Source organism: Antechinus flavipes, chromosome 4, assembly GCF_016432865.1.
Source record: "Antechinus flavipes isolate AdamAnt ecotype Samford, QLD, Australia chromosome 4, AdamAnt_v2, whole genome shotgun sequence".
Classification (NCBI taxonomy): Eukaryota; Metazoa; Chordata; class Mammalia; order Dasyuromorphia; family Dasyuridae; genus Antechinus; species Antechinus flavipes.
In genome coordinates, this window is record NC_067401.1 from 238,824,231 (window position 1) to 239,112,588 (window position 288,358).

The 288,358-nt window shown below is 34.2% G+C and overlaps 1 protein-coding gene and 2 long non-coding RNA genes across 4 annotated transcripts; 2 read left to right on the forward strand and 1 right to left on the reverse strand.

Moving 5' to 3' along the window:
• Positions 1–2,720: 2,720 nt before the first annotated feature.
• Positions 2,721–29,896, forward strand: OGFRL1 (opioid growth factor receptor like 1). 2 transcript variants are annotated; one of them, XM_051997224.1, is made up of 7 exons: positions 2,721–4,553; positions 10,569–10,655; positions 11,714–11,792; positions 15,066–15,144; positions 15,258–15,324; positions 15,474–15,619; positions 29,123–29,896. In XM_051997224.1, exons 1-7 carry the CDS (start codon positions 4,296–4,298, stop codon positions 29,886–29,888), a joined length of 1,482 nt encoding a protein of 493 aa, XP_051853184.1. In that variant the 5' UTR covers positions 2,721–4,295; the 3' UTR covers positions 29,889–29,896. The 2 variants fall into 2 exon arrangements, with proteins under 2 accessions (XP_051853184.1, XP_051853183.1); XM_051997223.1 differs by having other exon boundaries at positions 2,722–4,553; positions 11,711–11,792.
• A 12,576-nt stretch (positions 29,897–42,472) lies between these two features.
• LOC127561903 (uncharacterized) lies at positions 42,473–226,618 on the reverse strand. The gene is made up of 4 exons (XR_007953569.1): positions 225,748–226,618; positions 174,942–175,033; positions 157,261–157,561; positions 42,473–47,129 (listed from the first exon to the last, which is right to left on the reverse strand). It is a non-coding gene; the product is annotated as an uncharacterized LOC127561903 (long non-coding RNA).
• Positions 226,619–265,657: 39,039 nt separating this feature from the next.
• LOC127559406 (uncharacterized) lies at positions 265,658–269,807 on the forward strand. Its single transcript, XR_007953122.1, has 2 exons — positions 265,658–267,231; positions 268,976–269,807. It is a non-coding gene; the product is annotated as an uncharacterized LOC127559406 (long non-coding RNA).
• The last annotated feature ends 18,551 nt before the right edge of the window (positions 269,808–288,358 follow it).

Below are 288,358 nucleotides of genomic sequence, written 5' to 3' on the forward strand. Positions count from 1 at the left end.
AATAGTGTACTTTCTATCTTTGAACTGAGTATTTTTACAAATTTTTTTTAACCCATTCATATCTATAAGAGTACCCCTAAAATTACAGTCTATTTTCTATAAATTACCTTACTGGGCAGGTACACTGATCATAGAGTAAGCCTGTTGGCCAAAAAGAGTCAATCAGAAGGTCAGAAGAAGAATAGTCTTGCTGACTCCCAGAATCCTTTGCTAGTGTTCTCTGACTGACTTTGTTGAGCTGTATACTCCTCCCCCTCCCCCCCACTCCAAACTGGCTAAAACCAGTCTTTCAGTTGCGGTGTTTTTCTTCTTTAAAATAATAATCGTTCTTTCTGGGAGTGAGTTTCTTGGGGAGGTTTTTCTGGAGGCAGCCTTAGTTTCATTGAGAGTAATAATCATCCAAAATGCAGCCAGCTGGTAAAAATGCAAATGTTTATTTTCTCCTTCCAAAATAGTCCGGTTAGTTGAGGCCTATCTCTCTGCTTGGTTCCAAGAGCTCTTGCAGATTGTCCTTTGCTTCTGCCTCTGCTTTCTTCAGCCTCCAGCCAGCCAAGTGGAAAATGGAATGAAATCTCTCTTGCCTCTGAGAGAGAGCTTCTGGCTCTCAATCTCCCAGAGTGCTCTGTGTCTGTCCCAGCATGCTCCTCTCCAATCTAGTTCAGCTGAACTCTTCTGATTGGGCTTACTGAAGCTCTATTTATGCTCCTTCTTCGAAAGAGGGATTGTGGGATGTGAGAGAGTGGGATTATGGGTTTCTTCCCAGAGTGCTCTCTGGCCCTAAGAGCTTCAAGGGAGGTGTGAATTCAGATATCTCATATTAAACCCTGAAATCTCCCAAATGTGTGAACTTCAATGAGTCAGTTCCACTTAGTACCTTGTTTCTTCTGGCCCATAACATCTCCTTGTAGAATCAGATCAAAAATACTGAACCATGCTAAATTAGATACTTATTGTCTCTATCAACTCTAATGAGTTAGCAGTTTGTAAAGATTCCAACATTCAGTAATCTGTTTCTGCAAAGCATCCTGTTATATGTCCATCTGTCTTTGGGAAAGTTTGTCCATTCTTTTCTCGAATCCCTCTTTTAGCTTCTCTTTTGTGGTTTTCCAAGCATGAATCTTTGGGCTGTGGGCTTTTGTACTAGGTACTAGAGGTCTCAGCACTAGTATCTGATTTTCTTCCTAATAAAACTTTTCTGCTTTCAACCCAGCCTGGACTCTTGCATTTTTAAGGAGTGGGCTTCACTCCTGGACATCCTATATATCAATTTAATTCTGTTGAGGTCTACCTTTGGGGTACCTAAATGAAATTAGGGTTAAGGTCTAGTGGCAGGTTTGGAGTACAGATTCGGCGCAAGGGGGTCTAGTAGCGGCACGAGTTCCCAATAAAAGCATTTATTGGCCCGGAGAGCTAGATTGATAAAAGAGGTTTATTATTGAATAAGCAAAGTTAAAGTATAGGCGAAGGTAGAGATAAGGAGGGCACTGGACAGAGGGTCCAGTGGACAGAGGGTCTTCACATGGTAGCCATGTTTGGAATCTCTGCAAAGAGGGGTTCCCAGCGTGGCCTTTTTGTAATAGGAGACTTAAGCTCGAGGGGCTTTCGGGTATAGCCCCAAAGTTGGTTCATATCTGGGTGGGGCTGGGAACAGGTCAGATCTTCTATTGGAATTCAAAGGGACCAGGATTTGTGAGTTAAATGGCAATTTACATTATTAACTAGGAGAGGGTGGGAATCTAGAAAGGAATCTTTCCCGCATCAATTCTACATACACAAGTTTTCAATTTAGTTTAACAACCATTATTAATGTATTTTACATTCACTATGTTCATGGAATCATGCTAGATGGTGAGAATAGTAAAATGAAAAATATGAAACTTTCTGCTTTCAAAGAATTTATCATCCAGCCACCACCTAAGATTCTTCTGTGTTGGGAAATATCATTTCCCAAAGCATCCCATTCCCCTTTTGGATATCTTCAATTGAAAAGCATTTTTGGTATGGGGGAACAAGAAGTGAAAAGACAGGGAAATGTAGTGAAATAGGCCAGTGTAGCTTGATAATAGAGTTGGGGGAGGGGGACAAGGTATAAGAAGACTGTAGAGGTAGGAAGGGGTTAGGTTATGAAGATACTTAAATACCAAACAGAGCTTTTTATATTTGATCTGGGCAATCTACTGGAATTTGTTGTGTAGGAATTATAGCATGGTTAGACTGTACTTTAAGAAAATGATTTTTGCTGCAGAGTGAAGGATGAGTTAGAGAGGGAACAGACAAGCCAGGGAGATCAACCTGGGATCTATCTTGCCTGGATTCAGGTCAACCACACCACTTTCTGATCATTTTGACATCAAACTACCCTTTCCACATCTTCCAACTCTACTTGGGAGAACTGATCATCAAATCAACACTCATTCCTAGAAAGAACATGCTAATCAATGATCCTATGACTACAATTGCTAGTCTTTCAAACTTCTCTGTCCAAAACAGTCCTTGGTGATCTCCATCCCACAATTATGTTGTCTTCTCTTATTAGAATGTAAGTTTCTCGAGGACAATGACTTTTTTTCTAGTATTTATATCCCCAATGTTCAACACAGTGTCTGGTATGTGATCAATGCTTAGTAAATGCTTTTTCTTTTATTCAATTAATCATTTTTTAATGACACACTTTTTACTCATTTTTCTTTGACATTTATTTTCTTAGCCATTACAGTTTGCTCAGCCTATAATTGTATTTGTTCTTTTTCTCTTTTCTTCCTTCATTTTTCCCCTTCTTTGTTTCTCCCTTTTCTTCTATTTTCTTGTGTTAGCAGCATACACCTATACTTTGTAAATAACCAAACACATATTTGAGAGTATATGCTCAAAAAATATCTTGCTGAGGGGGTACAGGCTCAGAAAAGACTGGAGATTGCTGGTTTACAATGCAATATAGCTATTGAAATGTGAACTCCTTGAGGGCAGGAACCCTTTTTTGTTATTTCTCTGTCTTTGTATCTTAACAAAGTGCTTGGATTGTAGTATTTAATTAGTGTTTGTTGAACAATAGCGGTAAAGACTAGATGGAATTCTTTGGGACCAAGTACATTTTAATAGAGCTCTTACACATTCATATGCTTATATACACTTCCCTTATGAATACACACCAACATTCAAACTCCTCAGATAGAGATCGGTATATTACAGAATGTGGAAAGTTTTGAGTTTTATCTGGATTTGAGACACAGGAGGGAGGAAGGCATTTTGGGGGGAAAGAAATTCTGTAACTATTCTAACATGAATCAGTTGTAATTGGCTTTTGCAGTTGTATGACAGTGGGACCTCATTAGTTTTTGTCTTCCTCCTGCTGCAGCTAATTTATCTTCCTCCCTAGGCAGGCAGCTGAAGGAGGAGGGAAAGTGTAGACAATAAATGTTTGATGATAGGGCAACTCCTCAGAGTTCTCCCGAGAGAACTCTGACCATGTCAGTGTGTCAGCTCATGGGAAGGAAAATAAGCCTCATTCTTGACGATAGAGCCAGCATGGGACACAAGCGGGTAAGGATTGCTGGAACTATCCCACAGGACCAGGAAAGATGAGTTTCGCCTTCATAAAAGGGCCTATTCCCACCCCAGAAGCTAGGTTGTCATAAGGGCAAAATGGGGCCTAGCAACTCAGGCTGAAACATGGGGGGGGGGGGTTAAAAATGCCAGCTCCAGGGTTCTAAGAGGTGACGCCTCCTGGACTCTGGAGGAAGCCTTCGTTGATCCTTCCTCTGTCGCCTTGGTCAGCCTCTTGCCCATGGAGAGGAGAAAGTATCAGATGGGCGGGTTTAAACGTTTGCGGTGGAAATCCCGAGGCCGCCTGCTCCTCCCTGTGAGTGTGTGTGTCTGCTTGTCTCTGCACTGAAGCAGCAGCAGCGGCGGTGGTGGCTGAGGCAGCAGCAGTGGCAGCAGCAGCAGCAGCGGCCGGATTGGACTAGAACATCAGTGCGGTGATAGTGGAAGCTGCCCTGTGCTCTCTTGGAGGCCCCTACGCCCCGTCCCAGGCCGCCCCCAGACTCCCAGTGCTGCCATGCTTGAGTCCTAGCCCCTACCTCGGGTCTCCCTTCCCCCCAGCTTCCCTTTGGCTCTTTGCTTTCGTGGGGGGCAGCGGCGAGGGCCGTGTGTGTGAGCTGGGGTGGCCGCCGCTGCCTCCCACCTCGCAGCCCCCTGCCCTCTCCCTGGGCCCTCCTCCTCCTCCTTCACCACCTCTTCCATCTCCACCTCCACCTTCTCCCTCAGCAACCTCCGTGTCCGTCGCCGTTTCTTCAATGGGCAATTTGCTAAGCGGGACCAGCTTCAAGGAGCCCACCACTGTGGAGGATTGCGACTCCACCTGGCAGACGGACTCCGAACCCGAGCCGGACGAGGAGGAGGACGGCCGAGAGAGCAGCGGCCCCGGCAGCCGCGAGGGCCCGGGGCACGATCCCGAACAACCCTCGGGGCCACCTACTAGGGCCAGCCAGTGGTCAGAAGACTCTTCCGCTGTACCTGATCGAGACGCGGACGCCGGCGGTAGCAAGGAGCAGGTACGCCCCAGAGCCTTCCCAGTGATCTGGGGAAGGGGGTAGGGCCGTTCGGGACTCCTTCAGTCCAGTCCTTCTCTAACCTCTCCTCAGAAGTGCCATCTCCCCTGCTCCCCCCGCGTCCTTTTGGGGAATTTGAGAGCATTTCTGTCCCCGAGTGGACCATTTGGCTTTGCTGCCCCAGCCAGATGAAGGAGGAAGGGAGGATTCATTAGGATGGTAAAGGGAGAAGCTATCTCATATTGGGGAAGAGACTACCCCAATCTGGATGCATTTTATTTTATTATTTTATGGGCTGAGTGGGGTGGGGTGAGGGTTTCTTTTTTCAGCCCCATTCTTTCCTCCTTGACTTCCGTAAAGACAGAGTCGAGTCCAGGCATTCTTTTCTCCCCTGGCACACTCCTTTCTGAGTCACCAGGAAGTTGAGGGGAGCCCTGCAATTGCGGGCGGGTTGAGAAGTAGGCGTGCAGTTGTGGCTATGGTTGTGACCGGAGGCCCAGGCCCATTGCACATCTGTGCCCATGAATTGTGTTGTTTAAGAAGTTCTTCCAAAGAGAACCTAATTTGGTTGGGTGCTTTCCTTGCACCTGGAGGAAGAGAGAAAGCAGAATAGAAAAGGACTAGTCAGCTAAAAATAGAAGGCTATGAAACCTCTTCACACTTGTGGAAATTCTCTTAAACTTATAGATGCTGGCCTTTATATGTAACTTTAAGGCTTAACTAAAAGGCTTCCCTTACCACAGGTATGGTGGAGTACTTAGTAGTGCTAATTTCTCCATTTCACAAAGGTTTAGAGAGAATGCTCAAGGTCACAAGGGCTAGAAGATGGCAGAGCTGAAATTTCTGACCCTCAAATTGAGTGCTCTTTCCACTGTGCAGACCATTCTAAAGTCTTCTTATTTTCTCCTCCTGTCAAATTCTAATATTTCCCCACTTAAAGTCAAAATATTAGAATAGTTCCTCATTTACTCAGTGCATCTTATTTAAGAAATTCAAAACAGTTTTTCGGGAATTGCATTAAGCCTGTTAAAACAGACAGTATACACGACTACTTTTATATTTAAAATGAAAATTCCATATGTAATTTTGCCAGTGGATTTTTTTTTCCAAATAAAGAAAATCTTGAACAATCTCTGATAAATTACTCAAGGATTTCTAGTAAAAGAGAAAAAGAAATGGCATATACTACTCATTTGAAAAATCACCCCAAAAGCTGTTTCATTAAGAAGGGACATACGTATAAAGGATTGTATATTTCTATTGATCATTTTACTGATTGAGAAATTTGGGCCCAAGTAACTTGCCTAAGATGACATAGTTAATAAGTGCTTCAGTAGAACTCACTCTTCTCATTCCAAAACTGCTGCTCTTTCCAGTATACTGTAATGCCTCTAAATTAAATAATAAACCTGTTGTTTCTATCCATTTGAATTCAATGAAAGTGTGTGTGTGTGTGTGTGTGTGTGTGTGTGTGTGTGTGTGTGTGTGTGTGTGAGTGAAAGAGAGAGAGAGAAAGAAACAAGGGTTGATCACTCTTCTTCCTTAGACCTTCTTTACCAGTACCATTTACATTGCAAAGAGTTTCCAGCTTGCTAAATAACTCTCTAGTTTATGAATCTTTTTGGCACTACCACAAGGACTTAATTTTCTCTGACCCTTCTGATGGTTATAGTGTTTTGTAGTCAAATGGGACAACTGGTTAAATTTAGGCTTACTTGGCTCAAGGATCTTCTGTTATCCTGACCCAAGGATAGGAACAGATCCCATGCTTCCCTGAGTCTTTCAGCTTCTAGTTTCGAGAACTAAGAATAAACAACAATGTGCTGTTCTATGTGCTTGGTTCTGCTTTCTTGATATTATGGAGGGTAGAGAGTATTTGGGCATTGTAACTACCTCTCCACACTCTCAGTCTCTCTACTTCCTAAATAATCTATGCACCTCTCATCCTGCAGTTTTCCCACTTTTATTTATCTTCCATTGAAAGCATAGTTTTCTATTGAAGTTTGGATGTTTTAGTTAATACAGGATAACCAGATTGAATCAGAAACAAAAAAAAAATAGTGCCTTATTATAATCAGTACCATCTATATTATTTCCCAAATAAACCATAGATAAACAGCCATAGAAGGTAAATTTTTATCAGTCCATGACATATAAAGAGGCAGTGTGGTGTGGTGGATAACAAACCAGTCTTGTAATGAGGAAGATCTGGGAATGACTCTTGTCTCTTACATGAATTAGCCCTGTGATTTAGGGCAAGAATTTCTTAGTCAAATTCTCCAAAACCTATAAATTACAGATGAAGGGCCCATCTTTATTGGTGGAAAGATATTACAAGTTGAGAGTTCTCCATAATACTAAAATCACAGGTCCAGGTTGACAAATAAGTGGCAAATTATATATCACTAGCAAATCTTTTACTAACAAAAATTCCTATTCTTTAAGCCTATAAACTTTAAAACTTTCATTCCTTCTTCTACTCATGGGTCTTGTTTCTTAATCTGCTTTGCAAATAGTTTAAATCAAAACTTTGGGATTTCTTCCATTTCATGCTATACATTTAATTTCTGCTTCCCCCCCCCCCCCTGTATTGTTTAAAGTTTTTTTTTTTTTTTTTTTTTTTGGTGGAGTGATAGGATTTAATATGAATCTTTGAGGTTTTCTTTGGGTTTTTTGAGTCAGAAAAATTGGGTTTTTATTCCTGACTCTGGGCTTTATTAGTCAAGAGGCTTAGTAAATCACTTTAGTTCTTTAAACCTAAGTATCCTTTTTTATAGATGAAATGAGGATACTTACAGAAGCTTCTTCATAGAGATAGTGTGAGTACCACATACATGAGTTATTATTTGGTATCCATGGTTATATAGGAGAGAGGATCATAATAGCATACATTCATAGGAGAGAGATACCTCAGAGACCATCTAATCCAATTTAAACAAGATATTTATAAAGCACTTAATACAGTGCCTAGCACATAGTAGGCATAGCAAAATGCTAATTCTTTCCTCCTTCCCTAGACCACCACCCTCATTTTACAAATAAGGAAACTGAGGTTTCTAATTCTGAAGCAACTTTTTGTAGAGGTGATGTAATGGGCTGAGGCTTGAGTTGATGCACTGAGGTCCCAAGCACATGAGGCTAAATAGTAATTGGACCATACTCTATTAATACGTAAGCTTGGAGAAAGAATGGCCCCCACCCACTCTTTGTGCAAGTCCTGATGTGTTGTATAGGAAATGACGATTTTGGTGGGTGGAGGCAGGGGAGTGGAAAAGGAAGGGGAGGAGAGACTTTTGGGATTGCCATTGCCACGGTTTTTCTGTTTGTTTTCTCTTCTTTTTGCTGAGGCAATTGGGGTTAAGTGACTTGCCTATGGTCACACAACCAGGAATTGTTAAGTGTCTGAGGCTGGACTTGAACTCAGGTCCTCCTGACTTCAGGGCTGGTGCTCTACCCACTGAGCCATCTCCTTCCCCTTATGACTCTCCCCACAGTTCTCTCCTCCCCTTCCTTTTCCACTCCCCTGCCTCCACCCACCAAAATCGTCATTTCCTATACAACACATCAGGACTTGCACAAAGAGTGGGTGGGGGCCATTCTTTCTCCAAGCTTACGTATTAATAGAGTATGGTCCAATTACTATTTAGCCTCATGTGCTTGGGACCTCAGTGCATCAACTCAAGCCTCAGCCCATTACAAGGTAATGATTGTCAAAAGTTTGAACCCATTTCTTTTGATTTGAGAAGCAGTGCTCTTTCTGTTGCACCAAGAACAGGATTATATGATGTAACAAAGCAAGATATGTTTTGTACTGTTTTATTATAGGGTGACTTCTTCCTATAAGATTATTTTATGTGGACTTATAATTGCATTGGTATATGGAATTCTTGGTGCGCAAATATACTATATGTAAATGATAGAAATTAGCAACTCTCTGATACTTAAAAGTCTAAGATACTTGCTTAAGCTCAGAGAACTTTAGTAATTTGTCTGCCTTTGCATGCCCTTAGTCTGAGGCTGGACTTAAATTCAGGTCTTACTGATGTTAAATCTACTATATTAGACTGTTCCTTGATTTATATATAGGTATTTAGTTTTTGTTGACTTCTATCTACATTTTGGACATTTAAAACCCAAAGTAATGTTTCTCTTTGGCATATGCACATGCCTATTATTTATGGAAGATATTGCATTTGAGTATGTTGGGCATTTCTGAGATAAAGATTTTTCCACTTTCACTGAGGCCAAGCTGTAAACATTATTTTGTTAATTATAATGTCAATTTTTGACTTATTGGTGCCCAGGCCAAACAAATTTGGGGATTTGCTAGGTACAATTGTCTTTATATGTATGATAGGAGCCAGAATTTAAGCTTCCTTGTGTTTCTGATAGAGTACCTAATGTTAAAAACCAAAGGATCTAGTATCAAATTGTATGTACTTGTCTTGAATTGTGAGAATCATAAGATTTTCTTTCTCTGCTGCTATTATAAATGAAAGCTGGAAAAAATTGGTCATAAAAGTCTTAACCAAATGCTAATGCTGCAGGTGGGATGCCCATCTCTGTGTCTTGAACACCAACTCTTCCTCTCCTAATACTAAACATGATAATATGTAAATATAATAATATCTTACACTTTGTATAAGCATCTTTAGATATCAAAGCATTTGCAGGCACATTTCCACAAAATGAATATCATCAAATCAAAAGGCATATATTCAATATCTATTATGTACCAAGTACTGAGGATAAAAGAAGATGGGTGGGGGTAAGGGGAAGAAGAGAAGGGGCAAGAAATTATCTGTTCTTAAGGAGTTTACAGATGTGCAAATGTATAAGCAACTATGTAAAATATGATAATATCTATATATTTCTATACATATGTATAAAGAATAAATCAGAGATAGAAAAGAAATTAGTATTAAGGGGAATCAGGAAAGGCTTCTTGCAAGAGGTGAGCATTTTACCTGGAGCATGAAGGAAGTCAGGGAAACAAGGAGATGGAGATGAAAAGTTAGGGAATTTCAGCACTGGGGAAATAAAGTGCCCAGAAATGATGTAGAGTAAATCTACTGTGAGAAAAATCAAGTAAGTCAAAGCCAGTGGATCATAAAATATGTGCAAGAGAGCAAAGATGTAAGAAGATTGGGACAAAGTATTCCCCTGTCAATTTTAAAAAGACATTTAGCTTAAGAATTTAGATTTGGGACAGATTAACTTGTTTTGCATAGATTTATGAAATTAGTAATGTTAGAAATTCAGGTATCTAAGAGTAAGATTAAGAAGTATTATATATGTTATTTCAGTTTGTAGATTAATTTCAGTGGAAAAGCTTTTGATTGCTTAGCACATGTAAGCATATTAACCTTGCTGATTTATGATATAATATAATTGATTAAGAATTGTTCATACCTTCATATTTTCCTTGATGTGGTGCTATAAAATATGCAGCTTATAAGATTGTTTAGGTTTGTTAAAAGCCTCTTTTTCTTTCATAAATATATCTTTATTAAGAATAGTTAAGTATTACAGATTTAATAAATATTTTCTTTATAGAACCAATTTATTTTCTTAAGAGACTTTATATGAAATACCAAAAATAATTTTTTTCAGATAACCAGTTATGTAACCTACAGGAAAAAATGTAGTGATTTATTTATTTATTGCATTTATGTTGTATATTGATTTGTCACATTTGGCCTCATGGGTTCTGGCCTCTCTTGGGTAATTATGAAATTTTATTATGTAACAGGAAATTTGTGTGAAATTCATAGTGACCCTAAATTAGAAAAACATTGACTAGTGAAGAATTCTTAGATTCTGTTAAGAATCAAAATGAGCTTGAGAATATACCTGTGTGTGTGTGTGTGTGTGTGTGTGTGTGTGTGTGTGTGTGTGTGTGTAGGGTTATTTTTTCAAGTTAATTAGGGAAATTATTCAATGAAATAAATGTGATGATATTTAATGACATAAGCCAATATTCTCTTTCAGTAAATAGGTCTTCTTTTTAAATTTCAGAATGATGATTCCACTGAGTCGGCTGCCAAACCAAAGAGAAGCTTTTATGCTGCAAGAGATTTGTACAAATACAGACATCAATATCCAGTAAGAGTGTTACATAGAATTCTAGAGTATGGAGTTGCAAAAGACTTAGAAGTTATTTAGGCCAACTCAATTTGAGGATCAATTTTTTCCTTTGATAAGTGTTTGTTTTTTTTTTTTTTTCCAACTTCTTCATGGATACTTCCAGTGATGGAGAATGCTATTGTTGAGGGCAATCTTTTTTGGGAATGCCCAGTTGTTAGGAATTACTTCTGTACATCAAACCAGAATTTGCTTTCCTCTATTATAAATTAATCCTATTAATCCTAGTTGGTCCTCTTGGGATAAATAAGTTAAAGTGATAGTCCTTCTAATAGCTGGTTAAAGATTATTTTCCCAAAGTCTTCTGTTCTGTTGAATAAACATTCCTAGGTTCCTTTAATCTACATATGATATGATTTTATTTACTTTCATCACCCACGGATTATTCTTCTCTAAATTGGATCCAGTTGTAATCAAATATGATTATAATATATGATATGCTGTATTAAATATAATACTTTACACATACAATGATTTTATTGGGATAGAGCATTGTGTCCTTGACAGTGGTTGTATATTTCAAAAACTATTTCAATATAATTTATTTCCTTTGTAATTCTATGTATTTTTGCTTTATTCATTTAAAAAATATTTTTAGACCTTAGTAGAAGTCTAAAAACATAATTTTTAGGCTTCATCAGATTTTTAGAGGGATCCAGAATATACAAAAAGGTTAAGAATAACTAGGGTAGAGTTTGCCATTGCTAATAATTTCCTTATATAGATATGAAATTTCTATCACTAAAACCTAAAAATGCATTTGCTTTTTTGGCTGCCTCAATAATATACTTTGAGCTTAGAGTCCCTACGTAGCCATAGATCTTGTTACATAAATTACTGTTTGGCCACATCTAGTTCACTCAGTACTTTCACAATTCATTCTACATTTTATGTTATTTATTACATCTTAAGTTATTAACATAGCTTACTACAATATTTCTCCTTTTTCTTATGTTGCAATTAATTAAGGAGGTGCCTATTTATTTACTGTGTTATTATTGTTTGAAATCTTTCAGCAGAACTTTAAAGATCTCCGATATCAAAATGACTTAAGTAACCTCCGTTTTTATAAGAATAAAATTCCTTTTAAACCAGATGGTAAGTAATCAAATATTTTTGATATGATACAAATTTTAAGTAACAACAAAGATAATGATCCATTAGTTTATCTGCATCGTATACAGCATTCTTTAAAAAAAGATATTTATTTGATATTTTTGTTTATTTTATTTTCATTATGTGGCAAAAGTTATCCCAAATGCCTGTGCTGAGAGAGTTGTTCCATTTGCAAATGTTATTAAGGTGTGTTGTTTATCTTAGTTATTCTTGTAGCTGAGAGTTATAGAGTAATAATGATTAAAAGTGAGTCCTAAATTGAACCCATCCATTTCTACCATATAATAATTACAGAAACATTTACTTAGTGCCTACCATATGCAAGGCAATACATACAATTCTGACTTTTTCTTGAGTATATTTTTGAGTGGAATTGCTCTCACCATTTCTGAGGAAGCTTGCTTAAATGGTAATAGTTTCCAGAAAGCATCATGCCATAATCCTCTAGGGTATTTTTTTTTTTTTTTTTGAAACTGGGAAGGACAGAAGAAGGATATAGGATATTTATCTTGTCTTACTATCCTAAAACTAATAATCTCATACTATATATAGCTGTGATATATTAAAAAGTATATTGAATTGAATGTTAGAAGACCTAGGCTAACTCTTTGAGTGAGTAGCTGTGTCATTTTGAGCCACATAATTCTACATATTGGAACCTCAATTTCTTCATTTATAAAATGGGGCATGATGCCAACTTTATTGGTAATGTAATGGAAATCTAATGGTAATGGAAAAAATGTTGAATTTAGTTGAAGCCAGATACAACCTGGTTAGAATCGCCTTCAGATCCTTTCACCTCTATTTTCTTATCTATAAAACAGAGAAAACAATTCTTATTGAATCTACTTTACAGGGCAATTGTAAGTATAAAATGAAAAAAATGTAAAATTATTTTATTAACCCTAAAACATGTTATGATAATGTCTTCTTGTCTTTTTCATTGGGGTTCAAATATAAAAGATGTTTGGCAAGTAAATATCCTGATATTATTATTACATATTTAATAGCCTATGATCTACTGCACTGCTGGATAAAAAATAAAAACAACAAAGATGAGAAAAATAAGAATAAGAGTAATACAAATGATTATTCCTCTTTCTCCTTCTCTTCTTTCTCTATCACAAATCTAAATCAATTTCCAAGAATGTAACTAGTTCCTGCATCATGGTTTGAATTATTCTTCAAAGTCCCATAAAGAAGGGAGAACTTGTTTTTCTTGCTGTGATAGCGGGGACTCTATAGTATGTGGACAGAAATAGGATGATTGGGATGGGGGTAGATAGAGGTGAGTCCTAAGCCCTCTAGATGACATGTATTCTTCAAATCTTACTTTAAGGCTGTAAAGTGATGGTTCCCAACCTTTTTTTGGTTTATGGGCAGTCTTTGGCAATCTGGTAAAAAACATGGACTTCTCAGAATTGAGATTACACAGATCCTAAATGTTTGAAGCTGACTAATTCAATGAAGATGAGTCTTCCTGATTCCAAACCCTGTGCTCTATCCACTTTGTCACTTAGGTGCCTCTTATTTTCAGTTGGAGATTATATATTTTTTAGTTAAAGATTATATACTTTTCCCCCACTTAGGTTTATTGACTCACTGAAATCTATTTAGACCCCTTGGTGGTTCATAGATGTCAAGTTAAGAATTTTTGCTCTAGAGCAGTAGTGTCAAACTTAAATAGAAACATATATTAATTTAGAAAGCTACAAATTAACATTCTCTGTGTTATATTGTTATTTATTTTGTTAAAACACCTCCAACTGCATTATAATCTGGTTTAGTTCAAGAAATGGAGTTTGACACATCTGTTCTAGAGCATCTTCCCTAAGTGTATTAGTTAGACACATTGGTATAGTGGACACATTTACTTGTTCTTATCTTAACTGTACATTCTTAGACATTCTTTTGGGATTGTAGAATTGGTTCAGGGTAAATTTTTTTTTAACATTATTATCTGCTTCTTTCAGAAAAAAGGGAAGGCTGAAAAACATAAAAAAGAGTCAAACCATAAATATTTAATTTAGGTTAGGTAAAGATTCCATAAGTCTTAATGATCCTTATAGAAATTGTTCTATGAAAATCCTTGAAAATAGAGTTATAGCACTTTCCTTTGGATTTAGTAACTTGTTCTTTGTCTCGTCCATTCGTTTTTGATTAGGCTGATTATAATCAGAGAATCTTTACGTGAGTTGTTAAACATTTGTAATCCTTATAGTAAAGACCTAAGTTAGGCTCATGGCAGTATTAGTGCACTCATATGTTTTCAGCCAAAATTTTATATAAATCATTTCCCTGGATTTCAGATATAAAATAATTCACATGGCAATGCTTGTTACCTTTTTGTTTAAAACAAACATTGTATCTGTAAACGTTACCTTTTGAATGATGGTATTCCGAAGGAAAAATGCTCCAAAGATAGGTATAAAGGCTTTCCCCTTATTTTTAGCATGTCTTTAACTATAGACATTCAGAATTGCTTCTACTAGTAACAACAGCCAAAGAGGAGAGAAACCTAGGTGGTGGGAGGGAACATGCTCAAAAATATTTGGAGAAAGGAAAAAGAAGACATCAGTGGGGGTGGGAGAGAATAAATATGAGTCATATGAAAAAGATTTTTAAATGAATGAGGTTTTTTAATATCAGAAAATATGTTTTCAGTTGAATAGCATCTTATATTTACAGAATCATATTGATCACTTGGAGAATTACTTTTAGTATCTTTTCATATGTTTTATATTTATTTATCTATTTACATGTGGCTTCTTCCTGGTAAAATGTCAGCTTCTTAAGGGAAGAAATTAGTTTTATCTTTGTATTACCAGTGTTAACACAATATGTGGTACACATAATAGGCACTTAATAATTTTGTTGAACTAAATTGAATTACATATTAAAATCTGTTTGGGGGAATCCAACATTTACAAAATTATTTTATTTCATCATTCAATGAAATGTAGCATTTTACCAACATATTTTGTATCTTTAATTAAATCTATATATGTGTGTGTGTATATATATATATCTATATCTATCTATATATATATATATATACATGTATATGTATATATAATTACAGTTATGTACATATAACTATGTAACTATATAGAAAGATATAACTATATCTATCTGTATAGTGATACTATGTTTAAGTGTGAAACCTGTTCAGTTATTTTTTGACATAAATCTTACAGTTTATTCTTCAAACATTTCCAAGTGAATCTGACTAGTTTTCTGAATATTTATGTTCAGGTGTTTACATTGAAGAAGTCCTAAATAAATGGAAAGGAGATTATGAAAAACTGGAGCATAACCACACTTATATTCAATGGTTGGTTATTTATTAGCTATTTTAAAGCATAACTTTAATTATTTGTGTTCACCAAATTATGTAAAGTAAAACTTCAATTTCTATTTCTTTGTTTTTTTTTTTTTTTGAAACAGGCTTTTTCCATTGAGAGAACAAGGTTTGAACTTTTATGCTAAAGAGCTAACCACATATGAAATTGAGGTAATATTTATGAGTGTTTTATTTTTTGGTGTTCATTCTTTCTCTCTCTCTCTTTAAAAAATATACACACATAAATACATGGTTAACATATGATAGTTGTACAATATGTGTACTCTAGAGTAATTTTAGCTAAATTTGTTCTTTAATAGGAATTCAAAAAAACAAAAGAAGCAACTAGAAGGTTCTTCTTGGCTTATAAAATGATGTTAGAATTTTTTGGAATGAAGCTCACTGATAAAACTGGAAATGTGGCTCGGGCTACTAATTGGCAGGAACGGTTTCAGCATCTGAATGAGTAAGTAAAGCAGTCCTTTATAAATTTGGGCTCCATCCTTTCCAAGCATTGTAATGATTTGCTCCTTGAAAATCTGCATTAGTAACAGCCAGATTTTTTCATTTAAAATATTTTAATAGTCTATTATTTGTTTACATATTCCACCAAATACAGGGAAAATTTTCCCTTGGATCTGAAAAAAAAGAGTTTTTCCTGTTAATTTGAAAACTCTTTTTAAAACATATTAAAATCAATATATTTGGGATAGGTTGATAATTTTTTTGGCTGAGATTTTTAGTATTTGTCATTAATTCTTACAACCAAAAGCCATTTTATTAATATTTTCTTGGTCTGCTTGCAAACTGATTTTTCTTGTTAATTGGAGGATGACATCTTTGTTGGACTGCAAAACAGCTTTAAAGCATTTTTAGAACACTATAATTAGCTGAACTAGACAAGTAGAGATAAAGGGAAAAAAACACCCATTAACACTAACTTAAACATTTTTTCTTTACCAAAACACTTTTAGAGCTTTATGCATCATTAAATTAAGTTTTTATTAAGCTCTTTATTTTATGTGCTTTGTCTTGATTTTATTAAATATGGGTATATGCAAGAGATTTTATTAGCTCCTTTATGTAGCATTATTGAATATAACTTTATTTTTGAAAGTTTCTTATAGTTTAAAAAAAACTCTGGAGATTTAGATCTAATACTTTATGATCTTGAGTAGATCAGCAACCATTTATTAAATGCCTGATGTGTGCCTGGCATTGTGTAATGTGCTGGGTATACAAGGACAAAAAACAAAACAATCCTGTCTACTAGGAGCTTACCTTCTAATAAAAAAACAAGTATATTTGAGTGAATAAATGAAAAAGCACTTGCTAAGTGCTTACAGCTTGCTAAGCATATACAAATATGCAGCATAAAGAATTGTTAATGTGGTTATCTGACTTGTTTAGCATTTTAAAAATATAGTATGTATATTTCTGCCTGTCATGAAATTAGTTGCTTGTGGATCAAATTGTCTTCCTTATGAAATTTTAATTAATTTTTGTAGAAAACTCAGAGTTATATGGAACTAATTTATTATTCTTTAGCAGTGTCAGGCTATGGACTCAGCACTGTGAAAAATAAAATTGCTTCTTTGAAGTAGATCTGGAAGAATTTTCCTTTCTTAATACTCTTTCCCTGTTTCCAAAATCCAAAATATTATTTGGGAATTATTTTTCCTTAAACTTCCCAACTCCTTCCCCTCCCCAGACAAAAAACACCTCAAAGCAAAACCAAAAACAAACCCATCCCATTTCTCAATCAACCACAATGGTTATCAACCCAGGATCCTCAGAGCTTTAGAAGCCTCTGTCAATTTCACTGCTGGAGAAAGAATTTTTCTCTTAGGGGATACTTTATACAAAGTAAGATACTTTGAAGAAGAAATGGGTGACTCTCTATTGGCTATAGTCCAGGGAAGAGAAATTATTATAATAACATTTTTTTTCCTTTTACCCCTACTGCTTTGCTGTCCCTCCCATCTTTCATCTTTTATGTTTTTCTTTCATCTTCTCTGGACTTTTAGGCAGATCTTGACTAGAATGAAGTATATATAGTAAGTATTAGGAAGCAAAGCCCTTTCTTGTTTGAGTCAGAAGAGGCATGATGATCTAGTCTTTTTCAAATCCAAAACTTGAAAGGAAAGCAAATCTATACCTATCCATCTACATGTATATGTGTATATATAGACATGTGTATATATAGACATATCTATATATCTGTATTTAGATATAAGTACTAATCTATTTAAATTATTTTAATTTAATTAAATTCAATTGAATTATTAAATTAAATGATAAAAAATCAATTTTAGAGTAAATGCATAAAAAAGAAAGGAAAAAAGAATGGGAGAAGAAAGTATATTAAATAATATAAATTTTTATGGGACCATGGATAGGATAGCTATTTCATTATCCTCGCTTTATATTGTATATACATAATATACTGTCTCATCAATTGATAAACATTACATTCTTAGAATGTGCCAGGTGCTTATATTCTTTTTAGGGGAACAATATGTACTTATGGGAATATATATGAAATTGTTACAAGATAATTTTTTGGGAGGGGCATGACTTGAACCCAGGTCTGAGGGTGTTTGTTATTGACTATAACTAATACAGTAGGAAATCAGAGAAGGGAGAGTTCAGTCTTCATTGGAGTAGTTGGAGAAGGCTTATTGGAGGAGATGAGACTTGCACTGAGGGAAAGAACATAAACAAAGGTGAGAATGAATAGTATGTGAATGAGAAATAGTGAGGAAATTGACCAGGCTGTAGTGAAGGGTTTGTATTGGGGAGTAAAGAGAATAAGTTGAATATGTGGGATGGAACCAAGATGTAAATAAGATTGGACAAGTATCAGTGTGCTAAAGGTGGGTGGGTGGGAGAGAGAGACAGAGGGAAAGAGGGAGGGGAATGTGAGTGTGAAAGAAGGGCATCTCTGCATGTGTGACATAAGAAGTGGAGGGGACAGAATAACTGCTAATTTGCATTACTTCAGAGAATTTCCCAAAGTAATGAACCACAGTTCTGGTCCCAAATCATAGCATACTTAAAAAACGAATTTCTAAAATCTATTAATTTTTTTTTTTTTTAATTTCATAGTCAAAGATACCAAAGATTTGGCAAAAACATGTCACTAAGCATTGCTAGGAACTATTACGAAATCAAATCTATTTGTTAGCTATTAGTGGATAAATTATAAGAAAGGAATAATCATAACTTTTTTATTTAAATAAAAAATTATTTAAATAAATTTTTGAGAGCATATTTGAAAAGCCTTTCCTCTGAGAATACCTTCTATTGACTCTCCATATTTCTCCTCATCTTCCTTCTTGTTCTTTTACTTCTTGTTGTTCTTTTCTTGTTTCTGTTCTTTGTTCCCTCCTCCCTCCCACTCTTCTTTCTCCTCCTTTTTCAAGGGTCAGCCAATTTGTAACAAAAATTTAGATTCATATCCTGCCTCTGATAACATCCTTGCAGTGTGACCTCAGTTAAGTCTTTAATCTTTTAGTGACCCATGGAACACTCTGAGACTATGTTGCTGACTAGTTGCTTCTTCATATCTACAGGTTTAGATAAAACAAAACAACAAATACAAACATATATATATATATATATATATATATATATATATATATATATATATATATATGGGAGAAAGCTTGGCATAATGTTTAGAAGGCCATACTTAAGAGTTAGAAAGACCTGAATTCAAGGCCTTCCCCTGATTCTTACTACTAGTTTTGTGATTGGCAAATCATTAACATTTCTAAGGCTATAAGTCATAGACCAGTTATTGTTTTGTATCAGTGGAGGGTACTACACTAGGAGTTCTCTACATACATGGATGCAAATGATTGTCCAAAATGAAAGGAGTAAGGTACAAATTATTAGGAAAATAAGATACTTTAAAATCAGTACAGCCATACTAAAGTATTGATTCTTTTTTGTTGTTGTTGTTAAAGTATTAATTCTTTCATTTAAATCAGGAATATACTCAGTATGACATTAAACCAATAACATTCTAACAATTTAAAATGGCATTAAGGTGTCATTAAAAATCTTTAGAAAAATGGTCTTTCATTGGGATTTTCTTGATAACTACATTCTGATTTATGAATCAATTATTTTGAAAGATACTGATGTGATTTGCATATGGTTATTTAGTAAACTTTACAGTTTGTCATTGCTACCCTCAGAGTTGTCACTTCCTGATTTTTTTCAAGGAACTTCCTTTTTTCCCCTCCATGCACAACCACTGATCCAAAGAAATCTACAAGACAGAAAATGTGTATATGTGTACATATGTGTGTGTGACTGTATATGTGTGTGCATGTGTCTTTGAGGTTTGGAGGATGGGGATAGTGAAGCCCATCTGATATTTTTGAGTGAATTTTAATGACGTGTCAAAATAAGCAGAAAAGCAAGGCTCTTCTACCTCAAAAGCTTTATGAAATAATTCACTGAAAATGCTGTGCTACTGAAGGAAAAAAAAATATGCCTTTGAATGATATGAATTGCTTAAAAATAGAACCTTTGATGTGTATTGTCCTCTCCCTAATGATTCTACCTGCCATCAGAACTCCTGTCTTGATGAGTTTGCATATTCTATACTTTAGGTATTGGTTAGGCCTGGTCTTGTTTAAATATTTTGGGAGAGGAGAGTGTACTTATTAAGCTCTCAATTATCTCTGCTATTAGAGAGAATCAGTGGTGTAAAACATCAATTAAATAAAAAAATCCTATTTATAGATATGTCCCTAAAAAGGCTTTATTTGGGGGGGAATGTTTAATATTTGTTAGGCATCAACTTGTAACTCCAATTAAACTGCCTAGATTAATATGAAAAAAATAGGATTTTGTATTACCCAGGAATACATCAATTAATGTAAGTAGATTGCAACTTAGAAACTTCCTAGGTATTAAGGAGAAATCGGCTATTGTTAAATCACTTGCTATAGTTAATTGAAAACATGAACAGTACCATGCAGGTAATTGAGTTGGTTGCTTGATGCTTTTAGCTTTTGAAAACAAAGTTTAGGTTGATGGCTTAACAGATCAGGATGATATAAGTAGACTTTCAGACTTACCTAAGTGTTGTTCCTCCCTTGACATTCTATTTTCATCTCTGTGTCTTCTCACTGGATATTCCCTATGCCTGTAACATACTCCTTCCTTCCCACCCTCACATTTAAAATCTTTAGTTTCTTTTAAGACTCAGCCACACATGTCACTTTTTATTAATTTTGTAGAGGTTAGAGATATGTTCTGGACCTGTGACTTCACTGATATTAGGAATACTCAGATGAGGAAACTACTCTTTGAGATTGGCATGTTCTCTGCCATTTATAGTCCTAGAAAGTCTCCTAGAGTACTGAGAGGTTAGGTTAATATGTTAAAAAGAGGACTTTAGCCTTGGTCTTCCTGGATATCTACCACTCTGTCCACTACCCCATGCTACTTTTGTTTTGTATGTATATCAGTAAACCCATGTACATATACATATATGTGATCCACCTTTGTATTTGTGTTATTTAAATATACATCTAGTATATGTGTATTAGTAACACATATGTCTGTGTGTATAAATATCACATAGAAAAATATTTGTATATGTAAATGCATATGCATGCATATCCTGTTGTTTAGATCAATAGAACAGATATAAGTTTTATTTAGGACTAATAATAATCTTGAGGGAGATTATTTCCTGGCTAAATCCTCATTATGGCTCCATTCTCTGATCATCTCCATAAGGGTCTTAGACTTTCACTGGATCTCTTGATTCTGAGAGATGAATTTTTGCCTTACCTTGGAAGGGCCTATTCCTCCCATTCCATGCAATTTCTAGGATATTTTATCATATCTTTCTCTCTTCATTTGTGTTCCTTTCAGTTTCAGTATTCCATTATATATAAACTTCTTGAAGGAAGGGGCTATTGTATTTGCTTGTATTTATAGTCTAATTGTATAGTACAGTGCCTAGAACATAGTAAGCACCTGGCAAATGCTTAATTTATTTATCTGAATTCAGGTTAGGGGATATTTCACTAATTTTCTTTGTCTTCCCAGTGCCAACAAGGGCCTGATACATAGTAAGTATTTAATAAATGCTTGTTGAGTAATAGATTAGCTATTTTAACTGATAAACATATGATTTCCAAGAGTGGATCATGCTTTAATTCAATTTAATTCAACTGAAGAAAATGTCTCCCTGATTTCCTTGCTTTGGGTAGATTTTTAAAACTTATAAATTATTTTAGTTAATCTGTGAGTTGAATGAGATTCTGCAGTTGTTCAAAGTTCATTTAAAACAACTAATATCAGAAAGGGAGAGAGGGAGAAGAAAGGAACGGGAGAAAGGGAGAGAAAAGATGAGTGGGGGGAGGGAGGGAAGGAGGAACATGTTAATTATTCATTCATCTAGATCTCTCCCTACAATATTAGACCATCAGAAAGCAAAATACCTAGACCAAACCAGCAAAATTTCTTGTAGAAATGTCATTAAATAAGCCATGATTTTGTGTTATTTTTCTGCCTTTGTGGAGAGGGTTAGTAGGAGAGCATTTAGTTGAAAATTTTTTTTAAAAATTGTAGTTAAAATAGTGTTTGCTCAATGTCCTTTATACTAGGATAAAAGAGCCCACATAATAAATTCCTGCTTTAGTTCAAAGAGAAAAATTTCTCTCTTCAGATAATTCACATGCTTTCTGTTGCCAAAAAGCAAAAATCTGTTATTCATTCTTTTTTCCCCCCTTTTTTTTAATTACCTGGCAGAAAATTTAGGACGAATTTTATCATTCTAGTATTTTATTCTGCTCAATTTAGGTGCATGAAAGCTTCTATATCTTCTTCTTCCTTTTAATTTACTGTGTTCTGTTTATGTTTAAATATGTTGTCTCAAATTGTGTTTTATTCTATAAACAAGTACTAGAGGAAGTAAAATATATATTTTACGTGAAAAAATATTCTATAATGTTATTCTGGGTATTTGCTGGCTCTTAGAGGATGTCATGAAACAATGCTGAGCTGGTCCAAAATAGAGTGAATCCTTACTCCTATATGGTCATCATTTTATTAATCTCTGATTGACTTTTTGCTGTAATCTACACAGAAAATCTTTTAAGTCTCCCTCCATTCCATGTTCCAAATGTCATTCCCACACTCCTTGCTTACAGCAAATGACCTTTTTTCCCTACTTTATTGACCCAAACCACTTTTGCTGAACATCTTCATCCTACCCATTCCACAAAACTTTATAGTTTTGAATATTCTGTTCTTTTTTTGTTTCAGTTTCAAAGGGTAAAGTAATCCTTCATCTTTCCAAAGCTAGTCAGTATATTTGAAGCCATGGTCATATTAGTGCCCAACCACATTATGCATTTGTTTTATTCATCATATGCTTCCTTCACTTTTTATCACTATCTCCTAAATTATTGGATTTTCCCCTACTATCTGTATTTATACCTAAATCTTTCCCACTTTTAAATTAATAATACAGCAAGGGGGAAAAAACCAGCCCTTCACTTTACCCTGCCATACCTTCAAGCTGTTGTCTTATATTTGTCTTCATCTTTCTTGATAAGCTTTCTGAAAGAATTGTATGTTGGGTTTGCCTCTACTTCCTTACCACTCATTCACTCTTCAATTCTTTGTAGTGTGGCTTCTACTAAAAATGCTTCCATAGAGATTACTGTTAATTGCCTAATGGCTCAGTTAAATGGTCTCAGTTCTTATCCTTTTGACCTTCTTCACCTTTCAAAATTCGACATTATTGACCAACCCCTTTCCTTTCTTGTTTCTCAAATATATCTGTCTCCAACTTCTTTTGAGTATTAAATCTGGTCTTTCCCAGTTTCTTCCATTAATTCATCATTCATCTCCTGCCTCCTAAGGGAGAATATCCTTCTAGGCTCTTTCCTGGCTTTTTTAGTCAACTCCTATGACATATTACAATGCAACAGTCTTCCTGATTTATACATTTCAGTCTGATTTCTTTATGGAATTGCAGTCCCACATTTCCAGCTGCCTGCTAGTTATTTTAAATTGGATGTCTCATTGGTATCAAACTAAATCTGATCTGTCTCAAACTTAACTATTTACTGCTTCCTGCCCCCCAAATCCCCCAATTTCTTTCCTTTCTCAAAATTTCCCCAATTTCATGTGACAGTACCACTGTTTTAAGTCACCAGATTCAAACCTTTAGAAACATCTTTCCTTCAGCCTCATGCCTTAAATGTAATCACTTTCCAATTCCTATGAATTTTTACTAACATTTCATGTTCAAATTCTTCTTTACACTCACTTGGTTACTACACTAGGCCAGCTTCTCTTCAATCCAACCAAAGTTTTTTTTTTTTCTTCAGATGTTGCTAGAAAACTTTTTGTTTGGATTTCACCTTTGCTTTTATTCCCTACTTTTGTATTATATTTATTTAAGAAACAACATGATATGTAGGTCCTAGATTTGGAACATGATATGGATTCGAAATAAGGATTGACCTAAAAGAAAAGATTTGAATACCTAAGCTGCAACTTACTAACTAAATTCTATTTTAGACAAATCACCTATTTCTCTGAACTTTAGTTTTTTCCATTTGGGGATGTTAGGGGAATAATAGCTGTGGTACCTGACTCTGAGGGTTGTTTTGAGTATCAAGTGAGATCAGTACAGTGTTTTATAAGTTCTAAAATTCTATAAAACAGTTTTTAGAATCTTCGATCTAGAACTAAAAAGATCTTTAAATGCCTTCTAGTCCAACTTCCTCACTCACCCTTGCACTGGTAATATAAGAGACAAATTCAAAACCAGGTCCAGAAAAGATGGAGCAGGTATCATGCTACATGACACAACTGGGTATCATCATTACTATAAAAAAGGACTTCTTTGAAGTCTCATTATCATGTATCATGGCATGAAGGAGACTGTAGGTTTATAAAAGTTATGCTTGAAAAGACCTGTGAAATGGCAACAGCAAGGTTATGCTATGATCAATTCTGGTGGACGTAGCTCTCCTCAACAATGAGGTGATTCAGACCAGTTCCAATGGTCTTGTGATGGACAAAGTCATCTGCACCTAGAGAGAGGACAGTGGAACTGAATGTGGACCACAACATAGTATTTTCACTTGTTTTGTTGTTGTTTGCATCTTGTTTTCTTTCTCATTTTTCCTTTTTGATCTGATTTGTTATGCAGCATGATAGTTGTGGATATATATATATATATCCACATATATATATATATGAACTGCTTGTGTTTAACATATTGGATCCTTGCTGACTGGGGGGAGGGGTGAGGGGAAGGGAGGGAAAATTAGGACACAGGCCTTTGTAGGGGTGAATGTCAAAAATATCCATATATATAATATTTTGAAAATAAAAAGCTTTAATTTAAAAAAAGAAAAGATCTGTGAAAATGGAAAAATTGGAAGAATGAATTATATGTCTGTTATCCAGAGATCAGCCTTAGGTAAGACTGAAGAGATATCACCAGAACGTTGGCCACTAAATGGTAATTAATTTTGACTGTGACCTTTCATAAAGAAGTACAATGTTACAGATAAGGAAATAGCTGTACTTGAAATATTTAGGTAAAAGAGAAGGGAATAATTTAGGAAATGAGAGATTTAAAAGTATTCATTGGATAGTGAGAAGTGCTATATTTTAAATAGATTCTGATTTTGGATCTGTTGGACTTGTCACTTTTTAAATAATAGCTTTTTATTTTTCAAAATACACACTAAGATAGTTTTCAACATTTACCCTGGAAAAACCTTATGTACCATATTTTTCTCCTTTCCCTAGACAGCAAGTAATTCAATATAGGTCAAACATGTGCAGTTGTTCTAAACATATTTCTACCTTTGTCATGCTACTCAAGAAAAATTAGATCAAAAAGAAAAAAAAAGAGAGAAAAAAAAAACAAGCAAGCAAACAACAAAAATAATAAAATAGATGAAAATACTATGTTGTGATACACATTCAGTCCTCATAGTCCTCTCTCTGAAGGCAGATGGCTCTATCACAAGTCTATTGGAATTGGTCTGAATTACCTCATTATTGAAAAGAGCCAAGTCCATCACAGTTATGATTACATATTCTTGTTGCTGTGTACAATGTTCTATTGATTCCAACTCACTTCACTCAGCATCAGTTAATGTAAGTCTTTCCAGGCCTTTCTGAAATCTTGCTGATCATTTCTTATAGAACAATAATATTCCATTACATTCCTGTAACAAAACTTATTTATCAAGTCTCTAGCTGATGGGCATTTACTTAGTTTCCAGTTCTTTGACACTGCCAATGTTTGATGCTACAAACATTTTTGCACATGTGGTGGACGTGTCAATTAATCTCTTAAAACCCATTTCCTCTGTATTCTGATGGAAGTGGATCTCTTCGATAAAGAGAGCTAATTCAGTTCCAATTGATCAGGGATGGACAGAAGCAGCTACGCCCAAAGAAAGAACACTGGGAAATGAATATAAACTGCTTGCATGTTTGTCTTTCTTCCCAGGTTATTTATACCTTCTAAATCCAATTCTCCTTGTGCAACAAGAAAACTGTTTGGTTCTGCACACATATATTGTATCTAAGATATACTGTAAACTAGTCCATGTAAAGGACTGCTTGCTATCTGGGGGAGGGGGTGGAGGAAGGGAGGGGAAAAATCAGAACAGAAATGAGTGCAAGGGATAATGCTGTAAAAAATTACCCTGGCATGGGTTCTGTCAATAAAAAGTTATTAAAAAAAAAAAAAAAGAGAATGACATGCTTGCCAAGAGAATCCCTCTTGGTGTTTCTTTAACAAAAAGTTTTTTTTTTTTTTTTACCATTAAAAAAACCAAAACATTTCCTCAGTTATAAAAGGAAGATGGTTTCTGAAAAATCTTCCAACTCTAGTTATAGGATCCTAAAAACTTAAGATCACTTAATGATTCAAACTCTTGGACTATTAGTTTTCTTATCTATAGAATGAGGGGGTTGGATTAGATGATCTCTAAGGAGTTTTGCAGCTATAAATCAATTCTATAATGATCCTAGAAAGCCACCATCAACTTGAAAATCATTTTGTCATTTTTATCACATTCTTTACCAAATAGCACTCATTCAAATATTTGCATATTTACTTAATACCTGAGGAGTGAGAGAACAAATGTGTACCAAGAACTGAGTTGTAGAAGAGCTTTCTTTATTTTGCATTTCTTCATTTCATTAGCAATGAAGTACAGTGAAGAAGAGAACTTTGCTAAATAACAGAATCAAGTAATATTTTATCCTTAATATTATGGACCCAGTGAGATTCCATTCATCTTTGGCATATCACAAAACTCCATCTCAGCTTTAAAAATACCGTTAGTCTGGTTAATTCCTCAAAGTCCAATTGATTTGCCATTATTAACTTCATTTTACTTCAATAAGGATTTGTTGAGTATTTCCCTTATGCTAAACACTGTAGTATATATTGAGGACAGAAAAACAAACACAAAAACTCTTCCTACCCTCATACAGCTTATATTTTACTGATAAACATTACGACCATGTACAAATGGTTGCCTGTGTTGAACTTCTTTGGAAGCAAATTCTACTTGCTTTTTAATAAGTTAAACTAGATGCACTTAAATTGGACCATATAATTGTCACTGGCTGGAAGGTAGAAAGGCATGATACACTTTTAATTTAGTAGTGCCCAGAAAAAAGTTATTGTTACTGGCTGGAAGGTAGAAAGGCATGATACACTTTTAATTTAGTAGTGCCCAGAAAAAAGTTAATGCACACACTATTAGAAAAAGATTGGAAAATGTACAGTTATAAAGTAAGTGGCAGAGTGCCCATTAAAAAAAATAAAACATTCCATTCACATCTACTTATTTCTTTGTTTAAAAATTTCTTTGATGTAGCTCTTGGTCTGAATCAGGGACATCAACTGTGGTTCTGAGAGCCAAATCTATTTAATGTTTCAGACTTATTTTCACTATTACTTATAAAAGAGAATTACTATTCTCAGAATTCCCTCCCCCTGCCCCATACTTTGTTTTTTTTTTTAAATGCTGAGAATCAGCATTTGCACAATGAAATGGAAACCTAGAATAGTCACTGTTGTTTTCTGATGTATTTCTTCAAGAGTTATGCCATCCATTCATCTGCCTGCTCTTTTCCCAATTGTAGGTTTGAGCTGTGTTAAAATAGAACAGAGTTGTAGAAACATGTTAGAAACAAGTCTTCTTGTTCCATTTTATATATCTATAATCTAGTAGCATTGCTGCTCTTTGCATAAGACAATCCGTCTCCCAATCCTACATATTTTACTAGCTGTCTCCTATGCATGGAATGCTCATTTCCAGTTCCTGGTTTTCTTCAAGCATCAGTAAAAATAACACTTTCTGCAAGAACTGTTTCCTGGTCCTGAATATTAATGCCTCCCCTCCACACACCCCAAGATTACCTTGAGTTTATCCTGTATATATCTTGCTTGTAACTAGTTGTTTATATGTTATCACCTCCTTTAGATCTGAATTCTTTGAGGGCAGGGATTATTTTTACTTTAAAAAAAAACTTTTCTATTGCTTACTTGGCACATTGTAGACACAAATACTTGCTGACTTGTAGAATTCATGGGTAGGATGATTGTTTCTAAATGGTTCAATACAATCAGTCCCATATCAAGTGGAACACTAAGATTTCCTTCAACATAGTTGTGTGCAGAAGCACTGATTGAAACAGTTGGAAAATATTTTAAGTAAAAGTCATTAGGAATAACATGGAGGGGCTAAGTTGAATTGTGGAAGGAGGGCATAGAAAGACAGAGTATGTAGGAAAAAAAGTATGCTGAGGTATTTAAAAGTCTGAAAGCTGAGTATGCTTAGTTATATAAAGAGACTTTGATGTTGAAAAGAGAATTAGATTTTAAAATGGAAGCGCTTTCTTTGAGATGTAGAAAAAAATACTAGTGATCGCTAGTCTTTGGAAATGCTGAAGAGAATAACAAAGAATAGAAGAAAATAATAAGGTCATTGGATTTGCAACTGATGCAAATAAGGTGATCCTTTTTTCCTTCTTAATTGTTTTCTTTGCTAACCAATTAGAACTGCTCAGAAAATGAAGTGATTTCCCCTCTTTATTCTTTTCCAATTGCTTAATTCTGCTGATTTTGCTGATCAACTCCTCCAAACTGCAGCTGGCAGCATTCAGCTGTGTCAGCCCTTGTTATGCTTATACAAATCACAATTACAACAACAGTGGTGTTTTTACAATTAAGTAGTTAGTTATACTATTGATTCTCAGTATTTAATAAACAAATTTTAATTCCTTCAACATTACTGGGAATAATTCTTATTCTGTATGTTTTTCTAATGAAAAGCATTAAACAAAGAATGTGTTTTATAACAGAAGCTTGTTTGATTTTTCACACAAATTAGAAAATGTATTTTGATATCAAGGCTTTGTAGTATGTTATGGGGGAAAGATGTTAGTTCTGGAATCACAAGACCTAGATTTGAGTCATAGTTCAAATATAGCTTCTTCAGGCATTAATGTCCTCATTTGTAATTGAAGAAATTGAACACATTTATTTGTGAAATTCCTTTTAGTTCTAAATTTGTATTTTATACCTTATTAGAGTAAGGACCTATGGCTTCATTGGGTGAGGAAACTATCAATGCAAGTCAACAGCTCTGTCTCTTAGTTTTAGAAAGGTGCCTAGGACATTGAGAAGTTGTGTCATATCCACTTAGCCACAGTGTGTCAGAGACTGGCTTGAAAGGCAACTCGCTACCCACTATTCCATTTTGTTTCTTATACTATTCTAAATAAAAGGCCCTAATTTATTTTTACTTTAAGGATCCTTTTTCTATTAAAGGTAATTTGATAATTTTTTCTTCTCATTTACCATTTTTCTTATAGTTTTAATTTCTTGTTTTTTCCGTCTGCTCTTTTCCTTATTGCTGTTAATAATCTTTTCCAGGTCTCAGCACAACTACTTAAGAATTACCCGGATTTTAAAAAGCCTTGGTGAGCTCGGATATGAACATTTTAAATCCCCTCTTGTAAAATTTATTCTTCAAGAAGCTCTTGTAGAGAACACTCTTCCAAATATCAAGCAGAGTGCTTTGGAATATTTTGTATATACTATTAGAGACAGAAGAGAAAGAAGGAAGCTCCTTCGGTTTGCTCAACATCATTATACCCCTCCAGATCATTTTATTTGGGGCCCTGCTAAAAAACAAAAGCCTGAAGGAAGCAAAGCAGCAAAGACCCCTACATCTCCTGTCTCTGGCCACAATATTCAATCTTCTATGCACAAAAAATCCAAGGAATCTAAGAATAACTCCACAGCTGTTCATTTAAGTAGCAAAGCAGCTGAAGAAAATAAGGGAGAATTGAAAGAAAATGAAGAAAATGCAGATAGGCCTGGAATGGAGGCTGGTAATGAAGTTGCTAAGCTGAGAAATAGTGAAAAGGACAGCAATGCTGAAAATCCAAATTGTAAGCCAGAAAAAACTATTAATAATCTCTTAGATAAAAAAGAGACTTCTGCTTCTCTTGAAAAAGGTGAGGACAGTGAATGTCAGAGCCCAGATTGTGAAAATTCAGGAGTTACAAGAAAAAGCTCCTCTGATGAAAATAAGAACTGTTCTAGTAACTGTTCTGAAAATACGCAAATCAGTTTAGGTAAGGAAAAAACTATTGTAGAGCCCATCCCAAAGAATAAAGAGGAGATAAAATCCTAAAATTGGGATCTAGACATCTGCTTGTGACTCCTGTTGTAAACAATTTTTGTTGTTTTCATTTTGGAAGTCTTAAGACAAGATGCATCAGATAATGCTTTTAGGTTCTGGGTTTTCAAATTCAGTTTTGTATACAGTTTATAATAGCTTTAAAATAACATACTTGGTACCTTGAAACAACTGTTTGTGTTTGACCTAGAAATAGTTCATTTTAGAATAGATTGCATTCTATATAGGGAAAACCAAAATAGTTCTGTTGTGTTGGGTTATGTTGCTTCATCCTTAGTTTTTTTTTTTTTTTTTTTTTTTTTTTTTTTTTTTTTTTAATAGAATAAAAGAAAGTAGAGGTCTTTGGTCTTCTTAGACGTATTCCAAAAGCAATTTTGTCTTTGAGGAGTATCTCAAAAAATCCTTATTTTGAAAATCTTAAATGAAAAGGCCATTCTTGGTTTAATTACACTGATATATCTAAATCCCACTTTTTAAATCTTTGTAAATTGACAAGATAAGTTGCCAAGGAGCATTAAGAATTTCCCAAATAAAGGATTATGCTGGCCTTCAGCTAAAATTAGAAATAGAATGTTGGCAGGAGTGTAACTTTAAATTCTGTAGATTTTCTCTTAAACAAATAGGTATATTTTCCTGAGTTAAGCATTTAATATAAATTTGGATGCCAAAGACACAGAGAAACATTATTTCTGAGGATGTTGTGTTTGTTTTTAGGCATTGATCCTGTAACTTTGATAATTATGTAAAAATGTAAGGAATAAAGAGGGAGGGATTTTAAAAAATTCTTAGCAAAGTCATGAAACTTTGCAAGACATTTAAAAATATAAAGACATATCTCTATAAGGTGCCTTATAAGATCGATACAGTGATGTGGTCCTCTAAATATAGTGAAAAAAGATTATATGATTCTTCTTTCCAAAGTGTAAAGTTTTGAAACTAGGGGAAAAAAAGGTTGAAATTAATTACATTTGGTTTGAATATACTTAGAATGCAGGACACCAAACTACAAGATTTCTTCTCTGCAGGCATTTAAGCCATCAATGTAGACTTTAGTAGATAGTTACAGGAGTTGCTATAGATTAAAAGAAAAATCATAATGGTCAACATTTCAGCGATAAACCTCTCCAGACTTAGATTGCTTCACATATAACAGACACACAATACACATAATCATATTTGAAGCCTTTAAGCATGCCTTCAAAATCTGCCAGAGATTGAGCTATAGTAGCATAGCCTTTGAAAATCTAAGGGTAAGCCCAACACCAAGGAAGTCACTGAAGTAGGCTTTTCATGGAGGTTTTAGTATAGGTATCTTAACTTTCAAAAATCTGTATGACATTTTTAATTGGGTTATTTGTAGAAAATGTGACTAGAAAAGAGAGAATCATAACTACTTTAGTAAGATTTTTTTAAAGCACGCACCTTGAACTTACTTTTTTCAATGGGAATAACATTTTTGTTTTATTCATTTCTTTTGGGGAAAAGCTTTTTTTTTTTTTCTTCCCTCTCTCTCTTCTCTCTCTCTCTCTCTCTCTCTCTCTCTCTCTCTCTCTCTCTCTCTCTCTTTTCTCTCTCTCCTCTCTCTCTCTCTCTCTGATTAGGGGCATTTTAAAAGTTTTGAATCCAGAAAATGCTTTAATATTTATTTTGAATTCTATTATATGTTTCTACTTTTTCAGTATTACATTTTGGAGGTCTTAGAAAACATTCAGCCACTATTTCCTTACCCTACCCAATTTCTAAATTCAGTGTGTCATTAGAGATGTTTGATGTTATTTGTAATGTTTGATTTTTTTTCAAAATTTAATTATAAATTTTTACACAAAATGAAATCCTATATTAATGGCTATTATCAGTGAAGGATATCATAATTATCTGAAATGTGAATGATAGTTCTTTATGTTATGCCAATAAGTATGATTTTGACCATTTTGTGTAAATTTTGTAAAGTGCCTATTTTTGCTTTCTCTTATTTTATGCAATGGTCCTATAGTTATATTGAGCTTTTACATATCCCTTTCTTTATTCTATGCAGGAAATATATAGAATAATGTATGGTGCTTAGCATAGCACCATGCTTTTGTGGGTACCTCATAAATGCTGTATGATGTGAACTGGGGGATAGAAAAAGCTCCCACATTTGTTTGTTTGAGGACAATGTTGATGAGGAATAGTTTTTGAGAGCTTATTAAAAATAACAGATTTTTTTAATTTTTGAAAGTACCTTTGCATTTTGGACTTATGCTTCTATATTCAGTGTTTATAGCTGTGTTCTCAAAATATTAAGTAAACACCTAATATTAGTAATCACAGCTAAGTTATTAAATAATCATTTATAACAGAATATAATTTTTTATTTAATAATTATAGCATAGCATAACTCATTGAGGTGGAAACAGACCCTAGATTGTCCACTGCAAGAACAATAACTGACATTTAAATGGAGCTTTATAGTATATTATCTCATTTAGTCTCAGTGACAAATATCGTGAATTAGATAACTACAGATATGATTTATTCTCATTTTACAGATGAGAAAAACGAAGCTCCTTGAGAGAACATGACTTGTCCATATTCATATGGGTAGAAAATATCAGAAGTGAGATTCAGGCCTAAGCTCTCCTGATTCCAAGTCCAGCACTGTCCATTACTCTTTAAAAATATTTTTGTAGGGGCAGTTAAGTGGTGCAGTGGATAGAGCACTAGCCATGAAGTCAGGAGGATCTGAGTTCAAATTTGACTTAATACTTAACACATTGTAGCTGTGTGATCCTGGGCAAGTCACTTAATCCCAATTGCCTCAGGAAAAAAAAATTCTAATTGAGTTCCTTTTCTTGTATATGATATTGTCTAACTTGTTTCATGAAATTTTCTAACACATAGTGATATAGAGAAAACTGAGCTTCTTCCACATGGAGTCTGGTCTTTCTCACACTAGGAACTTTTTGAAATATGTAGTTAAGGTAAAAGAGGGTTCTTGAGAGGAGAATAAAGGCTAGTGAGAGAATATAATCATTTTTTTGCAGCTGCACAAAGTGCCAAATATCTTGAATTTGTTTTTCTATCAAAAAATACTCTATGAATTTAGTAGCTTGTTTTATAAAATATGCAAAATGCATTTCTATGTATTTGAAACAGGAATCAGTCTTGTAGGTCTGGTTTTGTCATCTTATATTAAAATAAATACACAACTATTGTGATTACTAAGGCATATTGAAAAGCTATTATTACCAAAAAATTCAGTGAAGCATGTCTAAAGTACCAGGAACATTATTGAGTCTTCGTGATATATAGTCCTTACCCTGTACCTGAGGCTACATTATATCTGGAGTCAGATATTGACTAATGCTAACTTTATTTCAGGACAAATAGATGCAATTCTGTATGGATTATTTCAGGATGTTTGTGATAATTTGCCATTTAAATTTTTTTATACTGGAAATGAAAAAATCTATACCATTAAAAATCTATGCCATTCACCATACAGCTTTGGTGATTGTTCCCATAAAAAAGTTCCAAGGAATTTTATTAGAGATTTAAGTGAAAATATCAGTTTTCTCTTAATCCAAATGTATTATGCACTTCAGGGGGAAAAAAACTTTAACTCTGTTTTCAATTCATGTTTTGAGAGCATCTTTTTTTCAGTCTATGGAAGAAAACAAATCTCGTGACCACAGATTATTAAAATCATTAGGGAGGTTTTAAACAAAAAAAAAAAATTTTTTTGGCTAAGTAGGAAGGTTTCCAGTTAGTATTTTTTATTAGTCATCATGGATTCAGATTTTATTTAGTAAAATATGTATTTTCCTTTAAGCTTTTTTCTGAAGAGCAGTTTTGTTGGTTTTTTTTAGAGTGGTGGGTAGGAATAAAAATCAAATGTAGCATATTAGGTATGCATTGCTTTAGTAAGTTTAGTAAGGAAAAGCTTCTTATTAATAACAAAATTGATAAAATAAATTTAATGTGTTTCTCTAAAAATCAAATATTGCTAAGTTAAAATTTTGTCAGAATTGACTTATTTCTAGTAACTAAATTTATCAAACCAGACATCATATTTTAAAGCATTTTCAAGTATTTCTTCCTATCCTAGAAAGAAAGAACAATATGAACTGCCCTGTCTTGCTTTGTCTTGGTTGTTGACTGCACCTGCAGCTGTGATTTTAGGCCTCTTCTCTTAGGGGGAGACCTCTTTTTGATTCTAGGAATAACACCTCCCCATACTGAACAACAGATGCAGTCATTAGGCAATGTCCAGGTTGAAATTAATTATTTTAACTTTTCTCATCAGAGCAGATCTAAATACCACGGTAAAAGAAGTTATAAATACAATAATATTTAAAATTCTGCCAAGGAGATAGATCCAAAAATGCCAACTTAAAAGCTCATTAAAGTTAGGTGACTAATATTTCAGTTGCAGTTGTAAGTAAAGATGGCTGTCAGTGAAACATGAAAAATCTGGGAACCCCCAAACGAGGGATTTTATGTTTATTTACTCATTCTTCTTTCAACTTATAATTATATATTGCTTATAGCACTGATTCATGTGAGTAATTTCTGCGGTGACAATAAGTTTTTCTCTGCTTATTCTTTCCCAATTCTGAATATCCCACCTACTCAGCAAATGTGTACAGGAATATTCCATGTTTTTAAAAATCACATATGATTGAAACTAGTAATGATTTGCTTATAAATAAGTATTTCTAGAGGTTTCCAGATGTGCCTTACATAGTGTAAGCAGTTTTCATTAAGAAGCTGATACTTTCATTCCTTTAAAAATTATAAGAAACCATATCATGATACAAAATTATAATATTTAATATCTTGAATGAAATTGGTTTCTATGCAAGTTATTGTTCCTTTTTTTTTCCTTTTGGAGAAATGGCCTCTTGGTGAGACTTGTATTCTTCCAAAGAGGGAATGGGAAATTAAATGTATTTTCCATAAAGTTAAATAACTACATTGTTTTGTGGAAAGTAGTTGTTAAAAACTATTTTTGTTTTCTATTAATTAGCATATTTTATTTTTAGCTTTCAACACCTATCTTAGATAAATATGAAATATCACACCTTTGTACCTACTGATAAATGGTTCATGGAGGTCAGAAAGGAAAGCTCTTTTGACTAACATGTTAGAAGTTTGATTCTTAAAGTTTTCAAGGCATCTTAACACTTAACACTTAACATCATAGCTGCTTTGACAAATTATGATTGCATGATTGAGTCCTGCTTTTCAAGATAATTATACTACTAATAAAAGAAATACTAACATATTTGCTTTTTTTCTGGCTTGTTGACTTCTCTCTGTCTCGCTCTTTCTCTGTCTCTCTCTCTCTGTCTCTTTCTCTCTCTAAATTATTTATTTTAGTGAGTATGTGCAAGATGATGAAAATGTTTTCCTGAGTTAAAAACCATCCCATTAAAAGCGTAGATTTCATACATTTCACTCTATACAAGACAACATAATTTTGACTCAGTTGAAGTCAATGTCTGTCCTTATATCATATAAATGATAAGAGTTGGTCACCATCTTTTTTGTTGTGTAGTATCCTGAGATCAACTTGATTCCTGTTTTACAAATTAAAATTGCATGTGAATAATTATTCTCTGGGAAATATATTACCCTATATATTTTTTTTGTTTCTGAGTCAGAAATTATTTTGGCAGTCCTATTGCAGTTTTTAAGTCAGTAAAAGGATTCAGTGTGCTTTAAAAATAGAAGTGGAAGGACAAAAGTTGCAATTGCTGTGGATTCTCAGCATTTAACCACAATGCTTTATATGATATATTTAAACCTTGAGATTTATTCTTCATTCTTAAAATCATGGAAGGGTTAGTGTTAATACAAGGAAGATGGTTTGCAAGACCTTAAAGCTGTGCTTATTTTAAAATTTTCTGTCTCCAGGAAAACTTCCAGTTTTTTCAAAGTGTGTGGAATTAGACATTTGGGATTTATTTGGTACTTGCAGAATTTACAATCTAATGGGGAGGGGAAGACAAAGAAACCACTAAATATTGAAACATTAATTCATATTTATTTGGAATGTTTAAAGTTTACAATATATTTTCTATATATTGATTCTATAAAGTAATATGATTATCAAGAAACTGAGGTCCATAGGAGTTGTGATTTTACCCACAGTCATAAAGTTAGAAAGCATTAGAACTGAGATGCATAGCTCGATATTCTACCTTTAAAAATTACTGTTCTTAAATTAGACGTCTTAACCTTTGTATGTGTTGGGGACTCCTTCGTCAGCCTGACAAAGCCTGTGGATTCCTTCTCAGAAAAGGTATGAAGGAAATATTAAATTTTAATTAGAGGGGGTAACTAGTTGGTGCAGTGGATACAGCACCAGCCCTGAAGTCAGGAGGACCTGAGTTCAAATGTGACCTTAAGACACTTGATACTTCCTAACTATGTAACCCTGGGCAAGTTACTTAACCCTAATTGCCTCAGCAAAATAATTAATAATAATAATAATAATAGATTAGAGAAAATAGAGATTTTTTTTTAACTCTCCAAGTTAAAACCTTTCTGAAATCCATGGACTCCTTGAGGGTTCACAGATCCCAGGTTAGGAATCCTTCCTATGAAGATGATGAGCCAGGAGAGGGGAAGACTTGTGGGTGTGTGGGTGGTGCTGGGATGTGAAGTGGTTGTTCTTATTTAAACTACTTGAAAGATTGGAATATAGAAAAGGGGTTATATTTGTTTCATTTAGTCTCAGATGATCAGAGAAAGAACCACGAGTTGAAGTTGCAAAGAAATAAATATATGCTTGACATTTTAAAAAAGAAACAAAAAAAGCCAACAACTTTCCAACACTGAGAACTCCCCCAAATTTGAATGGACTTCCCCAGGACTTAATGGATTTTCCCTCTGGAAACATCTTCCAGTAAAGTTTGAATGACCAATTGTTGGATACTTTCAGAGGAATCTTTGAAACTGAAAGTATTTGGAGTATATGGTCTCAATGTTCTTTCCCAGTCTGAGATTCAGTTGTTCTCTTTGGAACAGAAACAAGCCTAATACAGAAACATATTTAACCATCATAGCCAGTTAAATATTTGGAAGTAATTGCTGCATTTATTAGAATTAGAAGAGAATAATGTGGAAAATCTTCATCCAGGGTATTGTTATTGAGTAATGTTTTTCAAGTTGTGAGTTTACTAATTGTGGTGATATTGGTCTGGGAAATAATGGAAATAGAAATTTATAATCTCGTCTTGTTAAACCTGTCCCATTCCATTCCCAACCCTCTCTTATAGTTATTAAATAACCAGCTTCTCTAAGACAAGTTTCATTTCTCTATTCCTATGCCAGCCAATTGGCTTAGTTATTAATACATATTTCTGTCTACAAAAAGGAGGAAGAATTAAGAGAGTTGGATGTCATAGATTAGTTTTGGATTCATTTCTTATAAGTAGTACTTAACACTTTTGTGACTGAATAAATTTCTTAATCTTTATGAGCCTCATTTTTTCCCACTGGTAAAAAGAAAAAAGTTAAATTTGCTGACCTCTAAACCCTCTTCTAAGCCCCCAGGCTTGTGCTCCTAAGCAAATGCTTGTTCAGAGTGCATGGTGTTAAAAGACAAAATAATTATCCCCCACACTTCTGAATCAAATGCATAAGAAAATGGACAAATCTGTGTTTACCATTGTGTTTACCATCAAAATTCAAGGTGTAAATAAGGATAATTTACCTGCACCCTTCAACTGATTTCAAAGAAAGGTATTCCCTAAGTAAGATAAATGGCAGGCTACAATCAATTTACTTTTCCATTTTGGAAATGGTACTATATCATATTTATGTATTTCAGGGGAAAATGGTGGTATAATTATTTTTTTAAATGCACATATTTTCATTTTGCAGTGGCAAATGTGTTACGATTGATGGGCCTGTTCTGTACTCTGTATTCTTTTGCAGTATAAAATTACAGAATGCCATGCATGTTTGTTAGCACCAATACCATATGTATGTGGTAGAAGTTGTAACCAGTTTCTGGATTTGTATGGTACTATAAAATGCTTATTTTATAATTCTGTAACTGTATGGCAGTGTTATGCCAAAAATGTATAAAGAGCAAATTTCTGTTGCTTTTTGCTAGATTTTAAAATATTGTTTCTAAAATAATATATATGAAGTTCCTTTCAAGTAAATATTTTAATAACTGCCAAAATTATCCTGTTATAATAATTATAATAAAGCCTCTTTAATTTAGCAGCAGTGTTTCAGCATGGTTTTAGAAAATATATTGGTCTTGCATGATTAAATTTTTTTTGAAGAGCTAGAATGACTATTTTTCCTATGCCTGCCATGTGATCATACTTAGTTTCTACTTTTTCATTTTTAAAGTCACACTCTTTGATAGTAATTACTCATTTTTAAAGCTTACTTTTTAATTAAAAAAAAACACAAAGGATAAAGAGTCAGCCAGGTAAACTTGGGTTCAATTCTTGACTCTGACTCTTACTATCTGCTTAACTTAGGCAAGATTTTTAATCTCATAATACTCTAGGAAAGCTCTAAGACTGTAAGTGGCAGAAAAAGTGCCAACCATCATTGTTGGATGGAATATCCATCCTCTCCTGAGAGTTCCCCAGATTAATAAAATCAGAGGGTTAGTTCCTATCTTATTTTAGTAATGACAATAAAAATTAACAAGATAAATTCAAAGTTGGGTGGGGAGAAATATAGAGGATGTATTAAACCTATGATATACCTAAAGTGTGCAACTTATTATTCAAGTGGGGTCTTGTGGGAAACAGCTGTTTAGAGTGTTGAGTAGAATTATTAAAATTGTATACATGTACATTTCACTTTCCTTGCATGATTTGGAAGTTGTAGTCATGGTTCATGAAAGTGTGTATATGCATCATAGGATCTAGAACTGAGTCTCCAATACATGGTACTGTAGTACACTATAGACCCTTAATATATATCTATTGAAAAAATAAGTGAAGTCATAATTAATGACTTGGGAGTGGGAATGGGAGAAAAGGGAAATATAAGTTTTTTAGGGACAGGGACTTTTTAATTTTGTCTTTGTATTGCTAGGACTTAATGGTATCTAGCACAGAGAAAGTACTTAAAAATGATTATTGGATTCAGTTAATTAAAGATATCATTACAAAAGACTAGTGATAAATGATCAGAGAGGTAGAAGATTGTGTCAAATTAATTTGAACAAATTGAAATTATTTCTTGAGGACTGTATTTAGCCAATTAGTTTTTCTACAAGAAGTAGATATATTTTTATTTATTTTAATTTTAGTGTACATTATTCTGTAATAACAATAACTGAAGAATTACTATGTGGGCATATTCTTTACAACTGAGGGATAGCTATCAGTTTTATTTTTTAGGAGGGACAATGTATTTTAAAACATTTTGATTGCCTGTGATTGGAATAACTGATTTTACTCATCCCAAGATTAGGTAAGGGAGTAGAGAAGGAGGAAATAATCAAAGCAATGTCAAGGGTGGTAAAAGTAAACAAATTGAAATTTGATAAGTCTTGGAATTGGCTTTGTCTGAAATCATTTGAGCTCTTTGGATGGGTGATATTGGAAAAGTGAGGAAATCCAACAAAATTATTGTAGAAACAGGTTGAGGTAGGGGAGAGAGTCATAAGAGATGCTTATACCAGAACAGTGATGGTGTATCATTGATCTTAGTGGTAAATAATTTAATTTATAAATAATTTATGTAAACAAACATTTTTATGCAATTCATGATGATTATATAACTATGAATGATACTTTCATTTCCTACTAAATAGCTATTAGGTATAATAAATATTTTCATATGAGAACTAGTGGAACCTTTTCCAAGCTTATAATGTTTTAAAATGAATATACCTATTTTTATTCATTTTTAAAAATAGCCTTATCAGTGTTAATTAAAAAGGAAGGGAATGAGCATTTATGTAACTCTGTACCTACCATATGCTTGGCAACTATGCTAAGTATTTTACAAATATTATCTTACTTGTTCCTTACAACAACACTGAGGATTAGCTTTGCTGTTATCTCCATTTTGCAGTTAAGGAAACTGAGACAAATGAGTGACTTGTCTAGGATCACAAAGCTAGTAAGTGTTTGAAGCTATATTTGAATTTAGGTCTTTTTGATTCCAAGCCCAGCCCTTTATCTGCTGTGCCATCTTGCTGCCTGCAAAAGAGAGCTATAGTATTAGATATTGCTTCTTCCTAGTTATGACTCAATAGGAAGCAGTTTCTTTTTGTATAGGTCCTCTATATTCTGATATCTTAATTCTTTCTTATTGAAATGGTAATTTTAACTTCAAATATGCCAATGAGGTATTAATTTCATAGCCTGGGGAGACCATTTAAATGCTAACACACTGAAATAATGTCTTGCTAATTAAAACTTTGAACAAGGTGGCCCATTTGCCTATTTTCCCCCCAACTTCTGAAATTCAAGATTTTTATTGTCTAATATAATAAATAAGGATTTAAAGAAGTAACAATTTGCCAATGAATATTCTTTCTTTTGATATTTTCATTACTTTAGCAATTTGAAGAAACTGTGGCAGAGCAGATTGAAGACCAAAGTAATAAAGACCTGGTTCAATCTCTGTTTCCTGAATGTATTAGCTGTGTCATCACTAGGGTAGCATAGTATACTAGACAGAGTTTTGGGTTTGGATTTAAGAGCACAAAGTTCAAATCCAGATTCTGCAACTCATTTTCTGTATAACCTTGGGCTCTGAATCTTACTTTTTTTCATCTATAAAATTAGATGGTTGGACTGGATGATCTCTGGATCCTTCCAGCCTTACCTCTGATCCTGTGAAGTTCTCAAAATTCTTAGACATGTTTCCATGCTATAGGGAGGTTTCTGATCTTCATGGATGAGGGTAGTTTCCATGTTGGAAGTTCCCCATGCCAAAGAAATCAATGATTCAAACCAAAAAAAAAAAAAAAATTAAATGGATAGAATGGATATTTGGTATCTTTCACTTCAAACGATATAGAAGAAGTCATTTGAACCCTTTAATTTATCATTTTAAATTTTCTGGACATAAATCAACTAAAGACAGTGGCATCTCAGTTAATCCTGGCTTCTGGAATCACAAGTGCATGTAGATATGAAAAATAAAATTATATTCTAAGAATCAAGAGTTTCTAGATAGAAGGGATCAATTTTAGAGAGGAGGAAACCAAAGTTTAGTGGTTTTAAGTAACTTTCTTAAGGCCAGGCAGTTAATTGGTTGGGTGGTATTTTTTGTTCTCAAAAAGAACCAAAATGATATCACTAAGATAGTCAAGGTATGTGACTGACTATGGCTGATCAAACCTATACAAGCTTGAAATGGTCTGATATGGATGGGTTGGATTATCTCCAGTAGTCCTGATTTCTATCTTGCTCCTACACCCAAATGGCTTCAGAGGAGATCGTATGACTGGTGGCTTTGCATAACACTCCTCACTTAAATCCAATTCATTTGAATGTCATGGTATTACCTCCCTAGTGTCATGGTTTTCTTTAAGAATGAAGGAAAAACAACAGCTACAAATGGGGCACAAATAGTCCATGTGAACATTTGGGGTAGATTTTCTAAATTATGCATCTCACATTTCTTTTGAGCTGGTAAAATTCTGCTTTGCTCCTAGAGCAAAGTACCTTCTTTGATGTGGGCACACCATGCTGGAAGGTTCTATGCCAGTGTTTCTCAGGCTACAAACAAATTCCAAAGTTCTTTAGAGACCTCAAGTCTCTCTATATTATTTCTTTTGACCACCAAAGGAGTGCCTTCCTTGTATGAATTCTTTATGAAATAGTCTTTTAGAGTACAGTACCCTTGGTATTTGATCAATGTGCCCAACCCATTAGTTGCATTTTCTGCAGCAGAGTTTGAATACTTGGCAGTTTAACTTGAGAAAAGACTTTGTGTGAAGGACTTTATTCTGCTGGGTGATCTTCAGAATCTTCCTAAGACAATTCAAATGGAAACAATTCAGTTTCCTGGCAGGGACATTGGTGTAATAACCAGTTAGTAACAACATTTAGTCTACAACATTAATTCTGATAGGTTTAATAAGAGTATTTATGTAGTATTATGTAATTGCAAAACATGTTATATATTATTTCATTGGATTCTCCCCAACAGTCCTGATGTAGGTGTTTTTGTTATCTCCATTTTATCAATGAAGAAATCGAGACTAGAAGAAATGAATTGACCTTTTCCAGGTCAAAGAACTAATAAATGTCTGCAGCTGAATTTGAAGATGGAAGTGGTTCATTTCAAGCCAAGATGCTACCATTTTGCTCATAATGATAAATGGGAAAGTAACTGAAAGGGCTGAATGACAGCCCTTTGAACAATAGCTTTAGTCACTGACCAGAGAGCCACTTTCTTTTGGGAAAATGGTGATAGTGAATAGAGCATCAGGCTTGGAGTTAGGCAGGTCTGTGTTTAGATCTGCCTTGTTTGATCCTGTGCAAGTCACTTAATCTAGTTCTCCATTTTCTCATCTGTAAAGTGAGAATGATAGTAGCAAATACCTCCCAGATTTGTGGGAAAAGCAACAACCTCTAAGTGTCCCAAGGGGGACCCAACCAGAAGTGGCCAATTGGGCCATTACTAAAGTACTTAGTACAATATTATAGGTACAATATAGAGGTTTATTATTAATATTATTATTGGTTGAGAGTCACAAATTATGCCCTGCTATTTTCCACATTAGCATCAGCATCATTGAACAAAGAGCATAATAATGCATTTATTTAAAAAAACAGGAAATTTGCCTGCTGTCTCTCTGAATTCTTTCCTGAAGTATAACCTTTCAAAAACAATACTTTCTGAATTTTGTTGAGTGATTTCTTTCAAAACTTATTTCTAAATCTGTTAGTATTAACTAGAATGTTAAAACTTGCATATCCCAAGACACAAGACATCCCTGTTGCAGATGAGAGCACTGTTCTTAAAATCGGGATGATTGGAATTCCAATTCTACTTCTGACGCATTCTGACTGCAAGACTGTGGAGAGGGAAAAGGAACAATTATTAAATGTCTACTGTGTGCCAGATATTATTTTTCATGCTTAACAAATATCTTATTTGATCTTTACAACAACCCTCTGAGACAGGTACAGTTATTATCTTTATTTTATGGATGAGTGAATTGAGGCAAACAGAGATTAAATGATTTGCCCAGGACCCACAGCTAGCAAATTTCTGAGCTCACATTTGACTTCAGGACTTCTTGACCTCAAACCCACTGCTTTGTTCACTGCATAACTACCCATCCCCAGGCAGGCTCTTATTTTACTAGGTAATTCTTTAATAATTACTATTTTATAATAACAATGACAGCAACAGGGCACTTTTATTTAGTGCTGTCCTGAATAGTTTACAATTATTTCTTTTGATCCTCACCACAACCCTGGGAGATAAGTGCTATTTTTATCTGAATTTTACAGATGAGGAAACTGAGTCTTTTTATTTATTTATTTATTTTTAATAACTTTTTATTGATAGAACGCATGCCAGGGCAATTTTTTACAGCATTTTCCCTTGCATTCACTTCTGTTCTGATTTTTCCCCTCCCTCCCTCCACCCCTTCCCCCAGATGGCAAGCAGTCCTTTACATGTTGAATGGGTTACAGTATATACTAGATACAATATATGTGTGCAAAACCGGACAGTTTTCTTGTTGCACAGGGAGAATTGAATTCAGAAGGTATAAATAACCCAGAAAGAAAAACAAAAATGCAAGCAGTTTATATTCATTTCCCAGTGTTCTTTCTCTGGGTGTAGCTGCTTCTGTCCATCTTTGATCAATTAAGGCTCTCTTTATTGAAGAGATCCACTTCCATCAGAATACATCCTCAAACAGTATCATTGTTGGGGTATATAATGATCTCCTGGTTCTGCTCATTTCACTCAGCATCAGTTCATGTAAGTCTCGCCAGTCCTCTCTGTATTCATCCTACTGGTCATTCCTTACAGAACAATAATATTCCATAACATTCATATACCACAATTTACTCAACCATTCTCCAATTGATGGACATCCTTTCATTTTCCAGTTTCTAGCCACTACAAACAGGGCTGCCACAAACATTTTGGCACATACAGGTCCCTTTCCTTTCTTTAGTATCTCTTTGGGATATAAGTCCAGTAGAAATACTGCTGGATCAAAGGGTATGCATAGTTTGATAACTTTTTGAGCATAGTTTCAAATTGCTCTCCAGAATGGCTGGATGTGTTCACAATTCCACCAACAATGTATCAGTGTCCCTGTTTTCCCACATCCCCTCCAACATTCCCCATTATCTTTCCTTGTCATTCTAGCCAATCTGACAGGTGTGTAGTGGTGGAAACTGAGTCTTTACAATTATTTTATCTGATCCTCACAACGATCTTGAGAGGTAGGGGCTAATTTTTTAATCCCCAAATTTCAGATGAGGAAATTGAGGCAAACAGAAACTAAATGACTAGCTTAGCTCATATAACTAGTAAAGATCTGAAGTTGGATTTGAATTCAGATCTTCTAGTCTCCAGATTCAGTGCTCTACCAACCTGACACCTAGGACTTTAAGTTGCAAAGTAGTTGCTAATCTATCCTGGCAGAATAAGTTCTTTATACTACTGAAATCAATGGGCCAGTAAAAAAAAAAGTAATAAATGTTTTGTTTATAATTATGTGCTTAGAACACCCATGGCTTTCCTATTTTCATATTATAACAAGTATTATGCCTTGTCAAATTATTTTTAATAATTGTTTCAAAGCTGCTGGGTGATCTTCAGAATCTTCCTAAGAAAATTAAAATGGAAACAATTCAGTTTCCTGGCAGGACATTGGTGTACTCTCCAGTTAGTAAACACATATTTTAAATTAAAATTTAAAAAATATTAAAGAGCTATTTGTTTAATAATTTAGATTTTTTAAAAAGTGGTTTTGAGATGACTCTCTATAGTTTGGTGCAGTCTCTGGTCTTGGGGCTTGCCTGAAAATTATATGCATGAACAAAGAAAGCACAAGACTGAAGTTACACTGTTCAGCCAGAAAAACATTTAGAGCATATGGCTTGGTGTTTAAATTCCCTTAGCAGCATATGACAGATTTGACTCTTGCCCCTGAGTTTTATTGTTTACATGTAACTTTTGCTCAGTGATAAGTCCAAACTGGTTTTGGACAGAGTGAATTTTTCTTTTGCATTCAGCTTTTAAATCCCCTGATTAAATATGGGCTGTGTCACTTTGAATCCATAGTAAATCCTGAAGCCCACTCTAGCTGGGGATTCATTAAAATAGCCATCTGAAAGCTTCCACTGATGGAAGATGATAACAGCATCTTCAAGCATCTTAATTGTTACTTAAAAACACATGTCCTGCAATATCAATTGCTAGCCAACTCCAAGAAAAGCTTCATATTGAAATGACATTTATTGTTGGATAAATATCTTGGACTTTACTGTGGGAAATGAATACTTTTTCTATTTGTTATCCTTTATAAGTTCTTTATGAGGAACATCCATCAAGACTCATGGGATCATAGATTTAGAGCTGGACTTAGCACTGGTTAGAGTTTATCTCTGGTTTTCTTAATGAAATACAATCTATTTTCCAATCTTGTTGGAAAAATGAGCATCTTAAAACATGCATATCCTAATGACAGAGGAATGCTTGTATAGTGGAAATAGTATGTAGAGAATGATAGAACATGATCTTAGAGGCAGGAAAAGTCAAGTTCAAATCTTATCTCCCATAAACTGGCAGTGAGACCTCTGGCAGATCCCTTAAGCTTTTGGTGTGCTAAGTAATACTTCAAATAGATGCTAGTTTGAAAGATCAGCTAATCCACCCCCTTTATTTTTATAAATGAGGAAACTGAGTTCCATAAGTGACTTGCCCAGGGTCATAGTAAATAGGAAATACAAAATTCAACTTAGGTCCTTTGATTCCAAATCTAGTACATTTTCCACTACCAAAGGGGGATCAGTTTCTCAATTTCTTTTTTTTTTTTTTTTTGTGAGTTTTGCTTAGTCTTTTTTAGTCATGTCTGAGTCTTTGTGACCCCATTTGGAGTTTTCTTGGCAAAATGTGTTGGTTTTCTAATAGTAGACTTCAAAATCTAGAATCTGACCTTAGTTATCTGTATCTTCCTCAAAGTCTAAAACAGTGCGTTGGGTGTAATTTTTAATAAATGATGTTGAACAAATGAATAGTCACTCACTGGACATTACTACATGAATGAAAGAACATAATCTCTAATAGATTATTGGATAAATATCTTGGACTTTACTATGGGAAATGAATATTTTCTCTGTTTATTTGTTATCCTTTTAAAGTTCTTTATGGGAACTTGGGGAGGGAATTTCCATTGGAGTGGTTTGTCATTTTCTTCTCTAGCTCATTTTACAAATGAGGAAACTGAGGCAAAAAGACTTAAATGACTTCCCTGTGGTCACACAGCTCTAGTAAGTGTTTGAGGTTCACATCTGAACTCAGGAAGATGTCTGAATCCAGTCTATGCAATGTACTAGCTGTCATTTCTTTTAGTACAGAATTTTAAATAGAGATTTCCTAAATAGTTATATCTCTGGGAGATCTTAAGATAAACTTTATATAATTTCCTAAAGTTTATCTTTTTAATCACATTTTTTCTTAAATTATATAAATGCCACTGGTCTTTAGATTACCAATATTATTTTAAATTCATTTTTTGTTGGTCTGGTTTTCATCTAGCTGGTTCTATACAATAGGGTATTTAAGATTTTATTACTTATTGGCCTTTAGATTTGCAGATGTTCTTAGTACCTTTTGTTTTTTACTTAGAATTGATAAATATCTTTTGTTCAGAAAATACTCTTTCCCTTCTTAATACTCTTGGATATTATAAGAATGAATGAAATAAAACACATTAAATACTTTTGTAAGCTGAGGATATAGATGGAAAACTGGCCTTGGAGGTAGTAAGATCTATGTTTAGGTCTTGCCTCTGACATATATACCAGTTGTATGGCCATAGATAAGGCACTTAACTTTCAATAATCCAAATGACTCTAAAACTATAGGACTTCCTGATCTACATTGATGGAAGGAATGAATGTCCATACCAGGGAGTTAATCCTGTGATGAAATAACAGATATGGATGGGGGACTTTTGGCCAAGATGGTGGAGAAGAGGCACACAGCTGTGTAAGTTCCGCATTTTCTCTCAGAATCCATTTCATGACAAGCCTCTGAATTAATGCTTGACTGTAAAAAAAAAAAAAACAGAAATAGTTACCAAGAGAAGACATCCTTGAAATTCGCCAGGAAAGGTTGGGGACAGTTTTAGATCAGGCACAGGCTGAGGGCAGGTAGTGGCAGCGAGAGCATGGGAGGCAGCTCACAGCCGAGCAGACTAGAGTGGGGTGGGGTGTGATCTCAGCCATCTCTGGAGGGGAGAGAGGTAGGGGGAAACTTTGCTATAGGATTGGATACTTTGCCCTGACAGCAAGTCAGTAGCCCAGCAGAGAAGCTAAAAACACTGGTGGGGGGCGGGTGGTAGTGGTGAAGAATACAACCTGGAATAGCTGGAGTTTCTCGGGACCTGGCCACCCCCACAGTGTCTCAGCACACTCTCAGAGTCTCAGAGCGCAAGCGCAGCACAATCCTGCTAGTACCTCGCTGCTGCCCCCACAGTCTGTAGAGGAAGCTCAGTAACATCATCCAGCCCCTCCCCCCAAAAAAGCAGATTCCATTTAGGGGTTTTTTCTTTTTTTTCTTTGCTAGTTTGTCTTTGATTCTTCTCTGACAAAATGAGCAAAAAATTGAAAAGGACCTTAACCATTGACAGCTTCTATATGGAGAGAGAGCAGATTCTAAACCCTGAGGAGACTAAAAACAGACTGTTTCCAGGTGAATCCCCAAAGGAGGAGATCATCTATTCCTCAGCACAGATGAATCTCATAGAAGAAATTAAAAAGGCTCTCACAAGAGAGCTAGAAGAAAAATGGGAAAAGGGAGAGGGAGGCTTGGCAAGAGAGTCTGGAGAAGTCATCCCACTCATTTAAAGACAGAGTGGATAAAGAAATCAAATCCTTGAAAAATAGAATTAGTGAACTGGAAACAGAAAATAGCTCTCTAAAAAACACAATTGGCAAAATGGAAAAAAATTCCATAGAACAAAAGAACTCAATTGGACAATTAGAAAAAGAGGAGCCACAATAAGGATTACCCAGGATCTAGCAGCACCCACATTAAAAGATAGAAGGGCCTGGAATATGGTATTCTGAAAGGCTGAGGAACTCGGTATGCAACCAAAAATAACTTACCCAGCCAGAAAGCATCTCTTTCCAGGGAAGAAGATGGTCATTCAACGAAATAAGCGAATTTCACCTATTTTTGATGAAAAAAACAGAACTTAACAAAAAGTTTGTTCTACAAATATAGAACTCAAGAGAAACCTAAAAAGGTAAAAAAGAAATCTTGGGAACTATATTTCTGCTATAAAGATGTATAAAGAATACATGTATACCTTGTTCTAGAAATTAGAGGTGGAAAGGACATTGTACCAGAAAAAGGGTAAAGTGGGGGTACTACATCTCAGGAAGAGGCAAAGGAAACCTATTATACCTGAGAGAAAGAATGAAGGGGGATGAATATAGTGGGTATCTAACTGCCATCAGAATTCGCTTTAAGAGAAACATTTTAGACATATTCAATTTATGGTGAAACTTCTCCCACCTCATTGAAAAGTGAGAAGGGAAAAGTGAAAAGGGAAGGAATAAGCTAAGTGGAAGGGAATATGGAAACTGTGAGGGAAAGGAGTAAGATATGGGGAGGAACTTTAAGGTGGGGGGAGGGATACTAAAAAGGGAGAGCTGTAAGAAGCAAGTGGTGCTCACAAGCTTAATACTGGGAAGGAGGGTAAGGGGAAAAGAAGGGAGAAAAGCATAAACAGGGGTTAACAACATGGCAAGTAATACAGAACTGGTAATTTTAACCATAAATGTGAACGGGGTAAACTCCCCCATACAGAGGAAGCGGTTAGCAAAATGGATTAAAAGCCAGAATCCTACAATATGTTGTTTACAGGAAACATACCTGAAGCAAGGAGATACATGCAGAGTAAAGATAAAAGGTTGGAGCAAAATCTACTATGTTTCAGGTGAAGTCAAAAAGGTAGGAGTAGCCATCCTGATCTCAGATCAAGCCAAAGCAAAAATTGATCTAATTAAAAGAGATAAGAAAGAGCACTATATCTTGCTAAAGGGTAGCATAGATAATGAAGCAATATCAATATTAAATATATATGCACCAAGTGGTGTAGCATCTAAATTCTTAAAAGAGAAATTAAGAGAACTGCAAGAACAAATAGACAGCAAAACGATAATAGTGGGAGATCTCAACCTTGCACTCTCAGAATTAGATAAATCAAACCACAAAATAAATAAGAAAGAAGTCAAAGAGGTAAATAGAATACTAGAAAAATTAGATATGATAGATCTCTGGAAAAAACGAAATGAAGACAGAAAGGAGTATACTTTCTTTTCAGCAGTTCATGGAACCTATACAAAAATTGACCATATATTAGGACATAAAAATCTCAAATTCAAATGCAGTAAGGCAGAAATAGTAAATGCATCCTTTTCAGACTACGATGCAATGAAAATTACATTCAACAAAAAGCCAGGGGAAAGTAGACCGAAAAATAATTGGAAACTAAATAATCTCATACTAAAGAATGATTGGGTGAAACAGCAAATCATAGACATAATTAATAACTTCACCCAAGAAAACGACAATAATGAGACATCATACCAAAATGTATGGGATGCAGCCAAAGCAATAATAAGGGGAAATTTCATATCTCTAGAGGCCTATTTTTATAAAATAGAGAAAGAGAAGGTTAATGAATTGGGCTTGCAACTAAAAATTCTAGAAAAAGAATAAATTAAAAACCCCCAGTCAAATACTAAACTTGAAATTCTGAAAATAAAAAGAGAGATCAATAAAATTGAAAATAAAAAAAACTACTGAATTAATTACTAAAACTAAGAGTTGGTTCTATGAAAAAACCAACAAAATAGACAAACCCTTAGTAAATCTGATTTTAAAAAAGGAAAGAGGAAAATCAAATTGTTAGTCTTAAAAATGAAAAGGGAGAACTCGCCACTAACAAAGAGGAAATTAGAGCAATAATTAGGAGTTACTTTGCCCAACTTTATGTCAATAAATTTGAAAACTTAAATGGAAGAATACCTTCAAAAATATAGCTTGCCCAAACTAACAGAGGAAGAAGTAAATATCCTAAACAGTCCCATCTCAGAAAAAGAAATAGAACAAGCTATTAACCAACTCCCTAAGAAAAAATCCCCAAGATCAGATGGATTTACATGTGAATTCTACCAAACATTTAAAAACAATTAACTCCAATGCTATATAAACCATTTGAAAAAAATTGGGATTGAAGGAGTCCTACCAAACTCCTTTTACGTCACAGACATGGTACTGATACCTAAACCAGGTAGGCTGAAAACAGAGAGAGAAAATTATAGACCAATCTCCCTAATGAATATTGATGCTAAAATCTTAAATAAAATATTAGCCAAAAGATTACAGAAAATCATATCCAGGATAATACACTATGACCAAGTAGGATTTATACCAGGAATGCAGGGCTTGTTCAATATTAGGAAAACTATTAGCATAATTGACTATATCAATAACCAACCAAACAAAAACCATATGATCATCTCAATAGATGCAGAAAAAGCATTTGATAAAATGCAATATTCATTCCTAATAAAAACACTCGAGAGGATAGTAATAAATGGACTTTTCCTTAAAATAGTCAGAAGCATGTATTTAAAACCGTCAGTAAGCATCATATGCAATGGGGAAAAACTGGAACCTTTCCCAGTAAGATCTGGAGTGAAGCAAGGTTGCCCACTATCACCATTATTATTCAATATTGTATTAGAAACACTAGCCTCTGCAATAAGAGTCGAGAAAGAGATTAAAGGAATTAGAGTAGGCAGTGAGGAAACCAAACTATCACTCTTTGCAAATGATATGATGGTATAACTAGAGAACCCCAGAGAGTCTATTAAAAAGCTATTAGAAATAACAGATATGGCCAGGGTGAAAGGAAAGGAAGAAAAGTAAAGGCTTTATTGATAAGATAAATTTTGTTTGAGGATTTGACCTATTCTGATTGGTGAATAAGTCCAAATTCTTGTAAGAATTAGATTTTAACCCACTCTATTTTGTGAAGCATGAGCTAGTTCCTTGGAGGACATTGGAGTCAGCCAGAGTCAGGATAAATTAGAATCCTTGGGTCGTTAGGGGGAGAAGTGAAGGAGTCAGACAAACTGCCATGAAGCTTACCAATGATGTATCTTGGATTCTCAAGTCTAAAGTCACCAACCTCTCTCCTCTTCCTCCTGTCTCACCCCACCCTCTAATCCTTTCCTATAATTATCTTAACACCAAACAGCATCAACTGTGAGAAGAGCCATTTATCCAAACATATGCTAATAGAGCCATTATCTCATAACGAAAAGGTAATTAGCCTTAAGTGCTTGGTTGTCTGATTCAAGTGCACCTATTCAAAATTTAGGTTCTCTACAATATCTAATCAGCCCAACAGTATACTTCACATCCTACTCAGATATCCATCAGACATCTTGCCATCTGCCCTCACTGTGTAACATACAAACCTTCCCCCATCTTCCCCAACTTTTCACCTGTTGCTCTTGAAACACAAGGAATTCATGTGTAAGAACTAGATTTTAACCTACTATATTTAGTCAGTCCAACAGTTCAGTTTATATCCCACCCAATCATCCATTAGACATATTACCACGTACCCTTATTGTGTAGCATACAGACCTTCCCCCATCTTTCCCAACTTTCCCAACTTTCCACTTATTGCTCTTGAAAAACTAACAAATTCATCCATTTCTGTAAAAGGCATAGAAATTGACTGCCCTATCACTTCCTTCAGAACTAAATTCCCTCCCCAGACTGCCATTCTCCTATATGTGTTTTCTTCCTTTATATGTTTAGAGTGTAAAGTCAGCCCTTAAAGGCAGGGTCTGCCCAATTTTTTTTTTTTTTTTTACTATCATTCCCAGAAATTTTGCACATAACATGACATCTATTAGACACTTAATAAATGTTATTTCATTTATTCAGTAATGTCTAGTGAATAATTATTCATTTGTTCAACAACCATTCATTAAAAATTACACCCAAGCACTGTTTTAGACCTTAGGGAAGATACAAAAATAATTGAGGACAGATCCTAGATTTTGAAGTCCAGGAAACACAACACATGCACACAAAGATACACAGTGTGTTAGGATACAAGAGTTATGGTTCAGAATAGCCTATAAGAGCTTCAGTGATATATGAGGCAGATAATTTTCACATTAATGGAATATTTAGCACATAATATTTAGTATACATATATTTAACATATTTAATATTTTCTCCTTTATTGTTAACTCTTCTGTGTATAGGAAAAAAAGAGAAAAAAAGAGTAAAGAGGTAGTTAATTTCCCCAAAGCATGTTTAAAAGAATTTTGTCCACTCCAGGTAAAACTCTGCTGATAAAACATTTCTCCTTACTTTCAATCTTGAAACCTCTTGAAAATCCTTGGTAATTGCATAAAAGCTATTGCTGATTCAAACCAAAAATATATGAAATTCTGTTATGAGAAACATTTAGCAACATGAGAACTTATTTTAAAGGGTCCATTAATGTGACAGACTGATCTCAGAGGAGCAGTCACACAGGACCATAGAGCAATTAATCCATAGAAGAGACATATTTGGTGTGAAGTTGCTTGATAATTGGAGCCAGGGAATCTCGTCACCTTAAAGTGCACCACTGGTGTATATTATCATTTTTGCAAATTTCTATGGGTGTGATTGAGAATGGGAGATGGACAATTTTATGACACAGAGATATTCTCCTGACTTTTCCTTTGAGAGGTCATCACATGACAGTACTTGTTGGCACTTCTTGGTGTCTTCCATGAGACTTATTCTTCACATTCGATTTTTTGAGGATATTGAAAGTTTTCTTTCTGCCTCCATATATTACACCAATTTTGCCACATTATTGTAGCGTGCTTAGATATAACCATGAAAGAACAGTGTACTGGGAGTTAGATTGAGTCCTAACTCTGAATTTTAGCTCTAACATATTATGAGCTGAATGACCCTGAGGAAATTGCTTATCCTCTTTGTAGGACCTTTAAAAGGATTATAGAAATGACAGCTGGTTTTATTGCCGGTAGTATTTCAGCAGATACCCCTGCTATAGACAATTGCCAGATTAATCTTTCTGAAGTATCTTCTTGGTTATGTTATTTTCCTGCTTAGAACCCTTCATTGATTCCATTGAAAGAAAAATAAATATATCCTATTCAGTTTAGCCTTCACAATCTGATTTTAAACTCCAGATATTGTCCACTTTTTGTAGCATAAAGTTAACCTCTCAGCTTCAGTCACAACCATCTAAATTTGCAGCAGTGAAAATGTACACTAGTGGGACACTTTAAGTAGGGGAGAAAATTTTTCATACATATACATACTTCCTATAGCTCTCCTGACCTTTGCTAATATCCTTAATTGCATCTGAAACACTTTCTCTATTCCTGTTAGTCTATTCCTCTTAGAGTCCATGTCAAATGTCATCAAACTGTAATGGAGAGAATACTAGATTGAGTCAGGAAGACCTAGGCTATCATCCTCCCAAACCTGAATAAGTCACTCATCTCCCTGACTCAGTTTCCTTATCTGAAAAGTGAGGGATTATATTACCAATGAAATGATTGATGTCAAGTACTTTGTAAACCTTAAAGTCCTATATGAATGTGAGTTAATTGCTATGATACTATATTGTTATCATACTATTATTGCTATATTATTTTATTCATCAGTCAAATTGAAAGTAAACTTTCTCTCCCTTGAACTCTTGTAACACTTTGCCCTGCTTTTAAAAATTGTACTTTAGTATTTTGTTTTTATGCCACATTCATTTCCAATTACAAACTTCCTGCTCCTCCCACCCCAGTGAATCCTCTTGTTATTCAGTTGTTTCAGTCATGTTTGACTCTTTGTGATTCTATTTGGGTTTTTAGTTGGGGCAAACATACTGGAATGGTTTGCTTCGGCTCAATTTACAGATGAGAAAACTGAGGCAAACAAGGTCAAGTGACTTCCTCAGGGTCATCTTGACTAGGGAAAAGAGTCCTTTTTCTGCCTCATTTTTTTTTTATCTAGACTTAATCAGTGATTGGGCATTGCCTCAGTCAAACTGGGACCTATTAGACCTTAGTTTAAAAAGAACAACATCTCCCACTGCATCCAGGGGCATCTCCTGGATCCTGATTTATATCTGGCAACCGGAGCCGGTTGTACAGCCCTCTCTTATGTAAATCTGATACACTTGCATGTCATACCTTCACTTCCCTGACGTCATGTTGTTCTTTGAGAATGAAGGACAAACAACAAATCTTAGCTTGCAATGATGGAGGAGAGAAGCAGAAAAACCTCTAAATAAAACAAACAAAACCAGCAAAAACAGTCAGCTGAACACATTACCAGCTTTTCACAACTCTGCAACAAATCTGTCATTCCCTTCCTCACCAAGAGAAAAAGGAAAGTTTCATTTCATTTTTGTAGGACACATCATGTATTAAACTTATACTTTTTTTTTTTTTACATATATACCTTGTTTCCTTATCATTATTATGGACTCTTTGAGGGCAGGCATCCTAACTTGTATGTTTTTCCATCTCTCATCCAAACTACCAATAATATCTTGAATTGTCATGTTTATGATAATATGAATGAATGTTTAATTAAGATAGAATGATTCTCTTAAATTCAACATGATAGTTTCCTTCCAAGATAAAATATAAATTTTGCTATTTGCTATTAAAATTTTTTCACAAACTGACACCCTTTTCTGCCTTCCAATATTCTTACACTTTATTCTTCTCCCTTCTCGAATACTCTGATATAGCTCTATCAATCTGTTTTCTGTTCCTCACACAGAACTCACATTTTCTTCTTCCTTTCCTTTGTCCTGGCTTTCCTTCATATCTGCAATCTCTCCCTCCTCATTTCAATATTTAAGATGTGGCTCAAATCTTCTGAGGTCAAAGACCTTCTGCAAGAGGTCTTTCCTTGTCCCCCTACTACAAGTACTTTCCCCTGTTATTGCATTGCATTCAGTGTGTGCCTAATTATTTATCTGTCTACAGCATTAGAATGAGAGCTTCTTGAGAGCAGGAACTGTTTTTTTCTTTTCTTTGTGACTCCAGAACATAGAATAATAATTGGTATACACTATAAGATGCCTAATGAATGACTACTGATTGACTGAAATACAGGTCTACATTTTCCTCAGAAAACTCTGAGTTAATTTTTGCAACTATTATTATTTCTATTTCAAGATTCCAAGACTAGGATCCTTGGAGCCTAGGTCTAGAGCTGAGTGGGTTCCCACCAGCTAATCCAAACCTACTAATTTTATAGTTGAAAAAATGGATGCCTAGTGGTATACAGGTAGAGTACGTAAGAACCAGGTTTGAACTCATCATCTGACTTTCAGAGCCAATATTCTTTCCTCTTTACTGCTCCCACTACTCTTTCTGCAGTGTTTTACTAAGAAATGGGAGCAGAACATATTTCTTTTAACATCTCACTCTTTACACCATTGACAAAATTTCCTAAAGGAATTTGAATTCTGTCCAAGGGGAAGAAGTAGAAAACATATCTCTCAAGTCTTTTAAAAGTGAACCAAAAGAAGCAATAAAATATGTCACAGAAATCATCTTAGCAGAAAGATCAGCCGAAATGCCTTTTCTATTTCCAATTTCATATAATCATAGAATAAATGGGCTGAGAATTCCCCTGCAGAAATGATAACTATTAATCAGGTCTTTTTATATACACATACCTTTTTTTTGATCAATGAAGCTTGGTTAGCAGCTCAGAAAGAAAATAATAAAAACCGGCATTTATATAGCTCTTCAGAGTTTACAAAACCCTTTTGAAAGCTCCTCACAAAAGTTCTATGAGATAGATGCTATAAGCATTATTATTCCCATTTTGCAGATGAGGAAAAAAGCTGAGGTGAGCTTCTGTTTCTTGCTGCTACTGGACACAGAATTGCATATGTTTCTGAATGGTTTTTGGTCATTTTGGAGTTCTAATGGTGTGTTTGTTTGTATAGTGTAAATATTGAGGAAACAGTTTCTCTTCTTGCCCATTCTTTGATGTCTAACTTTTTGTGCAATTCTGAAATGAAAATATTCACTTATTCTATTTTCTATTTATATTTCTTGATCAATATTTATTTTGGTGACAATTTACATGGCAGCTAGCAGTCTTACTCTACTAAACAGTCATTTTGACTGAAAATGCCTTCCCCTTACTTTAGAGCAAGCATAGATATTCTCTGACTTTTTTCTGTTGGCATGCTGTATGGTGAGAAAATGTCTTCTGGTTTTCTGAGGAACCATAAGGACCAACCAATGACTCATTAGAGACTGAGCTAGAGCTGAGTTTGCATACAAAAGTTTAAGATCTATTCACCTCTTGCCTGGCAGCTTTGGTGTAAGGAGACTTTTGAAATAATTATGAGCTTTCAAACAGGAGGAGGAGCAACAGTCAAAGTTGCTTATATCCCCACCTCCACATTGCCATGAATACATGGTTCTTTTTGTTTCTTTTTCTCCCATTTATTCTTTCTTGATCATAGTTAATTGAATATTTGGAGACGAAATTGACCAAGTTATGACCTTGTGAGCTTTGAAATATTGGGAATGCCATCAAAAGTCTAGCAACTGAAGTTAGTAATAGAATCTACTGGTAGCTGCAGCAATCAAGTGACCTGCTGGACCCAACCCAGCAAAGAGCTATCCCAGATGACTAAGAGAACAATTTGTCTATTAGCTGTATAATGCCCAGAAGTGAACTTAGTGAAGATTTCATGAAGGGAGAAAAGCAATTCCAGAGCTAAGAGGCATTTCTCAGCTATATTTATTCCCTATGTGTTTCAGTAACTCTTAGGTTTTCAGTGAGAGCCCATTCTTCTTGGTGATAGACTTTGTATATGTTCAGGACAAGGAATATGTTCTTTATTGGGGGAAAAGGCTACATTAAATTTGAATCCTTTCCTCAGGGATGGAGGAAGTACAGAAAAGATGCAGAAAGAAGGAGGTTGAGGGGTGTTTTTGTATTTTGGTCCTTGTTACACATTTTTAGTTAATGTCATTTTCTGACAGCCAATTAATATCAACTGGTTTATATTGAGGATATGTTAACTAATTAATCCATATTAGAGAAAGCACATTTGTTGGGAGTTTGTAGTTGATAGTATTAGAAACTCCAACTCCTTAGGCTTATCTGTAAAACCCCAAGGAAAGTAGTCATTTCCCTGCCCAATTTGCCAATGGGAAAAGCAACAGGGAAGGTGGATGAACAAGACAAATGGAAAAACAACTGTTCTCAGCACTTTTACTATATATGTGAAAATAGGATGATTTAATCAGGTCTTGATATTATGAAACTAATTTCACATTGGGCCTCATTTTCTAATTTTCTTTGAGGTAAGAGTATATGTTTTTATTTATGACTATTGGCCCATGATTTCTTATACTTTTCTAAAAATATTGTTTCATGTTCTGGCAGGGGCACCATAAGATGTGTGCTAGATATAGAGTTTCAGGACACCATTTTAAAATTCATTTCTATCACTTAACTACTTGTATGATATTGGAAAAGCTATTTAAACTTTCTGGTTCTGTTTCTTCATCTATAAAATGAGATAGCTTGGTTTAGATGACATTTTTAAAGGCCCCTTCAAGCTCTAAATATCTATCTGTCTATCTTTCTATTTTAAATAGGAGATCCTATATGACATTGGGAATTGAAAAGTTCTAGTAGACCCCTTCTCCCCCCATCCCACATTCTCTTGTCCTCTTCTCTCTATTTTATCCCTATTTAGCTATCCTATGTTCCATTCCTTCATTCCTGTTTTTACTGATTGTTAGCTAAATTAATTTTCTCTCTCCCTCTCCTTCTTCCTCTCCCTCCCCTTCTCTCTGTCTTTGTCTCTGTCTCTCTCTGTTTCTGTCTCTCTGTCTCTGACTCTTTGTCACTCTCTCTGTCTCTGTTTCTCTGTCTCTGTCTCTCTCTCCCTGTTTATCAGTATCTATATCTGAATCTATTCTATTTCTGGTTCTCTGTCTGTCTCTGTCTCTCTCTCTCTTCTCCTCTTCTTTTTCTCCCTCTCATAAATTCTATTTAAACCAAGAAATCTGTGTTCTGTTCTTTGTATATCAAAGTGTTTTTTTTTTTTTGGGGGGGGAGGCTTTGTAAGTAATTTCTTTATTAATTTTTTTAAAGGAAAAAGTTCACTCCCTCAAGAAATTTACATTCTGCTCTGGAGGGGATAGGGAATACTCACAATGCATAAATGTCCTCAGATAGTTCAGTATAAAATGTATATCAGTCACTTATTCGTCTAGGCCTTAATAGAACTAGATAATAGGATCATAGAACGAAAGTCCAACCCCCTCATATTACAGATGAGGAAAATAAAGTCCATGGAAGAATAAGATAATATAGTTAATGTCAGAGGCAAGATTTGAATCCAAGCCCTTTTACCTAGAGCTAGTGCTTTAATATATGGCTTAGTCCTATGATTCTTCCTAATCCTGAGAAAAAAAATCTTAAAGAATACAATGACAAAAATAGGGTTGTTTTTACACCAAGATAAGGTCAAAATGGGTTCATGACCTAGGCATAAAGAATGAAATTATAAATAAGTTAGAGGAACATAGGATAGTTTACCTCTCAGACCTATGGAAGAGGAAGGAATTTATGACCAAAGATGAACTAGAGATTATTACTGATCACAAAATAGAAAATTTTGATTATATCAAATTGAAAAGTTTTTGTACAAACAAAACTAATGCAGACAAGATTAGAAGGGAAACAATAAACTAGGAAAACATTTTTACAGTCAAAGGTTCTGATAAAGGCCTCATTTCCAAAATATATAGAGAATTGACTCTAATTTGTAAGAAATCAAGCCATTCTCCAATTGATAAATGGTCAAAGGATATGAACATATAATTCTCAGATGAAGAAATTGAAACTATTTCTAGCCATATGAAAAGATGCTCCAAGTCATTATGAATCAGAGAAATGCAAATTAAGACAACTCTGAGATACCACTACACACCTGTCCGATTGGCTAGAATGACAGGGAAAGATAATGTGGAATGTTGGAGGGGATGTGGGAAAATTGGGACAATAATACATTGTTGGTGGAATTGTGAACATATCTAGCCATTCTGGAGAGCGATTTGGAACTATGATCAAAAAGTTATCAAACTGTGCATCCAGATCCTTTGATCCAGCAGTGTTACTACTGAACTTTTATCCCAAAGAAATTTTTAAGAAGGGAAAGGGACCTATATGTGCAAGAATGTTTGTGGCAACCCTCTTTGTAGTGGCCAGAAACTGAATGCCCATCAGTTGGAGAATGGCTGAATAAATTGTGGTATATGAATGCTATGGAATATTATTGTTCGGTAAGAAATGGCCAGCAGGATGATTTCAGAGAGGCCTGGAGAGACTTACATGAACTGATGCTGAGTGAAATGAGCAGGACCAGGAGATCATTATATACTTCAACAACAATACTATATGATGATCAATTCTGATGGATCTGGCCATTTTTTTTTTAGATTGATAAAAGAGGTTTATTATTGGGTAAGCAAAGTTAAAATATAGGCGAAGGTAGAGATAAGGAGGGCACTGGACAGAGGGTCCAGTGGACAGAGGGTCCTCACATGGTAGCCATGTTTGGAATCTCTGCCGGACCTGGCCATTTTCAACAATGATATGAACCAAATCAGTTCCAATAGAGCAGTAATGAATTGAACCAGCTACATCCAGCAAAAGAACTCTGGGAGATGACTAAGAACTATTACATAGAATTCCCAATCCCTCTATTTTTGTCCATCTGTATTTTTTATTTCCTTCACAGGCTAATTGTACACTATTTCAGAGTCCAATTCTTTTTGTACAGCAAAATAACTGTTTGGACATGTATACTTATATTGTATTTAATTTATACTTTAACATATTTAACATGTATTGGTCAACCTGCCATCTGGGAGAGAGGGTGGGGGGAAGAAGGGGAAAAATTGGAACAAAAGGTTTGGCAATTGTCAATGCTGTAAAATTACCCATGCATATAACTTCAAAATAAAAAGCTATAATAAAAAAATAGGGTTGTTTTAGGGTGAAAATAGAGAACCTTGCCTGGCACCATCTGTGAATTATACCTGTTCTTCCTATACTTAAAATTACCTCTGCATGGAAGAGACAGCAATTGTGCATTCTCCCTTTAAAAGTTTCAGAGAACCCTCTTGTTTGCCACCCCATTGTCCTGAGGATGTATGATCTATTTTGTGGCATTATATGGGGCAAACTACCATGGCTGAGATTTGTAGCATCTTCAATCAGCACAGTTCCAAAGTGCTGAATGTAGATTTTCTTCCAAATAGGAGAACAAGCTGAAAGCAGAATAGCAAACAATCCTATCTAATTTATCTTCATACAGCTCTCAAAATTGGGAGCCTAAGGCCAAGGAAGCAAAATATGCTATGCACCTATCTTTCTGCTCATTGCAGTCTTCAAAACAGAATGGAAAATTAGCCCAGGAAAGGAAAAGTGTAAATCATTCTTCCTGTGTCACTGTCTTTTATAATTCAAGAAATAGCAGTGTCACAGAAAGCTGAAGAGGGGGATTCTCCTGTCTTCAAAATCAAGAAGAAGAATGTTTCACATTAATTTTTTTTCACCTTATATTTTAAACTGTAGAAAATCTTTAAGGTAAAAATAGATGGAACAGCCCATGGAAGAGTATTGTAGGCAGTGCAATAAGATAACAGTATGTGATATTTATATGGTACTTCAAGGTTTGCAAAACATTTTCTATATATCATGTTATATAGTCCTCACTAAAACCCCATGAGGTAGACACTAATATTATTTTCATATTATATAATGGCCAATTGAGGCTGAGAGAATTTGAACAACTTGCCCACAATCACAGAGTTTCTGAGTATTAGAGGCAGAATTTGAAACAAGTCTTCCTGAATCCATGTTCAGGGATCAATACACTATACCACAATACCTCACATTTTAATCTCATCCCATCTTGTCTCTGCCCCCCCCCCCATCCTTTACTGGAAATTTGGACACAACTTGGGGTTCTGGACTCTGATAAATGAACTCTTTGTCTCATCTTGGCTATAATTAGGCTTCCATGCCACTTTTCAAACATCTCTATATGTTTGGGCCTTCCATCCCCTATTTTTCCAGCTCTCTCTCTCTCTCTCTCTCTCTCTCTCTCTCTCTCTCGTGTTGTTTTTCCTTATTAGAACATAAATTCCTTGGGGATGAAATAACTATCTTGCTTACATGGATTTGAATCTCTGTGCTTAGTAAAGTTCCTGGAACATAATAAGTGCTTAATAAATGCTCTTTCCTCTATCTTATATTTATGGTTTACAAAATTCATTATATAAATAGTATTATTTCATCCTTACAACAACTTTTAAATTAAATCAAATTAAACATGCAAGGTCCTGCTCTCCTTTATACCAGTGGTTTGCAGCAAAGGAGAGCCTTGGGGAAGGCTCTAGCCTAACCTCAAGGTATTTGTGATCAATCTTTAATCAAAGGGTAGAAAATGGGTTTCAGTCCATTTTTTTTTTTTTTTTTGGTAATGTCAAGCATGAAGTTTGTTTCCAACACATCCACACCTATTCATATTCTCCTCCCCCCCCCCCCCCCCCCCCGCAAAATGTGACCACCTTCCTCTCCTATGCAAGCTCCCAACTGCCTGCCTCTTGAAGTTAATCTTAATTAGTCATTCAGAACAATTTTAACCTCATCTATATTGTTGAGGGCTCCATCATACTTTCAATCACCCATATTCATAGTTTTACAATTTTCAACGGCTAGTTCTAGCAGCCTTTACATATCCATTTGGTTGTCACAATATCTCTCTTATATGTCTACTTTCTCCACTTATATAGCCATTATATTAGTTCAAAGCTTTTATCTCCTTTCATTGGGAGTATTTCAATAGTCTTATAATTAATCTCTCTGTTTCAAATGTCTTTCCTTTCTAATCTATTCTATTTTAATTAAAATTTTCTTTTCAGTTCCATATTCTCTACCTCACCCATTGGGAAAGCAAGAAATACAATACCTATTATATGTATAAAGTTATATAAAATAAAATACATTTCCATATTAGCCATGTTGTGAGAAGAAAAGCAAAAGCAAAAGTAAATAATGCTTCAGTCTGCACTCAGTTTACCAATTCTCTCTGGAAGCTGATAGCATTTTCAAAATCATGATTCCTTTGGAATTATTTTGGATTATTGTATTGATCAGAGTAGCTAAATTTTCTATAGCTGATGATCATTTCTAATCTATTCTTCATATAGCTGCCAAACTGATTTTCCTAAAGGACAAATTTATCTATATCATTTCCTTACTTAATAAACTCCAGCCAATCCATATTAATTCTAGGACCAAATATTATTTAATATCTATCTCATAATTTTAAAATAATGTACACAATTATCAGTATGGCAGTACATGCATATAACTTTTAAGTAAATATATATACATATACACACACATACATGGCATGTGCTGTAAAAAATTTATATACTAGGGATGCAAAATCATAAAAGTTTGGAAATTTCTGTTATACATCACATCTCATAATAGAGAATATCATTACTACTTTAGAATACATGTTCTATATAGGAATCCACATACTGTTTTTAAAGAAACTTGTCTACCAGGGCAGGTATTAAGCCTTGGGAAGAATCATCTTTATTTTTCACCCAAGAGTGAATTTAGGTCAAGGAGATATGTGAAAATTATCCATACTCTCCTTTGTAATAAGAGATGCTAATCACAGTCCCAAAGCTATTGAATTTAATGAAACATGGGTGTGTCTATAGCTTACCTGCCTATATATTCTGGCCAAACCAACAGAAGGATTTCCATTGTAGAAGGCATAAAAGGTTTCAAGTGGGAAGTACAAAGGCCAAGTGAAAATAATATTTTCCCTTAAGGATCTTATACTCTACAAAGAATGAATAAAGAAGACATTTATTTAATTTCCATTACATCTTTCTAGAAGTTTTGGACACCAATATAATAACAAGGTTCATCAGCAGCTCACACTTTCAGTGAAATGTAACACTTTATGATCACTAACTGCTAATTTGCAAACACTTTTCATTTCTCCAGATCTAAGAAATAAAATCTCGTTTCATGCTATGCCATCATTTGATGTATATATTTATGTATATGTATATATATGAGTATATACATATATACACATTGCATACATGTACATATATGCACACACAGTCTTAAACAAGTCATATATATATCTACATATATGTAGTGTTATTGTATGTTGTATCCATTAAAACGGCAGCAATAACATCTGGAAAGAGCAACAAAAATACTGTGGAATGAAGGAGAAATATTGATAAGAAACCTCAAAGCAAAAGTGAAATGTCAGGTTTTTACTAGATATAATTCTGATTTCTGCATATTACAAGCTGAAAAGATTAGAGTGTCTAGCTGGGCACTGTTATATATACTCTGTAAGTGCACATAATAAAATTTCACAGGATAATGCCCAAATTTAAGGTTGTCATTCCAAACATGCCATACAGTATTTAAAGTTCCCTTGATTTAGTCATATCTACCTATGATTTTGCTGTCACCTTACAACTTTAATTTTACATTTTCACCTTTTGAAAAGATTGTAATTCACTTCTCAGAGAAATCAAAAGAACCTGTAATATAGGTATAGTGCATCAGCTAATGTTAGTAAGCATCATGTTTTCTAAGCCATAAAACATTAATTAAGTTTGTTTAGTAAATATAATATCAACACTTTTACATTTTATTTTTTTAAATGTAACTTTATTAAAATAGCTAAACTTAAAGTAGTTTTAACTTAAACTAGACATTATTTTAAAGAAATAAATTCCTAGGTATAAATGGGCAACTTTTTGTTGATTTTAATTCTTTCTATATTAATAACTCTACATCTTAGCTTTCAGTCAACATGGTTTGTCCTCAAATGCACTTTTTCCATATCTAAGTATTCTGGGCTACATGTTTCTCATCATGTGATTAATCTATATAAATCATTGAATGAAAGAATTGAAAGGAATCTTAGAAATAAAATTCTCATTCTAGTATTAAAGAAACTGAGGCTTAGAGTAGTCATTATCCAAAGTCATATGGCTAATTAGTGGTATAGATGAAATTAGAATTCAGGCCTCCTGAATCCTAGTTGAGTATTATCCTTTTCATTAAGTCTTACTATCTTTCCCCTCCTATCCTAATAATTTTACAGGGAAGAAACTGAGGCCCAAGGTGGTTAAGTTTCCAAGATCACAAAGCTAATAACTATAAGAAGCAGTATTTGAACACAGGTTGTCTGGCTCCAGAGCCAATAATCTTTTCACTGTATAATTGTCTTCAAAGAACTCATATTAAACTAGTAATGCATTATAGTTTCTAATGATTACATTATAGCTATTCTTCATTTGATTGCCTCAAGATACAGGAAAATAAAATACCCATCCCATACTGCATCCTCATTAAAAAACAAGAAACAAAATAAAAAACCCCACAACACTACTTCCCTTCTTTTCAGATGCAATGTATTTTTTTATTCTTTTCATGGACACATTAATATCAATTCTATTTTGTTTTGAATACATTGAAACTATTTAATTTTCTCTGACTTCCACTCAAGTTTCATTCTGAGGCTTTATTGGACAGAGATTCTAAGTTCTCAAAGATTCTACTGATAGCATATCATCTTTGGCAGGTCTAAGCATTTGGAAAGTCTTTAAATAATAGGCTTAGTAATTACATATTCTCTATCCCAAGATCAATCTAGCTAAGTTCCAAGAGGTTCATCACCAAGTTGACCATAGGGTGATGACTTTTCATCCCTAGACAAAAGACTATGAGAATAACTAATAATTTTAATAACCACCATTTTTATAGCATTTACTATGTGCCAGTTGTCATGCTAAGTGCTTTACCATTATTATTTTATTTAATCCTTATGACAACTCTGGGAGGTAGGTGCTATTATTTTTTTAAAAAGCTTTTTATTTTCAAAACATTTGCTTAGATAGTTTTCAACATTCACCCTTGTAAAACCTTGTGTTCCAATTTTTTTCTCCCTCTCTTCCCGCCCTTCCCCTAGATGGGGAAGTAATCCAATATATGTTAAATATGTATAATTCTTTTATACATATTTCTACAATTATCATATTGCACAAGAAAAATCAGATCAAAAAGGAAAAAAAATAAGAAAGAAAACAAAATGCAAGGAACAGCAACAAAAAAGTGAAAATACTATGTTGTGATCCACACTCCACAGTCTTTTCTCTGGGTGTAGATGGCTCTCTCCATCACAAGACCATTAGAACTGGCCTGAATCACCTCATTATTGAAGAGCCATATCCATCAGAATTGATCATCGTATAATCTTATTGATGCTATATACAATGTTCTCTTGATTCTCCTCACTTCAGTTATCATCAATCCATGTAAGTCTCTCCAGGCCTTTCTGAAATCATTTTGCTGATTGTTTCTTATAGGACATAATATTCCATACTATTCATATATCATAAGTTATGCAGCCATTCAACTGATGGGTATCCATTCAGTTTCCAGTTCCTTGCCACTACAAAAAAGGGCTGCTATAAACATTTTTGTACATGTGGGTGGTAAGTGCTATTATTATCCCTGTTTTACAGTTGAGGAAACTGAGATGGATTTAAATGCTTTGCCCAGGTCATCACACAGTGAGTAAGTATCTGAGGCAGTATTTGAACTTGGGTCTTTCTGATTCCAGGCCTGGCCCACTATCCAGTATGCTATCTAGTATGTCATTGGAGGCAACACCCATACTGATGAAATCATAGGTCTTTTGAAAATTGAGGTAGAAATTTTCTTCAATAGAAATTCTTGTATTCAAGTTTTAAAAATCATATCTTTGTATTATACCTTATACCTTATTTTTATTATATTGTTTTATGTTTATTACAATATGTTATATTTAGCAGTTATTATAGCATTTATCATTTTGTGTGTCATATTCACTGACTCTGGAGTTTTCTCCCTCTTCATCCATCTACTGGATTCCCTGTAGATTCCTTCAAGTGCCAATTAAAATTCTACCTTTTATAGGAAGCCTTTTCTGTTCTTTCTTAAGGCTAATATCTTCCTGATAAGATTATCCTCAATTTATCTTATGTATAATTTGTATACGTGTAGTTTTTTGCATATTGACTCCTTTATTAGACTAGGAACTTCCTGGGAGCCAAATCATATTTTGCTTTTCTTTGTATCCCTAGAATTTAACATAACATCTAGGACACTTAATAAGTTTGTTGACTGAGTAGCTGGATGTTAAAAAATTCTTCTGAGAATATCATAGAGGCTTGATTTGCAGATAGTCCTCTAAAAAGCTCCCTGGTAAAAAGGAAAGAGAAGGTGATTCATGATATCATGGCAACATTACTAGATAGTTTCAGAAAGACCTAGATATAGCTCTTATCTCTGATGCTTAAGAGTCATGACTTTAGGCTAGCTGCTTCAACTTTTAACAGATGATTTCCCTACCTATAAATTATATGCATCGTTTGGTAATAGAATTCTAAAGAAAAGCTGACTTTGATTACTGGTCCGTGAATATACCTTTTCTAGAATCAGATCTATGCTGGATAGAATAATAGACTTGGAATCAAGAAGACATAGGATTTGAACCTCTAACACTTAATAGGTATATAACATTGAGTAAATAACATCACCTATCTAAACTTCAGTTTCATTATTTTCAAAATGAAGAGATTGGACTAGAATAATGGTTCCCATTTAGTATTTTTATTATGATAGTCCAAGGGATTAGTACTAAAATGGTACTTTAATGGCCCCTTGAACAGTAAATAATTATCCAATTATTACAAATATATATATTTCCTCTATGTTAAAAAGTATATGCATCTATAGGTTTGTTCCTGCAGTGATTTGAAATGGCATAGTCATATATATATAATGATTTTGTTGTTTATACAGTGATTACATTAAATGTGAATTATTTCTAAGTGTAACATGTTCTTGCAGTTTTTCAACCAGTCATCAAATTGTTTCCAAACTACCATAAGGGCTCAACATTTGAGTAGAAAATGAATTCCCATAATGAGATACATATGTATACCCTTATTTGAATTCTCCATACTGTACCGTAGAAGCTATTTCATTCCCTTTTATTTGCCTACTAATTGTACTTTGTCAACTGAGTAATTGTCAAGTGGTCAAGATCTTATGAAATCTTGCATTTTGAAGCATAAATATCAGACTGAAAACCATGATCACTGAGCCATTTTAAAAACATCATAGATCATCACAAATATTTTGCAGAAACAAAGCTATGTTAACTCTCATTGCTGTGTTACAGCTGTTTTCTGATGTTAATTTATATTCTGTTCTTGTTACTATTCTTCTGTCTGGTAGAGTTTCAAATGAATTGGTTAAAAGACTAGTCATTAGTGAGATTTTTGTTTTGTAAAATAATTTGTATGCCTATGGCAGGCAAAAAGAAAACCACCTGAAGAGATTCTTTCCTTATAAAGGTCAATTTATATATAAACATTATTTTTAAAAAATGAAGCAAGATATGCAATGTACTTTAAGTATACTTATTTAATACAGCACTTGTCATCAGTTATTAAGTAGATATAATATATTGTTAAGTAGCTAATTCATTTTTGTTAATTGGTTAGGTGACTAAAATTTTTAAAAATGAATTTTCATCTCTTAACAAGATCTTAGTTTGTAAAGTTCTATCACTTATCACATATTTGTATGAGTAAACATTCTCATAATAATCTTGTTTTAAATCAAAATACAGGAATAAACTTGATAAATTTATCAGACTGATAAAACTGTATTTATCTGGTATTCAGTCAAATAATGTAAATCTTTATTCAAATAAAAGGTCCAACATTGAAAGGTTTTTTGGAAAGACTTACATGAACTGATATGGAGTGAAATGAGCACTACCAGAAGAATACCATACAGAGCAACAATGATATTGTACAATGAATAACTGTGAGTGGCTTATCTAGTCTCAGAAATACAATGATCCACAATTACAGAATATTCATAATGAAAAAAACAAACTATCCACCTCCAGAGAAAGAATTGATGAAGTCTCAATCTAGATCAAAACATATTATGTTTTACTTCTTTTTTGGTTCAAATTTTCTTCCACAAAATGACTAATGTGAAAATATGTTTTACATGTTGCATATGTCTAACCTATATTAGATTGCTTACTGTTTCATAGAGGCAGGGAAGAAAGGGAGAGAGATTAGGGCAAAGAGATGATCACTCCTAGACACAGGTACCTCAGTGTCCCTGGATCTATGACTCAGCTCTAAGGTATGAGTGATGAGTTGGCTAATATTCTTGTTCCCTGCCTATCAGTCTAAAACTGTGTACTGTGCAAAGAACAGGAATAGAAAGAAGGGAATAGGCATTTATTGACCACCTATTATTTACTAAGCCTTATGCTAAGCACTTTACAAATTTTATTTCATTTAAATAACAGCATTATTTGTAAGTGAACTGCAGCTGTGTGGTTCTGACCTGGAATCAGAGCAGTCTATCATATACAACCCACAGTACAATCTGAAGTCTGCAGTGGAATAATCTAGGCAAAAAGCTCAAAACAAAGGGGATTCTGCAATTCTCTTGTTCTGAATCTAAAGAGCCTTTTAAGTAGCTGATGGTAATTGGTCCAGCAGCAATTTAATGAATCTCAACCAGGGAAAGAGTTGTGTTCTTTCCACCCAGCCCCAATTCAAAAGCTTGAAAAATTGAGATCACAACTCAGGGTGAAATAAGTTTCACCCTGAATGAGACAATTTTAGGCATTTAAAAAAATTATATCAATAATATAAGCAATTTATAACGTTGCTTATAGATCTTGCAACCTGAGCTGTTCCTGAGATACTTGAAAGACATACCATTTAATAACTGGAAAAAATTGCAGCAGGACCCCAAAGAACACAAACCAGAATTGTGCTTGGCTCTCTGGGCATAGTCCCTAAGCAAAACCTGGCCTTAAAAAAAGCCTGAGGATAGGAAATAATGAAAGAATGAAGGGGAAAAAAAGAATTATTATAAAGAACTATTCTGCTATTGTTCTCTAAGAAATAATGAAAAAGATGATTTTTTGAAACCTAGGAAGACTTGTAAGAGCTAATATAGAGAAAAGTGAGCAGAATCAGGAGAACGATTTTTATATTAATGAAAACATTTTAAAGACAAAACAACTTTGAAATTCTTAAGAACTCTGAGCAAAGCAATAAGCTAGCATTATTCAAGAGAACTCATGATGAAACATGATCTGATCCATCTTCGTTGGTCCAGGATGATGGACTCAGAGTACAGCTTGGGCATGGCAAATGCAGCAATTTGTTTTTTTGTTTGACTATATGTATTTGTTACAAGCATTTTATTTTTCTTTCTTTTAAATGGGGTGGGGGAGAAGGGAAGTGGGAGAAAGAGAAAGCATTTTGTTCCTAAAAAAAAGAAAATATAAAAAAAATCCTTATACTTTTTTATTCACAAATTGTGAGAAGAACTATTTGCAAAATCTTTTTTCCCCATTTGGATATCTAATTTCTTTGGCTTTTAGAACTCACATTATTGAAGTTTGCCCCATTTATACAGGTGGAAAACCCATGGATAACATAATCTTAGTGAGCTGCCTTGGGGAACTGAGACTAGTTTGTATCAGAAGGATTTGAATTCAGGTCAGGAAAGGTCTCATGAAAAAGACAGTGTTTGAGCTGAACTTTGAAGAAAACTTATGCATGACCTTGTAGATGACTGTTAATTAATGGGAAACCTGTATGGTGAGGCTTTTATTAAATTTCAGGATTGTTATGATGAAAACATAGTCATGCACAAAAACAAAACACATTAAAAAACCCAGTCTTTCAAATGTTTTTGAGTGAGCAAAATTACAGTATAAAGCCGTGTGTGTGTGTGTGTGTGTGTGTGTGTGTGTGTGTGTACACATACAATTCACACCTTTTATCTTCATTTAAAATCTCTTTTATAATCTATTTCTGACTCTCCATCTAACTGGATTCAATTCATCATAACTGTGATACACAGCAAATAATAACATTATAGGGCCTTAAATTTTTCATCTGTTACTTAGAGATAATAAATAGCACCTGCATCAAAGGGCTGGTGTAGACAGAATGAAATAGCATCAAGTGATTTGCAAACTATAAATCTCTCTCTCTTTCTCTCTCTCTCTCTCTGTATATACACACACACATGGGCAGCTAAGTGGTATAGTGGATAGAATACTGGACCTGGAGTCAGGAAGTCTCAATTTGCTGAGTTCATATCTAGCTTCATATATTTACTAGCTATATGACCCTGGGCAAGTCATTTAACTTTGCCTCAGTTTCCTCATCTGTACAGTCACTTGGAGAAGGAAATTGGCAAACTTCTTCAATATCTTTGCCAAGGAAACCCCAAATGGAGTCACAAAGATTTGGACATGACTGAAAAATGATTGAAACAACAAAATGCATATGCAGACCCCCACAAAGCTTTATTGTAGTTTTAAGCTTTAATGTATATTGTGTATGTATGTGCATATTTATATGTATACATGAATATATATATCTATGTAATGAACCTATATATTATACTGTTTCCATGCTACTAATTTTTAACTTACTCCCCTGTCCATAAAAGTCTTAATCCATTGCATTTGATTATTTAGCTTTATTAATCTATTTATATTTGATTTTCTCAGTTGAGGTGGATTTGTAAGTAAATATTCTTAGAAAATAATCTATTGCTGAAAAGTTATTTTCTTTTTCCATTTTTATAATAATTATTTTACTTGCTCATTGACATTTTGAGGATGTTCTTACTTTTAATGTCATTTCATCTACTTGTGCATTCAGTTAAATTCCATTATGAATAAAAAGTAATTCAATGTCATTGTGACTTCCAATGATATAACCTCATTAGGTGTACATACCTTTACTTACAGATTACTTTTCCTATCCTTTTATTTGAAGATTGAGTCATATTTTCCCATTAGTTTACCCTACTTCCTAGATGTGATTAGTTGCTTTTGTCAGGATCTCTACTTGTTCGGTGTGTGGACTAAAGAGCAGCACTGCCTAGTAGTGCCAGATGGCAAGCTGTGGGAATGACTAGAGTGAGAAGAAAAGGGTCATTGCTCACTGGGAGATAATTCTCCCTTCTGGAAATTTTCATGACTTTTTCAGGTCACTAATACCTCTAGTTTAGAAGTTTATTTCCTCAGTTCCTGAGGGAGTTGATATGTATTTTTGCTTTTTTAGAGTATTATCTGAGAGACAGAGACTATCTTAGGCAGATGATAAGATGTTGACTGATTAAAAACAACAGCAACATATTTATGTAAAACTTTTAGTTTAAAAAAAGTACTTTATATTATCTTTGATATTTACAACAACTCTATGAGATAGTTATAATTGTAATATCTACTTAATCAATTTTGAAAATGAGATTTATGAAGGTTAAGTGATTTACTTAGGGTTTGAGATAATATGGATGTGATGAAGAAATTGAGCCTGGATTTTTTATTATTCCAAGTTCAACACAATTTTTAGCATTTAGACCAGAGACCACTCTGCCAGAACTCTAATCTAAATTCCAAGAAGGTACTAAACTGTGTAGGAAGAATACTTTATATGTGGGTAACCTGAAGACCCCAATAGATTATATCTCCTAGGGGGCTATTAGGTAGCCTAAATCTTGCCCTCATCCTAGTATGAACCAATGCATATTAAAAGATATGACATTACACACAAAAGTAGGTGACAAAAGGGTGCAAGTTGCATGAGGATATCAGAAAGAAAAATCTGTTTTAATAAGGAAGTACTTTTAAGACTAAGACAAATTTTCCTATCATATGTTTGGTATAAGGGAAAGAGAAAATAAGGAATCTACTACTTCTTAGCTTTATGGCCCTGGGAAAGTAATTTCATCTCTCAGAGTTTCTATTTGCTTTTCTGTAGTCCAAGTAGAACTAAACAGTAATCAATCAAAAGGGTCATAGTTCCTTTCAATTCTTAGAGCAAATAATTCTTAGACTTCTCCATGGTACTTACATTTGACATTGGTCATTAGTTAACCTGTTGTCTAAGATGTTTTCTAATTATTGACCTTGTGTAGAATCTATCTCTTACATCAGTTTCTTAAGTTTCTGACCTATTACCTGGATGTTGCCTCTCCTCGTCCACTATTTTTAAGCCTTTGCAGTTTCACAACTAGTTCTCATCATTAAGGACCACTAAGTTCTATCTTTACTGTGATCCAGTTTAGAGCCAAGACTGCCAGATGTTGCTTCAATACTAAAATCTCTGGTGATCCAAAGAGGTGCTAAATGTTGTGTTTAAACTAAGCAGGTGTTATTAGGTATAGGATTAAGTATAAATGGTAAGCATACATTTTAAAAAATGTTCAATTTAAGGAGATCTTTTAAAGTCATAAAATTCCAAATGTTGCTTTGAATTCCAAATTTTACTTTCAAAGAGAATATTGTGAAAATCATTGTACTGGGAATTTACAATTTAAGAAGGTTTTCCAAAAAGTCTAACTATAAGCTAACAATAAAATCAAAGGTATCAGACATTTTCTACTAAATGCATTCTACAAATTTTAGTTAAGATTGTACATAAAAGAATCATATTTTCCCCATAAGGTTTTCAATTTGTAAAATTTAATTCAATAAATATTTATTAACTACCAACTATGTGCCAAGCATTAAAGATTGTCGTTGTTTATCAGTTGTTTGAGTTGCATTCAACTTTCCATGACCCCATTTGGGGTTTTCTTTTTCTTGGGCTACCAATTAGCATTTGGGGCTGTGCATTTTCTCACAAACTTTTAGTTTATAATGTGTAGTACATTGTCATCACACTACTGGTGGAGACAGCATTGAAAAGAGATCAATAGATTGATTTATGGTCAGGATGACCTGGTTTCAACAGGTCACATCAGATCAGATCAGTTAACATCTTAGAATTCCAACTACCTCTCAAGACTTTGAGTTGCAGAGATTGGGATGATTTGCATTGGTGGGCGGAGTTTTGCCCCCCCCCCCTACAGGGGGTTTACAAATTCAGAAACCTGTCTCCTTCCTTCTTCCCCTCCAAAACTCTCAAAAATCCCCACTAACAAAAACACTATTGTTTTGACAGACATAATCGATTTGTCTGTTTGTTCATAATTCACTTCTCTTCTGCTACCCCCCAACATGGGGCACATGAAATGGCACATATGGCTATGGGGGGAAATGAGAAGCACTATGGAATACATAGTCAATGAGAAGATATAGTATTATCATGGAATGAACCTCCAGACTTCCAACTAGAAGACTTGGATTTGATTCCAGGCTCTGACACTTATTGTCTATGTCCTCCTGGGAAGATCACTTTATTTATCTATCTTTCTATCCATTTGAGCTTCAGTTTCCACATCTATAAAATGAAGATTATAGATTTAAAGATGGAAGGGAATTTTAGGAGCTTTCAGTGTCAATTACCTATACTTTGCTCTCACTTTGATCTCACAAAGAGAGGTTAAATGGCTCACTAAAATCACATTGATGGTGGCAAGTCATAATGCCCAGGATTTAATACATGCCTTCTAACTCCATCTCACTCATTTTGCATTACCTATCTTTCTTTCAAGACTGCTATTTAAAAAGGTGCTTTGCAAACCTCTAGATACAATTATTTGAAAAATCTGTTATTTCAAAAATATTTTAGTATTGACCTCTACCTCCCTATGGATCAAAACAGAAGTCCTAGGCAATTATTTAAGGTTCAGAGAACTCAAAAGTCTCACCTAGAGTCACATAGTCATGTCAAAGGTAGGATTTACACTCAAGTTTTCCTGACTCCAAGCCTAACATTCTTGCCAGTACTTGCAAGTCATTCTGCCATGATTCCTCTAAGTGTTATAGGATGAGTGCTTAGTCTATAATTTCACTAGCATTGGAACCTCCCAGGGAAGGTATCTCTATTTACCAATGTCAGTTGGCCGATTCCCTCTCTGTAACTTGTAGTCATAGAGAATTATTGAGAGAACTGAGAGATAATCTGTTGCCCACAGCCAATATATCCGAGATGCAACTTTAGATCTTCCTAGTTTTAAAGATGGATATCATCACTATTACTGTCATCATAAATATTCATTATTGTTATTATTGCTGCTATGATCCTTATCATCATCACAATCATGATGGTATTTGTAACCCACAAGAAGATATAAAACTGATATGCATGAAACAATATCAAACAATAATTAAATGGCATTTAATATAGCTGTATTTGGAAGAGTAAAAACTTGTTCCAGAACATAATTTCTGCCTAGAAATCTGGTAAGGGTCTAACTTAAATCTTGAAAAAATGTAGTTGACCTGTGAAGAGAGAGAATTTGTTTCACATCAACCTTTTTATCATTCTACACATTTTATTTATTTATTATGATCTCATCTCTTGCCCATCTTGATTCTTTTGTTTCCACAGGCATTGCCCTGCTATTTTATTTTAGAATATTTTTCTTTGCTCTTACATGCTAATATGTTGGATGTATATTTGTCCTACAGTCATTTTTCCTTTTCTCCACAGATCTATTGTGTAATATTGCAGAACTCTGCTGAAGTTCTTCGGTTTTTAAATAGCATAGTCCTGGCCATGCCTGTGTAGTGATATTTTTCCATTGCTAATGTCACTAAATGCCGCTGGCAGCATAAATAACTTTATTACTAAGCCTTAAAGTAGAGCAAGTTATTAATATTGCATGAATTGAATTCTATTCAACTTTTCTTAATGGGGAGAAAATTTACCACATCCAGCAAATACCTCTTTAAAACTGCTGAGTTGCATGTATTGAATGAACTGAATTAGGAAACCCCATTGCTTCTGGAAATTTTGATTGGAAGCTCAGTTTTAATAAGTTCAGGTTTACCTCGGAGACTCTCATTTTCCTTAAGAATTCAATTGATTAAGGCAGCCTAACTCTCAGCAGGAACTACAAGAAATTAAATTTTACTGTGAAGTGTAAACAGGTTTGCGATTGATGATATGACACTCTCGGCAATATCAAGAGACTTGCTGACTGCTTTGTTGTGGTAGGTAATTGACACTGAAAGCTCCTAAAAATTGAGGTTTATAGGGGCAGGCCCAAGTCAATGAGACTTTATTGCATCTGAAACATTTGAATAGTATGGAAGTTGCCTCAAGATAGTAAGCATATTCCAGTTTACCATTGAGTCCAAGTCTAAATAAGACATTAATTCACTCAAAGATAAATATGACTTCATTTGAAAGAGTGGATACAAACTGACTTTATAGTATGAAGTTTCTCTTTGGGGACGAAAAAACCTACCTTTTTTTGTCTCTGCTATAATTGAATTATTATTATTATTACCATTAGTGTTATTGCCTGAGCCAATGATTCTATTTATACTCCTAGTCAGAAAATTCTTTCTATACATTAAGGATTAGCACCCAATGGGAATTTATAGTTTTGGAAAGTACCTAGGGCAATGTGAGGTTGAATGCTTTATTATTTACATATATATATATATATATATATATATATATATATGTATATATATAGGCTCAAATAGAAAGTATGTGTCAAATACAAGATTTGAACTCAGATTTTTCTGACTTATTAGCCCATTCTCCATTCACTCAACCACACCTTCACTTGACCATTGCTTCTTTCTTTTAACTTTCAAAGTGCATTTAGATTAAGAGCTAGACCTAAAAGGTCATCTACTCCAACTCTCTCATTTTACAGATGATACAATTTATAGCCTTAGAAGTAATTTGTTCAGGGTCACAAGCCTAGTTATTATCTAAAAGAGGATTTGAATGAAAAGCTTCTTGACTCCATATCTAATACTCCAGTTACTACCCCTGACTAACTAGTTCTTCTTGTGAGAATAGATTTCATTTTACAAATTGAAGCTCCTTTGTATCTTGGTTTATTATTTGGTAGATTGGAAATAGTACCAGGAGTCAGGACACCTGGGCTCTGATTTATTTTGTTACCAATTTCTTTTGTAATCTTGAATAAACCACTTAAGTCAAACTGTGCCATGGTTTTTTCATTTGTAAAGAGAGCTGATTGGACTAGATATTCTCAAAGGTCATTTCTGGCTTTAAAATCCAAACTATAAAGGAGAAATTATTATTATTTTAAAATAAAGTACTATTACTCCAACTAAATAGCATGAGTGGAATAATATTTTATTAAAATTTTTCTTTATTCTCTTCTATATCTAGATTCAATCACTAAGTGATGTTGGATAGGAGTATATTTTCCTTAATATCATCCACAGATTGTTAAGCATATAATTTCCTTTGTCCTCTCCATCATCTCTAATTTTCTTAAATTTCTTATTATGGACTACTGAACATTCACCATTATAAAAATCCTATTTGAACATATTTTTATTTTTAGCTTTTATCAACAATCAGCAAAAATTTCCATTTTATACAACTTCTTGTTAAGTAATAGTTGTTACTTTTATATGTCCCAAATTCATCATTTGCCAGTTTCAAGAAATGCTGTTCTTTCACATCAATTATAGGAAACTTTGCAAGTATTTTCTATGAAATCTTGTCTATTTTCCTCTTCTTGTCTTGTCCATTTCTGAGTCCCCTTATTGATTTATTTGTGTTCCTCATAGTTCTTGAATATTCTGATATAGTAGTTATTTGTGTTCTTCTGTGGCTTTCCCTTTCACTTAATAGTGGAAGGCTCCTTGAAGTCAGGAGTCATAAATGTTTCACGTGGCTTTGTAACTATTGCTCCTCCCCATACAGTCATACCTTAATGTCTTGTTCACAGAAATTCTGTTGAATGAATAAATGTTTACCTTGTGCTCTTCATGACTTTATATTTTGGATTATACTCCTATTTTTTCTTTTCCTAGTCTTCTTTCTCCTCACTTCCCACTTTGAAATTGATGTTATTTTTATGTCATATACATCTCCTGATATATTATCCACAGTCCTATATCTATGGAACCTGCCTTGGAACAGTTATGCAGAAATGATTCATTAAAAATTAAGCACATCTCACAATATGTATAATGTTTCAAACCTTTTATACCAAGAAGAAAATATGTATTTCATCATCTGTTCTCCAGAATTATGATTATTCCTTTCAATTAGTCTCAATTCAGCTGATTTTTAATGTTGTTCTCTTGGTTATATTTTATTTATTCTGCATTCCTTCGAAGTACAATTTTTCTATGTTTTTTTTCCTCTAAATTTATCATATTTTAAAAAGTTTAGGGCAAAATAATATTCTATCACAGCTGCACACTACCATTTGTTTGAACATTTTTCCATCAATAGGTACCTACTTTTTTCCAGTTTTTTCCCTACCACAAGGAATACAATTATGGCTATGCTATATGTAGCACCTTAGTTTCTGTTACTGACCATGTTGGATATATTTATGCCCAGTAGTGGGATCACTAGGCCAAAGGACATGATCACTTTAGTGACTTTTCTTACATAATGCCATTTTTTTTTTCCCAGAATGGCTAATTTAACCCAGAGTTCTCCAATAGTATAGGTCTACAGGGGTCCTCAAACTTTTTAAATACGGGGCAAGTTCACTGTCCCTCAGACTGTTGGAGGGCCAAACTATAGTAAAAACAAAAACTTTGTTTTGTGGGCTTTTAAATAAGGAAACTTCATAGCCTTGGGTGAGGGGGATAAAAGTCCTCAGCTGCTGCATCTGGCCCAAGCCCCCGGCTGTAGTTTGAGGACCTATCATAGGAGAATGTTTGTCTTCCCTCAGCTCCTCCAACACTGATTGCACTTTCCATTTTTTATCCTCTTTGGCAATTTTATATAAAATGTAAATGTAAATGTAAAATGAGGTAAAACCATCCCAATTTTAAAATGTTAATGGCTCTTATTTTTTAGTGTTTTGGAACATTTTAAAGTATAAATGTTACATTTCTTCTTCTGAAAAGTAGTTGTTTCTATTCTTTGATTACTTAACTATGGAGGAAAATCAGTTTTTGTCTTTCCAGGCTGAAGTATTAGATACTATTTTTTTAAAGCCTCACACAGCCATTCCTTCTTCCTTTTGAATAGTTCAGTTACTCTTCTATGCATTTCTGTAGGTGGACAATGAACTTGACTTAAAAGGAGGAAGAAAATGGGATGAGTTGCATTTTGTAAATTGTGCACTGTATTCAGTAATCCTAAACTCTTCCATGAAGGGGACAGAAACCATGGACACACACACACACACACACACACACACACACACACACTTTTCAATACCAATATTCTTCCAATCATGCTATAAGACTGTAAAATTATGAAGTACCATACTCTTGGAAAAATCAAAATTATGACTTGGAAGAATTAAGATTATAATTTACAAGTGGCAGTTTATTACTAGTGATTAAAGCACTGTAAAAGATACCATCCAAATTATGTATAAGTTTTTGCATTAGTTAAGAGTTGTTCTTTTTTTTTTTTTTTAATTTTATCACTTCTTGTGAAAGCAATCCCCCTACTTTGGGAACCAATTCCCTTTCCCCCTTCCTCCACAAATAAACACTGAAGAAAGATGAATGATTGAAAAAGGATGTGTATTATTCACCAAGTAAGGGCAACTTTCACCTTCCTAATAGAAGCCTAGAAAATTTCTCCAGACTAGTTCTGTGGTCTTTTAGTTGCTGGAGGGAAAACACACAAGATACATAAAGAGAAACTAGATTGTATGAATTGTATCTGCTGGAAGATAAAGTGAAGAAAATACACAAGTGATAGATCATTTTCCATATCAAACTTTGGCTAATTAGAACTGAGGAATTAATTAGAAGTTCAAATATGCCTCTGACACTTATCGCTCTGTGGCCATGGGCAAATCACAATCTTTTAGCTTCACTTTTCTCATCTGTAAAATGAGGATAATCATAACACCTACTTCATAGGGCTGTTGTGAGGATCAAATGAAATATTATACAGTGTTTCCCAATCCTTATAGTGCTAAAAATAAAAAGCTAGTTATTATCTTAGAATCAAAAGCTATGTGATGAAGAACAAATAATTTTAAAACCAAATTAACAGACACCATAAAATGTCCTTTATTAAGAGGATATGGGGTATGGAACTGCCTGTCCCTAGGGACTCATTTTATGTCAAACTGAAAAAAAAATCTTCAGGAAACTCTTCTTTACCTGAGCTTTGCACAAATTCTGACCTAGACAAAGCATCTTAGAATCCCACAGGCCTGGCTGTTCTCCTACAAACTTCCACACTCATCACTCACTCTGACATAATCTACAAGGGCTTTGGATGGCAACTTCTTCCTTCTCAAGTGCAATATCTCTGCCTGAGCACTCAGGGCTCTATGGTGATAGATGTCATAAAAATGCATAGACCGTGTGAACATAAAAAGGTTTTGATGTCTCAACTGGAAAAAAAAATAGTAGTGGGCAGAGTAATGCTAAACTGTCAAAGTGGGAGATGATCTGCCTCGACATGCAGACTCCCTAATAACCATTCTCTCCTTTTTTTTTTTTTCCTTAGAAGAAAGAAAAGTATCCAGGCTTTTTGGAAATGCTATCATGAAGTTGGGGAAATTTAATTCAAAGGAAAATTTTAGACAGTCAATCTTAAATGGATTTTTTGAGAAAAATGAGCACTGATAGCAGGAACACTCTTGACAAACTGGGGGAAAAAGATCATGATGTGGCTGACAGTTTCAAGCTCTACAACTTCAATTTTGGACCTGAGCTACAGCATTTGAAGCTTTCAGGCTTGACCGAACACTGACAGTACGAACATGTTGACTCTCAAGACGACTGACTGCATGGATTAAGGAAGCTTTTAAAAATATCTCTCAGGTTTCTAGCAACTGTGCAAATGGATAAGTGCCTGAGATTTTGACTTTCGCTCACCTACCTTTACTGGCTTCATTTTTTAAAATGTGGAATTAGATTTGGTTGCTTTTAAATAATATATTTTGCATTTCACTAACCAAAAAGGATACAGGGAAACCCATTAAGAAAGGCCAAAGGGGGTCCAAGCAAGGCAATAGGAAAAGTCAGGTCTTTATGATTTTTGCATAGAAAATTTGGCACTGACCTTAGAAAGAAGTACCATAAGGAGGCAGCAAATTGTCCTTTCAATATTTAGTCTTAGTTCAAGTCTTGCTGGCTGGCAGTTTGCTGAGGTGACAAGTCCACATTTATAATATGTTGGTTTGAGCTCATAATTACCTTTTCTGCATAGCTCCAAGGAAGGAACACAGACATTTTGATCTATCCTTTGGAGTCATGAATAGAATTTGAATCCAAAGTGCTCCTCATGGAATTCTAAATAATCTTTGTTAATAGTTGTACTCTTATTCCCTTTTCAGTTATTTTGGTTGAGATAATTAACTTTTGGGTTATATTAAATTTTATCCTTGAATTTTATCAATACTTCCTTTACCCAAATTAATTCCTTTTTGGGGGGAGATGAGGGGTGGTTGAAGGATATGCTTACTTTCCTAGTAACAAAATGACTATCTTGTTATTCCTTAGATATGACATTTCATTTCCCCTATTTATGTCTCACACAGCTTGTCCTTAAGGTTTTGAATGTATTTCTTTTTTTTTTTTAAACTTTTGCCTTTTAGAATTTCTATTTTCTTTCAAAACTCAGTTAAAAAACCTTTTGCTACAGATTTCTCCCAGCTCCTAATACCTGCCACCCTCAATGGTCTTTATACAGTTCTATTAAATTCAGATTTGTTTGAGTCAAAGTCCTGAAAATCTGCAAGTTCAATCCTTGTATGTAAATTTTTAAAAATTTCCAACATAGTGCAATAGGAAAAAAAAAAGTTATAAAAACAGCATTACTGTCTATATAACTTGTATTTCCTTATGAGAGTGTATATGTGGTCTTCACCAATAGAATGAAAGTCTCTTGAGGATAAGGACTGTTTCATTTTTAACTTGTGTCCTTAGTACTAAACACAATGCTTGAGACTGGATAGAAACTTAATAAACAATTGTTGGTCAATTAATTATTTTCCCCATAATTCGTCTCTTGACAGTTAAGGATGATTTAATATTCATATTTAAGACAGTTAAGAAATATGTAAACAATTATTTTGTTTTCCTTTTTCTATTAAAAAAAAAAACATTCAGTTAAACTACGGCCCGTGGGCCAGATGCGGCAGCTGAGTACATTTATCCCTCTCACCCAGGGCTATGAAGTTTTTTTATTTAAAGGCCCACAAAATAAAGTTTTTGTTTTTACTATAGTCCGGCCCTCCAACAGTCTGAGGGACAGTGAACTGGCCCCCTATTTAAAAAGCTTGAGGACCCCTAGATAGAGAATCTGCTTTGAAGTCAGAAAGATTTGGATTGAAGTTCTGCCTCTGACACATGCTAGCTGTGTGATTCTGCATAAGTAATTTGCATTCTCAATTCCTTCTCTAAAACTATAAATTGCAGGGAAGATACCAACCTCCAAGTGGTTTCCTAATTTTGGTCTTCCTTATACCAATAATTTCACTGATCTAATTCCTAACCCTAATATTGAATGACAGGCTTTTTCTGACCAATCAAATTATAGAAAACTCATACAAATTTAATTTGAAAAAAAAGTTATTTGGGGATAATTTTCTTGATGATTTTTCAGAAGTTTGTATTACAGTGATAAAGTTTTAGCCATCATTTTGTGCCACTTGAAACTAAGAGTCATCAATCAATTTAAGTGTCTACTATACATTAGGCACTATAGTAAGTACTGTGAATGCAAAGACAAACATTCCTGCCCTCTATTAGCTTACATTCAATCAGCGGAGACAACTTGTCAATGTGTCCCGTCATGAAAAAGTCACAAGTGGTAGTATGGTGTACCATTGAGGACTGGAAGTCAGGATGAATTGGATTTAACTCCTGTCAGTGACATTTAGTAACATCCTGAACAAGCCATTAGACCTTTATGTGCCTCAAATACTAGGATTTTTCTATGGAATCATAATCTGGTTGTAATCTGTACTGGTGGAACCAATCTCCTTGATAGATGAAATCAAAATTTTGGCAGATGTCCATGCCTTGAAAAATATAGTTGTGTATTACATACATGTATCTAGAGAAAATATAATGTAACAGAGTTTTGGAGCAAAAATTAGAAAATTCATTTCTGTTTCTAACTCTAGCATTTGTCCACTATTTGTAGCTGAGCAAAACCAACTATGGATTCATTATTGAAGTTTTAGAGGTAGAAAGGATGTTAAATATTATCTATTCTAAAGCTCTCTTTCAACAAATAAGTAAATTTTGCCTTATAGAGATTATTACTCATCCCCAGTTACACAGATACTAAGTGACACAGCCACAATTCAAGCCCAGATCTTCTGATTCTAAATCTAACATTTTTTTTTCCTATTGTACTATATTGGAAATAGAAAAAAAAATCATTTACATACAAGGATTAAACTTGCAGATTTGTCTCAAACAAACCTGTTTTTAATAGAAAATTTAACATAGAAGAGCCAACATCTAAGATTAATTTCAAAGAAGAACAAATTGTTTATGTTTTTTACGTGAAATGTATACCATATGTTTAATTAAGATTGACACTAGTAATTGGGTAGCTCAAAAGAAAGATTGGGGAGAGATGAGTATGATTTGATTCTAAAAAGCAAAACTATCTAGGAAAAGATAAAAACAGTAATTATGCTATATAAATGAGGTGCAGAGGAAGAACTGACAGAGGCATTAGATGGAGTTGGGAGAACTAGTAGTTCTGAAAACCTACTCATATTGGGAATGCCTTAAATAAAGAACAATACACCCTCCACACACACCCCATATGCCATGAAGAGTATAGCAGCCTCCAAAATCTATAAAGGAACAAAGGGGAAAGGAATAGGATAAGATTGGCTATAGAAGGATATGTAGGTTTATGGCAGTGAGACAAGGTGTGTAGATTAATGAGAAACAAATAAAGAGGGAAGAAAAGTGGCATAGGATAAAGTGGAGTACAAAAGGGTATTTAAATTAAAGGAAGTGACATAATAGATATAGATTAATGGAATGGGATGAAGAGGGAAGGAAAGGCTGGGGGGAGAAGATAATGAAGACATTCATGGGTGGGGGGAAGTTAAGTAATAGCAAGCTAGTTAAGGAGTAGAACTAATATAGACGTAATAAGAGGAATACCAAATAAGAGATATGAACAAACACTACAACAAAGATCAGGAGTAGAATTTATTAGGAAAAAAAATTAGGGCTGGTTATCATTGATCTCAAAGTCAAATTTAAAGATTCAATCAAGAGAGAAATCTATTTTATATGTCAGCCAAATTAATATCATTTTAGATATATGTTTACATATGTGTAAAAGCACATAGAAAAATGTGTTTGTGTGTATATGTGTATATGTATGTAGATATATTTATGTATATTGATATATGTATTGCATATGTATGTGAATATAGATGTGTATGTATGTGTATATAAATATATCTGGGCTTAACTGTAGCCTGCTTGGGTGTATTAGGGTGATGAGAGGGAGAAAAACAATAAAGAAAAAGGTACACAGCAAAAAACAAAAGAGTAACCTTCAAGAAAGCAAAGCAAAGAAAGATAATCATGAATACAGTCTTTTCTATTACCATATATGCTTTCTTGAAATGGAAATTAATTGCTGCATGTTTTGAATCCTTCCTAACATTCTGCTGGGCACATGACAATGTCTTGTTTTTTAATTTTTTTTTTCCTTTCCTGTCTTTCTTTTACTATTTTTTCTTATTTTGTATTTAGTTTTAATTTTAAAAAAATTTTAAAAATAGTATACAACTCTACATCTGTGCATCGTGTCCCAATTTTTTCATATCCCTTCTGGCATTTGCCTTTTTTCCTTTTCTGTCCAGTTAGTTAGTCAGATAGGTGAGAAGTATTTCTTTTAATTTGTTCTAATCAGTTGTGATTTAGATGGGGATAAGGTGTGTAAATTAATTGAAATGGGATAAAGAAGGAAAGAAAGGGTGGGGGAGAAAGATAAGAGAAGGATCCATGAGTAGGAGGAGATTAAATAATAGCAAGATAAATTAAGGAGTAGAATTAAAGTAGAAGTATTAGCAGGATTAGGAAATAAGAGATATGCACAAATATTACAATAAGGATTAGGAATAGAATGCATTAGAAAAAAAAAGTAGAGCTAGTAATCATTGATTTCAGAAATAGTCAAACTTAAAGATTCAATCAAGAGAAATCTACTATGTCAGCCATATTAATATTGTTTTAGATGCATGTTTAGATATGTGTAAATGTGTGTACATATATGTGTGTATGCATGTGGGTGTATGAGTGCATATAGACGTATGTAGATATGTGGATGAATATGAATATATATAAAAATAAAAAATATATGCATACACAAATTCATGTTTAAATACAAGGATTCAAAGTATTATTGTATATGCTCCTTCCACTGACTCTTTGTGTTTTAGTAGAATGTTTTATGAGTTGTTATGGTCAAAAAATTCATTACTTGGAGGCTAGTGTTCTAGTAATAAACCTTTCTTGGCTACACTGAGCATACAACAGACATGGAGTCTATTACCAGGCCTGTACTCAATGTATCTCTAGCTTGATAGAGTTTATAGGACATCCTGAAAGATAATCCAAACTAACTTCTTGCTTTTAGGGAAATGATTATATAAACCATTCAGGATTAGGAATTATCTTACTTGCTTAGATATCAAAACTCTTATAGCTTCCTTTAGAAGGTTTTTTCTTTTTTTTTCATGTTTTAATAATTCACTAGTCAAGAATTTCTTCTTTAAGATCACCTCAAAGCTTTCCTATTTTAAAATCAAAATTATTCCTTGAGAGTAGGGATTGTTTCATTCTTCACATTTGTGCTTTCATGCCTAGAACAGTTTCTGACACATACTAGGTACTTGATAAATGCTTGCTGATTGATTCCTCTTTTTCTGTCTCCCATGAATTAATAACAAGGCAGTTAAGAATATTCATGGTCTTGAAGATGGCAGTTCAACTCTGCTTCACTTCTCTCTCCCTTTTCTGTACTTTAATACTTAGATTCATCATCTCATTGATTTAAATGCATAGATTACAACACATCTATCCCTTCTCATATGGTATAATTTTTATCCATAAATCCTCCAAAGAGGGTCTACTTAAGACATTGAACATTTTTTTTCCCCCTTTGGTTTCCCAAATCAATTCAATTCAACAAACTTTATCAAGCAGTTACTATGTAATATTTTGACAGTTGTTGAAAACTCAACAAATAATCCTTCTTCTCAAAGACAATCCTTCCCTTCAAAGAACATAATATCTTACTAGGGATTTGAAGCATGTGCAGAGATAAAAACAAAGTGTTAATTTATGGAAGGAAAAAGCATTATCAGTGTGGGTGTGGGATGTCAGGAATGATATTCCAGAGAATATAGCCATGAGCCTTGAAAAAAGAAATTTTAAAGTTTATGAGAAGTTATAGAAAAGGATAATTTTTCAACATTGACCCTTGCAAAACCTTCTGTTCTAAATTTTTCCCTCCTTTCCCCCACCCCTCCCTTGGACAGGTAGTCCAATACATATTAAATATGTTAAAATATATGTTAAATCATATATATATATATATATATATATACACACACACACAAATTTATACAGTTATCTTGCTGCACAAGAAAAATTGGATCTAGAAAGAAAATAAACTGAGAAGAAAAACAAAATGCAAGCAAACATCAACAGAAAGCATGAAAATGCTATGTTGTGGTCCACACTCAGTTCCCACGGGCCTCTCTCTGGGCTTTCTTCATCACTGAATAATTGGCACTGATTTGAATCATCTCATTGTTATAGAGAGCCATGACCATCAGAATTGACCATTATATAGTCTTCTTGTTGTCGTGTATAAAGATTTCCTGGTTCTGCTCATTTCACTTAGCATCAGTTTATGTAAGTCTCTACAAGTCTTCCTAAAATCATCCTGCTAGTTGTCTCTTATAGAACAATAATATTCCATAACATTCATATACCATAATTTATTCAACCATTCTCCAATTGATGGGCATCCATTCAGTTTCTAGCTGCTACAAAAGGACTGCCACAAACATTTTGCACATCCCTTTCCTTCCTTTAAGATCTCTTAATCATATAATTTGTAGATGATATCTTTTACACTAGAATGCTTTTTGGAAGATGTTGTTAATAATGTGCTCTGGACTACTATCTACATTCACTATTCATCTCTTCATTGCTCTTTGACTCATCCATAATTTCAATCCTTTACTTATATTTTCATGCTTCATTGAAATGTTTCATTATTTACTGATATATAGCATATTTTGGAAAAGGAGATTTTAAAGACTTCAGAGAAAGAATAAGTTGGATCTCATGGTTTAAAACTATAAAGGATCTTCAATGACTGGGGAGAGACAGGAAAAAAGGGAGAGAATTTGGAACTCATAATCTTGAAAAATAAATTTTCAGAATTTTAAAAATGTAATTAGGAAATATTTAATTAAATAAAACATTAAAGGCTAAAAATTATCATACAAGCAAAGTCAATGCTATCGAGATCGAAGGCTTTCAAGAATGAGATACAGAGAGGAGAGATTTTGAAGAGGAAGAAAAGGACTTGGTTAAAGAAATCAATGTTGATGCATAAGGAACTTGTGAATCAACTTAGATTTTTAAAATATATGTAAAAAAGATAGAAGCAAGGACAGATAAGAAAGGATAAACAGAAAAGTATAGTCTGGTAAAAGTGAGAAGAACTAAAGCTCAAAATAATAAGAGGCTGTCATCTATGGGCAAGAAGAAGAGAGTTTTGTAAAGGAAATGCTGTGTAAGAGGAGAATATGGAAGAAGGAAGGGGACCTCTGCTAAGGATGGATGAGATGATGATAATGGATCATGATGAGAAGATAAAAGTACTACTCAACTTTTAACTGCTTCCATTGTCTCTTTCAAAGAAATTATCTTTTAACTAAACAGGAGAGAACAAAATGACTAATAGGGAATTGAAACAAAAAGATAGGCATAGTAAAAGAGTTCCTATCTGCCTTTATGGGGTTCATTTTACAAAGTTCAGAAGCATTTCATCCTGAGTGAAGAAATTTTAAAGTTTATGAGAAATTATAGAAAGGAGTACATGGCAACATCTCACAGGTATCAGAAAAGCTCTTGTTCATGTATTAGTTATTCTTTAGTCTTACTAGATTACCCCTAAACTTTTCCAATGATATACTTTATAGATGATATCTTTTACACTAGAATGCTTTTTGCAAGCTGTTCTTAATAATACTTCCTGACTTATCTGTTGCAGTTAACTTTATTTGACCACCTCTCTTGAAGACTTTCTTCTTCTTTTTTTTTTTTAATTTTTTATTTAATAATTACTTTATATTGACACTCGTTTCTGTTCCGATTTTTTTTTCCCCTCCCTCCCTCCACCCCCTCCCCTAGATGGCAAGCAGTCCTTTATATGTTGGATATGTTGCAGTATATCCTAGATACAATATATGTTTGCAGAACCGAACAGTTCTCTTGTTGCATAGGGAGAATTGGATTCAGAAGGTATAAATAACCCGGGAAGAAAAACAAAAATGCAGATAGTTCACATTCGTTTCCCAGTGTTCTTTCTTTGGGTGTAGCTGCTTTTGTCCCGAAGACTTTCTTCTTTCTGGGTATTCGTGATACTATTCTCTTGTGGTTTTCCTACTTGTCTGACATTTCGTTTTCAATCTCTTTTGCCAGTCTTTCAAACATATCTCATCATACCCTTACCTTCTCTCTTCAAACTCTCTGAACTCTCTCATTGACTTCATCTACTCCCATGGGTTTCACTCTCCTATGCAAATATCTCAAATTCATACACACATCATATACACATACATATATGTATGTATATCAAGGTCCATATATTCATACCTATATATCTATGTATCTATGTTATCTTCTGCCATAGTCTCTCTCCTGAGTTTTAATGCTGCATCACCAATCACCTTTAAGACTTTTCAAACTGGATGTCCCAGAAATAGCTAAAATTCAACACATTCAAAACTGAACTCAATATTTTAATCCCAAATTCCTAAACAGTTCTCTTTTCCAAATTTCTCTATGGAGAATAAATAGTATTTCTCCTTAAAAATAAATGGTATTCTTCTATTCTCTCAGCTTCCCAACCTTGCTATTATCTTCACTTTACCTCACCCTAAATATCCAATCAGTTGCTAAACCTTGCCATTTCCAATTCTAAAATCTTTTGCATCCAATCCCTTTTCTCTATTCATCGTGAACACACCAGAGTTTAGTCTCTTATTACCTTAGTCTCCTAGTTTGAAGTTTCTTACTATTTCAGTTCATTCTACATGCTACTGACAAAGCAATTTCCTTACTCAAAGTAAATTTCCTCACTCAAATTCCTCAATTCAAATTCTAAATTCAAATTCCTCAATCAATTCCAATAGCTTACCATTGCCATGAGGATAGAGTTATCTTTCTAGCTTTCTTTCTATTCTTCCCCAGCCTTCTCTCTCTCTCTCTCTCTCTCTCTCTCTCTCTCTTTTTTTTTCCCACAGAGGATACTTGGTTTTTGTGCCTTTGTACTAGGCATCCCCCCGCCTTCCTTTTTTTTTTCTTTGTAGATTATCTATTTTTCTTTAAGGTTCAGTTCAAGTACCATCTTGCATGAAGCCTTTCCTGATGCCTTCAAATGTTAGTACCTTTCCCAAGAACTTTACACACACCTCCCACATTTATTTGTTAAAAGGCCAAAGCTTCCCACTGCATCTGAGACCATCTTCAGTAATTTTGATCATAGTCTTGCCACTGGACCCAAATGACTCTGGAAGACAGAGTTAGACTGGTGACTTTGCACAGCTTTGCCTCACTTAAGTCCAATTCACTTACAAGTCAAGACATGATGTTTTTGATCTTCTTTGCGAATGAAGGACAAACAACAACAAACTTTATAGTTAACTTTGCATATGTATATATTTGTATTTATTCACTTTATATTTGTCTTATTTCTATTTTTATATATACTTGTTGCATCTTTCATTAGGTTATAAGCTCCTTGTGAATAGAGAATGTTTCAATTATTGGAACTGTATCCCAGCAGCTAGCCCAGTCCTGGAAATCTAGCAGGAGCTTGATACATATTTGTTGATTGATTCCAGAGCACTGAATCAGCTGGAGAATATAATTGCTCATTCACTCTCAGTGGTCTTTGAAGGATCACGGAAAAATAAAAGAGGTGCCAAAGAAAAGGTCAAATGCTGTCCTAATTTTCAATAAAAGGAGGAAAATGAAGCCTGAAAACTATAGGCTGGTGAACTTTACTTTTATTTTGGGCAAATTTCTGGGCCATATTAGTCAAAGATCCTTAGTGAACATATAGAAAAGAAAGTGGTGAAATTGCAGGTTCCGATCCTCCAAAATCTATTAAAAGGTGGTTTGTGAACATTTACAAAAGGAAGAAGTGAACACAAAAAACCACCATGGTTTCATCAAGAATAGGTCAAGAGAGGTAACCTTCTTTCTTTCTTTCTTTCTTTTTCTTTTCTTCTTCTTCTTCTTCTTCTTCTTCTTCTTCTTCTTCTTCTTCTTCTTCTTCTTCTTCTTCTTCTTCTTCTTCTTCTTCTTCTTCTTCTTCTTCTTCTTCTTCTTCTTCTTCTTCTTCTTCTTCTTCTTCTTCTTCTTTTTTTTTTTTTTTGATGTACCTATTCTGATACATCAGGGAAATCCTGTTGCTGTAATTTATGTGGATTTTTAGCAAGCATTTGAAAAAAAAGTGTCATGCTATTCTTATGGAAACGAGAAATAGATTTGGATGAGATAACCATAGTTGATTAAATACAGAAATGATTGAATATTTGAAATCAAAGAGTAAAAAAGGCAACACAAAATAGTGGATGGGTTGCTGTACTAGCTGAGTAACCCTGGGAAAGTTAATGAGCTTTGGTTTCTTCAAATGTAAACTGTATCTTATAAAATCTATGACAGAGTTGTTTAGAACAAATGTATGAAACTCTGCACATTTTAAAACATTATGAAAGTGTCATTTGTTAATAATATTACACTAGTTTAATTGGCCAATATTGTGTGCCCCAGGAATCCACCACTAACCTTGAGTTTTTAACTTTTCTAAAAAATAATATAAAGGGATAAATGGTAGATTTATAAATTTGCGAATGAAAGAAAACCAAGAAATATATATTTAACATATTTGAGGTCAGTATCTACATGGCTTTTAAGAGGCTAGAAAATTTGGTTTAATTGATAGACATGAACTTGAATCGGAATAAATATAAAACCTGACTTAAAATTTTAAATCATTCACTTCATAAATATAAGCTGGGTGTGGATCAGCTAGATTTTAGTTTGTTTGATCTTGGAGTCTTATTGGGAAACAACAAGAAAAATATGAGAAAATGGTGTAATATCACAGCTAAAAAGCTTAATGTGATCTTAGGCTGGGGAGTAGACAGATAGGAGAGTATACTGATCAGACTAAATTAGGCATTTAGTATTAGAGTACCAGTCATAATCTAGGAAGGATTTGGCTGAATAGTTTTTTAAAATTTTCTCATGCTTGGTAATGTGGTGGTTGGCAGCTTCTAGACTATTCAAATAGGGTTAAAGGCTGAATGAATGAATAAATGAAAAAAAATTAAGCGCTTATAATAAGTACAAAGCACTGTGCTAAGCCTCAAAGATACAAATATAAAATAGAGTCCTGTAACCAGGGAGTTCACATCCTAATTGGAAAAATGACATAGATGGAAGGTTTAACAGAAAATCATATGGAAAGGTCCTTGGGTCTAACAGCAAAGTTGTGTTAATGATTCTTCTTTAATGTCATTTCCACTGATAAAATTTGACAATTTATGATACTGAAGCATTTGACAGTGCCAAGATCTTTGTTTTTTGAATTTTCAGTAGCTGTAGTTTGGGGGCTCAGGGATATCTCTATAGGAGTTTAAGGGAAAAAGTCTTCAAAGTGGCAGTTATGGTCTGTAGTCTGACTTTACTGACCTATGCTATCTCATGTCTCTTCCCATCATCTGCACACCTGAGTATCAATGCTTCAATTAGGTTGATTTGTCTGCTTTGTGGGTAACATTTAGAGGAGGATGGATTCCTTCTTCACATGAATTGTTTTCTTGTAGATTGTGAGGGATGGCCTGAAAGCAGGATTAATGGTCTGGGCGGTCCTGCCACTCCCAGGTCTCTTGTATGTTGGTGGTAGTTGGTCAACAGTTATTGCTGGGGGTGGTGAGGAAGTTGGGCCTTTTCTCTCCAGTAATCTCTCCCCTTAATAATGACTGTTAAGAACAGATAATTGAAATGGTCTCCAAGGGATCACAGAATTGACTTTACGTATTGAATAGAGTCTTCTTGATTTAGAGATATTTAGAGTCCAGTAAATCATCTGGACTAGATAGAAAAGATGGTTTTCTCTTGCTCCAAAATGACTTCTTCATAGTAGAGCTTCTAGGAGTCATTGTCATATCTCTGTGACTTGATCTGAACAGAAATTATAATTATGCTTTTTTAGGGCTAGTGTCTGCTCTTGAATTTAGTTTTTCTTTCTTCTTTTTCTATGAGAGAGGAATTTTCTGGAATGATTCTATATGCTTGTTGTTTATCCTTAATTCTCAAAAAGGACCAATGACCCAACATGAGTTTTGTCAAAGCATAAATCAGTAAAAGATTCTCACTGTGCTCCCTCTTCCCTGTACCTCCATCTCCCCTCCTCCCAGCTTCTCTTGAGGTATTAATAAATGTATGTTCTTCCAGAGACTGGAAGAGTTATCATTCAGAAATTGGTTTCTTTGTCTCTTCTTTTTCTCCCTCCTTTGTCCTATTTCCCTTCCTCTTTCTTTCCCTTCCCCCACCTCAGACTTGAAAAGTCTGTTGGTCTTTTAGAAATTGTATTAATTATAATTTTCTTTACAGAAATAATTGTGTGTTTTGTAAATTTAAGATTATTAATTTTTTATTGTTAGAATTTCATTTTAATGGAAATTTTAAAATATATATTAATATATCTGATGAGCTAAAATTTCCCCTATATTTCCTGTGCTTATCATATTCATTAAACTCTCTGTCTCAAGAAAAACAGGAATTATTTTGTAGATTTTCAGATTTGCAGCTACACTGTGATTAACAACTAAGCTTATCATGGGAATCTTGGCATCCTCAACAGATTTTGGGATATAATTGGCAGAAATTAGAACTCTTCCTTCTTCCAGAAGGCATGATAACAATGGAGAATATGAATTGAAAAAAAAAAAGATCATTGGATTTAGCAATTAAGAACTGGAGAAGAAATTGGCAAACCACTCCAGTATCTTTGCCAAGAAAACCTCAAAATGAGGTCACAGTGTAGGTCACAACTGAAAAATTTTTCCAATTTTTCCTGATAAGGAAAAACTAAAAATCAGAGTAGTGATCTAAATCCACAAGACATAGTTAGGTCCCACAGTGAAGGGTGAATCAGAGGAAAGGATTATTCTCTAGCAACTCCATTTTTTTTTTTTTTTTTTTTTTTTTGCTTGCAGGGTAATAATTTAAGCCTGCATAACTCCCTGGTAGGTAGGGTTTACCAGAAAAGAAAGGAGAGTTGTCTAGGCTGTTGATGGACTCAAGTATATGTTGAGAGAGTAAATTCAGAAGAGTATTACACTCAGAAATCTGAATGATAGAGATTGAAAAGTGAGTGGGTAGTAAAACAATGAGTTCAGTAAGAGCAGAGTTATTACTAGGAGCTTGAAAATGGAAGGGATAAATGAAAATGGAAGGGATGAGAACATGGCAAGGCCAAATTAAGTTCTTTTTTTTTTTTTTGTCCTCAAATATTGGGGATATGGAAGTATATAGAAGAAGAAAGACTCTGCTTGAAGGATTCTAAACTTAGAGTCTATGAACCTTAAGAACTCTGCACTTATATTGGATTTAACATATATTTCCACCATGTTTAACATATATTAGACTACTTGCCATCGAAAGGAGGAGATTGGGGAAGTGGGGGGAATTGGAAACAAGATTTTGCAAGGCTTAATGTGGCAGAATTATCCCTGCATGTGTTTTGAATAATAAAAAGCTTTAATTAAAAAAAAAAAAAGAACTCTGCACTATAAATAAAAAAATTAAAGCTGAACAAGAGGGAGGGAATGTTTGATGGGGTAAACCTTCAGAGGAGGAAAACACAAATAGAAGAGTTAACCTTAATAGGGACAAGACATACCTCCTCAAAGTTCTCTTTAAAATTTAAATCTAGACTCATGGCTCCTCAATCAAATGTTGTTCTTCTCCCAGAAAATTAGTTCGAAGATTCCATTATTTCAGCTTTATGATATGAAAATTGCACAAAACACACAGTGCTAAAACAGACAATTCTCATACCAGTAAGAAACGTGTAATTTCACCAGCAGCTGAAGCACTCTCATGTGTGAAACTTGATGGAATTCTTACCTGGTCTGAAACACTCTAATTTACATTTTCTGCTCATCAGCTATACCTGTGAGGCCTCTAGGCTTAGGAAGATATGTTTAAAAAGTAGTTTTGCCTTTAAAAATAATTTTGAATAAGACCAGACATTTTAGTTCAGTAGATGGGGACTATTCAGTCTCAAAAAGGAAGCTCTGATAGAAAGTGAAATATAAATTAGGAAGTCTGTTTGTAGGTCAGGGAGGAAATTTACTGCAAGAAACAATACTGTTTTGTCAATGTGGTGATTGCTCTGATGTCATTCTCCCAGGAAGGGCTGGCTACATCTGTCTTTCAGGATTTTATGGGTACTACCAAGGCGTCTGAAGTGTTTCTTTTCTAATGCTATATTGTATATTAGCTTGAACCTCCACTGTGATGTTACCTCTGATGTTAAGCACCAAGTAATTAACTCTTCCTATTAACCATTCCATTTAACCAATTAACACTGATTAGTTTTTGCAAATGGAAATCTCTTCCTCTTCTTCCTCCTCCTCCCTCTTCCTCTTCCTCCTCTTCTTCCTCCTCCTTCTCTCTTCTGATTATCTAGCCTTTATACAAAGCTTACAAAGTTCCAAATACTGTGCTAAGCACTTTACATTACTATCTCATTTAATTTTCACAACAATCCTGGCATATGGATGCTGTTGTTCTCCCCCAACTGAACCTTCCTTTATAAAGAAAACCAGTGAAATAAAATCAACCAATAGAGCAATTGTGTCTGATGATGTATATACACTATTGTAGCCCCCTAATTCAACTCCTCTGCTGAGGTAGGAGGTATGTTTCATTATTGGTACTTTGGAACAAAAACGAATTATACATTTCATCTGAATTCTGATAAAAACCTATTTTTAAGAGATAAAATTGCATTGGTACTTTTGTTATTATCATTGGAGGTGGGACTATTGGGAAAAATAGGGAGAATAAAAAAGGGAATGTAGATTTTCTAACTTTGCAAAAATATAAGTGCCTTGGTTCTCTCATTAGGTGCTACAAATAGATTGTGGAACTGTTTTTGTATAGTAGTAAGTAAGTAGTACTTAAAGCAGAAAATCAGGACAGAAATGCTCCTAGAAAAGATTAAAAGCTCTCAAAAGAAGATGGTTGATACACAGCACAGGTTCCTGAAATGTCCAACTCATCATATGTATTCCTTTTGGATGTGAACCTTAGTAGATCATGAAAAGTTATAGCTGTCCTAGAATTCTCTCCTACAATGAACAAAAGGTGAAGGTTTGTCTTTTCATTCACAAACACACTACTCAGAAGGCATTATAGAAATGTCTAATGAAGATATTTCCATGTTGAATTATAGATAAATCAATCCCTCTCATTGGTATATATATACACATATGTATGTATGTATATATATATATCTATAAATTTAATTATAGAATAGGTATATGTGAACATATTTTCAAATATATAATATATATCTCTATATGAAGAGAGAGAATAAAATACAAATGCTGACACAATAGTATTCATGACTGCTGACACAGATGTTCTAAACATAGTTGATGTAACAGATACTGACAGAAGCCTCTTCAAGCACAGCTGCTAGAAATGTTTTTCCTCTTTCTTCCAATGGAGTGACTTTTGAGTTCTATTGAATGTTGAATAAAATCACTGAGAATCTTGAGTGTTTACCAAGGTTTTGATCCAATACTGACATAAAAGGTGAGTCAGGGTGGGCACCCTTTTTCTTCATGATAACCCAGAAAGCACATCCCCTCCTAGCCTTGCCCAGGGTTCTATTGCTGTGGCATTCTCCTGGGATCTACTTTCCTTTCCAACTCCTGAGGTAGACTTTGGAAGAATGAATGGTTCATTCCTTTCTGGGAGTGATTGGGCTGTTTTTATCATTGTCATCCATCACCTTCCCCCAACTATTTTTGTTCCAAGTGAAATAATTTCTAGGCATGTCTATGCTTATTAACCTTAGCCTTTAAATATAATTGATCAACACAATTTTTTGGTTCCTCTTTCCACCAGTCCTCATGTTAATAAGTAATTAAATTGTTAAGCAATTTTTTTGTTCTTTTAGATGAAAAATAGATTGCTTTGTTCTAGGAAATAATTTAATGTAACTTTTCCCCTTAATTACAGGTTAGAAATAATTTTTAAACCTAAAAAAAATTTAAGTTCAAAATTCTATTCCTCCTTGTCTTTTTCCCTTTCCCTTTTCTGAGAGCCAATTTTATGTGGTTTAAAAATGAGCAATCATGTAAAATATTTCCATGTTAAATCATTTTGTACAAGAAGACTCAAATAAAAGGAAAAAAGGAAGAAAGAAAAGACAAGAAAGAAGAAATAGCATGCTTCAGTTTTTATTTAGATAGTGTCAATTCTTTCTCTGCTATGCTTCCATAATATGCTTCACCATCAATCCTTTGGAATTGTCTTAGATCATCGTATTGCTGAGAATAGCAAATTCACTCACAGTTTTTCATCATTTAATATTGCAGTTAGTATGTACAATGTTCTCCTAGTTCTGTTCACTTCACTTTGCATTAGTTCATACCAGTCTTTCTAAATTAAAAAAAATCATACTGCTTATAATTTCTTTTTTTAATATTTTATTTTATTTTATAATAACTTTATATTGACAAAATCCATGCCAGGGTAATTTTTTTTTTACAACATTATCCCTTGCACTCGCTTCTGTTCCGATTTTTCCCCTCCCTCCCTCCACTCCCTCCCCTAGATGGCAAGCAGTCCTATATATGTTAAATATGTTGCAGTATATTCTAGATACAATATATGTGTGCAGAACCGAACAGTTCTCTTGTTGCACAGGGAGAACTGGATTCAGAAAGTAAAAATAACCCGGGAAGAAAAACAAAAATGCAAATAGTTCATATTTGTTTCCCAGTGTTCTTTCTTTGGGTGTAGCTGCTTCTGTCCGTCATTTATCAATTGAAACTCAGTTAGGTCTCTTTGTCAAAGAAATCCACTTCCATCAGAATACATCCTCATACAATATCGTTGTTGAAGTATATAATGATCTCCTGGTTCTGCTCATTTCACCTAGCATCAGTTCATGAAAGTCTCTCCAAGCCTCTCTGTATTCATCCTGCTAGTCATTTCTTACAGAACAATAATATTCTATAACATTCATATACCACAATTTGCCCAGCCATTCTCCAATTGATGGGCATCCATTCAATTTCCAGTTTCTAGCCACTACAAACAGGGCTGCCACAAACATTTTGGCACAATCAGGTCCCTTTCCCTTCTTTAGTATTTCTTTGGGATATAAGCCCAGAAGTAACACTGCTGGATCAAAGGGTATGCACAGTTTGATAACTTTTTGGGCATAATTCCAGATTGCTCTCCAGAATGGTTGGATTCGTTCACAACTCCACCAACAATGCATCAGTGTCCCAGTTTTCCCGCATCCCCTCCAACATTCATCATTATTTTTTCCTGTCATCTTAGCCAATCTGACAGGTGTGTAGTGGTATCTCAGAGTTGTCTTAATGTGCATTTCTCTGATCAATAGTGATTTGGAACACTTTCATATGAGTGGTAATAGTTTCAATTTCATCATCTGAAAATTATCTGTTCATGTCCTTTGACCATTTATCAATTGGAGAATGGCTTGATTTCTTATAAATTTGAGTCAGTTCTCTATATATTTTGAAAATGAGGCCTTTATCAGAATCTTTAACTGTGAAGATGTTTTCCCAGTTTGTTGCTTCCATTCTAATCTTGTTTGCATTAGTTTTGTTTGTACAAAGGCTTTTAAATTTGATATAATCAAAATTTTCTATTTTGTGATCAGTAATGGTCTCTAGTTCATCTTTGGTCACAAATTTCTTTCTCCTCCACAAGTCTGAGAGATAAACTATCCTATGTTCCTCTAATTTATTTATAATCTTGTTCTTTATGCCTACGTCATGGACCCATTTTGATCTTGTCTTGGTATATGGTGTTAAGTGTGGGTTCATGCCTAATTTCTGCCATGCTAATTTCCAGTTATCCCAGCAGTTTTTATCAAATAATGAATTATTATCCCAAAAGTTAGGATCTTTGGGTTTGTCAAACACTAGATTGCTATAGTTGACTATTCTGTCTTGTGAACCTAACCTTTTCCACTGATCAACTAATCTATTTCTTAGCCAATACCAAATGGTTTTGGTGACTGCTGCTTTATAATATAATTTTAGATCAGGTACAGCTAGGCCACCTTCATTTGATTTTTTTTTTCATTAATTCCCTTGAGATTCTCGACTTTTTATTGTTCCATATGAATTTTGTTATTATTTTTTCTAGATCATTAAAATATTTCTTGGAAGTCTGATTGGTATAGCACTAAATAAATAGATTAGTTTAGGGACTATTGTCACCTTTATTATATTCGCTTGGCTTATCCAAGAGCACTTAATATTTTTCCAATTATTTAAGTCTGACTTTATTTGTGTGGAAACTTTTTTGCTCATATAATTCCTGATTTTCCTTTGGTAGATAGATTCCCAAATATTTTATGTTCTCAACAGTTATTTTGAATGGAATTTCTCTTTGTATCTCTTGCTGTTGGATTTTGTTGGTGATGTATAAAAATGCTGAGGATTTATGGGAATTTATTTTGTATCCTACTACTTTGCTAAAATTATGAATTATTTCTAATAGCTTTTTAGTAGAATCTCTGGGGTTCTCTAGGTATACCATCATGTCATCTGCAAAGAGTGATAGTTTGGTTTCCTCATTGCCTACTCTAATTCCTTTAATCTCTTTCTCGACTCTTATTGCAGAGGTTAGTGTTTCTAATACAATATTGAAAAATAATGGTAATAGTGGGCAACCTTGCTTCACTCCAGATCTTACTGGGAAAGGTTCCAGTTTTTCCCCATTGCTTATGATGCTTACTGACGGTTTTAAATATATGCTCCTGACTATTTTAAGGAAAAGTCCATTTATTCCTATGCTCTCAAGTGTTTTTATTAGAAATGGATGTTGGATTTTATCAAATGCTTTTTCTGCATCTCTTGAGATGATCATATGGTTTTTGTTTGTTTGGTTATTGATATAGTCAATTATGCTAATAGTTTTCCTAATATTGAACCAGCCCTGCATTGCTGGTATAAATCCTACTTTGGTCATAGTGTATTATCCTGGGGATGATTTTCTGTAATCTTTTTGCTAATATTTTATTTAAGATTTTAACATCAATATCCATTAGGGAGATTGGTCTATAATTTTCTTTCTCTGTTTTCAACCTACCTGGTTTAGGTATCAGTACCATGTCTGTATCATAAAAGGAGTTTGGTAGGATTCCTTCAATCCCTATTATTTTCAAATAGTTTATTTAGATTGGAGTTAATTGTTCTTTAAATGTTTGGTAGAATTCACCTGTAAATCCATCTGGTCCTGGGAATTTTTTCTTAGGGAGTTGGTTGATAGTTTGTTCTATTTCTTTTTCTGAGATGGGACTGTTTAGGATATTTACTTCTTCCTCTGTTAGTTTGGGCAAGCTTGGAGGTATTCTTCTATTTCATTTAAGTTGTCGAATTTATTGGCATAAAGTTAGGCAAAATAACTCCTAATTATTGCTCTAATTTCCTCTTCGTTAGTGGCGAGTTCTCCCTTTTCATTTTTAAGACTAACAATTTGATTTTCCTCTTTCCTTTTTTAAATCAGATTTTACTAAGGGTTTGTCTATTTTGTTGTTTTTTTCATAGAACCAACTCTTAGTTTTATTAATTAATTCAATAGTTTTTTTTACTTTCAATTTTATTGCTCTCTCCTTTTATTTTTAGAATTTCAAGTTTAGTGTTTGACTGGGGGTTTTTAATTTGTTCCTTTTCTAGCATTTTTAGTTGCAAGCCCAATTCATTGACCTTCTCTTTCTCTATTTTATACAAATAGGCCTCTAGAGATATGAAATTTCCCCTTATTACCGCTTTGGCTGCATCCCATACATTTTGGTATGATGTCTCATTATTATCGTTTTCTTGGGTGAAGTTATTAATTATGTCTATGATTTGCTGTTTCACCCAATCATTCTTTAGTATGAGATTATTTAGTTTCCAATTATTTTTTGGTCTACTTTCCCCTGGCTTTTTGTTGAATGTAATTTTCATTGCATCGTGGTCTGAAAAGGATGCATTTACTATTTCTGCCTTAATGCATTTGAGTTTGAGGTTTTTATGTCCTAATATATGGTCAATTTTTGTATAGATTCCACGAACTGCTGAAAAGAAAGTGTACTCCTTTCTGTCTCTATTACATTTTCTCCAGAGATCTATATCTAATTTTTCTAGCATTCTATTTACCTCTTTGACTTCTTTCTTATTTATTTTGTGGTTTGATTTATCTAATTCTGAGAGTATAAGGTTGAGATCTCCCGCTATTATTGTTTTGCTGTCTATTTCTTCTTGCAGCTCTCTTAATTTCTCTTTTAAGAATTTAGATGCTACACCACTTGGTGCATATATGTTTAATATTGATATTGCTTCATTATCCATGCTACCCTTTAGCAAGATATAGTGCCCTTCCTTATCTCTTTTAATTAGATCAATTTTTGCTTTAGCTTGATCTGAGATCAGGATGGCTACCCCTGCTTTTTTGACTTCACCTGAAGCATAGTAGATTTTGCTCCAACCTTTTACCTTTAACCTGCATGTATCTCCCTGCTTCAGGTGTGTTTCCTGTAAACAACATATTGTAGGATTCTGGCTTTTAATCCATTCTGCTAACCGCTTCCTCTTTATGGGGGAGTTTACCCCGTTCACATTTATGGTTAAAATAACCAATTCTGTATTACTTGCCATCTTGTTAACCCCTGTTTATGCTTTTCTCCCTTCTTTTCCCCTTACCCCCCTTCCCAGGATTAAGCTTGTGAGCGCCACTTGCTTCTCACAGCCCTCCTTTTTTAGTATCTCTCCCCCTGCCTTAGAGTTCCTCCTCCTATCTTACCCCTTTTCCCTCCCAGTTTCTGTATTCCCTTCCGCTTAGCTTATTCCTTCCCTTTTCACTTTTTTCTTCTCACTTTTCAATGAGGTGGGAGAAGTTTCACCATAAACTGAATATGTCTAAAATTTTTCTCTTAAAGGCAATTCTGAAGGCAGTAAGATACCCACTATATTCATCCCCCTCCATTCTTTCTCTCAGATATAATAGGTTTCCTTTGCCTCTTCATGAGATGTACTACCCCCACTTTACCCTTTTTCTGGTACAATGTCCTTTCCACATCTAGTTTCTAGAACAAGGTATACATGTATTCTTTATACATCTTTATAGCAGAAATATAGTTCCCAAGATTAATCTTTGCCTTTTTAGATTTCTCTTGAGTTCTATATTTGTAGATCAAAGTTTTTGTTAAGTTCTGTTTTTTTCATCAAAAATAGGTGAAATTCGCTTACTTTGTTGAATGACCATCTTCTTCCCTGGAAAAAGATGCTCATTCTAGCTGAGTAAGTTACTTTTGGTTACATACCAAGTTCCTTAGCCTTTTGGAATATCATATTCCAGGCCCTTTGATCCTTTAATGTGGAAGCTGCTAGATCCTGGGTGATCCATATTGTGGCTCCTTGATACTTGAATTGGATTTTTGTAGCCGCTTGCAGTATTTTTTCCTTCGTTGGAGGGTTCTGGCATTTGGCCACTATATTTCTTGGTGTTTTGATTTTAGGATCCCTTTCAGTAGGGGATCGATGAATTCTTTCAATGTCTGTTTTACCCTCTGTTTCTATGACTTCTGGACAGTTTTCTTTGATAATTTCCTGGAAAATAGTGTCTAGGCTCTTTTTTTCATCATACTTTTCTGGGAGTCCAATGATTCTCAGATTGTCTCTCCTGGATCTGTTTTCCAGGTCTGTTGTTTTCCCAAGAAGGTATTTCACATTCTTTTCCATTGTTTGATTTTTTTGGATTTGCTTGACTGATTCTTCTTGTCTCCTCGAGTCATTCAATTCCATTTGTTCAATTCTGATGTTCAATGAAGTATTTTCTTCACTCACTTTTTAAATATCTTTTTCTAATTGTCCAATTGAGTTCTTTTGTTCTATGGAATTTTTTTCCATTTTGCCAATTTTGTTTTTTAGAGAGCTATTTTCTGTTTCCAGTTCACTAATCCTATTTTTCAAGGATTTGATTTCTTTATCCATTCTGTCTTTAAACGAGTGGGATAACTTCTCCAGACTCATTACAAGCCTCCCTCTCCTTTTCCCACTTTTCTTGTAGCTCTCTTGTGAGAGCCTTTTTAATTTCTTCTATGAGGTTCATCTGTGCTGAGGAACAGATGATCTCCTCCTTTGGGGATTCACCTGGAGACTGTCTGTTTTTAGTCTCCTCAGGGTTTAGAGTCTGCTCTCTATTCGTATAGAAGCTGTCCAGAGTTAAGGTCTTTTTCAATTTTTTGCTCATTTTGTCAGAGAAGAATCAAAGACAAACTAGCAAAAAGATAAAAAGAAAAAAAACCCTAAATGGAGTCTGCTTTTTTGGGGGGGAGGGGCTGGGTGGTATTACTGAGCTTCCTCTACAGACTGCGGGGGCAGCAGCGAGGCACTAGCAGGACTGTGCTGTGCCTGCACTCTGAGACTCCGAGAGCGTGCTGAGACACTGTGGGGGAGGGGTGGCCAAATCCCGAAATACTCCAGCTGTTTGGGGTTGTATTCTTCACCCCTGGTGTTTTCAACTTCTCTGCTGGGCAACTGACTTGCTGCCAGGGCAAAGTATCCAATCCTGCAGCAAAGATCCCCCCGCAGAGACGGCTGAGATCACACCCCAGCTCGGCTGTGAGCTACCTCCCGTGCTCTCGCTGTCGCTGCCTGCCCTCAGCCTGTGCCAGATCTAAAACTGTCCCCGCCCTCGAGCAAAAACAGACCTTTCCTGGTGAATCTCAAGGATGTCGTCTCTTGGTAACTATTTATGGGTTTTTTTCAGTCAAGCATTAATTCAGAGGCTTGTAATGAAATGGATTCTGAGAGAAAAACATGGAGCTTACACAACTGTGTGCCTCCTCTCCGCCATCTTGGCCGGAAGTCCCTTGCTTTTAATTTCTTATAGCATAACAATATACCTTCACAATCATATATTACAGTTTGTTTACCATTCCGCAATTAAAGGACATCCTCTTAATTTTGAAATCTTAGACACTGTATATATATATATTTTGAAAATAGGTCCCTTTCTTTTTTTATGTCTTTGGGATATAGGCTTAGCACTGATATTGCTGGATAGGCATGTACAATTTGATCATTGTGTAGAGATAAGAATTAAGATCCAAGTAACTATCATATAGTATTGTAGAATTTAGAAATGGGTATACTGGAGTCAGCTTGAACGAATTCTTGGGAGCCAATTTTAAATTTTCAATGTAAATATTTGTTCCTAGAAATTGGCAAGTATATTATGGTTTGATGTATTATTTTCTTGATTGTCTAATCTTAAGTCATGATGAAGAAACTAATAAATATATTAAATTTAAATGCATATTGTACATATATTTTTCCCCCTCAGGAAATCGTTATACATTTACCAGTACATCTTTGAATGTCAAGATCATCTAGTCCAACCCTCACATTGTATGGATGGGAAAATTGAAACCCAAGGTAGTGAAGTGATTTGCTAAAGTGACCTTTAGCTAAAGGTCACTCAGTAAATATTTGAGCCACTTTGAAGTCCTGTGAGCTCACAAAAACATGCTGACTGCATCTATTATAAAATATGTTATTTTGTTTTACCTGGGTTTTCATTGCTGCATATTAATTAGAATTACAGTAATATTTAATTAGAATTTATTCTTTTCTGATAAACACTTTATCACATTTTTCAAAGTGCTTGTTCCAAGCCTTCTTTTCTCAAACTATCTATGCTACCACTTTTCCATCCCTCTCAACAGATAATCTTACCTCAGGCATCAATAAAAAATTTCTAAACTATCTGCACTGAACTTCCTCTCTTTCCCATTTTTTCACTACTTTAGCATCAGTCCTCATCTTCTATTCCTTTTTTTTAAGTCTTAGAGGATGACTTGGTTCTTTTCACCAAGGGTAATACTATTCCTTATATCTTTCTTGTCACCCATCCCCTCTCTTCTAGGAACTTGTGTCTTATAATATTTCCTCTCTTATCCTAATTTTTATCCTCTTCTAATATTTATTTTTCATTCTTTGATGTTTACAAACAAGACCAGGTCTACCGAATTATTTAAAAAACAGCTTTCCTCTGACAATATCACTATTGTCTTTATTTTTTCCATTTTTCATCTTCTCAATCTGACTTTGTTCATTAGTAATGGAAATGGATCATCAATTTCTTTATCACCAAATCCAAAGGTCATTTTTCAGTTCTCATGTTTCTTGACTTTTCCCTTGCATTTGTTATTTCTGAATATTACTTCCTCCTGAATACTTTCTCTTCCCTGGGTTTTTGTAACATTGATCTTTCATTGGTCTGTTTCTACTCAATAGATCTTTGTATAGGTTATACTTGCAGGGGTCCTCAAACTATGCGGAAGCTGAGGACGATCATCCCCTTCCCCCAGGGCTATAAAGTTTCTTTATTTAAAGGCCCACAAAACAAAGTTTTTGTTTTTACTATAGTCGAGCCCTCCAGCAGTCTGAGGGACAGTGAACTGGCCCCCTATTTAAAAAGTTTGAGGACTCCTGTAGGGTTTTGTTTTGCACCTTCCCATCTCTTTCCTAATGAGCTCAGTTAGCTCCTATGAAATCAACTCCGTGCAGAAGTCTTTCACGTTTATAGCTCTAAACTCTAGCTCTAACCTGAGCTATAGTCCTGAATCTTTTCAACTATCTGATTTTTACCTCTACCTGGAGGTTCCATAGTCAAACAAAATTCAATATTTCCAAAATAGAACTCAAAAAATGCTTGTTGATTGGTTGATTACTCCCTAAACTAACTTCTCTTTATAATTTCCCTAGTTCTATTATTTGCACCTTAGTTTTTTTAAAGCAGCCTAGGAGTTATTCTTGTGTTTTCACTCTCTTACTCTTCCCCAATCCCAATATCTAACCAAATGACTTATCTCATTGATTCCATCTTCTACATATCTCTTATCTACCTCCTTTTTTTTTTTTTTTTTTTTTTTTTTACTTACAAATATAAAGTAGCAGAACAGGATTTGAACCCTGGTCCTCTGGCTATAAATTTAGTTTTTGTTTTTTTTTAATCAAAGTTTCAACAAAATGTAGAAATTAAGGGTAAAAAAATTAGGTAGAAAAGCTATTAGATTCATATGAGTTCATAAAGAAAGATTCCATGAGTTCTGGGAAAGTTAGCTATTTCTGATAGCAAATAGGACACTTGATTGGACTCAGGATGTTGGTGGTGGTTCAATTATTTCAGTACTGTCCAACTCTTCATGATTTCATTTGGGGTTTTCTTGGCAAAAAAACTGGAGTGGTTTGTAATTTTCTATTCCAGTTCATGTTATAGATGAGGAAATTAAAGCAAACAGGAGCACACAGCTAGAATGTGTAAATGTAAGGATTCAGGATATTGGAATTCACATCTTGCCATGTGACAGTGGGTTTGTCTTCACATGATGATGTTTTGGGGGAAAGATAATAATGAAATTTCCAGGGAATATTGCATGCCAAGCTTCGACTTGATATCCAGGAGACATTATAATGCTCCTTTTTTTTTTTTTTTAATTGTAGAAAGGGTCACATCTATTAATTAGGGCTAGCTTCAAAGGACAAATCAGGTCTTTCTGTTTGAATCAATGCCTCCTCATTATCTGAAAGAAAACTATTTTTGTATCTTTGTTAAAAAGGGAAGGTTCTTTGGGAGGGGGAGGAGGAATACATGAGGAAATTTAGATGATGTAAAAAAACAAAAGATAATATTTTTAAAGAGGTCTAGAAGGGGGTTAACTTGTCAGTCAGGCTATCCAACTAAGCAAGACCATGAAGGCCATGTTGTCCTACCATTAAGGCGAATTTAAAAGTCCATAAATAATTTTCCCTGGACTGAGGACCAACCCAATGAAATCTGGGGCGGGGAGAGAAAGGGGGAGAACAACCTTCTCTTTTTCATCTAGTTCTAAGGAAAATGATTCCACTATTTAGTTAAGCCAAAAGTTTACTATCTTCAGTTTCACAAATACATTCGGTCTCATGGTCTGGGAGCTCAGAAACTTTGTTAGCACAACTCCCCAGTCTCTGGAGCCCCCTTCTGGAAGTCCTTCAGTATGATAAGCAGCTTGTTCATCAGCCATAGGTCATTGATTAAGGGAGTCAAACAATATTATTTCTTTCACCAGCTCTGCCTCATTGGAGTCAAGATGTGCTTGTGATTAGAAAAATCTTGAGATAGAAAAAGAACAATCTTAATCACAGTGTAGTGGGAATGAATTGCAAACAGGGAAAAACTGGAGTTTTAACCATTCTTCTCATTCAACTTAATGCCCCAAAGCTTTGGTAATTTTATGTCAGTTACTTCTGTTCCCTACTCCTGCTCTAGACTAACAAGTAAACTCCATTTAGATAGAGAGCCTCTTCCTGAAGTCAATCCATTGATTCATCTATTGAATATAGCTAGAACTCCCTCCTTGCAAGTCATTTTGCAGCAAAGATGTGCTGGAGCCAGCTCATCTAGACTCCTGAGACTGCTGAATTTTCAATCTGAGCATTTACATCTCAGACATCAGAAAATGCTATAATTCAGTCTTGATTTATCGTTTCATTGATTGCCTAGACTTGAGAAAGCAATGGAGAAAATAATGTAAATTAAACTTAAAAATGTGTCAAACCTTTTTGGTGAGCTAGTTGTTAAAAAATTTACCAGCACCACTTGGTAATCAGATAGCAATTTCAGGCTGATCCTGGTTCAGAAGTAAAAAAAAATATTATCTTTCATAAATGTTGTTTTGGGCTAGATGGGATGGGAGAAAGGGGTGATGGGGAGGGAACATAAAACTCTCTTAACTTGAAGGAGGTCTCTAGAAGTGCCTTTGATACAGTTTTGTCTGTATATTTCTCTTAGTGTGCTGATTGAGAGAAAAGAAATCAGAGGAAAGTATATTAGGTCTACATATATCTTTATCATTTAGGTAGGGACCTATTCATAGATCACCCTAGGAAGGGAATTGTGAGGTCATCACCTCCCCTTCTAGATGAGACAGATCTGGGATAAAATCCATTATTGCCACCACTCAGAGAATGTAGAATGGTTGGAAAAGTTGAAATTAAATGGATATTTATGGCATCCTTGGCCCCACAAACTTTTGAAACTGGACATTCCAGCAGATATCATTTTTTAGCCATGGTTACCAAAAGTTCTGAACTTCTATAGGGTCCTAAGTATTGAAGATTACAGCAATGAATACTTTTGTAAACTTTTGCAAGGAGATGAAGTATCTTATGCTACTGGAAATCTTATGCTATTACAGAGCAGGTTCTCTACTAGATTCAATATGTAGCCATTTAATTTAATGGAACTTATCAAATTGTATCTGATAGTAACAAGCAGGAAATGTTTAGACACTAGCCTAGAGTGGCATGTTGTCCATACTCTCATTAAGATCAGTTTTAAGGAGGTTCTTATTCTCCTACTCTTGCTTATATTTCCCTCCCAGTGGGATCCAATAGAAAGTATTCTACTTCTGTTATATCAGTCTACCAGTGGATCAGGAGTATATTTTTATGTTCAACACCTTATATACATATGGAGGTTCATATTCCCTGAATAGTGGCAATAATGGATTTTATCCCACATCTGTCTCATCTTGAAGTTACGATGCCATGTGAATGAATGTAGATGCTTTATCAAGGATGGTTCACTTCATCCTATGTGCTATGCTTCCCACTGTTACTTAAATGATCCTAAAGAACATTTTTATGCCTCCCTGTGACATAATATTCAACCAGGGTCCCCAGTTTATTTCATATTTTTGAATTATGCTATTTATTCATAGTCTTGTAGGAACATTTTCAGTTTGCACACACTGGGCAGAACACACTAATTGGAACATTATCTCTGCTGCTACATTATCACCAGGCTGACTAGGCTACCTTAGTCCCATTATTATATTTTGCACTAATAACTCAATCTGCTCATATATCTAGAACATGCTTTTATCTATGGAATATGGCTTCTATTCTTTATTTGTCCTAGCACTCATCTCATGAACTACAGTCAATAACTACCTGGGGGAGTGACAGCTGTCTAGAATGATGTTGACATGGATCTCACTAGCAGTCATAACAGCTTATAAATATGAACCTTACTACCCTAATACTTACAGAGAACTATTAGGTATTAGAGGTCAAAATTGGCTCTTTTCCTGTACTCTTTCTACCAAAAAACCCTATAAGACACAGATAGTTTGACAGACCTATTCATCATCCCCTAGGTGGTGAATCCTATGCCCTAAAGATCTTCCATGTATTTTACTATACTGGTAATAGACATTGAAGATGTAGGAGCTGTGTGCTTGAATTGAGAGTGATGAAAGTAGCTCATAGGTGTTAGTTAACAGCCTGGGGTATAAAAGAATGGTCAATGCATTCTCCTACCACTATTAATCAGGACAATTAGCATGTTAAGAAGCTAATGCCTAGATGTCTTTAATGGAATGCAAAGCAATAATTGAGTATGGGGGCTGGAGAGAGAGAAGGAAAGGAGGAGGATGGGAATAAAACAATATTATGAGAATGACAGGGACAGAGAGTCAGAAATAAATTGTGCTTGGAAGTGAAAGAATGTGAGTCTTTCCATGCAAAGAATAGTATAAGACACTCTCATACAATGTCATGCACATGGATAGCTTATATTCAGCTATGGAAACATGGAAAGTTCGATAGGAATGCTTTGGTGTGGCTTTCCAGCACTTTCTAGTTCCATTTTGGGTGTAAGAACCCAGACTGTTTATGACATTTAGACAGTGTTGTAGATAGAATGCTGAGTTTGAAGTCAGGCAGACCTGAGTTCAAATCTACCTCCAACACTTACTGTGTGACCTGGACAAGTCCTTTAATTTCTTTCTACTTCAGTTTTCTCAACTCAACCATGAAATAGGGATAATAATAGGATCTACTTTACAGGGTTGCTGTAAAGATCAAATGACATAATATTTTGCAATGCAATTAGCAGAGTATGTGTCCATAGTAAGCACTTGATAAATGCTTATTTATAAAATATCTTTAGATGTAGCCCTTCAAAGGATCTGAATCTCACAGTCTGTAAAACTTATGGACACCTCCTAAGGGAAAAAAAAATGTTTTTAAATGTATGGAATCACAAAAGAAACCAATTATATTCAAATACAGTTATCAAAACACAAAAAAGTATACTCACCCTAGGATAAGAAACTCTGACTTGGAGTAAAACAAAATTAAGGAAGCATATTCCTGTAATCAGATAAATCTGACTCCTTCTTGTAAACACTGCATTTGTCCCTTCTCCTTTTAATGCACTGGGTCAAAAGGAAAACAAGATATGTTCTTTGTTTCTTATTCCTCCTTTAACACTTTCCTTTGGATCTTATCATTAAAGACTCTGTTCTTTTGAAGTCCTTACTTATTAGACTACATGTTTATTAAGGTAGTTTACTGTCTAATAGTCATTCTCTCACTTTTTCAAGGAATTTAGTATCTGATTCAGTCTTTTGTCCTCTAGAATCCCTACTCTCATACCTAGGGACAACAATATACCTATTAAGACCTTCTCAAACCCCTGGATTCCCAGTTCTTCAAACTCAACTTTTATTAGTTAAATTTTCACTTATCTAGCTACAATGACATTCATAATCTAGAACTTATCATTTTCCATAACTGTGTTTTCTCAGTGATCTTAAAACTTTTAAATTCTCCTTTCCAATCACAACTTCTAAATGCTTCCATTCTTCTTGCTTCACTGTTTAAAACTCTTCTTTATTGTCACCAATAACTACTATACACACACACACACACACACACACACACACATATATATATATATATATATATATATATATATATATATATATATATATATATATATATATATATATATATATATATATAAATAAAATCTTTTCTTTTTCAGGTCCTTGAACTTTTGTCCTCTCAATGTCTTGCCAATCCAACCCTAAATTTTCACTTCCTCTATCTTTTCTTTTAAAAAATTCACATTGTTTTTGAGTTATAACCACTACCATAATAACATCTAGCATTTTATGTAGTGCTTTACAAATATCATTTAATTTTATCCTTACAACAACAGTGGGAAAAAGGTATCATTTATCTTTATTTTACAGATGAGGAAAATTGAGACCAACAAGTTAACTGGCTTGACCAAGGTCATATAACTAATGAATGTCTGAGATCAGATTTTAATTCAGGTTTTCTTCTGGACATCAGCTTTAGCACTCTAGCCACTGTGCTATCTTGCTGTCTACCATTAATAATAACTAGAATTACATAGAACCTTAAAGTTTGCAAAGAGCTTTATAAATATCTCACTGTACTCTTACAACAATCCTGAGGGGTAGGTGGTTATCAGAACCATTTTATCACAAATTTATGTCATCTAATCTTGTCCTGTGGTCAAATGGCAATTCTTTTACACTTCCTTGATTACTACTCTTCATAGCACTCTTCACAGAAGCTATTTCTCTTTTCTCGTCTTCTTCATTCTCTCATCTCTTTCCCACTGAGCAGAGGACAGTGCTCATTTACTATGAAAATTCAGACTGTCATGATAAGATCTGTATTCTACTCTATAAATTAAAATCTATCAATGTTGTCCCCATTCTCTCTTCTATTTGTACCAATATTGGAAAAAGGTGTCCCTTTTATTAAAGTCACATCCTCTACTTAGTCCTTTTACCTATGTCTATCTATTTTCTCTGGGAATTTGTCCTTTCATTCCTTCCCTCTATCTTTTCTCATTTTGAATCTCTTTTTAATCTACTGCTCTTTTCCTTAGTGATTACAAATATGCATATTCCTCATTCTTAGACAACCTTAAACAAACATTCTTAAACTCTTCATTTAACTCTGCCATTTCCTTGAGCTAAACTCATATAAAACATCTCTCTTTATAATCAGACTCCTAAAAAAACCTTCCATAGGCAATACCATCACTTCCTCACACTGACTAATTGACTCCCTCCCTCACTTGTCAAATTCTTGCAATCTAGATTCCTCTCTCAATTCTTGACTGAAAAGACTCTTGCCATGGTCACCATTAATGTTTTAATGGCTAAATCCCAGGGCTTTGTGCTACTTCTCATCATTTTTGACTTTTCTTTAGCTTTTGACATTGTCAACTAAATTTTTCTCCTGGATACTCTCTAAATCTGATGCGGACAATTTAGCTGTTGGGAACCACTAAAACGTTCTTAGTTTCTTCAGCAAGTCTTAAAGAGGCTTAAAGAGACTTAAGATAATTTAAGAGTCATTGTTATGGTTTTATCTTTCACTTTCTTTCTTTGACATTGTCCCTTGCATATTGGTTTTGAAGCTAGGTCTTTTTGACTCCTTAGTTGCTATCCAGTGGTATTTAAAGTAGAGATAAAGACTATAATTTCACTGGCATAAGTATGTAGAAACTTTTCCTCTGGAAGCTGATTGGCACCTTCTCTGCAATTTACAGTCTTAAATAGTTGGCTAGATCATTAAGTGATATAATATAGCCTGTACATGTCAAAAATGGAAATTCAATTCAGGTCCTTATGAACTTTAAAATTCAGCTCCATTATATTATTATTCTCTAAAAATGATGAACAAGCTGATTAGAGAAAGGCCTGGAAAGATTTACATGAATTGATGCTGAGTGAAACTAGTAGAAACAGGAATAAATTGTACATAGTAACAGCAAGATTGTGTAATGATCAACTATGAAATGCTTGGTTCTTCTCAGTAGTTTAGTGAACCAAAGCAATCCCAATAGATTTTGGATAGAAAATGTCATCTTCAACCAGAAAAAGAACTAAGGAGACTGAATGAAATCAATGCATGCTATGTTCACTTTTTTTTTTTCCTGTTTTTGTTTTTTAATCTCTCCCATAATTTTTCACTTTTGCTCTGAGTTTTCTCTCCCAACATAATTCATAAAACAATGTGTATTAAAATAAACTAAAAAAGTAATAAAATAGCATCTCCTACCAAAAAACCAAGCAAACAAACAAATAATTCAACTCCATTATACCACAAAGCCTCTCTATTTAAAGATACGTTACTAAAAATATTTTTTGAAAACAATACAAAATTTTTTCAGAGTACCATAATTAAATTTTACATGGAAATAAAAATAATGCTAAATTTAATATAATTTCCTTTAGAAATTTTCATTTCAATAAACAAAGTTCACTTAAGTTTTCTCTTTGTAACAATGTACTTCCCAGTAAACCCACACAGTAAAATACATATCAATACCTGGTAATATAATAAATCTATAATAATATATGATAATATATATGTATATGTATATAATACAATAACCAAGGCAAACATTTAAGGAAAAAAGTCAATTTATTTGCTAAAATAAGATTCTTGTATGATTTTCCAAGAATGAATGATGTTTCAGTAATTAGAGTATTTTATACCATATTATACTTATCTTGAGGACACTGAATATATGGTCCCTTTTCTATATCTAACATAGAACTGCTCAACTCCGACAGTGCAAGGGTCATATTCTTTTCTTTTCTTTTCTTTTTTTTTTTATAAATTTTATTTCATTCTGAATGTAAGAAATAAAGAATTTTTATAACAGTATAATAAAAAGATGATTACACATGAAACTGCAAATCTATTATGTATAACTTGCTATTGCTTTTAAATATGTAATCAAGTAATCATACAACTTTCTCCCCCCCCAATTTTTCCCTTCCTCCATGCTAGATATGACTACCATTAGATACAAATATGTGTATATGTATATTGCATGTGTATAAGTATATATTCTATATACACTTCTATTATCAGTTCTTTTTCTGAAGGCAGATAGTGTCTTCCTTCATTGGCTCCCTGCAGTTCTTAAAACAATATTGCTATTGCCATTTACAATGTTCTCTTGGTTCTGCTCATTTTGCTCTTTATTATTTCATTTAAGTCTATCCATGCTTTTCTAAGTTTATTGAGCACATCATTTCTTATAGTACAGAGGCATTCCATCATTGCATTCCTATGCCACAACTTGTCAAGGGTAATTTTCTTTCTTTTTAAAAATATTTATTTATTTAATATCTCCCTAATTACATCTCAAACATTTTTTACATTTTAAAAAAACTTTTGAGTTTCAGATTCTCTTCCCATTTCAACTCCCATTATGAAATGAAGTTATGCAAGACATTTCCATAAAAGTATTGTTGTGAAAGAAAACAGATCTCTTACTCTTAAAAAAACCCAAGCCTTCAAGAAAAATAAAGAGTACATATGTGCATACAATTCTTCTCTAGCTATAGATAGAATTTTTCATAAGTCCTTCAGAATACTTGTGGATCATTGTACTGCTGAGAATAGCAGATATTTACAACTGATCATTCCAGAGCATTAGTATAACTATATATAGAACATTTTCCTTTGCTTGAGTTCATGGAGGACTATCCAGGTTTTTCTGAGAGCATCCTGCTCATCATTTCCCATAGGATAATAATGTTTCCTCATAATCATATACCACAATTTATTCAGCCATTCCTCAATTGATAGGCGTTGTCAAGGGTCATTTTCTTTCTTTCTTTTTTTTTTTATTTTTTTTTAAATTTTTTATTTAATAATTACTTTATATTGACACTCGTTTCTGTTCCGATTTTTTTCCCCCTCCCTCCCTCCACCCCTTCCCCTAGATGGCAAGCAGTCCTTTATATGTTGGATATGTTGCAGTATATCCTAGATACAATATATGTTTGCAGAACCGAACAGTTCTCTTGTTGCTTAGGGAGAATTGGATTCAGAAGGTATAAATAACCCGGGAAGAAAAACAAAAATGCAGATAGTTTACATTCGTTTCCCAGTGTTCTTTCTTTGGGTGTAGCTGCTTTTGTCCGTCATTTATCAATTGAAACTCAGGTCTCTTTGTCAAAGAAATCCACTTCCATCAAAATATGTCCTCATACAACATCGTTGTCGAAGTGTATAATGATCTCCTGGTTCTGCTCATTTCACTTAGCATCAGTTCATGTAAGTCTCGCCAGTCCTCTCTGTATTCATCCTGCTGGTCATTTCTTACAGAACAATAATATTCCATAACATTCATATAGTCAAGGGTCATTTTCAACACATCATCCTGTGCTTTCCTTTTTTGAAGGAATTACCATAGAAGTGAAGCACTTGCCAATGGTACCTACAACCAAATTAACTTGCATCAAACTCAAATGCCAGTCTAACCTTAACTTCCATCCTGGCCTACACTGAACCATATTAGCTAGAATGGATGTTTAATAAATGTTTGTTGGATGGATGAAAAAAGAGGTCCCTTTTTTGAGCTCCTGGGCCCTGGTAATATTGAGCAATTTGTCTTTTCTATTTTCTTCAATGCCTCATCACAGCAACAACAATAATAAATTATTGCACTGTTTTTTCTTGGGACCATGGTACTCTTTCTACTGATAAATGGAAGAGCTCTTGGTTAATCTTTTTGGTTTTTTTTGAATGTAGGAAAGATTTATTTTACATTCTTGCAAGAGTGGGTATTTAGATTAGTAGATTCACCTTTGAAACTCCAAAAGTTGCATTTTATTTCCTATCCTGAAGCACAAGTCGCTCTCCTGAGCCCCATTAATTGGGTGTTACAGAAGTTACATGTCATGAATTTCCATCCCTCATTACATGGCCAGTCCCTGTTCCCAAAGAGCTTCCATTATAGAAGAGGGAAGGTAACAGAGGAGGACTAAGAGCAAAGAACAAAAGATTCTTTTCAAATCTCAGGCTATCAATCTTGATATGAAAATCAGTCCCTGTGCTCAAGAAGCTTACATTCTTTTGGAGGAAGATACCTCCCCCTTTGATTATTCCTTGATGTCCTTATGGGTTTCAGTTTTCTGGGTTTCACTTCTCCAATTTAATTTTCATAACTGTGGAAACCAAATAAATGACCTTCCATTTCTCACAATTTCTCTTTTTTTAAGAAAAAATTATTTTTCACATGCTTTTCTAAACTTTCAGATTTGGCTAAAATATATATATATATATATATATATATATATTTACATCCTACTTCACAAAATCTATTAACTCCTGCACAGGTATCCTTAATCTCAGAATTCTCTAATTCTAATAATTCAGTCTAGTTTCAACCTTCATAACTCTTCCTATTTTTCCCACATGTTCAGTCATTTTTCAGTTGTATCTGACTCTCTGTGATCCTAGTTGAGGTTTTCTTGGTGAAGATATCGAAGTGATTTGACATTTTCTTCACCAGCTCATTTACAGATGAGGAAACTTAGGCAAACAGTGTTAAGGGACTTTCCCAAGTTTACACAGGTAGTAAGTGTCTGAGGCCAGATTTGAATTCAAGAAGATGAATCCTCCTGACTCTAGGCCTGGCACTTTATCTGCTTTGCTACCTAACTGCCCTCAAGTTGTCCTTTATAGGACTGCATGAATGCCCCTTCAAAGGATCAAAGATTTACATCAGGAAGGACTCTAAAAGGTCACTTTACAGATATAGAAACAGCTTCAGAAAGGGTAAGTGATTTGTCCAGGATAACACAGTTAAGTTTTTAAAATGGAATTGAACTTAAATATTCTTGATTCCATGTCTTTTTCTCTATCCACCATGTCAAACTTTGACTCATATTCTGTCCTTTATTTGTGCTTCTTCATATTTTCTCCTTCTTTTTCTAAGGTAGGACTTCTTATCCCTCACAGATAATTATAGGTTCTAGAAGTCATTCAGATTGGGTTTGAAAAAAGGAGTTATTAAACATAAACTATAAAGAAATGATTCATCTCTTTCTCTGTCACTCACTACTCATGGGTCCTTAGATAATTACTTAAACTCTTTGGATTCTAGTTTCCTAATTTGAAAAAAATAAGAGAGTTGATATGACTTCTATATTCCAGAGCTAGATATATAATTTATGATCTTCTGAACCTGTAAATGGATAAGGCCAAACTTATTTGGAAGGGCAGTTCAATGGAATTATAGTGAATAGAGTGTCAGGCTTAAAATTAAGAAACTCATTCTCGAGTTCAAATTTGGCCTCAGACACTTAATAAATGTGTGACTCTGGGCAAGACACTTAATCCTGTTTGCCTCAGTCTTCCTCATCTGTCAAGTGACCTAGAGAAGGAAATGGCAAACAATTTCAGTATCTCTGCCAACGAAACCCCAAATAGAGTCATGGTATTTCAGATAAGACTGAAACAATTCAACAACATCAGCAACAGTAATCTGGATCTTCGAAACTTTATCATAAATTGCAAAACTTAAAAGGACTTTAGTAGTTATCTTTAGTAAGTTAAATTCCTTCATTTTACAGGGAAAGAAACTGAAGCTCAGAGTTGAAAGATCATGGAATTAGAGCTAGAAAGGATCATGGAAGTCATTTTCCCTTTACAAATGAGGCAGGAAAAAACAACTAGAATGTTAGAGGTGTCCCCTTTTGAAGACTAGTTGTCTATATACAACACTATTCTAAGGGACAGATTGGTAGTAAGGAACAGAACCAGGACATGGGTTCCACTTTTCTTTCCCCATACTTACTCCTTTTTCCGCTGCATTCACACACCTGCTTTTCCATTGAATAATAAAATCACAAACATCAGCTGGGACAATTTGAAATTATAAGTGCCCCAAATCATATTAAAATATATGAGTCTTCAACTTCAAATTCAATAGAACAAATGTACTGATCTGAGTATGAGGAAGGCAAGGAGAGCTAGGAGTCTCCCTGATTATAATCTACAGCCAGTACATCTCCTAAATGAATAGGAAACGGAACAATAAAGACTGCTCAACTGAGATGAAGGCAGACATTTCAATTTTCCCTTTGCTACATTAAACAATAGAGTCAGCAATTTAGAGTGACAAGATGAGAAAGCCAAGTAAGAAATAATGACTTGAAGTATGTGGCGTCAATAATTAAATCCTGACCCTGTGTCAGGGCTCAGTCCTCAAGGCTTTGGGCACATGTAACTCTCACTGAATTTAATGGGAGATTTTTCTTTGAAAGGATTGAACAACTTGTTATTATATGCTCAATAAAACAGATACAGAAACACATTCATGTAACTGATTTATATTTAGAAAGAAATGGTCCCATTTAAAGAGAAAGCATAAATGAATAATCAGATTTTCAAAAATATATTTGTTTTAGATATCATTAAAAAATTTAGAAAATGAAGTTGTTCTAGTCTGGTTCTAGCACATTAATGAAATGCGAATCTAACTAGTGGAGGCCAATTAATTAAAAGACATTGTAGATAACTTCCAGATGTGCTTCAAGTAATCTTGTAATCCTTCTGTCCTCTGCCCTGGTCAGACACTGGAATATTGTGCTCAAGTCTGAGCACCTCATTTTTTAAAAAATGTATTTTAAAAATAAATTTTATTGTTCTCTGCCTTTTCTTTTCTCATAAGCTATTTATGGACATATCTTTATTACTCCTTGCAAAAGGCTAAAAAGAAATAAATATGATTGGTACATTTGATAATTCAAGCACCATGCTGTCTTCCTACTTTCCTTTCTACCAAGAGAAGGTCATTATGTTTCATTCATTGTTCTTTTGAACCATTATTGTTTTATTTTTCTACTTTAATAGTTTTATGGGTGCCTTTTGCTTTAATAGCAGTTGTTTCTGAATACCTGCCCTCCCTAGCCTTTCCTCATAACAAAGAAATATAGTTAAGTAGTTAAGCAAAACAAACACAAGGATCAAAATGTGTTCATGTACCATTTTATGGCCATAATCCAGTTCTCTCCATTTCCTTGGAAATAGAGGAGATGTATTTTTATTTATTTATTCTCTAGGGGCAAGATTAGTTATTCCAATTAGATAGCATTCCATTTTTTTTTTTTTCTGAGACAATTGGGGTTAAGTGACTTGCCCAGGGTCACACAGCTAGGAAGTTAAGAGTCTGAGACCAGAATTGAACTCAGGTTCTCCTGACTTTAGGACTCCTGACTGTGCCACCTAGCTGCCTAGCATTCCACTTTTTAACAGTATCCTTTCATACATTTTGTTCTTCTGGTTCTGCTGACTTTATTCTACCTTACTTCATAAAAGTCTTCTGGTTCTCTGACTCTCTCATATTTATCATGGTAAAGCATGGCACAGCAGTATCACATTGCCTTCACATGCCACATTTTGTTTAGCTATTTCCCAATCAATAGAAACCACTTTTGTTTCCAGTTTCTTGCTACCACAAAAAGTACTGTTATGAATACTTTAATGCACATGGTCTTTGAGGTATATACCAAGCAGTGGAAATGTTTTGTCAAAAGGTATAAAAAAGTATAGAGACTTTAAAAAATATTATTTTTGTTTTCTGGATTGAAAATTGTTTTATACCAATGAAATCACAGATCCAGCCCTATCCCTTATTTATTTTATTATTTTTAAAATTTATTTAAAATTTAAATGCAAAATATAAAAAGAAAAAAAACACATTGCCATGTACACTGCATAACAAAAGAGAGGATTCAAAAGATGAAACAATAAATTACCATTTCAAGAAAACCTATATGATATATAAAAACTGCACATTTTATTCAGAATTATCTTTGCTTTCTTGTATGCTATTTTGTTCTCTGCTGTGCACTTTTTACTTTATTCCTTTCCCTCTCCCCCTGTATCTTCCCTAAGAAGGCTACAATTAAGTGCAGATATATTTATATACATACACATATACATAAAAATACATAGATATTTATAATCATAGACATATATTTATCTATCTATGCTTATTTGTCCTCTGTTTCTCTGAAGGTAGATAACATCCTACTTCATAAATTCACATCTATCCATATTTTTCGAAATCCACCAATTCATTTCCTATATCATGGCAATATTCCAACTTTATATTATCTAGTTCTTAAAAAAGTTTAAAACAATATTGGTTTTATGGCTGACATACCGTAGTTTCCCTATTTTCTTTTTTGATTAAATCTATTTTAGTTTTAACTTTGAGATCAATGATTACTACCCTTGCTTTTTAAAAAAAAATATAATTCTATTTCTGATCATTATCACATTTGCATGTATCTCTTTCTTTCCTAACCCTGCTGACTCTTCAGCTTTATTTCTTCTGATGCCTTGCCTTCCTTTTATTTAAATTACATTTAAGAGGGAGGATTTGAGGAAATTTTCAGTCATGAGATTTCCCCCCCCCCCCCATTCCCAGTTCTTAGATATGATGGGATAGGCAGGGTAGATCATATAACAGACTTTTCCCAGTATCTTACATGATAAGTAATGTTATGGAATAAGGAATAATTCCTAATGAAGAATTTTAGTTGATAGAATAAGTGGAAATTAATCTATGGAAGGTCAGTATAACGAATTCTTTGGTTTAAGCCAAAAGAAAAGGGAGGAAATTTTTGCTAACTACTTGTCTTAGGAAGAGACTAGAAGAAATTTGCTCTCCTTTCAAGGATCCTTCCCTTAACCTCCTCCCCTCTTTCCCTCCCTCTTTATTCCATTTCTGTTATTCTAGATACCCTTCTCTAATTCCCTACTCTTTTACAACTATATATATATATGTGTGTGTGTGTGTGTGTGTGTGTGTGTGTGTGTGTGTGTGTGTGTGTGTATATATATATATATATATATATATATATATATATATATATATATATATATATATATATATTTCTCCCTCTTTTACACACACACACACACACATACACACACACACACAAAACTCCCTTTTTAACCCATTCCTGATGAGAAGAGGATTGCAGAACTACCAGCCCTCCTCTCACATCTAAATTCTGTCAGTTCTTGCTCTCATACCTCATTTGTATAACATATTAACTCTTTTTACATTTTCCTATATGATTTTATTTTTTAGAATCATATTATACTCAGCTTTACCTCATTCTTTCATTCTAACTACCCAATTAATAATGACAATCTTAGACATGTGATTTATATTTCTACTTATAAAGCATAGTCTGTCCTTATTGAGTCCCTTGAAATTAGTCTTTGATATTTACCTTAAATTTCTTTTGGATCTTATATGTCTAATTTTCAATTAAGTTGAGGTCTTTTTGCCACAAAATCCTGGCAATTCAATGAATATTTATTTTCTTCATTCAGAATTATGCTTACTTTTGCTGGGCATCATATTTTCAGCCATAACTGCAGTTTTTTGCTCTTCAATATATAGTACTCCAAGACCAGTGGATTTTAAGTCTTATGTGATTCTAATTATGGCTCCATCATATTTGATTTTCTTCTTGTTGCTTATAAAGTTTTGATCTGGGGGTTTTGGAATTTGGCTCTGATGCTCCTGTAGGATTTCCTTGTAGCTCATTCTTTTTATGATTTGTTCAGTTTCAAGGTTGAGTTGTTTAAGATATCTATTTCTTGTTTTATTAATTTAAGTCTTTTAATTTTTTGCAGATAATCCATTTCCATTAAATTCTCAGTTTTGGGACCAGAACTTTTAAGTGCAGTTTGAAGTTTTACTAGCTTAACACTGCTCTATGTCCTTGTATAATTATAGTAAGTTTTAATAATCTTTTTTACTTTCTCTCTATTGAAATGTACAAAAAAGTCTCTCTCTCTCTCTCTGCAATTCTGACTTACCTCTTATGAATTTAGATACTGTCACTTGTTACATATAGTAATCATGATATTGTTTCATTTTCTATGGGACTTACAAGCACAATGTAATTTCTCTCTGAAAATTGTAAATTATTTTTGTCTTATCTGAAAGCAAAATTGTGAATCCTGCTTTTTTGGAATAACTTAAAATACAATAAATTTTATTTAATTCATATTTAAGATTGAAATTGTAGGTTTGCATTTTCTTTTGTTTCTTTTATACTTGGTTTTTATTCACTGTCCACCAGGGAATGTGGACAATAATCACAAGTTCCTATATACAAACATAGAAGAGTCTACCAGCAAATATCTGTGGTGACTGCAAAGAGACAGTTCCATATGTCCCTAATCCTCATGAGAAGCAGGAGCTACTATAGGACTATGGAAGAAAGCTGTGTCTCAGAATTAATTTCTTCACTACACAGTCCAAACCACTTTCTATGGAGTGGTGATCTGGGAAAAGATAATTGAAAAGATTTCCAAAGGACAAGTTAGTCAAACAACTAAATATGTTGTAGAAATCTATAATTTTGGTTCAGGACTCTTAAAGATGAAAAGCAGTCTTGTTTCTTATATCCAAACTATTTTTCAGGAATCCCAACAAAAATACAAATCTTCTTGGAGCAATTTGTTTGGCTGATATTCTCTCAATTTCTTATCCTGAACTGCCATATACTTACTACAAATTCAAGGACATATTTCTATTGATTACAAGGTAGTTACAAATATTGGAAGATACCAAAAGTTTATAATTTACAAATTCACATACACATACAGTTACTTATTAGAGAATTTAAATTAAATTAAATTTGAAACCCTACAAAATATCCTTTGAATTGTAAGACTGCAATGGTATTTTTATTCAACTTTTTATAATTGTCTTCTCAGTGATCAACAGCAGCCACAATAATATCCCAAAGCATGTTGCTAGACTTGATGAATTCTAGTATTGTGAAAGATGGTGGAATAACCTAAGATCTGTTGGACTGAATTCCATTTGTATGTCTACCTTTTGTGCACATGAAAACTTCAATAAACAAATATTTGATCTTGCAAGAGTACTATTTCTTAAAAAGTCCAGACTGTTGAGATATGCATTATGAATTTTTAAAATCAAGTTTTGGTATTGAGAAAATCTTTATGAAGTGATTTATTTAAACATACATTTGATTTAAACATACAAATTGATAAACAATTTTCGCTATAGATTCTCATTTACAACTCCTTGTCATGTCACAGCTTGAATTCAAACTAAAGAGCAATGATACAGAAGGGCATTTTGCCATGGTTCATTTACTAGCTAAATTGATTCTGAACAGTCTGATTTGACAACATAGATTTGGCCTCTTTGGCAATGTTTTCTTGGAAGATGTAAAGATATTCATGTTTCTCATCAGGTTAGAAAGTGTGAGATTTATGAATCACTCTTTATTGAATCACCAATATTTAACAAAGGTCCTCATGAAATACATAAAGGCTAGATTTCATTATCCAAAGGCAGCTAATTGTCATGTCATTGTCATGCCATTATTATAATAATAGTTGGCAAAAGAGTTAAGAGGGAAAAATGTTGGAAAAACAGTGGAAGCCGCTGATGGATTTTGTCAACTTTACAAGGAATATTATCATGTAGAATAAAAATTTTTAAAACTATGTGTACCCATATCATCAAAATAGTATCAATGACCAAGTTTTGGTTGAAATTGAAGAACGAAATGTTTATATAATTTCCAGCTTGAATGAAAACACTGAAAAGGTACTCAATGACCAGTGCAAACATAAGAAGACTTCTATGTTACATCTTTATTGTATATTTCTTAGGGAAGGTAGAGTTTTGGAACATAAATGCTGAGATCACCTGCCTATCCTTATTCCATTCCTATGTTAATATATTTTTAATTTTAAACAATCACCCACAGAAAATATTGAGTTATTTATAGGGAGTGTAGATTTCCCTCCTTCAATGTTGCCTTCTTATGATGGCTAGAGATATATGGAACATAGAGATTTTCTGGTAGACTAGAAAACTGCTTGTCTCTAGCCCCCTTCTATGCTTTCTAATTTGCAGTTTTTAATTGGCTGTGGATTGGGAAACCAAATCACAAAACTTCTTTAATTTTGTATAAAGCAGGAATAAATATGCCACGACTGTTTCTCCTTTTGAAATAAAGCAAATGGATTTTGCAACAGTCATTTTTGGTATGGCTCAGTAGCTTTTTAAACTTATGTGTGACATAAGCCTCTATAGTCCTTAAGCTTCAGATTGACAAAAAGCTAACTCTTATATAAGCAGGACATTATTGAAATGGCCAAAAGTGATAATCCCCATCAATAAATATGTGACACAGAAGACTTGGAATCAGAGGTTCTTGGTTTAACCATGTCTGTGCTATTTATTATCTTTATATCTTTGGGTAAGTTGGTCTCAATTTTCTCTTGGATAATTTCTAAGGTTCCTGCTTGCAATTCTAGATTTTCTGAATAAATACTTATGGAGAGGCTACCATGTAGATTAAGTCAGATTACTTAAAGTTGAAGTCTAAGTCTTTTGGGATTTTCTATATGTATCTCTGTTTCTGTCTATCCTTGTCTCTCTTTCTGTGTCTTTGGCATTAACACAGGAGCTTAGATGTACTCTGTTTTCAAGAGATCCTTAGTTTCAGCCTCCAAGAGAGCAAAAATTGCAGAAAGGTACTATCATTCCCTATTGAGACTGTCTTTTTGAGCTAAACTAAATGGGAACACAAAGGCAATTAATTCATGTAGTCTCATCCTGTGTGACATTTGTTGATGTCCATCAGCAAATCCTCCACAAGGCTGCACCTAGTATTCTAGAGTTCTTCCTTTAGTTTTTTTTTTTTTTTTTTAACAACATGCAGATACCATACTTCAAAAATACAGAACTAGGAGCAATTCATTGAATTGCAAAAAGGCAGTTTTAAAATTATTGTAAAGAGAAAATTCTTCTTAACAATTATGAACTCTACAAAAATGTAAAGAGTTACTTTGGGAGTTTGGGGATTCCCTCTCATTGGAAGTCTTCAAGCAAAAGCTGGATGATTACTTGTGAGGTAAGCTGTAGCAAGGATTTCTTTTTCAAGCCTACTGAGATCTTTTATACTTCTGAAATTACATGGTTTGAGCACATGGGCTATCTATGACTAATAGCATGTGACTGTCCCACTTCTTTTTCAAGTCAAACAGTTTTCTGAAGAAATACTTTGTAATGAATCTCCTACATATTTCTTTAATGATATGTTTTGATCAACTAACATATTCTTTGTTCCTCTCCAATGACAATCAGTGACTGAAGAACTTTAATTCTTCAGGTGTCAAGGAAGAATGTTGATGTTAAAAATCAATTAGCAAGCATTTATTAAGCAACTAGACACCAAGGAGATATACATATATACACATGCAAATATAAACTATGCATGTATATATGTATGTATGTATACTCATATATGTGAATAATAAAATAATCTCTGCTCTGAGGGGTAGCTTTTTTTCTCAAAGAAGTTTGAAGTTATTAAAAGTACTACAAGTCCCCAAAAGTCATATCACTTGCTTTCTCCTTCCTGTTAATTTCTAGTCCTAGTTCTCCATCCATCCACAGTGTTCAGGATCTACATTCTGATATGCCAGATCCATTTGTCATCCATTCAGCACTGAGGAGGTCACAATTTATTCAGATATGGAAGAATGTAAGCCTCAATTCCCTTTCCTGAACACATACTCTGTTCTAGTCCTAAGCATCTCACTATTCCAGGAATATACCATGCTTGTCTTTGTGCGTTTATGATAGCCCTCTTACTTAGAATGCCTTTCCTTTCCTTCTTTATTTATCTTAATTCTATCCATCCTTTATTATCTAATTTATGGCCATCTCCATTCATTTTTCTCAATTGCTATGGTCCTCATTCCTCCCCTTTCCCCATTCTGAATTGGAACAATACTATAGTTGCAGAATCAAAGAACTGAAAAGTACTTGAGACTGGTCTAGTCTAAACCTTAACAAGGACCTTCTATATCCTTGATAGATGATCATCTACTCTCTATCAAAAATCTTAACATTTCCCAGAGCAGCCTATTCCTACTTTTAAACAACTCTAATGCTTAGGGAATATTTCCTGACATTAGGTTGAAATCTGCCTCTTTAGTTTACCTTCTGGAACAAAACAGAACAAATCTAATCCTTTTTCCACACAGTAACTCTTCAACAACTTGAAGGTGCCTTTCTTTTCCCCATTAAATCTTTTCTAGGATAAATATTAACCTTATACTTGCCTCCACTCCAAATTTCTTCAAATAAACTTTGTCTGGCATGATCTCTAGTTTCCTTATAATTCCTGAGTTCTTCCTTTGGATATTCTCCAGGTTGCCTGTGTTACTTAAAAATCAAACATTCAGAACCGAAAACAATACTTCAATTGTTTGATTAGAGTAGAATACAAACTATTAGCTTCCTCATTTTGGACATTATGCATTTCAATACAGTCTAGGATAAAACCCTTTTGATTACTGTTTAATTTTTTTACTCATTACAACTCCCAAATCTTTTTCACAGGAACTATTGTCCAATTATAACTCCCCCATCCATTGTCTAGGAAATAGAATATTTTAACATGGGTCCTCAATTATAACTTAGTTTTACTAAATTTGATTTAATTTGAATTAGTAAATGAAAAACCATTTAAGTGCTTACAAAGTTATAATTACCATATGGAAATCACTGTACTAAAAATGGGGGATATAAATAGAAGGGTAAGATAGTCTCGACCCTCAAGGAGCTTACATTCTGAAAGGGTGAAACAATTTCTATTGGAGGGTTTGGATGAGGAATAGATGGAGAAGTCCTTGGGATGCAACATCAAATCAAATGTGAAGATATCTTATTTAGTATCATTCCTATTGACACAACCATTTAACAATGCCATATTAAGAATTTCCTTTTCTGGATCTTCAGTAGCTGTGGTTGCTGAGGCAAGGGGGGCTGAAGAACTTGAAAATGCTAGGGAATGTCATGGGGTACTGCTAATCCAACAGCTGCTAAGAACAGGTTCCTAGTCTGCCTCTATTGAGATCTGAATGTAGGTGGCAAGTGAGGAAAGATAGGAGGTTGGCCTGCCAGATACATGTTGCTTCCTCAGGGTATAATGCTGGAGAAACTGAGCAAGACAGAGATTAGAGAACAATTTAATAATTTATTAAATGGAGAGATTTACTGGGACCAAATGAGTCCATGATTGGTTCCAGGGCTGAAAGAAACTACTGTCTCAAAGAATCTAGCACTATTAGACAGCAAGATTTTTATAGGATAACAAGAACAATGACATAATGGGAGAGGTACCTGGATGGAGATAACCTAATGGGGGGAGGCACAATGGAGGGAGGTACTGGAGAGGTTACTGATATTCTAATGATGTCTAAAATGGATAGACCTTTATCCTGTCAAACATTAAGAAGTAATAATTATAACCTAAAGATATAAAGCCTTTATCTCATCAAACATTAAGAGGGAAAGGTCATAACCTGAGGTAGAGTAACTAAATAGGACAATGGAGAAACTAGGCCAGGACATTAAAAGGGAACTGTGGCAAAGCAAGGCACTTTTCAACTTCAGCTTGGATGCTTCATTATCTCCTTTGGTGCTGTTTTTAATATGGATTGAGATCAATAAATTAATTTATAAGTGCTGTTATGAGGTTTAAAAATCACTTCTCTGCACAAAGCACAAAGGCTGGTATTATTAAAAGGAACAAGTGCTACATTTAATGTTAGGATAACTGGATTCAAAACTTACCTTGGTCTTTGGCTATGTGACTTTGGATAAATAATTTTATTTCTCAAAGTCTGTTTCCTTTTTTACCTTTCTGGTTGACTTGGTTATCAACTTAAGACAGTTCTATGTTATGAAAATCAATTTAAGAAACATTGAATTGTCCCATCAAACTTATTTGACATAAATTTAATTTCAGTAACCTGAATCTTAAGGATCTCTTTGGTCTGTTACTCTATCATTTAGCATATTTTCCTTTCCATCTTAGAAAACAAAATTGAAGAACCACCTAGCTGCCTTTTGAAATACATGTCATATGTCAACATCTTCCCCAGACTGAGGTCGTCTCCATTCTTTAAAGCTTAACAATAATAAACTGTTTTATTTATTATGCCCCTACTATGTCCAATGATTTTTTTTTAATGGTATAGTTAAAGGCCATGCCATGAATGTGTTATAGCATGGGCTCTTTGGCTTTGAGTATGGTATAACCAGGCTGGCTATTGCCTGATTCATACATTAGATTTTTTAAAAGCTTTCCCCCCCCCAAAAAAAAATGCATAGATAATTTTCAACATTCATCCTTGCAAAACCTTGTGTTCCAAATATTTTTCTCTCTCCTTTCCCCCTACTCCTCCCCTAGACAGCAAATAATGCAATATATGTTAAACAATATATTAGATTTTGTGAACTTAAGACAGTCTAGGGCATGGTGCAAAATTCAACATTTCCCAATATTCAGGGTTTCAGAAATCCTAGCATCAAAATTTCTCCTACTATCTGGAGCTTTAGGACTCCTGACTCTTCCTTCCTTTTCTCTTTTCTGTTCAGCTCCACTGAGTATGAATGACCTCATTACTGTGGGGAAACCATGATCAGTCTCCCAATTTGGTCCAGAGGCTGACTTTTGAGAAAGTATCATCTAAACTGCAATCTATTCTGTACCATGATCTCTAATTCATCTCAAATCCATATCATGTGAAGATTAGTTGAAAGAACTAAAGATGCTTAGCCTGGGCAAGACTCAATAATTTTCAAGTATTTGAAGGCTTGTCATATAGAAGAGAGAAGGAACAGAATTTTCTATTGTAATGCCAAAGAAACTGAACAAGACAGAGATTAGAGACCAATTTAATAGTTTATTAAATGGAGAGATATAATGGGACCAAATGGATCTTGGTCCCAGGGCTGGACGAGACTATCATCTCAAAGAATCCAGCACTAAGTATCAGAGGGCAAGCCTTTTATAGGATAACAAGAACAATGACATAATAGGGGAGGTACTTGGATGGGGATAACCTAATGGGGGGCAGGCATCTAGGATGACACAATGGAGGGGTTTTTACTGGAGAGGTTACTGATATTCTAATGATATCTAAAATGGATAAACCTTTATCCTGTCAAACATTAAGAAGGAATGTCTATAACCTAAAGCTATAAAACCTTAATCTTATCAATCATTTAAGAGGGAATGATTATAGCCTAGAGTTTTGGGGCAGAGCAACTGAGGTAGGTCTTTATCTCATCAAACATTGAGGGAAATGTTATAACCTGGGGCACAGTAACTAAATAGGACAATTAGGAAAACTAGGTCAGGACATCAAAAGGGAACTGTGGCACAACATTCCACACTCTCTCTCTTCTAATTATTCAAATCTTTGAATTACCTTCCTCTAGAAGGTCTTGGCACTATAATTTTGAACAACCCTATGTGAAGTAAATAGACTAAATAAAAATCAAGATAAAGCTAGAACAAAGCAAGGAGTTGTGGCAAGGTCAAGTCTCTCCCTGATAACCCCAGAGTTAATCAGCAATGCACAAAGCTCCTTATTTCAATCATGTCAGATCCTCTGTAGTTGGGGAGCATATGGACAATTCACTGTGAATTAGGTCTGTGGTCATTTGTTCATGACTCAGCCTCTGCTTACAGAGCAGCGGGGCTCAAGACAGTTGTGCTGCCCATTCAGAGCTACAACTCATTCCAGGGGAGAAGGGTGAGGCTTGGAGTAGCTCCACCTGTCCCTGCCCAGAGAACAGACAGCACTACAGAAAGGATCAGATTTCTGAGCAGATTATGCACAGCTAGACCAAGGCAGGCAAACCCCAAACTTTTAGAGGCCTGATATCAATTACAAGATCCTTTTAAATATGCTGAAATACTAATTACGGACCTGGGGTAACAGGAGTGGAGAAACAGGTCAGAGAGACTTCCAATTCCAAGACAGGTATCCAATTTCTGGTTGTTTCTAAAAAATAATCCCAAAAACTGAGTCTGCCAGGGCAATTCCAACAGAATAAGGGATTTCAAGGCACAACCAGTAAATCATAGTGTAGTAAATTTAAGCAAGGAGTAAAAAATGAAAAGGACTGTTTAAAGGACTTCCAATTAAATCTGAACTAGTAAGATACGGGGTAGGGCAGAAGTGCCTAAGAAAATACACCAGTTTCCCCAATTTTCTATTTCTTCCTCCCTTTTTTTTTCCAGAAAGGAATTATCAAATAACCATCCCACATATAAATCATATACATGTGCATATACATAACAGACTGAAAAGTCCCTTAAATATAACGGCAATAGTTACACAAGTTTAACAATTTCCACCCCAAGTTTTAAACACAGTAATACAGTTAAAATTCTAACAATTCAACCCTTTCCCACTCCCCCATATCAGTCTAAATTACATCAGGAGAAGGGGCAATGGTTCTCAAAAGCTGCTTCATGCTGAAAATGGACGAAGATGTTCAGTCCAGAGAGAGGGATGGGTGTAATGTGGCATGCTGACAATCAAAGCTTTATCTAAGTCCCAGAAGCAAGTCAATATATCTGTAACTTGATCAAATCTAGAAACAAAAACAAATCTAACAAAGAAAAGTTAGAACAGTCTGAGATAAAAAGGCTGGTTCACAAGGACTGCTACAAGATGTGGCCTCTTACTAGTTATAAACCTTAAAAAAAACCTTGAATATCCAGACATAATATCTAGTAACCAATAGATGACCAGACTAAATACTTATTTGCTCAAGTATTTAGGATATAATGATTACAGATAACCAGATTGGAAACAGCAAGGTATGACATAATTGAATTAACAATTTCTTATTGACCATTGCTCTGATTATAGAAATCAGTTACAGGAGGAAAAAAATTGCAGTGACACCTCCAATAACAAACACTAAATAGATATTTACCATAACCTTATATTTATACAAATCAGTTTGCTGCTTTTAGCCAAGAACCAGGTAGCTACAACTTGATAAAAAGTGTCTGGAACAGTTTAGAGGGAAGGGGGAGGAGAGGATTCAATGTGACTCCACTTTCCAAGGTGGGAGGAGGGAAGTTGAACTAAACTTCACTCCAGGCTAACTAAATGCTCCAATAGCTGAAGTAACAGCAGTAGGGGGTGAGTTTAAATCTTTACAAAAGATCCCTACCCCCACCCAACATTTAAAGTAGCAGAAATAAGTGGATGGGTGGGTGGGTAGGAGAATTCCATAAAACCCACATGTCCAGCAGAGCTGGATTTAAAGCATAATTTACAATGTTATAATATAGGTAACAAACAGCTTTAAATTTCCAATAATATAAAACTGCTTTTCCTATCTCATTTCAAATAATGAAACAGCATAGTTTCTTTCTCTCCCTCTGGCCCCAGTGGCCATTATTCCCAATGGACTCCTCTTAAACTCCAACTTGGCTAGAGTTGAAACTTTCAGAAAAGTCAGATCCTTTTTGCTACATTTTTTACCTAACTAGAGGCACATGACCCCTTTCAGGAAAGTTAACAGAACTTCTTTAACAAGCCATTGTTCTTTTAAGATCTTATACTTAAAGATAATTAATTCTAGCCTGCATAAGCAACAGTAAAATTTATTTCCCATAATTTTAAAACTGTCCAAAAGAATACTCAGAACAAATCTGGCATGCAAAAACAAACTAGTAAAATTTATTTCCCAAATTTAGAATCATCCTAAAATTCCTAATCAAATGTTTTCTCCACTGGAGTTCAGTATTGAAATAACCAATTCCCAAATTCGATCTTTATTCTTAAATTTAACAGAGCTCTTAAATTAATAAAACAGACAAACAAATTACACAGAATACAGAACACAACTAGACTGTCCAGCAGCCATTTAATACAGACAAAAGACTGTTTAGCAGCCATTTAACATTTAACACAGACCAGGAGCTATCTGGAAAAAATAGCCCTGAGGGAAGTTGTCTTCTCCAGTCTTTCCTTCCATAATCCAAACGGAGCTTTTTTTTTTTTTCTTTTTCTTTTTCTTTTTTTTTTTTTGCCGATGGCATCTTAAAAAGATACCCAGATAGTGACAACCACGTCCAGTTTGACACTAATCAAGAACCAAGCCAAATGGTGTCTTAAGGACACCCCAGTAATGACAACCGCATCCGGTTTGACACTAATTAAGAACCAAACCAAATGGTGTCTTAAAGGACATACAGATTTATATTCTGGAATGCCCAGAGTTGTGCCAACTGGCACACAGAACCAGATGTGTCTTAGGAGACACCTGGATAGTGCCAACTGGTATGACACTACTTCTCAGAATTTCAACACCTGTTGTGTCCTGTTATTCTGAGAACCCAGGTATTAGCACAAACAAGTATCAGAAGAGGTATCTAAGAGACACAAAACCAGAGGGTATTATCTAGGCCCAAAGTGGAGAGTTGAAATGTCTCTAATCCCTAGTCTCGTTCTCAGTTCCCGGTATCTCGCTGGGGGAGCCTCCAAAATGTAATGCCTGAGAAACTGAGCAAGACAGAGATTAGAGATCGATTTAATATTAAATGGAGAGATATAATGGGACCAAATGGATCTTGGTACGAGGATTGGAAGACACTATCATCTCAAAGAATCCAGCACTAAATATCAGAGAACAAGTTTTTTTTTATAGGATAACAAGAACAATGACACAATGGGGAAGGTACCTGGATGGATATAACCTAATGGGGGGGGGGGAGGGAGAGGGGGAAGGCACCTAGGATGACACAATGGAGAGAGGTACTGGAGAGGTTACTGATATTCCAATGACATCTAAAATGGATAAACCTTTATTCTGTCAAACATTAAGAAGGAATGTCTGTAACCTAAAGCTATAAAAACTTTATCTCATCAACCATTTAAGAGGGAATGATTATAGCCTGGGATTTTGGGGCAGAGCAACTGAGGTAGACCTTTATCTCATCAAACATTGAGAGGGAAATGTTATAACCTGAGGCACAGTAACTAAATAGGACAATTAGGGAAACTAGGTCAGGACATCAAAAGGGAACTGTGGCACAACACTATTTAACCCTCAAATGGCAAAACTAGGAGTAATGGCTGGAAACTCGATAAAGGCAAATTTAGGCTTGGTCAGTCAATAAACATTTATTAAGCCTTTATTATTTATTAAGCAAAGTAAAGGTTTGATATCCCAGAAATTATATTATCCATATTTAACCAAGGATGATTCAAAATTGAAGGAAAATGAAGCTAGGGCCTAAATTATCTTGGAATAACTTAAACAAATGAAAATAAATTTTGTATAATCATAGAGACTGGATTTACATATTCACAGTTTAACATAAAAATAAAATAATTTTATTAAGACATTAATGTCAGGCATTGTGCTAAGCCCTGGGGATACAAAAAAGGGGATCTCAGTAAGGTTGAGTTTAACAACTGAAATACTCCAAAAGAAGAATGAAATACCTAAGGGAGGCATGGGTTTTCTCTCATTGGAAGTCTTCAAGTAGAGGATGGATGACCACCTTATAGGTATTTTATAGTGGAGATTCTGTTCTGGCAAAGATTTGTCTAAATGGCTGTTGAGGGACCTTCCAACTCTGAAATTCCATGATTCTGTGAAATGTGGTCAACTTTTCCATGGCGTTTTCCAATTTCCCAACTCATGTGAAAAAAAAAAAGCTTTCCTTTTACCCCAATCTCATAAACCATTACCTTTTAAAAATGTAACTTTAAAAAACGTAACTCATTGTGTATTACTTTGTTTTACTGCTATCTTTGTATGTATTAAATATCATTTGTAGATTGTAAAGTTCTCCATGAGGGCAGGGACTCTCAAAAAGCTTAGAATCTTCCCCACTGTCTAGGTATGGTGCTCTGTAAAAACTCAATAAACACTACATTAAATTATATTAAATTTTGTATTGCATCTGAATAATACAAAATATTTCATGAATGCAAAGTAAATTGTGATCCTTTATTAAATCTCAAGAATTAGCATCTCTCAATAACTGTGTTCTAGATTGATGATTTTAAATCCCAAACTCCTATTTTAAGCATTTTTAAAAAAATAGTCATTTCATTCAGAATGGACATTTCACTTGTGTTGTTAATAGGAATTTGAAATTTCTCAGTTTGTTTTTTAGTCAGGTATACCTCTTTTCAATTTGTCCTTTATTTGCATTTTATTTAGAACTCTATGAACACCATATTAAACACAAAATTCATATCTGTTTTGGTAAAAGAAACACTATTCTCCAGAAGAATTCAAAGCTGTCTATTCTTATTTAAGTATTCAAAACTATTCAAACTTGAAAACATACTTGGCTTTAAATCATACTCATAGAAATGTTTTGGAAATGACATAAATCAAAAAGGAGTGGCCAACATAATTTAACATTTAATTATACACTATCTTGAACAATTTGATATATATTTGTCTTATCTTCCCCAACTAAACTGGAAATTTCTATTGCCAACTTAATATTGCATGATAGCATATTCTTAAATAAAAATTTTTAAATGGACTATTCTGCCAACTTCTAAACTAATCTCAGCATATAGCATAATCTAAAATGCTAGTCTAAAAGTGGTACTTTAAAGATGAGTAATTCTCTTTGTTAATGAAATCATGGTTTACTTAGAAAACCTTAGAGAATTAGCAAATAAACTTATTAAAATATCAAAATCACTTTAAGTAGCTCATTACCACTATCTACTTTAAGTAGGAGCTAAACACTAAATTATAAATTTTAAACTCAAAATACTGAGCAAATGATAGTTCTGGCCTTTATTGTTTCTTTCTAAAAATAATAATAGGTCTATGACTCTGAAATGCATAGAATGTTTTAAAAGAGGGGGGAAATTATTCACTGTTGATGGATTGAATGTTGTTAGGTAGCCTGGAACATTAAGTTTTGATTGAAAGTATTGGTACCACTATCAATAAACCAACTAAGTTCTTTAAGTCCCTTCAGACTAATCTAGTTTTATTATCTTATTGCTAGGGAGTTCACACTGATTAACATATGTGTCAGATCTCATGAGACAGAGCTGAGGGTGGTAGTGTTAATAAAGAATTCATAGGATGATAAGATCATTGAAAGTGCTAGAAGATAAAATTAAAGATAAATTAAAGTCTCCCCCTGCCATCCTCAATGAATTCCCAAGGTTACACAGGTAGTAAATGGTAGAAGCATTATCTAATTCAGGTCCTTTGGCTCTAAACATTTTCAAAGTGTAAATGAGTTTACTTTTAATAATGATTTCTTGCTTTTGAACATCTTATAAATTATTTTTATCCAAATACTTCATTGAGTTCACGGATATAGCTTAGGTTTGATATCCCAGAAATTATATTATCCATATTTAACCAAGGATGATTCAAAATTGAAGGAAAATGAAGCTAGGGCCTAAATTATCTTGGAATAACTTAAACAAATGAAAATAAATTTTGTATAATCATAGAGACTGGATTTACATATTCACAGTTTAACATAAGCAGGGATATAAATATAATTGTAATATGTAATTATATACAATTATATATTTAAAAATTATACTGTATATTTATTGCTGTTGTTCAGTCATCTCTGACTCTTTATAGTCTCATTTGGGGTTTTCTTGCTGAAGATAACGGAGTAGCTTGCCATTTCTTTTTCTAGCTCATTTTACAGATGAGGAAACTGAGGCAATGAGAGTAAAGTTACTTGCCCAGGGTCACATAGCTAATAAGTGTCAAAGGCCATATTTGAACTAATGAAGAGGAATCCATCCTAGATGGCACTCTATCCACTATACCAGTTAGCTTCCTTATAAATTGCAATTTTTAAATTGTCTTTTAATTTGATTTTGTCCTGCAAATTTTAATTATTAAATTGTAATTACAAAAACAAAAATAATTTACAATTATAAAAAAAGATATGGTAAAAATTGATGCAGAATGACATGAAAAGAACCAAAGAATATACATAGTAGTAAGGATAGAAGATAGGAATTGTTCCTTTTTTATCTGCATCCATAGTACCTAGTACTTTGAAGTCATCTAATATATGCTGGTTGAAATGAACTAAAATTTTACTAAAAAAACCTTAAAGGTTATGAAACTCAAAAATTGATGAGTAGTTCCTTATTAATATATTTTCTTTTAATAAGTGTTTTATAATATGCTTAATGGTGTTATATCTTTAAGAATAACTAGAAAATAACCAGTATTAAAATGCAATTTAGTTATCATTGCATTACTCAGTAATGGTTTTCTGACAGGGGAATACTTTTCTCTGCATGCCTTAAATCTCACTTACTGTTCTAGTGGGCACTGCCATTCTTTCTCCTCCTACAAGGTGGATTAGTTCACGTGAATTACCAATTATCATTATTATATGCTTAGCATTCATAGAGTTTCTCATCAAAAGAATTCTATTTTATCATTATCACCATCATCAAAGAATATTTTGATGCTTAACTCTGTGTGTTGTAGTACAAAGAGAATTATAGAAATTTGTTCTTTCACTAATTATTATAGCCTAACAAAGAATCATGAGAAAAAAATGTTTAATTTAACCAGTCCTGAAACTGAGACAGAGACAGAGAGATTAATCTAAGGTCATATAAAAAAATCAGTTTATACGTCTAATTAAGGCTAATTGAGATAGAACATTAGGTTAGCTACGTCTTCCCAGGACCACTCCTCTCTTTTAGCAAGATCTTTATGATATATTTGTAGTTGTGGGACCCGAGTCAAGCATTGTGTTCATTAGTACTATTCATTATTACTATAATTCCATTTCATTAAAAATTATACTCAGTATAATTCTTAATAACCTACTGTGTGGCTCCAAAAGACTAGGAAATATTTTAAACCAATTTATTAACATAAACTGTCTATTCTGGTATAAGCACAAAACTTCCCAAAATTCAAATCATGATGACTCTAAATTGTATAAACAGAAATACACCATATATTAGATGTTAATAGATATGGAATTCAAACTTGGGAAACCAGAATCTTAAAATCCAATTTTATGATGAAGATATAATGGTAAGCCAAGTAATCAGATATAAGGAATTTATTTTTTAAAGGGTAATTTCCAGAATGAAAGGCAGTGGGCCATAGTGTTTAGAGTGCTGGACTTGGAATCAAGAAGACCTAGGTTCAAGTCTTCCTTTTAATACTGATGCTGAGCTATATCAACAATGAACAAGTCATTTAAGCCTGCAGTGTGCCAGACAACTGGTTAAGACTAAATTGTAATTATAAAGACAAACTTTAAAATCTTAGGATCTCCTATCAATACCATGACCAACCATGCATCCAGAGAATTGAGGAATATGGTACCTACTTTCTGACAGAAAAATTCAAGCTACAGAATGAAACTATGCATATTTGTTCCAGGGGTTCAATTCCTTCCCCCCTTAAAGTTAGAAGAGATGGGGGACTGAGAAAATTAATGTTTGCTAATAAAAAAAAAAGCCTGTTAATTCCAGAGATAGTAGTGGTATAAAATAGTGGTTCCTGGACCTGGAAGTCCCTAAATTGAAATCACAAGTTGGATGAAACACACATGTATGTATGAATATGCATGTACACACACACACATACACAGAAACAAAAAAACTCTAGGAATCTTCATTTATACTTATAATCTTGAACTACTACAAGGCTTGATAATGCCTTTTAAATACATAAAAATTAAATAATGTTCAGAAAACTTCTGGTGTCATGGCATCCTCTTAAAAATTGGTAACCTATAGATAGTAGTTTTAAAGTAGGAGAGGCATGGTAGTATAGTAGACAGGGTAGTAGAGATGAGAATCAGGATAACCTGGGTTTAAATCCCTCTGCATACATCGTGTTTCTCTGAGAAAATCACTTAACCCCCCCTCAGATTCAGTCTCTTCCTAAGTAAAATAGGAATAGTAATTGTACCAATCTCATAAGTTATTGTAAAGATTAAGTGACAATATATGTGAAGCCCTTTATAAATTTTAAAGTGATAAATGTGAATTATATAATAATTTGTTAAATGGGGAAATTGAGCCTTTGATAGTAACCTATAACCCATTCCTTTAACATTTCTAGATTAATGGGTTTTTCTTCCTGTATTAGATATATTCAAGAAAATCAAGCAATTTCTGCATGTGTGTTAAGATTTTTTTTATTAAGTATGAAAATGTCTGAAATGACTTATTAATTTCAGAATGATGAATAATGTTTTGTGCTCTTGTTTGTTACCTAATCATGCAAGAAAGAAAAAGGACATATGGTTTTTTGAGGGAGAATGGCATGATGTTCTTAAGCAAGCTGGTAGAAACAGTGCAGTTTTATATTACATTTTCATTTATTCTTTACAAATATCCAAATCCTCTAGTTGTCCATTCCTCTGGAACTTTCCTGAGAGGCTGAAATGGCTATCATTGCTCTGGAGAGTTTTAAATCAGTTAGAGAACTAGAGTGCCCTCTATTGTTATTTTTTCTTCATTACGGGAAAATGTGTTAATTGTTTTAAGAATGGAGAATTGTAAACCAAACATTTATTCTTTATATAACAATTAAATTGATTAATTCTGTTCATAATAGAAAATGTTAATACTTCAATTTGGGAAACATCTCCAATTTTGAATACATACATATACATGTATCTTATTTATATGACTGTAAATATTATATCATAATCAAATAATCTTATGGAATATTCAAATTTTCTTTGTAAAATAAAATATATAAAAATATTTGACAGTGTTTGAAACATGAAGTCAAGGAATATTGTCCAAATTTTTATGACCTCCATCTCCTTAAAATCATCAAATATTCTGATATATTCCTAATTTAATATTTAATGAAATAAGATATGGGATCATAATAGGCTTAAAGATTTTTTGGGAGTGCGAAGGGACATTTGAGATTATCTAACTTAACCCTCTCATTTTACACATGGATTACGAAACAACCATCTTTACTATCATCCCCTTTCATTAACATTTCACATTTTCCAGGTTTCTAGTAATTAAAAAAATTATACAGCACTTTAAATTTCAAAATATAGTTTCATTACAACTTATGAAGTACATAATATATGTATCATTATCACCATTATCAAGATGATACTGAGTTTCACATGTATAGGATTAGAGATTTGAAGATAGAAGAAATATTGTCATCTATTATTTCAAATAGAAATGGATCTTCAAAGTATTTACATGTATATATCACTTTTTAGGTATATGATATATGTATTATATATTGGAATAGAAATACTTTTAATTTAAAATTTTTTTTTAAACACATTGCTTTGTGAATCATGTTGGGAGAGAAAAATCAGAGCAAAAGGGAAAGACCCGGGAGAGATTTAAAAAAAAAAAAAACCAGAAAAAAGAAGTGAATACAGAATGTGTTGATTTATATTCAGTCTCCTTAGTTCTTTTTTCTGGATGCAGATTGCATTTTCTGTCCAAAGTTTATTGGGATTGCTTTGGATCACTGAACCACTGAGAAGAACCTAGTCTTTCATAGTTGATCATCACACATTCTTGCTGTTATCGTTTATAATGTATTCCTGGTTCTGCTTGTTTCACTCAGAATTAGCTCATGTAATCTTTCCAGGCCTTTCTACAATCAGCTTTTTCATCATCTTTTAATAGAGCAGCAATATCCCATTACCTTCATCTACCATAACTTGTTCAGCCATTCCCCAATTGATGGGCATCCACTCCTTTTCCAATTCTTTGCTACCACAAAGAGAGTTGCTTACAAATATTTTTGCACTGTGTTCTTTTCCCTCTTTTATAATTTCCTTGGGATATAGACTCAATAATGGCACTGCTGGTTCAAAGGGAATGCAGTTTTGTATCCCTTTAGGCATAGTTCCAGATTGCTCTCCAGAATGGTTAGATCATTTCACAACTCCACCAACACTGCATTAGTATCCCAATTTTCCCACATCTCCTCCAACATTTATCATCTTTTCTTGTCATCTTAGCCAATTTGAGGTATGAGGTGGTATCTCAGAGTTGTTTTAATTTGCATTTCTTTAATCAATAGTGAGAGTATTTCTTCATATGATCATAGATGGTTTTAATTTCATCATCTGAAAATTGTCTGTTCATACAAATTGGGGAATGACTTGTGTTCTTAGAAATTTGACAACAGTACTTTATGTATTTTAGAAGTGAAACCTTTATCAGAAATACTGGCTATAAATCCCTCCCACCCCTCCCCCTTTGTACTTCCCTTTTAATTTTGTTGGCTTTGGGCAAAACTTTTTAATGTAATCAAAGTTGACCATTTTCTCTAGTTCTTTGGTCATAAATTTCTCCCTTCTCTAAAGATCTAAAAGGTAAATTATCCCTCATTCTCCTAATTTGTTTTCGGCATTATCCTTTATGCCCAAATCATGTATCCATGTTATGTAAGATGTAGTTAATTCTATGCTGAATTTTTGATTTATTTTTCAATTTTCCAGCAATTTTTGTCAAATAGTGTATTCTTATTCCAGAAGCTGGAGTTTGGAGGTTTGTCAAGTATTAGGTTGCTATAAGCCTTGGTTATTGTGTCATATATATCTAATCTATTCCACTGATCCACCACTCTATTTCTTAGCCACTATCAAATGGTTTCAATGACTGCTCTTTATATAGGTTTGATACTGCTAAGCCACCATCTTTTATATAATTTTTCATTAATTCTCTTGATATTCTTGACCTTTTGTTCTTCTAGATGAATTTTTTTTCTATTTCTATAAAATAATGTATTGGCAATTTGATTGGTATGACACTGAACAATAGACCAATTTAGGTAGAATTATCATTATTATATTAGCTCAGCCTAGCTACGAACAATTGTTATTTTTCCATTTGTTTAGATTTGACTTTGTGTGAGAAGTGTTTTGTATTTATGTTCATATAGTTCTTGAGTTTATGTTGGTAGGTAGACCTTCAATTTATTTTATTTTGTCTACAGTAATTTTAAATGGAATTTCTCTATGTCTTGCTGATGGGCTTTATTAGTAATATGCAGAAATGCTGATTTGTGTGGGTTTATTTTATATTTTTATTTCGCAATTTTGCTAAAGCTTTGGATTGTTTCCAGTAGGTTTTTGGAAGATTTTCTAAGATTCTCTAAGTTATCTTATCATCTGCTAAGAGTGATAGTTTTATTTCCTCATTGTCTATTCTAATTCCTTTATTTTTTTTTCTTGTTGCTAAAACCAGCATTTCTAGTACAGTGTTAAATAATAGTGGTGATAGTGGGCATCCTTGTTTCACCCCTGATCTTATTAGGAATGTGTCCAGCTTCTTTCCATTACAAATAATGCTTGCTGTATGTTTTAGATACTGCTTAATATTTTAAGGAAAGCTCCCTTTATCTCTATGCTCTCTAGTGTTAATAGAAATAGGTACTGTATTTTGCCTAAAGCTTTTTTCTGCATCTACTGAGATTATCACATTATTTCTGTTGGTTTTGTTATGGATATGGTTGATTATGGTAATACTTTTCCTGATATTGAACCACCTCTGTATTCCTGGTATAAATCCCACTTGGTCATAGTATATTATCCTGCTGAGAAGTTGCTGTAATTTCTTTGCTAATATTTTATTTAAAAATTTTGCATCAGTATTAGGGAGACTGGTCTATAATTTTCTTTCTCTATTTTGGTCCTTCCTGATTTAGGTATCAGAGCCATATTTGTATCATAGAAGGAATTTGGCTGTACTTCTTTACCTTTTTTTCAAATAGTTTACTAATACCAATACTATTATCGGAATTGTTCTTTAAATTTTTGGTAGGATTCACTTGTAAATCCATCTGGTCCTGGAGATTTTTTCTTAGGGAGTTCATTAATGATTTGTTCAGTTTTTTTTTTTTTTCTAAAATGGGACTATTTAAGTAATTTATTTCCTCTTCTGTTAACCTGGGCAATTTGTATCTTGTGAATATTCATCCATTTAAGTTAGACTGTCAAGATTTGCTGCCATATAGTTGGGAAAAATAGCTCCTAAATTTCTTTTTTATTGAAGGTAATTTCATTTTTGATGTTGGTGATTTGGTTTTTTTCTTTCCTTTTTTCTAATTAAAGTAACCAAAGGTTTACCTAATTTTTTAAAAGTCTAATAGTTTTTTTAATTTTTATTTTTATTAATAGCTCCTTTAAGTTTCAGAATTTCTAATATGGTATTTGAGAGTTTTTAATTTATTCTTTTTCTAGCTTTTTTAGTTGAATATCTAATTCATTGAACTCTTTATTTTATTCGTGTAGCAATTTAGAGATATAAAATTTGGGTGTAAATTCTTGTGATTTTTGTTGTTGAAGTCCTCCAAAATGTAAATAAGCAACTCTTCAGTTATAATTTAGTTTACAATCTTTTAGTTTATAGTCTTTGAAAATTGCCTCAGACACGTAAGAGGTTAAGAGATTCATCAGTAGTCACACAACTAGGATGCATCAATGGTAAGATTTGAAACCAGTTCTTGACTCCAATGCTAGTTCTCTATCTACTTCATTAAGTTTGTAATCTGTATCTTGGAAATTGACAGGATTATTAGTCATTATGCATGGCTTTGTCTTTAATAGGAAGACCTCAGATTAGTTCATATTGGAGTATAGAAACAAACAGGCATTTAATTTTTTTTTTAATTCATCTTCATGCTTTAATATTATATTTGTTCACCTCAAGGGGTAGAACTTCAATGTGGCAATTCTTTTATACATTTCTAAATCTGGTAGCTTCAATATATTTTCTCCTCCTTTTACAGGATTATTCTTTTCCTGCCAAGATTTTTGAATTTCTGAGCTGCTGCTAGTGATTCAGTTCTTGTACAAAAACGCAATTCTTGGCTGCTCTTCCTTTGGCATTTTCTAATATTTTCATAGACCTCAATTGAACTTTCAGTCTACTCAGGGAACTTCAGACACTGACAATGGAAACAACTTCTATTTATCTTTTACACTTCTTACTTTTAATCCTTTCCATAAACCACTTGAAAGTACTAGACAGGTTAAAGAGAGAAAAGATAAAGGAAAAAAAAAACACACCAAAAATGTATATCTTTCTGTTCCCACCCCCATCCTTGCCAGTGTTAAATTTCACCATTGTTTTCCCATCTAAACAGAGATCATTTTATTTTTTTAAATAAAAATGCCAGACACTAAAAATAGTTTTTTAGCTCTGACTATATATCCAAGATGTTCTAAACTGAAAAAAGTAGATATATGAGTACCATTCTCCCAAAATAAAATGGTAAAATAGCTGCAAAAAGGATATTGTGATTAGGCTGCTTCCACAGATGTACTGTGTTATGTTAGAGCAGAATTGTACATTTGAAGGGGGAGACATTGGAGTCTCTGCTGTTATTCTGCCAGAGACATGACAAACTAGGTAACTCCTAAGTGTATCAAACAGTCTGCACTTAATCAAATTAATAATCTCACTTACACACCAGTACCACACAAAAGACCAAATTTCAGTTTAGAGTGTGTTCTATTTTTTAATACAATTAAGTGCTTCTTGATGCCTTATGTTTTTACATCATGGTCATTTTGAATGTATACCATTCCCAGAACTGAACTCTCCCCTGTAACTAAACCAAATGAAACCAATTAAACAAAAAACAGTCATGCAATGACCTTGCCTGGTAGTATAGTGTATGCAAATCTCTACAGCTCACTTCCCTACCCCCAATCCTTCCTCAACCCCCACCACAAACTTTCACCTTTCTTCTAAAAAGGAGGTATTTCCCATGCTCTCTTCTCCAAGATCAAGACTAGTCATTACAATCACTCAAAATCTGGCTCCCTTTTTGTATTCTTTTCTTTTATATTATTGTAGTCACTGTTTATTGTTCTGATTCTGTTCATTTCATTGTGCATCAACTGATACAAATTGTCCCATGTCTTTTTTTTTTTGCATATAATACTTTTCTTTCTTTTTTTAGTAATTTGTCTTTAACCAGGAGCCCTGCTATCAAATATATTTGACCTAGAGAACACTAAGGGATTGGTTCATGCCTGTGTACATTACATCTCATGTATGGAAATTGGCCCATTTCATGCATTTATTCATTTGTAGTGTCCTTATCTGAAAAGAGGCTCAATGGGGACTTGCAGGGATGTATACAGGATGATTCAAAGCCACTATAATAATTATCTAACTTCAGATAACTGAGCTTAAAAAAAAAGTCTGAGTGAAATAATTTTGCTATCTCTCTGCTTTTTTTAACTTAAAACCAAGTCCTCTATGACTCGTTCACTAGTATCTTCTCATAGATTTCATTGTTTTATTTATATAATACAGGTAATTCCACACTTGCATCACTAATATTATTTTTTGAAGCTATTAGCATTTGACTTCTTGGAGTGGTTCATGGAATGTTCTCACCACATACATATATACACACAGTAGCCTACAAACATATCCATATTATGTACCTGTTCAATTGTTTCAGCCCTTTCCAACTCTTTGTGATTCCATTTGGGGGGCTTCTAGCTGAAATATTGGAGTGTTTGCCATTTCTTTTTCCAGCTCGTTTTGCAAATGAAAAATACTGGTAGTATTAAGTCATTTGCCCAGGGTCACAGAACTAAGTATCTGAGGCCATATTTGAACTTGGAAGAAAAGTCTTTCTGAATCCAGGCCCAGACTGTATCCACTATATCACCTAATTGTCCTTATTCATTTTATGCACACATTATACTTACATACATATATATGTTGAATATTCTCACATATGAGTAGCAATATACATATATTTTATCACATTCTTTCATGGATGGTATAGGAGTTATAATACATATTCAAGAAAAGAAGAAAGATTTCAACTTAAGATAGCAAAAACAATTTTTTTTTTTTTTGGTCCAGGCTTTGGACTTAAATATCTAATCAGAGAGAATCTGTAAAATGGAGTGAATAAAACTTATAATACAGACCTCACAGAACTACTCAGAGCTATATAAATCTTAGAATGTTTTATGAATGTGTTATTATACATTTTATGATGATAGAAGAATAAAATGCACATGTAAATACATGTATTATATGATATGATTTGAAAAAAGGAAGTTCAAGAGCTTGTAATCACAAGGCCATAACTGAATTCAAATCCACTTTCTCTAAAGAAAAATAAAGAAACAAAGACTTACTGTAATTAAATAGACCTTGCATGGCCTATTGGAAGAACCACAGTTCACATGTTAGCAGTATAAATTTCATCCACTCTTTCTTTTATTTCTTAAAGTAGAAATCCCTTAAAAATACACAAAAACAAAACAGTTGTATCACCACTGGAAAATGTAAATTCTACTCAAACCATCAAAAAATCTTTTTTTGCTTGGAAATATGAAAAAAAGTTTAATTTGTGTTTGTGTGGTTTACAGAAAAAAATTAAGTCTAGTCATTTGTATTTTGAAGACGTATGGTTCATAAAAATCCTCTCTTATATACATGATGATCCTTGTGTATTTGTGGAATTTGGGTTAAAGTTTTAAGAACATTACGTCATTTAAATTTAGGGCACTAGCAGTACCTGAGGGCTAGATGTTCCAATGATTAGAACACCAGGCATAGGGCCAGGAAGACTCATCTATCTGAATTCAAATATGACCTCAGACTTATTCGCTATGTGACCCTGGGCAAGTCACTTAACCCTGTTTGCCTCAGTTCTTCATCTGTCAAATGAGCTAGACAAGGAAATAGCAAATCACTTTTCAAAGAAAACTCCAAATGGGCACATGAACAGTTGGACACAACTGAAAAAGAACTCAACAACAAAAAGCAGTGCCCAAGAAAACTTTTCTTTTGAAAGTACTTTTCTTGATTCCCTTGGTAGCACTATTTTTTATTAAACTTCATTGCATAATTTATTAACCATCTTTTCAAATTTAAATTCATATATATGTACACACATACTGCATTTCCATTTTTTTTACTTATATATTAAGGATAACAATAGTTTTAGATAGGCTCAAAAATTTTGTGATAATGTATTAAATTATTATTATCCATCTTAAAGAATTTTCCATGTATGATGATGCAAAGTCACAAGTGGAAACTTCTGAACTTAAAAAAACCCCCAAAACTATCAACCTCATGCCATATACTTTGAAACTGCTAGTTGTAGAATCAAGTGAAACAGTTTATGCAAGTGATACAATCTTTGAGGGCAATAGCCATGTCTTTTCCCAATTATGCTAATGCCCACAAATGTGCTGATAGCGATCAGTGGCATACCCCCAATGGCAGAGTTCCAAGGCTTTTCAATATTTAGTCTTTACTAGTGCTAGTCCCTGGATAGAGGTACATAAGCTCATTGTCATGTTGGAGTTCTGTTGTTCAGAGATATCATAGCCTGTTCTCTCATATTCACAAGCCAGAATAGAAGCTGTTTGGCACATTCCCAGTATGAATTTCAGGCACACACAATTCTGGATTCACACATGGCAACACATATTATCTAATGATTTTGTGTAAAACAAATGGTATGGACATGATTGTGGATTATTTACAGAGTTAATATGATGGAGAAGTAACATTAAATCTAACAAAGAATAAAACTGCATGCTAAACTATATAAAGAAAACAGATTCTAGATTCTTAAACTATGGGGTCTCACAACTGAATATAGAGATTGTGAAATTATGATTCATTATCAGTAAATGTTTGATTTGAATATCTATTTTGTATACCTATTTACCTGGAGTCAAGTAAAAATTTCTCTGGTTGTGAGTGGAAAAGTTTAAGAAGTCCTGTTATAGGTAACTAGACATTTTATAAATATAGAGAATATTTTAATCAAATCATTCATCTTGTAACATATTATTGATATTTGTCTAAGTAGAGCTTAAAAATAATAAAGTCAGTCCAAAACACCCTCTCCCCCACAAAACTGTCAGCAACTGATAGTTGTCTAAGTAGAGCTTAAAAATAATAGTCAGTCCAAAACACCCTCTCCCCCACAAAACAGTTAAGCATCAAGTCCCAGTCCAAACTAAATGATTAGGGATGGCCATATTTTACCTATTACATGCTATTGAACTTGGACCTGTTGATGTCAGATATAATTATTTAAGTCATTTCACTGGTGCCATACATAACATGGAAAGGTAACACCAGCCACTGGCAGTGAGATCCTGGAAAAAAGGCAATTTACTACAATTGGCAATCAAGCCATTCTTGATCTGCTTGAAAGGATAAGAAAAAAGGATAAGTGACAGCTATATGGCTACCTAACCAGTTATCACTTGGTATGAAGCAGAGTGACTAGAAACTCTGCATTGAAATACAACTTCAGGAAAAAGGAAAAAATGAGCAGAAGATAGAATAGTCTGGCATAAAACAGTTAGGAATTATGTGAATAATTCCTGTGAAAAAATGAATTCATTAATGTGAATAAGTGACCATGTAGCCTCAGAGATCATGAGGCAAAGTCAAAAAACATATTTGGAATTGCAATTAGTAATCAAGCAAGAAGCATTTATTAAATGATCACTATGTGCCAGGTATATGAACATCAAGGTGATGTAGTAGATAGAGCACTGGACCTCTCAGACACTTATTAGCTTCAATGCCTTTTGGTTATTTGCCTCAATTTATTCATCTGTAAAATGAGCTGGAGAGGGACATGTCAAACCACTCTAGTATTTTTGCCAAGTAAACCCCAAATGGGTCACAAAGACTTGGACACGACTGAAATGATTGGACAATAACAATGTTCTGGTTAAGATATGAGGTCCTCAGTATACAAAGATCAAAGTGTGACAATTTCTGCTCCTCAAGAGCTTACTTTTTATCTATGATGGCTAATTAAACACAAATCATTACATTGGCTTAATGGGAAAGAACCAGCTATGAGTGGCAGTATCCTATAGGTCTATATAGTATCAGGAGTCCAATACTATCTTTAAAATCAAAGGCCATGAAGAAGTGGTGTTTACAAGGAAAATATTAAACTTCTTAATCTTGCTTAGCTATCTGTAGCTGAATTGGGATTGTGCAACGGCGAGCTGTAACTAGGGGGAATAAACCAGGTTTGTGCCCCACGGGCACCAAAATTTAAATGATCGAATGCATATTTAATACTATACTCCTTCAGCAACATAGAAAAAAATATGGTATCATTAAACATCTCCATTTCCCAAAATTGTTTCTCATATGGCATTTTGTACAAGCTTTTTATCATCTCGTTTGCTTGCCTTTAGATGGTATACTTCTTGCCCAATTGAATTTACCTTAATTGCTAATATAATTTTCACTTCACAAATCACAAATGAATTGCGAGCATACTACCTGACATACAGGCACTTAGATATTGATTGATTATAAAGTTGATTTGAGGGTTCTTTTCATCTTTTTCTTTCCTGAATGCCAAAATTGCTGTGTGTGATTCTAGTATAATGAGAGGAAGTCCCATAGTACTAGTCTGATTCTTGAGCAATTTATATCCCAGAACTGTAAGGATATGTGGCTGGCCTGTAAGACTCTTTGAAGTCATAATAAGAAATATTTCTCTCTAAGCCAAAAGAAAAAAAGCAATGAGAGTCATACCTGACTTTCCATTGGCATTTGATATTCTCAACATTATGGAATGTTAAGCAGCTACTTAGGGTTTATGATGTAATTTTCCAGGCAGTTTGTTGGCAATTTAAATTATATAATTGTCATTTCTTTTAAGATAATCTGGATTCTCTAACTTAACTCTTTCAGACTATATGGGTACTTGTTAGAGCACTCAAATATTCCAAATATTAAAATGGATCTATCATCTCACTGATATAGTATTTCCTTCAGGGATGAAGACCATAGCCCATTCATACTTTACCATTCTTTATCTTTGTACATGTTTCCTCATAATTTCACCCCAAAGTTCTATCCAAAATACAAGAGTTTTTCTTACTTTTTTTTAATGACATGGAATGATACCAGTGGAGTACATGAGCACTCCATATGTTAGGGTAGTGCAAGAATTTAGGAAAGGTACCAGAGAGATCTCACTGTTTTAATTAATTAAATATATGAAATTTTTATAAATAAAATTGACACACAAAAACCATATCCCTCAGTATTCAGCATTTAAAATAGTCAATATTAGCTTTCAAGGAATAATACTGAATTATTGAGCTTGTGCTTAACTCATAAAAGAGCATATTGAAAATTGTTATGCTTTAGGTAAATTAGAAGGAAAAAAATAATCTCAAGAAATTTTTACCCTTCAAAGGCAAAAAAAAAAAAAAAGAATATCAACAAGCATTTAAAAAGTTAAAAATATGAACATCTAAATGAAAGTTCTTTTGGCATGCTTCATTCCAAAGGATGGGATACTTTAAAACCTTATCAAACTGGGTATTGAAGTAGATGCATGTTTTTCCTCCAAATTCTTGGCGATGAATATATATCTGGAAAAAAGCACTGGAGAAGAAGTTAGAAGCTTGTAAAATCTATTTTATACAATTTGAGAGTTGGAAGGGACTTCAGCATGAATCCAATTCAAACCAAGAGAAAAGAAGAATTCCTACAACAATACAACAGATGAAGACTCATCTGATTTTTACCTAAAGACCTCCAAGAAAAGAATACCCCCAACCTCTTGAGACAGCACATTCTGCTTTTTCACAGCTCTAATTATTAGGAAGTTTTCCTGATTTCAAGCTTAAATTTATCTCCTTGGAGTTTCTATTATTCTGGATAATTCCTGTAGGGTAAAACAGAGTAACTCTATTCTTTCACATAACAGCCATTCAAGTACTTGAAAATATCATGTTCTCTGAGTCTTTTCTAATACCGCCACTCTGTGTATGTATGTATGTATGTATGTGTGTGTGTATATATATCTATATCTATATCAATCATATGTATTTATATTTATATATCATATGGTAGAGCTAGATAGTATAGTGGAAAAAGCACTAAGCCTGTAGTCATGAAGACTTTGAATTCAAAACCTGATTCAGACACTTACTAGCTATGATCCTGGGCAAGGCATTTAACTTTCTTGCCTCAGTTTCCCCATCTGTAAAATGGGAATAATAATAATACTTCCAAAGGTGGTTGTGAGGAACAAATGAAATAATGACAAAATGCTTTGTTAGCACTGTGCCTAGAACACATATTAAATACTATATAAAAGTTAGCTATTATTATTTCTTACAGTAGCCATGGAAAAATACATAGCTATCATGTTCCAGAATCTTTTTGGCTCCAGCTTTAATATCTCCACTTCCTTCAACTGAACTCATGACATAGACTCAAATTCCTTTACCATCTTTGTGGTTCTTCTCTGGATTCTCTCCAGCTTATCAAATCCTTAAAACTATCATCCTCAGATCAGCTTATAATACTCTGTATTTAGTTCAAGTGTAGCCACTAATGGCTCAGATGACCTTAGAAAAGTCAATTAAATTGAAGGTAAGCCAATTAAATTATTGATGTTTTGATCCTTTCTATAACATGTAAAACAGGCAGTGGAAGTTGCAGTAGCAAATGAGAAAAGATGAAGAGCTCCTGACACCATATTTTGTGTCTTGTTCTCTTCCTGTCATTTTTTGGGGGAGTAGGGGGAGAAATTAGAGGCAGAAGAGGAAGTGAATGGGCCACTGAGCTTCCCCAGGGAGCTAGGGTCCTGTGGAGATAGTAGGATGTTCTGAAGGAAGACAAAGTTTTTCTGAATACAGTCTTTGAGAGGTTATGGTGTCCTAAAAGATTACTGAAAGTGTCTTTGTACATGCTGAATTGGAGATTTCCTAGGGTATTGTTTTATTAAAGGAGGCAGGAAATATTGAAAGGAAGCCGAGCAAAATGTTGCTTGGCTTCCTTCTAGTCACTGTTTAGACAGGGTTTGCAACTAAATTTCCAGCTGTGCAGATTTTTAATGACTGAGCTGATCAGTGGTCACATGCCCTAAAGAAAACACAAGTATTGTATTTAGAAGACTTGTCTTTGATGTTTGTAAAATGTAGAGCAGAGGGGAGGCTTTGAAATAAAACTACAGAACACATTATTAAATATGTACTTGGGAACATTTAGAAAATGGAAGCACCGGTTCCTAGAAGCCAGAATAGGTTCACTAAGAACAAGTCAGTTTAGACTAATTTTATTTGCTCTTTTTTTCCCAGAAGGGAAGGGAAATGCCTTTATATATTATCTACTACATACCTGGTACCATGCTAAATATTTTACAAATCTCATTTTATCCTCACCATATCTTTGTGAGGTAGATGCTATTCTTCATGTTGAGTTAAAAACAAAACAAAACAGAACAAAACAAAACAAAAAAACCCCAAGGCAAACCAAAATCAAGTGATTTGCTAAGTCACTTAGCTAGTAAATGTCTGAAGTGATATTTTAACTTCCTGACTCCAGATCAAGAGCTCTATCCACTTAGTTGCCTAAAAAAAGATATCTGCTTTTTGACATTAAACTAGTAAAAGAAATTAAACTAGTAAAAGGAATATTATAGATAAGATGTATCTGAACTTTGGCAAGATATCTGGTGAAATCTCCTGATATTCTTGCATAGAAAGATGGATGGCAAGTAATGAACTGATTATCAAGAAAAAGGGAAGAACCAAACAATTCTATTCTGTTCAACAATTTTATCAGTGATTCTGAGGATGACATAGATGACATTAAATTTAATAACTTTAAGACATAAACACAGGAGGGCTAATTAATATGCTGAATGTAAAAAGGATTTCACAGAGTAGATGTCTGTGCTAAATCTAAGAAGGTGGACTGTAATAAAAATGTAAAAGTTACTTGGGTCCAAAAAATCAATTTCCTAGAAAGCAGTTCCTGTGAAACAAAAACAAACAACAAAAACTTCACAGATGGAAAATGACCTGATATCCTCACTTAAAACATGTTGATTCAATGATTATTTGAGGGTGTGAAGTACAGAATTAAACACTAACAATAAAAAAGAGAAATATAATTTCTAGAGTGAGATAATAAATACTTGGGATAATACTTATCACTCACAGTTAAATATTGTACATAGATTAAAGCAGATCCAGAGCATTATATTCATTTGTGGACACCATTTTAAGAAGAGAACCAGCAATTGAAGGGGCCAGGTTCTTGAAGTGCTGGACCTGAAATAAGGAATACTCAATCCAAAATACCGCTTTACCTACTTTAGCTGTGTGATTCTAGGCAAGTCACTTAAACTCTGGTTCTCTCAGTTTCCACATCTGTAAAATGAAGATAATAATGGCACTAATCTCACAGAGTTGTGAGTACCAAATAACATGCAATATACTTTGCAAACCCTAAAGCACTATGTAATATAATGTTAGCAATTATTTTTAGTCTTATTGATCACACCTACCATCCTATTTTCTCCTTATATCACCATTGCTTAAATTTCTTCCTCTCTAAAATAGGAATGATACTTTTCAGCATTTTATAAGATTAAAGTGAGATTATGCATATAAAACAATATGGAAAATTTAAAGCAAAATTATATCATTAGGTGACTCAGTAAATAGAGAGAGCATCAGAAGTTAGGAAGACTCACCTTCCTGAGTTCAACTCTAGATTCACATAATTAGTAGCTGTGACCCTGCAAGGTATCCTGTTTAATTCAGTTTCCTCATCTATAAAATGAACTGGTAACAAAAATGGCAAACCACTCCATCATCTTTGCCAAGAAAATCTCAAATGGGATCACAAAGAGTCAGACATGACTGAAACAACTGAACAACAAATGACTATTAGTAATATTATAATATTATCAACAATGACAACTATTACAATTTGCCATCACCATTACTATCATCCCCTCTAGTTCATACTTTTATCTTAGCATCAATTTATGATTTTCATGGATTTTTGTACCTGAGAATATCAAGAGGTTTCAGCACTTACCTTGCTGAAGTGCAGATGCAACATTTCTACATTCTTTCCTTGGTCTGTTAAGTCTGGTATCACAAAGAAAATATTCTTTTTTAGGCAGTTAAGTAAACAAAGCTCTGGGTCTGGCCAAGAAAACCTGAGTTCATATTTTGCCTCAGATATTTATTTAGCTATATGACCCTGAGAAAATCTGTTAACTTTTACTTTCCTTACCTTCCTCAACTCTAAAACAGAATCATAACATCATCTACCTCACAGGGATGTTGTAAGGACAGCATGAAATAATATTTGTAAAGCACTTAGCATAGTGCCTCAAACTGCTGTATAAATGCTTCTATTTTCTAAATGTTAAATTAGTCTTCCAAACTCCTGATTATTTCATTTCCCAAATCAGAAATTTCAGAGACTCCCTAATGATCGCAAAATTAAATACACTCTTAAACTTGGCATTTAAAGTCACCTATAATCTTTTCTCTAGCCAATTTCTCCAAGTTTAAGATAATCCCCCTTCAAAATGTCCAAATTCCAACTATACTGGTCCATTTGATGTTTCCTGAGCTTGACATTCAATCTCCATGCCTTTGAAATGTCTTCTAAACATGGAATCCACTCTCTCACCTTGAGAGTTCCTAGTATTTATGAAGCTAGGACAGCCACCTGGGTTGGGCTGGAGCCAATTGTTACATTTTCATTGTGAGCATATACCTTAGAAATTGGCCAATGTTACAAATCAGGGCTTGATTTGTTGTTTTCTTGATTGTCTAGAGACTTAAGAAGATAGAGAACATGTTAAGAATGAAGATTAATTTTAAAATATGTCATGCAGACAGCTAGGTTTTGCAGTGGATACAACACTGGTCCTGCAGTCAGGACTAGCTGAGTTCCAATCTGGCCTCTGACACTTGACACTTACTGTGTGACCCTGGGCAAATCGCTTAACCCCAACTGCCTTGAAAAATAATTAAGAATCAAGTATGTTGGGCCAATATTTCTTTTTAAAAGAGCCAGTTGTTAAATATTTACCAGCATATCCTTGTACCTACCTCCAACTTTAATAGAATTGTACAGTGATTTAATCCATCAATCAATAAACAGTTATTTATTTATTTATTTATTTATTTTCTTGCTGAAACAATTGAGATTGAGTGACTTGCCCAGGGTCAAACAGCTAGGAAGTATTAAGTGTCTGAGGCCAGATTTGAACTCAGGTCCTCCTGATGTCAGGGCTAGTGCTCTATCCACTGTGCCATCTAGCTGCCTCCAATAAAAAATTAGTAAGTGCCTATTATGGGCCAGGTACTGTGCTAAGTGCTAAGGATTCAAAAAAGAGGCAAAAGTAGTTCCTGTTCTCAAGGAGCTCACAGTCTAATGGGAAAATCACTTGAATGGACGAATGGAGGATGGAAGGAAGAAACAGGCAGATTTACCCAGCAAACTCTGACTATAGTTCAGGCCTGAGGGGCTATAGCCTGAGTCTGGCTATATAGGGCTTGCACCAGAATGGTAGAGTGTCAGAGTTCTGCTATAATGTGATATAAGCATTCCTAAAAATCACAAGGTATGCAAAATCACATAAATACTACAAGACCTCTGGGAAAAATGAACCAACATTAAAAAACTTCATAAATGACACATTAAAAAATTTTTTTTTTGTTTTTAGTCATGTTTAATTCTTCCTGACTCCATCTGGGGTTTTCTTGGAAGAAACACTGAAGTAGTTTGTTATTTCCCTTCTCCATCTCATTTTACAGATGAGGAAACTGAGGCAAATTTAAGTGACCTACAGTTACATAGTTCTTAAGTGTTTCAGTCTAGATTTGAATTCAGAAAGATGAATTTTCCTAACTCTGTCCACTGAGCCACTTACACCTGCCCCTCCCCAAGACAGAAACTTTAAATTTTAAAAGGACAGCATAAATTCAAATGGTTAAGACTACAATAAATAGCAGCAAGGTCATCAACCTTGAGTTGTTGCTAAACCTATTGTCTGGCAAAGCAGTCCCATATTGATGAAAAAGTGGCCTCCAGGACACTTAAGTCCCCCAGGCCACAGCAGAAGGTAGAGGGAAGGGTGGGGTGCTGACCAGCACTCCTATCAGCCGACACTTCCTACTCCAAGTAGAAATACAATACAGCACTTTACTTTAAAGTAGGTTTGTGGTTGTGAGTTTTGGAATTTTGCAGATTGTAAGTTATAGTAAAGTATACTGAAAATTATAATATCACATATGTCAGGATATGGTTCACCGTCGTCTTTTGTATATCTGTATGTAATTTGTGTATTTCCATGCAGCTCACTTCAATGGGATGCAATTTTCTGAATTTTTATTCTTTTTTACAAAGGAAATTTCACATGCGCAAAATCAACATTTGCCCTATACTCAAATTATTCTCTAATAAAATATATCAGTCAACTTTCAACAAGCTGTTTTCAAAACAAGCATTAGAGTGGAACTTATTGTATTTCCAGAGTCCAACACATTTCTTTGCTCATGTTACATTCTTAAATGTTTATGGACTTGAATTTGACTTTAGTAGGCAGAACCTAAATCTTCTAAGTTATAATTACCAGGAGATAGATTTGGACTAAATACTAAGAACTTAAATGAAGTGGTAAATGAGTTTCTGTCACTGGAAGAGACCACTTGGTAGGCCTAATGCTTAGAGAAATTCACATTTCAGGTAGGGATTGGACTAGATGTTTCTTAAACAATTTGATCACTCCAAGAGTATGATTCTTCAGGGAAATCCAGAGAAGATTTTGCTTTTACTTTGGTGGAGAAAGAGTACAAAATATAGTATTTAAGATATATAGACACAATAAAAATGTATATATCTTTATGAAATAAAACCTTACCAATCTTGACAAATGGAAAGTGAGTCACCTAAATTACAACTATTAAAAAAAATCATAGAATTTTTAGTTATGTATTTCTTTTTAAAAGAAGTTATTTTATTTTAAATTTTATAAATCAAGTTAATTTAGCAAAGTATTGCTAAATAGAGCTACTATGCTACTAGCACTAACATAGTGCTACTATGCTAATCTCTTTAAAGAGATTAAAAATGAGATAACTAATAGATTGTTTATATGAAATGTTTAAACTTCAGAACAGTTTGTTCTCTCACACAAAATATTATTCTCATTTTTTACTTTATAGAGTTTGCTTAACAAAGTTTTTCTTTCTGTAAACATATAGTACATGGCATATAGAAATAATTTTAAATAGTAAATTAATAGATTCTAATGCATATTTTTGTTTATTACATACAAAGCCATTATGTTTAAATATAAATGGTACAACGTTACATATATGTGTGTATATATATATATATATATATATTTATATAGAAACTATAACAACAGATGCCATGTGGACATTTAAAACATCATCTTATATCTACTGAGAATACATTAAAAAACTAAAGTATAATCTCAACTAAATATGCACAGAGGTCTCTTTAAAAGCCCTGTCCACAGGAAATCAACCATCACAGAATTATTTATCATAAAGTAATTTAGTAAAAATTGTGAAACATCTGGAAGAATGTTGCTCTGTAAGAATATCTGGCAATATTTTGAAAACATTTAAATATAATTTATTCTGAACCCAAAATTGCCAAATAAAATGAGTATTTCCATAAGCATAGTATAAAAGAAAAACAACTGTACACAAAGCACTATTAATTACCACTTACTTTCCTTCTTTAAAATATAATAAATTCAACATGTAATTTTCAAAGCTGTCTTGCTTAGCTATGATTTTTTCTGGACTCCCTTCAGTTAACTTCTGTGAATTTTTTAAAAGCACTTTCAATAGCCCTCCCTCCTTTTTTCTTCCCTTTCTTCCTTCTTTCCTCTGTCCCTTCCTCCTTTATTTCCTTCCTCTCTTCTTTCCTTTTTCCTTTGCTATCCTTTCTCTTTTCCATGGACCTATACTTCTTACTAATTAAACAACAACAACAAAAATCAAAATCTCTGTAAAGATAGCTTAGAAATATTTTTAAAGCCTTCATTTAAAGTTCATGCAGAAACAAGAAGACAAATGTATTCCAATTTTGTTCTTCCACAGTCTCTATTTTATTCTAAATTTCAGTGTAGAGATATCCTGGAAAATCATTTTCAAGTATATCCAAAAAAGACTGGGGTTTTTCCTTTTCCATGAAAACAGGCCTTCTAAAATGTTAAACAAAAGCAGACCCATTTCATTTCCCCCTTTTCTACCCCTTGCCTTTCCCCCTCATTATCCTTAAGATTCCTTTGAACACCCTCCTATGCTTTCAACTCCTGGCAGAAGGCAAATTTAATGCCTACAATAGCTGCTTCTTTGAGGCACAGCAGAGCATTGTCTCAGGGATCTAAAGAGGTTCATGACACTGCAAAGTTGCAGTTGCTAAGCAGGGTGATCAAGAGTTACTCCCAACCCTAGTAAACTCAGGCCTTGTTCAAACACTTCCTCAAAATCACCTGCTACTGGCAACACAATGCACAGTTTTTAAATACAGAAGGAAAACAGCAAAATACAAAGTAAAGATCTCTACCTGCTTCCAGTTGGCTTTTTTTTCATGGGGGAGAATGTAAAATGTCATTCTAATAGTTGAAAAAGCAGTAGGAAGCCCCACATGCTAATATCTTAGAAGAATATAACCAAGGTAGGATAGCAGACTATTTTCTTTTTCATTTTCTAAAGAGGCATTAAGCTAATTATTTAATTTTAAAAAGAATTAATGTTTTATTATGCATTATATGAATATATGTATACATATGACTAGCTGATAATTCTTAATTCTCCTTTATAGTGTGTGATACTCAGGAGGATCTGAATTCAAGTCCAGCCTCAAACACTAATTAGTTGTGTGACACTGGGCAAATCACTTAATCTCTATCTACTTTGTTTCCTCAACTACAAAATAGGAATTACAATAGCACCTACCTCTGAAAGCAGTTTTGAATATAAAATATGATAATGTTTACAAACTTCAGTGCCTAGAACATAGTGAATACTTAATAAATGCTTATTTTCTTCTTTTATGTGCTCAGTCTTATTCTATGTTTCTGGTATCTGGAGGCTTGCTTTGAAAAACATCCTTTATGCTTATACCTACTGAACATTAGGGTCATATATCTACATCTGGAAAAGACCTCAAAAGCAATTGGATATATAGCACTTTCATTTTACAAATAAGGAAACTCAGACCTGAGGAAATTAAGTGTCTTAGCCACACAGGTTTTAAGAAATTGCTGTCATTTTCAAATAATAGGCTTTCTCTCAAAAATAATTTGGATTATTTCGTATTTACTTAAGCTGTACATATGTACACACCTAGTAAGATGGAAACTCAGGTATAAAAGGTTACTTTTTTTTTTTTTTTACATTCTCTAACACTTGCAGAGATTGGTGATTAATAAATTTTGGTAATTCCCAGATTGTGTTTCTATTTTGGAAATGCTCACCTCTAAGTAAATATGCTACTTAAGCTGCCTACAGAATACTTTATTTAGCACACACACACACATATATATATATTTTGTTATTGATGTAAGGCCTATGCAATCTAAGAATATGAATTATGTAGCTTTCTCAGGTGTTTGTGAATCTTTTTTTCTCCTAAACAATGTCAAAATATGTGGCAATAATTGATTTTGTCACATTTCTTTCATGAACCAGACAACCCACTTTCTTTCTGACATTTTTACAAATTTGACTTCTGGTACAAACAGCAATAATAATTGGAGCAAGAAACATATACATAACAATGCCCTTGATTCTCTTCTTTTCAGCTGATTTCCAAGGCAGACAGAGTAAACAGCCTTCTCCCAGCTTTTTCACTTTCCACAGCTGAGAGTGTAGGATGTTTACAATATCTGTCACTCAGTATTCTCCAAAATGAGCTTGAGGTCACCAGTGCAAATTTCAAGCAAGATAGTATCAGTGGAGGACACATCTGTGAAGTTACAACTGAACTGCAGAAATATTCCTTGAGATTTCTGAGTTTGGTTGAGTAATGTGAATTTAGGATCATTTGGTATTTTAAGTATGGAAATGGAGTTTGAACATACCTGATTTCCATGTGGAGCCATGTTGTGTTCTCAAATAAATCTTGCTTCCTTTTGCTTGCAAGTTTTTTCCTTTGCTTAATTAATTTCCTGGGCTTCCAGTTTTGGTTTTGTATGGATCTAGATTTTGAATGTTTTCATCATTCCCCAATAGCATTCCAAAATATTTCATCCTTCCCTTTAGAAAGTAAACACTTCTGTTCACAGTGTCCCCAAACTATCCAGAATCTAGCTGTGTCTCTCATGCTAATGTGTGAAACTTTATTCTGATTCACTTCTGTATATAACAGAACACCATGAGAGCCTGCAAAAGAGAAAAATCAGTCACTTTTAATTATAGATTATATAGTCATAAATTCAATCCAGAGAAAAGAAAAATAAATAAGTTAGAAAGATACATCTATAAAAAGGGTATAACTGGTAGTATCATGCAGAAATTTCTATGTAATGTGAAGGGAAAAAAATTAGCATTTGGAGGCATAAGCACAAATAGGGTTAATCAATGTCTCTATGGTCTTTTTCAATGTTGTTTGCTCCTGTGTAATCTTGACCTTCCATGATAAATTAGTCCATGATACAAAAGATGTCAAAAAAGAGGTAAAAACAAATCTTAAATACTGTTATGTCTCAGAATAGGTAGGTCTATAGAAAAAAATTAATACAAGTTAGGGTAGAATCATTGATGATCCCTAGAAGATGAAGAATCACCTACACTTTGAGTCTTTGATTTCTTTCTCTCTTAAAAAAAAGCATTCTTTTCATAAAGAGCATTTTGTAAGAAATAGAACTTTTTATGGCTAAAAAAATAAAGAAATTGTACATTCATAAGTTTTTTGTTAAATTTAAGATGTTATGACAAATTAAAACACATAAGATATATATATATATATATATTATTGTCAGCAGCAATAACTGATGCTGTGTCTCAAAGTGAAGCAAAATGCACATTGACTACTAGTGCTAAGAAAGACATCAGTCTGTCAAGCCCATGAAATCCTCCTTGCATTGGATGACTGTTCATAGGTATGAAAACATATTTGACCTTTTTATTTTTGTTATTGAGTCATTTCAGCCATGCTCAACTTTTCCTGACCCATAGTTAGGGTTGTTGTTTTTTTGGCAAGGATGTTGGAGTGGTTTACCATTTCTTTCTCTAGTCCATTTTACTGATGAGGAATGGGGCAAACAACATTAAGTGACTTTCCCAGAGTCACACAGCTAGTAAGTGTCTATGATCAGATTTGAACTAAAAAAAATGAAGTCTTCCTGATTTCAACCCCTATCCAAGTGTTCTATGCATGGTGTCACCTGACTGCCTGAATTTAGTTGTTATTGCTAAGTCATTTCAGTTATGTTCAATTCTTCAAGATCCCATTTGGGGTTTTCTTGGCAAAGATACTGGAGCAGTTTGCTATTTCTGTTTACAGCTCATTTTACAATTAAGGAATCTCTGAGGCAAACAAGGTTAAGTGACTTACCCAGGGTTTACTATACTAAAATCCCTGGCAAGCACTAACAAATAATAGCCACCATATTTTGGGCCAAAGCTTGTCTTTAGTCTACAGACTCTTAATCATTTGTGTTTCATGGACCCCACTGGCAATCTGGTGAAACTTTGGTGCCTTCTCAAAAAACAAACAAACAAAAAAAAACCCCAAACCCTTTTTAGATTCATTAAACCTATTTGATTATAAAAGAAACCAAAAGTTAGTGAAGATAAAAACACATTTTTCCCCCATCCAAATTTGTGGACTCCTTATTCATGAATCCCTTGGAAGTCTGTGAATCCCAGGTAAAGAATCTGCCCTGTCTTAGCATTTCTTTGACTCCCCAAGTCTATACATGTTTATTAAGTGCTTACTATGAATAACTAGATTGGTGCAGGCACTGTGCTAATTACTGGGAATACAAAATCAAGCAGAAAGAGTCCTACATGCAAGAAGCTTAGGTTCTAATGGGGAATAAAAACATGTAAAGGAAGTTGAAGAGAAAGGGAAAAGAAAGTTTGGAGCACAGAGAAAAATGAAGACATGATAAAACATCTCAAAGTTTCAGTAAAACTTTAAAATTAACAATTTCCTTCCCTCTCCAATGTATTAACACCATTTGGTATTCAGCTGATCTTACTGAGGATGTCTGGAAGTTGTCTAAGATTAACACATTATAGGACCTAAAGGCCCTGGCCATAGTGCTGAGATAGCTCTCCCTGATTTAGCACATATTCTGAGGATGTGAATTTTGATTACTATATGATACAGTTTGTGCATGTGTTCCTTTGATCTTTGGGATGATTTGCTCATAACTTTCCTAAGCAGCCTTACCTCCTGCTACTGCTACTTTATTGTGGTTACTCATAAACTTACTTACTATGCTGATTAGCAGGGAAGGATGGTCAGGAGACCAGAATAAGATACAATTGTATCAAAAGGCCCTTCCTGAGTCATATTTCTAATGTGAGATATTCAGGGGCAAAGTAAGATTGTAGGATAAAAAGAGGTTCTATGTTATTGTTGAGAAAGTTCTGCAGTCCTACATTTAATCTAGATAGGAACTCTTTCCAGTATACCCAAGCTTTTTCTCTTGGAAGAATTATTTAACCTATGTAACCTACTTGTCATTAAAAAAAAAGTTATAAATTTTGTTCAACCCTTCCAATTTTGTAATTTTAAAGGACTTTAGGACAATGAGAACCCAACCAAAATAATCACTATAGCAACTATAATGGTATAATATGAATAGAATATTCTAGAACGTAAAATAGACAAATAGAACCCAAAGAAAGTGTAAATATCAAACTATGTGTAACTTGTAGTCTAGCATTCCAAGCTCTAGATTTACATGATCAGTCTTGCAGAACTTCCCATGGTATGATGCTAAATATTAAACAACCAGCTTTTTAAAGGCAAAAAACCTCCCAAAAAACTCTCCCAAAAGACAAAAACCACAACATATTGAACTTTTAGATTTCATTTATATTACCATTTCTCCATCCTCCTCTTTCTGAAAAGACTAGATGATAAACAAAACAATAAATTAATCCTGATTTGTATATTTCTGAGTTGTAAATACTCACACTGAAAATTAAACAACTGGTAGTTAGAGCTGGCTCCAGCACACCCTTCTCAAAAATTATTATTATTATTGTTATTTTTTTGGCTCAGTTTACTGCCACCCAGCATGTTCTCTGGGAACGTCAAAAAGATTGCTTCTGTCTGGTTTCTAGAGATATGGAGTGGAATCTTTGGTTCCTGTGCACATATTTAAGAAATTAACGTATAAGTTGTAGAAGGAAGTCTTCATTTTGCACAATGAATATAAAATAACCCACAAGCAACTAATATAATGCTCTTCTCTCTTTAGTAATTGCCACCTTCTCCTCATCCAGGGAGAATTCTCTGTCGATAGCACCCTATTATTTTTAGAGAATTTTTAGAGAAAAAAATTTACTTTGGCACTGCTAGAAAAAGACAACTCAACATCCAACTGAATCCAAAAAATCTGTCCTCTGGGTTTATGTTATACCCCAAGGACCTATACTCTTTACAGAAGGAAAACAAGCTTTGAGTTGCTAGAGAACAAAATAACCTAACATTCCATTGAGTCCATTCACCTCAAGGACCTTTAAAGGTCTGGAGCCTTATGGTTTTAAGGACTTCAAACACTATTCCATCCCCTTGGGTGGAGGCAAATTAAATTGATATTGCTAGTCAGAAAACTCTTTTCCCTACTAGACTGGTAGAATGATGAATATCAAAAGGCAATTTTATCATTCTTCCATGTCACAGATCACAGATTTAGATCTCAAAGAGACCTTATGAATCAGCTAGTCAAATCCCCTCTCATTTCAGAGATGAGAACTGAAGTCAACAGGGGTAAAGTGCCCATTGTTACCCATGTAAAAAGTGGCAGAGTCAGGACTAAAGTCAACATCCTCTGATTCTGAATTTATTGCTTTTTCCCCTGAATTACAATATTTGTGTTCTCAATCCCCTTGCAGCTCTCTTCCAGATCTAGGACCATTTACTAAATGCTCATGCTAGAAACGTTGGTGTCCTTTCATAAATCTAGCAAAGCAAGGAGAGAATAAGTGGAGAGGAAATCCCATTTCTTAGGCTTACAGGTTATATCACTCCCCCTCTCTATGAATATGGTCAAGAACTTAGGTTCAATGAATCAATCAGAATTAAATCAGAATTTATTAAGTACCTACTATTTTCTAGGTACTATTGTAAGCATAGATGTTAAAAAGAAGCAAAAGATAGTCCCTGCTCCTCTAGAAGGACATAATATAATGAAGGAGAAGACATTGAGGCAAATAAACAAGTTATATACAGAATAAATAGGAAATAATTAACAGAGGGAAGACACTAGAATTAAGAGAGATTGGTAGTTGTGGAAGATGGGATTTTGATTGGGACTTTAAAAAAGACAAACTGGGAAGAATTGAAAGGGAGCCCATTCCAGGCACAGGAGACAAAGAAAATACCCCAAGCTGAGAGATAGAGAGCCTTGCTTGTGAAGCAGTCAAGAGGCTAGTGCAATTGGGTTGAAGAGTATATGGTTTAAGAAATTCTTTCTTTTTCCATCTAAGAAGCTATGACAGATAGCTTCCTGGGTCATGTTTTTGAGGTCACTTCTAACTCTTGGGCCACATAACTCATGTAACTGCATTGTGCTTCCTTCCCAAAGCTGATATTCACAGTTCTCAGTGGGAAGACTATATAACTGCACAGATATATGCTCCCCTAAGACCGAAATCATTCAAATCCCTGGTTTTTTAATACTCTTGGATATTTTAGAAAAAAATGCCAGCTACAGATTTTTCTGTTTAATTTTAAGAATAATATTATAGTTGTGTCTCCCTCTTTTGGAGGGTCGTCCCTTATAATAAAGATTTCTCTTTTTGAAAGAAAAACAAAAAGAAACAAAATTCAGCAAAATTGATCAATACATTAAAAAAATAAGATATTATATACGGTGCCATAGCTCTATGGATTGCCCAGCTCCACTGGCTATAAAAACATTTTAGGCTTATCTATGGAGCAAGCAGGTGGTGCAATGGTTGAATGTCAGGTCCAGAGTCAGAAAAATTCATCTTCATCAGTTCAAATCCAGACTCAAACAACTGCTAGCTGTGTGACTCCATGCAAGTCACTTAACTTGCTCAGTTGCTCATCTGTAAAATGAGCTGGAGAGGGAAACAGTGAATCACTCTAGTGTCTTTGATAAAGAAAAAAAAATAGGGTTGTAAAATGTCAGCCACAACTGAACAACAAAAACAGACTTATCTATTAGCAAAATGGTTTTTGGTTTTGGCATCTTTTAATAAAGTTAATTCTAAGGGATTGATACATGCACAGCAGCCTGAGCCAATCCATTCATTCCAGATTACTGTGACTCAATCTTGTGTGAGGCGTAAATATGTTCACAAGTCTTCCAGGCTTAAGGAGGTGTCCTTGATGGGGATCACTAGCCCACGTGTAGAGCTGCACAAACTTCTATCCTTGTTAAATTGATTATCTTTTGATCATAGATCATCAATCTGGAAAGGATCTTAGAAGTAACTTAATCCAATCACTTCATTTTTGTTTTGGTTGTTCAGTTATTTTCAATCATTTTTGATTCTTTGTGCTCCCATTTGGGTTTTCTTGGCAAAGATACTGGAGTGGTTTGTCATTTCCTCCTCCAGCTCATTTTATAGATGAGGAAATTGAGGCAAACAGAGTGAAGTGACTTGTCCAGGGTCACATAAATGCTAGATTTGAACTAAGAGAAATCTACCTGACTACTGGCATTGTATTCCATCTATTTCATTTTACAGAGGAAGAAACTGAGGCTCACAGAAAATGAGAGCTTTGCTCAAGATCATAAAGGGGAAATAAGGAGAGCCAAGATTCAAACAGAGGTCCTCTGAGTCCAAATCTTGTACTATTTCCTTTTCACTAGACTGACTCCTGATAAAGATGCATTGTGGGAGATTCTGGAGCTAAATGGAGAAAGACTATTTTCATACTGAAAAATGACTCTCCATAATAAGCATTCCTGAGCCATTTATCATTTCTTGCTTAATATTCTGTACTGAAAAATAAAAATGAAATTTATTTATGGATTGGGCTCCTTCATACTGAAAGAAAACCCTGTTTCTATTAATTATTAAATGTGTAATACAATGACACCCAATTTTATTTTCAAACTAAAAAGAGATTTTTCAGTTGCTAGAAATTTATTTTTTTTAAACATCTGTGTTTTTTTTCTATAGGATTCACAAGGAGGAGGCAGATGAGGATGAAAGTATCCCAGGCAAAATTTTCTCTTATAAGAAGCATGGCTTTTGGGAGTGCTAAATAAACTTCAGGGAGGCAGCCCTAGTGTGTGGATGAATTCCAAATGAGGAAAAGGCAGTCAGGGTGCATATTAAGTTCAGAGGAGAAGTCTTTGTAAACAATGTAAAAATGGACAAGAAAGAAAGGAAATGAGACTAATAGTTGGGTCTGGCTAGAGAATAATTACTTTCAGAGACTTAAAAAATATTTTAACTGGAAGGGCCCACACCCTTACTAAATTCAGTCATCAAAGAAATTTTAGTTACATAAAAGCTGTGATTTTAACCACCCAAACATAGGTCTACATTTTTATTATTTTATCATGGAACTCTTATTTTTTCCCCCTTGCCTTTCCTAGAAATTTGATATTATCCAAGTATCTAAAAAACTAGCACAAAATCACCATAAGTACATTTAAAAATCTGATCCTCTAAGCTTTTTTCTTTTTTAAAACGCAAAACTCCCTACCCCTTATAATTCTCAATTCCCTTCAGATTCCCCTCAACTATCACTTTCTATTTGAGGCACTTGTTGATCCCTCTATTTATTACTTATTTCTATATTACTTTGTACTTTGCAGAAAATTTGTAATTACTTATATGGGTAGGTATTTTTGTTGTTCAGTTATTTTTTTAATTATGACTGACTTTTTTTTCCCCAAACAGGATTAAGTGATTTGCCCAGGGTCATACCACTAGTAAATATCTGAGGCCAAATTTGAAAGCATGGAGATAAATCTTCCTGATGGGGTGCATATGTATAGTTCTTTCCAAAAGGAAGTAAACTCTGGAGGATCAGCAACTATTTCTGTCTTTAGAACCTTGCACAGTATTTACATGTATTAAGTTATTAATGAATATTTGTTGATTGAATGATTATTCTGTTTTTTAAAAAGTATTGCTTTATCCATTAATCTTCTTTTTAAGATTTTAAAAGTTGGTCAACCAGCTTTCAGTACATACCAAATCCTAATTTATAGTTTGTTCATTCCCCTTATTTCTATGATATTTTCTTTCCCTCTGAATCTCAACTTTCTTGCAACTGAAAGTTACTAGTTTTATTCCAGAAATGGCAGAATAGATTGTATATATCCCAAAGTTACCCTAAATTATTATTTGTATGGAGAGGGCACTATTCTCGCCAGTATCATAAATTCTAAAAAAGAGTTAGGTTTCTAAATCTTAATCTGTTTCAAGTTAGGAAACACAAGCTATTACTAGTCAAATACTCCTAAAGTAACCACTTCTTTCTCCTTTATTCTATTTAGTTCTCAAGATGGGATAAAGGTGGTGGTAGGAAATGCGTCTGTTTTTCCTTTAATCCAGTAGCTGTGTCTGAGATCCATATTCATCAGTATTGAAAGGCCTCTTTTTTTCCTATCCTTGTTCTGGCTGTTTCAGTTATGTCTGACCCTATTTGGGCTCAAAGAAATGGCAAACCACTCTAGTATCTTTGCCAAGAAAACCCTCTATCAAGCTCTTTAATCAACAAATATCCCAATTCTAAAACCAGAAAAGGATAAAATAAAAATGAATATCAATGCAAAAACTTTAAAAACACTATTCAAGGTGACTAAATTGGATTCATATGCATAGCTATGTGGTGTAGTGGATAGATTGCCAACCCTGGAATCACGAGGACCCAACTTCAAATCTGACCTTAGACACATATCAGTTGTATGACCTGAGCTAGTGACTTAACCCTGTTTGTCTCAGTTAATCATCTATAAAATGAGCTGAAGAAGGAAATGGCAAACTACTATCTTTGCCAGAAAATCCTAAATGGAGGTCATGAAGAGGTGGGCATGACTGAAATGACTCAATAACAAAGTTGGATTTATGCTATATGTATAAATATAGTTCAACAAAAGGAAAAATAATAAAATTAATCATATCAAAAGAAAAATGCTATCAAGCTTATCATATCAATAATATATATGCAAAAACCCATTCACTTATGCTTAGGGGAAAAACACCCCAAACCTAAAACCCAATACCCCAAACAACAAATGCAGAAAAGGCCAAATTTGTTAATATAATTAAGTTTATATATCTAAAATCAAAACTATCATAATCTATAACATGGAAACAAACAAAGCCTTTCTTACTAAAGAAATAAAACAATACCCCTCAGTGATCTGACATAATTCTAGCAAATGATAATGATATAAAGAACAAAAAAGAATGAATAAATAAGTTGGTAAAAGAAGAGACAAGGTTGCCCTATCAACAGATAAGATTACTGATTTGGAAAACCCCAAGGAATCAGCAAGCTAACTAAAATGATATACTTAATAGTTACAACAAAATAGCAAGATATAAAATAACTACTTCCCCCCATCCTCCTACCCCCCCAAAAAAATTCAGTGAGGATGTTGAGATATCCTAGTACCAAACTAAATTCAAACATACTGTGAGGGAATGGTTAGAAATAAGAAAATCTCAATCAAAAATGCGATTCTTCCATGTGCTTAGAAAAGAGTGACTAGAGGAATAAGGACTCTCCTAAAAAGGTCCTCACAGTTTAATTTTGTTCATTTTAAATCAAGTCCCTTTATTTTCCAACTTTAAAAACTGAGATGAAATGAAGGAGGCAGCTATATCCTGGGAACAAGAAAAATCTGAGTTTTACATCTATGTCTATTACTAAATGAAGTGTATAAACTCAGGAACATTATCTAACTTTTGTGGGCCTCACTTCATCTAAAAAGTGATGTTAAAGTTTGATCTCTTCAAAGAAATCCAGTGCTAAAATGCTAATTTTTCTCAAGTTCAGCTTACTCTCATTATAAAAAATCAATTTATGATAAAAATGTTTTATAAAGCAAGGAATGAATTCTGAATACATCAACCAAAGACTCTGGGAGAAATTTCAGCATGCCATCTTTGTGGTACCCTCCAATTTTAAAATCTAATGATTTTTTTTAAGTTTCTTAGTGTAGAAGAAGTATGCTTAATCATTAATTCATTTAATATGTATATCAGAGAATTGATTCTTCTCTCCCTACTTCAAGAGCAGTTAGCAAGGTAGAAAAGAGAGACTGGTGCCTTGAGGCTCAGGTAAACTCAAAAGCAATCACAACACCATTCTGGTGTGGAGGGTAGAATTTTGCTGGATTATTTAAGGAAAAGGAAGAGTAGATTGTAATTGTGATTAGAGTCCAATAAATATAATAATATTTGCTGCAATGCTGTTACCTTTGGACAGAATTAAAGTGATAAAAATAGATACCGGGACAGGTTTTTCCACATAGAGAAGTGCAGAGGTACAGTAAGGTGCATCCTAAGGATGATTTTTTTTGTATATTCCATTGATGTAATAACCCAATAGGAAGATAGCTTAAGAGGAAAATGTGGTATGCCAATGTCTCTTGAACTTCTTCCCCCCATGGACAAAGTCTTTTGTTCATTGTTTTTCTCTTAGCAGCATTTTTTGAGACCCAGAACTGTACAGTTTATTTACTGTGTTGTTGTCCTTCATTTTCAAAGAGGACCAAAATGATATCACTATGTTAGAATCGAATTACAACTGTGGCTGATCAGATCAATATCAGCTCAGAATGCTTTGCCATAGGTCAGACACAAATAGTCCATATGAATATTTGGGGTAGCTTCTCTAATTTTCTTATTTCCTTTGGGTTAATTCAATTCTAGATAGAGAAAAGAACCTTCTCTGATTAGGGCATGTCAAGCTGGCTGATCCTGTGCCAGTATTTCCCATGTCATAAATTGATTCTAAAGTTCTTAAGAGATACCTTGAAAGTATTGCTTTTTCTGACAACACTGTGAATTCTTGCCTGTGAGAGTTTGCTATAAAATTATTTACTCCATTTTGAAATGCTTATACTATATTGCTTTCTCTTTTCAATCCAGAGCAGTTTGTTAGTTTTGAAAAATTAAAAGCTTCTACACATTTTGAGGAAAACCTGGATAGAAATACTTTTCAGGGTCTTAACATTCTATGCCATAATAAAACAACTGTATGCACTTTGCTAGAGTATTTTAAATTGGGTATTATTATTGTCGTTTTACCATAAAATTATTTATTTTTAAATGAGCTGTTTTGTTCAATGGATTTTTTTCCATTTCTCAAATTCTATTTTTCAAGAAGTTGTTTTCTTTTTCCATTTCATTAAATCTATTTTGTAAGTAGTTTTCTTCAGATAACTTCTGTTTCCTTTTCTAAACTCTCTTGCAATGCTCTCATTTTCTTTTCCCATTTTTCTTCTAACTCTCTTTTAAGATCCTTTTTGAATTCTTCTAAGAGTGTCTTGTAAAATGGGAACCAACTCGCATCACCCTTTGGGGCTCTGGAAATGATTTGCTTTTAGTGTCCTCAGGGTTTGGAATCTGTTCTTCCCTTTCTCCATAAAAACTATCTATGGTTAGAGTACTTTTTGCTTTTTTTTGCTCATTTTTTTAAAAGCAGACTGTCCCAAGCATCCTCTAAAGGTGACAGTAAAACTGCCTTGGGCTGGTGCCACTAACTTTCGGTGCTGGCTGAGTGTGGCCAAGTGCCATGTTATTCTGGGGTTCAAAAGTTCACTATTTGCCTTTTGTATTTGTGTTGGATGAATCACAGCTAATCTGCTGATCCACTGGCTTGTAACCAGGACAGAGTAGCCAACATTGCTGTATTTTGGCTAAGAGCCTCCTAATAGATTCCCAAGAGTGTGGATGGCACATCACCCTGGGTCCCTGTGCTGTGCCTATATTCAACCACCTCCTTCCCCTCTTCTCCCCCTCCCCGCATTGAAACACACCCTTTCTGAAGTTCTTCCAAAATATCTTCTGGTGGAAATGTATTATACTTCATATATTTGTGGGTTCTGTCATTCCAAAACCAGTTCAGAGACTTGATTTGGTGTTGATCTGAGAGACATCAGGAAGAGCTCAGATAAAGATGTATCTCTTTTCTGCCATCTTGGCTCTGCCCCCAAATTATTTATTTTTAAATAGACATTTTATAAGTTTTCTATATTCCTGAGCCCAGAAGATTGTTGTAAGAATACATAATTGGTTTTTCAATGAAAGTCAATGGGAAAACTATCTTCACTAGAAACATTTTGACATCTTCATTTTTCAAACTCCATGTAAATAAGGCTATAGGTTACAGGCTGACAAAATTTAGACTGTAATTATAAATGTGAACCTTTCTTGAATGATATGATAAGATGACTAGAATATGAAAGAAGTGAATGTCTGCTGGCATAGTAGTCATAAGTGAAAATTCATTAGAGGACTCAAAGGTTTCAGCATGAGAGAATACTTCTCATCATTGATAAACTCAAGAAATGAGGTCTTTCAAGTTTCTTTAACAAATGTTTACCATAAATACGAAGATTTTTTTTTGAAATACATGTCACTTATGTGTTATCCAGTTGGTGTTACAAAGGATAAACCAAGGAATTGAATCAATTAATGATAAACCAGAACCAAAAACCTCTCCAAAGCTGCATTACTTTAATATTTGAACATTCTATAAGGCAGGAAGTTTTAGATCCCTAAGAATTTGAAAATGATAACAGTAACTAAAATTTAAATATGTATAATTTTTAGGACTTATTCAACAATCTGGTTTTCTGCCTCCTAAATCTAATGCAAACCTATAAGAATATTTTGGGAGTACTTTAATTAATCATTAGAATACAAGTATCTAAGCTAACTTTAGAATTATTCCTTAACACTTAAGATTTGAAATAATGGGAGAAAAAATTGGTTTATCTGGAGATAAAGGATTTTAACTTCCTTTTACCTCCCATCTATAGCTTAGTGCCTGTGTGATATTGGGCAAAATACTCTCTGAGCATCTGTTTCCTTACCTGTAAAATGAGGGAATTGGATGAGACATAAGCCTCTAGGATGCTTTACAGTATTATATGTGGGGAATGAACTACTCTTTTTATACATTAGGTCTTTAGTTAAGAAAATAATTTGATTGTGATACAAAAAACTTGGGCCACATGAGGGGCTAACTTGCTTTTTCTTTCCCTAAATGCATGGTAATAAAGGAAAAGGATTTAGGCCTAAGGGTAGGGGAACCAGCAGAAAGAAAGGGGAGGAGGAAGACAAGGAAGAAGAGAAAGATCCTTTAACCTTTGCAGTCTCAAGTTTACTGCTACAAGAGAAGATAAAATACCCAGAGAGGAGAATTCCTTTCAAAAAAAAAAAAAAAAAAAAAGAAAAAAGAAAAGAAAGACACAATGACAAATACAAAACACTCTCACAATGTAAAGACTACCACCAGATGTCAGTATAACCTAAAGCATAGCTACAACAATTTTGTGTTCAATTATGAATTGTAGTTATTCCTTATCAGAACTAAATGAATATTTGTCTAACAAGTCTTTTTATATCAGAACTTAGTATACTAATAATCTCTGAGAATCCTGTTTTATAGAAAACTGGTTAATTTTAACCACTGAATTATTTCATTACTTTTTCCATGCTAAAAGTAAAAATAGAGCCAATTAAAATGAAAATATGTGAAGGAAAGCACAAGAAGGACCACAAGGAGTTAAATTCTGCTTCTCTGCCAAAGGAGTTACTTCCTTCTGTCCCTTTGATATTATCTTAAGGCACTAAAGTCCTCCCTGGACTTAACGAGACAATCATCATACATGAATCCGATCTATTTTATTTACTTAAAAAAAAAAAAAACAAAAACAAAAAAAAAAAATACCACAAACTTTCATTGACTGTTTACTGGAGGTGGAGTGGGAGGAAGGCACTCCTCACCTTATTCTATTTTAACTAAAGGTATATGACACAGAGGATAGAGTACCAGGCCTGGAGTCAAAAGGACTTCTCTTTGTGTCAAAAGGACTTCAACTCTGATTTACTAGCTGTATGATCCTAGACAAGTCACTTCAGTCTGCTTGCCTCAGTTTCCTCATCTGTAAAATAAGCTGGAGAAGGAAATGACAAACCTCTCCAAGAAAATCCCAAATGGGGTCACAATGAGTCAAATATGACTGAAAAACGAACAATAAATCCTTCCTGCAAAGTTTCTGAAATACATACATATATCTATATAATATATACATATTATATATATATATACATATATATGTATACACACATACACACACATATGTATAGAATCCTTCATATATAGAATAATAGTGACATTTCACCATATGCAGAAATTACCAATAGAATTGACACCAGTCCCTTTAGCTATAAGCTTCTAAATCATGTAAGACAGACAGATAGCTGTCCATCCAATTTTAAATATATTTTTATTTCAAGGATATGGAGGCAAAGAGCTTTTTTCCATACTTAAAACATATGTGAATTTACCTCTGAGGATTTACTATAAGTATTGCAGTAGACAGAGCTACTTACTTGCTATAAGCACTACAATGGATAGGGTTACCCTTGAAATCAGGAAGACTCAAATTCAAATCCTTCCTCAGATATTTACTATCTCTGATACCCTTGGCAAGTCCCTTTCTATTTCTCCAATTTATCTTCTGTAAAATGAGAGCAACTGCTTCAAAGGATTGTTGTGAGGATGAAATGAGGTAAAATATATTAGTGAGCCCACCAATACACACTTAATAAGCACCCATTATGTACCAGGAATGTGCTGGAAATACAAAGAAAAGAGAAAGGCAGTTCCTGTCCTCAAAGAATTCACAATCTAATGGCAGAGAGAACATGAAAAAAATATGTATACATAAATTACAGCTAGAAGAAAGTAAAAATAATCACTAGAGAGAATGCTAGAGTTAAAAGGGAAGGCTTTATGTAGTAGATGTGATTTTAGTTGGGATTTAAAGGAAGCCAAGAAGCAAAGATGAGGATGGAGAGGAACAGGGAATAACCAGTGAAAAGGCCCAGACCCTAGAAAATAAGAGGAACAGCAAAGAGGCCAATGTCACTGAATTGAAAAAAGTTGATTAAAGTGTAATAAGACTGTCTTGGAAGGACAGGTTTTAAAGGACTTTGAATGTCAAACTAAAGATTTTATATTTTATTCTGGAGGTGAAATAATCTATAAATGTTGGATATAATTAGCTATTTTCCTTGTAACATTTTTTACATATTTAGTTAAATAGAATGCAATTTTCTTTTTTTTTTTTTTTTGTCTTTTTTTCAATGTGGAATCTGAAGGATAATTTGCTACACTACAAGTATTTCTCAATTGAGATTCAGATACATTTCAGTAGTTGAATATATGAAAGTGGAATTTTACAGAAGGATTCAATTTGAGTTTTTGGACACCATCTTGTACTTAATAAATCTCAGGAAAAGTTTCTTAATACTAACTTTATTATGGTGGACTTCTGTTTAACTTGTGGTTGATTTCAGCCCCCAGGTTTTTACCTTATTGGTTTTTCTCTATGTAACAAGACACTGGAAATGAATGCCTGTTGGCAGGTAGGAATCTCCCATCAGTCCCTTCCTTCCCCTCAGAGGAGTTTCCCCTGACTTGTGGTCGGCATGACTGGGTGAGTCCCTCCTAAGTTATAGCAAGTGGCTAGTGAAAGTGCACCAGGGACTAGAAATTTGGGGAAGAAGTGGGGAGAGAAACAGAGAAGTGGCAGCAGCACAAAGTTGGGAACTAGAGGAGTGTGGCAGTCAGAAAAGCGCAGTAGTAAGAAGGGGAGGCACTGCTGGAACCAAGTCACAAGGACTGTATTTCTCCACCAGTGCCAGCCTTTGTTTCCAGGAGATCTGTGAAGGGTGGATTTGTATTTTTCTAAAGATACTTTAAAGGGAAGACATAATGCTCTGAATGTACTCATTTCTCTCCTCTTTCTTCTCTGTTTTTTTTTTTTTATTCCCAAGGGCATGTGCCTTTTCCTAAAATTTATTTGATTCTTTAAAATGTATTTAACTTGTCTTTGAAGCAAAGTACACTTTGTTAACCATTACATTGCTGAGTCAGGCATTTCATTATTTAAATGTAGTATGAATGGGGCAGCTAGATGGCACAGTGGATAGAGCACCAGCCCTGAAGTCAGGAGGACTTGAATTCAAATTTTGTCTTAGATATGTAATACTTTCTAGCTGTGTGACCCTGGGCAAGTCATTTAACCCCAATTGCCTCAAGGGGGAAAAAATGTAGCATGGATGTTGCACCTGTAAGGAAATTACCAGGAGGGGACAGAGAGAGATTCAAAATAGCCTTTTCTGTTATTCAGTCATTACAATCATGTCCAATTCCTTATGAACCCATTTAGAGTTTTCTTGGCAGAGATACTAGAGTGGTTTGCCATTTCATGCGTTTGCCATTTCCCAGAGGAGGAAACTGAAGGAAACAGGTTTAAGTGATTTGCACAGTAGTGAGTGATTTAGAGCCAGATTTGAATTTAGGAAGATGAGTCTTGCTGACTCCAGGCTCACCACTCCAGCCACTGTACCAACTAGATGCCCCAATAAAATAACAGTGCAATTCATTTGAAAAAATATAAGATCTAGAATTTCAAAGGAAATGATGAAAAGAGGTTAGTTTAAAAACCTTGAATTATGTTATAAATTTGAAGTCATCAAAACCACTTGATATTGGTTAAAATATAGATAGGTAGATCATTGGAACAGGATACAGAAGGGAGAATCAGAAACAATGAAATTTACCCAAAATTTTATAAAACCAGAAAACATAAATTTCTTAGGAAAGTATTCCCTATTTGATAAAACAGACTGAGGAAACTGGAAAACATTGTGGCAGAAATAAGACAAACTAATATTATTCATCATCTTCTGTGATACATTCTAAACGAATATGCGACTTTAAATTTAAAGAAAATACTATTAAAATTAGAAGAGAAATAGATCATATACCTCTAACAGACAGGGTAGAATTCTTAACTAAACAAGTGATAAAGGAAATTACAGAAGTTAAAAAATGTAATTATGATTGCATGAAACTAAAAAGCTTCTGTACAAACAAAATAATGCATTTAGGATCTAAAGGGAGGCAGTTAAATGGCTAAAAAAAATATTTTATACCAAACTTCTCTGACAAGGATTTGATAATCAAGATATATAATGTGTATTTATGTGCTTATATATACACATATATTTATATATTTATACACACACATATACATCTATATTTGTATGTGCATGCATATATACATATGTGTAAACAATTAATAAAGATGTATGTATACATACAAAAGGCATTTCCCAATAAATGATCAAAGGATATGAACAGTTCTCAAACACAAAATAGCATTGTATAAATAACCATAGGAAGAATGCTCCAAATCACTAATAGTAAAAAAAAAATGCAAATCAAAACAAACCTTGAGATTCTTCCTCATATTCAGCAAACTAGCAAAGATGACAAAAGTTGGGAATAGTCAATATTGGAAGGGTTGTAGGAAAATAGATATATTAGTATGTTATCAGTAGAATTATCAATCAGTCAAACCATTTTGGAAAGCAATTTGGAATTATGAAATTAAAGATTTTAAAATCTCTATGCCCTATGACCCAGAGATTCCATTAATAGGCTTATCTTCCAAGCCAGAAAATAATAATGATAAGAAAATTCCCACAAACACCAAAATATTTATGTCAGCACTTTTTTATGATAACCAAGAACTGAAAATAAGGTAGATATTCATCAATTGGGGAATGGCTAAACAAATTGTGGCACATAAATATAATGGAACAGTTATCCCTGTTCAAATATGAAATGAATATCAAATATGATGAATCAAGAGAAATGTGGAAAAATCTATATGAACTGATATAGTAGAGTGAAATAAACTGACCCAACAAAATAACATTTGCAACAATATAAGTAAATAGGAAGAACTACAAATTGTTTAAAAAGCTACAAAATTATAAAGAACAAAAAATGCTGCAAATTTATGAAGAACAAATGTGATTTGAAAGAATTGATACATGAAGAAACTCTCAATCTATCCTAAACATTTATAGTGTTGGAGGTCCAAAAATGTACACTGAACATATTTTCAAACTTTTTGATGTACTGATCAATTAATTTAACTTTTTTTAAAATCACTTAAAATAGTCTTTTAAAAATATGGGATGGCACTCTGGAAGTGGAAGGGATACCAGGGAAAGTTATGATGTAAAAAACAAAATGACATTTATGAAAACTTTTTTTAAACAACAAATGGGTAAGATGAAAGGGATGTAGTTCCTCTCCACTAGAGGTTTTTAAGTTAAGGCTTGATGACCATTTGTGGTGGGGATGTTGTAGAAAAGATAATTAATTATTTAAGAGTTGACTACTTTGCCTCAAAGATCTTTTATTCTGAGATGCTGCTCCCTTCCTCCCCTCCACACTCCTGGATACTCAATACTAGGCAGACTTCTGTATAGATACAACATGTAAGCAGTAACTTAACTGGTTTTCAAGATGATAATGACTTACTTTAATCAATGAGACTTGCTTCAGGAAACACATCTGGCATGTTCACAATCAGAATACCATCCATTATTGTTAACAATGAATCTGAAAAGTTCCTAAAATAATTAAAAAGAAAAAAAAATTAGTGTATGTATATGTGTGTGTTTGTGGGTGTGGGGGAGAGGGAGATTCCTGAAATCTTCTCCTGAATATATCCTCTCCTGAATCCTGAATATGCTCTCATTTAATCATTTGAATTGGCCACATGTTAAAAATGTTACATAATTTTTAACAGCAGGGAATAATGTGATCATCCATTCACTCAAGCTACACAGTGGAACATTAAGCAGAAAGAAGTATAAATTAATGAGGAATCAGGAGGAAAATATTATGGCAATAGATAGTTTGTATAGAAATATGAGGAACTAATGGGTAATCAGGTAGTGAAGTGGATAGAGCACTGGGCCTGACAAATATGGCCTCAGACATAACTAGCTGAGCAAGTCACTTAACTTTTTGCTTCAGTTTCCTCACGTGTAAAATGATGTGGAAAAGAAAATGGCAAATCACAATAGTATCTTTGCCAAGAAAACCCCAAATGGGGTTACAAAAACTCAGACATGATTGGAATGACTAACAACATAGGAACTAGACTTGTGACTTCAATAACACAAGGAATTCTCAGAGGAAATTCTATTAATGTAGCTTGGACCCTAATCTGTAACCCTAATCTGTCTTAGAGAGTAGCCTAAAACACTGAGAGGTTAAGCCCAAGATCACAAAAACCAATATGGGTCAGTGGTTGGACTTGAATCCAGGTCTTCCTAGTATCAAGGTTAGTTTTTTATTTTTTATTCCATACTATATTTTCATTTGTCCCCTAGGTTTTCTGTCTGAAAAGAGGTTAAAAATATACCTGCCTCCAAGGTCACTGACAGTTCCTGAAGATAATGGTTTAGTGTTCCTTTGAGAAACTCAGGAAAGAGATGCCACATTTGGATATATATTTGAAGCACTTATACACATAGAATTTAGAGCTGGATTGGGCTCTTTTTGGTCACCCAGTCTCATTTCCTCAATTTATAAAGGACAAAAGTGAAGCTAGCAAAGGGGAAGTGACTTTCCTAGCAAGAACAATAATTTAAAGACATTACAGATGTAGAGCTGGAAGGAATGTCAGGGAATATTTAATGATAGCATCATTTATTTAGATCTAGAAGGAACCACAGAACCACAAAGGTCATCTCTAGTCCAACCCTCTCATTTTACTTATTTTTCTGACATTTTAATTTTCTTTACTTTTTAAAATCATTCTAATATTAACAAATACCATTTAAAATGAGTATTTCCATATATATGGCAGAATACAGCAAGGAAAATGTGTGTAAAACATTTAGCTTTCTATTTTATAGAACTTATTTTGGTTGATTTTCAAGAATATCAAGTGTTATATGAAAAAAAGTAGAAAGGAAAGGGGATCTCTATCACTACTTGAACTCAAACTATGCTACAAAGACATAATCAATATAAAAATATAGTATTGGTTTTATAAAAGAGACACAAGTTGATCATTAGGATATTTTAGATATACATCATATTAAAGCAAATCAAGACAGTGGTAAAGTTTTTGATAAATACAAATATCTCAATTCCCAGGAAAGAAATAACTATTTGACAAAAACTGCTGGGAAAACTGAAGAACTGTCTGGAAGGAATTAGGTAAAATATCTTTTGTTGTACATTGTTATTTAGTAGTTTCCGTCATATCTGACTCTTCATGGTTCCATTTGGGATTTTCTTGGCAAAAATACCGGAATGTTTGCCATTTCCTTCTCTAGCTCATTTTACAGGTGAGGAGCTAAGGCAAATGGGGTTACGTGACTTGCCCACAGTCATACAGTAAATATCCGAGGCAGGATTTGAACACGAGTCCTTCTGATTCAGGTACAACACTCTATCCATTACACTGCATCATCTAACTGTCCCCCCTCCCCAAATCATTTTAAAATATTTTAAATAACTAATAATTAAGAAAAATAAAAACTAAAGTAACTTCAAGGTCCAACTTCATACTGGTAAAAGAGGAAGATGAAAAAAGTTGGAGGGACTAGGGAAGAGACAATTATTGATGAAACTATGAATTGGTCTGTGCATTCTGGAAAACATTTTGCAACTGATTAGAAAACTACCAAGCTTTGCATGTTCTTTGACCCAGCTATATAAACACTAGGCTTAGATTCCAAATAAATCAAAGAAAGAAGAAATGTAGTAGTGGTATATATAGTAGTGGTAAGCTGGGCAAGTCAATTAAACTGTTAGCCTTAATTTCTTCAGTTATAACATGGTAGCAATAATAGCAACTTCCTCCCAGAGTTGATATGAAGATAAAATGATGTAATATTCATCAATACTCTGTAAAGTTTAAAGGCCATATAAATGTTAACTACAGGTGATATAAACTGAGTAAGTGACTATGCCTCCCCTATACTCATGGTCTTCAGAGAGTGGATTTCTATTTCTCAGGGATGTTGTAGAAGAGGTTTTTTTTTTTGGACTTACGGTGGAAATAGTCTCTTCCAACTCTAAAACTTTATGATCCTCTTTCTCTTTCACTTAAATTTAGTTAGAGGGAGAGAAAGCAACAGGACTCCAGGAAACAATAGGCAGATGCTATTTGTCATTCAGTGAGTTATGGCATTTTGCCTTCATTTCTATGTAATCCTTAAATCTTCCTATTTGTGGAAGTTCCATGTAGGTAGAACAAGTAGTTCTAAAAACCACATAAATATTTTTCTCTCTTATCCTTTTTATTAATGTTCAAAATATTTTTCAGGCCAAAATGCATAATTTATGGAATCAAGATAGAAAGCCAAGGAAAAACTTAGAATTTCAGGATGATCTTTTAATTCTAACTCCTTCGCATGTTATCTCTGGAAATCAAATTATCTACTCAAGGCTAAAAATTCTTTGAAAAGCCTTCAATAAACCAAATATTGGTTTGACTAGAGATTGACTAGAGCTGGGATGTGTTCCAGAAGCTCATGGTGATCCTAGATATTGTTCAGGATTTGTATGAAGAACACTAGAACCTAGGCTTTCCTGAGTGGAAAGGGCAGGGGGAGATTGTCCTCCACTGACCAATCTTCTTAATATCAGATCATGCATTTTGATATACCTGTGGGCCACTTACATGCAAATGGTCTTGGAATGATGACAGGTGAAATTAAAAAAATACTAAAAAAAGAGCAATCTCCAAATACCCTTTGTTTCTTTATTAGGATAGTACATAATTTATACATGCAAAATAGGATTCTGTAGGCATGATGAACTCATAACAAAAAAAAAAGGCCCTCATTATTTGATCATAGACCTTAAGTTGATCATCTAATTCAATTCTTTCATTTCACAGCTGCAGAAAATGAGACTCAGAGAGGTTAGTTGACTTTTTCAAGATCACACAAGTGGCAAGTGGCAAGGCTGGCATTTGAAATCTGTTCCTACAACAAAAAGTTAGGAATGTTTTCCTCTCTACCACACTTAGAATGTACTTATACTTCATTCATATTCAGTCTTCAGAAACAAAATATCCTCCCCAAATTTCAGCATACCTACAAAATTTTATTTTAAGTATTTTGTGTGAATTATAAATAATAATATTTATTTCCTAATAAATTATCTCTTCTCCACCTAGAAAAATTCAAAAGGTGAGAAAGAGGGGCAATATCTTCAAGGAAAACCTATAAGGATGTGAAAAATATAATAATCAAAAATAAATATATAAGTAGATTACCTTAAAGGGTTTTTTAAAAAAATATTTCATTTTTTGAAGACAGTGAAGGAAGCCTGAATACCTCCTATGACAAATGTAAATCTACAAAGAGGAAGGTAAGGGCAGTGCATTGGAAAACATTCTTAACTTCTTGTTATGGAAACAGACTTTAAATGTCACTTTACTACCTGTGTGACCTTGAAGAAAGTCAATTAACTTCTCTGCGTCTCAGTTTTTTCATCTGTAAAATGAAAGAAGTGAACTAAATTATCAGCTTCAGATCTGTGATCCTAGAAGAAATATTCTGCACATCAGTATTTCCACCATTACAGATGTCACCAGATTAGAAACAAAATGTGTGTGTGTGTGTGTATTGCTTTGCATTATGATAATATAGGTCATTGGTTAACTGAATCATTAAGCTGTTAATCATGTAGCATGGAAACAAACTTGTATATGGTGGATATTTTAATCATTATGTTTTTTTTAAGTTTAGTTTGCCATCACCAATGTGCCTCAACTTTTTCTATGATTTAAAATGGCAGTTGATTTGTAATTAGAAGCTCTCAGCAGAGGAAGCCCTTCCTTACTGCCCCCTGACTTCTTTCAACCTCAATTCCTCAGCAGAGTGTTTCTCATATTTTATACTGGCAAGAACCAATCTGCTGAGCAGATGTCATGTGACACTGTCTGCTGGCACCCACAATGGCTTTGATGTGTGCTGGCATTCAACAGTCACTTCAAACTGCTCACATGGCTAAAAACAAATAGGGAATAATGACAGACACATCTTTTCTTCCACCAAGAACAAGGTTTACTTGGATAAAGTGGCCTGTGTTTCTGATTTTTCTTAAGACTAGGTATGTGGGTGCTGAAGGAATAGTATTTAACTTCATAGTGATGAAACCTTCCCGGCATTTATCTTTGGTTAAACAAAACAGTTCCACTGTTGTTTTCTTCACGAAGTCCCCCTGAGCACAACAGATTATGGAGGTGTTCAACCACTGAGTATTTAGAAAAAAATGATTACCTAATATGATAATGACTATAAAAACAAACCAAAAAATCTGGAGACATATCCACCCTTTAAAGTATAATGAAGTAGGTAGACTTTTTAGATTTAACAATGAAGACTAACTATTACCTATGACCTCTTCCATTAAAAAAATTACTCCTATGCAAAGAAAAAGCTAATAGAAGAACTTTTAGAATGATTTTATACACACACTAACACACTCACACACATACACACATTTGTGTCTAATTGTAGGCATCCCTGGAAAGAATGTGAAAAAAATTCATATAACTTCATTATCTATTTAAATGGAATAGCAAGTTGTACTTAATAGATCTGCAGGCTAATGTGTAATCTATTATTATTATGTGAAGTTATGGAAACTTTTTTATCCCATAAATTAAAAATTAAATAAAAGTTTTAAAAATTACTTTTATGAATACATTTTTATTTCTCAAGTGGAATATAAATTCCTTGAGGGCAGGGACTGTTTTTATACTTGTATCTCCAATTCTATGTCAACATGACATTGGCTCAACATGAATTAGGTCTTTAATGAATGCTTGTTGAATTGAATGTTTATTTTACAGATAAGAAATCTGAGACCCAGAGTTCAATGACTTACTTAAGGTCACACAGATAGCAAACTTGCACAAAGACTTCCTTCTAAACAAATAATTTGAACAAAAATCTAGCAAATTTTGTAGCTAAGCTATCTATCCTCAAAGTCTTAAAAGAATTTGTGCTTGGAATGTATTCTCTTTTTACTCTCCCTCCTCATCACGCCACTCACATCTCAAAGAACCTTAGTTTTCTTCCAAGCACAGTGCAGGTACCATCTTTCAAAAAATATTCTTCTTGACTTTTCCTCTCTTATCTTTGAAATTACATTGTATTTACTCTGTATATATATTTTGTATTTCCTTCTCTATGTATCTCTTGTGCCTCCCTGGTAGGATGTAAACGTTTGAAGATAAAAATGTTTGGGTTTTGTTTCTGTATCCCTAGCACCTAGCATAGTGCCCAGCACATAGTAGGCTCTTAGTGAATTGAACTGAATTTCCAAAAAAACCCACAGCTTTTCTTTCCAAGATTAGCATTAATAATTTTCTCTTTTGCAATAAATTTTATGAAATTACACTGTTTATTTCCTCCCATACCCCTCCAGCCGACAGACCAGAGGATTCCTACAGGGCAGTCAAGAAATTCGTGGCTTTCTCCTCCTACCCTGAATATCTTGGTTACATTCTGGCATGAATACAGATCTGTACTCTGCAAAGAATTCCACTTTTCAGAGATGTGAAGGATCTTGAATGAAAACTTCAGGGCTCACCATCCCGTTTACTTCACTGGGAGGAAGTCTCCCAAATAATTCTCTAAAGGAAGCATTATATAGCATCAACAAAGATGATCTATTCAGAAAAATAGCAATTGTTTACTGATGCAATTGTTTCAGATGTGACATAAGAGAAATGGGAATGCACTATGATTTAAGATATGTATACAAGGATGCACACTTACTTGCTATATATATTTCATTTAATCAGGAAGGGGGAATAAGCATTTATAAAGCACTTATTACCTACCAAGGCATAGTGCTAGGCACTTTAAAAATCAGCTCATCTCATCCTCACAAACCTATAAGGCATGTGATATTGTTATCCACATTAAATAGTTGATGATGCAGAGCACCAGACTTGGAATCAGGAAGACTTGAATTCAAACCTGGCCTTAGACATCCTCTGTGACTCTAGGCAACTCATTTAACTCTATTTGCCTCAGTTTTCTCATCTGTAAAATGAGGTAGAGAAAGAAATGGCAAAGCACTCCCGTATCTTTGCTAAGAAAACCCCAAATGGGGTCATGAAGAATCAGACATACCTGAAATGACTGAACAACAATAAATGTTAAGTGTTTAATGTATATTTTAATTCTTTATGTCTTATCTGTCCCACTCAGATTTTAAGTTCACTAATGGCAGGGACCACATTTTATTTATCTTTATATATTTGCTAGATTTGTACATTATACATACTAGCCATTAGTAAATGCTTATTAAATGAATGGATATTTTTATTTTATAGCGATTCATTCGGCTGTGGAAATAGCATATTATTAGAAAACATATTAATAAACAGTATTTCAGGAGTGTTAGCTGTGACATGTGAGAACATTTATTCTTCAGTTCCTTTTCTAAAGCAAAAAAAAAAAAAAAAGAAAAAAGAAAAGAAAAAGGAAAAGGAAAAAAAAATTCCTTAAAAGGAGCATAAACTAAGAACATAAACTGTTCTCTTCTTTCCCCACAAGAAAGAAATCATTTTTCAAGGATGTTATTCTAAGTGCCTTTCATAGTACTAAAATTAGCTCCATTTTCAAATGTGAATTCTGTTTAGAAATGTGTATGTACTGCTCTACGTATATAAGCCAACAGATGTGAACTGACAATAATCAGTAAAAACAGATTTAAGTTGTATGTAGCACCTGCCATACCAAAAGCTCAATTTTATAAATACACTAGCAGTCACTGAGTGACAATCAACAGATGTGAATTGGAAAGGCACAGGAGAATATAGGTGGGCATACTAACATGTTTATATGTCTGTATGTATCCACATCTGGGTTTTTGTCTTTATGATTCACTTGTTATAGAATGTTTAATCTCTGTATTGTCTCTGTCTTGCCTTCCTTTATTCTTTCCTTTCTTTGACATATGTATATCTGTAACCATATAATGTAAAATATATACGTATATGTATACGTACACACATATAATATGTGTCTATGTATATGTTTGTGTATATATTTAATCAGTGCATAATTTTTGCTTTGTGTTAGGTTGTGACATGGGTTATTGAGTAAAACTCAAGTTTATTACTCAACTCACACTTCAAAGTGTTTACAGCAACCAAGGTACATATATACATATATATTATATATATGCCCACACCCATGTAGGTATATATACACACATACACATATGATAGAATCTTTATATAGACATACATCTTCAAGTATTCTATATGTACACACACACACACACACATACACACACACACACACACACACATTGCCAATATCTGGTTTTGACCTCTGTAATGACTTTTGGGGAGATAGAAATGATGAGATTAGAGTTAAAATTACACATATATCATATATATGGAACTATATATGCACAAATATATATTCATATATTTATGGATATATAGCCACATAACCCATGCTTTGATCTCAGTAATTACTTTAAAAAAATCAATTTGTAACACTTGTTGTACATATGGTTAAGTTTGGATCTCACAGCTTACTATATGCTTGCTGTGGCAGGGCTAGCTCAGCTCAAATCAGAGGATCTTCTAACAAGCTACTACACTATATAATAATCACTACAGAGTGATGGATATTTTTTTTTTAGTCACAACAGTTTTCAAACACTGTCTATCTGACTCAAAGTAGGTTGAAATCTATACTGGTAGGGCATTTAGAGCAGCTAGGTAACGCTGATAGAACAAGCCAGATAAAGCTAGATAGAACACCAATTCTGGAATCAAGATGATCTGAGTTGAAATTGATCCTCAAGTATTAGCTTGACCTTGGACAAATCACTTAATCCCAACTGCCTCAAAAAAAAAAAAAAAGAAAGAAAAGGAAAAGGAAAAGAAGAGAAAGAAAAAGACAGGAAAGAATGAAGGGAAGAAGAAAGGAAGAAAAGAAGGAAGGAAGGAAGGAAAAAGAAAAAAAAAGGGAAATCTCTACTTAATTTGTGGGGGGAGACCTATAGCAATTAAAATTAGACATCCTAGAAGCAAGAAGCTCTGAAATAAGTATGAATGGTCAAATAATACATGGTGAAAACAAATATCTATCTGAGGAAGGAGAAGGCAATCAAAGTATTAATTCAGTATTACCTGAAAAAAAATTAAATCACTTAACGGAAATCTATGATGCATTTTTGAAAACAAATGATCTATTAGTTTGTAATATTCTAGGGCAGGTCCTGCATTTTCTACTTCCTTTACAAATTTCCACAATGCCTGGCACAATGTTCTACACACAGTAGGGTGTGAAACAAATGGGACTACTTCCTATAGTAGTCTTTGAATTAGATGGAATTGTGATCCTACTCAGCATTTCTTTTCCATTAAACTACCATAAAGAACTCAATCCATGCCCCCTAACAAAACACTAATAGAACAACAAGTAATTACATTTAGAATAACTACTAGATAGCAAAATATAAGCAAATACAACTATAGTTATGGACACATAGAGAGCTTTCTTTGAATATTTTTTTTCTCATTAAAAGCAGGGGAGAAAGATCAAGAAGAGCCATATGAATGATAGAATATGTCTCAATTGAATCATTGCTTAAAAATCCACTTAGTTTAATCTCATTTTATAGATCCTACTGTATGTACATTATGCTCAATACTTTTTACAAATATCACATTTGGTCCAAACAACAACCTTAGGAAGTAGATGTTATTATCCTGATTTTGTAATCAAGGAAAAAGAAGGCAGAGAGAGGTTAAAATGACTTGCCGACTCTCCCAGTGTCAGACAGCAAATAAATGTCTGAGATGATATTTGAACTCAAGTCTTCTTGACTCCAGGCTTCTTGCTACACTGTGCTAAGGAAAATGAAAAACTGACATATGGAACTGCTTGGTCCACATCACCCAGTAGTTAAGAGTTAATATCTAAAATGAAGTCACCCAACTCTTTGTCATATGTGCTTTTTCTCTGGTCTCATGCTTTCTGGATGTTTTCTAGCCTCTAACAAATATTCCCTCTTCTGAATTCTTGATAGGACTAAGTGAGTTCTTACCTTTCTAATGCATTTAGAATATCCTACTGTTTCAAAGTTAATGATGGATCAGATGTGGATTTTGTAAGCCCCTTGGAGGGTTTAGATCTTATGTGCCTTAATGACTGAATATAAATAGTAATTCAATCAATGTTTGTTGGGAAAAAAATGAAAGGGGTGAAGGGTAGTAGTTACTTACCCTTCTATCAAAAACCATATAGACTATAGCTCCTAAGGAAAGACAGCTGTGCAGGAAGTATTCCACCCTAGCACCACTATGGAGTATCCTGCCTCTGCATGAAACATTCTGGTAGAGTGTTTGCAGAAGATCTGAAATCAGTTATGGCACATTCAGTTGACTCCCATTGTCTATGTTTTCAAAACAAACTTCTTACTTCAAAAAGTGACTAAAGGTTAATCTGTTTTCCTTCCACAGTATTTACACTGAGGATAGGGTCCCAGACTAAAGAGCTGGAAAGGATGTTGAAGGTCATTTGTCTAACTTCCCTACTATACAGAAGCAGAAACTGAGGCCAGCTTTAGCAGCTTGCCCAAGGTCACACATGTGGTTTTGTCAGAGGCAGAATTTGAATCCAGGTATTCTGACTACAAAACCACTGTTCTCTGATTTTCTTCCCCTTTCTAATGTTACTGTAAACTTAGTTAAGTTTAGCATCCATAGGCAAATATCCAGGGTAGGCAAATGTCAATGTTTCTAAAAAAAATGACATTCTGGTTCTCATTTTAAAAATGTATGTTTTCGTGTAATGTATTAATTGGGTGGTATTGTTTTTTTTTAAGTTTAGTGAAGTCTTAGTTTTTCTAGTTTGACAATGTTTATTAGGTTTTTACTAAATGCCAGATATGAAAATATTGTCCTTTATGATTGCATATTCCATACATATTCACCTTAGAAAATTAAAATAAAAGAATATTTCATGAGTATATATCAGTAAGAAGTATGTTGACATGCTGGTGCTTAGTAGACCATTTTATTCTTAGAATCTGCCTGAGAGATCATTTAATCTATTTCAAAGATGGCAAAACTGATGTCCAGAAAGCTTGTTGAATAGCATGGCTGAAGTTAGAACCTAAGTCATCTGACTCTCTATCCAGGGCAGCTTTTGTTAAACTAAGGTCAGAGTTTTCTTCAGTTTTTCACTCCTCTAAGGAATCTTGAATTGATCCTTACTCAATTGCTTGATAGTACCTTGCCCAGCCTATTGTTTTTGTTCAGTCACATCCAACTCTTTTGTTTTCTTGGTAGAGATACTTGAGTGTTTTGCCATTTCCCTCTCCAGCTCATTTTATGATGAGGAACTGAGCCAAAAAGAGTTAAGTAACTTGCTCAGCATCATCCATCTGGTAAGTATCTGAAGTCAGATTTGAACTCAGAAAGAACAGTTTTTCTGACTCCATCCATTCTCTTGTCCAAGCTAAGATTTAATAATGAACAGAAATGGTGTCTTTCAGAACAGTGACACTACTGGATAGAGGTAGTATACTTCTAGCTCTTGAGTAGGACCATGAGTTAGATTGCTCCAGGTAAATAACTTTCTGCTGTTATCCATGCCCACTTATTATTCTTCCAGGTTAGAATCTATATTTATTTACTTCCTTTACTAGTCAAAAAGGTGCTTAGTTTCAGGGTCCAAGCAGGGACCAGGATAGGCAGTAGTATATAAGTGGTGAGTTCTGTAGTTCTTCCCTGTGACTCTGAGGGCTGGAATGTAAGATGGTTTCCTAAAATGCTAATCTCCACTTCTGCCTACCCTGGACATAAACTAAGTGCCCTAGCAGCTGTCATGCATGCAGGTGTCCTTGGACCAACTGGGAGCACTATATTCACTGTTATTTGCTGACCCAATCATTCTCAGAAACATGTTACCAAAATCTAAGTAAGCAGATTTATTCACTAAAAGCCAAGAGACTTAAGTCTGGGTGGTACTTCAAGGCATAAAATGTATAATTTGATTCATGACAGAAAACCACATAGACTTAAGAATTCTTAATGTAATCCCCTAATGTTTGCACCAAAGCTTGGGAGATGCTTAGTAGAGCTTAACTTAAGTATTACAAGTTGGGTGGGTGTTGTGTTTTAATTTTTAAACACAATAAAAAGGACATCACTATGCTTTTTATTTTTTTAATTCCACAAAATAAAAATAGTAAGGGGGAATTAAGAGTGGGGAGAATCTTAAATCCAGGGTATTAGAGTCTGCATGTGGTATGGAAAAGATCTGCTGGTCACACATTTGCTAATGTGTGACCAGCAGTCCAATATATATATGCCTATCTTCTACCTTATAATGCTCAGTTCTAAAATCATAGAATTCAAGATTCACTTTCAAAGTGGAGAGAAATCAGCAGTTATTCTCGACTTGATCCTCATTAACCAATTGGACAGGCTATGTAAGTGATTAGGCTGTGACGTTGGGAAATTTCAACTATAATTTCATGCTTGATCTTTGACAGGCACAAAGAGAGTTGAACTCTTTAAGAGTATGGCCAGGATGCTGCTCCTGGGCATGGCCAAACTCAAGCCATATAACTTGGAACTAAGACAAAGATTTAGCCCAAAGCAGCTGACCAGGTCTATTATGTGGCCTTCCTTTCCACTCCTCTCCAAAGCACAAAGCACAAAGTGGTCGTCTGGCCTGGCTCAAACAGTATGTGTATGTATATATGTGTGCTGTGTGTGTTTCTGTGTGTGTATGTGTGTGTAGTGGGAGTAGAAGTAGTTAGGGTGTTTGATGAGAGTACCCCAGAGCCTCCAAACTACCTTGGTGAAGCACATGGCAGTGAGAAATGACTCAAAGGGGATGCCAGAATGTCCTCTTCCTTTGCTGGACAAGTCTGACCTGGGCTTCAGAATCTCCTAGGCTAAAAATAACTCGGAGAACTGCTACTCAAGCAAACCAGCCTGGCCGGAAGGCACGGGAGCAGCCTGGAGGCAGTGGCAGTTAGAGGCCCCTCATTGAATGGAATATATAATCCATTTAACAGCTGCTGCATCTCATTAAGAACACTGGCATGAAAGATACTTGACAAGTACAAAAAAGAAAAAAAAAAGACAGCAGTCTATTTACAGATGCAGCCGGAGTCCTCCCTTGTTTTATAGCTTTCAAGGAAAAGAAAGCATGTCTGCATGATAACTTTATCCTATAATTCTGCACATTTAAAAAAAAGTGTAGTCCGCCATATGCTTAAGCAGATCTTTTCACACAAAATTTTTCAAAACAACCATGAAAGCCCTGCACAGTTTTGCCAGAGTCATTCAGGTTTGATGTCTGAAATAGAATGTGTAGTTAAGAGATTGGATCTAAAGTCTTCCCAAAGTTATTGGAATCAAGTACAACATCAATCACTCTGTGGCTCTCAATATGCTAACTAAAATGAATCACTGGATCCCAGGACTCTAAGGAAAATAGAAAAAAGCTAAGCCTACTCATATTAGTATTTATTTAGTGTAATTTCCATGAAAATAATAAATATGAAAGCTGAAGGAAACTGTTTTAAAGAAAGTTAAATGTAATATTTAAGATCAATAATTCAAAAAATAGTAATAATATCTAGCACCCTGCTTCCTTCCCCTCCTTTACAAAATTACTTTTTTTTAATGCACAAGTCAAATGATGTTCTTCTTATACTCAAGAATCTTCAATTGCTCCCTATCCTATAACATAAAATAACAATTTCTTAGTTTGGCTTTTTAAGGGCTTATACAATCTCAATGCAATTTACCTTCCTATTCCTATTTGACATGATTTCCCTTCATAAACTCTTCATTCCCACCAAACTGTAATATCAAAGAGTTCCTCATATTTGAAGCTAAACTTCATACATTCAAACAGTTCTCCATGCATTCCTTTCTTATCTTTTTCTGTTAAAAGCCTCTACTGTGTTTTAGACTGATCTGTGTTGGATTTATAAAAAGACATGGACAAGAATGAGATTAGATGAAATGGCTTACACAGGTTACAATCTGTACCAGTGAACAGAACACCCATATAGATGATATGGCAGATGTATCAAGGAATATACAAAATTCAGTCAACTTATAAATGAGTTATACTCCAAATATTTGTTTGTGACAAATAGGTTTGGAATTTGGAATTCATGCTCCCATAGAAGTTTTCTTCTCTTGTTCTTTTAGAACCTCAAAAAATTCCAAGTTTATTTTTTCCACAAAGGTAGCCTTAGCTATAGAATGGGCTGCAGTGGTATTGGATCTGCCATTTGGATGACTTTAAATTGAATGACTATGCTAACCATCTGTGTAATTGTGGGCAAATCTCTTAACTTCTTTGGTCCTCCTTTTTTCATCATTTGTAAGATAAAATAATTAGACCTTTAGGGTCCCTTCCAGCACTGAAATTCTGATTTCATATGGTTTGGAAAGACTTTTTTTGGGGAGAGGGGGTCAAACATAAACTATTTGAAGTTCAATTTTTGTGTGTGTGTGTGAAGAAGGGAACTTTCAAGTTTTAAAAGTTGAACACAACAAGGGGCAATTCAAAATTTATGTTTGACAGAAGAATGTTTGTAACTATTTTTTTAAATAGTAGGATAACCAAACACTTTTTATATTAAAATAATTATTGTGTTATGTGTTTGCACAGTAAAACTCAAATGATTTAGATTTGAGAAAAATGAAATTGCAGGAGAAAAGAAGGAAATCTGCAAAGCAAAATGATAGCCATCACAAAACTGTTCTCATAACTAATTTAAATTATCCTCCAGTAAACTTTTAGCATTCTAAAAGTGGCCATTTATATACAAACTTGATGTGTTAGCTGTAAATCTTTTTTGTTGTTTTGTTTTAAAATAAAATTCCCAAAGATGTAGGTAAAACTTTGTCAGCTTAGTTCTGGTTATAACATGCATTCATTCATTTAACAAACATTTTAAAAGCAACTCTATTTGCATAAAACTATGTTAAAGCACTGAACAGAGAGAGCTAAAAAGACAAATAAGACAGAGTCTGTGCCTCCAAAGAACGTTTGATTTAGTCTGTGTTGCAGTGGGATAAGAGTAGGAGGGCACAAATAACTATAACATAAATGAGAATTTTCTAAGGGCACAGAATAAGTGAATAAACTACATTTCTTTTATTATGCAGTGATTCATACTATTAAAAGCATACTAGTCTTCCCCTCCAGTCTGAAGGAGATTTTTTACTCACTACCCCCACATTCTTTCCAGAGTAGCCATATACAGGCTTTTCCATTTGGAATGTCTGGTTACTCTACTGATAGAGTAATTCCAAATACCTTTCTCTGAGTGGCCCCTGCATTCATTCTATTTATGGGAGGCATCATGATTTCAGGCCAAGTTTTTCAAAATGGAATTCTCTGCCTCTTATATGGAAGCCCTCTGGGTTTTCAGAGACTCATCAATGCTTTTACCTTATGTTGGAAGCCTGACACTATTTACAGAGCATGGAGAGAGAAGAAATACTTTAAAACAGGAAAGATAGTTTGAGAAATTGACTAGATTCCAAAAGACTCTTTGGTTGGAGGGGCAGGGGAAGAGCCCATTGATATATTACACAAAGCCCTCCACACATGGACAGCTGAGTTGTCTCTGCTACTGACTTGGTGTGTGGCTTTAATTAATTCCTTCAGCATCTGAGGCATGGGAGGCTCTCTCTCCCCTCCTTCATGGGGACATTGTGGAGATAAATTCCATGGCACACCGTGACCTCTTAGGGCAGGATACAAATTGTAAACACAAGGAAGCTTTATTAACTATAAAATGATGACAGGATCTGACAACCACAGAGAGGGTGTGGCAAAGCAGATTATTTTCTGAGTGAATAAATTCTTTCGTGGGAAAAGGAGGATTTATTCCTATAAGTTAAAGAAAAATCTCAGTATTGGAGAAAGTCACAGATGAATGCCAAGACTAACAGATATATTCAGGATATATAAACTTTGACTAAGTTTTATTATATTCTCCATTCTAGTTCAACATGAGAGAAGATGAGCGAGGAGAGGGAAAAGAAAACAATTAAAATGACAGACTTATAATTCTTCCCCCCCCCTGATTCCCTCCAAATAAAAGACTTTTTCCCCCTATTAAATGAAAAAGAAAAACTGATAAATTTAAAATATATATTTTGTATAAGCTTCCACAGACGTTTGAAAGGCAACACAATAAGATTAGAAACATTCTTTATTGGCTTTGGATTCATGAGACTTGGGTTCAACCCCATTTCTATCATTTACTAAATGTGTGACATTGGTGGGGATGGGGGGTGGGGAGTATTTAATCTTTCTGGAAACCTCAGTTTGATTATCTGTAAAATGAAGAACTGTGAGTGGGAAGAATAGAATTAACTAATTGGCTTCTAAATTCTCTATCAACTGGTACCATATGGATTTTTGAAGATCCATAATGTTAAGTGTCTTCTTAAAATCAATCAACAAATATTAAATGCTGAATGGCAGGGATAAAGATACAAAAATTTAGGTTCTTTCTGATCTCATAGAACATCCCCCCCCCCCTCCGGGATAGTTGCCTCCAAGACAACGCTTCCAAAATATAAATTGCACAATTAATTATAAATCTGCTTTGAGGGGAAGATGTTTCCTCACTAGAAATTTCACCTATACTGATGAAATCTTAGGTTCAGTCCAAAAAAGAAGTCGCAAAAACAATCTTTTGAATACTTATTTATTTTTGATAAACCTTTATTAAGCACCAGGAGTTTGGAAATATCTCATTTTATTTTGAAAACAACTTTAGGCAATAGGTATTATCATTATCTACATTTTACTTGTGAGAAAATTTAGGTAGACAAGAAGGTTAAACGACTTGTCCATAGTTAACACAGCTTATGTCTGATAACAGAATTTGAACTCAGGTCTTTATTGCTCCAGGCGAATGGCTCTCCATTGGGTCTAACTGCCTTCATTTTATTGACCTTAATAACTTATATTTCCTTGGTACTGTTCTTTCCATATTGCTTTTATGTCCATGATTTAATTCTCATCACAATCCTACCTATAGAGTAAGCATCAGCTCTATTTTACAGAAAACTGCATTAGAGAGGTAAAAAGTATTAAATATTTGTTCACATTGTCTTTCCCATTAAACTTTTTAAGGGACTGCCTTTTGCCTTTTTTTTTTTTAAATTTGTATTTCTGGTACTTAGCACAGTGTCTAGCATATAGTAGGTGCTTAATAAATATTTATTGAATTGAACTGAATTAAAAGACTTCTTGAGAGTTAATCAACAGACTAAAGATCAAGAAAATAAGGGCAAACTACTAGACAATATATCTCTAATTTTCCTTCCAGCTCTAAAATTTTAGGCTGCTTAGTTGGGGCTTGGTTTCCTGACTCCTAGGCCCAAGCCCTTTCCACTACATTATGCTGCCAACAATTCTTGTATGGTGACACCCCAGAGGCCCCAGTTGATTTCATGAACTGCTCAGAATAGACAAAGTTGCTTCTTTTCCTATGCTATCATGCAAGTTAAAGCTTACAAATTTCCTTTTTTTTTTTTTTTTTTGCATAGCTAATCTTCCCTGAAAATCAAATTTCTATGTGACTAAGTTCTGATTTATAATTTCATAAAGGCCTCATTGGTTGTTTTCTTTTCTTATTGCTAAGTAATTTTAATAATAATAATAAAAAATAATTAATAATAATAAATTAATAATTTAATAATATTAAAATTAATAATTAATAATAATACCCAAATTATCAGAACACCTTTCCTTTTCTGGGCCTCAATTCCTTCAAGTATAAAATAAAGGGATTTAGTATTATATATTGGAAGAGGAAGTAATTGTAGAGGACAAGTAGTCCTGAGACCACTAGGGGAAAAGAGACATTCTCAAGTTCACACAATAGATAAGTCAAGGAGACAAGATTTAGGCCTAATACCTCTGACATTAAACCCAGCATGCCTTCTACCATACCATATGATCTCTAAGCCTCTTCCAGCTTGAATACTTAATGCTATTTAGCTTATATCCATATATCATGGTCATGAAAAATCTGAATTCAAGTAGCATTGAGTATGACCATATGTGAAGCCCTAGGCAAGATGTTGTACAAAGAAGTACTCAACATTGTCTTACCTTTAAGGAGTTTATAATTTAGCTTAGGAGAAAAGGCACATACAGACAAAAGATAATAATGTGTGTGTGTGTATCAAGTACCAAATGAGTATTAAAAACAGTAACTACATCAGATGGAGTACTCAATCTGAAGTTAGAAGACTTAGATTCAAATACTGACTCTGCCGCCATTTAACACTTTGGTGAATTTTCATCTAAGTATGAAGAGATTGTATTAGATGACCTCTCAGTTTCTTCTAGATCTATCTATCTATCTATCTATATCTCAACACATATGTGTGTGTGTGTGTGTATATATATATATGTGTGTGTGTGTGTGTGTGTGTGTGTATATATATATATATATATATCTTTATGATAATGTAAAGCTGGGCAGCTAGGTAATACAGTAGAGAGAATGTTAGGCCTAGGTTCAGGAAGATCTGAGTTCAAATGCAGTCTCACACACTTACCGGCTGAGCAAGTCTCTTAACCATATCTACTTTCATTTCTTCATCTCTAAAAATGAATTGGAGAGGAAAATGGTAAACTACTCTAATATATTTGCCAAGAAAACCTCAAAGGAGGCCACCAAGAGTGCATTTATATTTGTTAGCATTTTTCCTTTGCTATATACTCCCAGGACAAAGTGTGTCCTGAGAAAAAATAATTCTTCAACTTTCCCAAACAATTGGGTAATTAAAAATCTTAGAATTTCCTAATTATAACTATTAAGATTTCTCATTTCCTATATTAGGATGTTTCCTATTTTCTCAAGACTCATATAATCAATCTAATTATCTGCTTGAGACTTCTCTTTTCCTAGAATATTTATTAAAAATATTCCTTGATGGCCTGTTCTTTTAAATTAATATCTCTTACCTCATCAAGTTAGGTAGCAGTTTGGCCCACTGCTTAAGAGAAGATTTTTCATCTGTAAAAAGAAGGGTTTGGATTAATTAAAGTTCAAGGTACATCATAGATCAAAATCCTATGTAAATGATCTTCCACTCAAATCTGAGGTGTTTTACATCCTGCTGTTTGGCTCAGTGGATAAAGTGCTTGGCCTGGAATCAGGAAATCTCACCTTTCTCAGTTTAAATTCAGTCTCAGACATTTACTAGCTAAATAACCCTGGATAAGTCATTTAACTCTGTTTCCCTCAGTTTCTTCATCTGTCAAATGGCAAGCAACTCCAGTATCTCTGCCAAGAAAATCCTAAACGGAGTCATGAAAACTCAAAAATGACTGAAATGGCTGAATAAGAAATGCTCCTGAATTCCATGAATGTACCTAGTATCTGCATAAGGGATTTACTGAGTTTGGAGAAACTTTTTAGGAGAGAAACACATAGTAAGGGAAGTCACTTCCTCAACAAGTCCCTGATTTCTAGTTGGCCTCTAGTAAAAACTATGGAGAGAACTTCCCTGGGGGTAGATCAGGCCCTCTCTCTTGGGTTGAGCTGAGATTTTATCTTGCTCCCAGCTAAAAAGCTAATTCACTCATGTATTCTCTGGTATATTCTAATCTGCATAACGTCTCCAATTTCTGTCTGCTAGTTTGCTTGGATAAATGGGTTTAATCTCAATTTGCTTTTTTGTGATGGTCTTTTGTATAAGCAGCCTTTGGTGGGAAGAGACTAAAAGCTATCATACTTCCCCTAAGGGTTCAGAGAAGCAGCTCTAGAGGTGAAAACATCATCTCCTAGACTACCAATATTTGACAAGGTTGGAGAGATATAATTCTAGCCTGATAGCCTTCTCCAAGCCTGAAAAAAAGAGAGCTCCATCTTGGCAACTCTCATGAGTCCTAAACTTTCCCACCCTCCACAGGGGCAGGCATAGTTATTAAATCATATCTATAAAGCCACCTGAAAGCAGAGTTTATATATTCAGAATAACCATGTAAGCATTTATGTCACACTTCCAAAGAACTCCCAGGCCATAATATGTTTGTCTAATAGCATAATAAGCTAAGGATTGTGACTATAGACTCAAAGAATGTTATAGATAAGGAAGGCCTAAGTGATGATATAGCCTATTACCCTCACTTTACAGAGGAGACAGAATCTCAAAGAAGTGGATAGCTTTTCCCAAAGTTGCCTTTTATCCCTCCGAGGTTCTTTCCATAGCACCCTGCTAAACTTATTTTGTGGAAAACTAATATTAAATAATTTTCTCCTTTATTAATACAAATCTTAGTCACATTAAGTCATGTGGCCATGTCTTTAAAAATTATCTACCTCTTAATAATATTCAAACATCATATCCATGCCCTGACATTTTTGTAATTCTGGCACTACAGTACCAGCTGGTTAATTCTCCTATTCTTAAAACACAGAAGACAATCATAGAATAAAGAAGAACCCATTTTTCTTAGAAGATTAGTGTTAATTATGCTTGCCAAGAAAATTACAACCAATCCATATGGTAAGCAAAATAAGATGGTACAAGTATTTAAGTTTCTTGCTAACACTTTTGAATTCTGAGATCACAAGTTTGGATCATAGAAACTGCTGCTATTGTGATCTGGCAGCACAAAAAAGCTATGATGATAGAACAAAGATAATGTATTCCTTTTAAACAGTGCATTTATATTTGTTAGCATTTTTCCTTTGCTATATTTCCTTTTACAATCAGTTTTACTTGTCCAAAAATCTGGCAATCCTCTAGAAATGACAAAATTCTCATTTCAAAAATTGCCAAGATAACCTAAATCTGCCTTTCTAGGTCCTATTAAATGGGGGTATTGAGAGGGGACATAGTTATTTATTTCTCTTGGCCTTTAACTCCAGTTACATTAAACCAGGCACTGAAACAAATCTATTTTTTTTAAGCTTTCTGCTTTGATTGGAAAAAAAAACAAAAAACGCTTCTTCCTCTTCTCACTACACCAATATGGAAATATTACATTCAAGTTGGAGGTTAGACTCATCTACTGCTATGAGCCTTTGCACTTCTCACAAGGCAAGGGGGAGGTTAGTGTTGCTTTAATGAATTCTAGGGCCCGAACGATTTGCCCTAGCCCTTATGTGATTTCGGCTAATCCCCAATAATAACATTCACCACTTCTTCAACTATTTATATCCCCTTCCCCTGGCCTTTCCATCCCACCTTGACTTCTGTCCATATATTATGGTATTGCATTTAGGTATCTCAGTTGAAGAGGCAAAGTGTTCATTCCTTCTAATCTGGCATTAACAGTAACTAGTCAAAAATTCAAAGAATGAGAATTTGTCTATTATAGGCATTAAATTTGAACAAGACCTAATCAGATATTTGATGCAAAACACATTATTCATTGAAGCATACATTATATTCAAAGGATTTTTAAATTACATTTTAAAAAGATTTTTAATAACTCATTGATAGCATGACTGAATATTTTTTGATTTACTTTAACAGAATTCAAAGATTGAGAAATCTGTCTTGAGTAACCAATACTGCAAGCCCAGAAATAGCATTTAGCTTTTGTATACTAAAGCACATAAAGGTTAACTAATTTATATAGGGTAACAGTGAAAACTCAATGCAGAAAAGAGAACTGAGTGTGGATTTCCTGCCCAGTGTTTGATCACAAGAATATAGATGTCAAAACAACAAAAACAAACAAACAACTCTAAACACTGGTTTAACCTGATTTATAAGTATAAGGAAAAAAAGAGAAAATGGGAGAGAAATATGCAGAAGTCAGAAAATACATGATGGTACTGAAATTATTTTTAAAAGAATGTGTCAAAACTATATATTCTGCATAACATAGTAAAAAAAGAAGGAATTGTAGAACTTGTGTTCAGATCATAACTTTCTTCTATTTATTAAATTAACTCTATCTCTTCATCTGTAAAATGGGGAGTTTGAAACAGATGACCTTGGAGTTTTCTTTCATGTCTAACTCTCCAAAATGGGTAACCAAAATTTAGTGAATATTAACCATAAACTAGTTTCTAATACCAAAATACAACTAAATATGAAAGAGCTAAGAACAGAATCCAACCTTTTCCTAGCATGTTTTAGACACTTTACCACTTAAACACAGAGCATTATCTCAAGCTTAATATTTCTTATTTGAAAAAAATTAAAATTTAATACCTTATTTTTCCCAATTTTGCGTTATTATTTTTAATATTAATTTTTTAAATTTTGCATTGAGAATATTTTTAGTGCTAGACCAAGTTCAGCTCCAATGTAAAAGCAGCATATTTTTATTTGTGTCAACATCTTCCATCTTCCTAAAACTTTTTCTTACTAGTTGAATTTTTGCTAGATTTTTTTCTCTATTGTAGTATAGAAATATTATTTTAAGTATCAATATCATATGTGTTCCTAGATTTTACTACAATCCCTCATTTTAAAAGTCTTTGTTGGCACTGGGACTGATATTTATTTTCAAGCAAGTTCCTGCATTAGGCCCAAAGCATCAAATATACAACAAAAAAACCCAACAATCCAAAAATATTTTGAGTAGTAGGTCTGGTGATGGTTATGAATAAGAAAAGAAAACATAGTAATACCTTATTTTTTACACTTTCCAGCGTTTATTTCAAATTATGAAACAGATGATATCTTAATCAACCAACAAGTATTTATAAAGTACCTGCTATGTGCCAGGCACTGAGCTAGGTATTAAGGTAACAAAAAAAAAAAAAAAAAAAAAAAAAAAAAGAAGCTATCCTGCCCTCAAGGATCTTACATACTAATGGAAGAAAATTCATGTACATATATAGCTGTGTGTAAAATAAACATAAATACAAAGTAGTTTAGTTAGGGAAGGATGAAGAAAGCCTAACAAGATTGGAAGAAATGGGTAATATGCTGAGATTTGGGGTATATTTCAAGGAGTTAACACAAACGAAAAAAAAACAATCACATAGATTTCTCTATTCAGATAGTGCAATAAAGTCTGTAAGGATGATAATTTTATATTTAGGGTCCACACTAAATAGATCACTTACTAGTTGAATTTTTGCTAGATTTTTTTCTCTATTGTAGTACAGAAATATTATTTTAAGTATCAATATCATATGTGTTCCTAGATTTTACTACAATCCCTCATTTTAAAAGTCTTTGTTGGCACTGGGACTGATATTTATTTTCAAGCAAGTTCCTGCATTAGGCCCAAAGCATCAAATATACAACAAAAAAACCCAACAATCCAAAAATATTTTGAGTAGTAGGTCTGGTGATGGTTATGAATAAGAAAAGAAAACATAGTAATACCTTATTTTTTACACTTTCCAGCGTTCATTTCAAATTATGAAACAGATGATATCTTAATCAAACAACAAGTATTTATAAAGTACCTGCTATGTGCCAGGCACTGAGCTAGGTATTAAGGTAACAAAAAAAAAAAAAAAGAAGCTATCCTGTCCTCAAGGATCTTACATACTAATGGAAGAAAATTCATGTACATATATAGCTGTGTGTAAAATAAACATAAATACAAAGTAGTTTAGTTAGGGAAGGATGAAGAAAGCCTAACAAGATTGGAAGAAATGGGTAATATGCTGAGATTTGGGGTATATTTCAAGGAGTTAACACAAACGAAAAAAAAACAATCACATAGATTTCTCTATTCAGATAGTGCAATAAAGTCTGTAAGGATGATAATTTTATATTTAGGGTCCACACTAAATAGATCACTTACTAGTTGAATTTTTGCTAGATTTTTTTTCTCTATTGTAGTACAGAAATATTATTTTAAGTATCAATATCATATGTGTTCCTAGATTTTACTACAATCCCTCATTTTAAAAGTCTTTGTTGGCACTGGGACTGATATTTATTTTCAAGCAAGTTCCTGCATTAGGCCCAAAGCATCAAATATACAACAAAAAAACCCAACAATCCAAAAATATTTTGAGTAGTAGGTCTGGTGATGGTTATGAATAAGAAAAGAAAACATAGTAATACCTTATTTTTTACACTTTCCAGCGTTCATTTCAAATTATGAAACAGATGATATCTTAATCAAACAACAAGTATTTATAAAGTACCTGCTATGTGCCAGGCACTGAGCTAGGTATTAAGGTAACAAAAAAAAAAAAAAAAAGAAGCTATCCTGTCCTCAAGGATCTTACATACTAATGGAAGAAAATTCATGTACATATATAGCTGTGTGTAAAATAAACATAAATACAAAGTAGTTTAGTTAGGGAAGGATGAAGAAAGCCTAACAAGATTGGAAGAAATGGGTAATATGCTGAGATTTGGGGTATATTTCAAGGAGTTAACACAAACGAAAAAAAAAAAAAACAATCACATAGATTTCTCTATTCAGATAGTGCAATAAAGTCTGTAAGGATGATAATTTTATATTTAGGGTCCACGCTAAATAGATCACAATTTACTTTGTTTTAATTTTTAATAAAAAATCATCCTCTTTCACACTGCCATTAAGCTTAGAGTAATTAGATATACAAAAGACAGATTTAAGTATCAGAGGCTAACTTTAACTTGCCAAAAACACTCAAAACAAATAAATAAAATGTATACATAAAGGAGAAATGTTTGTCCATACATGACCATTGAAAGAGAGACCTCATTAAAGATAAGCATGTAGTTTAACATATTTAATTACTGTAGTGTTCATTCTAATAATAAGTACATTTGGAGAAATAGCATTCCTCTGTGTGTGTGTGTGTGTGTGTGTGTGTGTGTGTGTGTGTTTTATTTCCTGAGTTTTTATTTTGCTTCTAGAAACTGCAAAAAAAAAAAAAAAATGAAAGAAAAGGGTAATATGAACCTAACATCTCATATGTCTGAATTGCATAGCTCCACCATCTGCAGTACTGCAAGCACAAATAACTACTCTATCACAGTCATTCTATATAAGAAACTCCATTATTCTAAAATAGCTTTCAGGTAAAAACACAGCACATCAAGAAAGTCAACTCCATTACTTAGAAGCTACTCTTCACTAAGAACCAAAAACCACTCTTAAAGTTTCTTCAAATTGCATATAAAGTAGAAGAAATTAAGTATTAACTGGGGAACTTATCCCTCGGAAAGTTAATCAATTTTAAACCAAGACCAGAAAGCTAAAATGGGCAGTTACCTTTCAGCCAATATACAGAATGGAAAGTTTTAGCTAAGAAGGGGGAATTCTGATAGAAATCAGCATGTCCGCTTGGCAGCCTTCTCAACTACAAACATCCTTCTCTCTACTGTATTACTTTTGCCGAACTTCAGGCAGTGGAGAGATTTGGCAGATGTGCAACAGTTGTACAGTATCATTACAAAATGGAGCCTTGGTTCAAAACATTTTTAAAGACAGGAAAGAAATGTCAATGAAATGAATCACCATCACCATGTTTAGAGCTAGTTACATCATTCCTTCCCACTCAAAAATCTTACTTTCAGGGGCAAACATACCGCCAATTTGAAAAAGCCAATGAATATAAATCTAAATGTGCCATCCTTATTTTAATCACTCAGCATACTGCTATTGTGTTTTAAAACATTACAAATTTCATAGGGAGAGATGTATGTATTTAGCTTCATAAGCAAATTTTGACACTGCTTTGTAGTCAGCCTCTTGATGAAGGAAAGTTTTCTCCCTTAACAGAAATAAGTCATATTTATGAGCACAATATGCAATATTTTGCTAGACCTAAATTACTATGATATTAAAGACATAATATCAAGGAGCAGAACCCTAGGGAAGCAATTAGCAATTCAGCATTTTAGTTTATGTGGGATGTAAATCCTCTTTTCTGAAGTTGATGTTAATTTTGACTATGTTGCTCTATGAATGTTTAAGAGTGAAACTCTTAATGTTGTGAAATTTAATATCAAATGCAACAGTAACAGAGGATATCTAGAACTGAACACAATTAGAAACACAGCAGTATATTGTTCAAGTATCACATTGTTTTCTAAGGTAGTAAGCTAGTAATGGCCATGATAAAAAATGATTATCATTCTTAAATTTTAAGAACATTTATTTTAACCAAGGACTAGAGGAATCTACATGCTTGATTTAAGTAAAGTTATTTAAAATTTTAAAAAGGATTCATCTAATAGCATTAGAGTAAGAATGGGGGTAATGAAGTAGACTGAAGAAAAGCAATGAGGTGAGGGAGTGGAAGGGAAATAATTGGGAGACTATGAATGGAATGGGAAAGCTGGGGAAAGAATAAACATTTCTTTGACATTACAGCTGTTCACTTGGAAAATCTCATCTGGTGTCCTGGGATACAGAAGAATTATTCTTCTTTACAGAATGGTTTTAAGTTTATAAGTTGAAAGAAGAAGCAACCTTTCTTAATAACCTATGAATACTGATATGAGGGAAATTATCTACCATGCCTCAGAAGCAGTATGACTGTATCTGCTATACCCTTTCCTGTGTGTATAACTCTGAAATTTTTAATTGGCCATTCTACATATTAGGGAAAAATTAAATATTTTACTTTACCTATTTATTTCTCTCAAAGTTATTGGAGATTCTAATGGTAAATTAATTAGTCAAGATGTAAAAATCTCTATGAATATAAATTCTCTGCCACAGCTTGTCAACAAGCAAATAAATGATAAAAGTAAATTTATGTTAGGTAAGTCAAAATAATTGTCTTGCAAAATTTTATCAATAAAACACAGATTAAAGTTAAAGTTAAAAAAACTAAAATTATATATTTCCTAACTTCTTCCTATATTCTTCCTTGAACCATTTGTCATTTATAGTATTTAGTGTTCTAAATACTTTTCTACTATATTAAATACTGTACCATCTATATTACATTAAATACTGTTCCCCATCTATTTATAATATCTATTATTAATTCTGGGCAACTAAATGGTATAGTGGATAGTGTCAGGCCTAGAGTCAGTAAGGTTCATCTTCATGAGTTCAAATGTGGCATAGGACATTTACTAGCTGTGTGACCTTGGACAAGATACTCAAGCCTGTTTGCCTCAGTTTCTTTATCTATAAAATGATCTGGAGAAGAAATGTCAAAACACTTTAGTATTTTTTCTAGGAAATTTCAAATAGGGTCATGGACATTACTGAAATGACTGAACAACAAAAAAATTATTAATTCTAAAGTGCAAGTTAATTTTATCATAAATTCATAGCATTAGAAATTTAAAACTGAAAGAGACCTAAAATATCATTTAATCCACTTTAAGGAGAAGGCAGTTTTAAATAAAAAACCTACTGAAAGACAGTATCTATTGACAGCAGTACATTTCTCCTGTGCCATCTTGTAAGGAATGTGAAATTAATTGGTTAATCTATTTACTATTTCTGTTTTTTTGGTGCTGTTAAGAATGAATCAAAACCTCTGGTATGATTCCCATAAGAGGCATAAAGTGAGTAGTTGGTAAAGTCCTGTAGTACTGACTTTGAATTTGATAAACCCAAACTGCTTCTTTTATAGATTGTCAAACTGAGAGAACCAAAGAAGTCACATAGAAAGCAAATGACAGATGAGATTTGAACTCAGATTCTCAGACTCCAAATCTAATGGAGAATGCCTTGCTTTCTGAAATCATTCAACAATCATCAATCAAAGAATCTGCCATGCATTAGGTATTGTGCTGAGTGCAGGGTTGAAATGCCCTTATGAAGCTTACATTTGATCAGAGATATCCACAATTTTAGTTTATTCCTGAAGTCTAGATTTTATGCAAACATATTATATAAAAATACAGAATTATACTAATGACAAATTATGGGGATGAATACTTTTCAAAGATTCAAATTGGTATTCATTTAAATTGCAAGTAATACTTAATTTAGAATAGCAACTCATCTTTTGGGTAAACCACAGGACACCTGCAGAGTGGAGTGGGTGTAATACCACTGTCAATATATCAAGGATCCTTCTAACATCCCAGATTACAGATCAGCTATAATGCAATAAATTAAATTTTAAGAGAGTGTTATATGGGGATTTAAACTAGAAGATTTTCCTGTCTTAAATTCAAATGCCCTATGAAGTATTGCATTTGCCTCCGCAGTACCACTAAATCCGATAAAATATTCTGATCATTTTTACAAAGGTCTAAACCAAATCTCAAGTTGTTTATAAGAACAACAAATGAAAATAAGAATTAACCAAAATCAAAGTAGAGCAGCATCATATTTAGAAGAACTCCTAGGTCCCACATAATCTTAGGCAAGGATCTAAGTTACCATAAGCTTCATTTTCCTCAAATATAAAGTGAATATGCATGGTGGACTGGAATATCCAGATTCTATGGTTTTATATTCTGTGCAATTCTATCAATCTAAAACATTAGCCTGAAAACTAATGGATTAATGACATCATTCTTTTTTTTTCCTTATCCCAATACTTAAATACTAACCTAAGAAGCTACAAAGTCATTTCATTCCTCCTGTTCTTACCTCTTCTTCTCCCTTACCTTCCCTTTCCAAATAAGACAGATTCTATAGATACAGATCTTTGGTAATCATGTCAGTTATTTTTAAACTGGCAATAAAATTTTGTCATTGTCACAGATCTATAGCTAGAAAGTATCTTTGAGTCATATTATCCAGTTCTTTCACTTTAAAAATGGGGGAACTGAGATGGCCAATAAAAGTTAAGCGATTTATCCAAGGTCATACAGACAGTAAGTAAAGGTGGGATATTACCAGTTTCTCTAACTCCCAATCTAGCACTTTCCTCACTGTGTTACAATCTCTTCTCACGTTTGGATTCTAAGTCTTGGATTTAGCAGAGCAAAACAAGTGGCTGCAGGTGTCTAGAAGCAGGCAAGTATGCATCTTTTTTCCCCCTGACAGAAAAATATGATCCATTTTTTCAATTGTCTTATAAACACCCATAAAAAAACGCAACATGTTTATAAACATACAACTTTGTGGGGGTGGGAAGAAGAGTTTTAAGGTCTATGGGTGAGTGAAATCATCTAAAAGATATATAGATACAGAATTTTTAAAATTCAAAAGTTTTGTCTCCACTTTGTTAAATATTCAGCAAACAGAAACCAACAAGCTAATTGTCCTTAAAGTGGCAACACTCCTTGAAGTCTGAGGCAGTCGGCAGCTGCAAACATCCGACTGAAAGCCCCATCTGCTGCTTCACAGCTTCCAGTCGAGGATGTTTACAGCCGCTCACTGTCAACAGCAATATGCATTCTTTGGCTGTTTATTTAGTTAACCTGAAGCGGGTCCCAAGCAGGTGTTTTGAAGATTTTACATACATCAATGTCCAGGCTGATGGAAAAAACTCATTCAGATGGTAGAACCAGGTCTCTCGTAGAAACAGTTGGAGAAATTAAAAAAAAAACAACATTTATTTATTTATAATGATAATAACTAAAAAAAAACCTTTGGAGGTTCAATTATTCAGCTATAGTATTTATCATGGAATTTGAAATATTTTATCCATTGGGCATGTGGAAAGCAAACATTTCTTTTTCCTGCTTTACTTATAGCAAAGAGAAACCAAGGTGGCAAAAATAAGCTGTAACATCATTAACATTAATCTGTTAAAGTCTTTCTCTAAACAAGTAATTAACTATTTCATTTTAATACTTAAGACCAATTTAACATTTATTTTAAGGGTGAAGTATGTGTATGTATGTATATATATATATATATACATATATATATATTTATATCAGACAACAAAACATGAAAGACTTACTTTAAAAATCATGAAGTGGTGGAGAGACGCATGCTCCTCATTCATTTCCCTTTTGCTCCCCCTCTTTCCTAATTCCTCCCTGAGAAGAACTACACAGTTGACTGACTTTTAAAATTGCAAAAAAAATCAGGTTTAAGAGGAGATAAAGGTAAGGTATGATAAAGGAACCATTAGATCCTATTCCAGTTTTTCCTATCAGTTTATAGATCCATACTTCCTCCTGGAAAAACACAGAACCCCTGCTTGCCATACCATGACGCACATTAAGTCCAATCAGGGTGCCTTAGATTCCACTCCCATTCTCTTATGAAAATAAATGAGGAAAACCAAAGGTTAAGCAGTAGCAACAACTATTTTCCTGAAGTAATTCAAAACCTATCCAAGTTCAGTAACAGATGAAGTTGATACTGAAAAGTGGGTGGGTCTTTTCTTGGGATTTGTTTTTAGATGAAATGGCCATGAGGCCCTCACCATTTGCTGAAGAGGTTACTTAGCAGTCTGGGACAGGAGGGAGAAAAAGCCACACTCAAACAGTGTTTACTAAGACTGATAACTATGAAGAGCACCACAAATCACTCCTTAAAAACCTTGGATTATTTTACCTTCCTAAGGAAGGTTAAGAAAGTTAATCTTTCAGGCAGCAGGTGAAAACAAGCTCAATTATGCTGTGGCCTTTCCTTTTATTAACCATGGACTTTGAACGATTAAAACCTCCTAGGGAACCACATTTTCTCAATGGGTCAAGTCACATAAGGGAACAAAGCAAACTTTATCAGTGCTGTGCAATTCTACATTCCAGAAATTCTTAGCACTTGGCATCCATCTACCACTCCAGCCTGGAGAGGAATGAGTACATCTCTGAAACTGAACTGCCCCTGCAAACTTTATGAAGTTCTCACCAAGGTGCCCACTTCACTGACGTGAGCCACAAACAAAGTAGGTGCTTTTTAATTAAAAGAGATAAATAAAACACCTCCCCCAAGCCGTCCACCCTGGACAGATGGAGGGCAGCTTGGAGAAAAAAATAAAACAGCAACAAAAAACTCAGTGGTAACTCCTTTCATAAAGAAAATGTTTTTACTCCAATGAATTTTCTTCTAAGTGGAGGGCCTCCTTCTTGCCTTGGAATCTTACTACTTTTAAATTTAAAAAACAAAACAAAACAGGAAAAAAACTCCTAAGTTAAAACAGAAAAAAGAGCAACTTGAGGAAAGGATGCAAGCCCCTTCATGTTGCTTTTCACTAACAAACAATTTGGTGATAGGAGAGAAGGATTTCAGCATCATTATACCTTGGCCCAATTTGGAACAGATTAGCCTTTCATCTGTAACTTTATTAATATAGCATTGACAATTCTCTAAAAGAAAAATATAAGACCACGAGATTTTAGTTGTCTGAATTCATTAGCTGAAGGACATTGTATCCACAACAATACAGTATTTCACTGTCTTTATGTACAGCTCCCTTTCAGCTTTTGCAAGATACAAGAGAGATCAGATCTGGGCCAAAGTCAAAGCAAGGTCATTCCAATAAGTTGCTGCATAATTTTGCTCACTCAATAAAAGCCTGTTTACTTAAAAAAAAAAATCTCACTATTAACTGTTTCAACTATTTGCTCTGTTTTCTAGTTACTTTGTTTATATAACATTTGGGAGATTTGGGCCTTTAAAAATAATCCAGTTAAGAACTAAGTAAAATGTGTTAAAAATCAAAAAATTATGTAACCAATTGAGAAATGGTTGGTTAATTCACCTAGGTACCAGGGTTAAATCTCAATAAAATCTAATTGTATCCTGTAAATCAAACCCAGGTTTTTCTTAAATACTTTGACAAATACTCATGAGATGAAACAAGATACTCCTAGAAAACTGTATAGAAAACTATATCCTCTTCCAGTGTTTTGTATGTTCATGAAATATTTTCTACCCAGTGTATTAACTTGGAAATCTTGCACTGGGGGCAAGTCCTAAGGATGTTCTCTTACTTTGAAAGAAACCAATTTTACTCTCCAAAGATGATGGCAAATACAGGAGTAATTCTAAGTGATGTAATAATGTTTGTCATTTGCCTGTCTCTTCTGCTTTTTGGAGGGTTCTTTTATTCCTATAATGCCATACCGTAATTGAGAACCAGAATCACAAATTTTATATCTTTGATCCATACTGGCTGTGTGATCCTGAGCAAATGACTTGGCCTTTTCATGTTGTAGGCAACCATGTAAGGCTATAAATTTCAAAGAAGGAGCTTACATGCATTGGTAGTGGGATTTCCCATACTTGAGAATCCTTTCTATTAATGAAATCACAGGTCCAGTCCTAATCCCTATGGGAACAAGACTAATAACAATTTAAGATGTTTCTTTCCTTGGATATTTCCAATTTAATATACATCAAAATGTCTGGTTAGAAAAGAAAGAAAGAAAGAGGAGTAAAAGCTTATTCTGCCTATGGATAATGCCAGGCTTGAGAGGGAAGTCAATACCCTGTCCCCTATTTTCAGCCTCCCTAATATCTGAGCTTTCCTCCAAGCTCTAGATATTTAAAAGTCCAGAGTGATGGCGTTATCAAAAGTCCTGTGATTTCAGAAGCCAAAATGGAAGTGTTTCAAGATTGTGTAAAGATGTCACCATTAGACCCTATTCCCACAGCTCTCCAAACTTAGTCACTCTCAACCTTCTGAAAATAGAATATGTCTGGTGCAGCTGCATTGATGTAGTCAGGCCACTGTTTCCATACTCCAGGAGTCATATAATCCTTCAGAGACTAAGGCCAGATGGTTTTTCCTTTACTTCTCTAAAGACACAAAATGAGTGCAAGTAGACAAGGACCCTGCCTGGATTCCAGGAACTCCATCCTGGAATCATCATCACCATCAGACTATATTGGGTAAGTCAATTCCCCAAACATTTATTGAGCAAGTACCTAGAGGCAGAGAACTAGGCTAAAAGCTGTCAGGGCCTCTATGCTAAAAACAAAAAGCATTTAGTGAAAAAGAAAGCTTAGCCTTAATCCTTCTTTGCCTGGTTTCTGTAATTAACAGAAATTGAGGGCTAACATTTCTCCCTGCCCCACTCCCAGAAAGGGAGGTTAGACTTGATGATGGAAATAGCAAGAAAGCAGCAAAGGTTTATTGAGCCTGATTTCCAATAGACTGCACACAAAAACTATGGGAGGTAGAGACCATCTTTATGACCAACCATGAGGGTTTTATATTCCCTTAAAGAAAAAAACCTTTCCATCATAGAGAATTTGATACTATGTGCACTAGCCCATGGGGAAGCATTTCAGGTCAAACAGGCACTATTATGAAAAGTTGGAAGTTTAAAAAAAAGAATTAGGTGTGGAATTAAGTTACTTTTTCTGGAAATGAAGTTTACACCCTTGTGCTGATATCCTTAGCTGTGGTATGACTTCAGGGAAGGAAATAAAGTTTCAAGAATTTTTAAATGAAAATGTCAAACATATTTCACCTTTTTAATAGTTACCATGGAATATAAATACACTGTCACCTTGCTAAAAATGAAGGCATTAGGGTGTTGGACAACAGATAACAAGCTGGTTGAAATAATATAGTAAGGCTTATTAAAGAGGCTCTGGACAAGACTAACAATAACAACAAAAAAGTCCCACAACAAAACAAAACAAAAAACCCCACAACAATCTCAAATGAGGGACAAAACAGGACATGTACTACATAAAGACCCACATATCACATTTTACAGACTGAATCCACTTTTTCATCACTATAAGCGCTATTTTGTTTTTTATAGTTCTGGCCTAATAAGGGCCAAGACTTTTCTTGACATCTTCCATAACCCATTTAATGGATTCTACCAATGTCTAAACAGCTCAAGCATGAATAGTGGGGAAGTAGTACATGGTAGTCAGGGTTTTGCTGTATAGTCTACTCCTTTTAACTATGTTCACCAGGAACCAGAGGTATGTACTTGTATGTGGACTGTAGTCCAAAGGACATTGTAATGTAAATTAAGAAAAACATTACAAACTGATTAAGAAAATTACATAAGAAAATTTACATAATGCAAACAGCAAAGAAGATAGATTTTAGGCACTAAATATTTTCCATGTAACTGAATATCAATCAGAGATCAAAATATACAAAACTTTTTAACTAAGTTCAGACCCTACTTATTAGTTGAGCCTACTCATTTTTAAATTATATTATGTGATATTTTTCTTACATTTAAACAGAAAAGAATTCAAGAGGAAAAATTTTCCAGTATACATGAAGGGATGACTTCAATAGATACTATAGTTTATACTACAGACTAGTATAGACTACATACTACATACCAGGGCTTCTTAAACTTTTTCCACTTGAAACCCTTTTTTGCCCAAGAAATTTCAATATGATCCCAGATATATAGAGATATAAATCAAATATTTACTGATAATAAATCATAATTTCATGACTACCACATTCAGTTAAGTGACCCCACATGGAATGGCCACAATTTAAGAAGCTTTGCTCTATACTATAACATAGAACTATAAAGGACCTCAGAGTCCTACCTAGTTTAATCCCTTCTGAGGTTTGATTAGTGAAGTGATTTGCTCAGAATCACCTAAGATATTAAGTGTCTGAGGTAGAATTCAAACCCAAGTTCTTTGATTACAAGTTCAGCAGACTTTCCTCTGAACCAGAGGAAAGTTTTGCTTAACCGTCATATCTTTTTTAAGAAATGGAAAAAACCCAGCAAATCTGGGAAGTACAGTGGGCCAGAGAAAGGAAAAGGAAGTCTTCTGAAGAATCAATCAATACCCCATGAGTTTCTGAACAAGTTAACTTTTTTTAATAAGTAAAAAGGAAAATATTTTCTCAGTATTAACAATGTCCAAGGTGGACAAAAGTTCTTTCTTCCTTTTTTTTTTTTTTAAATAGCAGTGATGTACAAATTTATTTTTATTACAAATAGTATACTGTGAAATTGGCTTCATATCCACACTTGGAGAATAATAGAATAAGGCAGTACAATGTGCTTCCTAAACAGAAGGGAACCGATAGAGCAAAGTCTAGGAAACTCAGTTAGACTAGGATTAGTTTAGGAACATGGGCTAATTGTTGGTCAGCACACTAGGCAGAGGATCTCTTCACAGAGTGGCAAGGAGCCCAGGCAAAAAGACCAACAACAAGAGGTTGGAGTAGAAGGCAAATGAAACTAGCAAAAACAAAGATGGAACTTGATAGTGAGAGTTAAAGTGTCTTGAGGTAGAATCTTCTTTTCAAGTCAGGGTTTATTCAAGAGTCTCAACTGGTCTCTGAGTACAGGTGATTCTGAGTTTACTGGGAGAGGCAAGTAGGTACATTTGACTAGACGAGGACAACAGAGGGCACAAAGCCAGGTAGCTCCTGAAAATAACCACCATTTAAATATAAACCTTTTCCTTCTTTATATCTGGTAACTCCAGACAATTTGAGGTTATCTTGTAGCTCAAAAAAGAATGGCTCATCCATTGATACAATCAAGTTTAAGTTTGGCTTTGTCCTCATTTTCATAGACAGAATTTAGATTGAAAAAGGAACTTAGAAATGAACTAATACTACCTACTTATTATTTCCATGAAGAAACTGGCATATGGAGACAATAAGTGAACTGCCCAACTTCTCTTTGAGATAATAGTCCAGTATGTTTTAACATCAGGCTGCCTCCCATGAAGGACTAAATTTGTTATTAGTTGCTAATGAAATTGTAGACTAGAGAAAAAAGAATGTCTCTAAGTTCAAGTGTATCCTCAAACCTGAAAAAATTCACCTATATTTTTCTTTTTGGAGTCCCAAACTCTCTATAAGATTTTCAACTTTCTGTAATTATTATATATTCTTGAGTATCTCCAAAGTCATATGACTTCATCAGTATATTCCCTCTACAAATACAAATTTAAACTTTGCATTCCTTAGTTTTTCATGAATTTTTGTCATTTAAAAAAATCAAAGCAGATAATCTGCGGCTGCTGAATTTCACTGAGTATATTTAAGCTGATCTTTACAAGACAAATACAAAATCTATCATTAGACCTATACTTGAAACCCCTCTAGATTAGTGGAAACTACTAGAACTACTAGAGCTTGGTTCTCCCAACAGAACTTTCAATTGGAACTATTTCAGCAAGGCCATGATAGGCATAAATATAGGAAGTCAACTATAAATTTTCATTTTAAAATATTTTAGAAGTCGTTTGTTTCAGCCTCTTTAAAATCCTCTCATTTGCATGTATTCAATATCTTTCTTTTAAGAAGTCAAGTGAACCTCCATAATTGTTCGCCTAGGACTGATAAGATTAATTGACATGAATTTATTAAATGTTTACTAAGAGTCAAACACTGTAATGGTGCTGGTAAGAAAAAGGAAAAAGCAAAAAGAGTTCTTGTCCTCAAGGAACTTACATTTTAATGGTGGAGACAATATACACATAAATAGGTATAGAAAAGATATATACAAAAGAAATATAAGGAATCTTATAAAAGGGAAGGCATTAAAATCTGGGAGAGCCAAGAAAGGTCTGGGTAGAAGGTGGCATTTGATATTAGTTTTAAAGAAATCCTTTGACAAATACTGTCTGGACTACTATTTATAGTCAGATGTGAGAGATAAAAGTTCATTGAGTCATTGAGTCAAAATTTACAAAGTGCCTCCCTGTCCTTTCATTCATGAAAATGTGAAAGACTTTTACTGTCAATTTCAGTTGTAGCATGCTACTTTTGGAGTTGATAGGGGTAGGTAGGTGATATGGGGAGTGCCCCCTGATCTTTTAACATCCATTACAGTCTGCTCCTGTCCACACTGGATAGTAATAAGAATACTTCTAGAGATCCAGTATGACCATACGATTCTATTTTCTTTTCTCTACACTAGATAAGAATGCTAATAAGAAGAGACTTTATTTTCAAAGAAAACCCTAGATATCTTACCAGATAAGTCAACTCAATTGAGTCTATAAGTAAACTGATATAAATCATCACTTATGAACTAGGAAGTAGAAATTTTCCTTCTAAGCTGAAAAAATTTTGGGCAAAAGTAACTACCTGTATCTCCTGAAGGAATAACATTCTGTAATACTACATTAGACTTCAAAATCCTAGAGGGCAAGTACTGTTTTTGGCTTCTTTGTATTCTCAGTAAACAAACTGAGCCTGAAATATGATAGGAACTTAATAAATACAAATAAATACTTAATAAATAAAAAACAATAAATACTTGACAGTAAAGCAACTATCAAGGGCACTTAGGTAATGAAGTAGATAGAACACTGGGCTTGTATATCAGGAAGATTCATTTTCACAAGGCCAAATCCAGCTTCAAACACTTACTGGCTGTGTGATCCCAGGCACATCATTTAACCTTGTTTGCCTCAGTTTCCTTATCTGTAAAAATGAACTGAAAGGAAATGGCAAACAACAACTGTAGCTTTGCCAAGAAAACCTCAAAAGGAATAATTTAGAATTAGACACAATTCAAACAACTGAACACCAGCAAAATGAAAGATCGTTCTTCCTTATTATATCACACAGAATGAGTTACCATAACCCCCCCCCCCAATAAACTCATAAAAATCATAGAAACATGGGGTCACAGATCTTGACTTAGAAGGGTTTTTAGAGGCTGTCCAGTCCAACTTCTTCATTTTACAGAAAGGAATAATCTGAAAATCAGGAGAACTGAATGGTTTACCCAAAGTCATATGGATAATAAGCATGTGAAATGGAATTTGAATCCAGGTTCTCTGACTTTCAATCAAGTGTAATACCATAATTTTTCTTTTCCCCTGATTAATTTTTATCCTTCATTTCTGCAGCCAGGACTTTTGAAATTCATTGAGAAAAGTAAACAAAGAGAAAATCAGTTGATTTCACTCACTACACATTTATGGCATCCAAGCATCTAAGCATATGCTTGTTGAAATGTTGTTGAGGTGAGTAAGACCAGTCTGGGTGGAGATCATGTTTCAAGTTAGGGAATATTGGGAAATAAGGTTGGATAGGAAGGGTGATCTAACTAAACAAAACACTGTTATAGATCAAGACAAACTATATTTTTTAAAAAAGCATTTGATCCTATTAACTAACCATTTGTTTTGGAGAAAGTTTTCATCTTCCTTAGGACTCAGACTCTTCATCTGCAAAATGAGAAAAGTAGGATTTCACTCTAAAATCCTATGATTTTTATGATTCTTTTACTGTTTGAATATAAGACAGGAGGAATTGAAAAGGAAACAAAAACAAATCACAGGCACAGTAGACGGTAGCCTGCCCTCTTGCTAATTTGTTTTTATGTATTTATAAACATACACATATATGTACATATGTATGTATTTATGTCTGTGTATGTATAATCATGCGTCACCCTGACTTCACTCATCATTTCCCACACCCACATGCTTTTAAAAATAGCAAGACTACAAAATAGTTTGTATATTTACAGACATGGTAGTTAGTAAGCGACTCATGAAGCATTCTGCATAAAAGACTTAATGTTTTCCAAAACTGTCTGTACTGAGAAAAAGAAAAGGAAAAGATATAACATATACCGTTCATATTTTAAGGCTAGTTATAGGAAACAAAAAATAGAGTAAAGAGACAGGATATTTAGGATTAGAAAAAAAGAGTCATACATTTCCTGAGCAAAATCTTACATGACACTTCTTGTATACAAGTTATCACTGGCTACAGTCTATACCTGTCATGAGTCTTGGATCATCCAAAGTTTCAATTCACTGCAATGTGACATTCCATCCTGTATGGCCATATGGCACCACTGGCAGAATAATGATATTAAACTGTATCAGATGGTAACTTAGGGAAGCTCTATGCAGTTTCCATTCACAAAACATATCTATTATGCTCCTTTAATTAATTTTACCTATTCCTTTCTATGTAAAGCCATTATTATTTTTGTCAAAATATTAGAATAGAAAAATAAATGATGCCCTATTTCAGTAGCTCCAATGTGATCAATCCTATCTCCTTTCCTTAAGACCTTCAGTAAAGGGGAGCTCCCCACTTCCTAGGCAGCCCATCCTATTTTTTAGAGAACTCCTAGTAGTTAAAAAAATTGCCCCTCTTCACTCTCCCCCCACCATATCAAAGTCTAACTTTCCATTCTATTTCTGGTTTACCCTCTATGGGGACAAATAAAATGAGTCCATGTTTTCTTCTACAAAATAACCCTTATAGTATTTAATGACAGTGAAATTTATGTCCTTTTAGTCTTTTTCTTCTCAAGGCTGAATCTTCAGTTTCTAAAATCAGTTTTCCGTTAATATATAGTTTCTTTTCCCCTCACTGGCTACAGTCTTGTGGCTATTCTTTAGCTAATCATTGTCCCTTCTAAAATGTGGCACCCAGGACCAGTCAAAATGTTCGAGATATGATCTATGGGTTTTGTGAGAGAAGAGGATACAAAATAAAATAGAGAGAAAAGAAAGAGGATTATAAGAGAGGATAAAAAAGAACAGCTGTTTATAACTGATTTCTGCAGCTTCTGAGTGGACATTTGCATACTCCAAGAAAAAGTGGCTGTCTTTTGTTTGTTATCATCAGTTACTTGGAAACTAACTAAACACTCCAAATTTAACCCTATTTACAATCCATAGATTGACTTCCCTACCACACTTGGGTGTTCAGGTGGAGAGCTTTTCACATAAGCTAATGAATAACCTGATTTTGCTATAGAGACAGTTCACTAAATAAATGATTTAAAAGCCCAGAAAAGAATTAAAGTATACATGAAGTACCACGTTGACTATAATGTCATAAAGCATCTAGCAAATAGTAGACATTAAATAAATGCTTATTCGATGCATAAAAAAGAAGAAACTCGAGCATGTGATATTGACAATTAGTTCCCTCACCATCATTCATGATAAGTTTATTACTAGTACTGAAATTAAATTCTAAATATTAATAGAAGAATTACATATAATAGGAATTCCAATAGGAAGATGTATTCCTATTGGAAAAGTTCCTAGTTTCACAGTGAGGGAAAGAAAAAGGGGGGGAAAGGAAGACAAGATTTTCCAAAGAATCTGCTTTAGAATTCAGTTTTCATCTTTGTTCATTAAAAATGTACACACACAAACCTATAAACATATAATTTCTACACACTTTGCACACACACATGTATATGTATGTACATGTGTGTATATACAAACACATATCTTTGACTGGCATATTCAGATCAGTGATTAGTGGTTGTTATTGTTTTTAATCTACCTTCTAAAATTGACTTCTTGGGGGTTTTTTGCACATGTTGAGAAGTAAATGCTAAGGTTCTGGCAGATTTTTAAAGAACTAAGATAAACATTCCAATCTAATACCTGCAGTTCTGCTAACAATATTGTTTGTATTATAAACTCCATCAATGATGGCTACTGAGTCAAACTGCCAGCATAAACAAACATTACTTAGTTACTAGTGGCATCTCAGATCTGCACACATAAATCTCAAAAGGCCAAAAAGAATGAAATTTTCCACTCCTACAAGATGCCTCTTTTAAGAGATTAGAAAAAAATGGGGAGGGGTTAAGGGGAAGGAAGAGGTACTCCTGAATCCCATGACTTAGGCCAGTATAATACAATACTGGGGAATGAGTGAATAGTGTAAAGCTGACAGAAGATTTCAATGATCAGGGCTGATGAATAATCCCATGTAAAGTATCCCACCTGAGAAGGACATTATTCTTTGTACTTTTACTCTTTTTAGAATTCCAGCTGCAAGGCAACAAATTTTAGCTTGAAAGGCAAAAGAGGCCACAGGACCAGGAAGGAAAAGGAGAAGCAATGCAATAGACCCCATGAAGACCAAAATGAATCCATGTCGGACATGTCAGAAGGCTGCAGTCATCGGAAATCTGGGGCTGTCCTTCCTAATGCTCAGTGATTAGCCATCTAGGGGTTTTGTTTTTGTTTTTCTTTTACTTTTTAATAAGCTACTGGTGCTTAGGATACCTGTAGTATATCCATAAGTAAGTTTTATACTTTTCTTGAAACTAAGTATTTAAGTCAAAAACTATCATTGAGATTAAAGGAAAAACTGCGCAGTCACTAAAACTTAGTTTGACAATCATTGTTAGTCATTAAGACTAGATCAGTCTTCTAGAACTTCTCTACTTTCCGGTCACATTAGGACTCTTGCTCTTGATTTTTCAGTTCTGCTGTCAAGTCTTCTATTATACCTATAAGTCCAATCATATCATTTTCCATCAAAGTTCTAGCGGGAGGGGATACCAAAAAAAAAAAAAGGTATTATAATCTGTCTGCTACAGAATTCAAAGTGAAGCAAAATGACATAAACCTCTTTAGGAAAAGCAAAACCTGTAGCAGACAGACAAGTTGGATGGTTCTATTGATTTTGGCAACACATGTATGTCTCTCACTATGCCAAAAAAAGTTACTGAAAATCAGGAACGATGACTGAAGAAACCAGGATTATAAATTTCTTTCCTTGATATTTATCAAGTAAAGACCTATTCATAAAAAAGAATTTTAAGGACATCTGTAAAGAAACATTATCTAGAAGAATCAAGAACACACCAAATACTAGGCAGGAAGACTCTCCTTTACTCTGCAACTCTGTGTATATATTTACTGGTCATTATCTTAGTTTAATTTGTCTTTCAAAGTATTCTAAAATTAACATCAATCAACAAATATTTATAAAGCACTTATTATGTGGTAGGCACTATTAAATGCTAAGGACACACACACACACACACAAAAGCAAAACCAGTCAAGGAACTTAAAACACACAGACTCATATATGACATAAAGAGTAGGTACAAAGTAATTTTAGGAGGGAAGACACTAAAAGCAGGAACTAGGAAAGATCTCCTGTAGAAGGCACTAAATCTTAAAGGAAGCTGAGTTGCAGAAAAAGAGCATTTTTATAGATGCAAATTGCACCCCAAAGAGTTGAGGACTCCTTAATATTAAGAGTCTATTCTATTTGATTAGCATACAATCTCTATCTCCCATCCCAACTCTTTCCAGGGTTTGGAATAAAGTGCTTTCAATAGGTTACAAAAGTTAGTGGAAATATAGTAAGTTTGATTATTTTTCCCTTCTAGGTAGATAATTCTTCATAGAATGAATTCTTAATTTTTTTTTCATAGTCTTGAGTGGGGTTCAGGACAGAAACCAGGTAATCTAAGTGGTTACTTCCTTCTTCATCACTGCCCTATCCCAAAGCACAGACAAGAGAAAGAGGGAAATATGAATGACCATGGGGTGGAAGGAGACAGATCCTTTGCAGCTCTCATAAAAACTAAGAGAAAGGAAAATGGAAAAGTAATATCTTGATTCCTGATCCTCCGTGAGATACTTTGGTAGCTTTCAACAGTTCAATTCAACCAATAGTTAAACATTTGTTGCAGGCAAAGTATTGCACTAAATAATGAAAAATTTTAAAGGGAAACATAACAGTCTTTGTCTTCTCTCCTCCTCCACTGCCCAATGGAGTTAACAACATCATGGGAAATTGAGATGACTCCTTATCCTCTTGGTCCTGCAGATCAGTTCTACCAAAAGAAGGGTAAAATGAAAGGATAGGGTCTTAGTGAATAGAGCCTCCAGGGGACATTAATCATTCATGGACATAACAGCTAAAGCCTTCCTAGAGGTTAACCAAAGCCAATGAAGAGAAATCTTACTTAAAGAAGGATTATTTCAAAAGCTATACGATACAAACAAATAATTATATTATAAATATATTTATAAAACCATACAGTACTATAGCCATAGTACTTGCTTCAGATATATTTGCTAAACTCAGTTCAAGGGAAGATATAGAGTTAAATCAAATATATTCCCTACTCTCATAGAGTTTATAGTCCAATGGGAAGACAAAACATATAATGGAAGTAACTCTAGCATAAGATAAAGTTAAGAAAAAAATTTCTTGAATCATAGTATATTAACTTGAACTCCCAAGTTATTCATGACAATTAGAAAACAGCAGGTTAAATATCCCTTGATTTAATGAGTAGTTTAAAAAGGCAGATATAGAACACTATTAACTTGATTGTTCCTTTAGTTTATATTAATCACAAAAAATTCTTCTATATAACATTTGTTTAAATTTCAAATAAAAAACTTATTTGGTGGAATCACTAGCTATAAACTAGATTCTAAATCCAGCAAAGAAATCTATTTGTAAATTAATAGATAATTTTGTTCATCCTTCCCAGACTTGGTTGTCAATTTAATTGAACAACCACTTATTAAATATCTCTTTTATGCAAGGCATTATGCTAAGGAGAATACAAAGCCACACCAAAAACATTTCCTGTCCTATAAGAACTTGTAGTACTAGAGACAGTTATGGCAGAGGGAAACATCATGTAAACAGATATAAGTATAAACCTGACAGTTTGACGCAAGAGAGAACATTAAAGCAGGTCTCAGAATTGCCGAGTTCTTACATATAATGCTACTTTTCCTAATAACTAACTTGTCGACTTTCCATGTCACAGAAGACAAGGCAAGGCCATTCCCCAGTGGAAAAAGAAGAAGAAACATTAAAGAAAACCAAAGGTAAATAAAGAAAAGGAGAAAGAAGTCAAGTGGAGAGGGAAAGAATGAATATATGGCTAAGTAGAAAAAGTATAGACTCTGAAATCAGATTAGCTGGGTTTAAATCTCACCTCTGATAAAACCTACAAAACTTTGATACAAGCTCTGTGGCCTTTAGTTTCTTCATTTGTAAAATATAGGGTTAGAGTAGGAAGCTTTTAAAGTTCTTTCTAAATCTAAATCCATAATTATACACACATAGATATAAATATATGATTATATAAACACACACATATCAATATATGGTAACATCTATCTATCTATCTATCTGTCTGTCTGTCTATATGGGGTAAAAAGAAAATAGAAAGAAAAAGGAATAGCAATATGAGGAAGGAAAAGAGAAATACTGAGTAAAGAACTAGAATTAAAGAACAAAGGCTGGAATTAAAAGAAAAAGGCTGGAATGTAGTTAGTGTTGAAGCTGGGACCTAAAAGTAGAATGGCAAGAGATAAAAATTAGAAAAGGAAGGAGAGGAAAGATTTAGGAGAGAAAAGGAAAGATTATATGAAAGAGATGAGAATGAGGGAATTGAGAAACTATAATTAGGCTTAGGACATGAAGATCACTAAAGGACTGCAGATTTGAGGGAGAAAGGCCCTTCCTTTAGAGGCCATCTATTACAATCCCCTCATCCTCAGACACATTTTACAGGAGAGTATTAAATGTGATTTGCTCAAAGGGACACAGGGAATAAATAGCTGAAAAATGATTTAAACCCAGGTCTTCTTATTCAAAAATCTAAATCTCCTTCCACTATACATATATCAGTGGGTCAAAAGAGGCCTTTTAATAAGAACTGCTTAATAGAAAGTAAAAATGAAGACACTGAAACTTATAGAAAAAGTGTACAGATTTTATGCTGTGAGTAAACATTATAACATTAAAAAATTAATTCTTGAAAAATGGAAGTTGGTACAAACTTTTTTTTCCAAAAATGCAAAAATTTTTTTTCAGATAAGAATATTCATATAAGTCTTATTCTTTATTTACACCCATTCCAGAGTGTAAGCGAGAAAAAGCTCTTGACAATTAACAAGTATCCTTTTTTTTTCTATCCAAAGTTTAATGGCTATATGCTTTTCATAGTTCTTCAGAAATATCAAAAAGGAACTATACATATTTGTAGGAGATATACTGACATTTTTCACACATCCAGTGTATTTTTAAATTATTCAGATTTTAAAAACTTCTACAAATTTCTAAAGGAAATGCCTCCTGCCACTCCTGGGCAAAGGGGTAAGAAAACCTTTTATTTTCTTTTAAAAAGGCTACTAACAAAATACTGACTTGACAGATTTAGATTAATTCAAGGACTTACATTTGGTGGGGTTTTTCTTTTATAATAATACTACAAAATACTAACTTCACAGATTTACATTAATTCAGAGTTATATTTAACATTTACTAATAAAACATGGATTATTAAGCCTTGGAATTAAGAAAAATATTAGCATTAAAATAAGTGTATGATAACAGAATAAAAAATTAGCTTGTGTGTCAATTATGATGTAAGAAAGGAAGCCCTGAAATCCTTGAGGTGGGATAAAATGGAAATAGACTAACCTTAAAGGGTTCTAATGATTAAGAGAAGAGAAATATAATTTAAGTTGAACAGAATTTCTTGAAGTCCCATATCTACAAGCCACACCCTACATAACTAGGGACAGGAAAGCATTTGGATTCAACCCTTTACAAGTATCCAACCGGAGGTAAAGTTTAAAAAAAATGCCACACGCACACACAACTCTCATTTTCAGAGAAGAAAAGAAACTCTTGCTCAATAAGTAGCAATTATGCTGAAGAATTTATATGCTGAGCACGACTGAATGTAAAAACACCAGATCAGTCAACCATAGCTTTAGCACTTTGAGTATGATTAACAGAATGAACTTTCAAAGGTCAATTAAATGTCAACACATTTTAAAGAGAGAGTCTTCTTAAGTTTGGTCAATGTATAATGGCACCTCATAACTCGAGGACGCCATTCTTAATTTAAGTGTAATTTGTGCGTTATGTATGTACACATACAGGCCAACTCACAAACACAAAGGCTGAGCAATTCTTCCAGGAGTTTAGTTGGTATCTACACGACAGCCCCTACAGTGTCAAAGTATCCCAAGTTATGAAACGGTTCAAAAGAATAGGCCTTTTGTTGACACAGCACCATGCAATGAAGATGAAAATGAATCAGAGCAAGCAAAAAATGCTAAGATTGCCAAGGTAATCTGATAGTCCCACTTACATCAACAGAACTACCCTTACCAGCATATACCCTTCCCTACTCTTGGTACACACCCCCATGGCTATGTACTGAATGCTGGTACTTACCTAAAGTACATTATGTGCTCAAAGCAGTCAAGATTTCAGACAAGAAATTAACTTTGCAGGAGGACAAATCTGAAGGTAGGAGCTCTCTCTGCTGATTATTGACACTTCTAACAAAAGATTAAACAAACTACAACTCCTTCTTAGATGTGTTTACTTCCATTCCAGGAAAATGCAAGTTTATCATATAATTTCATTGTGGGAAATACAGAAGGAAGATAAACTGTGGATTGACCCTATCTTCAAACAGCCTATATTTTAACTGAAAACATTAATATGTGAAGCAACAATGAACAGTTAAAAAATGGACTTATGATATAAATGATTATAAATACTATGAGAGCTTAAAGGAAAGCAGTTCATTGAGACCTGCAATAGTGAAAGGAGGATTCAAGGAGAAGTTGGATCTCAGGTGAGATCTGGAAAAGTTGAAATGGTTTAAGATACACATGAAGAGGGGAAATGAAATAAGAAAGCACAAGTGTTAGAGCTAGAAGAGATCTCCAACCTTACTTAACCTAATAAAATGAGGAAAATGAGATTCAAAGAAGGCCTACAGTCCCTCAGAGGATTAGCAGCACAATCAGAATGAGAATGTAGGTCTCCTGATTTCCAGGCTTCTGTTCTCCTTATGAGTGAAGGCCTGAAAAGGATCAACCTGCCCCTAGTATAGTAAAGAGACTGGCCAGTAGGTAACCAGTGAGAAGACATGGCAAAGAAGGTCCTAAAGTAGGACCAGACTTAGAGGAGATTTACAACTAGTTAAAAGAGTTTAGAGATTAATGGGCATCAAAAGGTTTTGACCAAAACAATAATATGAGAGTATTTTAAAAACACCTGTTAGGGAGTAAGTAATACATGGATAGACTAATGAAAAGGTTGGGAGCAGTGAGACCAACAAGTAGTTTCTTACTCAAGGATTTCCAAGGCATGTGAAAATGTTCTGGAAAAGTAGAAAGTGCTATAGAAAGGTTTAAACATTAATTGAATCTGAAACTCAGAACTGGCTCCCCTGAAGGTACTACTCCCAAAAGCTAACTTGAAGGTGGATGGTAGTTTCTAGTAGCACAGTCCAGAGGAAAGAAAAATGAATTTTGGGCGTCAAAGGATTTAAATTCAAATCCCATTTCTGCCTCTTACTGCCAGTGTAACCTTAAAAAGATTATTTATTCTGTGTCTCAATTTCCTCATCTAAAAAAATTAAATTAGATGGCCTTGCAGTTCTAGATTAATGACCCTTTCTTCCTACAGAAAGAAGAAATAAAAATCCTTCTTTTTACTACATTGCAACAACTAGATCCTAAGATCGAGTTTATGTGTAAACATAAATGTATGTATAAACATATATGTGTGTGGGCTCACATACATCCTTTGGATATTAGGATCTAGTTATTTCAAAGGTATATATATCATATATACACACATATCTATATATTATATATATACACACAGATACACATACATACATATATAATCTGCCCATTATTAAAAGGATTTAGATTGTTATTCAGAAATCAGTCATCTTAGAAATTTCATTTAGAAAGAAACTTCATTTAGTGTTTCTAAAAGTGTATATCAAATTAAGGATTTAAGAAAAAGGAGTAGAAGTTTTCACCTGAGATACAAAAGTTTTAATGGTGATGGCTTTTGGTTTTTAACTAGAATGATGTTTTCCATACTTCTTATATGTTCTTCTTTATTCAACAGTTACCTCTCTCAATAGTTATCACTTAGTGACCTCCCCTTTCCCAATATATATCAGAGCTATTTATGTCCCTCATAATCATCTTTCCCTTATTTTTTCTTCTTTTTATGTAGCAAATCTGATGAGACATTTAAGCAGATACCAATGTAGATAGGCAGAGAGATAGGTAGAAAAACTGAGAAAGAAATGGCAGTATGGTAGCAAACGAATAAACTTGAGACCGGAGTTCAAATAGGATGGCAGTCACTTATTGTTTGACTGGGTAATTTACTTAACCTCTATGTACTACCTGGAAACTCTTAAGATTATGGAAAAGTAGATGCTTACCTGTCTTGGCAGAAGGTGTTTTCTCAATGGAGCTCTCTATCCCAATGAATTCATAGGACTACATTTTTTTTTTTGTTTTAAACCATGACTTAGTTTGTTGAAAGCATGAAATTCCATCACATATTTTTTATTTATTATTAGGAATAATGTAGGTTCAGAGACAAGGATATAGAGAATGTGATTTCATTGATAAATATAGAACTCTCACGTGAGAGAATTCCTATGAATACAGATTGATACCCTCTCTATAATTTAAAGTCTTAGAGAACCTAGAGTTTTGATTCTTTGCATCCATTGTAACAGAGTCCGTTTGTGTCAGAGATGGATCTTCCTGACTTCAAGGCTGTTTCTTTTTTATCCACTATACTATATAGCCTCCATTAAAATCTCATGCATAGAGGTGTGGAGTTGATCTATGATTCTTGAAGACCACACCAGCAAAATGTAAGCTCATGCAAACACTGGCTTGAAAGGGACAAGCAAAGTTTAGAATGCTTGTCATCTATCAAAGATGTCCAAACTATACTGCCTGCTTTCTGGCACCCCTTCTCCTATAATCAGAACTTGGATCCCAGTGTGGGTTCTGGTAGATGAACTTTTAACCTAATCTTGCTCAAAATGAGGCCACCAGATGTTTTCTGGCTATCTTAAAACCCTTACCACCTCTCCTCATTCTTTCCTCTCCCCTTTTTAACTCTAGCTCTCCTTATGTGTTATATATCTCTATTCAAATATTAACTCTTTGAGATCAGAGGCTGTCATCTTGTTTGTATTTGTACATGCATGGCACATGGTAAGTGCTCAATGCATGTTTTTTCATTCACTCATTCATTACCAGAAGGTAGATCATATTTTTTTTGGCTCTAGAACATTATAAAGAACTATCTTCTAAATGTAGAAGGGTTATTCTCCATTACTGCAACAAGTATATTTATCAATGAAAATATGGCTCTTTTGAAATCTTGAAGAAAATTATAGGCAAAAAAGTGTAAGAGCTCTTAGAGTTGAAGATGTACAGAAATAAAGAAGAGAAGTGACAATCAGTAGACACAGTTATATACCTTAATATATAAACTAAATCAGTTTCAAAGAGATGGTTCTATTTTTTAGTGTTTGTGATTCTCGAAGGGACAGACTCCTTCCTGATCAGTATTACCTCCTTATCTTTCTCAAAACTTTTTTAAACTCTACATATCACCAAGAAGTCATTTTCCTTCATTTGGAAGCTATGGAGGGGAAAGAAACAAAAAGCACTAGACAAAGATATTCTAAGAAGAAAATCTATGCATCTTTAAGACCATGAAACCATGTCCTGAGATTCTCTTACTTTCTCCACCCCTTCTAGAAAGACTTCTAATAAGCAACTGAACGAGGAAGGTTCTTTTTGGGAAGTAGTCAAAGAAATAAGAATGGGAGGAGAAGGTTCTAGCCCAGGTGCAAATTTCATTGAGGGATGTCATAAAACATTTGCAGAGGGATTGTGATATACTTATACTCTTAATTCCTCTCTTCTCCTCTATCCCCTCCAGAAAGGGAACATTCGTGGGAGTCTTAAAATGAATGACATGGTTTTAGGAATCCTGTTGTTCAAGAGGCCCTTTTAGATTTCATGGTTACTTTTGGATAAGGCCATATTACCACTGAAGTCTCCATTCTTAAAAAATAGCCATAGACTTCTGCTTTAAAGAATGTGCACTCTTTTATGCTTTCTTTCCTTTACTAGTCATTCACCTAGACTCCTTAGGAATATAATTATTCCCCAAACTTATTATTCTTTCAATTTTAGATTTCTCCAGCCATTCGGTCTTTTTCCAAACTACAATGCTTTCATTAAATCATCAATGCAAATCTGAAAGCAAACTGAGATCATCTAGTCTAATCCTCTCATTTTACAGTTGAGGAAACTGAGGCTTAGGAAGGAGAGCAGGTTCATTCAGGGACAGAGCAAGGCTGGATATATGACCATACCTTTCAAATTCTATCTGTTTCTTCTGCCTCATTCTTTTTTTGACCACTTTCTGCTTTACTATTTCACTATTCTGCAATAAAACTTTAATAGTTTTTAAAGATGGGCAAAATGGCATTTTAATGGCCTATAAGTAATTCATTTGCTCTTTTATATAAACAAACCATTTTTAGAAAGTCTAAGAAAATCTTCAGAATTTATAATTTAAGGGTTATACCCATTTAGTTTCTATAAATCTTTACTATAAAGTACATGAACTCTTAGAATTTTATTTTATTTTATACATACACACACATGTATACACATACATGTGTAAATACATAGATACACACATACACATATTTTGTTAGGGAAACATCTCTTTTGCCATAAACTCTCGATGAAGGAAAAATATAACAATTTAAAATAAAAGTTAGATTTTGTATCAACACTTAACCTGTGACAATATGTCAAGGCTATCCCGGATCGTGTTAACCTATGCCATTAAAATTTCAATAAAATATACATCTGTCATGTCATGAGCACATCTTAACAAAGATCTTTATAAAACTGTGTTGTGTTAGCATAAATGACACTGAAAATAAGGAGCTGTTTTCAAACCTTCATTAAAGTCAGTAACAAATATACTTCATTATAGGTTACTATTCCTGCAAGAAAGACATCAGTTTAAGATTAATTAGGATGTGACATTTTCTTTTTTAGAGAGAGTGAAGGCTTTCAAAAGTTCTCAATAAACAAAAACAACTTGGAGGGAAAAAATTACTTGGTACAGTATTTTCTAAATTGAGCAAAAACAGAAGAGATTTTTTTGATGGCACTTAACATAGCTCTCTCCTTATCCACTCCCAACTCCTCCATTTTCTCTGACCTATCCTTGTTTCTGTTTTTGCAGTTCCTATCTCTCTTGGTTCTGTCAAACATTTCTGGCATGTTTTGCAGAAGTAATAACTTTTTCTCTTCTCTCAAGACTAACTCCCCAGAAGTAGCAACAAAAGTAACTTAAGAGTTGTTTCTGAAAGGTCAACATTGGCACATACAAATTTTATGCAAATATATACTGTTCAGATTATTTTATATATTTTATCTAACTAAAGAAGTAGGCATAATTCCTGAATTAAAATAAATCAGCATTTCTTAAAAACCACAGAAAACTAGAGTTCAGATATCTTTTAGTCCAATACCCTCATTTTAAAGACTGAGGCCCAGAGAGGTTAAATAATTTTGTTCAAGGTCACATAGCTTGTTAGTGCAAATATAGGCCTGGGTCTTGGGTCTTAGAAATCAGCTTTTCCTACTATTCTATAAGCTGTAGTATAGTATCTTCAGAAACACCAACTCTGTCCTTTACAGCTTATTTGACCTTGGGCATATCTTAACCTCTTTGGGCCTCAGTTTCCACATTTATGAAATAAGAAGACTAGCCTAGATGATTGTTTCCGGACACAGTCCTGGATTTTATAATTCTGCCTATTCAATACTCAGGATAAAAATGTATTTTTTTTTGGGGGGGGGGGGAAGGGGAATCCAGAGAGCCATCAAAAAAGAGGATGACTTTAGGCAGTAGCCTCTCCCAGGTTCCCTCTTACCTTTATCAAAAATAACACCTAAACCCACGGGAACCAATCAGACTACAATGCTGTACTTACTAGTCTGCTTGGGTACCGAGTTGCTCCTGGCCCCATCTTCTTGCCGGCTCCTCAACCACACACATCCAAGCAGATTGCAGATGCGCCCCAGCCTGCAGGCGTCTAAGTTGTTGGGTTGATACAGAAGTAACCAAGAGTCCCCAAGCAGTGCCCCCAGTCTGAGGGCGGAGCCCAGCCCTTCCAAGGCTCAAGGAAACTTTTCCCCTAGTTCAAAGTGGCACTAGTCCCAGGGAATCGGTTCGGTCCCGCCATGAGGCTCAAGGCCTTAAGGGGTGAGGGCAGCCACTCACGATCTCGAGGAGATGGGGGGGTAGGGGGTAGGGGTCCCGTGGCTTGGACTAACGGCATTCCCTCGCTCAGGTCAGCGGCGGAGGGGCCAGGGAGGCGAAAAGAAGGAAGTCAAAAGGAAAAAAAAAAGAAAGACGAAAGAAAGAAAAGAAGTTGGCAGTAACAGGCAAAGGAAGAAGGCCGCCGGTTTAGGGTAGTAGGGGAGGGAGCGACAGCGCGAAAATCAAAGTTTGTCTTTCGGTTCCAGCAAAGTTTCCTAGGACCCTTGGAAAGTCAAAGCGGAAAGATAGCTCTTCACTCTTGCCTCCAGGCCCATTTCCTTCCATTCCCTTCTACGATCCCTGCTATATCTCCTCAGCAAAGGCCTGAGAGATCCCAGAGGGGCCGATCTCAGAGTCTGGGGCGCTGCTGGAGGGGGGAGGGGAGAGCCAACTGCCCTCACCCCCACCCCCGGCGCTTAGACAAATCCCAGAGGTCCCGAATAAGAGAGATGCTTATCTCTACTCTACTTTTCTCTCCTGCTCCTCCTCCCTTCTCTTTCTCCTCCTTCTTCTCTCTTCTTCCTCTCTCTCTCTCTCTCTCTCTCTCTCTCTCTCTCTCTCTCTCTCTCTCTCTCTCTCTCTCTCTCTCTCTCTCTCTCTCTCTCTCTCTCTCTCTCTCTCTTTCTCTCTCTTTCCCTCCTTCCCGTCTTTCTTCCCTCCCTCTCTCCTTCCCTCCTTTTCTCCCCCCACCCCTCACACTCACACTCATATGCGTAAGGGCCAGAGAGGAGAGAGCAACTACCCCCCTGTTTTAAGAAGTGTATCCGCTACAAGGAGACGCTCGTTGTGCCTGGGACGGACTCTAATAGCCGGCAGGGTATTGTCTCGAATGAGAGCATGTTCAACGGAGGCAAAGACAGCAGGAGAAAAAGAAGAGAGGAGGGAATGCAGCCGAGCATTTCCAGTTGCCGTCTTTTTTCTTCTTCTTCTTTTTCTTCTTCTTCTTCTTCTTTTCTTCTTCTTCTTCTTCCACTCCTCCCTCTTTTTCCCGCCCCCTTCCCCCCACCCCCTGCGATTTTACTCCTCCTCCTCCTCTCACCACGTTCTTTGTGTGTTTCTTCCTTTCTTTGGACCGGTTCCGCTTCTAACCTGACAGCCGAGCGGTTCTGCAGCTCGGGATCCTTCTTATTTTAGCTGGTGTTCGCTTTGCTTTGCTTAGTTTTCCTGAGGAGCTCAGGCCCCTAGCAGGGGCAGCAGCAGGAACAGCGAAAGCAGCAGCAGCGAGGGTATATGAACAGCTAGGGCAGGAGCAGCGAGGGCAGGAACAGCAGCAGTGAGAGCAGCAGCAGCAGCAACAGCGAGAGCAGGAGAAGGAGAAGGAGGAGGAGGAAGAGGAGGAGGAGGACAGAGGAAGAGCAGGAGGAGGAGCGCTGACAAATGATGCCTAGGAGCCGCACCAGTAAAAAGGGAAGAAAGCACAGAACCAGCCTCCTAGGAAACACTGCAGGTGACTTGTTCGTCAGGTTCCTTTACCTCCCCCTTTTAGGAGCTCCTTTTTACCGAGGACCCCTGACCAAGGCACTCCGTCCCCGCCCCCCGGGACCACAGCTGCCGGCTCCTCCTCCTCCTCTCTCTCCCCTGCCTCCAACCCCAGCCCTGATCCGCTAAACCGAGCGCTCCTCTCCGTAACCTACAACTAGACTGCCGGCAAGAAATCTAAGTGGGGAATTCCACCCCCGCCCTCTCTCCCCAGCTCCTCCATTCCCCCCTCCCCCCAGAATCCACCAATTAGCTCGGCGGAGAGGGGGCAAATCGGTCCAATGAAGGGCCAGGAAACCTAGCCAGTCCCGGAGGGTTCAGCCAATAGAGGGGAACTCGGGCAACAGATCCGCCCCCTATTCCATTAGGAATGAAGCTAACTGTGGCCAGTGATGCTATCCCGCCCTGGAGTGAGAACTGAGAGCCAAGAAAGTGTGGGTTGCAAGGGGAGTTTAGATCTAGTCAGCCAGATACAATGTTTATGAATATATATGCTAGAGTGTGAACGCGGGAATCATTTCACGAGTTTTCTCATTCTTCTTAACTTCCCTCCCTCGATCCACCCCTTCACCCAAAGTTAAACTGCCATTTCTGGGAAAAGATATATGAAAAAAAAATTTTTAAGGCACATGTTGGAGGCATCAGTTTGCTATTTTTTAAGCGACCAAGTAATAATCTTAATCATTATAACAATTGGGTATTTCTCAGGTTTTTGATTTTTTTTTTAATTACTGCCCAAACACCAGATCTCTAACTAGGAGTTACTAAATATAGAAGGTAAAATCGTTCCGTTAAAATTTGAATGCAACATAATTGTATTAAAGGAATAACAGTGCAATGTAATATAATATTGGTTAGGCACATGAGTAATTTTTATTTCAGTGCTAAAACCCAAAAGATTTATACTGTTAATATCTGACAAAATTATTTAATAGAAAATATATATTTGAGGGAAAGATAACATCATAAGTTTAGGGACCTTAGAGTTTACCTCGTTTTATCTACTCAAATTACAGATAGGGAAACTGAAGCTCATAAGAGGTTAAAAAGCAAACTGTCCAAGTTCACTAAGGTAGCAAGTAGCAATAACTGGAGGCTGGGCATTGTTCTTACCAGATCATGTTGGAGAAAATTTATTTTTAGTTACACATTATAAACAACTAGTTAATCAAAATTTGTTGTGCAGAGAAGAAACTCAGTAAATGACATTTGATTTCATTTGACTGTTGGATATTATGATTTAGCTGATTAAGGTTTAGTTACAATATTATCTCTTAAAGGTCAATGAACAGATTTAAAATTACTATTGGCTACATGTTGATTTTAAAATTCAAGAGCACTATTGGTACTTTTTTATTATTACTATGTTTTGGGGGTCCCAAACTCTTAATGCAGTTTTAAGCTTTAATAGCTATATATAGGTGTGTTTTCACTTCTTTGGGCAAATTTGACAAATCCCTATAGATTATAGGGAATAAATTATCCTGAGGTTCTATAACAGTTTTTACCCTCACCATTTGGTCTATCAAATACTCACATACTTGAGTAAGTAATCTCAATGGTGTTCACAATAGATAGGATCTTTCTGTTCTGGGCCAGGTCAGATTTGGTCCACTCAAGTAGTTCAAATCTGGCATAGAATGAACCACTCATAGATCTTCAGACATTTAATTTAATGGGTTTAGTTAACAATACAGTTAAATCCTGATTAAATTATACTATGTTTAAAGTTATAATTATGTAAAATATGTTCATTGGTTTCAGTCCAATGGAAATATGAAATGTGAATTTGAATAGTGTAGATACTTCAGGGGATTCATTATTTGAACTAAGACACTTCAAGGGATTCATTATTTGAACTAATTGTGTCCTAACTGTTGAATGGAAAGCATAGTCAGCAAGGATGTAACATTGCTTTAAAAAGTCCCAGTTTCTCCTTGCCTATTTGCTACAGTGGCATACTGGGTCAGCAAGTTGTGTCAAATGTGAATAGTTCCTGATTTCTCTTATGCTACATTTTTATACTTAGGTGAATAGAAACCTACAGCAACAAACACTTCAAAATTTCCTTAATTCTCTGGACCAATTAAAGTTTAGTTGCCTTTTAAGGAATAATTAACTTTGCTTTTATATAGGTAAATGTTGTTACTAAAATACCCTCTGTGTCAACCTGTCTTGCATAACTCTTGGCACTGTCCTTTAATAAGTTTAATTTTCCACAGATGATATATCCAATCAGTAGTGTGCCTTCCTCCTATCATTAAAAGGTTACTAATGAGAATCAAAGGGATACCTTAGTTGGTATCCCTTGCTTGTACCAGCCCATCTTTTTAATTATGCATTTCTTAATAGATGTACTTTACATTGTTGCTCCTAAATAATGATTCATTTATAATTTGTTTTAGCCTGCTCATAATCATGTTGTATCAACTATCAATTTGGTTGGTCACCAAATTCAGTTCTTCAGGTACTATGGGACATTATGCAGTCATACAACACAGAAAGAATGTAAATATGGCAAAAATGGCCTTTTAGGAGGAAACTATTCAGTAACTGCAATTTCCTAAGGCAAGTCAGCCCACTCTCGTACTCCTGTTCAGTTCTGGGCCCACTTTGTTGTACATTTGCAGCGTCTGTCCAAGATACACACTGATGGATGAGCTCTATAGATTATTCATCCAATTGCTTATCATAAGCTGGACAATAGGCATTCTTCATCCACTTGGTTTTTCCTATGTGGATATTAGAACAAAATCTTCTTAGTTATTGTGGATCTCATTTAAGAGAATCTGAAATGTTCTGAGGCTTGATGCAATCAGCATAAATGTCATCTGAAATTAAGAATACTTGGAGGGTCTCATTATCTATAAGGAATCCCTCTGGATTGGACTCTGTTCTGCATCTCTTCTTTGACAGTGGTGAATAACTTTGACAAACATATCATCACTGCTTTATGCGTTACTTGATATTAATGAACAGTAAATCATTAAACAAGGTTATCACTGTTATGTTTTTCCAGAATCCCTGTATAATTTGGAAATATGCATGGGTGACATTTTGTCAGATGCCTTTAAGGAGGCATTTGGTTCTACTAAATGAGATGTGTTGATGTTTTATTTTCTTTTGTTTTTTAAATCAAAAATAAGCACATTGAAGGATGCATGCCTAATTGACAGATTTCAAGATTTTACCCTCACCATTTCCATTGACTGTGTAATGTGATACAGAGGAAAGAATTCTGACCTCAAGGTCACACGACTATTTTCAATCTCTGTTCTGCTGTTAACTTCTCATGTAACCTTCCTGGGTCTCAGATCTCTCTTCTGTAAGGTGAGGGAATTGTATTAATGAACTTTATTTCTTAGGTCTGTGTTTTTATTTTGCCTTTGATAATTCAGAGATGGGTGAGAGTGGGGCTGGCATGATGAATATTGAAGCAATATATTTGAACCTATAAATGATATTGGACTAATTTTCCTTCATATTAAGTGTTCAATATACCCATCCCTTTCCTTCCCATAAATCCAAGAGGATAATATTTCTAGACTTCTTTCTTTTCTTTTCTTTCTTTTTTTTTTTGGAAGGATTTTATGAAGAGATATAAACTAACTGGGGAGAAGGGGATGAAGAAGTGAGATTTCTGGGTGAAGAAAGTTTAAGAGTGGTATTCTTGACTAATCTAAGAATTACAATGCAGTAGATACTGGAGTCAAAGACTAGGTTTCAGTCCAGATTGTCTCTTAGTAGTTGTATAGCCTTTAGTGTTTTTGAATTTTAGCTTTTTAATTAGTGAAAATGGAAATAATGACAACTGCATCATATCTCACCTTTTCTACAAGGAGGTCCCGCCCCTTATAAGTTAGTTCTTTAACAACAGGGAAGACGCTAGGGCTTGAATATAGGAAGAAATAGAATTTACCTTAAAATGATAAGTACTATTTATCTAAAACCATCAACAAGTATCTGTAATGATGTAATGAGGATTAGTCAGAAGCCTTCCCAATATAATGAGAGATAAAGCAAAGATGTCCATTATCATCTCTGTTATTCAACATTATTTTAGAAATGTAAGCTATAACAAGTCAATGAAAAATCGAAGAAATTAGAATTGGTAATAAGGAAACAAAACTATCATTCTTTGCAGATAATATGATAGTATGCTTAGAGAATCCTAGAGAATCAACTAAAAATCACTTGAAATAATCAACTTTAGCAAAGTTGCAGGACACACAACTTAAATTGCAAAAAAGATGACAAACCTGCATCGGTACAAGGAATTTGCTTATGGCTACTGAGGAGTATCCTGAGAGTTCAGTAGGTAATTTGGTGGCTTTTAGCATGTTGTTGTTAACTTTATTGATAGAAGTGGTTTGATTTATGATATCTGGGGAGATGGAGGTTGTTACAGCTATTGAGTTGTTTGATTCATTAGGTAATTATTGGGTATTACCTAATAATTGGAGATCTTTTCATGCCAGTGACATCACAAGACCATCACAAAAATAGACACTCATGTATGTTGTAAGGGTCTTCAGGAAGTTCAAATGATAAAGAATATTAAAAGTATGTGCTATATAAATATCATCTTGAAGATAGGGCCTAAATGTTTCATTTTTATCTTTGAATCACCAATATTTGCCACCATAGTTCAAACATAATAGGTATTTAATAAATCTTTGTTGTTTCATCTATTAGCAAAAATTATTAACATTGATTTCATGGATTATGATAGCATTTTGTGCTTTTCCTCTTAATGCACATATCACTTATGTGTACATATGTATATTTCTAAATATACAACATGTAAATAGGTATCTATATTATATGACATCTAATATACACAAGCTATATATATGTAAATTATATGTTTGTATATACATACATGTACACACAAAGACATACACACATAGACATACATATGGTTTATAACTCCCATTAGATTCTATGTATCTTAATTATGGAGATTGTATCTTTATATCTCCATCACAAAAATTACACCTAAAATGAACTTAGGAAATGCGTGTTAAATGTCTTAATTTAATTTTTGTATAGGTTTTTAATGTAGGATAACTTTACAGTAACAGATAAGGAAGTAAAGTACTAAATGTAGACTCTTTATTTTTTAAAGGTCTAATTCAACATTGTCTTTTTATCTTTCAAAAGTTAAGCAAATTTATATCAATATCAATAAATTAATGTAAGCTATGACTGTCAAATCAAGCAATTTTGTAGGAAAACTGTTAATGACCAGTGATTTGAATTTATTAAATATTAAATTATTTAATCTGATTTACAATTTAACATTTCATATAATATTTTAGGGATTTACATGTAGACTGCATTCCATTTTCCAAAGTGAAAGCAAAATTTTTTAAAGAGGGTATTTCCAAGTTCTGTATTGTGGTTGTTTTTTTCAATTTCCTAAAGCACATGAAGACACTTGTATGAGACTACACATGTGCATGAAACACACACACACACACACACACACACACATACACACATCCTGCCCATAACCAAAATCAATTTCTTTTGCTTTCCAGAACCCTAGGACATTTATATGGGCTTATGGTGCTTTTGGAATATGGTGCTAAAGTAACATGAATTTATAGTAACTATGGGAAAGTAGCAGTGTGTGAGGTGGAGTTTGGGGAGCAGAGCATTTCTCTGCTACTAGTTCACTTTTCAGATTTTACTTTCAGAGTATCCAGGTCTGCACATATTGTGCAGAAATCAACCCATCTAAGTTATATATCAGAAAAACCAGTATTTCTCCATTCCCTGGCACTTCTTGAAGCTAAGGATATTTGTGGTGAGAAGTATGATTCTGTACTGGTACACACTTCATTTACTTAGAGATTAATTCAAAGGTCTTTATCATGACTTCCTTATTGGCTTTGTATTAAAAGGAAGGTAAAAGACAAGTTAACCAGTGAGCTCTTTTTGGAGAACAGTCTGCACTCATAACAGTTACTAATGTTTACTAGAAATAAGGATACTTTAGAAACAACTTTAGACATTTTTTGTGGGGGGCGAGCTGCAGAGTTTTCCACATATAAGTAAATATTGAGCTTTTAATATGCCCTATTATATTACTTTGCCCTAGAGATGTCATTACTTGAAATATTTTTTATTCCCTCCTTATAAGACTCTTACATTCTGGATTTTAATCCTGGCTATATCTTAATCCTGCGGTGTGAGCTTGGTAAAATCACCTCTCTATTTGATTTTCAATTCAAAACTTCACAAGGCAGCTAGGTGGCAAAGTAGATCTAGCAATCACCTTGGAGTCAGGAGTATACAGAAGAGTCAGGAGGTCAAATGCAGTGACCCTGGATAAGACATTTAACCCCAGTTACCTCTATAAAGAATTCTGTCACTGCACAAAATGGTGTACTAGCCTACATTTAGTAATTTTGAGAGACTATGCTGGTTTAGTTATCCTGAATTCTGGCTGGGTTACTCTGAAAAAGATAAGTTATTGGTAATTTGCTAATCTGTTGGAGTTTGGGATCCCCAAACCAATGAAATCACAGTTCAGGAAAAAAAAATTATTATAGCTTTTTCTTGACAAAACATATGCATGGGTAATTTTTCTTTCTTTCTTTTTTTAAATATATATTTTATTTTATTTTATAATAACTTTATATTGACAGAATCCATGCCAGGTTAATTTTTTTTTACAATATTATCCCTTGCACTCGCTTCTGTTCTGATTTTTCCCCTCCCTCCCTCTACCCCCTCCCCTAGATGGCAAGCAGACCTATATATGTTAGATATGTTGCAATATATCCTAGATACAATATATGTTTGCAGAACTGAACCGGTTCTCTTGTTGCACAGGGAGAATTGGATTCAGAAGGTAAAAATAACCCGGGAAGAAAAACAAAAATGCAAATAGTTCACATTCATTTCCCAGTGTTCTTTCTTTGGATGTAGCTGCTTCTGTCCATCATTTATCAGTTGAAACTGAGTTAGGTCTCTTTGTCAAAGAAATCCACTTCCATCAGAATACATCCTCATACAATATCATTGTTGAAGTGTATAATGATCTCCTGGTTCTGCTCATTTCACTTAGCACCAGTTCATCTAAGTCTCTCCAAGCCTCTCTGTATTCATCCTGCTGGTCATTTCTTACAGAACAATAATATTCCATAACATTAACATACCACAATTTACCCAGCCATTCTCCAATTGATAGGCATCCATTCAATTTCCAGTTTCTAGCCACTACAAACAGGGCTGCCACAAACATTTTGGCACATACAGGTCCCTTTCCATTCTTTAGTATTTCTTTGGGATATAAGCCCAGAAGTAACACTGCTGGATCAAAGGGTATGCACAGTTTGATAACTTTTTGGGCATAATTCCAGATTGCTCTCCAGAATGGTTGGATTCGTTCACAACTCCACCAACAATGCATCAGTGTCCCAGTTTTTCCGCATCCTCTCCAACATTAATCATTATTTTTTCCTGTCATCTTAGCCAATCTGACAGGTATCTCAGAGTTGTCTTAATTTGCATTTCTCTGATCAGTAATGATTTGGAACACTTTCATATGAGTGGTAATAGTTTCAATTTCATCATCTGAAAATTATCTCTTCATATCCTTTGACCATTTATCAATTGGAGAATGGCTTGATTTCTTATAAATTTGAGTCAGTTCTCTATGTATTTTGGAAATGAGGCCTTTATCAGAACCTTTAACTGTGAAGATGTTTTCCCAGTTTGTTGCTTCCCTTCTAATCTTGTTTGCATTAGTTTTGTTTGTACAAAGGCTTTTAAATTTGATATAATCAAAATTTTCTATTTTGTGATCAGTAATGGTCTCTAGTTCATCTTTGGTCACAAATTTCTTTCTCCTCCACAAGTCTGAGACTATCCTATGTTCCTCTAATTTATTTATAATCTCGTTCTTTATGCCTAGGTTATGGACCCATTTTGATCTTATCTTGGTATATAGTGTTAAGTGTGGGTCCATGCCTAATTTCTGCCATACTAATTTCCAGTTATCCCAGCAGTTTTTATCAAATAATGAATTCTTATCCCAAAAGTTAGCATCTTTGGGTTTGTCAAACACTAGATTGCTATCGTTGACTATTCTGTCTTGTGAACCTAACCTTTTCCACTGATCAGCTAATCTATTTCTTAGCCAATACCAAATGGTTTTGGTAACTGCTGCTTTATAATATAATTTTAGATCAGGTACAGCTAGGCCACCTTCATTTGATTTTTTTTTCATTAATTACCTTGAGATTCTTGACTTTTTATTGTTCCATATGAATTTTGTTATTTTTTCTAGATCATTAAAATATTTTCTTGGAAGTATAGCACTAAATAAATAGATTAGTTTAGGGAGTATTGTCATCTTTATTATATTCGCTCGGCCTATCCAAGAGCACTTAATATTTTTCCAATTATTTAAGTCTGACTTTATTTGTGTGGAAACTTTTTTGTAATTTTGCTCATATAATTCCTGACCTTCCTTTAGTAGATAGATTCCCAAATATTTTATGCTATCAACTGTTATTTTGAGTGGAATTTCTCTTTGTATCTCTTGCTGTTGGATTTTGTTGGTGATGTATAAAAATGCTGAGGATTTATGGGGATTTATTTTGTATCCTGCTACTTTGCTAAAATTATGAATGATTTCTAATAGCTTTTTAGTAGAATCTCTGGGGTTCTCTAGGTATACCATCATATCATCTGCAAAGAGTGATAGTTTGGTTTCCTCATTGCCTACTCTTAATTCCTTTAATCTCTTTCTCAACTCTTATTGCAGAGGCTAGTGTTTTTAATATGATATTGAATAATAATGGTGATAGTGGGCAACCTTGCTTCACTCTAGATCTTACTGGGAAAGGTTCCAGTTTTTCCCCATTGCATATGATGCTTACTGACGGTTTTAAATATATGCTCCTGACTATTTTAAGGAAAAGTCCATTATTCCTATGCTTTCAAGGAAGTGTATAATGATCTCCTGGTTCTGCTCATTTCACTTAGCACCAGTTCATCTAAGTCTCTCCAAGCCTCTCTGTATTCATCCTGCTGGTCATTTCTTACAGAACAATAATATTCCATAACATTAACATACCACAATTTACCCAGCCATTCTCCAATTGATAGGCATCCATTCAATTTCCAGTTTCTAGCCACTACAAACAGGGCTGCCACAAACATTTTGGCACATACAGGTCCCTTTCCATTCTTTAGTATTTCTTTGGGATATAAGCCCAGAAGTAACACTGCTGGATCAAAGGGTATGCACAGTTTGATAACTTTATTATTAAATTTTATTTTTAAAATGCTTGAGACATCTATTAGGAATGGATGTTGGATTTTATCAAATGCTTTTTCTGCTTCTATTGAGATGATCATATGGTTTTTGTTTGTTTGGTTATTGATATAGTCAATTATGCTAATAGTTTTCCTAATATTGAACCAGCCCTGCATTCCTGGTATAAATCCTACTTGGTCATCGTGTATTATCCTGGGGATGATTTTCTGTAATCTTTTTGCTAATATTTTATTTAAGATTTTAGCATCAATATTCATTAGGGAGATTGGTCTATAATTTTCTTTCTCTTGTTTTCAACCTACCTAGTTTAGGTATCAGTACCATGTCTGTGTCATAAAAGGAGTTTGGTGGGACTCCTTCAATCCCTATTTTTTCAAATAGTTTATTTAGCATTGGAGTTAATTGTTCTTTAAATGTTTGGTAGAATTCACATGTAAATCCATCTGGTCCTGGGGATTTTTTCTTAGGGAGTTGGTTGATAGTTTCTTTTTCTGAGACGGGACTGTTTAGGATATTTACTTCTTCCTCTGTTAGTTTGGGCAAGCTTGGAGGTATTCTTCTAATTCATTTAAGTTGTCGAATTTATTGGCATAAAGTTGGGCAAAGTAACTCCTAATTATTGCTCTAATTTCCTCTTCGTTAGTGGCGAGTTCTCCCTTTTCATTTTTAAGACTAACAATTTGATTTTCCTCTTTCCTTTTTTTAATCGGATTTTGTTGTTTTTTTCATAGAACCAACTCTTAGTTTTATTAATTAATTCAATAGTTTTTTTACTTTCAATTTTATTGATCTCTCCTTTTATTTTTAGAATTTCAAGTTTAGTGTTTGACTGGGGGTTTTTAATTTGTTCCTTTTCTAGCATTTTTAGTTGCAAGCCCAATTCATTGACCTTCTCTTTCTCTATTTTATGCAAATAGGCCTCTAGAGATATGAAATTTCCATGGGTAATTTTTCAACATTGTTCTTTGCACTCACTTCTGTTCCAACTTTTCCCTTCCCTCCCTCTATCCCCTCTCCTAGATGACCGGCAGTCTCATCCATGTTAAACATGTTAAAGTATTTCTTAAATGCAATATTTGTGTACAGATCCAAACAGTTCTCTTGTTGCACAAGAAAAATTGGATTCATAAGGTAAAAATAACATGGGAAGAAAAACAAAAACAAAAATGAAAATGGTCCACATTCATTTCCCAGTGTTCTTTCTCTGGGTGTAGCTGATTCTGTCCATCATTGATCAATTAAAACTGAATTGGATCTTCTCATTGTTGAAGATATCCACTTTCATCAGAATATATCCTCATATAGTATTGTTGTTGAAGTGTATAATGATCTCCTGGTTCTGCTCATTTCACTTAGCATCAGTTCATGTAAGTCTCTCCAAGCCTCTCTGTATTCATCCTGCTAGTCATTTCTTACAGAGCAATAATATTCCATAACATTCACAAACCACAATTTATTCAGCCATTCTCCAATTGATGGGCATCTATTCAATTTCCAGTTTCTAGGCACTACAAAAAGGGCCGCCACATTTTGGCACATACAGGATCCTTTCCTTCTTTAGTATCTCTTTGGAATATAAGCTCAGTAGTAATATCGCTGGATCAAAGGATATGCACAATTTGATAACTTTTTAAGTATAGTTCCAAATTGCTCTCCAGAATGGTTGGATCCATTCACAACTCCAACAGTACATCAGTGTCACACTTTTCCTGCATCCCCTCCAACATTTGTCATTATCTTTTCCTGTCATTTAAGCCAAAGTGACAGGTGTATTGTGGTATCTCAGAATTGTCTTAATTTGCATATCTCTGATCAATAGTGATTTGGAACACCCTTTCATATGAGTAGAAAGTTTCAATTTCATCATCTGAAAATTGTCTGTTCATATCCTTTGACCATTTATCAATTGGTTATAAATTAGAATCAATTATATATTTTGGAAATGAGGCCTTTATCAGAACCTTTAACTGTAAAAATGTTTTCCCAGTTTATTGCAGGAAAAAATATTTTTTAAAGGATTTTAAAAATCAGTTTCAGTCTCCCTTTTATGCCTGGTGTACTAGAGACAAAAGTATAGGTTAGAAAACCTTTTCTAACCCATGCCACCTTCCGAAGTTTTATGGCATTATGTGGGCAACAGAAGATCTCTTCAATAATTTCTATGTATATGTATACTTTATGCTTGGTGCAATTAGGTGGTACAGTGTCAGGTCTGGAATCAGGAAGAATGATTTTCCTGTGTCAAATAGATAAGTTATTTAATCTTGTTTGTCTCAGTTTCTTCATTTGTAGAGTGAGTTGAAAAGGAAATGGCAAACCACCCTAGAATCTTTGCTAAGTGATTATGACCCAAATAGGGTCATATTCATCTGATGGGATTGAAAAACAACTGAACAACACTTTAGTTCATGAGTAAAAGGAAAGAGTATTCTAGAGAATAGTTTGAATCCCATTCTCCCAGATTCCTTGACATACTTCCCCCTTTTTTATTTTTCAAAATATATGCATGGACAATTCTTAAGCATTAACCCTAGCAAAGCCTTGTGTTCCAATTTCTCTTGCCCTTCCCCCATGCCTTCCCCTAGATGGCAAGTAATCCAATATGTGTTAAAACATACATACCCCCTTCTTAAATATATATTCTGCAGTGAAAATGTACTGGGCATTCTAATTTATGTGTACAAAGTGTTGCTAGGAATAAATAGGGGGGGGAAATGACAACTTCACACCCCATTTTCCTCATCTCTAATTGTACTCTTATCAGTCCATCTTTTCTTTCTGTCATGCTCCTCTTTTTGGCAGTCTGGTGAAGTCTTTGGAGCCCTCAGAATGTTTTTAAATGCATAAAATACAGAGGACTACAAAGGAAACTGATCATACTAAATAGTTAACTAAATATTGAAAAACAAGTTCACAGACCCCATCTAATATTAAACCATTGCTAATGTCTCTTCCAGTGTAAAATCCTATTTAAGATTTCTTTCCCCAAACTGAGGAGAGCAACTTTAGCTAAATGAATTAATATTTTTATTAGGCAGCACAGTTCAGAAATTGTAAATACTTTTTTGGGAAATTAAACACATAGATGTCTCAAGCATTTTAAAAATAAAATTTAAAAGTATTAGGTCCATCTAAATTACTAACTGACACAATATGATCTCAGAACTTTTTTGATTATGTAAGCCCCATCAGCAAAAATATGCATGCTCTAATATATGTATATAAAATAGATTATATATTGCTTTGCAATATAGTCTGTCCAAACCAATAGGAATTCAAAGTTGGGAAGTTGGGGAAGCAAGAGAGTAGTTTTTATCCAGAGTATAGAATCTACCTTCTGAGGAATGCTGCCCCAATTATGTGGTGGCTTGAATGGTAGGGGTTACATATCCTGGAGAGGATAAGATTCCAAATAGTTCTGGTCATTTCAGTCCACAGTAAGTCAAACTGGTCAGAAGAAGATTGCACTGTGGCAGAACTCTGTTTTGTTCATAATTAGACTTGGGTTACAGCCTTGGGTCTCAGTTCCACAGCAAGAAGGAGCACTAGCACACTAGAACTTGTGACCACAATTCCAGAGTGGAAAAACATACTTGTGGCTACTTATAGACTAATGTACAGTAAGGAGAATCATAAAACATATCTTTCCATCTATCATACCCATTTTGGAACTGAAAATTTATAGTTCCCTAGAATTAAAAATACCTGCACAAAAACCCTGAAGCTTGAGATGGTGTCTTCATATCAGAAGCAGGATTCTACTTTAGCACAGAGTTAAAAATAAAAAAATAGTCTGGAAAATGAACAGATAAAGATCTTGACTATAACAACTATAGCAACAGAAATCAAAAATCTAAGTCAAAACTGTTAAGCTAAAACCTTAAAGGATTTTAAAAATTAAAATAGAAAAATTGGGAATAGAAATGAGATATGTTAAGAAAATCTTGAAAGTAACTTAATAAGGAGGCATCAAAAATACTGAAAACACCTTAAAAACAGAAGCCAAATGGTAAAAGAGCATAAAATCCAATGAAAATGCCTTGAAAAGCAGGGTTAAGAAAAAGATGTACAAAATCACAGAAGAAGGTTTTAAAAAGCAGAATTGGCCAAAAAGAAAAAGAGGTACAAAAGTCCATTAAAGAAAAATTCCTTAAAAATTAGAATTGGGCAAATGAAAAAAATCAAAAGAATAAAAAAACAATATGAAATATCTCATTGGAAAAACATCTAATCTGGAAAATAGATCCAGGAGAAAGAATTTAACTGTCTGAAATATTTGTGGCAGCCCTTTTTGTAGTGGCAACAAAACTGGGCCATCAGTTGGGAAACGGCTGAATAAGTTATGGTATATGAATGTTATGGAATAGTATTGTCCTACAAGGAACAATCAGCAGGATGGTTTCAGAGAAGCCTGGAGAGACTTACGTGAACTGACGCTAATGAAATGAGCAGAATCAGGAAATCATTACACATGGCAAGAGCAAGATTAAATATGATGATCAATTCTGATGGACATGGCTGCCATCAATGAGATTCAGGTCAAATCTAATGGTCTTGCGAAGAAGAAAGCCATCTACATTTAGAGGATTGTGGGAACTGAATATGGATCACACTATAGAATTTTCATCCTTTTTGTTTGCATTTTTTTTTTCCTTTTTGCTCTGGTTTTTCTTGTGCAACATGATATTTGTGGAAATGTGTATAGAAGAATTACATCTTTTGCTCTCTAGGGGAAGGGAGGTAAAAAAAAATTAGAATACAAGGTTTTGAAGAGTGGATGTTGAAAATTATCCAAGCATATATTTTGAAAATAAAAGCTTTAAAAAAAATTGAGAGGATGTACATGTATTGGGGAATTGTTGAACAAGTTGTATGTGGCTGTGCTATTGTTTTAAGAGAAAGGATGAGTAGAGAGCTCTCAGAAAAACCTGGAAAGACTTACAGGAACTGATACAAAGAGAAATGAGTCAAACCAGGAGAACATTGTGCATAGTAATAGTAATATTGTATGGTGATCTATTAGGAATAACTTAGTTATTCTCAGAGATACAATAATCTAAGACAGTTCTGAAGGTATTATTATGAAAGGTGTTGATCATCTCCAGAAAAAGAAAAGGTAGAGTCTGTAGATCAAAGAATCCTTTACTTTATTTGTGCTTTTTTTTTGGAGGGATAGAGGGTGATAATGTGTTTTTTTTCACATCATGACACCACACACACACACACATACACACATACACACATACACACACACATATATATCCTATGTCAATTGCTTGCCCTCTCAATTCCAAGGAAAGAATTTGGAACTCAAAATATGAAAAAAAATTAAAAATTGTTTTTACATTTAATTATCAAAAACAAATATTAAACTTTTTTTAAAAAGAGAAAAGAATATCCCAAATGGAGTTATGAAGAATCAGGCATGACTGAAAAGAGACTGTACAACGTACCTCTCAGGATTATGCTACTGTCTCTCTGTGGCAAATTCCAAGTCTCTCATTAGGCCCTAATTCTCATCTTAGAAAATACTGGTGTAATCATCTTCTATGGAGACTCCCTCTGCTTATTGAGAAGGACAATTCATCTATAACTTATAGTCTTAGAGAGTTGCCTTTGTCACAAAGATGTTTAGGGACTTATCTATGATGCTACAGCCACATACATAGTAATTGAACACAAATCTTTATGATTTCAAATTCATCCCTTTACATCACCCTCATTCAATTATAGATTGTTATTCATTTGTGTCTGATTTTTCATGATCCCATTTGAGATTTTCTTGGCAAAGATAGTGGAATAACATGCCATTTCCTTTTTCAGCTCATTTTATAGATGAGGAAACAGGATTAAGTGATTTAGGATCACACATTTAGTAAGGATGGATTTGAACTCAGGAAGGGGAGTCCAGATCTCTCTTCACTGTGCTACATAGTTGTTCCTCAATGATACATTACCAATGATCATATAGAAAGGAAATTAATAGAGAAGTCAGAGGTTTGGCTAAAATAATTAGAATGTCTAGTTCAAATATTAACTAAAATGCCTGCCACATTAGTAGCTTCCTTCATAGCATCTATTTTTAGCTTTTATCTTTTAAGATCCTATCTCAAGATGTAGTAAAATACAATTGATCTTTTCACCAGAATTACTATTTCACTCTGCTATATAGACTTCATTTGTCCCTCGTTGCTTCAAAATAATATAATATAGTAACTTTCTATTTTTAAGATGTACTTTCACTATGTGTGTGTAGAAATCTTGAAGAAATCATTTTTATTATTTTCAGAATTCTGTTAATTTGGCTTATTTTTTTATTAAAAATAAAATAGATAAAAGTAGATTTTGAAAGTTGGAAGAGACCTTTGAAGCCATTTTTAGTCCCTTTATTTTACGGATTAGAAAAATAAAGCCCACAGAGATGAAATAATGGAACCCAAAATTTATCTAAGAAATAAATAACAGAGCCAGGATTTGAATACAGATCATTGGACACTGGATCCGATTATCTTCCAGACACTTCTCAAATATAATTAAATATATACATGCTATAAACATTCCTCCATCATGCAGGACCCCATTTTCCCAGTGATGAGCTCTTCTCAGGACCCCCATTTTGAGAAGGATCCCAGGTCCACCATTCTTCATTGCTATTCTGGTTTTGCTTCTTACTTTCTAGATTGCCTCCATGCCTCAAATACTCCAGTGTCAAATCTCATTGTGTTTGAATATCCATTGGTCCCTGTGACATTCTCTCCTTTGAACATCCCTCTATCATGAAGGCTTTCTCACTGGTAAATTCCACCTGTGAACTCCATTTTAAGGAGGATCCCAGACCAATCATCCTTAATTCTTTTCCTAGCATTGTTTTTGACTCCCTAGACTTGGATGACTTGGATACCCTTTTATTTATTTTTTTACTGTTCTCCATCATCACTCTCCATCTCACATCCTCACACACCATTCTCCTTTGTGTATTATCTTTCCCCATTAGAGTGAAATCTTCTTGAAAGACTGTCTTTTCCTTTCTTTTTTTTCAAGTACTTATCACAATGCCTGACCAGCATGTTGCAAATACTTAATAAATACTTCTTGTCTTGTTTTTCTTGTTATTCCTTCCCCCCAAGCAAACCTGTCTCAATGAAGTTCCTAAGAATAATAGTGAAAGACTCTACAGTATCTTATTCATAAATATCCTGTAAGTTGAAATGTGATGCAAGTTTGATGTGGAATTTAGCATATGAATATGAATAACAATTTGAAATATTTTGTTCATACATTCTAAATTGGTCACACATAAAATTTCACTTCAAGAAGTCTTATTAATCGTTCTTTAACATTTGTGTTTGCACAAGCATCCACCCTTCAACTCAGGAATTGTGGGACGATGGGAGTTGTTTGGAACTTAGCCGAAGTCAATATTTTCAAACATTCCTGAGGAGCATCCCTGGTAAGATGGTCAGGGCTCATGGCCTTAGAGCAAGTTACTTCACAATGAAGATTATGCTGAAGGGGAAACAATCAGATTGCTTAAGCCAAATCAAGTCAGACAGGCAGATCTCCAAATTAGAGAATAAACATAATGAAGTCGTCCCATCTTTCAAAATGAATCTGCCAATGTCTGGTAAATTCTAGAGAGAATTTTTTGTTAATATTTTTGTTCCTTGTGTTTGGCTTTGAAACCTTTCTCAATCCCTGCCTCTCCCCACCCTCCAGCTGCTAATGTTCTCTTTCTCCAAACTAATATTTCTCCATTTTATTTATTCATTTTAGATTTATGCTGTACATATTTATCTATGCACTTATTGTACACATACATTTTCTACTGTAATAGAATATAAATTCATTGTGTGAATGAATTACTTCATTCTTTATACTTGTATTTCCAGCTTCTTGCATAGTTTTTGGCAGATTAAGCAGATTAGATCACAGGGTGACCCAGAAGTTTGAATACAGTTTTGAGCTTTGATAGCATAAAACTGTACGCATGCCTTTGGGATATCAGACATTTATTTAAGTGATTGACAAAGGAAAGATGTTTTTCAATTAGTTCTGGAACCTGTATACTTAGATATCCTGATATACCTCTGCATCCAATAATAATGATGCTAGAGATAAATACTGAACCTGGATTACATCAGTGTGGGGAAAGTCCTAAAGAAATTTTCATTGTCAATCCAAATGGGTATTTTCATTATAACTTAGAATCTTACAGAACACTGAGAGATTAAGTGACTTTCAATGATCACACAACTAATAAGTATCTGAGGCAGGATTTGAATTTAGGAAAATGTCTTCCTGATTTTAAGCCCAGTGTTCTCTCCAGTGCATCACCTACTTGCCCTGGTATCAAGTAAATTACAAATATAACTATTTTTATTGAAATAAATATAGACTCTAATAATTGGACAAATGTTAATTTCTCATGGATATGCTAAGTTAATATAATAAAGGTGACAATGTTGCCTAAATTATTTGATATATTCCGGATCATACTAACCAAAATATCAAATTATTACTTTATAGAACTAGGGGAAAAACTATAACTGAATTTATTTGAAGGAACAAAAAACTAATGATCTCAAACAAAATAGTGAAAACTATTTGGACAGAAAGGATTCTAACAGTTACAGATCCCAGGGTATACTACAAAGTAGTCATCAAAACTATTTGATACTGGCTTAAAAATGGAAATCAATAGAGTAGATGAGAAAAAAATATAAGAAGTTTTAATATATAGTAATATAATGTTTGATAAATCCAAAGATCCTTTTTCTACTATTTTACAAAAGGAGCTGGAAAACTAGTAAGCAACATAGCTGAAGTTAGACATATACTATTTTGTATCATATACTAAGATAAGCTTCAAACATAACATAAATCTAAAAGGTCCCATAATAAACAAAGAATTTAAGTCAAAAAGCAATAAGCATTGATTAAGCACTTCCTATGTTTCAGGCCTTATGCTAAGTACTGGAAATATAAATACATGAAGAAAAAATACAATCCTTGTTCTTAAGGAGCTTACATTCTAATGGGGGAAGACAACACAAAATAGAAAACTGAAAAGAAAAGGGAAGTATATGCTACTCACATGGGGAAATGGTAGAATCTGGAGACATATAAGGAACTAATTAAAATCTCTAAGAATAAAAGCCAAAAGATAAATAATGAAAAGATAGTTTTCAATGGAATAAGTAAATAAACATGTGAAGATACTTTTGAATCCTTGATAATCAAAGAAATGCAAGTGAAGGCAACACTAAAGTTCTATTACATACTCAAATTGGCAAATATGAAAAAAGGAAAATGACAATTGTTAGAGAGACTAAAAAACAAGAACACTGATGCATTGTTGATGGAGTTGGGAATTTGTCTAGCCATTTAAGAAAGTAACTTGGAATTAACTGGAAAAAAAGTTACTAGATGGTGTTTACTCTTTGACTCAGTATATAATTCCTAGACTTAGCCCATAAAGAGATCAAATAGAGAGGAAAAAGATCGATGTGTACAAACATGATTGCAGCTCTCTACATTATAGCAAAGAACTAGAAGCTAAGGCATGCCAATAAGTAAGGAAGTGACTGAATGTATTATGGTATATAAACATAATAAAATGTTATTACACCATAAGAAATGATAAAAGGCATGGTTTCAAAGAAACCTGGGAAGATTTGAAGGAACTGACTCAGAGTGAAGTGAGTAGATTCAGAAAAAAATGATTCATATTATAAAAATATGCATTTTTGAAAGACTTAAGAATTCTATTGGAATGACAGTATCTTCTGAATTGCTTTCTTTTTTGTCATTTTAATCATTTTCAGTTGTGTCTAACTCTACATAACCTCTTGGAGACTACTCTTATTTTCATAATTCTTGGATAAACTATAATTCTAGAGTATCGATGATGAAGAGTGCCTTCAACTTCCTGAGAAAGAAATGATGGATTTGAGTTGCAGTCAATTTGGAAATTTCTGTTCAACTGTGCCCATATGATACATAAAGGTTTTGTTTTTGTTGTTTTTTTTGCTCTTTGGGAGAAGGAGAGAATGGGGAGATATAAGGGAGGTAGACAGAGGGTCGCCTTCAGTACTACTCCATCCCCTCCAATCCTTCAAAAAAAAAAAAGAAAAGAAATGAGTCATTGAAACTTTATTTTTTGGGGGCAGAGGAATCAAAAACAAGCAGGACAGTTTTTTCACTTATAAATAGCATTTTATTTTTTCCAAATACATTCAAAACTAACTCTTCAGCATTCACCTTAAGCAAGATATTTTTGAAAATAATGAATTTATTATATACTTTAAATAAAAGCTACTCTGACTATAGTATTACAGTTTCATGTACAACCATTTGCTTTTTGTTCTATTGTATTTATAGAAATGCTCATTTTTGTTGATGTTTAAGTTCAGAATCTTTAAAAAATGGGCAAAAAATTAAAAACAAAAGAACAAAAGAAACAAACTAGAGACAGTGTTATATTTCAGAACCAAGGAGGATGATATGGGACTGGAAAATGATGGGATTCTATGTATGAAGAAAAAGAAAGAGGGTTACTATAAAGGGTTAGGTTTGTGTCACTACCAGCTGCTAGTAAAGAGGAACATGCTGGCTAGCTAGAGCCAGGAAGTTCAGGAAAAGTAGGAGGAAGGGGATGAAACATAGGTTCACAGAAAACATGTTAAGTGGGAGGTAGATCCAAGATGGCATAAAAAGGCAAGGACTATCCTGAGTTCTCCCCCAAACACCTCCAAATACCTTAAAACAATGCCCCCAAACAAAATCTATAACAGTAGAATCCACAAAAGGAACGAATGAGACAATTTTCCAGCCCAAGACAACTTAGAAGGTCAGTAGCAAAGACCTATCTCACAAATAAAAGAATGAAGTACTTGTCCAGTGCAGGCCACACCAGTATAGACATGACCCCAGCAAATCAAGAGCAGGTCTTGGGGGCAATTGAATCAGGGGTGGTTTTTGGACCTCTCAGCCCACACTGTAAGTTGTTGGTCTTACTTTCTGACCAGGAAGTCAGAAGGAGCTTATAGAGGTCCCTCTGTTGCCATTGGGATCAGAATCCTGTTGCTTTGTTCATATTTGGACTTGGGTCATAGTCCTGGGTCTCAGTTCCAGGGCAAGGAAGAGTATTAACACACCAGAGTGTTTGTGACTTTTCACAGACCAGTACATAGTACAAGAGAGTAGTAAACACATTTCTCTTTAGCTCATACCACATTGGGAAACTTATAGGTCCCTAGAGTTACTTCTAAAAAACAGCCTCACAAAAATCCTGAAGCTTGGAATAGTGCTCTCTTTACTTAGGAAGCAGAGCCCCACTTTAGTATGGAATTAAAAGTAAAAAAAAAATAGTCCAGAAAATGAGCAAACAGCAAAAAGCTTCTCATAACAGAAAGTTACTATGGTGACAGGGAAGATGAAAACACAAACTCAGAAGAAGACAATAAAGTCAAAACTGCTACATCTAAAGCCTTGAAGAAAAATACGATGTGAGGTAATCAAGAGAATTATGAAAAAAAGAGTCAACAGCTTGGCAAAGGATGCACAAAAATTGAAGAAAGCAACTCCTTAAAAATAGTATTGACCATATGGGAAAAAAAATCCACTCAAGAAAATAACTCCTATAAAAGTAGAATTGGCCAAATAGAAAAAGTACAAAAGCTAATTGAAGAAAATAATTCCTTAAAAATTAAAATTGGTCAACTAAAAACTAATGATTTTATGAGATAACAAGAAGAATAAAAAAAATAGAAAAATATAAAGTACCTTATTAGAGAAAACAACTGACCTGGAAAATAGATCTAGGATATAGATATAGATATGATTTTTTTTAGATTTTTATTTTCAAAAGATAATTTTCAACATTCACCCTTGCAAAATCTTTTGTTCTAAATTTTATCCCTCCCTACCACCCTCTCCCTTAGACAGCAAGTAATCCAATATATGTTAAACATGTGCAATTCTCCTACATATATTTTCACAATTATGCTGCACAAGAAAAATCAGATCAAAAAAGAAAAAATGGGAAAGAAAACAAAAAGCAAGCAAGCAGCAACAAAAAGGTGAAAATACTATGTTGTGATCTACATTCAGTCCCCACAGTCTTCTCACTGTACACAGATGGCTCTCTATCATAAGTCTATTGGAATTGGCCTGAACTATCTCACTGTTGAAAGAGTCCCATCCATCAGAACTGATCATCATATAATCTTCTTGTTGCTATGTACAATGTTCTCTTGGTTCTACTCACTTCACTTAGCATCAGTTGATGTATCAAGTCTCTTCAGACATTTCTGAAATCATCCTGCTGATCATTTCTTATAGAAAAATAATATTCTATAACATTCATATACCATAACTTTTTCAGCCATTCTCCAACTGATGGGCATTCACTTGGTTTCCAGTTTCTTGCCACTACTAAAAGGGCTAATACAAATATTTTTTGCGCATATGGGTCCTTTCCCCTTTTTTATAATCTCTTTGAGATAACAGGCCCAGTAGAGACACTGCTGGATCAAAGAGCATGCACAATTTGATAGCACTATGAAATTTCATAGTTTCAAATTGCTCCAGGAGAGATAATTTTTAAAATGACTGGACTAAATGGAAGCCTTGATCAAAAAAGAGAGCCTAGACATCATCTTTCAAGAAATTATCAAAGAAAATTGCTCTCATGTTCTAGAACCAGAGGGTAAAACAGAAACTGAAAAAAATCTACCAATCACCTCCTAAAAGAGATTCTCAGATGAAAACTCCAGTGAATACAATAGCCAAATTCCAAAATTATCAGGTAAAAGAGGAAATACTGCAGTCAGAAAAAAAAATTCAAAGATCAAGGATCACAGTCAGAGTTACAAAGGACTTTGCAGATTCTACATTAAAAAAAAAAAGCCAACAGGAGAGCTTGGTATTAATATATTCCAGAAGGCAAAGAAATTTGAATAACAACCAAAAATCAACTTCCCAGCAAAACTGAGCATAATCTTTTCTTGGGAAAGATGTACATTCAATGAAATAGGGGGCTTTGAAGCATTCTTGATAAAAAGATCAGAACTGAATAAAAACTTGACTTTCAAATACAAGACTCTAGAGAAGTATAAATAGGTAAACAGGAAAGGGAAACCAAAAGGGACTTGATAAGATTAAACTATTTACATTCCTACATGGAAAGATGATACTTGTTAGGGCAATTAGGAGCAGTATATATAGGAAGAAACTGGTATGAGTTGAATATGATTGGATCTTTAAAAAGATGAGGCAGGAGAAAGAAGAATGCACTGGGAGAAGAAGAAAAGGAGAGGTAAAATGGTGTAAAATATCTGACATAGAAGAGGCTTGAAAGAAATTTTACAATGGAGGAGAAAATGACAACATGTGAATTTTATTCTCTTTAGCTCAAAGAGGGAATAACAGACACACTCAACTGGGAATAGAAATCTATCTTAATATACACGAAAGGAGAAAGAAAAGGGGATAATGGATGTTGTGGGCTGATGGAAGGAAATATAGATTGGAGGAGGTAAAATGTAAAAATTAAACTAAACACTTTTGAGAATGGTCAGGGTAAAGAGAGAGAGAGAGAGAGAGGAAGGTAGAGAGGGAGTAAGGGAGGATAAACAAAAGCAAATTAGGAAATGGAGGGCGATACATAGTTGATAATCATTATTGTGCAAAAAAATTTTGAAGCAAGTTCCTCTGATATTTAATTTTTTTTTCATTTTTCAAATACATAAAAAATAGTCACATTTATAAAAAATGTCATTCTTTAATTGATAAATAATCAAGGAATATGAAGTAGCATTTTTCAGATTAAATAACCAAAGTTATCTATAGTCATATGAATAAATACTCTCTGTCTCTATTGATTAGAAAAATGCAAGTTAAAACCCGTCTGAGCCACCATTCCATTCCTATCAGATTGACTAATATAAAAGAGAAGGAAAATGACAAATGTTGGAGGGAATGTGAGAAAATTAAAACACTAAAGCACCATTGGTTAAGTTGTATACTTATTCAATCATTTTGGAGAGCAAGTTGGACCTATGCCATATATACCCATTGACTCCAAAATACCACTATCAGGTCTCTATTCCAAATAGAAAAAAATCCAAAATAAAAGGACCTATATGTACAAAAATATTTGTAACAGCTGTTTTAGTAATGGCAAAGATTTGGAAATAAAATCAGCAAAATCAAAAACAATTATCAACTGGGGAATGGCTGACAAATTATTGTATATGACTGTGAATGGAATACTGTTATGCTATAAGAAATAATTAGCAGGATGTTTTCCGAAAAACCTAGAAATACTATTTAAGTTTATGCAAAATGAAGTGCACAGAACTAGACAAAAATTGTATACAGTAATAGCAATATTGTGTGATCATCTCTGCTGTGAATAACAGCTATTTTCAACAGTACAATGATCCAAGACAAATCTAAAGGACTTACAATGAAAGGCTGTCCATTTCCAGAGAAAGAATATAGTGAGCCTGAATGTATATTGAAAATACTTTTTATTTATTTATTTATTTATTTTGAGGGAGGGAGTCTGCATTTTCTTTCACAGCATCATATACACGGAAATATAGTTTGTATGATTCCATATGTATAATGTATGCCAAATTGCTTGCTTTTCCAAAGGACGCAGGGAAGGAGATAATTTAGAATTTAAAATTTGAAAATAGAATGTTAAAATTGTTTTTTACACATAATTGGGAAAAAATATTAAATTGTTTTTTAAAAAAAAGAAAAAAAGAAAATGCAGCAAAAAGCTTAAAAAAAAGTATGCTAAGTTTATTGCTTTCCATTGCTTAAAAGATCACATTCTTTCCCATGTTATTCCAATCCTTCCATGCTCTATTTTCAGTCTCTGTCCATCAAACTCTCTCTCTCTCTCTCTCTCTCCTCTCTCTCTCTCTCTCTCTCTCTCTCTCTTTCACACACATACACACACACACACACACACACACACACACACACACACACACTTGGGATTAAGTGATTTGCTTAGGGTCACATAACTAGTAAGTGTCTGAGGCCAGATTTGTACTCAGATCCTCCTGACTTTCTCCATAACTCTACCCAGTTGCCTCATTATTACCATCCTTATCTGTAACTACCAGTAGTGATTTAGGGAGGTTGAACTATTTGCTCAGCAGATTCTGCATTTTCTCAACTTTATTTTTGCTCATGATTTTTACTCTTTAAATGTCCCTCTTCTTCTTTCATTTTGGATGTTAAACTCTCACCTAAGCTTGAAGCTCATCTGTTCACATTTGCCCTCCTTAATAAAAAGGTTTTTTTTTTTTTTTCACTTTAGCCCAATGGGATTTAATAATTGAGGTGGACCACAAGATAAACTTTCTCTTACAAACTTCCATAGTACATAATTAATATTTTGCTTATAATAATTTTTATATATACAACCATGTGATTTTGATATTAGCTTTATTTTCATAGAACTCCTGGCATATTACAGATAACAGGGACCTCAGAGATCATTTGGTTCCAACTTTTTTTTTAAATTGGCCACATAGTATAGGTTAAAGAATGCTATTTCAGGAATTAGACAGACTCATCTTCCAGAATTCAAATCTGGTTTTATACACTTACTACTTGTGTGACCCTGGGCAAGTTACTTCACCTTGTTTGCTTTGGTTTCCTCATCTGTAAAATGAACTGGAGAAAGAAATGGCAAAACACTTCAATATTTTTGCCAAGGGTTACAAAGAGTTAGACACAGCTAAACCACAAAATTTATAAAAATCACTTAAGCCCTCTCAGCCTCAAATTTTGTCCTCTGCCCAGGAGAAATAAAAATAGTTATATTATTACCTACTTTCCAGGGATCTATAAGTATCAAACGAAATAATCTTTGTAAAATGTTTTGTAAATCTTAAAGCATTATATAAATAGTGGAGAAAACTTGAAATTGTTTGTAGCTAGCTGAATTCTCAATATCTTTAAAAAAGACATGGGATTCCAACAGTTATAATACCTTGCATTTGATTAGTACCTTAAAATTTTCAAAGAACTTTTACAGAAAAAAATATCAATGAGCAGTCATTTTTTCAATTGTGTCTGATTCTTTGTGACCCTATTTGGGATTTTCTTACAAAGATAATGGAGTGGTTTGCTCTTTCCTTCTGCAATTCATTCTTTATCTAGTTATGGATAGCATTTTCCCTCATAAGTCCTTTACTTATTTTGTATCATTGTATTGCTAAGAAAAACTTACTCAGTCATGTTTATTCTCACATAATGTTGCTGTTAATGTATACAATGTTTTCCTGGTTCTATTCATTTCACTTTGTATCAATTCATACAAGTCTTTCCAGGTTTTTCTGAAATTGTCTGTTGATCATTTCTTTTTGCACAATAGTATTCCATTAAATTCATTTACCACAGATTCTTCAACCATTCCCTGATCAGGGGGCATCCCCTCACTTTCTATATTTTGCTACTTTGAAAAGATTGCTATAAATATTTTTCCATAATGGGTCTTTAATACCCATTTAGATAATTAATTTAGAAAAAGAACTTATGATATTTTATCTACAAGTCTCCTAATTCATTGGTCAGGAGATATCCCATCACATTTTGTTTTGTGAATCTTGGATAATAATTGTATACTTAAAGAAATCTTGAAGCATCTTTACTTTTTTTCTTTTCTACATAAGACTCTTATATAAGGTAATCTTTAAGATTCTCTCCAGTTCTAAAATGAGTTGATTCTAAGCTAGTAAGGAATTTGATTGTAAGGCAATATATCACAAAGTCAAATAGAATTTTAAAAAAGGGCACAATATTGAATCTTTTGGATACAAAAATTTTAAATTTACTTTTTTTTTTGCTTAAGTTAGACATTTGACATTCTCTTCATTTTCATTTTTAGACAAAAAGTTTGAATATTTCCATTGCTTTCAAAAAATTGGACAAGAGATGTGCATGGCAAAAAAATGTAATTATAAAAAGGATCGAAGAAATGCTATAAAAGTATAATTTATGTAACTAATAATTTATAAAGTGCTTTAAAATTTTAAAAGCACATCATGTATATTAACATATCAGATTTTCAACAACTCTCTGAGATAAGGACTGTATATATCATCTCTACTTTGTAGATGAGGAAACTGAACCTTAGAAAGATAAGATGATTTGCCCAGAATTACACTGTTAAAAAAAATGTCAGAAGTTGACTCTTTACACTATCCTGGAACACTTTTTTATTTTATTTGCTTTAAAAACCTATGACTAATGTTACCTATTCTAGACTTTCCTCTGAAAGAAAACAGACCATTCTTTATAAGAGATTCCTAGAAGAAGAAGAAGAATCATTTCTCCTCTTCCTCTTCTTATCCCGTGTACCTCTCTCTCTCTCTCTCTCTCTCTCTCTCTCTCTCTCTCTCGCCCAGTGTGTAATTGTTTTTTTTTTTTCTCTGAAAAAACCATATTGGAGAATACTCAGGACTTCAAAATAAAAGATCATGGCAGAGCCCACTCCTACAACTACATGCTCTTATGAAGACCAGATATTCAGATTAAATTTAGAAAGTTCAAGGAGGGAGACTCTCAAGCTTCATGTTAAGCAGAGCCTGGCTTGTCAATGACCATGGGACCAGTGGTCAATATGAATATGAGACCATTAAGAAGCAGTGTTCAATAGATAGCTTGTTTGGAAAAAAATTATATTCAGTAAAGGCTGATCATATTGAAATAGTTCTAGCATAATTATTAGTCCTGTAGCATTGTGGCATAAGAGAAATGTATTTCCTTTTGCTCCTTTGTTCTGGTCACATGTGTTTTCTACATGGATACCTCTTAAAAGTTACCAGATAAGATGCAGATTCAAATTGAATTTAAAATCCCTTTACTAGATATGTTTTTAAAAACATTTGTACACAAGTTTGCTAATGTGCTTGTCTATCATTACGATTCTTTTTTTTTTTTCATCCAGGGGGGAAAAAAAACCTTTTAAGCTATTTTGAGGGAGCAAAGATTGTGTAGAGCATAATTTCAGAGATACTGATGTAGAGCTAGTCTGAGAATTTCCTAATTAAAATGAATGACCAAATTCATTAAAATTCCACCAAAAAAAAATCAAGCCCTTTTGGAATATAGGAGGACACAGTTTATTCAAATAGACATTCATCCAAGTAAATACACATCTATTAGTACTTACTCTGTGTAAGACTCAGTCATAGGTGCCAACTTTATAATGCTAATATTACTTTATTCATATAGTTACTATAGTTGATTGAGCAAACAACACCTTTAGAATGCTAGGTTTTATGATATGAATCGACTTTTGGCTTATAACATTTGAACTAGGAATTTGTTACCAGCGATAATGGTTATATTTCAGCTATAACAATTTTAAGGAAAATATTCTTTCTCTATTTCCATATCTGTTATTGTGAATATCAAGCAAAGCCAAGAGACTTGGGAATAGTGGTTCTCCCTCCCATTTATCCCTGAATATAGTCTGCTTCCAGTCTGACTCCCAAAAGGCATAATCAGTCATTATGATAGAGGAAACTCGTGGAGAAAGGACCACCACTTTTACCACTTTTAACACCAACTGCTTGCTACTAACTAACTAGCATAGCTACTAACTAACCAGTCATTCTAGTTGAAGCAGAATGGCACTCTAAAAAAGAGACAGGAGATAGCATGTTCCAGGAAGGTCAAATCATTGTTACTACCTTGTTCTGCTTTCCTTAGAAAGTGGTGGAGATAACCAAGGATCCTGGGTCTAACATCGCTGGGAATAGCAGTATCTTCTACTCTCACAACACCAAGCAGCTATTGTCTATTGGACCTGTGATTTAGTTATTGCCTTTGTAGGGGCAGTTGTTCTGCTTCTTCAGAGGTCACTACTACTAAAGGCCCAGAAAGAAAAGTTCTTCTTCTAAAAGTTCCTTTCAGTATCAAATAGTTCAAATCAGATATTGATATAGTATGATCGATGGAAATAACATTAAAGAAGATGCATTAACATCTACTTCGACATTGTACCATAAGGATTAAAAGATTTTTCCATATAACTTGGCAACTGAAACTTCTTATAAATGTATTGTTTTTGCTGTTCGTTGTTTCAGTCATGTTCAATTCTTTGTGACCTCATTTGGGGTTTTCTTGGCAAAGGTATTAGAGTGATTTGTCATTTCCTTCTCCAGCTCATTTTATAGATGAGGAAACTGAGGCAAACATGATTAAGTGATTTGATCAGAGTCACAAAATTAGTAAGTACTTGAGGCTATATTTGAACTCAGATATTCCTGATTCCAGACCCAACTCTATTCACTGTGCCTTCCAATTGTCCTAAGTCATTTGTTGTTGTTGATAGGTCATTTTCTGTTGTGTCCAGATCTTTGTGACCCTATTTGGGGTTTTCTTAACAGTAAAACTGAAGTAGTTTGCTGTATCTTTCTCCTGTTCATTTTACAATGAGGAAACTGAGGCAAACAGGGTTAAGTGACTTGTCCAGGTTTACTCATATAGTAAGTGCCTGAAGCCAGATTTCAATTCAGGAAGATGAATATTCCTGATTCTAGGTTCATCCACTATGCTACCTAGCTTCCCTTATAGATTTTCTCTCTCCCTATTAGAATGTGAGATCCTTGAGATCCAGTGATCTTATTTTTTATTTACACCCTAGTGCTTTACACACAGTAAACATTTAATGAATGTTTTCATTCTTGTTTTTCCTTTTTCCTCTTCCTTTCTCTTCTCTTCCTTTCTCTTTTCTTTTTCCCTTGCTTTTTTCCTCTTTTTTTCTTGCTTTCTTGCATGCCAATATAATTACAAATCTGAGTAACTGATGAGATGACAAATAGCAAATACTAGCATTCTTCCTCAAAGAAAAAAGAAGAGAAGTCAAAGAAACACACTTGGAAAAATTTACCTATAGTAAAAGGAGATGGAAGAATTTACCAAGAAACTGGAGCTGTTTGAGAAACACCAGAGAGCAGAAAAGATGATTAATATCTTGAAGAAATGAACACATGTCAGCAGGCTGCTATTTATTTACTTTTTAACCTTCCTCAAAAATTTGTTGTGTAATGACTCCAGACTGTTCAGAATGTGAATTACACAAGAGATCAAGAAGATTCATTGATAGAAATGTGCAATCTACAGGTTTTTCTAAAGAAGGGGAAAAAAAATCCCTGAAACAACAATATTCAGGATATCTATGTCTTTCAAAAACTTGGTTAACTGGGGGCCTCTCTTTTTGGTGAGAGATACCTGCAGGGAGGATAGAAATTTGTGCACCTGGAATCATGGAACTCACAACCCCCATGGGATGGCTCCAGAGCTGATAAAGAACAACAGGAAACTTGGCACAGTTGTGTATTTTGATACCTCCACAGAATCCTGGAGGATTAGTCCAAGGCATTTTCAAATGTAAGTTTAGCTGGTAACTGCCTGAAATTCAACCAAGATAGCTGCACCCACATTTTTTAACCTCAAGAAGACACCAAATAAAATGTAGATTTATTTTTAAAAAGATAAAATATTTCTTTGGTTTTGGGCAGATTTTCTTGAAGAAAGAAATAGTCATAGATTGATTGAATCCTAGACCTACAAGTCTTCGAATTTAGTCTCTTTATTTTACAGATTAAAAAAATTCAGGCAGTAGTAAAATGGCTTGATTAAAGTCACGCAAATATTAAATAACAAAGCCTGGCTTTGAAATCAGGTCCTCTGATTCTAAATCCAGGGCTTTCTCCACTATGTTGTGCTTTCTTCTTTGAATAAGGAGCTCATTTTATGTTTTACTTATACATTTATGGAACATGAAAGGAAGGAGAAAAATTAATCAATGACATGTTAAGGATATGAGGAAGCAAGTGAACCAATAAAGATGGTTGGATAGGAAGAAGCAACAAAACCTAATTCTCCCCATAACCACAGATTCAAGTTGTAAATTTTTACAAGAAAATGCCCTGCTGACAATATTAGGATTGCATCTATGGTGAAAACTCATGGTAAAGGAAAAGTCCTCTTTGGCAAACATTTATTATATTTGTACTTTTTATTGAATAAAGAAGGAAATTGGAGATCAACTCACATACACATTGTGTATGCCTCTGGATCTCTTGGACAAATCATTTCAAATAAGTAGATTGCCATTACATCTCAACTTCTAGAGGGTACTTTGAAATGTGTCTGTTCAAATTCAGCCAGGTAATCAATATTATGAATGAATAATGCAAAGAACTGATCATACTACACATGAAACTGTTTATTGCAACTCCATGCTTCCTGCTGACTTATTTCCCTTATAAAAAGAACAAGACAATTTAGCTAGGGTGCAGGCCTTGCTGAAACTAATGAAGAGTGAGTGCCATCTGTTGACTCATACTACACTATTGGACAGATGCTTAGAGCATTTTAAGATTTTGTTTGGTTTTGCTTTTTTCCATTATGTTCCTCAGGACAATCCTAGGGTTCAATTAACTTTGTATGACAAGTGAACAAACAGGCAACAGGTCCTGGATCATGCTACAAGTCACAGGCAGAACTAACTGGTTCTACCTGATGGATTCTCCCTCCCTTTCTCTTTTTCTCCCTCCTTCTCTCTTCCTCTCCCTCTCCCTTTCTCATTCTTCCCTTTCTCTTTCTTTTCCTCTCATCCTTCTCTTTTCTTCCTATACTGGAGAATTGTAAAGAGAAATACTAAATAGTTAAAACTTGAATCTATATTAATAAAAGATTTATGGGATCAGTTTGCAAGACTATAAGGTAATGTCTCCACTCAATATGGATCACCACTCAATATGTCTAATGACATAAGATAGATCCTCTGCTTATTGCAGAGTAGGATGAGAAAAACTGTTTTGAGTAGTACTGGGGGATAAGAAAAAATAATTATCTGCTCTGTTAATTTAGGACAGTTCTTCTACCTAAGACTTTAAAGAAGATTAGAGAGTTAGCCTAAAGGAAATTCTAAAGGTATTAATGGAATATGTTTTTAAAAGACTTTCTAGAAATCCTATCCATCTCTTTCTAAAGAACTAAAAAATAGAGGAATATCTTTTTTGGGAAAACTGAACTATAACTAACTAACTAAGGCTAGTGTGGTAGTTCACATTCAAGATTAAGACAAAATGAATCCTTCAACCTGTTAACAAAACTTGCCCGTAGGAAAGAAAGGATATTTAGTGAGGATATAGTATTGATTTATTTGGGTGCAAGCTCCTGTTTCTGCATTTGCTATATTGGTTTAAAGCTCAAGAAAATAGCTGCTGACTCTCTTTTTCTTTGTTTGTTTTGTTTTTTTACTTTGGCCACCAAGAAACTACACCAACAATGAATGCCCAGGACATTTAAGTCTCAAGGAGAGTAACAATACCTTTTAAGGAAAAGCTAACTTAAATACCATGGCATCTTATGATGTTGCTCTTACTACATATAGAATTCTCTCTTTTCACATATCATAATCTTTATATGTGTATTTTCCCATTAGAAAAGAAATTTCTTGAGCGCAAAGATTTTTTTGGGTCTTGTTGTGTAATGGGGACAGGAGATAAAAAGTCTCCTCAGAAAATGTCTCCCCACTTAGTTGATTAATCTGCTCCCGGGAGAATTTTGATTATAGGTAATGGAAGTGTCTTGGAGAGACTTGAATAACAGGTTACAGTATGCTAATTATGTGGGTAAGAGATGCCTTTTTTTTTGCTTGACTGGGTAATCAGACTTGGGAGGCCTTTTCCTCTCTTAGGGCAACTTGTGGCTCCATGAAATGAGCCTTCTTTTGTCTTTGCATTTGATCTTTTCTATTTCAAGTGAAGAGCTTGGAGACTCCAGATTTGTGAGTTTTAAGAGATAAGAAGAGAGTGCCTCCTAGTGATCCACTTTCCAGATTTTGCTGCCAACCTAATTAAATGTTTTAAGGAATGAACTTAAATACCCAAATAAACAGTATAAATGATAGTAATAGCATATTTGTACATGGTTTCCATGGGACCAGTATTACAAGTCTGAACCCACTCTCCCAAGAGGCAGGGGTTAAATAGGAGACAGTATGCCTCAAGGTGTTGGGGGGATAGGTTTATATTTTTGTTCATGCAACGTATTAAAAGTAAAAATACTTTTGAAAAAGCTAATTGATGTAAAGTTGGTGAATTAAACCAGAATGCTAGTCACTGGTGTGACTTCAGTCAATAGCAGTAGAAAAGAGATTCTTCACCCTTAGATCATCTCTAGAACCATGAGAGGGCAATTAGCAATTTTAGGAAATGAAGCTAGAACATACTACATTTATATTTCAAATGACTACCATAGTGTCTTGCATATAGAAAGTAATAATTTGAATTATTGAAGCAAGTGGATACATGGATTCCTTTAGTCTGTTGATATGGTGAGGGGGTAAATGATAATTATTTTCAGTTTAGAATTATTTGTTCCTGAGTTGTGATGCCACCAAGAATGGAACATTGTGCTAATAAACATAGAGACTGTTTAGACTTGACTGGTTATCTTGATTTTTGCCTTGCCACTGAACTTTTTTGACTCTGGAAGAGAGAGGGAAGCTGATGACTTTGCATAAATTTGTTTTTGTTAAACCCAATTCTTGAACAAGTCAAGATATTATTCCATGATATCATCAATTCTCTTCAAAAATAAAGAGAGAACAACATGCTGTGGAGGGGGTATTATTTTTACAACTTGTGGAGGAGAGGTAGATAGTATCTTCATTGGACATATGAGAAAACTGAGACCCTTTGGAATTAAGTGATTTGCTCAATGAAATACAGCAAACGTGAAGGACAGGATTTGAACTCAGTTTTTCCTGACTCCAAGTCCCAAATTCTTTTACTAGGCCTCCTTGATGATCTGTGGAATAAATGTATACCACTTTTAGCCTGCACTAATAGATTTCTATCCCATACTTCTCTGAATTCCATATTTTCAATTTAGAATTGTTTGCTGCTGAGTTGTGATGCCACTCATTTGATTTTAAAAACACAGCTATGTATCTTAGTGTGTATCTTTCTAGAGATGAACATACCAGGGCACACATTCATAAGAACAAAACTTAAATCACGCATTTAACCATTTATTTATAATCTCATTAAAATTCTAAGTATGTGCATAGTGAACTTTACATGTAATAAGAATAAAGTAGCTAATTAAGTTTTTTAGGAGAAAAGATGATCTTTTCTTTTTAGGAGAAAAGAGGATCTCTGGTTTTTAACTACAGAAGCATCACATATTTCTCTCTGTTTATGTAAGACTACATGCAGTAAATAATTAGAAGGTCTGTCAAATTACTAAAAAATTGAGGTCCAACAATTCTTTTAAAATATATTTTTGCCTTTAATTGTATTGATATCTTTTGTTTCTATATCATTTTTATTTTTCAATATACCCTTCCCATATCCACTTTCCAGAAAGTCATCTTTCATAATTCAAAGAGGAAAAGAAGCTAATCATTGAACATTCAAAATATCTGATATCCTAGACAATATTTCATATATATGGCCCCCTACCTCTCCAACAATTCTTTTAAGGCATTGTAGCAGTAAGTATATTGATAATTAAAATTTTTTTAAAATTGTCTTTTTTTCTCCATCTCATTCATATACAAAAAGTAACCTAGCTTGAGCAGTAAGGTTGATTAATTTATCACATCCCCCCAAAGTTAAATGCATAGTTTATTTTGGTAATTTGTCTGATGTATGAATTAGACTAGATGTTTCCTGTAGTCCCTTCTAATTCTCAATTTTGTGATGCTATGCTTAAAATTTCATATTTTAAGAAATGATATGAATTTGAACTAGATCCATGATTTTATTTGTAGAGGGAACTCAATATGAGAGAACTCTTTCCCCAAATGTAGTTAGTAATCAGACAATAAACATTACTAAAGTGTCAAGAAGTGCTGAGGGATAGAAAGACAAAAGACAGTCCCTTCCTCAATCTAAAGGAAGAGATAGTATGCAAATAACTACATATAAACAAATTTATAATAATTTGGAAATTATAATTTGGAAATAAAATTATAATAAATTGGAAATAACCAATGAAGGGAAGGCAATAACATTAAGAGGATTGGGAAAAGAATAGTATAGAAGGTAGAATTTTGCTGAGACTTGAAGAAAGTCCAGGAAGCTGGGGGAAGCCTGGGGGAGATGAGGACTGGGAACATTCCAGGAACAGAGGATAGCCAATGAAAATCCCTGGAACTGGGAGAAGGAGTATCTTGTTTGAGGAACAATAGATTAGCCAGTATATCAGAACCAGTATGTATCATGTTTTCTTAACTGAAGTTGATTCTCTGTACATTACTCCATGACTCCTCCATTTGAAATGATACAAGAGCACATTTCCCTACCTTTATACCATCCACTTTATTATCATCATGGGTTGCAATGCATTACTAATGATGATTTAAGTAGTAGGAGTGTCTTAAGAAAGATTATTCAAGAAATCAATGATCAAAAAAAAGGAAGTAGAACAATCATATTAAGTGTGAAGGACTGAAGAGGGGGCAGATTGAATACTGTACTAATATCAATGGAATATTAAAACACCTGGAAGAAAGCTTTGAGTAGCACTGAGTGGATCCTTTGAGAGAGAGAGGGGAGGGAGAAAGGAAGGGAGGGAAGAAGAGAGAAAAAAGAGAGGGACAGAAAATAAAAAGTTATGTTAATAAAATCATGGAACTATTAAAGTATGGAGGTATACCACCGAGTATTTCTTAAGTATGGAAAACACCATAAAAAAGTGTTTTTTGACTTGACATAAAAAAGTTAAAACATAGGTGTAATATCTACATAACATACATATATACATTTACATACACATATATAAATGCAAAAAATATGTATCAATCTACACAAATGTAATAGAAATAGTTATATATACACACATACACAAAAAAATACATATTCACATATAGGTCCCAGTTAGGACCTAGTTAGGTTACATAGTAGTTAGGTGACATAGTAGATAAAAGTCTTGGCCCTGGATTCAGAAATAATCTGGCCTCAGGCATTTATTTGGAAGACATTTAATCATGGTTTATCTTAATTTCTTTATCTGTAAAATCAGGATAATAATACTATCTACCTTTCTGGTCCTTGTAAGGATAAAATGAGATAAAACTTGTGAAGGACTTATTCTGCAAATCTTAAAGCAGTATAATGCTTATTACTGTATAAATTAGTTAATATTAATGAACTATATATAGAAAGTATACATTTATATGGTATAGTATATATAGTAAGTATATATAAGTATTAATTTCCATATTAGTATATATAATAACTTGTATATATATGAAATTATAAATGCCTTTCATTTTTTTTTTAACAACCATCTCCCAGGCAAAAATGAATTGATCAAAACCAACCAATAGTAACATATTCCACAACATTCTTTACTTCCAAGTAGTCTTTGCTTCAACTTCTGCAATGAAGGGAGAAAGGTGGCATTTCAAAATTTAAGGAATCAAAGAAGCTTTTAAAAAGGCATATCCCAAATCTGGCCCTTGTGGAAGTTATCTTATTATCCTTATATATAAACTATTTTGCTGTGAGTTGTGGTTAGATCAGAATCACAAATTAGCATCAGTCTGGAATTGTGGCTGTTGTTTATTACTATCATCAGACATTGAACTAGGGTATAATGAATAGAGCATTGGCTTGGAATTAGGAAGACTTATCTTCATGAATTCAAATCTGACCTTGGACACTTCCTAACTATATGATCCTGAGCAAATCGCTTGACCCTATTTATCTAGTTTCCAAGTCTGTAAAGTGAGCTGGAGAAGGAAGTGATGTACTACTCCAGTATTTTTGCCAAGAACATGGAATACAACTGACATGACTGACAAAGAATAAAACTCATACTATAAAATGGTTATTTTAGTGGTTTCCATAATGACAAATTAATAATGATGATGACAATAATAAGATAATAATGGCTTAAATTTAAGTAACATTTTAAGATTTGCAAAACCTTTTATATGCTTTATCTCATTTGGTCCTGAGAAAACCCTGCAAATAATATGTTAGTATTATATCCATATTACTGGCTAATACTGAATTTCAGAAAGGTTACATGATTTTCCCAAGATCACAGAGCTGGTAAGGATCTGAGGAGTGATTTGAGCTCAATTTTTTTTAACTCCAGGTCTAGCATTTTATAGATTGCGTCACACTTTAACATCTTTTTCTGTCATATGAAAGTCAATATAAAGAAAGCTACTTATTCTCTGATAAAGTTATGCAGGAGACTTCCAGGTCAGTAATGTAACCTTTCTTGGACTTATTCAAACAATGCCTTTCAATTTCATTCTATTCTATAACTATGGAATTCTTAAGTCAAAACTTCTAGGAAACAAGTAAATCATATGCTAATTTCCCCCTTACCATATTTTAACCATCTGTCCCTTGAAATACGTATGTACCACCCAAAGAAAGAACACTGGGAAATGAATGTAAACTGTTTGCATTTTTGTTTTTCTTCCTGGGTTATTTTTATCTTCTGAATCCAATTCTTCCTATGAAACAAGAGAACTGTTCAGTTCTGCACACATATATTCTATCTAGGCTATACTGTGACATATTTAACATGTATAGGACTGCTTGCCATCTGGGGGAGGGGGTGGAGGGAGGGAGGGGAAAAGTTGGAACAGAAGTGATGCAAGGGATAATGTAAAAATAATTACCCAGGGATGGGTTCTGTCAATAAAAAGTTATTTAAAAAAAAAGAAGCAAACAAAAAAGATACATATGTACCAGTGTTGTTAATTCTGACTCCCTATGTTCTTGCACTAGCATTTTCCAGTTGGGCTCAAGAAATCCTTGTGGCTAGCCTCAAAAATCTGTATTTGTCAAATTATTAAAGCAATATGTTTTTTAAAATACTTCTTAGCTGTTTAAAAAAATTTTTTTATTATAGCTTTTTATTTACAAGATATATGCATGGGTGATTTTTCAGCATCGACAATTGCAAAACCTTTTGTTCCAACTTTTCCCCTTCTTCTCCCCACCCCTTCCCCCAGATGGCAGGTTGACCAATACATGTTAAATATGTTAAAGTATAAATTAAATACAATGTACGTATACATGTCCAAACAGTTATTTTGCTGTACAAGAAGAATTGGACTTTGAAATATTGTATAATTAGCCTGTGAAGAAAATCAAAAATGCAGGAGGACAAAATAGAGGGATTGGGAATTCTATGTAGTGGTTCATAAACATCTCCCAGAGTTCTTTAGCTGGGTGTAGCTGGTTCAATTCATTACTTTAAAGCAATATGTTTAGTGTGGAAAGTGGAGTTTCAGATGGCCTAGAACCAAAGACAGAATCAGCCATATCTTAAAGTTGAATAGATTTAATGGCACAGGTTGAAGGTTCCTAGCTGAATAGTCAGGGGAGACTGAAGCTAGGAGGACTCTATGGGGTCTATTGTTTTTAATATTTATCTGTGTAATGGTAAAGCCTGTGGATGTCTTCTCAGAAAAAAAATTTAAAACATAAAATCCACATTTTTATTTTGTTAAATGTAAAGAAGGAAAGAAAGAAAGAGAGAGAGAAAGAAAAAAAGAAAGGAAGAGAGGAAAAAAGAAAGAAGGAATCAAGAGAGAGAGAGAGAAAGAAAGAAAAAAAGAAAGAATAAAAGAAAGAAAGAAAAAAAGAAAGAAAGAAAGAAGGAAGGAAGGAAGGAAGGAAGGCAGGAAGGAAGGAAGGAAGGAAGGAAGGAAAGAAGGAAGGAAAGAAGGAAGGAAAAAAAAGAAGAAGAAAGAAAGAAAGAAAGAAAGAAAGAAAGAAAGAAGTAAAGAAGAAAAAGGAAGGAAGGAAGGGAAGGAGGAAGAGAGAAAACCATGTCCATAGAGGCCAGGTCTACACTATATGGGAATAGAAACATTATTATAAACCAAAGTTTGTAAACAGGATATGAATTTTTAAATTAGAGGCAAGAATGTGCTGGTAAATATTTAACAACTAGGTCTTTAAAAAACACTAATTACACTTTTAAATTTAATCTGAATTAGTAACATTTTCTGTATCACTTTCTTAAGTATAGCCTATTAACAAAACAATATATTAAACCCTGATTTGTACTATTTGCTTATTTCTGAGTTGTTAAATGCTTGCACTGAAATTTTAAACAATTTTGTCAAGTCAGCCTTAGTGACACTTCTAGATTAGAGCAAATGTAAATTTTGGGACTAGAAGCAATGAATGATACTAAAATTAACAACATAATTTAAGGGTGTGTCTGAATAGACATGATCAAAAGTCAGACTTCCAGAGTTTGATAAGAATTTCTTCACTGTGTGTAGAGGGTCACAGTCAGTAGAGGAACTCTGGGTGAGGTTTAAAATGCTTTAGCCCAGAGGGAACCTGCTGACAATGTCTAGTTTGGCTCCCCATCTCCCTTAAGGGCTCTCAACCTTCCTGAGACGTCAGGAGGCAGTGACAACCTGTGTAAAGATTGAGGCAGAATGATACCAGGTGGAAATGATACTAGGTAGCAAACTGCATAGCAAGTTGTTTATATGGTCCCACATGAGCAGTGCTGTTTTTGTTACATTATATAAAGGGGATAGTCCTTGAAATAAACAGACTCCATTTTTCCACCATCCTCAGGAGTCCTGTCTCATCACTTCTCCACTAGGAAGGCATATTTTAATCACTCTGGTGGGGGGACTCTAGAAAGCAACAGTACATTTTGCCACCCCAACTTGGGGGCTCTGGAAAGCAGGACACAACATCTGGTGCCCAAACATGGGGCTTTAGATGAAGTCCTATACATATCAGCTCGATTGACACAATTAACCTTTACTCTTGAAAAGTCAGGGAGAGTGACCACCCTTTGTTCTAAAACAAAAGAAAACGGGAGATGTTATGGGCCAGAACTCTTGAAACAAAGGATTCTTACAAGGTGCTAAGTCAGTGGAATTGATAGATACAATGGTTATCTAGTTTAGCATGGTTCAGTATGATTGATTTAATCTTACAACAAATAATGATTTTCTAGTGATATAAAGATTGGTTTATACTCAGTGTAGAGCATATAAACTAGGAGCCTTAGCCAGGATTCATTTGGAGAGATTCAGAGGGCAGAAAAGACAGCTAGGAGCTCAAGCTCTCAGAACCAAGGAGAGAGAGATAGGCCTCTAAGAAAGCTAAGTGGGACTCAGGAAAGGAGACAAGACTTTGAAAGAGATAAAGGATTTGGACAAGGATTTGGACTTTAACCCCTGGCTACTTGTGTGGTGATTACTCTGACTGAAAGGAAGGCTGCTCCCAGAGACCTCAAGAAAACCGAACCAAGGAGAACAGTACATTTTGATGCCTGAATGTGGGACCAAGAACCTACATCTGTGAAATTAGGGTGAGTACAAGAAGAAAATTTTGGAAAAGGTTAAAGTAGTATTCCAGTTAAAATGGGACAAATGTTTAGAAAGGAGATTTCTCCACTGCAAGGAAAATTTGTTGAAAGCCTGGTTAAAGTTATGAAAAATCAAAGTTTCCTAGTGATATAATGATTGGTTTATACTCAGTGTAGAGCATATAAGCTAGGAGCCTCAGCCAGGATTCATTTGGAGAGATTCAGAGGGCAGAGAAGACAGGCCGGAGTGCAAGCTCTTGGAACCAAGGAGAGAGATAGGTCTCTAAGAAAGCTAACTGGGCCCCAGGAAAGGAGACAAGACTTTGAAAGAAATAATAAAGGAGGACTTTAGCCTCTGGCTACTTGTATGGTGATTACTGAACTGAAATGAAGTCTGCCTCCAGAGACCTTTCCCCTCTCTCCCCCCCCCTCCCCCTCCCCCCCCACTCACCAAATAAACAAAAGAACATTACAAGCAGAGTTCGGTGGAGAAGTCCCTGTGACCCAGAAGATAAGTATAAAAATAGGCAAATGGGAAGAATCTGTAAAGAATAGTCTAGCCATTTTCATTTTTCAGCCAAAATGGGGCAGATACTAAGAAAAGAGCCCCCTACCATTCAGGAAAGTATGAAGAATGTGTAATTAGGTTAATAGAGAAGTAAAGTTTGTTGGTAAGTCAGAGGCAAATCACTGGGTTCTTAAACTTATTAGAGTAGATGCCTTCTTGGCTCTCTAAGGAAAAGAGATTAGAGCCAGAGATGTGGAAAATAGTGGGAGAACAACTAATCGAATATAACAACGTTATGATCCTGACTCAATTCCCAAAGAAACATTCCTTATGTACAATTGGCTTTAAAGAATCTCACAAATTTAAAACAAGGAAAGATTTTAATATGAATGGCCAGTCAAGGAAGTGTGACAAGAAAAAACCTGAGGGGGATGGTACTGGAAGGTAGTTGGAAGGCATGGCTAAGTTAAGTACCTCAAGTACCCAGATAATAAGCCTAAAGAATATGGTGCTTCTTATCTCCACAGCTAGGTTTCACTTCTTCCAACACTTGCACTCTTAAGGTATTCCGCATATCCTGATCTTCTTCCCTCAACTCTGCCTTTGTGATACCATCAGTAGCAGTGAAATTTGGCAAATGGATATGATCCATTATAAATCTTTTGGTCGTCTGTCTTTTATCCATGTTGTAGTAGAAACCTTTTCAGGATTTACTTTTGCAATACTAGTAGCAAAAGAGACAGCCTGAGTGGTCACTGAATTTCTCATACAAGTTTTGCATAAACTTGTTATGGGTATGCCACAAGCAATAAAAACAGATAATGGACCTGTATATGCTTCGAAACATTTTGTACACTTTTGTGCACAATATCAGATTTTACACACCCCTGGCATACCTTTTAATCCTCCAAGGATAGTCAATAGTAGAGAGGAGAAACTGAGACATCACAATGCTCCTCCAAAAAATAAAGGTGGGGGGGGGCACAGATAACCCTAGAGAACTCCTAAACTTAGCCATTATAGCATTAACTATACCATTAACTTTTTGATTTTTGATGGAGATGTACTGGCTCTGGCAGACAGCTTTTATAACCCACCAAAAGGGCAGTGTCCAGTGAAAGCAGCCCCACTATCTTTAGATAATTGTGGGGAGATGTGGAAACATCTAGAAAATGGTGGATGGAAGAGACCAGATAGATTAACAGCTTGGGGTAATAGGGTTTGCTTGTATCTCTACAGATGAAGAAGGAATCAGATGGGGCCAATGAGCTGTATCTGTTTTGTCCATCAGAGAGAGATGGAAAAAGAGAAGACCATTGAAACAAAGGAGAAGACTCAAGAAACACTGGGTGGTTTTGCTGACTGTGCCTACCACTGAAGGAGCCTGGCAGTTAACCCTTTGTGTACTCATGAACATCAAAAATAATTCTCAATAAGATTGATGCAGGACTTCAAAACCTGCAGGAATTGTTGGATTCCCTGAGACATGAAGTGATAGACAGTAGATTGTTTTTGACTATCTCTTCATTACTGAAGGAGGTATATGTGTGGCTGTGAATTGATAGTTATTTTTTATTTTTATTTTTTTACTCCTTTCTTCTGGAACTCATGGAAATCTTCTATAGTATTTTGGTTATTCATCTTGTTTGTTATGCTACTATTTGCTTGTATGATATTATAACTTGCCTGTGTGATTCCTTCCATGGTAACAGATTCAACCACTGGTATATACCTGCTTCAATCAAAACAAAAGAAATGATGAGATGTAGAGAGTCACAGTCAGTGGGGGAACTCTGGGTGAAGTTTAAGACCCTTCAGCTCAGAGGGAACCTGCTAACAATGTCTGGTGCAGCTCCCCATTTCCCCTAAGAGCTCTCAGCCTTCCTGAAAAATCAGGGGGTGGTGACAACCTGTGTTGAGATTGAGGCAGACTGATACCAGGTGGAAGAGATACCAGGTGGCAAACTGCGTAGCAAGTTTTTTATGTGGTCTCACATGAGCAGTGTTGATTTTGTTACATTATATAAAAGGGATAATTCTTGAAATAAATGGATTCCATTTTCCCACCATCCTCAAGAGTCCTGCCTCATTACTTCTCCACTAGGAAGAAATATTTTAATCACCCCGGTGTGGAGGCTCCAGAAAGCAACAGTATGTTTTGTCACCCCAACTTGGAGGCTCTAGAAAGCAGGACACAACAATTGTGTAGCACTTAATTTTCTTTAGGAATGTAGACAGTTTATAAGGAATATATAAATATAAATTGTTATCATGATTAGATGAAAATATGACATTCATTTTCTAGTTCATAATTTCAGTATATTTAAGAAATTCTTGGAACTGTTCTTAGGACTTTCCATAGTTCAGAAAACTCCTGATTTGGGACTTTTAACCCCCTTTCAATCTATAACCCTTATCCCTATACTGTAAATAAGCAGTCTGTAATATCTTTCAAATCAGGAATTATTCAGGATATATTGTAATTACAAAACTAGAGGACTGTTTGCTAGGAAAAAAGAGGATGACTAGGAGGGAAAAGAACAAAGGATAACTGATGAACAAATTCATGTGTTCCACTGATAAGTATGTGATGGCAAGATAAGACCCCTAGCATATTGTGAGACCATTTGTAGCACATTTATTAGAAGTCATGACAAAAAAAGACATTGGTATAAGAGTAAAAATAGGCTGTGTGCTCCACTCTACTACTAGGGAATTGTATATAAGTTATCTGTTGTTGCTTGTCCTTCATTTTTGAAGAGGACTAATTACATCATGATATTGGGGTATGAGTGATGTCTTGACTTATGCATGAATTAAATTTAAGTTGGGCAGAGTTGCATGAAAGTGTCAGCCTCAGTCTTTCTTCTAGTCATCAAAATCCAGTGGTAAGACAAAAGTCAAGATAATTGGCAATAGCCTGGGATGCAGAGAATGAACTTGTCATCTTTGATGTCTGACCAAACTCTAAGTATTCCTCAGTGCCTTCTTAAGCTGTCTTCTTGGTCTTTGGAATAAATGGTTCTCATTTATCCATTCTAATGAGGGAAGTCTTCATATACTTGGTGTAAATGTCCTTCTAACTTGCCAATGAGTTTGAGACTATTGATTACCCTCAACCGAGTTTAGCTCATCTGCTGAGACAATTTTACCTGGATGTGGCCTCTGTGCAAATTACAGCTTTTTGGAGCCACAAGTGAGAGTTGGATGATAGGTAAATACCAAGATTGATGAGCAGCCCTGAAAAGAGTTTGGTAACCTTTACCCCAGAGATTCTAGTTCTCTCTGAATGTTCCACATGCCCTAGTTGTTTTCTAATCTAATATTAATAGTTGATATGCATGTGAGGTTTTAAGGTTTGTCATGTACTTCACATATATTAATTCATTTAGTTCTCATAGCAATCCTATGAGGTCACTGCTGTTATTTTTTCTTTTCTTTTTATTTATTTGGATTTCTTTTCTTATCCTGTTTCATTTATTTATTTGTCCCAGTTATATGTAAAACAACTTTTTTGTTGTTAGATATGTACATTTATTTTTATATATTTCCATATGAGTCATGTTGGGAGAGAAAAATAAGAACAAAAAAGAAAAACCACAAGAAAAAAAAAACAAGAAAAAAAGTGTGTATGTGCTAATTTATTTTCAGTCTTCATAGTTCTCTGGATGTGCATGGGGTTTTACATCCAAAGTTTATTGGGATTGCCTTGGATCACTGAACTGCTGAGAAGAACCAAATCTATCATAGCTGATCATTAGACAATCTTGCTGTCTGTGTACACTGTTTCCTTGATTTTGCTTGTTTCACTCAGCATCAGTTCATGCAAATCTCTTCAGGCCTTTCTGAAATTAGCCTGTTCATTATTTTTTAAATAGAACAATATTATTCCATTCCTTTTATGTACCATAACTTATTTAGCTGTAACCCAATTGATAGGCATTTACTCATTTTCCCATTCTTTGCCACCACAAAAAGAGTTACTACAAACATTTTTGCACACGTGGGTCCTTTTTTTTCCCCTTTCCCTTTATGGTTTCCTTGGGATATAGACCTAGTAATGATATTGATAGATCAAAGGATACGCACAGTTTTATATTCCTTTGAGCAAATTGAGCATCCAATTTGCTTTCCAGATTGGTTGGATCAGTTCACAACTTCACCAACAATGCATTTGTCCCACTTTTACCATATTCTTTCCAATATTTATCATGATCTTTGCCTGTCATCTTAGTCAATCTGATAGGAATGAGGAGAAACCTCAGAGTTGTTTTAATTTGCATTTCTCTAATCAATAGTGATTTTTGATATGATTATAGATGGCTTTAATTTCTTCATCTGTAAATTGTCCCTTCCTATCCTTTGATCATTTATCAATTGAGGAATGACTTGTGTTCTTATACATTTGACTCAGTTTTTTATATATTTTAGAAATGGGGTTTTATCAGCTTGTAAAACAGCTTTCTGCTTCTCTTCTAATCCTGGTTGCATTGGTTTTGTTTGCGCAAAACCTTTTAAACTTAATGTAATCTATGTTATCCATCTTGCATTTTATAATGTTCTCTAGTTTTTGGCCACAAATTCCTCCCTTCTTTAAAGAGCTTATAAGTAAATTGCGTAGTCTCCTAATTTGCTTGTAGTATCACCCTTTACATATAAATTATGTACCCATTTTACTTTATTTTTTGTATGGGATGTCTATGCCAAGTTTCTGACATATTATTTTCCAGGTTTTTTCCCCCTGAGGCAATTGGGATTAAGTGACTTGTCCAGGATCACATAGATAGGAAGTGTTAAATGTCTGAGACCAGATTTGAACTCAGGTTCTCCTGACAGGGCTGGTGCTCTCTCCACTGCGCCACCTAGGTGCCCCTCCAGGTTTTTTTTTTTTTTTTTTTTTCTTTTTTTCTTTTCTTTTCTTTTCTTTTTTTTCTTTTTTTTTTTTGGTCAAATAGTGATTTTTATCCCAGAAGCTGAAGCCTTTGGATTTATCAAACTGTAAATTAATAGTCATTGATTATTGTAACATGTGTATTTAACCTTTTCCATGGATCCACCATTCTATTGCTTAGCAAGAACTAGATAGTTTTGATGACTGCTGCTTTATAACAGAGTTTTAGATTTGGTGCTGCTAAACTACCATCCTTTGCATTTTTTTTCATTAATTCCCTTGATAATCTTGACCTTTTCTTTTTCCAGATGAATTTTGTTATTTTTTCCTAGCTCTATAAATTTTTTTTTTTTTTTAGTTTGATTGGTATAGCACTGAACAAGGAGACTAATTTGGGTAGATTTGCCATTTTTATTATATTGGCTTGGCCTACCCATGAGTAATTAATATTTTCCAGTTATTTTAGACTTGACTTTATTTGTGTGAAAAGAGTTTTGTAATTGTGTTCACATAGTTCCTGGGTTTGTCTTGGCAGATACACATGCAAATATTTTATTATGTCTAGATATTTTAAATGGATTTTCCCCCCTATTGCTTACTATTGGATTTTGTTATTAACATATAGAAATGCTGATGATTTTTATGGGTTTAGTTTATCTCCTGAAATTTTGTTAATTGATTTTTGAATAATTGAAATTTGTTTAATTGATTCAAGTAGATTTTTGGTTGATTTTCTAATCTATCATCATGATATTTAATTATCATCCACAAAGAATGATGGTTTTATTTCCTCATTGCCTACTCTAAGTCAACATTTCTAGTGCAATATTGAATAATAGTGGTGAGAATAGGCATCCTTATTTAATTTCTGACATTTTGGGAATGTATTCAGCTTCTTTCCATTACAAATAATGCTTGCTGTTGGTTTTAGATAGATGTTGCTTATTATTTTAAGGAAAACTTCCTTTATCCCTATGCTCTCTAGTATTTTTAATAGGAAAGGGTGCTATATTTTATCAAAAGCTTTTTCTTCATCTATTGAGATTATCATATGATTTTTGTTGGCTTTGTTGTCGATATAGTTGATTATGTCAATAGTTTTCCTAACATTGAACCACCCCTCCATTCCTGGTATAAATCCCACTTGGCCATAGTGTATTATCGTACCAATAATTTGTTGTAATCTTTTTACCAATATTTTATTTAAAAATTTTGCCACAATATTCATCAGGGAGATTGGTCTGTAATTTTCTTTCTTTGCTTTGGCTCTTCCTGGTTTAAGTAGCAGTACTATATTTGTAACATAGAAGGAATTTGACAGGACACCTTTACATAATTCCCAAATATTTTACATAGTATTAGAATTAATTGTTCTTTAAACATTTGCAAATTCACTTGCAAATGCATCTTTCCTTCCTTCCTTTCTTCCTTCCTTCCTATGGAGGGTTGGAACTCTGAAAAAGGTGTACTTGAATCCAGAACAGCAGAGTACTTAAGACTAAGTACCTACTCAATGTGATATAATGGTTCTATAAACATATACTTAGATGATATGATGATGTGATGGCTCTCCTCATGATTGGTGCCTGTTGAATGTAGTGTGGTGAGGTAATCATAGGGAAGTATCAGAGGGATGAGGAAGAGTGTCAGAGCATCTCTGCTGCAGCACACTCAGCGGGGAAAATTTCAGGCTCCAGACTCCAGAGTCCAGGATCCATCTTTGATAAGCTACATGGCAGCTTGCCTGCCTCCTTCATTTCTCCCCCTAAAGACCAAGGACTTTGACTGATCCTGACTCTGACTGATCCTGAGGCCTTCCAGAGAGCTAGCCCAGACATTATACTTCCTTCCTTCTTTCCATCCTTCTTTCCTTCCTCCCTCCTTCCTCCCTCCCTTCTTTCCTTCCCTTACTTCCTTCCCTCTCTCCCCTTTATCCCTCACTCCTTTTATTTTTCCTTCCTTCCTTTTTTCCTAAAACCAATAGATTGGTTTTGGACTACCTCTTAGCTGCTGAAGGAGGTATATGTGTGATTGTTATTTATATACCCTCCTACTAGGACTCATGGAAATCTTTTATAATTCCATGTTGATTCATATTGTTTGTTATATTACTACTTGCTTATGTAATACCTCCCATGCTGATGGATTTATGTATACCTGTTTTAACTAAAACAAAAGAAAGCATGAAATGTAGAGGGTCGTGGATAGTGGGGGAACTCTGGATAACATATAAGACCCTTCAGCCCAGAGAGAACCTGCTGACAATGTCTGGTTTGCCTCCTCACCTTTGTACCTCCCTTTGGTGCTTCTTCTTTTCCTCTTTTGTGACTTTTAAGGTCATGCTTTGCTCCTTGAGTACAAGGGTTCTGTTCCAAACTTCTTGTATAGCTTTGAGCTATACAAGGGCTTCTTGTATTGGGTGTCTTGCTCTACAGCAGGGGGTAACCCAACCTAGTCCTGCCTATTGTTGCCTGGTTTCCCAGGCTGGTGATTTGTCATCTGTGCTAGGACTGGAGGCTGTCCCAGTCCTCTGCTTTATTACTAATCTGGGATAGAGGGTCTCAGTTGTTGAACTGCTCTAATTAAGACCCTCTCCCTAGCTTTCCAAGATACTATCTGAGCTAGGTTGAGCATCCTAGTGAGATTGACCTTTCTTGAAGTCCTTTCAAACTCTCTTGAGCTAGAGAATAGTTTCATTCCATCTCTTCATAGGCTCTGTGGTTCCTGACTATGTTCACAGACTTGTTTTCATGTTTTTTGAGTGGAATTGAGAAAACTAAAGCAGCTTCCTAGTTTGTCTCTGTCATCTTGGCTCCACTCTTAGAAATGAGGGTCATTGCTGTTATTAACCTGATTTTGTAGATGAGGAAATTTAGTCTTAATGAATGATGTCACAAACCAATAAGTGGAGGAATTCTCTCCTTAATCTGTCTTATACTCTCCACTACACTATATTGTCTTTTTAGAGAGATCTATTTGTTTGGAATCATTTGTGTGGTAGAATTTTTCCATTTTCACTTGGAGTGTAGGCATTATGTTGCTATTTTATTATCATTGCCATTACCACCAATATAATCAATTATCATAAAAAAAATCAAATCCTTAAATATGAGTCAGGAATGACTTTCAGGTATAGTCTCTGGCTTCTCTAAGTTTACTAAGACACTGAGACATAAACTAAGAATGAATTTTTTGCCTTCAGTAGAGCTACACTATTTTCAGTAGTCAAACATCGTAACAACTTATTGTAGAGCAAGCTACCAGGTAAATGATAAGATCATAAGATCATAGACTTAATGCTTACAAGGACTTCAGAGGTCATTTAGTTTAATCTCTTCATTTTCCTAATTAATAAACTGGAGCTTAGGGAATTTAAGTGATATGTTTAATGTCACAGAGGCAATAGGTGTGAGTCTGCATATAAATTCATAATTTTTAATTTTAAATTCTGCAATTTTTCTAATAATGCCATATTGTTGAGCTATTGCTGCTTATTTAAATGGATTTTTTTCTGTAAAAATTCTATCAACATATATTTTCATTGGATAAAATAATTCAAGATATCCTAACATATCACAAAACAAGATCTAGAGTGACAAGGTCAAGAAGGGAAATTATTTATTGGCCAGTGTATGGGGTGAAGAGGATTTTAATATTGGAGGGAAAATTAAGGCAGCAAGATTACAAATAGAAGGCACAGTAAAGGTGCTTTCCTTATGCCTTCAGTCCTCTTTTAGGACAGTGCATAAAGAAGAAGAAAGCAAAGATAGAATAAGAAGGGAGAATGGTCCAGTGTCTCATGGATACACACTGACAGACTCCAATTCTTTGTAGACCTAAGACTATTTGCCAGTTCTTCTAAGATAAATATGACAGTGTAAAGTAGATAACATTTTTTCATCCCCACATTTACTGGTCTTTATCATGTGGAACTTTTCTGTAACATATTTCCTGCTGTGATTATAAAATGGTGTCTGTAAGCTTTTTTTTCTAGGTAAAAATCAAGGTGAAATTGCTAGACTATGGGGGGAATGACTTATAAAAGAGTAAACATTCAACATGCCCTTTCTCATAGGGCTTATTTTGAAAATATCCAGTTATATATGGAGCTACTGAAGCAAAACTCATTCTTAATACAGGGAAGGGGAGAAAAACCTTGTTCTCATGGAGCAAGTTATAAAAAAGATTTTGACAACAGAAGAGCTTAGTTTCTCTGTTTGAAAATAACAAAAGCCAAAATAAAACCAGTTATTTAGCAGAGCCATAATTTCTTTGTACAAGGGTAGCGGAAGGGAAGGAGGCAAAAAGCCAGAGACAATTATGTGGACAAAGGAGTGAACTTACTCATGGGAAGTGCTACCAACATTAACCAGTGTTTCCAATTTAGTCCCCACACCCTTCATTCAGAGTGAGAGATTTTAGCGTCCTGTAGAGAGCTGATCTCTGATTGAATGACCAAGGAAACAAATTCAATGCTCAGTCTCTGCACATCATATTTTCTGAGATTATATTGATTTTCTCAAGAAAGCTCTTTTGTCCTCCCCTTTTTTTATTTATCCCCATTCTTTGCTTAACTTCTTTTTCAGGGGCTCAAATGATCTTGATGATTTAACTGTGCAATTCTCACAGGGTTAAAGCTCTGAAAAAAAATCAACCATCATGTTATTTTATGAGTCAATTAAATAGGGACTAATTATTTTTTCAGTGATGCAGCATATCAAAAGTATCAGAGCTAACATGCCTGGAGTGGAATAAAGGGGCAAAATGACAAGGGCTGAAATAAAGTGCTGTCCCAAAGTAGCAGTATTTAGATATGTTTCAGTTAGGGTCACTAACATTTACCCCAATCAGTGACCTGCTTCTGGATAGTCTTAAAGATTTTCCTTGGAAATAAATGGGGAAAATGTACAATATTCAGAAGGAAACAAGGATTTGGAAGGAAAAGAGAAGTGACTATAGAGGCAGGAAGTCAAGCTTTATTTTTAGCAATATCTTTATAATTACTGCTGCTTAATCTTTATCACACAACCAATAGGTATACTAAAATTAGAAGTGTTCCCATCTACCCCAGATGAAATTAGAGCATAGTCACAATGATAATACTCAGGATTACTTTCAAAATCTTATATTTCTTTATAAAAGCTAATAGACAAAAGTGGTGGTGGGGTGGGGAGGGGGGTGGAATGGGTGGGGGTGAAACATAAGGAGAGGAAAGATAGGATTCCAGGAAGATTTTTATTAAATCATGTTTTGATTTGAATATCAAAACATTTATTGAGTGCCTAATATGTAAGGCTGCCTATTGTTTCTATAGATGATTAAATATGAGTTGCCCTCATACTCAAAAAACTTAAAATCTATCTATCCAGATAAAATATGTAAGTGAATAATATAGTGCAAGACAAATATGATCAAGGGCCATAAGTGTGATATAATGAAAATTTTATAAGAATATAGCACATGCCAGTGTGAGGGCATTTATTTTGGCTAAGGCTATGAGGCAAGTTCTTCATGGAAGTACTGCTAGATCCCAATTAGAGATAATAATAAATACCTTGAAGTGGTTATTTGTATTCAGATTTGCCTATTTGAAGTTATAATTGTGTAAAATGTAGTAATCAATTCTAGTCCACTGGAAATTATGTAATGTAAATTCAAATAATGCGACTGCTTCAGAGCATTAATTATTTGCATTGGTCAGAACCTAACTGCAGTGACATTTTGAATTAGGAGTTGAAAGATAATGCATAGGATTTTGATACTTGTAGGTGTGAGGCAGAATGGAGAGTAAAACTGAGGAAATCATAAAAAAAAACACAAAAAACCCCAAAAAAACGACAACTAACATCTATATAGCACTTTTAAGTTTTACAAAATGTTTAAATTATCTCATTTGTTCCTTATGAACTCTTGGATTTGGCCTATTATTATCTCTCTTTTACAGGTGATAAAATTGAGTCTTTACATAAAATGTAAAGTGCATCACAAAACTTAAAGTGTTATATAAACTAAAATGATAACAATGATGTTGTTGAATTGTGTCAATTATTTCTCACTGTTCATGACCCCATTTTTTTTTTTTTTTTTAGCAATAGATACTGGGGTGGTGTCCCACTTCCTGTTTTTTAGCTTATTTTACATTTGAAGAAACTGAGATACACAGGGTTAAGTGTCTGAGGCCAGATATGAATTCAGGAAAATGAGTCTTCCTAACTTTAGGCCATTGTGCCACTGAGCTGCTCCATTATTATTATGCCTCATGTTATTATGAATTCACCCTTACTGGAAATTTTCAAACAGCATCATGAGAAATGTTGTAATGGCGTTCCTTTTCAGGCATGAGTTAGACTACTGTGGAAGTCCCTTCAGGAGCTAAAATTCTTTTATTATGTAAATTTTTGTTTGGAATTAATACAATTAAGCATAATTTATTTGGACTCAAAAACATACTATATAAGAACAAAATGGGGAAGAAATGATTTTGTCTGAAAAAAGAGCAGTATTAGTGGACAGCAAACTTAAAATGTTGCATTTATATGGTTCAACTTAGTACCATTCAGTTTAGTTCACACCTGAAAAGGAACCCCACAATAATATTCCTAATGAATGATCATTCTGATGTTTTTTAAAATTTTCAATAAGGAAGAATTCTTAATAATAATAACTAGCATTTACATAGTTTTTTAAGGTGTGCAAAAGTACTTTCAAAGTACTTGTTCACTAATGCTATATGGCAGCCAAAAAGACTAACTTGAACTGAGTTCCATTAAGAGAGATATAGCATTTAGGGAAAAGTCCTGTTTGGGCTAAATATTGAGTGTTATGTCGAGTGTGGACATCACCTTTTAGGATGAAAAAGTTGGGGAGAGTACTGATGAAGGAGTCCAGGATGTTCAAGAGCTTCAACTTTATGCTACAAGAAAATCTCCTGAATGACTTAGAGATGGTCAGCCTAGAGAACAGAAGACCTGGAGATGACATGAGGATTTTCTTCAAGTATTTGAATAGCTGTTTAGACTTGTCTTGCTTGATTTTAGAAGGTTGAATAAGTAGTAATGTGTAGAAATTTCATAAAATTCAAATTTAGATTTAATGTTGGGAAACTTCATAACAAAGAATTGCACCAAAGTGGAATGGAATGTCTCTTAAAGTAACAGTGTCCCCACCACTGAAGTTCTTTAAGCAAAGGCTTAATGGCAGTTGATTAACAAATGTTTTTGAATGTATGGAGCCCTGGAAATATTATTTGTTAGACTTCACCATATCTAGTTTGATTCAGATTCATAATATTAATGTCACACCATCACATTTATATTTTTCCTCTCTTATTCTACCCAATTTTCCACCTCTAGCTTGGGCAAAGCAATCAAATCAACCCTGATATTCCAGGAAAGGATATGTCAATCAATTACTATGTGACTTCATCAATCATCTTTGTGACCTCCCAGACTAAAACACCCCTTCCTGGCTATCATTTGTCTATATTTATCACCTTAATATGTAAACTCTCTAAGTCAAGATGTTTTCTTACTTGTCATATGTATATTCTCAATGCTTAGCACAGTTATTGCTTATGATAAGCATTTTGTAAAGTCTTTTTAATTATATAATTCAGGTATTCATTATTATGACATACCAGGTACTATGCTAGATATTAATGACACAAAATGAAATAATCCTTGATCTCAAAAACCTTAAATTCTATTAAAGAAAATAACGTGTATACAGATACAAACATGCACACACACATGCATGTGTATTTGTATTGGCCATTTCCCCTATTGCTTGGAATATGCTTCCTTCTCATATCTATTTCTTTTTTATTATTATTATAGCTTTTTATTTACAAGACATATGCATGGGTAATTTTTCAGTAATGACCCTTGCAAAACCTTCTGTTCCAATTTTACCTCTCTCTTCTCCCACTCCCTCCCCTAGATAGCAGGAAGACCAATGCATGTTAAATATGTCAAAGTATATGTTAAATCCAATATATGTATACATACTTATACAGTTATCTTGTTGCACAGGAAAAATTGGATTTAGAAATAAGGTAAAAATAACCTGAGAAGGAAAGCAAAAATGCAAGTGGACAATAACAGAAGGAATGGAAATGTTATGTTGTGGTCTACACTTATTTCCCATAGTTCTTTCTCTGGGTGTAGCTCTTCATTACTGAAAAATTGGAACTGATTTGGTTCATTTCATTGTTGAAGAGCGCCACTTCCATCAGAACTGATCATCATATAGTATTGTTGATTAAGTGTATAATGATCTCCTGGTTCTGCTCATTCCCCTCAGCCTCAGTTCATGTAAGTCTCTCCAGGCCTTTCTGAAATCATCCTGCTTGTCATTTCTTAAAGAACAATAATATTCCATAACATTCATATATCACAATTTATTCAGCCATTCTCCAATTGATGGTCATACATTCAATTTCTAATTTCTAGCCACTACAAAAAGGGCTACTACAAACATTTTTGCACATACGGGTCCCTTTCCCTTCTTTAAGATCTCTTTGGGATATAAGCCCAGTAGAGATCATGATTCCAAATTGCTCTCCATAATGGTTGAATGCATTCACAATTCCACCAACAATGTATCAGTATCCCAGTTTTCCCACATCCCCTCCAACATTCATCATTATCTTTTCTTGTCATCTGAACCAGTCTGAGAGGTGTGTAGTGATCAATAATGATTTGGGGCATCTTTTCATGTAGCTAGAAAATAGTTTCAGTTTCTTCATCTGAAAATTGTCTGTTCATATCCTTTGACCTTTTATCAAATGGAGAATGGCTTGATTTCTTATATATTAGAGTCAATTCTCTATATATTTTGGAATTGAAGCCTTCATCAGAACCTTTGACTGTAAAAATGTCTTCTCAGTTTATTGCTTCCCTTCTAATCTTGTCTGCATTAGTTTTGTTTGTACAAAAACTTTATAACTTGATATAATCAAAAATTTCTATTTTGTGATCAATAATGATCTCTAGTTCTTTGGTCACAAATTCCTTCTTCCTCCACAGGTCTAAGAGGTAAACTATCCTATGTTCTTCTAATTTATTTATCATCTCATTCTTTATGCCTAGATCATGAACCAATTTCGACCTTAACTTGGTATACAGTGTTAAGTGTGGGTCAATGCCTAATTTCTGCCATACTAATTTCCAATTTTCCCAGCAGTTTTTGTCAAACAGTGCATTCTTATCCCCAAAGCTGGAGTCTTTGGGTTTGTCAAACACTAGATTATTATAGTTATTGACTATTTTTTTCCCGTGAACCTACTATTTTACTGATCAACTAGTCTATTTCTTAGCCAATACCAAATGCTTTTGTTGATTGCTGCTTCATAATATAGTTTTGATTTTTTTCATTAGTTCCCTTGAAAGTCTTGATCTTTTGTTCTTCTAGATTAACTTTGTTATTTTTTCTAGGTCATGAAAATAGTTTTTTGGGAGTCTGATTGGTATAGCACTAAATAAATAGGTTAGCTTAGGTAGTATTGTCATCTTTATTATATTCGCTCGACCTATCCAAGAGCACTTAATATTTTTCTACTTGGTTAGATCTGTCTTTATTCGTATGGAAAGTATTTTGTAGTTTTTAAAAAAATATTTCCTGACTTTTCCTTGGCAGATAGATTCCCAAATATTTTATATTATGGGCAGTTATTTTAAATGGAATTTCTTTTTGTATCTCTAGCTGTTGGATTTTGTTTGTGGTATATAAGAATGATATATAAGATGCAACTTTCCTAAAGTTGTGGATTATTTCTAATAGCTTTTTAATATATTCTCTGGGGTTCTCTAAATATATAATCATATCATCTGCAAAGAGTGATAATTTGGTTTCCTCATTACCTACTCTAATTCCTTTAATCTCTTTCTCATCTCTTATTGCCAAAGCCAGCATTTCTAATACAATATTGAATAGTCATGGTGATAGTAGGAAACCTTGTTTCATTCCTGATCTTATTGGAAATGGTTCCAGTTTATCCTCATTACACTCATATCCATTTCTAAAAATCTACCCCTTTCTTCAAGATAAACTCAACCATCCTCTTCTACCCTATGACTTAGTTCCCTCCTCATCAATACACACAAATACATACACATGCACACATACAAAGTTATTCTTGATATGTCTATAGGCCATTTTTAATAAGCATTTAATAGAAATAAAAAAGTAAATCTATGTTAGTAGTTATTGATAGTCTCAATAAGGAGTACTCATTTTTAGTTTTGGGGTATTAATTAGGTTTATGATTTTTCTAAGTGTTTAGTATCTCCTTTCAGACATTATGAAAGTGGTTCCAATAAAGCACTCAAAATTATTTTATTCCCCATCATATTTTCTACATGTATATTTGGCCTAGTTCAGATTTTTTTTTTTATTTTTGATTTCTATTTTGCCATTTTGGCTTCCACATGTCACATATTAGGAATGAGTATGTTAAACCCCATAATGTGTTGATGCCACCATTTGTTTTGAAAATCTTGCCAAAGTTTTTGCAATTTTTGCCTCCTTATTGTCCTTTCTAAGTTTCATCCTTAAATACATGCAGAAAGATTGACTTAAATGGGTCTCTGCCAAGCTTTCAATAAACATTTTTTTCTCCACTGATTTTTAACATTTTCAGTGCAATTCTGCTCATAATTTCTTTTGCTATTCTCCTACTATGTAGGCTTTTACAAACAAGTTTACATTCTCAGGTGGTACCATTCTTGTCTACCTTTTTTTTTCACTTGGCAAGAATATCAAGTGTCAGTTGATTGAGGCAGTTTTTATGAATTTTCATCACAGTGGCTGATATAAATTGATTAACTTTTATTGGACATGGTGATAGTATCTGTCAATATCTGCTCTCATTCATTTACCATTAGCATCTTGTGTAAATAGTTCAGGTTGGAATTGCTTCAATTATGCAACATATCTTCTCATTTTTTCTTTCCTCTAACTTAATATTGATTAAAATTTTTATTCTAACAAGTCAATGTTCTGACTATACAGAGTTAACTAAGAAATGACTCCTATATTAGTAAGGAGTTATTTCCAGTCTGTTGGAATGAAACTTTTATTTCTTTGTGTTATTGTTTGATACTTATCATGTCTAACATATTCTATCTCATATATTTTTAATGATTCATGTCTTTTTCTGGAAACTTGTTTTCTGTCAAGTTTTTCTGACTCTGCTTACTCTCAATTCATCTTTTAGCTGTTTGATCACTCCTCAATATCCTTTGCTAGGTGGATGTCCATCAATTGGAGAATGGTTGGGTAAACTGTGGTATATGAATGTTATGGAATATTATTGTTCTGTAAGAAATGACCAGCAGGATGAATACAGAGAGGCTTGGAGAGACTTACATGAACTGATGCTAAATGAAATGAGCAGAACTAGGAGATCATTATATACTTCAACAACAATACTGTATGAGGACGTATTCTGATGGAAGTGGATTTCTTTGACAAAGAGATCTAAATCAGTTTCAATTGATCAATGACGGACAGAAGCAGATACACCCAAAGAAGGAACTTTGGGAAATGAATGTAAACTGTTTGCATTTTTGTTTTTCTTCCTGGATTATTTCTATCTTCTGAATCCAATTCTCCCTGTTCAACAAGAGAACTGTTTGGTTCTGCACACATATATTGTATCTAGGATATGCTTTAACATGTATAGGACTGCTTGCCATATGGGGGAGGGGATGGAGGGAGGGAAGGGAAAAATCGGAACAGAAGTGAGTGTAAGGGATAACGTTGTAAAAATTACCCTGGCATGGGTTCTGTCAATAAAAAGTTATTTAAAAAATAAAAATGACAAAAAAAATCCTTTGCTAGTTCTTTACTTGTGTCATTCTCACTAACTATGGGTATCCCCAAGTTTCTTTTCTGGATTTCTGATCTTTTCTCTGTATATTTTCTCATTTAATGATCATATCTATCCTTCTGAGTTCAGTTTTCATCTCTCTCCATATGGCTCCAAATTCATACTTTTGACCTTAGTCTCTCTTCTGAGCTTTATCCTATATCATCAACTATTTGTTGGAAATTTCCAAATGATTGTCTCATAAGCATTTCAAATGAAGAAGTCATTGTTTCTTTCCCTCCCCAAATTTCCACTTTCTCTAAACTTTCCTATTGTACTCAATATCACCACTCTCCATTGCAGACATCTCAGTTCACAACCTCAGAGTGATCCTTGTCTCCTCACTCCGTCTCTCATTCCTCCACTCTAATAAATTGCTAAATTTTATGGTGTTTTTTCCTTCTCTATAACACTTATCAGATAGTTTCCTTTCTTTCAATCCATACTGCCATAGTTCTAGCTTATTAGCTATTTTCTGTACTATTGCATTACCTCGCACTTCATCTTTCTGCCTCAAATCTATCCCTATACCATTTTATTTTTCATAATGTAGCCAGAATGAATATTCTAAGATAGTAGTCTAAACTATGTCACTCAACAAACTCCAGTGCCCCCCATCCCCTCAAAGATAAAATATAAGCACCCCCATTTGGAATTTAAACATTTCATAATCTGATCCCTTTTGACCCTTTCCCTTTTATTACTTCCCTCTTCACATTCTATAGTTCAGTCCTACTGCCCTGCTTGGTACTTCTCTTAAACATCTTAAACACTGTTTCATCTTTAGGACTTTCCTGGCTTTCCCCCATGTGTGGGATATTCTCTCTTCTCACTTTAACTTCTGAGAATGCTTGACTTCCGTCAAGATTCAATTGCTATCTTCAAAAAGCCTTTCTCAGTTTCCCCAGTTACTTACAGTTTTCTTTCTAAGGATAACTTCATTTAATTCTTCATGTATTTCAAACATTCTTATTTGTGGACACATTGTCTGCCCTTTAACATCTAAGCTCCTTGAGGGAAGGGATTTCTTTTTCTTTTTCTTTGTATCCTCAGTGATTAGTATCATTCCTGACATATAGCAAGTACTAAATAAATGCTTGAAAAAAATGCTTGCTGATGGATTGATTCTTGAAGAAAGTATTCATGCTAGATAGGTATGAGGCTTTTATATAATCTACACATCTTTGGTCTCTTTTGTTTTTGACTCCTTTAAACCATTAATCATGTATTCCCCTTAAATCAACTTTCATATTGAAATCATTGAATATTAAAGGGTATGATGATTTTGTTTGGAAAATGGTATCTAATTTTTCACAAAGTCTCTCTGTTTAGTCATTCTGAACAATAAATAAAAGTATATTTTCCAATTGCCAATTTCCAACCTTGGCAAATAAATTGCTAACAGTTAGAGATCAAGGCACAAGATAGTCTAGGGAGTTAGCCATGGATTCATTTCTAGATGAATAGATGAAAAATTAATCCAAGAGAGATAGAGACTGAAATATTAGTGAAGGAACAGATGCCATGATGAAGACAAAGAACATTCTCAATATTAGTGATGAAGTGGAAAAGGTGGAGAGTAAGGTCATCAGAAATAAAGGCTAGGTGATATTTCAGGATCTTAAATGCAATCAGTTATAAATGATAAAGAAATCCAATGTATGGCTATGTCAGCTAGTGGCTGAAGGGGAATGGAAATGAGGATTATTAGAGTAGGAAACTGTGAATCTAAGATATTAGACAGGTCAAAAGAGGGTGTTGAGTTTAATGATGTAATAGAGTGGAAAGGACAATTGTGAGTCTGGCATAAAGAGAATTTTCTTGCTGCAGCTCATACTGTTTTGATCTTACTTTTGCAACCCTAGCAAGTCAGTCAGTCAATAAACTTTTATTGAGCACCAACTCTGTGCCTGCCAAACATGGTGCTAAACGTTAGGCTTACAAAAAGAAGGAAAAGATGTCTTCAGTGTATTCATAATCTAGAGTAAGAAACTGATGAAAGTCTTTAGCAGGTGTATTATATTGGGAAAGCTGAACTAGGATTAACTGAATTGGGATAAAAGCAAGGAAAAATTTTATAGATTTTTTCAATGATAAAAAGATCTTTATTATTGCTTTTAAATAGGTTGACTATGAAGGAATACGACCTTTCCCCCTCTTCTTAATATTTTTATTATCATAAAGAAATATTTTTCACTTTTGGAATTATTTTGAGTTAGCTAAGAGTAAAAAGTAGAATTTTTCAGCATTTAGAGATGTTTTGAATGGAACTCAAGACTGTGTATGGCAGAGGAAAGAAAAAAAAGTTTTCCCTCATTTTCAAGAAAGTTATTTTTAAATAGTCAAGTCATGAGGCTTTTAAACTGCATACCAAATATATTTTGGTAATAGGATTCTATTCTTATTCTGTATTAACACAGGATTAAGGAGCATACCTTTTTTAGGGTGATTATCTTAATGACTTGTTTTTATAGAATGGTAGTTTATTTAATTACTAAGACTAAAGCGATTAGTACTCTTTGGTGTGGAAAGCTGAAAGAGGAAATGATAAAAGGCTATACAATTATGAAGGTTATTGGTGGCATGAGTAATTGTTCACCAAATCTTAAAGCATTAAACAAGAGGTTTCTTAATAAAAGCAAAAAGAATTTTAGAAGAATGTTCAATGTTTATATAAACAGTATACATTGCACTGTATTGAACTTCTTTATACGCTTGAATCAGTCACAAGTTTCTTTTCTTTTCTTTTCTTTCTTTCTTTTTTTTTAAATTCTTTTAGCAGGCATCTGATGAATGACTGGCATGTGAAAGGCACTATACTGTTCATCTTTGGCATGTGTCTTTTTTGAAAACTAAGTTGTATGATGGGTGTACATTTATATGATGGTCTTGTCTCTACTCCTTTGACTTTTTCATGGGAATTTCTTCAGTTTGTGCCAATAATTTTTTTTCCCCTCTCGAGAGTTTTCTACTCTTCTTGAGTGATTTCTTATATTAGCATTTTGTATCATCACATCCTACCTATCATTTTGTTGAAGTCTATTTTCCAAAAATCTAGGAGTTTCCAGCTTTCCTTTCTTTTCCTGGTGTGGACCTCATGATGAAGTAGATACTGATTCCTTCCATTTCTACTTTGGTGACAGTCATTTGTTACTGGTCACAATCAGGATCAGAATAGCAATTCCTCTCATTGCTTCTTCTACTTTTGAAAGATGAAACTATAATATAGATAAGTCAAGAAGTTTTATGAACGGTACACACAAAATGAAATCAAAATATATACAAAGTCACATCAGAAGGTAAAGGAAAAGGCCCTTTTGTAAAGAGAGATAAGGAAAGGCTTTTGTAAAAGAATTTGTACTTGGCTTTAAAGGATGCTTGAGGCAAATAAATGTAATGGAATACTATTATGCTGTAAGAAATAATAAAAGGAACATGTTTAAGCAGAAATTTGTTTTCTTTGCCTATATATAGTTTTCTTTTTTTCCATGTAGGTTGGAGAAAAAATGAATTTTTGTTAATTGAAAAAATAAAATTAATTTTAAAAATAATTGATTTTAAGAAGTGGAGTGGATTCTAGGCTATATAAAGACTTGGAGAAGGGGATTTTTAGACTATAAATATATATGTCATTTATAGAAAACAGCAAAAAGTCTAATTTTGCTGGAACACAAAATTCATGAATGGGAGTCAAGCAATAAATTTGGAAAAGTAAGCTGGAATGAAATTGCAAAGAGTTTTATAAAAGTGTTTATATTTTATGTTAGATGCAACTAGAGACACTTGATCTTCCTCCTTTAGAAATATTAATTTGGTGGTTATAGAGAAGAAGAATTAGAGAGAAAAGAGGTTGGATACACAT

Coding starts and splice junctions, on each gene's coding strand:
- OGFRL1 (XM_051997223.1), top strand. CDS start 4,296: ATGGGCAATTTGCTAAGCGGGACCAGCTTCAAGGAGCCCACCACTGTG. Junction 4,554..10,568: donor CCGGCGGTAGCAAGGAGCAG/GTACGCCCCAGA, acceptor TTTAAATTTCAG/AATGATGATTCCACTGAGTC. Junction 11,793..15,065: donor AATTCCTTTTAAACCAGATG/GTAAGTAATCAA, acceptor ATTTATGTTCAG/GTGTTTACATTGAAGAAGTC.